We start from the raw sequence: 243,793 nt of genomic DNA on the forward strand, positions 1-243,793 counted from the left end.
GATTTTGTTGTTGTTGATTGTTTTGTTTTGTTTTGTTTTGTTTCATCCTGAATTTGCAATGCTCCTGCCTCAGCATTCTAAGTAGCTGGGATTACAGGAGTGCACAACTGCCCAAGTCTAAGATTTTTAATATTTTGGACATTAACTCCTTGTCAGGTATATATGTGACATATAGACATTGTGAATATTTTCTCCCATAGGATGTCACTGTTTATTGCTTCCTTTACTATGCAGAAGCTTTTTAGGCTTTTTGTAATCTCATTTCCCTATTTTTGCTTTTGTTCCCTGAACTTTTTGGGTCAGATCCAAAAACAATCTTTCCAAGTCCAATGCCATACTAGCTTACATATCGCAATTTTAAATCATGTTTTCTTCCAGTATTTTTACATTTGGAAGTTTCACATTTGAGTCTCTAATTCATTTTTGATTGTCTTTTGTGTATGATTTGAGATAAGGGTGCAATTTTATTCTTATGCAGGTGGATATCCTATTTTCCCAACTTACTTTATTGAAGACAAGGTTGTTTTTCCATTGAATATCTGTGGCTCCTGTTTGTGGAAATCAAATGAGCACAAATGCTTGCGGTCACTTCTGGACTCTATGTTCTGTCCCATGCACGAGTTGTTGTACATATTTTATGTCAGGACATGTGTTTGAGTATTGTAGTTCTGTAATGTAATCTGAGATCAGATTGATTGCCTTCAATATTTGAGAGTTTGTGGTTCCATATAACTTTAAAGTAATTTTCCTATTCCTGTGAAACATAACATTGGAAATTTGAAAAGGATTCAATTAAATCTGTAGGTCTCTTTGGGTAGTATGGATATTTGAATATTCCTTCAATTCATGAATATGGAACAGCTCTCTATTTATTTGTGTTTTCTTCAATTTCTTTCATCCATGTTTGTAGTTTTCAGTGTATACATCATTCATCTCCTTAGTTAAATTTATTCTTAAATTTACTTTTGTAGCTATTTTTAATAGGATCGTTTTCTTGATTTCTTTTTTGGATATTTCAGTGTTAACACAAAGTATCTGAATAGACATTTTGTCAAAGAAGACATACAAATTGCTAGAAGATACTGAAAAAAGTTTCTAACATCCCTAATCATAAGGGAAATGCAAATATAAACCACAATGAATTAATATCTCATACTTGTCAGAATGGTTATTAGCAAAAAGATTATATATAACAAGTGTTGGGTAAGATGTAGAAATAAGGGAATACTTGAATAATATTGGGGGGAGCATAAATTAGTATAGTCATTACTCTTTAAAAAATAAAATTAGAATTAGCACATGATCAGCAATTCCACTTCTAGATATAAATAAATATATATAAATATATATATTTATAAATATATAATACATACATTCAATTAAATATATATTTTTTCAATTAAATATATATTTATATACAGATATAAATTTGAAATCAGTATGTTAAAGAGATATTTGCACTCCTCTATTCATTACAGAAGTATTTAAAATAGCCAAATTATGAAATCAATGTGGATAATGTCCATCAACCGGTGGATCAAGAAAAAGTACACACACACACGCACTGGAACTCTACTTAGTGTTAAAAAAAAAAAGGAATGTTGTCTTTTGTAAAACATGACTGAATTTAGAGGACACTGCAGTAAGAAAAATAAGCCAGGTACAGAAAGACAAAATACATGATCTCAATTATGTGTGGAATCTAAAACAGACTCTAAGAAACAGAAACAATGCTTCAGGCATAAACAGATCCTAGTTACCAGAGGCTAGGGGGTGGGAGAAGTGGGGAGATTTTGGTCAAGAGATAAGAAGTTTCAGTTACAAAGGAACAAATGAAAAAGTCCTCCAGGTGATTGATATGTTAATTAAACTGAAGTAATTATTCCATATTGTGTATATGTATCATAATATCATTTTGTATCCCATAAATAAATAAGGTTATGATTTGTCAATATAAAAAGTAATTTTTGTTGAAGCAAACAGAACTGCCATCATCTGTCCTTAATTGCATAAAAATTTTTTTTATTTAACTTGTATATCCTTCTGTGAGAATGTAGTAATTACCCATGCATTTTAATTGTTTTACCCACATAATGTTAACTAAGAGGCTTATGTTAATGCTTTTCTCTATTATTTTGGTGCCCAAATGTTCAGTGTATGAAAGAGTTTTTGAATGTGGATTTGATATGCCTCATAAAAGCACATTAATATTTAGCAGGAAGTGAACTTGCCTAGAAATCACCAAGTTAAAAGTCTTTTTTTCAGGATTGTTCAAATTGCTTGGCCCTCAAGTCTGGCAACCAGAGTGGGATTCACAGGTGCCTTTCCCTAACTAGAGCAATAGGTGTGTCAATGCTTGTCCCTTGTGATTTAATAAAAGGTCTCCAGAAAAGAATTTATTTAGAATTATTGGGCTACTCCGTGGAAAAAAAATATACATTTAACCTTAAATTAGTGGCTTCTAGGCTGCATTATTTAAGTAGTTTTATTTTCCTTAAAGTCCCCGGTAAGCAAAATAGTGAAAAGCAGAGCTTCTGTAGGTAAAGGAAGGAGGACCATTTTGGGGAAAAATACCACCCATTAGATTCATTACTTCCTAGAACGCAGCCCACAGGAGGGAATTTGATAGATGAGACCTTCACCCTGATAGATTCTGAGGAAAAGCTGCCGGTTACCTATCAGAAATTACCGATGCCCTTTAATTGATGTTGTCCTGAGCACAGGTCAGTTATTGTCCTGTCTGATCACCACCCACACTGTCCCTTTTAGGGTTCTTTCTGTATCCACAGGATTTTGCTCTCTGATGATCCCGAGTTGACTCTCACTTACAACCCAGTCCTGTTCTTTAGCTTCTCACATTCAAAATTAACCTTGCTCTGTCTTGATCAAGAGAACTGTGAGGGGGGTTTTGCTTTCTTTCTATAAGTATCTTAAATATCTGCGATTAACAGCATATAACCCCAGGAAATTTTTCTCTACCTTTTTATTCAGTTCTTCAGTCACACTTCATAACATGAGACTTGATGTTATTTAATCAAAGTCACAGTTAACGACCATGCTTCCTCTGATGCTCTCTCATTAGGCGTGCATTAACCTCCCTGTGGTTGAATCGCTGACTAACATTAGAACTGAAGAAGATGGCTATGGTTTGTATGCAGTTTGTCTCCTCCGGAATTCTCAATGAAATTAGATTCCCATTGTAAACTATGTCAAGAGAGGTGGGTGGCTTTGAGAAGAGATTATGTCTTTACCAGGGATTAATGATTTCTTAAAGGCTTTGTTTGTTTGTTGTACCAGGAATTAAACCCAGGGCACTTAACCATTGAGTTATGCCCCCAGCCCTTTTATTATTTTTAATTTTGAGACGGGCTCTCACTAAGTTGTTTAGGGCCTCATTAAATTGCTGAGGCTAGCCTTGAACTTGTAATCCTCCTGCCTCAGCTTCCCAAGTCTCTGGGATCACAGGTATACACCACCACGTTCCCCATTCTTATAGGGGGACTGAGATCTCTCCCACTCAGGACAGGACTAGTTACCTTGAGAGTGAGTTATTACAAAGAAAGCCCACCCATGTGCTTTCTCTCATCAATGTATGCCCTCTTGCCCTCCCCCCACAAAACTGAGCAGATGCTGGTATCATCTTCTTTGACTACTCAGCCTTCAGAACAATAAGCTGATAACCTCTTTTCTTTAAAAATGACTCAACCTATGGTATTCAGTTATAGCAACAGAAAATGGACTAAAACAAAGAACTATCCCCAAAAGGCAGAATGATGGCCTCATAACCTGTTCAACATTAGACCTTGATCATCACAAGCCACAGTGGCAAATCATTTCCTTTCTGTGATTTGTCCCACACACATTGCCTTTGTGGGGTCCAGATGATTTTCTATATTTAAGTAGTGTGTAAATATATCCAATGAAAATGGAATCATCTTGAGGGTCCTACTGCATTTTCTTCAACCTTAGCTACATATTAAAATCACCTGAGGAAAAATTTTTGAATACTTAAAATATCCTCAACATATTAGTAAATTCACTCAGAAAGTCTGCAATGGGGCCTCAGGAATCTGTTTTTTCTGAAGCTACTCAGATGATTCCAAGAGAAGCAAAAGTTGAGTCCTTCCACCTAGACAAGTCTTCCACAGGTTTCTCTTCACTCCCCTGCCTCCATAGTCAACAGGAGACAATGACCAGGAAGAGCCTGGTGGAAGGATGCCTGGGCAGGACTTAATCTTCTCTACTCATTCTGCCTGTCATTTTGGGACAGACATCCAGGAAATTCCACTTGCACCTCCCAACCACACCATCTTCAGAGATGCAGCCTGACTAGAACTCCTGATAATGTCCCCTGGCTCCTATTTCTCAATCGGTACAAAATCTATGAGGTCAAGAGAATGAGAGATCTTCCTCTAGGATACAGATGCAAACAAACCTGGGTTCCTGTGACTGGAGAGCATGGTGACACATGAGGACCACAGCCCAACACTCTCCCTGGCTCAGCTGTCCATGGCACTCAGAATGGGAAATACATCAGTTGCAAGATGCTTCCCCAGAGGAGAAGCTGGGAGAATACTTTGGGCATAAGCAGGCAACATTGTGCAATACCACAGAGAGGATGAAAGAAGTCACCATACCTTTGCCTGCTGCAGACACCATCTATAAAAGTGACAGTGGGAGGGAACAGCACCTCCTATTAGCAGCCCAATATGTCACTGCAGTCGTGTTACCCAGTCTCCTGTCAGCAGTGCCATGAGGGTCAGCAGCCCCAACTCTTTGTACATTCACTGACTGGGTGTAGGACTCAAGATAGCAAGAACCAAAATACAGTCTGAGAGAAGGAATTAGTTCTTGGTGTTCTATTGCCCAGGGTAATGACAATGTTACTGTTTGGATGTGAGGTGTCCCACAATGGCTTATGTGTGAGACAATGCAAGCTCGAAAGGAGAAATGATTGTGTTATGAAAGTCTTAACCCAATCAGTGAATTAATGGCCCCACAGGATTAACTAAGTGATAAGTGAAAGTGAGTAGGGTATAGCTGGAGGAGGTGGGTCCCTGAGGGCAGGCCTTCGGGGTATATATTTGTATGTGGCGAGTGGAGTCGCTCTCTCCTTCCTGATTATCATGTGAGCTGCCTTCCTCTGTCATACTCTGAGACAGAGAATGAAGCTGGCTATTGATGTACTGAGCCGTCTGAAACTGTGAGCTCCTAAATACTTTTCTTCTTCTAAAATCATTCATGTAAGATCTTTTAGTCATAGCAGCAGAAAAACTGACTAAAACAGATAGTCTGACAATTTATTATATGTTTTAAAATAGCTGTAATATAAGATTTCTAAGGTTCTCATATACAGAAATGATAAATCTTTGAGAATATGGAAATGCAAATTACCCTGATTTAATCATTGCACATTGTATATAGAAGCACAAGAAATTAAATCAAGAATCAATAAATGGGATGGATTCAAACTAAAAAGCTTCTTCTCAGTAAAAGAACAATCAATAATGTGAAGAGAGCCTACAAATTGGGATAAATTCATTACCACATACACCTCAGATAAAGCATTACTCTCTAGGATATATAAAGAACTCAAAAAATTAACACCAAAAGAACAAATAATACAATCAATAAATGGGCTAAGGAACTGAACAGACTCTTCACAGAAGAAACACAATTGGTCAATAAATATATGAAAAAATGTTCAACATCTCTAGCAATCACAGAAATGCAAATCAGAACTACTCTAAGATTTCATCTCATTGCAGTCAGAATGAGAATCATCAAAAATAAAGGCAATAATAAATGTTGGTGAGGATGTGGGGAAAAGGTATGCTTATGCTGTTTATGCTTATTGCTGGTGGTAATGCAAATGGTACGACCATTATGGAAAGCAGTATGGAGATTCCTCAGAAAATTTGGAATGGACCCACCATTTGATCCAGCTATCCCACTCCTCATTTATACCCAAAGGACTTAAAATCAGCATACTTCAGTGATGTGGTAATGTCAATGTGTATAGCAGCTCAACTCACAGTAGTTAAACTATGGAATCATCCTAGGTGCCCTTTAACAGATGAATAGATAAAGAAAATGTGATATATATATATATATATATATATATATATATATACACAATGGAATATTACTCAGCATTAAAGAAGAATGAAATGATGGCATTTGCAGGTAAATGGATGGAGTTGGAGAATATCATGCTAAGTGAAATAAGCTAAACCCCAAATATCAAAGGCCAAATGTTTTCTCTGATATGTAGATGCTAATCCACAATAGGTGGGGTGACTAGGGAAGAAAAGAGTTACTCTATATTAGATAGAGGGGAGTGAAGGGAAGGAAGGGGTATGGGGGAAAGAAGGATAGTAGAGTGAAATGGACATTATTACCTCATGTACATATATGACTGCATGACCGAAGAGATTCTACAATATGTAGAATCAGAAAAATAAGAAATTACATTCAATTTATATATGATTTATCAAAATGTATAAATGCTTTTGACTGTCATGTACCACTAATTAGAACAAATAAATTTTTTAAATTATGATACCATACTCCAAAATATGTACAAATATTATGAATCAATTAATAATTTAGATATCAAAAAGGACTAAATAGATTTATATACATATTATTACAAAATCATCTTTATATTTTCTATTCCCAAGAATTCTAACTATTTACAATTTTTACTTAAGATTTTTTTTCTCACGTGAATGTTCTGAACTTTAGTTGGAAGACATTGTTTATTGATGAGGAAGAATTAAAATATACTGTTAGAATGATTGTTTTGAATTTTATTTTTAATATTTGCTCAATTTTATTTCAGATAACCTATAACCAACTTATTGTTTTTGTTTATTATCATGCAATTAAGTCACATATTTGAAGTTAATATGTTCAATATTTTTGAAAACCAACATGTCAGTAATATACTGAGTTTTTAAGTCATTTTAAAATAGGCAAAATTTCCTACTTTACAAATGAAAAATTAAAATATTCAAATGTTTGTACTTCCTTGCCCAAATTCCCAGGTCCATTTGAATATTTTTTGATTAGTAATTATGTTTTGACAAGTTAATAATTAATTTTTTAAATGTTATATATTCAGATCATGAATATTTTTTATAAACTCTACTTTCCCCAAACATATTATACTGATGCATCATTTTCTTCTGTCACATATTTCTTTTTCTGTTTTTTAATCAGAGTATAGATTTGGGAATCTCAAGAAGCAGATTTAAATCCTAGATTAATGTGATATAAGAGGAATGAGCAGCAGCTCTGAAACCAGAAACAGGCTTAAATTCAACACGGCCCCACCTCAGCTGTGTTGTTTGTTCCCTCATTTTCCACCTGGTGTATTGGCACAGTCCTGTAATCCCAGCGACTTGGGAGGCTAGGGCAGGAGGATCCAAGTCCAAAGCCAGACTTGGCGATTTAGCAAGGCCCTAAGCAATTTAGGGAGACTCTGTCTCAATATTAAAAAATAAAATAAAACCTTCCTGGCATGAGACCTCCAGTCTGGGTTCATGTTGCCTCCTGGCGGGTTTTCACGACCACATGGACCCTGACGGGCAAAGGGCACAGGAGGTTCCTGGCTTACCCTCACCTTTCTCAGCATCCAAACGGAGGCAGTGGTCCTCCCGCGTACAGCATGGGCTCACAGCAGGCCAAGTGCAACCCAGAACCCCAACCAGGAGGCACTTCACAATAGATGACTTTGAAATGGGACGTCCTCTGGGCAAAGGTAAATTTGGGAACGTCTACCTGACTCTGCTGAAAAAAAACATTTCATCGTGTCCCTGAAGGTCCTCTTCAAGTCCCAGCTTGAGAAGGCAGGACTGGAGCACCAGCTGCGCAGGGAAGTGGAGATCCAGGCGCATCCCAGCATGTACAACTATTTCCATGATGCTCACCGGATATACCTGATTCTGGAATATGCTCCGAGGGGTGAGCTCTACACCTTTTTTGCAGAAAAGTGACCCCTTAGATGAGCAGCGAACGGCCACGATAATGGAGGAGCTGCAGATACCCTGACATACTGCCACAAGAAGAAGGTGATTCACAGGGATATTAAGCCAGAGACTCTGCTGCTGGGACTGATGGGTGAGGTAAAGATCGCAGACTTTGACTGGTCTGTGCACGCCCCCTCCCTCAGGAGACAGACCATGTGTAGGACTCTGGACCACTTGTCCCCAGAAATAGTCGAAGGCAGAATGCATGATGAGAAGGTGGACCCGTGGTGTGTCGGTGTGCTCTGCTAGGAGCTGCTGGTGGGAAAGCCGCCCTTTGAGAGCACCTCTCAGAGTGAGGCCCAGAGGTGCATTCCCAAGGAGGATGTGACGTTTCCTCCCTCAATACCCGTGGGGGCCCAGGACCTGGTCTCCAAGCTTCTTAGGTTCCAGCCTTCGGAGCGGCTGCCCCTGGCTCAGATCCTGGCGCACCCCTGGGTGAAGGCTCACTCCCGGAGGGTGTTACCTCCCTGTGCTCAGAAGGCCTCCTGAGCCCATCTACCTCTGTCTTTCCTGTGTATCCAGGGAACTGTCCTTCGTCTGTCTTTGTTTATGTTGGATGCTAATTAATAAAAATGAAATCACTTTAAAAAAAATAATAAAATTAAATTAAATTAAAAAGGCTGGGGAATGTACCCGTAGGTTCAATCCTTGATACCAAAACACACACACACACACACACACACACACACACAAAAAAAAAAAACCAGCAGCAGCTCATTTTCCTTGTCTAGAAAACGGTGGCAATATTATTATTTTCTTTATGAGATTATTGTGGTGACAAAATGAGGTAATGGTTATAAATCCTCTTACATTGTGACTGGCACATTATAAATGTAAAATTACTCTTGGTTCCATTTCTCCCCTCTTAATCACACATAGAAATAATTCAAGTTTATGTATCTGAACCCCTGCACAATTCAGACAGTGACCATCCATACATCTTTGTGATCCCTCAGCTCAATGTGTGACTGATCAGGTTGACATTTACAGCAGCTGAAGATATCTCGGTCCCCTTAACAAGTCAATGCAACTCAACCATAGGTTGTCAAGAAGGATAACATGTTTAAAAAGTTGTTTTCTCCCAGGAAAAATACGTTTGAGTGAAGGCTGACACGGTTAGAAGACAGCAAAGTGAATGACGTCCTCGCAGGAATTCTCTCGTTTCCTCTCTTGGCCAGCATTTTACAAAACACCTACTGCCAGGATTTTAGGGATTCAGATGACAAATTATCATCTAGCTTCAGAATTAAATCTATATTCAAAATGTTGGGTCCCACAGATATGAATGTAGTGGAGCCACCCCCCACCAGCATGTTCAATTAATGAAGATATAAAACCTCGGGGCTTGTCCCCATCAAGCGTTTATCAACTTTGCGTGGTTATATTTAACACATTAATTGTATTGGTCTTTAGGAGGGTGTTTATACTCCTATGTTGCACACATGTACAACATCCTTAATGCTTAGGCTGAGTCACACCTTTCAATTGATCAATTTCAACATTTACCTCCTTCTACTCACCAACTTTTGAATGTTGGCAATGTGAGACCACTTGAACAGGACATTGAATGTGTGAACACACCCCCTGCAGAAATATCTTCCACACCTTCCCTTATAATTGAACATTTGGGCTTCCTATAAATAGTGATGAGGCAAATTTATAATAGAAAAATACGGAATTGACCAGTTCTGGGCTCAATTCCTGCCTTCATTACTTAATCAATGCTTTCAATTGGATTTAAAAATTAGTCTGAACTTCAGTCTCTTACAAGGGGTTGCAAATCAAACCCACAAAATGTACTTACTCCTGTTTTCCTTTCATGCATAGATCCTGTAACTTCTGCTCATTGGTCTTTTTCTGTCCCAGGAACTACCTCTCCTCCATTGTTTTCCTTCAAAAACCTGCTTCTTCTCTTCATAACCAACCCAAATTGCCTGTATCATTTCAGCATTTTCAAGTAGAAAAAACAACAAAGCAACTTCTATCTTAGATCATAAGGAAATTTTTAAATTTTTTTAAATTTTTTACAGACTGCATTTTGATCCATTGTACAAAAATGGGGTACATAATTTTGTTTCTATGGATTCACACGATGTAGATTCATACCATTCATGTAAACATACATGTACATAGGGTGATGATGTCTGTCTCATTCCACCATCTTTCATACCCCCTCCCTGTCCTTTCCTTCTACATAATCTAAAGTTCCTCCATTCTCCCCCCACCGCCCCTATTATGTATCATCATCCACTTATCAGGAAAAACATTCGGCCTTCGGTTTTTTGGGATTGTCTTATTTCACTTAGCATGATATTCTACAGTTCCATCCATTTATCTGCAAATGCCATAATATTATTCTTTATGGTTGAATAATATTCCATCGTGTATACATACCACAGTTTCTTTAGCCACTCATCTGTTGAAGGGCATCTAGGTTGGTTATGAAATTGGTAACTGAAGACTTTTGAAGTTCACAGCTTTCTTCATGCCCCATCTGTTCAATACTGTCAGTGCTGTAGAAAGTCCCTGTGATTCCTTGTACCTCCTGTATATACTGTCTTTGCACCCCCGAAAAGATATAGTCTGCAATAATGGGTCTTCAAGCTCAACATCTGGAAAAAGCTACAGAAAACCATGTGTCTCTTCCCATGTGTGTGCGCTGAAGATTGAACCTAGGGCTTTGTATATGCTAAGCACACACTCTACCAGTGAACTACCCCCTAGTCCCTCTTCCCATAGGTTTTTAAAAATTTATCTTAAGCTTCACTATACCTGGACCATATTGAGTCATGAACCCTCCTTCTGACTCATCCCTAGGGCTAAGACAGATACTACTTTATCAGCTTAGATTAAGTGAGGCCTCTTCTGAATTGATAATGTGTACCTTTTGTATAATAACACGATTGGCAAACACGGGGGAAGGGGTAGCACAAATTTCTACATTGCAGTATTTCACCATTTACGTCTTTTCTTCAAAAGATTTTTTCCATTTCTACCATGTTTGCTCTTAGACTCTACCATCCTAATCCAACATGACCTCAGTGACCAGTTCTAGAAACTTCCATGGGAAACGTCTCCTGTTGGAGAATAGTACAATGAGTGTGTTTCCAGGAGTAGGTTCCCACTGGCTTCCCAGGAACATATAAATTTGCTGAAATTGTAAGATAAAATAAAATTGGGAAAGCTCTTTATAAACCAAAGATGAATGTGATTGTCTTCTGACTGATTCCAAAGTAAACACATGTATGAAACTATACTTGTCTCTGTGAGGAGGCCCTGCTTTGTGGAAGAGGAAAAACCTCATGGGGAACGTGCAATAACAGAAGTATCATTAATCTGTAGAGTATTGTTCACTCAATTACTGTCTTTTAATAAAATGGGCATTTGAAGGCCTTTTATTATGGAATTCACTGATGGTTTATCTTAAATCTATATATTTTTTGTAAAGCGTTCTTTATATTTACATAAACAAACAAAAAAGCAACAAAGTGGGTGATATAGACAAAAAATGAAAATATGTGAAACGTTCACCTTAAGGCTAATGGATACATCATTATTTATTTGTTCTAAGTAGTTATACATGACAATAGAATGCATTTACTCACTTTGATAGGTCATACATAAATAGGGTATAATTTCTCATTTTTCTCATTGTACATGTTGCAGAATCACATCAGTCATGCAGTCACATGTGTACATAAGACAATATTGCCTGTTTCACTCTCCAATCCCTCCTACCCTCATATCCCTTCCCCTACCTTCACACTCTGTACCTAATATAAAGCAACTCTATTATTCCACAGGGCACCCCCACACCTTACTGTAAATTAGTATCCACATATCAGAGAAAACATTCAGCCTTTGGTTCTCTGGATTTGGCTTATTTTGCTTAGCATGATATTCTCCAACTTCATCCATGTAAAGCAAATGCCAGAATTTCATTCTTCTTTAAAGCCGAGTAATATTTCATTGTGTATACATATACCACATTTTCTTTATCCATTCATCTGTTGAAGGACTCCTAGGTTGATTCCATAGTTTAGCTATTGTAAATTAAGCTGTTATAAACATTGACATTTCCACATCACTGAAGTATGCTGATTTTAAGTCCTTTAAGTATAAACTGAGGAGTGGAATAGCTAGGTCAAAAGGTGGTTTCGTTGTAAGTTTTCTAAGGAATCTCCATACTGCTTTCCTAGTGGTTGCAGCAATTTGCAGTCCCACCAGCAATGCATGAGCATACCTTTTACCCCATATCCTTGCCATCAATTATTATTGCCTGTATTCTTGATGATTGCCATTCTTACTGGTGTGAGATGAAATCTTAGAGTGGCTTTGACTTGCATTTCTGTGATTGATAGAGATGTTGAACATTTTTTCATATATTTATTGATCGACTGTATTTCTTCTTCTGTGAAGTATCTGTTCAGTTCCTTAGCCAATTTATTGATTGGGTTAGTCATTTTTTTGGTGTTAAGATTTTTTAGTTCTTTATATATCCTAGAGATTAACGCTTTATCTGAGGTGCATGTGATGGCAGCAACGTCTGCCGCAGCAGCATCTTGGGTACATTCTTAATTAGATTTTTAAAGTACAGAATCTTATCAATATATTCCCTAGAGAGATTACACATTATAATAAAAGGTACAACCTCTCAAGGTGAGAACTTTATTTAAATGAGCAAGATAGTTATATTTTGTTGAAAAAAAAACACGATACCTGATACCTAATACATTTAAGAAGGCACCTGTAATATTGACCTTGTTCATGATTGATCAGTAAAATACTTGTTTGTCACTTCACAAACATTTAGAAAGTTTTATTCACTACGTCAGGCCTCCATAATGTACATAGATTTGCAAAATATTAGTAAACATGGTACATGTGTTCCTACCATAATAAATTTTAACACTATAAATAAATGCAAATACATCTCTATTTTTTGGAACTCTCATTCTTATCAACCAGTAGGGTTCCACCTAATAGAAACACCTATCCCAGGACACTCCATAATTGTATTTTTTCTTCATGAAAAGCTGGTGCTACCAGTTTCTCCTTGGCTGAATTCCCAGACACCGGATGCTTTAGTTTTATTACAAACCTTGCCCATTTTAATCTGATTCTTTCTTCATGATACATGAGCCTCTCCTTGCAGGGTAAGTTCATTCGAGTGCAGTTCTCTCATTTTAAATTAATCGGCTGCCTTCCACATTATCCAGATTGAAGTGTTGATTATGTACTATTTATCTTCTTAATAACAAAAAAATTAATCTGTAAAGGAAAGATCAAAGGAGACGCTCTGTTCCTCACTGTGAGAGATGAAGTGGTCTGATGTCACCGAAAGGAACATTTGCCTCCTTGTATTTATTTCTGAGTGGTTGTTATTTTATTTAAATGTGATTGCTTTCTGGACTTTATATTTTTAACATTAGTCCCAGAATACCCATCCGATTCATTTCCGGTCTTAATAAGACCAGAGCTGCTTCTTGTCAGGAATGCTGAAGAGCCCCTCCTAAGGTCCACCTTTAAACCAAGTGCAGCATCCTCTTCAGAACCAAGATGTAACATCCACACCCAAAGCAAAAGCTGCAAGGAGATACTCAGACTGCTAAGCACTCTTTTTTTGCTAAGTGATCAGCATAATCTCTTCCTAACAGCCCCTTGCTTGTTCCTCCCTCCAACCACCAGCTTCCTTCCCATTCTGCAGTGTGATGAGGGAAGACACGCTCATTTGTAAACACCAGATGGAACCAGGGAACACGTCCACACACATATACCTAAGAAATTAGATCAGATGTTCAGGCTTCTCCTTCCCAAGAGATCAGCTCTGTGCTTCACTGTAGAATAGCAGTCCAGGGTTACTTCAATGTTAGAATAAGATGCAGAGAGACACAGATTCTTCTATAGAGCAATACTCAAAGAATGAATAAAGATGATGGAGGCCATGGCAGAAATGTCATCAGAGCCCTGGAATCAAACCCTAATCTATATGTAATTTCTTCCATAAACTATGCAGATATTCCATCAATGCATACCAAGTGCTGAACACATAGCAAGTCTGAAGAATGCAGCAATGAACCTTAAAGTCCCAGTCATGTAATTTAAAGGACATGGCTCATGAGCCCAATAATAATTTGCACTTTGAGAGAGGGTTTCTTAGATGCCAGGCATTTCTGTGGATGATTTATTAGTCGTTTTAATTTCCATAGAAATCTTTTAGGAAAGTCACTATGGCTATCTCTATTTTATAGAGAAACAAAAACAGGCACAGAAAATTAAAATACTTGTCCCAAAAGACACAGCCAGCAAGCTACACTACCAGGTTTTGGGTGTAGACAGCAGGAACAGCCCCAAAATTAGTGCTTTGAGCCTTTGGCTGTATCAACAGTTTCAGCCAACTTCAGCATCCCACTCTAGCTCATCTTCATGAAAGAGGACACAATCTCAGAATCCTTTAGGCTGGGGGAATCAAGCTGGAGGTGATCTTAGATAATACTCCTGTATCTGGGGAGAGGAGGCTGAAGCTAGCAGAGGGCTTCTAACTGAAGAGTCTCTGGGCACCAAGTTCCTATATTACTTGTTGCCTTCCTCGTTTTACACTAGCTGCAGCCAGGAAGGTGTTCAAGCTAACTGGATCACTCTGCCTCACATTGTCCAGCCTGAATTTGGCAGAGTAAGTAAGCTCCAATTACATTGCCTTTTGTTAACTTCAGCTTTTTAAATTCTTTTTCTTGTCTATGTCCCTTGGAACCCTGCCTATGTATTTTCAATCTTGCATCTTAACTGCAGGCCCCCACTCAGCAGAAAGACTTCATTTACAAGGTCCAAAGCTCCTCCCTGCAGGGTGATCTTTTCTCCATGTGTCTATCACAGATAAGTAGTAGCTGGTCATCTGGAGAATCCAAAAGATCAGGACATACCCCAAACATCGGTACCTTCTGAGTGCAGCTGGGCATCTCCTGCAGGACAGAGCAGAGCAACAGGCTAGCCAAGGGTAGTGTGTGAGAGGAACAAAGACCTAGCTGGGAGATGCACATGGGTCTCCACTTCACCAAGCGGTAGGTCTGTCCTCTGAGCCTGGACGTCCTCACTAAAATGATGGGAAGAGCAGAATCTAGAACTGTAAGAGTCTCATAGAAGTGCCTAAAACCTGTAGCTCTGATTACTAGTCAGTGAAATTTAATCTGGTATTTGTTACTCAGGTGTTTTCACTTGGCAGCAATTTATCCCTTTTTTTTAATACATTCATTTTATTTATTTATTTTATGTGGTGTCAAGGATCAAACCCAGTGCCTCACACATACCAGGCAAGTGCTCCACCACTGATCTACAACCCTAGCCCCGACACAGGGAATTTCTGTTAATGAACATTTATAATCTGAACATTGATGCCCTCTTTCCTTTTTGAAAACAGTTGCATTCTTCTTGCCATTCGGTTTTGATTTTAATCATCTTTATTTGTTTATTTTTTATTTGTTCTCATTAGTTATACATGACAGTAGAATGCATTTTGACATATCATACATAAATGGAGTATAGCTTCTCATTCTTCTGGTTATACATGATGTAGAATCACACCAGTCATGTAATCATATATGTGCATAGGGTAATAATGTCCAATTCATTCTACTATCCTTCCTCCCTCTATACCTACTCCCTTCCCTTCACTCCCCTCTGTCTAATCCAAAGTATCTCTATTCATCCCTAGTCCCATCACCCTTATTGTGAATTAACATCTGCATATCAGAGAAAACATTTGACCTTTGGTTCTGTGAGACTGACTTATTTTGCTTAGCATGATATTCTCTAGTTCCATCCATTTACCAGCAAATGCCATAATTTCATTCGTCTTGAAGGCTGAGTAAAATTTATCCCTTTTGATTCGCATACTTTTCTGTCTTCATGACACAATCCATAATACACATGAGATCTGAGATTACACAAACTTAAATCTAAATCTGTAGGCCCTCATTCCAACCTTTGATTCTAGGCAAGTCTCCTAGTCTGTCCTGCCTTCCATTCATAAATAAAAATAATAACACTTTCAAGAGTTCTCCTAAAATTTTTTTTTTTAATAAAGAGTTTTATGTGACCAGCATCTGATGCACACCAGTCCTTCATGAAAATTCATGTAAGGAAAGAGCTTGCATTGTCTTTTTTTCCCCAATTCCCATCATGGAAAACCTTACCAAAAGTTTTATTTAAATTACCTATGAGGTTATTCACTTATTTTTCTCAAAGGACAGACATTTTATACCAAAATGTTAAGAGTTCCACTTGAGACAATACTGAATTAGGCAGCAAAGATATTCTTCACACAACCCAAGTGGTAGAAAGATTCACTAGATAATAGTGGATTCTCCTATCCAGGTGGAGACACAAAGTCCTGCTGAGTTTAATATAGTCCTTCAAGACCTGGCTTTAAATGGGCCATCTCCGGCCAAGAAACGTGGAGTGAGGCAATGAGTATTTATGTCTGTAATTACCTGATTTGCATAGCTAATTGCCCTCCACTGCCTGTGCAGCCTGGATTGTGCCAGTAGTCTAGATGTGGGGCCAAGAGCCAACAACTGCCTAGTACAAATGCTCTTTCTGCAATTCATTTGCTGAATGGCTTAGACAAATCACTTAGCGCCTCCACATTTCAATTTTCCACTCTCCGTAAGCGTGGCAATGGTTTATACTTGTTTACCAATTAGCTGACTTAGTTAATAAATTTAAATTGCTTTGTAGATAGGTGATATTGAGTGCGAGTAAGTATTAATTATTGTGATTTGTGAACACTTCTCAGATAGTGAGTCTTATATGCAAATGAGGCAATAACTAGCCTAATTTGGTAAAAAGAGAAATAAATGCTAAGTAGACATTGTGTCAGCAAGTACAAATGTTTACATGAAAGCAGAAAGGAAGAATTAGAAGATGCACTGGTGGGAAATTGTCCTTGGACTGCCAAATTAATCTGTTGCTTGCAGAGTCAAAAACAGATTGAGAAAGTGAATGATCTATCAAGAGACCGTGGGCAACTTCACCCCTTGTAGAGAGCAAGCCAAAATCTGCATGGCTGGTCCTGGGAAAACTCAAGGATAGTCCAGCAGTTACAAATGCCTTCCATGATAGTAATTAGTTACTGTACTCAACACACCTAAATTGCATCTGCATGAGGGGACACATGCTCTGTTGGGTGATTGGAAAGGGAAATGAATGTGACCTAAGAGAGAAAAGTACTAGGAATTATTCTCACCCTTTGAGGAACTCCAAATCTGAGAGAGGAAGACCTACAAACATGTGCACGTGCTCACCTGCACATACACACACACACATATATATCCTTACACAAGAAATTAGATAATTATAAGGGACATCTGAACGAGCAACTAGAGTTAAAAGAAATCAAGAGGGCCTTCAGGGAGGAGGTTATATTTGAACTAGGTCCTAGATAAACAGGTAGTAATTAGCAAGAAAGAATTGAGTGCACAGTTCAGCCTTTTGAGCAATAAGATAAGTGGATCATTCTGACCATTCTATTGTATGAACAGAACAGATCCAACACAGGCAAACCAAAAGGACATAATTATAATAACAGGTGAACAGAGAAGGGAGGATATGGCTGAGGAGGGTCTCTGAACCACCTTCTTAATAGATTGTCTCCTAGGCCATGTACTAAGGAAGAATTTTTTTTATACTTTTAAAAAAATGTTTTATTGGTGCATTATAATTTTACATGGCAATGGAAATCATTGTGCTACACTCATACATGCACATAAAATGGAATTTTAAGTCTACAAAATCATGGTTTCCTTCAGGGGGAAAGGGGACTGAAATGTCCCCTTTCCCCCTGAAGGGGACTGAAATGTCCCCTTTCAATGAAACTTAAGGAGGTGAAAACCACAACAAATTAGAGTAAAAATTTTGAGCTTATGTTGTTAACTCTAAGAAAGCCAAATACCTAAACTGCCTTTGCATAACGGATGTTAATTTTTGTAATTATCTGAAGGGTAGCATAATCAATTTATTTATTTCTTTACCCACCTCCTTCGTACACACTGCATTATCTCTATACCAGAGTCCTATGCTGGATATTTGTCATTGGATGACTTTTGGGAACTGACCCTCTTCCTATCTGGGGAAACTCTGTTTTTGCTTTGGCAGGCAGTAGCTCTGTACCTCTTCCTAGGGAAGCTATCAAGGAGCAGATAATCCCTCCCCCTATGGGTAGCCAGGAGGTGGAGAGGTGGCCTGACCCCAACCGCCATCTAATCCCAGACACCGTGGTTTCAGGCAAGGCTATGAGGCTATGGAGAGAACAGGGCAGAGGACTAGGAAGTTCAAGATTCCAAAGGGGTTGCTGGGTGTGGTGGAACATACCTGTAATCCCAGCAGCTCAGGAGACTGAGGCATGAGGATCACAAATTGAAAGTCAGCGTCAGCAACTTAGCGAGGCCCTAAGCAAACTAGTAAGACCCTGTCTCAAAAAAATAAATAAATAAAGGACTCTGGTGTGGCTCAGTGGTTAAGCCCCTGAGTTCAACTCCTGGTGAAAAATAATAATAATAAGATTCCAAGTGGGGGTTGACTGCAAGTGTGTCATGATGGTCACACCAGAGATAGCACTGTAAGCTCCCTGACCTCCTTGTGCTCCAGTCCTGGCCATTCTCCCAGGTGAGCCCACAGCCCTACACAAGGACTCTGAGAACCCCCAGTACCTATTGGAATGATTTATTGTCTGTGTCACTTTGCAAGTGAGAACCCTATAGCACTACAGAGGTTTCCATCCTGTACCTGGAGGAACAGAGAACAGATATACCCTGAGACTCAGGGGTGCCTTCTTGACTCTAGCCACACCATTTAGTCCAGTACTGCGCTGAGGTTCTACCCAGCATCAGAGTGGTGAGGTATTATGAAGTACACCCAGGTTTTGACAGCATAGAAGGGGGAATGAAAATTGTACAGTAGTTAATATTTTTGTATTCATACCCATAATCCACGTAAGAAAGGATAGGAGCAACCATTTATCTCCTACTATGAGCTTGGTATAACTTACATCCCCCCTTATGTAGTCCATCCTATCTAATATCTTCATCATTATAGGGATAGAATTTTACCCATGTTTACAGAAAAGACTTGAGGCTCCAGAAAGCTTGTTATTTGCAAACAACACAGAAACAGTATGTGTTTGCCTAACTCTTTTTATTTCATAAAGCTGTAGTTAGACCTGAGTCAGAAAAGCTTGGTTATCTGTGATAAATATCGTTTAACAGCTTGTGCAAGAAGATGGACAGAATTGCAGGCACAGAATTAATAAAGTAGGTATTTATGCTTTAAGATTTGTTATATTCATAAATAATCCCTTATACCCTGCAGAAATAGAAACTGCCTTTTTCTGGCCCTAAAAAATGAAAGAATAAGAAAAAAATTAATAAACCTTACCTGATAAGAGATTTCTATGCAGAATATGTAAGAACTCTTACAACTCAGTAATAAAAAATGCATAATCTAATTTTAACATGAACAAAGGATTTGAATAGACATTTCTTCAATAAAGATGCACAAATAGCCAAAAAAGTCATGAAAAAATACTGAGTATCATCAATTACTAAAGAAAGGCAAATATAAGCTGCAATGAGATCTCACTTCACCCCTACTAGAATGACTAAATTAACAAGTCTTGGTGAGAATGTAGAAAAATTTGATCTGATACATTGCCAAAAGAAAAGTAAAATTCATGTTACAATACATGAGCCACAAACAATATGCTAAGTGAAAGAAACCAGCAGAAAAGACCAACTGTTTCATGTGCTGTTATACAGAATGTCCATAATAGGCAAAAATATAGAAATAGTAGGTTGATGGTTGCATAGGGAATGGTCAAGGGGGCTGATGTGGATCAGGAGTAAAATAAGAGTAGCTGATAATAGGCACAAGTTTCTTTTTGGGTTAATGAAAATGTTCTAAGATTAAATTATATTGATGATTCTACAATGCTATAAATATGCTAAACAAATGAAATTCGTGGTTACATAAATTATATCTCCCAACGAAGCTCTTCCAAATAAAAGGAATGTTATTAATTTAGCTGATAATTATACCATGGACCATTTTCCTTCTCAATAACTCTATAAAATCTAACAACTATCTTTCTTTATGTCTAACAAACCTTGGGCTACATAGGCCACTTAATCTCTGTACGTACCTCTCTAGGTAACACAGTGAATGAAAAACTAATATCTAAGAGGAATGCTTTATTATGTTTTTGACTAAAGAAATGATATTCAAATGATAGAACCCAATATGTTTTGAAAATTTTATATGTAACCTCACAATCATTTTATGATACATATATTTCCATTTCTCTATATTTTTCTGTGCTTGAGAAAAATGAGACTGATTTTTTCAAGAATTTTGAATAATTAATAAGCTTATCAAATATACAATTGTTTATCTTCAAAATAAGAATTTCTACTGTGTTTTTTCATTATACAGAAGTTCAAACCTCTAACATAACAATTTGCTTCAGAGACAGCAAAAAGTCATGAAAACAAAGCTGTTATTTCTTCATCATTTGTAGAAAGAAACAATTTTGGCACCAAAAGATTGCAAAAAATAATTGTCCCAACTACATAAAATGTGGATGAGTAAGGATGCTCCCTCAGTTCTCAGTCCAATATTCCTGAAGGTGTTTGACACTGTACTACTTAGAACACATCTTTAACTTAGTTTTCTTTAATTCTTGTGAAACATATTTAATCTTATATTTTTCTTCTTTATAAAAGCAATAAAATTCATGCACTGAAGGTAACAAATAAAAAAATAACAATAAAAGAACTTTCCATACTAGAACAGGTGTTAAATTAGCCACAAGAGGACTCTCGTGTTATTTCCCAAATGTAATACAATGGAATTACAGGGAATGCATCATTAAGAAGGGAAAAGCTTTTAAACTCCTATTCTCCAGTATAAATTAATAGCTTCTAGGTTTATTGGCTCCCAGAAGGAAACAAGCTGAATTTGTTTACTCCTACATATGAATAATCATGTCCATCATGTCCCAGCAGAAGAAAACATACAAAAATGATTAATGTTCTTAGTTATATGAAGTAAACAGAAGGCCTAGTCAGAAGTGAGGAGGGAGAGAGTCTTGAAAATGTAACAAAGAATGCAGTTTGCTCTAGGGAGTTTAGATTTGAAAGACAGACAACAATCCAAGAGCAAAGTTCATGGCAGTACAAGAAAGACATGACCCCTATTATGTACCAACCAGCATTGAAAATGAAATACTTTCCTTCCTCGTAGTGTTTAAGATCTCAGGCATCTCAGTACAGTATAGACAGTTTCATGTCTTAGGAGCAGACATGCAGAAAACTGGGTGATGTAAATGAGTCACTTCCAAATAAGGTCACCTTTGTATGCACCTTACATAAAAAATACATAACACATCAGCAAATTGAGCTGATTAAACTAAAACTACGAATGATTTAAACACACATAATCTTAATAGCAACCCCATAAAATGCTGTTTCTCGCATTATCCAGATGCAAATATTGAGATTGGAGCAGTTATGTATTCCCAAACTTAGATTGTTAGGTCTGTGTCTGCCAGCCCATGGCAGTCTTTGGGAAGAGACTATAAGTGAGCAGAGAAAAGGCAAAAGAATCAGGAGGGACCAGATTCTAGAAAGCAAGGCACAGAATTTGTAACAGCCAATTCTTGCTGAGTTACTACCTCAAAATATCAATGACAATGGCAATGACAATGGAAACTTAGGAATTCATTTCTTAATCACCTGCTGTTGGGTCAGACTGAGTGACTCTCATCACCTGTCTTTCTTTCTCCCTGCAGATCCAGCTGACTCTGGGAGAATGTTCTTGCGTGACAATGGTTAAGGCCCAGGGAGCCATCTCAAGTGTGCAGGCACAATGAAAACCCCTGCCTGTGCCAAGTCAACTGCTGGCCCAGGGTCCTAAACAAAGCACAAAGCAAAGCCCAGAGACGTGAGGAAGTACACTCTACCTTAGTGGTAAGAATAATAAGGAAAACAGGTGGAGGACAAGAATTAAGAGGTAAAGAATGAGGGTCAATCTTTCCATCTACTTCAGCATCTACAGGAGTTTGACTTTAGCAAGTCATTTTTCTGGGGAACCACTTACAGATTTTACTCAGGGGGTTAAAACAGTCAGATTTGTCATAGGTGTGTGTTTCAGGAAACTTTAAAGAGTAAATCAGCTCTTGGGATGCATGCTAAGGAGATAACTTTTCCCCTTTCCTGGAAAATATATGGAATGCAAGGTTTCTACTGTGGTTAGAGGATGAATGGAATCCACTTACCTGACTCAAGTAGATGACTCCTGTGAGTCTGTCAGACTTCTACATTTTCCTGTGGTTCTCGCAGATATTTTTTCAAAGAAAAAGAAACCAAAAGGGAACTAGGATTAGATTTCAAACTTTGTTCAAAATAGAGCGGTGTGAATGTATCATAATAGGTGCTTTTATCGAATAGACAACTGTTTAAATCACCACCTGACTAACTTTCATTCAGCATGTACATTTCCATTCACTAGTAATGTAAAATCCTATCACTGACATTTTTAAATGGACAAAAATATTGTCACAGCTTTGTACTAATCATTATCCACCATTGGAATATGCTCCATTTACCAAACTATGTAGGAGTTTGCCTATTGAAAATTAAATATTATCTTCATATATGTTAAGTTTGAAGTTGCATAGATCTGATCGTGTATTTTTCTGAGCCTTGTTTTTCTTATTTTTAAAAGAAAAATGCTAATACCTACAATATAAAGAAATGTGGGTATTAAAAAAATGCATTGCATGATGCCTTCATTCATGGAAGCTATTATTAGCATTAACATTATCATCATTTTTATATTTGTTGTTTGGTATATCCCAGTGGAAAGTGGGCCATGGTTATGACGTATTAAAGACCTCTCTCCACTTAATAATGAGTGAGTTTGAATTCTTCTGGGAGCACAACAATCAACAGGACACTGTTTTGTTTCTTAAGAATCAGTGACTCTCTCAGCAACCCCTGAAGTTGAAGCAGAAGTTCAAAACCAGCCTCAGCAACTTAGCAAGATCTTAGGTAACTAACGTGACCCTGTCTCAAGAGAAGAATGGGGGAATTTTCTTCCTTCAATGGAGGAATAATGGAGATTATGTAGAAGGAATTGAGAAGGAGGGGGTATGAAAAATGGTGGAATGAAACAGACATCATTACCCTATGAACATGTACAAATGGTGTGACTCTACATTGTGTACAACCATAGAAACAAAATGATGTACCCCATTTGTGTACAATGAATCTAAATGCAGTCCATAAAAAAACTTTAAATAAATAAATAAATAAATAATTTTTTAAAAAATAGGCCCAACATTCCAACATGTCAGCTTCCCAAACAAGATTCCTCAAGTGAAAGAAGTAAAATTTAAAGTTAATAAATGGGATGGCATCAAATTAAAAAGCTTCCTCACAGCAAAGGAAACAATCAAGATCATGAAGAGAAAGCCTACAGAATGGGAGAAAATCTTTGCCACCTGCTCCTCAGGGCATTAATAGGCAAGATATACAAAGAGCTCAAAAACTTTATACCAAAAAGCAAATAACCTAATCAATAAATGGGAAAAGGAACTAAACAAATACTTCTCAAAAGAAGAAATACAGGACTAGGGAGATAGCTCAGCTGGTAGAGTGCTTACCTCACAAGCACAAGGACCTGAGTTCGATCCCCAGTACCACAAAAAAAAAAAAAAAAAAAAAAAGAAGAAGAAGAAATACAAATGGTTGACAAATATATGAAAAAAAAATGTTCAACATCTTTAGCAGTTAGACAAATGTCAAAACTACACTGAGATTTCTTCTCACTCCAGTCAGAATGGCAATTATCAAGAATGCAAGTAACAATAAATGTTGGCAAGGGTGTTGGGAAAATGGTACACTCATACATTGCTGATGGGACTGCAAATTAGTGCAACCACTCTGGAAAGCAGTATCGAGACTTCTGAAAAAACTAGGAATGGAACTGCCATATGATCCAGCTATCCCACGCCTCAGTGTATACCCTAAGGATGTTAAATCAGCATACTACAGTGACACAGTCAAATAAATGTTTATAGAAGCCCATTTCACAATAGCTATGGAGCCAACCTAGATGCCCTCCAACAGATGAACGGATAAAAAAATGTGGTATATACACACAATGGAGTATTACTCAGACATAAAGAGGAATGACTTTATGGCATTTGCCAATGATAGATAAAACTGAAAACTATCATGCTAAGTGAAATAAGTCAATCCCAATAAGTCAAAGTTTGAATGTTTTCTTTGATATGTGGAAGCTTATTCAAAATGGGGGTGGGGAGGATAAAAAAGAATAGAAGATCAGAGGAATGGACCATTTTTATTTCTCCTTTTGAGAAGTGTTTGTTTAGTTCCTTTTCCCATTTATTGGTAGAAGAAAGATCAGAGGAATGGCAAAGGGGAATGAAAGGAAGGGAGAAGAGATGAGATAGGAAAATTCAGTGGAATAAATATGACCTAACTTTCCTATGTACTTACATGAATATACCACAGTGAATCTTGCCATCAAATATATCCACAAGACACTAATTTTAAAAAAATAAGTAAATAGCAGAAATATTGGTACAGTAGAGGGAAGGAAACAGGAGTGGGAGGAAGGGAGTGGAAAGGAAAATTCTAGAGACTGAATTAGAACAAATTATATCCCCTGCTTTTATAATTATGTAATGGTATATTCTATTATCATGTGTAACTAAAAGAAGCCAATAAAAATAAAGTAAGATAATAAAATTTAAAAGATCCTATAAATTTAATAAAATATGTGTAAAACCCTTTATGGTGAAAATTATAATATGATGTCACTAAAGAAACAAGTACACCATGTTCAGTGATGGAATGAGTCAGTATAATAAAGAGAACAATTTCCTTTCAAAAAAAGGAGGGGCTGGGGATATGACTCAGTGGGTAAGCACTCCTGGGTTCAATTCTGAGAGCAAAAATATATTAGAAACTCGAGGAATAGGTTTGTTTTTCTTGTTGTTGTTCCTCCTCCCCTCCTCCTCTTCTTTTTAAAGCTACAGCATTTTCTCTTTCTTGGTCAGTTCAAATATAACTCTGCACTGTGGACACTGAAAGTTATAAGTGCCTGAAGACCTGCAATAAAGAAGGTGAGGGTCTTGATCAAGTTCTGGTGAGACAGGTGACTGGTGTGCCAAACGAATGTCTTTAATTGCCAGCCTGCTTCACAGATCCTGAGACAGGTTAAGGATCCACTGAGCATATTGACTTGTGGTCCATGGCCTGTACTAGTGTTGCTGGGAGGCCGAAGGGGAGGTAGAGGGGATAGCCCCATACATCAGCACTTCTGCTTCTCTCCTTTTAAGAAAATAAATTTTCTCCACCCTGAGCATCATCAGTTTGAATAAATTCAGCACTAGAATAATATTGTGCTAAGAGTCCATGGTAATAGATGTGGCCCACATTTGACGAAGCTCTTACCACATACATTTGCATGCTATGTATGCTCTACCATCTGATAGTCCTTCTAATATTAACACCCCAAATGACTGATCATCCATTAACCACTTTCACACCATCCCTGACCAATACTATTCTGTCTATTCAACACAACTGTAAGAAAAGCCTCTTTTATTAGGCTTAGAATTGACTTCTTCAGTGAGTAGGGAGTTCGTCATCATTGGAAGTTTGAAGCAAAAGAACAGCTGGTTGGTTAAGATACTGGAAAATGACAAAATGCTTATACTCCAAGAAATTTTTATATTCCATTTCTAACATTAAGAACTGAAAAGAACTTTAACATGGGTTGAACTCCTACTGATTGCTGACCCTATTATGCATGCTTTACATAGACAGGTTTTATTCTGTTTATGTAATTATGTAATGACACAGCTCTACAAGGCCTCTATTTTATATAAAAGGGAAATGAGATTCAAAAATAAAAAGGGACTGTCCAAGATGGCATATCTAGAGAATGTCAGAGCAGGGATTTAACAAGAGCCAGTCAGGATTTTTATTTAATTTTATAGGAGGATTTGTTTTGCTTCATTACACAATACTACCTTACAACCCAAGTCCAGGAGAAATAATTCTGCATGATCTGAATGTGAATTTGATTTACTTTGGCCTTTTCCATTAGTGACTAATCACATCATATTACGAATCAGAAAGGAGAGCAAAGAGGGCCACAGCTCTTGTGGAATCAGCTTGTCCAGGGGTTGGCTGGAGGAGAATGAGAGAGGCAAAAGCTGTAAGAACATTTCTGAGGTTAGATACAAGCTGGGTGTGTAGCACACACCTGTGATCTCAGCAGCTTTGTAGGCTGAGATAGGAGGATCAAGAGTTCAAACCAACCTCAGCAAGTTAGCAAGACCCTAAGCAATTTGGTGAGACCCTGTCTCAAAATAAAAAATAAAAAGGTCTAGGAAGGGTCTCAGTGGTTGAGCAACCCTGGGTTTAATCCCCAGAAACCTTTTTCACCTCTTCTTAAGTCAAGAAAATGATGATATAGCAGGGTTTGAGATAAGAAACATGGAAAACAAAAGCTTACCTGCAGCAGAGGTGGGGAGCACAGATTACCAAAAATTTAAGTTCCCTCAGAATCACCAAAGAATCTCTCCTGAACTCCTCAAATCCCAGGATTTACCTGAAGAGAAAAAAAACAATATTCCTTGAGAAGTATGCAGTTCCTACCTTGGTAGGAAAGGCCTTGGAGATTCCCTGTTATTTTCCCTAAACTATAAGAAACTATAAGCTGAACAAGAATCTTAAAAAAAAAAAAAAAAAAAAAAAAAAAAAAAAAAAACAGCCATTAGGAAACAGGAAATTATTCATGGGCTGTCTTGCAGTCTGGCAGAGAGTAACTGAACAAAGAGGGACTAAAGATGAGAATGGGAAGAAGTCAAGCTTCAGAACAGCTGTGTGAAAAAGCAGCAGAGTTTGCATTTCATCTCAGATTTCCAAGTACCAGTCTAGAATCTTTGTCCTTCAGCCACCTTTTCAGTAGATGTGTTCAATGATTGTGGATGTTAGATACTATTCTAAATGCTGATAGCAGATTTAGAGCATTGTTGCTTTCAAGAGACCAGGGATTGATGGAGAGGGCCAATTAATCAATGCTCAAACCACAGGTTTTCAGCACTACAGTAGTGGAGTATTTCTTAGGGTAATGTGAGAGCACAGAGGAGAAAAATCTGAGTTCCTCCTGTGGTGGGTCACAGATTAAAATGAAGACTGTATCAACCACTCAATTAATGCCACAATTTTCACCTTCTTAGCAATATTCAATACAAGTAATCATGATGATGGAGCCAGACATTGGGTAAGCAAGTTAAGGGAATGAACTGTGGGTACAGAATGCCTATGCATGAATCCAATCACAATGCTTACTCTCTGTGTGACTGTGAGTAAATTATTTAAACTCCCTGAGTCCTACTTTTCTCAACAGTAAAATGGGCATGGGTATGTTATGAAAATGACAAGACTTGCATGTGGTTAGTATAGTACTCGAAACATTATGCCTCATGTAAATGTTGACAATCATTATCATTATAAATTAGACACAAAGACTTGGGTTTGTTCCCTCCGTTGAGGGTTTGTAAGTCTCATTATCATTGAGATCAGAACCTCTTTCAAGATGAGGGAGTGGGGAGCACCAGGTTCAGAATGTGTTGTCTTTGTAGACAACAGATCTGCAGTTCTTCTGGCCCAACACCAAAGGATTAATTTTTTTTTTAAATAAAATATTCCTAGTTTAGGTACAAATATTCTTCTAGAACATCTTGGGCTATGACTAAAAGAAGCAAAAATTGTCCAATTTTATCAGATGAGCAAATAATAGCATTAGTATTTATAAAAGGAAACTAGGTCTTTCATACTATGGTGACTCTTGGAAGAGAAATCAGGTTGAGCACATGATATGTGACATTTTAAGCCTATCAGTCACCACCAACCCTGAACCTGCAACGACCTCACATGTTCATGATCTAGGCCAAACCCCTCAAGCATCAGCCTGAAATGGCCTTGTCCCAGCTGTCATTCACAATCTTGATTACCATCTTACTGCACCACCTGAGTCATTGCGCTTTCTGACAACTTGCTAGTCAGCACTGTGGCTTCTCTCCTTGATGGTGCTGCAGGCTGTCCTTCTGTCTATATGTCCTGAACTGGCTTCCTTCCTATTACTCTCCATCTTCTACACTGTCTTAAAGAGCTGATTCCCACTGACCAGGTGCTCAGGATTCTGTGTCAGTTTTGACCATGTTCAGTTCATAAAGGAGCCCTGGGGTTGGGGGGTAGCAGGAGTCAGAAAGGAAGGAGGAGGATGCTCCCACAGGCAGGAACAACAACTCATCTATGGTTGTAGCTCTGGCAGACAGGCCCATTGAATTCCAGATTTTGTGGAATGGTACTGGACACTGGGTACCCAGAAAGCCTCCTCCTATTGCCCCATAGGTCTAAAGGTGAGGAATGATGGCTTTCTGATGTTACTCATTTCTGCCTCCCTCACTGACTTCTTTAGTCTTCTCAGCTCCTTCACAACCCGAACAACCAACCTCCCAAACTTTGCTCTCTCACTTTCAAACACTTAAGTGGTTTCTGATTTCCTGGTTAGACTCTGATTAGCCAAGTTTGTTTCATGAGTTTTGTTCCCTCCACAATTGCACAGGGATCTGTTTTTTGGAAGGGACTGTACTTAGTCTAGTGCTCCACTATTACCATGTTCGAAAAACTCCCTAAAATTTCATTTTTCTCAGGGATTCACAGATAAATCAGCTAATCCTGCCAACTAACACATATGGAAACTTTCGAAATGCTTACTACGATAGAGCAAGTTTAGAAGAGGTTTAATTCTTCATAGGAGAGTCTGACCAGGGCTCTAGACATGAAATATATTCATTCTGACATATTGCCGTTGGAGATGACAGCAGCACTGCATTTCTTCTGGCTCAATTGCAAAATATTGAATTTTTAAATGAGATATTCCTGATACAGGTACAAACATTATTTCACTTAACTGACCAAACATTTGATATAGTCATAAATGGTCTTGACTTGATTGAGTCATTGTTTTCTTCTATTAACCACTACCATAGAATTTATTAGATTCAAGATATAATCACTACTCTCATTGTGAGGAGTGATTCAATTGATCCTTAATAACTGGGATTAAAAATCTGAAAGAATAGACTAATCCTCTCATGTGCCAAATAGTTCATAGTCCTAAGTAGCCAAATTAGCCAGGTGGCAGTCTTAACTTCCAGTTGAGTGAGACCAATGCTTTATCCATAGGCAGAAGTATGTCTTATCTAGGAAACTAGATCTCTAGACCAGAAGATCTCAAGATTTAAGAAACAGAAAGGAAAACTCCCACAAAAGTTTTTTTTTATCTTGGTCTTGGCTCATCATGTGCCCCATATGATAGAACAGCAATCCAGTCTTAAACATGGTTCTCTTTCAGTCCTAAGCTGTTCATGGACATAAAATAGCTATCAAGCTAGCTGCTTCAAGGCAATGGGATATGTCAAGAATATTGCAGCTGACAGAAGCATTCTAGTTATACAAAGTAAATCTATACTCAGGGAGGTGAAATCTCTGTGTCTCACAATCCATAATGAAAAGGTTATAATGGGAAAATGTAATCAACTTGTTATCTGGGAACTGGCTGATCCACCCGAGGAAACAGTATTATAACAGAATTCTAGTGACTATCCTTTAGGGACATTAGTCTAACTCAGCCCCAGTGCTGTGAAGTTCATATGTTGAGACCATGGAAAGCCTTGACTTCTGCCACCATGATCTGTTTACATGGCTTCATAGTGACTTTGGACTGCTATACCAGAATACCATAGACAAGCTATCTCAGAAAACACTTACTGCTCAGAGTTTTGGTGGCTGAAAGTCCCAGATCAGGTTGTCCATGTGATAGTTTTCTCTGTGAGGGCCCTCCCTTCCAGATTATTTTCCCCAGCTTCTTTCTTTGGTGGGTACACTCAGTTGCTAAGACTATTTTTTCTTTTCTTTTGGCCCTGGGGATTGAACCAAGGTGCAATTTACTACTGAGCTACACCCCCATCCTTTTACATTCTTATTTTTTTAAATTTATTATTATTATAATTACTATTATATTGGTACTGGGAATTAAATGTTTGCTTAAAAACTGAGCCACATCCCCATCCCTTTTTTTATTTTTCATTTTGAGATAGGGTCTCACTAAGTTGCCTTGGGCCTCACTCAGTTGCTGAGGCGTTCCTTGAACTTGTGATCCTCCTGCCTCAGCCACCTGATCCAGTGAGATTACAGGCATGTGCCACTGTTCCCAATTTACATTTTTTCATTTTGAGACAGGGTCTTGCTAGGTTGTGGAGGCTGGTCTCAAACTCATCATCTTCTGGCCTCAGCCTCCTGAGTCATTGATATTACTGGTGTAAGAAATCACACCTGACTGAGAAAAAGGTCTTGTGTCACTTTCCCATCTCTAAAGGCATTAATCCCCTTGGAGAGTCCCATATTCATGCCTTCACTTAAATGTAATTACTTCCCAAGTCTCTTCCTATGAATAGCATGAAATTAAGGGTTGGATTTTCAGTATAGGAGTTTGGAGGGAATGCCCTATGCTTGGTGTGTGGTAATAAGCCAAAACAAGAAGTGCTAGGTGGCTGGAAGAGAGGCTGACTGACACCACAGGGTGAATTTTCATGGCCAATTCATTTCCAAGAGCTCTTTCTGCAGTACATGCCTTTCTTTAACACTTGTATGGGACACAGGTATCTTCACACTCTCTGACCATCCAATAAGTCCAGCCTCCTATCTTTCCCTAAAATGCTTTCTCAATAATCAATAACAAATCCCTGGAAAACAGGCCAAAAAATGCATCATTTTCCATGAAATAAAGTAGATCTCAAGGCCATGTCTCCTTCCATTAAACATGAACAGCCTGGTATTCTGGACAGGTTGTCCTAAGGACTCATTTCCAGGGCCACTCTTCAGTCAGAGTTTATTGAGACAGCACTTTGCTTTTGGCTGGTGCCAGAACATTATGCAGGACCTTCTGAAAACTAAGGTCAAAATTTAATTCTTCTATTTCTAATTTTAATTTGACAACCAGCCAAAGGAACTTCCTCTTGAGACAATAGATTTGATTTCAGAGAGCACTGAAAATGAACAAGGAGTCTTAGGCAATTTCTCATATATCTGCTGATCATATGTGTACATTATTTCCTTTTTATTTTTTTTTATTTTTGCATGTGTATGGAATGATGCAGGCATTATTTGCTTTTTAAAATGGATTTCTGCTGTATATTTCAGTCTTATCATCTGGTGATTAGATATCAATCAGATTATAATAAGAAATTCAATTCCATAGTCTATTGGTAGTCATAGCAAATGGCAGTCTCTACAAGGACCCAAGTGCAAACAAGAAGTCAATTGTTAATAGGTACAGATATCAACAGAAGAGGGCCTGACATTGCTCAAAACCCTTCAGGGTCTGCCTTATGGTTCACTATAAACCAAGTGAATTTAAGGAGTGAGGTGGTAAATTCTACCTTGAAAGAAGACTATCTACATAATTTAACAGGAGTGCTTCAGCTACAGGAGATGTCACTATTCAACCCCATTTACTTATTGAAAAAATTATGTCATATACATTTATTTTTATCTTATACCTCGTATTATAATCCAATAGTATTTCACTTATTTAGTTGCTCAAATATTCCAGCTTTAGTCATTGTGAATTTTCAGTTGTGTCCGGTATCCCTTTGATATCTCTCCATCATTAGTAGTTTATTGTTGGGGGTTTTGTCTTTCTAGTTTTTTATTTGTTTCTTTTTGTTTGTTTGTTTTGAGGGGGTGTTATTTATTGAACCCCTACTATCCTTCTGGACTAACAAAATGCTTCCAGTTCATCTTGTGTATTTCTTCCTTTAGACCTAGAATTATCCATTACTCGTATTGATTCATTTTATTCTAGATGGTGTTAGAAACAAAGACCTCTATGTTAAAGGTGTGCTCATTGTGATTGGGGTGCTTACAGACTCATTCAACAGACAGAGCAAGGGAATATCTGGATCTCTACTAACCTATAGATATAATTCTATCTATAAAAACTTCTGTGTAATAACTCCGTCTATACTAAAATTGAGTTCTACTATTTTCTCCAGCTCTAATCCTTTATTATATGGATCATTCTAGCCTCCTCCTCTGCTAAACCCAGCTTTAGCCATCTATCTATTTACTTAGCTATTCAATTTCGATACATGTGTATGACAGTATAAGGATTGTTGACCCATACTCCTTTGGGAAGCAACTTTATCAACTAGAATATAATACTTATATACTACTACTTTTGCCTTTAGTCTTACAGACTCCACTCAGTTCTAAAATTATTTAAATCCTCACCTTATTCCCCTTCCCCTTCTCTGAGATATTTTATGCATTTGCAATACAGGTGGATGGTTTCATCACTCTCTTCATTCTACCCTGAAATATATTTAGTTTAACCATTTGCTATAAATTTCTACATATTCTCTTAAATGTATGATATCAGTATCCATCATTACAAAATTATACAGAATAATTTCATTACTGAAAATAGTGCCCTGTGCCTCACCTCTTCACCTCTTTTCCTAAATTTTGGAAACCACTGATCTGTTTACTGTCTCAATAGTTTTGCATTCCATAATTCCATACAATTGGAATCACATAGTATGGCTCTTTTACTTCGCAATGTATATTTATGGTTCATCCATGTACTTTTGTTACTTAATAGCTCGTTTCTCTCTTCTTTTTTGCCAAATAATATTCCATTTTGTCTATTCACCAATTGAAGAGCATCTTGATTGCCTCCAAATAGAGAAGATTATGAATAAATTTGTTATAAGCATTCTCATGCAAGTGTTTGCATGAACATAAGTGATCAAACTAGTTGGATAAGTGCTAACATAAGCTGGATACATCAGTTGGATAAATACCCATGGAATGATCACTGAATTGTATAGTCCAGCTGGCAGAGTTTTGTTTGTTTGTTTGTTTATATTCACAATCTCTAGTGTCAAATTATGTGGAACATCTACTCTTACATTTATGTGCCAATGTATAATTTCTTTGGTGAAATGTCTGTTCAGATCTTTTGTCCATTATATGATTTGTTACAACTGAGTTTTAAGAATTTTTTAATATTTTATACATATTATCAGACATGCATTTCTGCATATTTTCCCTAAACTATCACTAGTCTTTTCAGTCTATTAGCAAAGTCTTCCATAGAATCAAAGTTTTAATTTAAATAATGCCCACTAGACAATATTTTCTTCAAATATATGATTATATCAAAACATTTATCAATAAGCCTAAGGACTCTCAGATTTTCCTTTTATATTTTCCTCTAGGTATTTTATGGTTTTGCATTTTTTATTTAGGTATATGGTTCCTGCTGAATTTATTTTTGCAAAAGGTGTGAGGTTATGACTAGATTAAAGTTTTTGCATGAATTGGTGGGAAACACTATCTTTGCTTTATTATGTAGCCTCTGATCCTTTGACAATGATGGACTGACTATATTTATTTGGGTTTATTTCTGGGTTTCCTATTTTGTTCCATTGATCTTTTTGTCTATTCTTTCACCAAATACTAACCCTTCATCATTATTATATGCTTACAATAAGTCTTAAATCAGATAATGTCAGTCCTCTGAATTTTATACTTAATATTGGTTGTGATAGCTATTGTAGGTCTTTTTTATGTTCTTACAAACTTTAAAATTAGTTTATCAATATATACAAATCTACATGGTGAAATTTTGATCAGGATTATATTTGATCTATAGATCAAGTTGATAATAGCCATCTTATTAACATTTATAAATTTTCCAATTTATGAACATAGACTATCTCTTCAGTAATTTAGATCTTGTTTTATTTCTCTTATGAGAGTTTTGTAGTGTTCTGCATAAGGATCCTGTACACATTTTGTTACATCTAGGTCTAAATATTTCATTTTTGATGCTATTACATTTGTTTAATCTTAAGATTCAATTTTTCATTATTGCCATAAATAAAAATAATTAGTTTATGTATGTTACTCTTCTACCCTGAAACTTTGCTAAAAATTTTAGGAAATTTTGTTGATTTTACATAGGTAATCATGAATCTAAGAACAAAAACACTTTTGTTCTTCCCTTCCAACGTGAATACCTTTTATTTCTTATTTTTGTCTTTTTGTACTAGGTATACTTACCACATGATCTTGAAATAACTGATAATGCTCTTTTAGTTTTTTCTTACTCTTTATTGCATCATCATTATCCTAGGACACAGAAGTAAAACCTAACAGTTCACAAAGTAATCTGTGGCCCACGTTTTTAGTTCACCTAATTACATACATTAGCTCCTACATTTTTAATTTTGTAGTCCCTTCTTTGGTTTTGTTTTTTTATTCTTTCCTTTTAAATCCTGGATTGATTATAGATGGTGCTTTCAGTCCTAAATCATCCTACATCATCACGATCAAATTGACTTGGTGTCTAACACTCTCTTAATAGAATTAAAAATTCACTGGTGGTGACTGATAGGAACAAAGAGGGGGAAAAATTTGTATACTGGGTATATTAGGGATAGCCACATTTCTTAGGATAAAAAAGAGATGATTTGAACAGAATGAACTTGGAAATAAGAAGTGAAAAAGACTATGGAGGAAAATGAAATAAGAGCAAAGATAAAAATCTATGTACCTTAAATTTTACTTGGGTTGATGGTTGAGGAACCCAGGTTTCCTCCTCTCTTCACCTCTATGTATGAATTATCTATCCTAAGGCAGCAATAAATTCTCCCCCAGCTTATATTCTCACTCTGTGACTTCAACATATGCTAATATTACCTTTGGAGAATTATAATAAATGTAAATATAGATTGGAACATCAATACATAAACTAATATAATGAAGTTGAAACCGAAGTTAAAAAAAAAAAAAAAAAACACTTGGATGATATGTTACTGAATTTAGAGGGGAAAAAGGAGGTATCCATAAAAAGAAATATTGGTGGGCAATGAAAGAATTAGAAATGAAGGTCCAGAAATATAGATTTTGTAGAACTCCTATATCCCTCTCCAATAAAGGAGGTGGTTGCCCCTAGAGTGTAGCACAATTGGAAATAGAAAAAGATATATCTTTATTGAGAATGAAAAATAAAATCAGCTCAGTTCTGAGCTCAAGAAGCAACCTCTCATTGTACAATCTTCCCTAGCTCTGAGGGCAAAGTCATTAACAATATATTCTACAGGGAAATGAAACCTCTTGAGCATTATTCCTCATTGCAAATGAACAAACCATTATCTTTTGTATAAAATTATCTTTTGTATAAAATTATACTTTCTCAGGAGTTTGGTTAACACTAATCAGCAGCTCTTAAACTTCACCAATTTAATATTCTGACCATGTGGAGTGCCAGTGTCTGAAGGCCAAGCCCTGGAGTCAGTAGCATCTCCCAGTCATTTATCATAGTCTGTGCACAACAGCCCAACTCCAGTCAGCCTTCCCATTGAAGGGCAACCACATCATTTTCCTTAAAATATCAACAATCCCACTGACAATATTTTTCTGCTCCAAAACGCTTGAAATGATAAAATAAGAAGTAAAGATGTTCGCCCTAGGCCAATTCTCCCCAGAGAATGATAGGGCCCTTCAAGGAATTACCAGCTTCTCCAGGCATCACCCTTCTCCATGTTGTACATCTGAGGCTGCGTAGGCACTCAGCTGTCTCCCGGCCTGAAACTTGGAGACAGGCTCATGTTAAGCTACATGTTTCAATTAAGTAAGTGTTAAGAAGGCTCTTGGATTGTTCTCACAAAAGAAGTACTTGATTTTCTACTTAAAGTCAGAAAACAGCCTAAGAGTAAAGGACGGAAGTGACCACATAACACCAAGAAGTATAATTTCATTCACAGTCATAGCAGGAGCAGCAAACATCAGGCATCCGATATTCCCCTGACTCCAGCTAAAGGGGACCTTTCCTTCTACATGTCAGTCAAGGTGTTTGTTTTGGAATGTGATGCCCACATTCAGATTTATGAAGGGTAACTGTAAATGACATATTCAGTCATGACAGAACTTCTTGCCAAAAAATTACACAAGGGTGACTAATGGCAAAAGAGCGTAGGTGAGTGGACCAGAGTCAATTGGGGGAAAAAACATGGAAAGTTAGAAAATAAAATACATATTCAGCAGTGTGTCTTTTCTCCTTCCCAGGGAGAATCGTGATAAAGTTGAGTGTGCTTTGGGTACTTAAAAAGTACACTGTTCTTAAAAAGTGAAGCTTTCCTGACACATAAGGAACAGTCATAGTAACAGGGTCCTGTGTGAAGGAACAGTCACAGTAAAGGGGTCCACAAGATCCAGCAGTTAACTCAGCTCAGACCTTCCTTGTTATGGGGCTTAGGAGTCTCTGAATATTCTATGCTTTCTTATGAATTTTCTTCTTATAATAATGACAAAACTTAAAATATTATTCATTCTGTATGCTGAACAATAACTATAGTTCAATGTGTTGAACAGCTTTGAGTACATAAGCAAAATTCTAATTGAATGGTGTGCTGGTGAGAAGAGCTTCTTCTAAGAGAAGAAAAGCCTAAGAACTGATTAACACAAGAGAAGGCTAGGACCATTGCAATAACCTTTCTTCCCACAGTATACAGGAATGAGTGCACACAATATTTCAAAATTCAATCTAAAAGAAAATGACAATCTCATCAGATACTAAAAAAATGGGTTATTATCCAAAAAATTCAACTGAAATTTATTAAGATATGATGTAAAAAAACTGAATGCTTAGGAATTCATGGTCATAATACACCGGAATCTGTGAAGAGCGAGATCAGATTTTACATAAATTTGACTATTCTGGATACTTCAAATGAGTGAAACCATTCAGTATTTGTGACGGACATTTCATTTAGCATAATGTCATCCAGGTCCATCTAAATTGTCATAAATGGTAGGATTTCCCTTTACAAGGCTGAATAATATTCCTTTGAACATATGTACCACATGATCATCTGTCAATGGGCATTCAAATTGTTTTCATAGCTTGGTTATTGTGAATAATGATACAAAGAACATGAGTGTACAGATAACACTTGGAGAAAAAATAGAACAGTGGTTGCCAGGAGATGGGGGTTGAGAGAAGAGGGGAGTTTTGGGATGGGTATACAATTATGCAAGAGGAGTACAACACAGTGCCTCTATTTAACGACACAGTGTTATACACTTACACATTTTTAGATGGTAGATGTCATTAAAAGTTTTGTCACACACACACAAAAAAAATTTAAAGCAAAGGGACATAAGGACACTTTTGGAGGTTATGAATGTGTCTATTACCTTGGCTGTCACGATGGTATCACCAGTGGATGACCATTTCAAACTCACCAACTTTTGTATGTTTAGTAAATGCAGATTTTTGTATATCAGTTATACCTTAATAAAACTGTACAAGATTAAATAAGTATTGCTAGAAATAAAACCCACAAAAATTAGATGAGAAAGAGCATTATTCCTGATTATTAAAGAATGAATTACAGCCACATAGAAAACTTCGCTGTCTGAGCTCAAGAGTCCTGGAAGGATGGGACTGTTCTGTAGGAAAGTACAGAAAGACCTTAAGAGGAGGCTACAACCCAAAGCCCATTCATGAAGATGTGAATTTTGGTTCCAGAAGACATTTTGGTTAACTCCTTAAATTCGTGACAAAGATTCAAAGATTTAATTCAGTACCTGAAAGTCCATAATATTATCATAATTCTCAGAGTTCTTAGCAGAATTAGAAGGGAAAATACATGGAAAGTGCCCGGAATATATTTGAATTATGTAGATGAGTTAGACCAACAGATGACATCTTTAGGTTTTGGTGTGTTGCTTTATTTATTTATCTATTTATTTATTTTATACTGGGGATTGAACTCAGAAGCACTTAACCACTGAGTCACATCCCCAGTCCTTTTTACTTTTTATTTTGAGACAGGGTCTTGCTGGATTGCTTAGTACCTCACTAAATTGTTGAGGCTGGACTCCAACTTGGGATCCTCCTGCCTCAGTCTCTCAGTCACTGGGTTTAGAGGTGTGCCTCACCATGCCCAATTGTTTTGTTTTTAATTGAATAATACTTAATGCCTGTGTACTTTCCTTAGAAATGGGAAAATCAATCTTCTTTTCTACTGAAAATGAATAGGGATTGCAGAATCTACTACCAGGCTTGTCTTGTGCCTGCACAGTTTAACCTGCAGCGGAGACCACATTAGAGTCGCAGAGTCAGCGAGGGGCAGCCAAGGACAGATAAGCTGGACTGTCCCAAGATAGATTGTACTCCAAAAACAGCAAATAAAGGTTTGTACCATAGGACACAGGACATATATCTATAGGACGTAGAGCACTCAATGTGGTGGATTCCAGGAAGACGTGTCATCTAAGGAAAGCTGAATGTGTTAGATCAGAGGCATGACAGCAATTTCAGGCACAAAGTCAATCAGGAGGTGTCTGACTGTGAGTTCTCCAGGGATCTCTATATCAGCAAGCACAGCGCAAGTGAAGGTAAAGCTTTCAAAAAGTTCTCGGAAGGACCTGACTGAGCAACACGAGACCCGAGCTCCCAAAAGTTGACTGAGAGGACACATGGAGAATAAGGGCCTGTCTGGGTTCAAGAAGGTGCAGTCCTGGCTGGGAATTTCTAAACCATGGCAGTCGAAATTGCTGGGATGAGATCAATTGCTAGCAAAGCAATATCGTAGAATTGGGACAGGGATCAGGAAATTTCTTGGAAAGATCCAGCTAGTAAATATTTTAAGTTCTGTGGATCATACTGGCTCTCTTGCAGCTACTCAGTTCTGCAATTGTATTGAGTGCAAAAGCAGCCACAGCCAAAGCAAATGAACACAAGCTGCTACACACCTATCAAATTGCATTTACAAATTCAAATGTCAGCCGAATTTGGCTGCAATTTGTTGATGCCTGTCTTGGAGGAGAATTTTTGCAATTTTAAATAAAATCTTACTGTTTTGAATGCTGTAGTCAATCTGACCTAATTTTCCTATGTAGATATATGAACATACCACAGTGACTCTCACCTTTATGTGTATCCACAGGCACTAATTAAACAATAAAAAATGACTACAAATAAAAGCAGAAAGATCAACAGAAAAGAAGTGAGGTGGGAGGGGAAGGAAAAGGGGAAATAATGGGGACTGAATTAGAGCAAATCATATTCCATGCTTTTGTAATTATGTCAAGAATCTTAATGATATATATAGCTTAAAAAACTAATAAAAATTATTCTTTTGTATGGACAATAAAAAAAGTGATAAATTGTTCAAAATTTAGGAAGAGTAAAAAAATATAAAAATGTTTTAAATTACCAATTTATCACCAGAGAACCACTAAAATATTTTAATAGGTATTCAATATTTTTGACAACCTTTTATACCAAAGTGAAATTCTAATGTATGGATGAACCTGGTTACTGCTTTTTAGTGAAAACTTATTTATTACATATAATTTTATAAAAATTCCTCATCGATATTTGAATCATCACAAAATATTTTACCATATGGACTTTTATTTAATCCATATGAACTTTTAAAGACATGATCTCCAGTATTTTGCTATTATAAGTAGTTTGGATGTAAACATTTACTAAGAGCTATTATAAGTGGTTTGGATGTAAACGTTTACCCATTAATTCAATATTTTCAATTATCTGAGTTGATTTAAGTGCACAACTCAGAGTGGTTTTGAGTGTACAGTGAGAAAACAGAAAGGCTGCTTTTTTTTTTCCCCCTTTGGTAGTAGATGGACAGCATGCCTTCATTTTATTTGTTTATTTTTTTATGTGGTGCTAAGGATCAAATCCAGTACCTCACATGTACTAGGCCAGCCCTCTGCCATTAAGTCACAGTCCCAGCCAAAGGGCTACTTTTTGACACTGATCTGCAGACTAGACTTTCTCAGGAATACATCAAAGAATAAATAATTTTCTGCTCAGTTTATTATTACTATATATAATAATTATCTTACCATGAAAACTTCAACTGTAAAATTGAGATGCAAACATTGTTTAGAAGGTGTAATGAGGTAAGTCATTGGATTCTAATAATTGAGTTTTAAATTTGAAAATGAAGAAAAAGCTGGGCTAGGGATATAGCTCAGTTGGTAGAGTGCTTGCCTTGTAAGCATCAAAACCCTCAGTTCAACTCACAGCACCACAAAAAAATAAAAAAGGAAAAGAAAGAAAGAAAGAAAAAACTTTCTAGAATTCCAGAACTAAAAAAATTTGAAAGTAATAATTTTAATAACAATTCATATTTTTATAATGCCTTAATCACTTTAAAAACTCTTTCATATACATTCTTTAGCTCTAGAACCTGTACCTTTTCAAGATAACTTTTTTTTAGAATGACAAATACATGATCCTATCACTCTTGGACTACGTATGAAAGCATAAAGCAGATCAACTCGATATATTCCACCATCACACATATACAAAAATGATGTCTCCAAAGAATTGTAATTAATTTTAATAGAGAAGTAACCTGGAAAAGAATAAAAATATTAATGCTAGATTATTAGATTGAGGTACAAAAAACAAAGAAAAGATACAAAGACAAAATCTGAAAAATTATTTTGTTTTTGTCAACTTTCAATAATATTGATACATCTTGAAAAAACTGAAGAATACAAACTTTAACAAGTTTTACACTACACAATCTGAAACCCATAACAATCAAACATCTCTACAAAGTTTAAAAGAATTTCTCAAAGTTAATCGCACACTCTGAACTTCTGTTTCTACTGAAATTTAATGAATCAATTTAATTTAATGAATCAATATCTTGAAATCCTACACATGTCCCCTTATTTTATATTGATAGAATCTCAATTTATACCTATAACCAAGACAAAGAAACCAAAATAGATATTTAGCAAAATGAAAAATTTCAACTTAAGTAGTCTTGTTGTTAAAAGAATTTCTGCAAAGAACAGGTGTTGAAAACCAGAGGCAGAATCCAGGATGGGAGTTTAAAAGAAAAGCTATGTTGAGAGCTGAGACTCTCACCACACTTTCAGGTTAAATGCTGATTCCAGATAGATAGATACATACATACATACATAGAGAGATATAGAGATAAATATAGAGATATACATATCTCCATAAGGTACACACACACACACACACACATATATATATCTGTATGTATATATTAGATATGTATATGTGTGTATGTATATCTATATATGTGTGTGTTTTGTGTATATATATATATGTGTGTGTGTATATATACATATGTATGGAGAGAGATATATACATATATGCATATATGAATATGTATATATGTGTGTATATATGTGTGTGTGTGTATATATATAGAGAGAGAGAGAGACAGAGAGAGAGACAGAGAGACAGAGAGAGACAGAGAGAGAGAGAGAGAGAGATCAGTCTGGAAAAACAGAAAGAGATAACAGGAAATACACTCAGTTTTAGCTTTTAGCTGAAGGTTAGGTAAAGCATTTTTCAAATCTCCCTCAACAAACTTAACCAGAATTTATAGACAGAATGGTGCTACTTATGTCATCTAAAACACAGATAAATGTAGGACACTATATTTCAACTAACAGGTAAGTTTTCAAAGAATCTGTACAGTATCCAGTTATTCAGAGAAAAAAATCACAAAACACACAAGAAAACAAGGCATTATGCATAAGAAGAAACAAACCAAAATTGACTCTCAATGCAGTTATGGGAATGAATAGAGACACTAAGTATGTTTAACTTGTGTCCCAAGATGGAAGTAATACTGAATACACGCAAAGGGCAAGGGACCAGACAGACTTGGAAAAAGTAAATAAGTAATGTAACATCAAATTTTAGGAAGAAGTTATTGAAATTAGAGACTAATATTTAAGGAACTTCTAAAAGTCAAATTTCCAATAAGGATCAAGGATCCAAACTGAAAAGTCAGAGAAGCAAGAAAATATGATAAACTACTTTATTAACTAACTAGTAACATAATTATCACATAAAACAATGATATTATTTTATAACTTGGGAGGCTAAACGAGATAAAATGTCAAACAAAAACTGCATAAAAATTGGAAACGAAATGACCAACTTAAAGCATTTGCATGTCCTGCTTTTTGTTTGTTTGTTTTATGAAGATCATGAAATTACTGGTAAACATTAAATAATCCAAAAAAGGAAGAACAAAAGACAAAGATCCAATCTAAAGGACAAATAGTAAACAGAAAATAAAATTAGAAAAAAAATTCAGATACATAAAAATTAAAATAAATGTGAAAGAATTAGAAATGCTTAATAAATGACAAAAAATTTTATGCAGGGTTTAAATATCCAGAGAAGTTAAAATTCAAAGGCTGGAAATCAATTATGAGATATATTAACCAAAAGAAATCAGGTATTGATATAGTAGTATATGAAAAAATAGAATTTTCTCACAAAGAACATTTCTAGAGATGATGGATTCTACATAATAATTAAAAACTACAATTCACCCAGAGTAATAAAATATTCAATTGTTAATTCATTTTATGTTATAGGTTCAAATTATATAAGTTAAAGTAGTCCTAACAAATCAATAGAAGAGAAAAATTTCTTAAATTTTGAAATTCAATCAAAAGATAAAATTAAGAAAAAGACTAGGCAGAAAATATTAGTTGGGAGCAAATGTTAGTGAAACATATTTGAAAATTCCTAGTAAACATTCCATATAAAATAAATCATATAACTCAATAATGAAAGGAAAACATCCAGTGAAATATGGCCCAAAGGTTTAAGCATACATTCCACAAGGACATCCATATGAATGCCCCACAAGCATATAAAACTTTGCTCACCATCAATATTCATAGAAGAAATAATAATGAAAACTAAAATTATTCATCACTATATACCAACCCAAATAATTAAAATTTGAAAGATTTAAAAATACCTAATTCTGGGAATTCTCATCCTTTGCTGATGGAAACACAGCACGGTTGCTTGATGGTAAAGTACTTGACTAGCATGTGCAAGGTCTGGGTTTGGTTGTCAGCAACACACACACACACACACACACACACACACACACACACACATGACTTTTTTCTTGCATCACAGAAAAGACTTATATGGAATTCCAAGGGACCCTGAATAGGCAAAACAATCTTGACAAAAGTTAGAGAATTCACAGTTCCCAAGATTTCATTACACCAAACAGTGTGAGGGAGGGTAAAGACTGACATAAAGACCAACAGAATAGATGAGAAAGTCCAGAAGTAAACCATACATCTGTGGTAATGTGATGTTGAACTAAGGTACTTGATCCATTTAACAGAGGGAAGAACAGTCTCTTCAATAAAGGAAGCTTGAAAATTAAACATTAGTAAACAGAAAGAGTAAATCTCAACCCTTACTTCATATTATATCCAAAAATTAATTTAAAGTGGATTGGTGATCTAAATATAAGAGTTGAAATCATAAAACCCTTAGAAGAAACAATAGGGCTAAAATGTTCATGAACTTGTATTCAGATATGACCTAGGACTCTTAGATATTGTACTAAAAGTACAAGCAACAAAGAAGAAAATAAACTTGACTTCATCAAAATAAAATCTTTATGCATCAAAATGTATTATTAAGAAAATGAAAGACAAGATACAAAAAAGTCTGATAAGGGTTTAGTACCCAAAATGCATAAAGAATTCTTTCAACAACAAAAAGACCAACAACCAATTATAAAATTCACAAAGAATTTGAATAGACATTTCTCCAAAGGAGATATAAAAGTGGCCAACAAGGATATAGGAAGATGTTCAGGGACACTCTTGGCCTCTTACTCTTTATATTTAGCATGCATTCCTTTTACTCTATTATGCAAAGTATTTAATAACTTTCCTCAATTGAAATTCAACAAGCGAAGTCATTTCAAAAATCACCTTTAGATATTCAAATACATCAGAATAAACACTAGCCACATTCAAAACATTTAACCCTTGCTATGAATAGACACTGACCAATTAGAAAGGACATTGTATGTACACAATTGTTACAGCTATCCTAGACAGGACCAGCTGCATCTTGGTCCTAGTGCAAAGCGGTTCTGTTCAGAAAGACAGAATACTGACATGGTAATGGGCTTGCATCCAAGCATACTCTTTGTGGATGTCACCAAAAATGTGTCTCATATTAACTTTGTACTTTGTCCCAGGCATGATCTTGAATGATTTGCTCAATTCAGGCTAGGAAAAAGGAAGTCACTTAGGTAGTAAAGGAGTCCAGTCTGAAAACCAAATTTTCTGGATATTATTTCCAATGATTGAAGTACAGTATTGTTATAGAGTATATTATATGCTATAATAAATTTGCAAATCTGACTATGCCCAAATCATATCCTAAACATGCCCCATCCTCTCATTCCCCTCCACCCACCCCCGCTCCACCCATATGAGATCATAGAGTTGACACCACACCAAACTATACTATTCACCATCACAATAACACAATTATCTGTTTCTTTTTGTACCTCCTTCTGCACCACAGCATGTAAATCTAAGAGAAGGGACTTTATTTTATTCTCTTTATTCTTAGTACCTGATATACTGCCTAGAATAAATGTGAAATACTAAAAATTTGGGAATCACACTGTTAAAAATGAGAATAAGCTTTTAGTCTCCACAAGCACTTAAGGTATTTAAGGATGATCTGTGTTTGATGTCTTTATTTTATATTTTCCTTGACAGGGAAACAATTAAGAGAGAAAGGACATTTTATAGTGCCACTAAAGTGGCAATTGTGTACACAATTCTCATCTTAGCTGTGGAAGAAAAACCATTTACAGTTCATGTTAGTCCATCTTAAAAAAAATAATGCTTGTCAGATAACTTTTATGGAAATCAGATACAAAAATAGAAGGAAAAAACCATGGCAAAGATTACCTAATAAGAAATAAGGTTTTAAACTGAAAACTCCTGGTTGACATTCACATTGTCTTTAAAGTTCACACAATTGAAATCTGCAAGTTATTTACATTGGTGTGACACACTTTATTATGTAATTCATAATCATGCAGAATATTGTGAAATCACACAAAATTAAAAGTAAAAAAATCACTCTATTTTATATAGTATCTGAAAATTGAGAAGATATAAAGTGTGTACGAACACAATTATATATTTTCATGATTTTATATATAACTTTTGTTCTGAAAAATTATATTTTCATCATGTCAGTTAGTTCTTTACTTTTTCTAATTTATAATTATTTGACTTTAAAAGCATAGCTAACTTATTAATGATTTCACTTTCAAATTTTAATTCTGTCCTGCTCTGTTGATTTATAATTACTTCTTGTTAATACATTAAGTCTGTATGCATACTGAACTTCTATCTTATTGATTATTTGAAATTTCTCGATTTTGTAAATTTATGTCTTAATAAAGAAGATAGGCTACTCCTCATTATCTTCATTTTCCAATTTTTTTCTCAAATGGTAGAAACAGAGAAATTCAAGCATTTTGTATTTGTCTTCTAGATTTTGCTCAAAGATCAAACACAGGCATCCAAATTTGTTCTTTCTAGATATATCTTAAAAATAAAGACTTAACAGTATAATAAAATTGATCAAACAAAATGAATATATGAATATATATCACTATGAATTCTACTTCTATGTATAGCTATAATACACCAATTTTAAAAATTAATAGAGGAAGACCAATAGACCAAGATGGGGGGAAGAGGGAAGAGTATAGTACTGGTGACTGAAATGGAGCAAATGATATGCATTTTTGAGTATGACAAAATGAACCTTACAATTCTGTATAACTAAAATACACTAATAAAAATATTTTTAAATTTAAATTAAGGTTAGTTTGAAGAGGCATAACCCCATAACAAGCAGTAATTCAAGATATGAGAGGAAAAAATATCCAAAGCTAAGGAAGCATAAATAAGGTGGTAACTGAGAAACAGAAAGTCTAGTGGTCTGTTTTAAGAAAACAGTATCTAGCCTTAAATGTAAAGTGACTGAGGATGTAAGAAAATCTGCTGAAACAGAAATAGAACAAATGGTTATGGACAGTTAACACCTGAGTGTGACAGATTCATAGTCCTTTGACAAACAGGAAGTGAAGGGAAAGGGGCTGGCCTGACCAAAAAGATAAATTTCACACATTCCAAAATGCACTCAATCTTAGAAAGGCCTTCCTGCCACAAAAGAGCAAAGGGAGGTGGGAACAACTAAAGGTATATTTCTTTAAATAACCCAACAGGAGACAGTGAAACCTCCATGATGCTTGGGAAGATTGTACACCCCCAAGTACTCAGTCAATGAGGAACCGGAAGAGGGACCTTGTGTTCTTGGGGATAAAATGTTGCTTGTAACCACTCTGGGTGTATCTGCTCCCACAGATACCTGATCTCGTAAGATTGTCAGTAAAGCTTCACTTTTTAGTAGATTCTTTGGGTTTAGAGAGGTGAAAGTATTTCTCACAGTAACTACCTGAGCAAACCCAAAAAAGGTAAACCCCAAGCTGTAAGGTAAGCTAATAACCAATGTGATTTACCTGCAACATGAACTTGGAAGTTCAGCAATGGTGTAACCAGAGCTGCTGCTTGAATGGAGCTAAAATAAAAAGCATCAAGTGAAGGCAAGAGGGGCTACCCCTGAGATGCCTCCACACGCTGGGCTGCTGCCTCTTCACACAGAGACCTATGAACGAACATGGGAAAACAATCCTCACCTAAGGATACAGACATGCATTTCCCATTAAAGAAGGTTCTAGCAACTATAACTATAGACACTGAACACCACATCCCACATCCCAGTGTGAGCTCCCACAGGATAAAGGAAAGGAAGATGCCTCTTCCCCTATAGGAAATGGCAAAGCTCTTCTTGATGACTCAAGTAACCCAGAAGGAAAGACCTAAAGAGTGACACACAATGAAGAGCAACTCACACAAAGAAAGTCAAAATTAACAAGCCCAAACCAGACATTCAGAACTTCCAATTAGCTTTTCAGTCCCCGACTTATAATTATGAGAAGATAGCCATAGATAATCTTATATCTGATAAAAGCTCTTATGGAAGAAATAATAGAAAGAAATTCCTTGAAGAAACAGAAAAAATACTGGGAGAAGCAAACGAAAACAAAATAAAAATTAATGTCCTCCAAAATATTCTGTCAACAAAATAAGCAATTATAAAAAATTAGGACATATGTATGATATATACATATGCAATATCTATATCATATATAGAAACAATATATAATCATGAAGTTATATATACAATATAACCCTTAATAAGTAAGAATTATATATACCTTCATATATAAATTATTTATTGTCCTAAAATATGACATATTTATGTCATATATAATACTAAACAAAAAGCAAAGAGTTTTTAAGAACTGAAGACATGATAGTATAAACATGAAACTAAATGGAAGAATTTAAATGTAAACCAAGAAAAATCTGTAATTATTTTAAATACTAAAAATGTAGAAAATACAAAAGATATAAAACTTAGAGGTTTTGTTCAAAAGATTTAACAACCAAATGATAGGGGTTCCAAAAAGAGATAAGACAAAACCAAGACAACTGTCACTGAAATCATTTAAAAAAATCCTTTCTCAGAACTGAAGAATTTGAAGGATTAACTGAAAGACTTTTTTTTCCTGGCTTTTGATTAAGATGTAGGAGCTGAAAAGTCTTACCCGTTCCTTAAAACAAAAACAAAAACAAAATTGGAAAATACAAAAAAAAAATCAATGTTTTCTTCATTCCTTTAGAGATCTAGGATTTCCAGGCAACCTCGGCTGAAACTTAAGGAAAGCACCTATAAGGAAAAATGGTATGTGGCCTAGTGTAGGTTTGGGCAAGCCTGTAGAACCTTGGACCCTACAGGCAAAAGGAAAATTTCTACCTCCTCACAGGCTGGTCTGCAGGACTTCTGTGGGAACTCACAGGAAAAGCTGGGAAAGGACGGAAGACAGGGAGAAAACCCTTCTCACCTTGCATGCCTAAGGGAGAGAGCAAGAGCTGCTGCAGGGACAGAAAAAAACCTTAAACTGCTGTGGGGAGGCCAGTTAACCCTGTCATCCTCAGGACTTAAATAAAGACCCGTTGCAGCTATGGAACAAACAAATAAGCCCTCCATATCTGGAGTAGGTGCTGAAAAACTTCTTAAACCCAGAAAAGTAGAGATCTCCTAAGACTTGGGGAAGAGGAGAATCACAGAGAAACCATAGACAAATAAATGCCTAATATGAAGGCTAAGTGAGGAAAAAAGAAAGCAGTTCTGCCTGCTTCCCACAAGGCTAGGAAGCACCCAGGCAAGAATAACATAATTTCAAAGATAGTGTGGAGAAAAGCACATAAAGGAGACATTGTCTAAGGTGCAAACACACATGGATAAAAGCTAGTGGTACATCAGGATCATTGAGAAAAATCCTCTTACAACCCCATCCCCACTTAAATCCAAAGTAAACTAAAAAACTTCAGAAACCTGGATTGCATTGAAGGTAACTATAGCAACAATAAACCCAATCCTCCCTTAAATTCTGACCAGATTGACTCAGTCTCACTCTAAAGGCCCAACAAAAGAGGAGGCATGCCCACTTCCAGCTATAAATCCCATTTACTTCAGTCTCTCCTGTCCTACATAAGTTGTCCAATTCTTAGTAAAAAATTAGAAGACACACAAAAGAAACAAAAGATGACATCCTGAAGACAGTCAAGAAAATCAACAGAGAAATACACTGATATGACCTTATATTGGTTCGTTTTTCATTATGTTGATGCAATATGTGAGACTGGGCAAAGAAAATAGGCTTATTTGGCTCACAATTACAGATGCTGAAAGTCCAAGCAGCATATCCAGCTCTAGCAAGGGCCTTCTTGACTATGTCACAATACGGTGGAAGTGCATGTGTGGAGAGATCACATGGCGAGACAGGAAGCCAGAGAAGTGGAAATGGGGGACAAACTTGTCTCCTTTATAACAACCCCCTCATGAGATCTAATTTAGGGGTATTGCAATCCCTTCTTATGGCATGTTCCAGATTGACCTAAGAACCTCCCACCAGGCCCAGTCTCTTAAAAATGCCACACTATCTCCCAGCACCCCACACTGGTAATCAAGCTTCCAATGCATGAACTCTTGGAGGGTAAATGCAAACTATAACTAACTCAGACATAGAAAATATCAGAGAATTAAAATAATATGTTGAAGATTTAGTAGGGAAAGGAGGAGCATTTGTGAACTCAGGGGAATTGTAAAAGACAGAAAAATGCATAAAAGAATTAAACAGAAATGCTGAAAATGAAAGCATTGAACCAAAGATGAAAAAAGGAAAATAAAAAGCTCTCCTTCAACAAGTTGCTTCTGTAGACTTGACAGTATCAAGGAAAGAATCAGTAAAATTGAAGTGACATCAATAGAAATCAACTAAACTGAAGCATGGAGAGAAATGAAGTATAAAAAAATTAAAACAGAATAGAGTATTCAAGAGCTATGGAACAATACCAAATTACTTTGTAGGTTTATATGATTGAAACCAAAGGAAAAATGAGAATATAAGGACAGAGAATATATAATATGTAAGAATACAACATACTTACATATAATTATATACATTTATAATGTATATTTTATTTATGTATATATATATATATATTCTAGATCCTGGAGAAATCATTAAGGAATTTTTTTTTAAAAAAAGGACAATACAAGAGAAGACAAAAGAGAATCATTGTTTAAAATGCCAAATTAATGCGAAAAAGAAAAAAGAGGGAAAATACAAAAAGTTAACAAAATTATAGATCTTATTTCAAACATATTGAAGACTGCATTAAATATGAATAGTCTAAACATACCATTTAAAAGAACCATTCGTAAGAGTAAATAAAATAATTAACACCCAAGTGTTTGGTATTTGTAAGACATCTATACAAAGATATCTTTAAATGCAAAGATACAGATGACTTAAATGCTAAAGGATATAAGATACACAAAGCAAAAGAAAACTTGAGTGCCCCTGTGGATGGCAGCCCACATGGACTGTGAAACAAGTAGTATTGCCAGAGATAAAGAGTCCCTACATAATTTTCTTCCTAAAAATAGTACTTCAAGGTCTGGGGATATAGCTCTGTTGGTAGAGTTCCTGCATCCCATGCACAAGGCCCTGGGTTCAATCCCCAGCACCCCCCCAAAAAAAATAGTACTTCAAATCATGTGAACTCAAAGGAGAAATAAGAAAAAATCACAATTAAAATTGGAAGCTTCAACATTTCTTTTTTAGTAATCAATGGGATGATGAGGAAATATGTATAGACATAGATGATCTGAAGTATACATCAGACAATTTCACCTCATTGACATTTATAGACACTTCCAACATATGCTTTCCTTGAAGTGTAATTTGAACAATCATCAGGATCAGATTTATTCTTGGCCAAAGAACAAACCTTAAAAATTAGAAGGTTCTAACATTTTACTAGAAATGTTCTTGGATTATAGTTGGAATAAAGGATAAATAAACAGACATATTTGTGGAGAAATTCTCAAATATTTGGAAATCACAACACTTAAGAAGCCTATGGCATAAAAAAAGAAGTCACACAGATAATGGGAATTTTGAAATTAGTGACAATAAGGCCACATCACATTGATTGCAACTAAATCATTTTCAAAGAGAAACTGACAGCTTTGAATATTTAAGCTACAAAAGAATGAGAGCTTCTAATCAATACCTAACTTTTCACTTGGAGAAATTAGAAACAGAAGAAGAAATTAAATCCAAGCAGGAGTGTACGGGAGGATGACAAGGACAGCGGATGAGGTAGGAATGTCACCCATCAAGCCACAATTTTGTTAGGCAGAGTGGTGGCTTAGACCCCATCACCTGGGGTATTACTGTAATTGGTAAGAGATCATAATATACTATACAGGGTAAAATTTGATTTTTTATTAATATTGAGTCAGGAGATTTAGTAAGAGGAACATTACTATTCTTCTGGGGTGAAAGTCTTCCACGACATCTCCAGGATATAAAGCTGTAGAAGGATTGCACCTGTAGGACTAGGGATAAGCCACTTCTGTCCCCTGTGCTAATTACCTTACCTGTGAAATAGGTATTTAAACCAAGAGTGGCACTGCTACCTTAATATGCCACATCAATAGGTTGAATGAGAATCACTGTAAAAATTTTAAAAGATGAGAGAAAAAAGGTATTTATCTTCTAATTTCTAAAAGGGCATTGTAAATAGCATGACATTTTACATTTTCAAAGACACTAAGATGTCTTACTTTCCAAGAAAATCAATGATCAGGGGCACAGGGCTCCCTAGATGATCCTGTAAGGGAGGGTTCCAAAGTATCTACTCATATTTTGGTAAGTAAAAACTAAAATAGCCCAGAATACATATTTTAATTAAAACCAGGTATTTAAATGTGGCTGCTAGCTATTTCCCATGGTTACATAAATTATAGAGGATAAAAATAATACAAAAGTTTCTCTGATTTTCTGACCTCAACACCAAAGGTGGTTCTGCTCGGCACAAAGCCCCCATAGAAAGAAATATTATAGGGAACAGTAAGAGGCAGCAATAAAATGGCAGAGAATTCTCAAAAGTGCCAGTCAGGTAAGTAACATTTTAGTAGTTAGCTGGATGTTTCTACTTTACGTCTCTTGTCAACTTTTTCCTATATTGAAAATATGTCCACCTCATAAACTGTAGACTTTTATAAATTTTCAAAGGTCAGAGTTTTCCTCACTTATAATATTAGATATGGTATGGACACATATTGGTGATTTTTCTTTGTATATTGGTGTAGCATTAAGAAGATTTCAATCCCTTTTATAGAGTTTCACTCCAATTTACAGGAGTCTTACAAGATTGAGGCTGTCACTGAGAAGGTATAAGTTTAAAAACTCATGCCCACAGTTCTGTAAGGGAGCCCAGCTTCCACAGCAACCAGGACTCACCCAGCAACATGGGACAGCAGCTTTTTAGACCTCGAAAATATAATGATGCTTGTCATGATGATATTCTATTTACTTTTTCATATTAGCTATGGCAATTCTTCCTTTTTTTTTTTTTTTTTTTGTAAATTCCAGTAATATAGAATCACTAAGGGCAAATAGGCAACATAGGTAAGAAAACATGAATATATATACATATATATATGTCTAGTTATTAGAAAAAGCAGCATTAATACATTGTTTATATCTTTCCCAGCATATATGCATACACACATATAATAATAATCCTATACACTTAGTAATCTGCTTTTTCTCTTAGAATGCAAGGCTTTTGATATAACAAATACAATAACCTTATCATTTTCAATAACCACTGCTTTGAGTTTAACAGTGAAAAAAAGTTTTAGCTGGAGGCTATAGAAGGAACTTTCTCATTAAAAGACTTAGGGACATAAAATGGCAAGAGATATGAGGAAATTGTGTGGGAAAGTACTTTTTATTTTAATAAATCAATTTACTAAAAACCATTTATACCAAGTCTTCTATACATGTGAATATCTTCTAAGCTACAAGGAAATAATGATAACTTGCATGAGGATTCCCATCTCACAGGATTTACTATGTAATGGAGAAAGAGTCCAGTTCCTCAAACAAACATTTATTCAACAATAAATTTTCTGACATAAAATGCCAGAAAGAACTTCAGGGATGACATAGGTGTTTAAGTGTCATGATTCATGATTATACCAACATGGCATAGTCTTCAATTGAGTAACTAGAAGAAAGTTTTGTGGTAAAGATGGCATTTAATTGCTTTAAATAGATGAGTCTGAAGTCAAAATTGACAAGAAAATCCCAAGCAGGAAAATAACTTATGCAGCAGGCACCCCAGAGGAGTCTGATGTTTGACCCCAAGTCAAAGGACTAGATCTTGTGCCTCAAAACTCAATAAGGCGGAGGTGGACATTGCAATCAAACCAGAACTTGTGGTTAAATTAGTCAAAGATTCCACACATTCAAGTCCCAACTACTGAAGGGAAATTTACTGGAGAAAAATAGAAAAGAAATTAATCTTGCATGAGAAAATGTATGCCTTAGATCACATCATCTTCACAACCCCTGTTTGAAGTGGACATTTACTAACTTCATTTCTTAAATGCTAAAAAACTGAAGTTCAAAGAGCCCGATACGCGTCCTCCATTAATAAAGGTCATAAATGATAGAATCCAGTGGAAATTCAGGGGAATTTGCCTTCAAAGACAATCTCTTTTGATCACCCCACTGCCATTCTGGGAGTGATTAAATAAATGGAGGTATAAACCTGAAACAAACTTTTAAATGAAAGGATGAATCTGAGTTTGTGGAGAATAATAAATGGATAATTGAAAGAAGATTAAAAAGGAGGATGGAGATCAGAGAATGACTGACTGGGATGGAATGTTAAATAATACTGCTTCTTAACTCTGCTGTATAGGAAGGAAGTCCTGTAACTGCACGGGGTATTAGTAGAACATCTTTCTTAGTAGGTTTTCACCCTTCCACCAGCCTAGAAATTCAGCCCTGATGATGTGAGACATAAGTATTTCCAGGAGTGGGAAGTACGAACGTTGCCCACTTCACAGCTCGTAAGGGAAGCCAGGCTTGGGGGAAATTATGGCCTCCACAAGTCCACAGATGAATAAGGAAGGGAAGGCAATGTTTGCAGCAGAACCCCAAGTGCTTCAGCAGGAAATTCCTGTGTAGCTCTTGACTATCTTGGTCTTACTTCCCATCGGAGCTACATAGGGGAATAGGGTACAACTGCAACTGCTGCATTACCCATAGCCCAAAGAGCTCCTGCAAGTTCCTTCCCTTAATGAACTGCACATGCCAAGGAAAGAGGCATTGCTAAAGGCCATACTAGATCCACAGCTGGAGAGAAGAAAGAGAATGACTCAGTTTCAGATGCATGGCAGGTGGATAGATATTTAACCAGTGAATGGGTCTAACTGTAGAAATGACTTTGCCCAGTTTCCCAAAGCAGGGAAATCTGTGAGATAAGTAAGTATCACTGAAAATGTCGAGGTTATTTTGCTAGAATACTTGGGAAATAGAATACCGAATTCACTACTAATTCAGACTTCCAAATTTAAACTCTATTTTTGGCCCACAAAAAGACATTTCTTTAAAAACAGGTCTTAAATGTTTTTCAGGTGATTCTCTAACTTCCAGAATCAATGGCTTGTTTCCCCTTGGTGGGATTTATTCAAAGCAAAGATACTCAGTCACAGAAAGATACCCCTATCACATAAAGATATTGATTAACTATAAGTAACATATTGTAATAGAAATCCTCCATGCATCAGCAGCCATGAGGCCACACATCCCACTGTACAGACCCCCCAACTGTCCCTAGAAGTTATATTTATCACTGCAGTAAACTTGTTGATAAGAATTCATCTTCCAAGGAAAGGAAATTAAAAGCCATTTCTAGAGTGCTGAAATGGCCTAGCCCTATTTCCTACAGTTCCAAAGTCTTCCTTGCTTGGGCTGGGTTTATAGTTTTTCAGTGATAGATGGCCACCACTCAAGATGGCTGTTACCCACTTTGGCATAAGGTGATGAAAATGTCTCTTCCAAGTGACAGCAAATGACAGCAGGATGATAAAGCCCACTATTGGCTGGGCTCAAAGCTGCGAACAAGCAAGCAATTAACTTCTCTTACTGTAACAGATGGGCATTCTGCAGGGGGATTCTAGAGAGATTGTAACTGGAAGGCTTGAGATTGTATGTATCATTCCAAAATCAAGGAGCCTACTGCAGCAATTGGTGGGACAAAGAGTGATATCTTAAACCTTTCATAATTGCAAATGTGTGTGTAAACATATGTATGGAGTTAGTATTTAAAATTATTTGGAGGTAATTACAAAAAGCTCTTTTTGTAAAAACGCAGCTGTGATCAGGGACTGGCTGCTTGAGTCTCAGGCATTATGACTTCACACACACACACACACACACACACACACACACACACATTTCTCTTATGAATTTCATGAATTAAATGAGAAAGGGCCTCTATTGGGTGGTCACAGTATTATTGGTTATTTAATTCTACATTGTAAAATTTGAAATCATCTTAAATGAGCAAATATTATGTTTTGTTCAATGCCTGTGGTATAAGTTTTAATATCAGCAAGAAAAGTATGTCCCTTTTCTCAGATTATAGCATAATAAAATAAACTTTGGTTCCATAAAGTATTGCATTTGTTTTATGAATCCCCAGAATCCAGGATCATGAAGTAATTTCAGTAATTTCACCATAACTAAAATCTCTATCCACAAAACTCGGATCACATATAAAAGTAGAAAGATATAATATTCATTTTTTAAGCTTTTGATTTGGACAGAAAAGGAAACCAGTAGTCATAATGTCATCTTATATTTAGTCCTAGCATTGAAACAGTCAGCATTTGCAATGGAGGTAGGATTATAAGTTTGACAAGTAGAAGTGCAGGATGTTCCACTAAATTTGAATTACTGGAAAACAACAACAATATTTTAATACAGGTAGAACTCATGTGATATTTTATGTACTTCATCTAGGAATCCAAAAAGTCTAAGATTAAGAAACCTGGGAACTTAATATGGAGTTCAGATTCTAACCCTGTCCCTAAAACCTGGCCCTCAGTTTCCTGAGTTAAATAGGAGGGCCGGCTCCTGGTTGAAGTGCAAGGAAATATTCCTGATGAACTTCATGCCTAGAGGTTTTTGATGAACCAAACTTTATTTTTCCCAAACTGAGACCTGAGAACCATGAAGATTTTGGAACACAGGTTTTCAGGTCTTTACATTTATTTCATTAATTTTTCAGATTTTGTTTCACTTTTTGTAACAATGTTTAAAACTATATAAACAAGATTCCTTTCCAGTTGGTATATGGAAGGAGGATGTGTGTGTGTGTTTGGTGGTTGTGGGGGTGTCACTTCCATCTTATCAACAAAAAAAGGGAAGGAAATGTTCAGAATGTTTTATTTTAAATTTCATTGAAGAGCTGTGGATGCAAAGAAATGGAAAGGAACTTAAACTCTAGAAGGCAATCGTGTCCTAGGTGAGCCAAGGCATGGTGGTCCTAGGCATGGTAGAGGAGCTATGACTGGTATAATCAGAAAGCATGCAAACTACTGATAAAGTGTGGGCAGACAGGCAGACAGGTCAGCTACAAGTCTGAAGAGAAAGTAAAGGAAGAGCATTCTCTTTGCCCAGTAATTCTGTGACCTGTGAATTTGCTGGGGTATGAAGGATGCAGGAAAGCTGGAGGGCAGAAATAAAGCATGAGTTCTCACTATCTAAGTTATCTAAGTCTCACAGCCCTGCAGTTTCCATATCTCAGATTCCAAGCTTCCAAGCTTCCAAGTTTCCAGAAATGAATGTCTCTAGATCTTTCAGATTTAAGACACAGCAGCCTCACAGTCTCTGCAGTCTTCCTGTGTCTTTACTCTAGAATCTTAGGGACCTACAAGAGAAAGAGGCTTGAGCTCATTTTCGAAGCATTTGATCTGACAGGTGAGCCAAGTTTAAATAAAGATGAAGCCAAACCCAAGTCAAATTAAATTGTTAAAAGTGTAGATTAACAAAGAAAGCGTCCCCAATTCTTGATCAATTCAAAGAGATTGGTCTGTCTTAGCTATCCATTACTATAACAAATACTTGAGATCTACTTATAAAAATTTTATGTTGACTCACAGTTTCATATATTTCAACAGTCTGTGATTGGTGAGCCCTGTTGCTTTTGGGCAAATGGTGAGACAGCACATCATGGCAGGGAGCATGTAGAGAGCACAGCCATTCACTTCATGTCCAGGAATGAATGAGAGAGAGAAAGGCACCAGATAGAGAAAGAGGAGGGGCTGAATCTCTATTCCCTCAAAGGATGCCCCCAGTGACCAGGAGACCTCCCACTTGGTTCCACCTCTTAATGTTTTCCACCACCTCCCAGTAGCACCAACCTGGAGACTAAGCCTCTAATGCACAGGCATTTAGGTGACATTCTAGATTCAAAGTATAGCAGGGTCCTAAGCCCTAGTTGTTTGATATGCTTAACAGAGGCAAGGATGTTCCATAAAATAAGAATATATCCATTTTCATGTATCTACCTACTTAAACTTGTGTGCATACACACACACACACACACACACACACACACACACACACACACACTTATTTGGTAAGAGAAATCAATCAGTATTTCAATCAGTAGAAACAAGCTGAGGGATGATTCATGTTTTAGAATCAGTAGATATGTAGTTTAAAATAACTGAGTTGAATTTTTTTTAACTTTATAAAGATTGGTAGAGGGTAAGCATTTTAGGAGAGAAATGGAAACTATAAAATAACATGCTAGAACCAAAAAAAATCTGAAATAAAATTTCTCTATCTAGGATTGACAGAACATTGGACACAATAATTAGGATTTGTGAATTTGAAAACAAGTCAATAGATATCATTGAAATTGAAATATTGGCTGAAAAAAAGATTGCTTAAGTGAGGAGAGCTTTGATGGACTTTTACCAATATCAAGCATTCTGAATTACGTGTAGTTGAATCCCTACTAAGAGAGGAAGACAAGAAAAGAAAAAGTACTTTTTAAATGTTGGTCACTTTAAACTTATTCACAAATAGTAATCCAGACACACTGTAAGCTCAACAAACATTAAACAGAATAAATACAAAAGAAACGAGAACAAAGGAACAGCATAGTTAACTGGCTTAAAAACAATGACATGAAGAAAATCTTAAAAGAAGTCAAAGAAAAAGACACATTAGATATGGAAACAATGCTCAAGAAAATGCTAGACTTCTCATAAAAACAATGCAAGACAAAATCATCACTTAAAAAGAAACAGTTTTGAATTAGGAAAATAAAAACCTGCCGATCTAGAATCTAATATTCACTAAGGACCATTTTCAAATATGAAAGCAAAATTTTCAGATAAATGAAAGTTGAAGAGATTTTGTTACCATCAGACCTGTATCACAAGACAAGCTAAAGAACGTTTTCAAGTAGAAAACAAACAAGGATTCCAGATGGAAACTTGTATGTGTAGAAAGAAATGAAGAACACTGGAAAGAGTAAATGGAAAATTCTTTTACTTTTTATTTTTCATTTAAGAAAAATTCGGTTGACTGTTAAAAGCAAAATATTAATACCCATTGAAACTGTAAGAGAAAGAAGGAGAAGGAGGAGGAGGAGGAGGAGAGGAAGGAAGGAGGGAGAGAGGGAGCAAGGGAGGAAAGGATGGAAGGAAGGAGGAAGGAAGGAAGAAGTAACAAAGGAAAAACCAACACCAACACAAGGACAAGTAGAAAACAAATCACAAGATGGTAAACATAATCCCAATCTCATTGATAATTATAGTGGATTAACCACTTTAAATAAAAGACAGAAATTTTTCTTTAAAACACATCAAAGAACATGCACCATCAATAACTATGTGCACATGCACCCCAAAAACAAAGAAAAGGAGATGTGGCACAATCAGTGTGCAGGCCCAACTCTGCCATAATCTAGATATGCATGACACTGTCACAATTCTGTTGTGATTTTATAGTATAGAATAACCAATCAAGACTCATATTACCATATAGGTAAGACAAAGGAACTAGCATGTGACTGGGGGGCGTATATCAGACAATACTCCACTGTGCTCGGGATTCAGCATTTGGAAACAAAACAGCTAATAATCGCTGCTTCCTGCTGAACACCCAGGTGCCCTATCTCTCTGCGTGAGAATCCTGCAACAATTCCTGGACACCCCAAACATCACTGTGGTCCACTATCAGAGTTGGGAATTATGGAGGTAATAAATGGAGTTTTAGCTCAGGTCTGAGTCTAGTGGGTCCAGTGGATCTCAAATCCCATCTTCTGGTTATTTTACCAGTTCCAGAATGCAAAATTGAAATAGACATACTTAGCAGTTGGTAGAATCCCCTCATTGTTTCCCCATGGGAGAAACGAGGGTGGTTATGGTGGAAAAGGTCAAGTGGAAGTAAGAGCAGGAGATAGAAATATGTTTGGCAGACAGGGTTAACGCCGCCCCCTCCCCAGGAGTTTACAAATAGAATAGACAGCTCATGATTAGTGACTCCATTGGAGTTAGAAGGTATGCTCCAGAAACCTGAGTCAGTCCCTGAGAGGAAGCTGAACGTGATCAGCACCCTGATTGCACAGTGGGTGCACGAACACCAGGTGTCCTGGTATGACTAGACTCAAAGACCCATTTCTTTACAATCTCTAGCCTGTGGTCTTCAAGGCCACCTAACTCCCCTCTAACATTATCATATAAACCCTTTAACAATAACTACCCCAGGCAACCCTCTCTTGGGACTCCCTGCCTCATAGGGCTCTGTTTTATTTCTATTACTTTAATAAATCCCTTTACTTTGAAAACACACACACACACACACACACACACACACACACACACACACACAAAAGAATGGTCACAACAATGGTCAGGTTGACTTTTCTATTTTATGTCGCTTTCAAAACATTAATTTTAAATATAAATTTCTGTAGAAAGATTGGCAGAATGGAAAAGCTACACTACTCAGAGTAAGCACAAGATAATTGATGTGAGAATATTAATATTAGATAAAATAGAATTTCAGACTAAGAGTATAACCAGATATGAAAAGAACCATCTCATAATGAAATAAGGTCAAATAATCACATCCTAGTAATGCTAAATGTGTACTAAATGTGTGTAATTAGCATCAAAATATTTGGAAAAGAAAATTGACAGCAGTAAAGGTTTTAAAAACAAATCCACAGTCATAATTATGATTATAATTTCAATGTCTAGTTTTCAACAAATGATAGAAAATATAAACAAAAATCAGGAAGAATTTTAAAACATCTGAATATTATGGAACCAACTTGCCATAGTTGGTATTTGTGGAACATTGCACTTAACATCTTTTCCAGAGCTTTTGGGGGCAGTGACCAAGATAAAACACAGGATGATTCAAGAAGCCACTCTTAATGCATTTTGAGAGTTTAAAATAATAAATATGTGTCCTCTCATCCCAGTTAAATCAAAGATAAATATCATTTAAATTATAAAATATCTAGAAAGTTTCCCGATATTTACAAATTTTATGGTAGACTTTAAATAAGAAAGGGATTAAACAAAGCCCAAGAAAAAATTAGAAAATATTTCAACAATGATTTTAAAAAACCCAAAATATCAACCCTTATGAGATATAGATAATAGTGGTTCTTAAAGAAAAAGTGATGTTAAATGGTTTTAATCAGACAAAAGGGAGAGAGGGTAGTGCCAGGATTTACACTTAGATCTAGTTATTAAGATTTGTAATTCTGACTGCTATCCTCTATCAATGATGAAGTCCCATTTTCTGCAATCAAGCATCCAGTTAACTCCATCAGTCACCAAATTCTCTTTTCATAATTTATGTTGTCCATTCATCTTTTTGTAATTTAAATTTTATTTTATTTATTTTATTTTGTTCTAATTAGTTTTACATGACAGTAGAATACATTCATACATTTGATAGATCATACATAAATAGAGTGTAATCTCTCATTTTTCTGATTATATATATAGTAGGATCACATTGGTCATGCAGTCATATATGTACATAAGGTAATATTAAGATTTGTTAACATATTGCTTCTCAGAACTATTTAATAAGACAAAGCCTTATATTGTGTATCCTTTTCAAAGAATTTTCAAAAATATTTCAGCCTATCCTGAAACAATTTTGTAGGATAGCAGTATAGATATCATTTCCACACCACAGTTTACAGAAACTAGTGTTTAGAGGTTGACTTGACACTTAATTTGTGAATTAGGTCCAGAGCCATGGCCTTCTGACTCCTGGTTTCCTATCTTTTCCACATATTATTCTTTATGATAGGTCAGAGAGAAGTCAAGAAGAATAGAATTTTTTTAAAAAAGGAAAAGAAAACACAGGCATTAAAAAATACAAACTAAGAATTTTTAAAAAGCACTTAAACTATTATTCTTGAAGCTCTTAATTTTTTAATGAATTTTTGAGGAATATATAAAGCAATAATTACAATTAATAAGTGAACTTACCAGGTGACAGGATATAAGATCAATATGCAAAACTCAACCCAATTCCTTATTATATACCAGCAATAAACAGTTGAAAAATCAAATTTTAATTGTCATCTTTTTTTTTTTTTTTTTTTTTTTTTTTTTTTTATACCAGGATTTGAATCCAGGGGCTCTGAACCACTGAGCCACATCCCCATTCCTTTTTATTTTCTATATTGAGACAAGCTCTTACTAAGATGCTTAGGGCCTTGCTAAATTGCTGAGGCTGGCTTTGAACTTGTAATTCTCCTGCCTCAGCCTCCTGAGTTAATTGTCATTTGTAATAGCATCTAAAAGCAGCAAATGCTTGTACTAATTTTTTTTTAAATGTGTCATAAAAATATCACAAATAAAATATAGTTAAATTCATAGAGATATGTGCTATGTTCCTGGATCAGGCTCAATCATATTAAAATATCAATCCTTCCCAAATGGATCTGTAGAATCAGTACTATCTCAGTAAGCATTTCTGTAAAAATGGACATATAGATTCCACTTGTCTAATGTAAATTCAAAAGAGTTAGAAAAGCTAATACAATTTTCAAAATTTTGGAAGCATGAACACTACTTGTTTCAAGTCTTATTATTAAACTATTGGGCACTGTAGGTGCCAATAAGGATATATAAATCCATGGAACAGAATAGAAATACAGTAAATAAAATTGATGGAATTGACAGAATTTGACAAATTCTGAAAAGAAAGTCACCTTAGCAAATTGTTCTCAAAATGATGGAGTTATCTATTTAGAAAGAGATAAACTTTAACCTCTATTTGGACATACTACAAACTTACCTTAAACTAGATCATAGACCTAAACATAAAAGCTCAGCATACGATGTCTCCAGAAGAAAACATGAAAAAAACTGTTCTCAGCCTCAGAGAAGTCAAGGATATTTTGAAGGGGGGAGAAGGGAGTAGATGTGAACAAAACACAAGTTTGGTAGGTTGGAATTTATGAAAATTTAATATTACTGCTTTGTAAGAGACTGCTTAAACCTCAAAGTGCAAACTTTCAAAAACATTTTTTAAACAAAAAAGCAGGTAATATTGATAATAATTTTATCTAAGGAATTCTATCAAAAATATATAAACTCCAAAAACTCAAAAAAAAAAAAAAAAAGTTAAACAACCAGTTTTTTTTTTGGTTTTTTTTTTGGGGGGGGGGAATGGAAATGTTTAATTAAAAAAATAAATTTTGCTTATGTATGGACAAGTATAATAAAATTATTCATAAATATATAACAATGCAATTTTAATCAACATAAAACAATATATGGCTTGTGATACATAGGTCATGCTTCAAGCTGCATTACAGGACATTTAGATAATACACACATAATCTCTCCCACAATCTTGTAAGCACACACATATCTGCATGAAAGTGAAACAAGCAGTTTTTTAAAAAAGACAATTGCAAACAGACTTTTAACAGCATAAGACTTATGAAGGGTCACAAGCTCATGAGAAAATGTTCAACACTGGGGAGTCAAATGCAAGTTAAAAGCACACTGAGACATCTTTTTATACTCACTAGAATGGTTAAAGTTTTAAAAGGTTAGTAACTTTAATATTGACAAGGACATGATACAAAAGTAACTCTCAGATATTGCTGGTAGACATGTAAAATGCATACAGTCATTTTGGAAAGTAGTTTGATAATTTTTTATAAAGTTATTTATATATCATGAATACAGCAATTGCACTTCTCCAAGAGCATATATCCACAAAATTACTTGTGTGAAAATGCCAGTTAGCTTTAATCATGATGTCAAAGTGTGGAAACCACTTGAATGTTCTTTGGTAGATGAATGGAGAAGCAAAATGGTAGAGCCATGCAATGGAATACTTCAGCGGTAAAAACGATTTTCTGGGGTACGTAATCTCACTGGTGAAGCTCAAAACCGTTACATTTATTTTAAGTGTTACCAGGTGGAGGTTTCATTGGCTCTTGTGTTCCTAAAGAAAAGATTTCAGTTGAGACATACAAGCTGTGCATTGTATGAGCAAGGAGATTTATTAAGCAAGAAGTGGAAGTATACTCCCAAGAGGAGGGAGCAGATCATCCTGCACAGAAACAATATCCTGGCATCCCATTTAGGTTCAGTCTGCTTTTTTAATATCCAATCTTGTCTGAGTTTTTTCCTCCATTTTCCCTATCTCACAAGATTGTCAAACATGATTGACAAGTAATGTCAATGATTGACAAGTCCATGTGCTGTCCCAGCATTATCTGTGAAAACCCACAAAGCGGGGGTGGGGCCAAAACCACAATGCTAATGATTTTATAATGGCTTGGTAATTTGCCACAGGTTACCTTCAAACATATGGAAGCTTAGTGCATGAGCCCAGGGGATGGTTTGATGAGCAGATGTGCTGTTTCCAGGTAGAACACACAGTTCTAAATGCAACTGGGCAAGCCCTCCTGTCACTTGATCTCTCCTCTTGGTCGACCTCTAATTTCCCTCTCCTTTCTTGTGGACTTGCTCATGTCTATCCTAACTACCTAATAAAAGAAGTCAGACAAAAGAGACTATATGGCACTAGATAATTCCCTGTATGGAAATGATTCTCTGGGATGGGTGTGTGGGGTGGAGTTGGCAGTCAGATAAAGGACTGATAATAAGGTAATTTCTGAAATGGTGACAATGTATATTTTGATTTTTGTGTTGGCTACACATTTATGTAAATTTTTCAAAGTCCACAAAATATGTAAAATCTGTGCATTTTTTCATATGTAAACTATTTCTCAATAGAGTTGGTTTAAAATAATATAAGCATATTTTAAGTACTTAGATGACCACCCTATGAGGACCATCATGTGAATTTATTTCCAACAGTTCAAATATGTTTATTATTATGCTGATATGGCATTTGGTACAATTTTAATAGTCACAGACTCAGTAAGAAACAGCAGTGAATCTTCATAAATAACAGTTGTACTTATGTTAAGTAGAGGCCAGTCACTTTATGGGAAGCCCTGCTAATGAAGCTCTGAAGTAGTTTAAATAGAGAAAAATGTTGAATCCAGGCCCCACCAGGCATGAAACTCTGGCAATGCTGAGCACAGAGGAACCAGAGTAATTAGAAACATGGGCCTCCCACGCTGAGAGCAGTCATGGGGTTTCAGGAAGATTCCCTCCCTGTCTCGTTAAACTGGTGGGTCTAGCTTCAATTTCACTGGTTTTATAGTTTATTTTATATCTGGTCTGTAAATTCATTTTTATAATTGTCTAAAAACTATAAGCCTAAGGATTTGTAGTGTTTTACGTTTGCATATATTTAAGTAAAATTATAATAAAAAGAATTTAAGTCAACATTGGGGGATCTGTGTGAATATTTCCTCCTTTAAAAGAGACCAATACATTATTCAAGGCTGGAAAATGCTGAGTATTTCCAAATGGTGTTTTAATTGGAAAAAATCCAGAAATCTTGATTGAATGCTGGGTCTGCCAGAAAAATGTAGCCGAGCTGGCAATGGCGACTCTTTGCACAATTCAGGACCAGTTCTGTCTCTGAGAGCACAGAGGCAGATTTTCTGGGATGGCATGAAAGGAATTCTTGTGCAGAAAAAAGCAGTGGTTTAATCTCCAAGTAAGAGACCACTTTAGAGAGCAGTGAAGATAGGCCTAAAACCCATTTAGGATCTAATCGTTATGGTGGGATTTCAACATCCGCAGATAGGTTTGGGGGCCACTATGATATCGCTGAATTCAATTAATAAACATACTGAACTATTGATTTGTCAGGACTTTTGAATTTGCAAGTGACAGAAAATTCTAATTCAAAATGGCTTAGGAAAGAAAAATATTAAAAAAAAAAGTTACAGGGGATTTGCTGATTGAAAAGAACAGCAGTTGAAGACTTCATCAATTCTGCAAGGACCTTACATCATATGATCACTAGATAATTTGTCTCTGTTTCTTGTTTCAGTTTTCTTCTGTGCTGTCTACATTTCAGATAGAACCTATCACTTGTGGTGCCTCTAGCACCACATATTTACAAAATTCAGAACTAATGGGAAAAAGAAAAAAAATTAGTAGTCAGATGATTCAAACAGAAGTCCTAGTCTTGACTCTTGTCAGCCCAAAGAGATGATATTAGCAACCCCACATCACTCATCATGACACAAAAATGCTGGAACTATTTGAAAAATTTTTACCTAAAGAATATTAGGGAATTTCTGGCCTCTGATCCAACATGTATAAAAAGCTTAGAAGTTTTCCCTCTGTACTTACAAATAAAAAGTTCAACCTCCTGAAAAAAAATCAACAAACACTCCTTCAGTTTTTTGAAAAAAATGAACTCATAAGCAAACCTCCATTCCCAAAATTAGATAAGTAAATACAAAGAATTAAAACTTACTGGAGCCGAAATTCAGAGTAGCAACCTCCATGGGAACTAGAGATGGGGTAGGAAAACCTAAAATGTAATTAACTAATTGCTCGAGGTCAGTGTGAACAAGTCTCACACTAAAAATTCCAGCTGAACCCAGACATTGGGACCACCACACCGATGTGAGTTTTGTCTGCTGTAGCTTCACCAGGTTCTTGCTTCCAGCAAAGGTATGGAAAAGGAATTGTTTTGAAATATGCCAAAGCATTCTGTTCTTTTTGCAAAGGTTTGGCCTCAGAAGAAACTAGTTAATAATGCTTAACCTGCTGGAGTATTATCAGAGTCTAATGTCTTTGGGAAAAGGAATACTCAACTTCAACCCACTGCAGTCATCCTGTACCACCCCAGGGGGATAAAACTAATTTAAAAGCATGGGTGACATTTAGGTGAAGGGGTGCAGGTTCACCAAAGACTGAAACCTGATAAGACTAAACAGTGCTTCCCTTTTCCCCACTTAACATTGCTAAAGGCCTATTTGTACCAGTTATTTTTGCACAATACATTATTCCCCACCATCAAGAAAAGAATTACAAGGCATACTAAAAGGCAGAAACAACAACAATAACAGTAAAACCTCCCACGGTTTGAAGAAACAGAACAAGCATCAGAACCAGACATGGCAGGGAAGTTGGAACTATCAGAAAACTACAATTAATATGCAAAGAGCCATAATGGAAAAATTAAAAAAAAAATGCTAGAATGGATGGGCTATGTAAACAAAAAGATGGAAATCTTAAGAAAGAACCAAAAGGAAATTCTCAAGAATTCCACTGCAGCAGAAATGAGAAATATTTTTCATGGACTTATTAGTAAACCATACAAAGGAGAGAAAAGAATGAGTTTGACAATATTTCAATAGAAACTTCTAAAATTGTAAAGCAAGAAGAAAAACTGAAGACAATAGAGCAGAATTGAGACAATTTTGGGGACAACTACAAAAGTTGCATAATATATGCTATGGGAATTCAAGAAAGAAAAAACATAGAGGAAAAAAAGGGATGGAAAGAGTGTTTGAAACAATAGTGATTGAAAATTCCCCCAAATTAATGTCCGGCACCAAACCACAGTTCCAGGAACTTCAGATAACCTCAAGCAGGGTAATTGCCAGAATAACTGTGCCTCCACATGTCATTTTCAAACTACCAACAATCAAAAACAAAATCCTAAATGATGCAAGAGGGAAAAAATACCTTACCTATAAAGGAGCAAAAAAGAATAATATGACTTCCCAGAAATCATGCAAGAAAAAGAAAGTGAAAAGTAAAATATAGTTATGCACCACATAATATTTTTTTCCATGGTAGACTCCTTTTTTGATGGTGGTTCCATAAAACTATAATAAAGCTGAAAATTTCTTGTTGCCTACTTAATGCATGACTAGAGAGAACCTCTACCCAGGCTATTATTCCAACTGAGGAAGACCCTGAGAAGATACTGAAGCAATGCTTGAAAAGATTACAGCATTTATTCATGCTCTTTCTTGGACTTAGGATGATGTCAACAAGTAGTGAATAAATGACATCTGGAACAAGATACTTAAGAGGTTGTTTCAAACTACGAAAGATTTTTCCAAGAAAGAAGAGGTTGTAAAAATCAACAAGACTGTGGTAAAGATGGCAAACACCTTTGCCATGTATGTGGTTGAGGATACCATTGAGGAGCTCCTGGAGATGGTTTCTGAGGAATTGACTAATGAGGAATTATCAGAACTGGAACAGGAAGTTGTAGCTAAAGAAGGAGCAGGAGACAAAGAAACTGTAGGAGAAGGAAAAGAAGAATCCCCCAGAGAACTCACAGTGAAGGGTTTTGCAAAAATGTTTGCGGACCTTAACGAGCACCTTAAAAAGCGTGAAAACGGGGCCGAGATTGTGGCTAGGCGGTAGAGTGCTTGCCTGTGATGTATGAGGCCCTGAGTTCCATCACCAGCATGACTCCCCCCCCCCCCGAAAAAAAAAAAGTGAAAACAAGGGTCCCAACATCATCAAAAGAAATGAATATTTGTGGCAGATCATATAATTACATGATGAAAAAAATAAAAAAGAAACAAACCAAGGGAACTTCCTTGGGCATATCTCTGAAAAGAGTACCACCTCCTTAATAAGAGACTTAGGAAGATCCTTCAAGAGGAGTTCAAGAAGTTTCCATAGAAGATGCCAGCTCCCATGCATGCTAACACCTCTGAAAACCTTCCAGTGGAAGAGGGTGTGGAGGTGGAAGACAGTGATCATTATCCTGAACATGGGAAGGCCCAGGCTAAAGTGTGTGTTGTGTCTTTCTGGTTTTTCTTTCAACAAAAATGTTTACAAATTCAAAGTAAATAAATAAAAGCTTGTTCTATAAAATAAGGATATAAAGAAAGGAAGTATTTGTGCAGCTGTACAATGAGTTTCTGATGTAACCTAGTGTTATTACAGAAGTGTCAAAAAGTTTAAAGAAATTAAGCACTTATAAAATGGTTACAGCAAGCTAAGGTTAATTTGTTACTAAAGGAAGAAAAATATTTTCGAATGAATTTAGTATAGCCCAAGTGTACAGAGTTTATAAAGTCAACAGCAATACCCTAGACTTTAATATCAAACTAGATATATTCTGAAAAATTATCTTGTAAAAATGAAGAACAAATAAAGATTTTCTCAGACAAACAAAAATTGAGGGGATGTGCAACCTGTAAAACTGCCTTGCACGAAATGTTAAAAGAAGTGCATTAGAGAGAAGGAAAATGATATAGTTCAAAAACTCGGATCTACATAAAGAAAAGAAGACTATCAGAGAAAGAATAAGTGATGGTACAATGAAACTGTTTTTATTTCTCTTGGTCAGTTAAGATCAAGATACAAAAGAACAAAATGAAAAGTCATGAGTTGGTACCTGTCCAGAAGCAAAACCAGCAGTTGCATGGTAAGAAATTCTGTGCTTGGTGATAGAAACTTGAAACTCAGTTCATCAAATATCCAGATATCCAGCTTAATTTGCTGGAAGACAGAACATTGATTACCAGAATAATGTACCAAGTAGAATAACTTGGTATAAATAATAAAATGAAAGGCCAGTGATTAGTGTATGATCCAGTTTCAACAAGAATAAGATAGGGAAGATTTACCCATTCTCCAACACTGGTGGACCCCTGAGTCCTTCCTTACTGAGCAGAGGTAGAGATCAGGTGTTGAATGCCTTACCAGTCCCACAAAGGATTTCCATCTTCAACATCACAAGGGAGTAGGAAATAACGAGGATGCAAGAGGCATACACTGAGCAATAGAACAGGGATTTTTGGGCCACGACACAGAGGAATTCCAGGCTTCCTAGTGCCTGATACTAAAAGGAATGAGTTTCTTTTGATAACTGGACTAATTAGTATGTTCTTGTCACAGTCAAAATAAGAAATGCCTAGGACTGCCTAGAAAACAACTAAGAAAGTTCAGGGGGGCTTCTTATGTGAGAGCTCAGTGCATTTGCAGGACAGGTATGCACGATTAAGCACAGCCTGGAGGTGAGGAAGTAATGAAGGAGACCTACCAAAAATCATCTTGTGTTTGTTGTTTTGTGTTTCTTTGTTAATTCATCAGATAAATATTTATCATGCCCCTGACACATGCTAACAGATGTGGCATGTGTTAGATGCTAAAAATGCAGAAGTGATTAAAAGCATGGTTGGGGCATGGAGGGTGAAATATGATTAAACAAGTACAATGGGTCCTCTATATTGACACATTCCACATCCTCAGATTCAACCAACTGTGGATCAAAAATATTCAAAAAACGTTTGCATCTGCAATAATCCTGCAGTCACTTTTTTTTTCTTTTCATTATTCTTTAAACAATACAGTGTAACAATTATTTACATGGCATTTTCATTGTGCTACTTACTATCAGTAATCTTGAGATGATTTAAAGTACACAGGAGGATGTGTGTAGGTTATATGCAAATAGTATTCCATTGTATATAAAGAACTTAAGTATCCATGGATTTTAGTGTCTGCAGGGGTTCTTGGAACCAATCCTCTGCAGTTACTGAGGGATGACTGTATATTCAACACCAGCTTACAAGTGCTAAGGAGTTTGTATTTGAAAATAATGGGTTTTGCAGCCTGCTTTCATGATTTGATGGGTACAACCCTCTCCTAGCTCAGCCAACCCAAATTACCACCTGACTGAGAAGGACCAATCAGAAGCAAATAGCATGGAAGGCAATCTATGCAGGGAGAGCCTTTTCATGATGCCTAGAAATGTGCATCATTACAGTGTTCTTGCACCCAGTGGATACTTCCCACATCTCCCTTGGTCTTCAGTTTCCCTGGTTTAATCACCAACAAATGACCATTTCCTCTGCTTTTACCTCAACTATGACCCTGTCATTGTTCTTGTTTCCTTAAGTTCCAGAAGAGTAGGTTCTTGCTGTAGTTTGGAAGTATCCCTCACGGACCCATGTGTTAGTCTTGCTCACCAATCTGTGGCACTATTAGGAGGTGTTAGAACCTTTAGGAGGTAGGGCTGGAGTAAGGAAGTCAGATCATTGGGGCATATCTTTAAAGGGGATATGGAACTATGGAACTTTCTCTTCCTCTTTTTTTTTTTTTTTTTTTTTGTCTCCAAGCCACCAGGGGTGAAGCATCTTTGCTTTACCATGTGCTACCCAGCCAAAATAAGTCTTTCCTCCTTTAAGTTGATTATTGCAAATATATTTTGTCACAGTGATAGAAAGCTAACAGGCCTTGAGTGCTATACTATGTATTCTCTGGTTCCACCATTGCTTAATTCAAACTGGCAACATCTTGGAAATTGTTGAGATGCCCTAAAGGATTTCAAAGTTTCTTGGAATATTACAGATTTTTTGAAAATCAATCAGCTTGGAAAAGACATGTGCCTGACTTTCTATCAAAGATCTAGGTGTCACCTACTCATTATCAGTCCACTTGGAAAGACCCTCATTTCTCATTCTGCTTCTGCACTCTCAGCCTAGCAAGATATCCCCTGCATAGCTTCCTTGGGGAAATTGGGAAACAGGATATATATAATGCTAAATCTGGCTCCTGGGAAGGCCGCAAACCAGGAAAGTAGTTAGGAGAAGGACTAGCCCATGTCAGAAGTGCTCCAGATTGGATTCCAGATGTCCTCGATCAACCCCAGGGAAAATCCTGCCCTTCCATATCTATGGGCACCCAGCACCTTCGAGAGACTTCCACCTTTGGAACCATCCAAAGGAAGGAGGAAAACCTTGAATAATGCAATTAAAAATCTTTTGCCTCTGCTTGACCCACCTGTATCCTTTCCAAAAGCAGCAACAGGATGTGCCATCATCAATTCCAACGATTCTAAGCAATCTGCTCATGGCACTTCCTAGACCAATAAACTCCAATCAGCCCTTGTTTCATAATAAGTGTTTCAAAAAACTTTCTTACCCATCAATAATGATGTGGTCTATGAGGCACATGCAGTCAATGACTGTGGTGTATTAAAAATGAATCTCTGGAAACCTCCTTCCAAGGAGAAAGCTTTTGTGACTGATTTTAGAAGAATATCTCTGAGTCATCCATTTGATTATTTGAACAGATGCTGCTAACTTTTGGCATCACAGCAGAAAGGATGAGTCCCTAAGGTGTGTTGTAATCAGGCAGCCTGTGCGGTGGGTCAGCCCAGGGAACAGTAACTCTCAAACCCAGGCATGTATCAAAAGGGTAAGCATTAATGGAGCTGTTGCTCTGTCGACTGGTAGTTTGCTCCAGAGCAGAACTTTAATTAGTGACTCCCTTAACAGCCAAGTAGGCTCTGTGTACATCCATAAAAAGCCATCTGAGCACCAACAGTGGCTTCTTTCACTCATTAAGTTGAGTTAATGGTCAACCTTCTGCCTAAACCACAAAAGTCCTGCAGACCTGATCTCAGGCGGAAGTGTTTTTATTCCCTGTAATCTGGAAAGAGGAAGGTTTTACAGAATTTCCTTCACTAGTCCAATTTCAGAATTCAAGTTGAATGTGGTTTTGTCAAATGTCTGAACTAAATGTAAGCACCTGTTATTTATTTGAGTAGGGCCTTGGGCAATCTGACAGATAAGGTGAGGCATCTTCTTCATTTGTGCTGGTCTTGCTGCAGTCACTATACCTGGAGCATGATTTCCCAGAGGCCTTCCTATCCCCTGGAAGCTACATGGTACTTCCCTATCCACAAAAGCAAGGCCCATTAGCACAGTGTTCTATCTGTCCACTGCCATTCCTAAAGCTATTTCATCTCTGTATCCTCAAACGACTCTTCATTGGTGAGAAAATGCACAAGGTACTTGCTCTTTCCCTACATCTGTTTTCCAATCCTCATAAGGCCTCCTCTGTTTTGGGGGCCATTTTCCAATAATCCTAACTTCTTCCCATGTTTTATTTCACACCATCTCTTATCTACTCTAAAATCCAATAGATGATTTTGTCATTACCTCCTGTGAGCAGATCTAAGTATTCTGGTATCTTTTCTATTTAATTGCCAATGGAGCCTCTGATGTGCATCCTATCCTAAAGTATCTTGTTTTGCATCTTCCTCCAAAGTGAACCTGCTACTTGGTTCCTTTTCTTTAAGGTTTCATTTTCCATTAAACTTCCTTCCCTCGGCATCTATTAATTTGTTCTCCCATTCACTGGCATCCTCTGATTTGCTGAAACTGTTAGAGACGGGCACTAGCCTGAGGATGTACAGCTGGGGGAATCTCAGGAACCAACCTCAAGGGTGATAACAGACTGTGCATTGCTTCTCTGCAGCCTGATGAGTGTAAGGCCTGGTAGGTAGAGTTGTATAGTGTGGGCAGAATAGGGAAATGGGGGAGGACCAGATTAATTAACACAATGAGGAACTGACAGAGCACCTTCTCCCACACAGCAGCTGATCTGGGCTGGAACATGACACGGGAACTGGAATCTCACGCTTCAGGATCAACCTGGCCTTTCCCTATTAGCTACATGAACTTAGTCAAGTCAAAACCTCTTTGAGGTATAGTTCCGAACTGAAAAAAATGAACAACAACAACAACAGTAGTGGTCATGCAAGACCCTCAAAATTTGAGGTGCTGAGTGAGATTGATATGAATATACCCAGCATTGTGTACATGATAAGCAGATTTCTCCCAATTTTTACCTTTCTTTCTTCCTCCCTCCCACCTCCCTAATCATCCCCCATCTTTCCTTCTGTATTAGTCCATTTTTGATTACTATATGAAAATTATTAAGGCTGACTACTTTGCAAAGAGAATAAATTAATTATATTTTTAATTAATTAATTAATTGAAAATTAATTTATTTGGGCTCATGGTTCTGGAGGTGCAGTCTAGGCAATGGCAATGACTTTCTTGACGGCAGTTCCAAGGCAGCACAGAGAGTCACTTGGTGAGAGACAGGAAATGTATGTACATCTATCTGGTCTATTTCTGTCTTTATGAAGCCAAGCAGATGCAATCCTACTCTAATGACATCATCTAATCCTAATCAGCTCCCCAAGGCCTCAACCAGGATCAGATTAAGTTTCCACCCTCTTCATAAAATAAGCATTTGATTTTGGGGATTAAACTCCTGCATAAGTTCAAAGAGCATAGACATATTCAAACAACAGCTTCCTTCAGCCCCTCCCTCCCCTCCTTTCTTCCTTCCATTCCTTCCCTTCCTCTTTTATTTCTTCCCTTCTTATTTGGTCCTGTGAATATACTATGTGCTGAGCATAGAAATATAAATGAAGCATAACCCCAGCTCTTTAGTAAGCTGATATTTCAGAGGTGAGTGCAGATATCCAGAGCAATGAAGAAGTTGACTGTTAAAAAGGCTGTAACAGAGACATAAACCATGCTGTAGCAGAGAAGAGGAAGGCAAGATTAATTCTGCCTAAGGGGACAGGAAAGGTGATCAACCTTTGAAGTGGAAGTCTAATCCTGCCTAGGACCCACTTGTTCTGCTTTGCTGAGGACAGGACCTGAGGCCCAGCACACACTTGCACTAGCTTTGGAATACAGTTGTACTTCAATTGACTTACTTAACTCTTTCACAAGAGAGACAGAAGTAATAAACTGGATTCAAATGGTATTGGAGCCAAAGTGTGTCATGTTACCAGGCCAGTTAGGGTTTCCTATCCATTCAGAGATTCTTTCTTTTTCCTTTTACAGACAAGAAAACAAAGACCTTACAATACAGGGTGACTAGTCCAATGTTGTAAAACCAGACCCTGGTAAAACCTAGATGAGACTCACATCACCATACTCCCTGACCACAGATCATTCAGTTTCTGCCTTTCACTTTGTAGCCTGAAAAGACAAATAAAAAGTAAGGAAGAGAGGGAAAGGATGGAAGAGAGGAGAGAAAGGAAGGAAGGAAGGAAGAAAAAATAAAGTGGAGAAAGGAAGGGGAATGGCTAACAACATTTTATTATATTGGCAATAAACAAATTTTAAATTCCTTCAGTGCTAGCAAACTCTATACTAACAAGATGTATGGGTGTTGTTCTTATTCACTGTGGACAAATCCTTCTGCAATTGCCTTCCTCCCTCATCTCATCTGCCTTGTCATATGATCTCTGAGAATATCTGATAGAAAAAAATCCATTTAATCCTTAGTTTTGTCAGGCCCCTTCTTGCAGACATGAATAGCTCATATTTATGGCTCTCCACCGTGACCAGGAAGCTGGAAGAAAGAATTTGTGATTCAAAGAGACCTGTTTTTGAGGCAGGACCAACAAAGAGAGAGACATCATTATGCCCTCACTCAGACCCCAACAATTTTTCAGTTAGAATCCTTTATACATACTATCATAGGTTCTTATTAGTTGCATCCATTTGGGGTTACCCCACTGTAGACATATACTTTTTATTAAACGAAGGAAAAAGGCTATTTAATGACAGAAACAAAATCAGTTAATAAATAAGCCAAATAAAAAAAACTTCCCGAATTCTATAAAAGTGTTTGATGGTGTCATAAGGTCCTCCGCTTTGGACCCATTTCCCACATTGTATATAATCATACCTCTGAGCCCTATTTTCATATTGGAGGCACTGTGAAATCCGCGGAACTCATATTAAAGACATCATAAAGACACAGAAGCCTAACTGATGAATCAGAGAATATGTGGAAGAGAGCTAGAAAGCGCTGGACGGATGGTGACGCAGTCTTCAAAGTCCACAGGCAAAGGTGACCCATCTCTTATGTTGGGATGAGCAGAAGAAAAGAGAGTGGAAGTAACAAAGGCAGAAGCACTCAGATCATCCTGGACATGTAAACCCTCCACTTGACCATGGTTAGTTTTGTCTTGTTTTCTTCTTGTTGTTGTTGTTTCCCCTACAACTTCTCTTTTAGGCTTTCCAGGCTTTCCTGTTCCTTCTAGCACCTTAGAAGCCTGGTTTGATCTCTCTAAAGGGGTGAGGGAGAATAACTTACCCCATACCACACTCCATCCCCAGCAGAGGGCCTGAGCTTGTAGGGAAAGCATTTTCAGGGATTCTAAAATACCATGAGTAGTGACTACTGCCCTGAAAATAAATATGTCTATAAAAATTCAGTTTCATAGGTTAATTTGAACAGGTACTATTGACCTTTTCTCCTTAATCCAAGAAAAGGAATACATTTTGTGATCAAGATCAAAGAGTAACCCAAGCCAGGTCCATACAGGCCTCCACTTAACAGTTTAGTATTCTAACAAATTAATCAAAAACTGTTTCTGTGGTAGAAGAGAGATCCAGCAGAGATTCCGAAAGTACATTGTTTGGATTTTTGTGAAGTTTCGTACTTTTATGCGTCTCTACCTCTGGGTTTCTGAATGTAAAGAAGGATTAAAAACTTCCTAACAGTCTAAGTGAATATGGCCTTCGCATCCCAAACTGAACAATTTGGTTGCGTTTTTCAACAGTGGCAAAAACAACTCTCTGTCCATAGAGAGGAAAGCCAAAGGGGGCCAATTAGGGAGGAAGAAATTAAAGAATAAAGAAAAATGCCAAGATGAAAGGTTCATCGGGGAGTGAGTGGCCAGGAGCCAGGAGAATGGCAGCCCTGGGCATCGCTGGCGGCCCGCCAGGGAGGCGAGCAGACCACCTCGCGGTAGACCCAGAGGTGGACTGAGCAGTGCAAAAGGGGAGAGCGTGCGGAGGGAGGTCCTCCCGCCCAGGGATTTCGCAGACAATCGCGGCTACGCCTCCCGAACGGGGGCAGCCTAGGAGCTGGGCGCGAGTTGGGCGGAAGGCGGCTGCGACAGGAGGCGGGAGGGTGGAGGCGGGTGCGCCGGCTCCACGCCAGCCTGCGTACCACTCGCCAGCCGGACGCTCTCGGAGCTTCTCCTCTCCCTCCGACGCGGGGCGGCTGCCCAGACATCGCTGCTAGGTCTGGAGAGCTCCCGAACCCGACCGCGGAGAAGAGCGAGGCGGGGGGTCTGGCTGCCCTCTGGGTGCTCTTTGTCACGAAGACGCGGGGACAAGAGCCCGGAATGAGCGGAGGAGGGCGGCGCGTGCACTGACGCGAGTTGGGACCAGGACAACCCGCTGCTGGCCAGGGGGATGCGCCAGCCCTGGCAGACAACCTAACCGGGTGCACGCGCCAGGCGGAGCGCGCAGGTGGGACTGCGCTCTCCGTGGTCTGCCCCGCGCGGGTTCCCTGCCGGCCTGAGGATGGGCACTGGTGCCCCAGGGCTTCGCCCGCCGCTGCTGCTCCCGCCGCGAGCCCGGCGTCAGGCTGGCGTCCCATGCTCATGTATGTAGACTGGGCGCCTGTCTTCAGGGATGAGGGTGCATGTTCGGTGTCCGCGCCCCTCGCGCTGGGACGACGCCCAGTTGCTGGGAAGAACCCTCACTTCCCCGCAGTCCAAGTTTGTAAATATGGGCGATTCGCCCGGATTGAGGTCGGTTGAACCCGGGCTAGGAATGAGCAGAGAGCGGATTTGACCGAAGACCTAATGGAGAAGGTTGAGTGGGAGGGGGGCAGGCGCACTGGAGCATATCGAGTAGGTGGTCGTTTGGGGGAGCCAGGGGGACCCAGGCTGGACTGCAATTGCCTAGTGGTAATAGGGGCTTTCTCTGATCCTTTGGGTGGCAGAAACTTTGAGATCCAGAAAGGCTGATTGGCATCCCTCCAAGTGAAATACTCTTACCCGCACTTTGCGTGCTTGAGCCCGAACCTCCCCCACCGCCCACCTCAGTGCTGCTGGGCATTTATGCTCCATCACCAGGACCCCTCCCGGGTAAAAGCAATTCCAAGACTGAGTGCTACTGCTGGTTACCCGACTCGTATCACCGGTTCAATCGCCAGTGGCTGGCAGGGGCTGTGGGGCCGGCGAAGGAACAGATACCTCGGGAATCCCCTACTCCGACATCCCGGAAGGGTCAGGGGCATCCTTCAGAGCAGCGGGGGTTAGAAAAGATAATTTGTGCTCCCAGGACGGGAGGCATTTAAGAAGTTACGAATGAGTCACGGGGTCTAAGGAGAAACCTTGTTATCCGCTCCTCCCCCCTTTCCCCAGCAGGAGCCCTTAGGACACGCGGGGAAAGGTTCCCCTTTAGTCTTCTTGCCCATTCACTGTCCAACTCCACTGCAGAATTTTCCATTTAATAACCTTGGAGAAATATAGCCAGGACCTAGAGAGAGACAACCAGGTTGCCTGAATTATGTGGTTTCTGTACGAGCTTTGCAGGCGGGCACGGGCCCGACTCGCTGCATTCTCTAGTTCCTCAAGCCGCCGGTGACCATCTCAACAGACACTCTTCACCACTACAGAAGACCCCGCCAGCCGGTGCATTTCTTGGACTTCTCTTCCAGTGTATTCCTCCACAATTTGTGATGTCTAAGAACCCCAACTGTGCACTGACGCTGGGCATGCTGCCTCAGTCTCCAGCGTCCAGCTCTTTAATCTAGAGCTATGCTGGAGCCCGGGCGGCGCCGGGCCGGGTGGGGGCCGCGGCGGGCCGGGGCGCGCGCGGGCCGTGGGGCTCAGTTGTGCTGCTGTTCTCTCCGCAGGGACGGCGGCTCCCGGCTGGCGGCGGCGCGCCCCCGGGCTGTGAATGCGACTCTCCCTGTGTCCGCGCTCCCCGCCCGCCCGCCCGCCGGGACGTGGTAGGGGATGCCCAGCTCCACTGCGATGGCAGTTGGCGCGCTCTCCAGTTCCCTTCTGGTCACCTGCTGCCTGATGGTGGCTCTTTGCAGTCCGAGCATCCCTTTGGAGAAGCTGGCCCAGGCGCCAGAGCAGCAGGGCCAGGAGAAGCGCGAGCACGCGTCTCGGGACGGCCCGGGGCGAGTGAGCGAGCTCGGGCGCGCAGCGAGGGACGAGGGCAGTAGTGCCCGGGACTGGAAGAGCAAGAGCAGCCGTGGGTTCGCCAGCCGGGAAGCGTGGAGCAAGCAGAAGCAGGCCTGGGGTGTCCAAGGCGGGGGCGCCAAGGCCGGGGACTTGCAGGTCCGACCTCGCGGGGACACTCCCCAAGTGGAGTCCCTGGCCGCAGCCGCCCAGGACGCGATCAGCCGGGAACTCGCGCCCACGCCAGAGCTGCCTGAGGAGTACGCGTATCCAGACTATCGAGGGAAGGGCTGCGTGGACGAGAGTGGCTTCGTGTACGCTATTGGGGAGAAGTTCGCGCCGGGTCCCTCGGCCTGCCCGTGCCTGTGCACCGAGGAGGGACCACTGTGCGCACAGCCCGAGTGCCCGAGGCTGCACCCGCGCTGCATCCACGTCGACACGAGCCAGTGCTGCCCGCAGTGCAAGGAGAGGAAGAACTACTGCGAGTTCCGGGGCAAGACCTACCAGACTTTGGAGGAGTTCGTGGTAAGAGGACAGGCGACTTTGCACTTTCTTGGAAGGGGGTGAAGCAGTTTTTGTTCTATGGTTTCCCACTATTAAGAAGAGGCAGTTTTTGGTTCCCTTGTCCTTAAACAAGATCTTTTTCAGTGTAGAGGTAATCCTTCAAAGAGCAATATGGCTAATCCATATTGAGTGCTTAGGTATTCACTATTAGAGGGTTTCATTAGAATGAAGCCCAAGACATTGAAGGGAGCAGTTCCAAGTTACTGACTGTACTTTCAACATGAATGTGTGGTTTCTAATTCAGAAGTGTTATAGATGAAATGCTCAACCTGTTTTCAAACAGGGTAATTTACCATGGCATTTGGGATATACTCTTAAACTAAGAGTATATATATATATATATATCTCCATCCTCCCTTAATCTGTATATATATATATATATATATATATATATGTAAAATATGTGCCATTTCTCTAGATTATTTGCTCAGGGCATCTGAAAATTAAAAGAAGAAAACATTGACTCGTTAGGTCCCAAAACATGATGGCAAAATCACGAAGTCCAGTTTACGGTTAAAAACGGTTTCATTTCAGAAGAGTAGCAGTAATATTCACAGTACAGGTCCTTTCCCTAATGCTTCTGTGTTGGGCTCCAGGCTATGTTTTTCATATGCATTAATTCACTTAAATCTCGTACACCATGCTCCAAGGTAGATTATTATCTATCATCTCCATTTTATGAAGAGGAAACTGAGACACAGAATATTTAAATAATTTGCTGAAGGCAATGAAGCTATTAGAAAGCAGATCCATGTGTCAGAACTCAACAATTCTACTTCATAGCTCATGCTTTTAACCCTTACACACCTCTGAACCAAAAGCTCTGCCCTGTTGGGGTGTGGATTTGCATGGAGACACAGCCCAGCACGCATGCGCTGGCCTTGGATTAAACTCGGCTTCTCCACTAGGGACCTCAGAGAGAACTCAAAAGATGTTCAGCATGTCCAAACTCCCGAAGGTGGATTCAACCCATGGCTCATCCAGGTCTGGGCCTACTGACTGAACATGCCACAGATAGTTTTTCCCGCCTGCAGAGGGCATACTGGAACCTGCAGCCCCTAAAGCGGAATTTGGAAGTGAAGTAGGGAGGAACCCTTCAGAATCTGTGAGAGCTGCTGATTCCAGGGCACAGGATGTGAAAGGCACATTAATGAGTTGTATCAATGTGTTATAGAGTTGTATAAACATGTAAAGGCAGAAATGATAGACCATATGGAATGTATGAAATGTATGGAATTTAGAGTCAGGAAACATGAGTTTTATTCTGGCTTGAATCCTGCCCAACTACGTTTCTAAAACAAAGCACATGCCCCTCTGGGTTTCTTTTGTCTCCCCTATAGGGTGAGGGTCAGCTATCAGAAAGGTTCATGAGCAAAGTATAGTTTCAGACACAAACTATTTAATTACCTACAGTCTTTGGTTTCAGCTCTTTGGAGAAAGACAACTCTGATGAGAATTTTTTATGAACCATCCTAATCGACACATTAGTGAGTCAGGAACTCTTCCCTCCAAATCCCTCCTGTCAGCTGGGAAGTCTGGTGTATATTTCTTCAGATGTTTTGGTCACAACACAAAATGTACAGGCAAAAACATCCATGGGGCCCAGAAGAGGGGTCTTTCATTTTGGTGTGGGAATGTGGCCCAACAAAACAGTTCTCTTAAGTATTTGATATAATCAAACTTTTATAAGGTCAAAGATAGGCATCTGTTTTTAAATTAATAACATTTGTTGTTTGCATTATTTAGTGTTCCACAGTTCTTTCTTAGAAAGTTCTCATAAAATAAGCTGAGGAATTGCTACCACTTTGATCTAAAGAGCCCAAATACTTCCCAGAGGGGCCATTCACCATTCATCCCAGGTAGAAGGAAGAATTGAAACTTGTTTTTTTTTTTTTGTTTTTGTTTTTTTTTTTATAACTCATGGCCAAGAAAAGCCCTGAAGCAGCTTTGTCTCTGGGGGAAAAGAATCTCTTATTTGATTCCTGTTTGCAAAAACTGGTAGTCAATAGATAGAATGTGTTTTTTCAAACTCTGGGGATAGAAGATTATATTGACCAAAGAGGGAATGGAAAGATCACAATCTTATAAAACCAGTAAAGCTGTTTTTAGAATATTAAGGGCATCTTCCATCTTCAAATGACATTTTATTCATAACTTTCATGCAATTATTATCAGATGCTGAGACCCACACATGCTTGAATGCTGAAAAGTTATTATGAGTTTTTAATTATATGCTTTCTGCTTTCTCTTATGTACATTACAGAAAAATATTTGTGTGTAGTATCATGTTTTCTCATTTCTCTTAGAATCAGGTAAATTTCTAGATAGTTCCTTTACTTAGATTGGGTTTGTGCATGTCATGTAGTGTCTCTGTTTTTGTTTCCTACAATGTCCAAAGGAAAATCCAGCACTTTAGTGGCAGGTGTGGAAAGGACATATGTAGAAGGGTGCAGAATCAGCTGTAAGTCCATGGGGTTCATGGGGTGCAGTAATGGAGATTTGTTATGATGCTGAGGCTAAACCAAAGCAATTGGTAACATGCCTGCTCTGGGTATCGTGCCCTTCAGAGAGAGATAAATTATAGTTTGCAGTTGCACAGCACAAAGTATATGGAAAATGAAAAAGGAAAGCTTTTTCTATCAGAAGAGCTTTGAGTTTCTCTGAAGAAAATGTAATTCAAATGGATATTGTGGCACAATAAGGTCATACTTGGAACAGCATTTCCCTTGGCACAGAAGGAAGTGAAAGGGGAATGGTGCCTGGCTTGCCTTCTCTAGGACATGCACAGTCCTGCAATAGTGTATTCTCTGCTTCCTGAAAGGAAATCACTACTGATGGTGTCTGGACCCGCCTCTATGGTGACTGAAGTGAGCATCAGATAACACTCTAGAGCTGCTGTTGCCTATGATGTGTGAGGCATTTGGCCCCAGCAAAAGTGGCTTCTCCTTAGCTTCCTGTGATTCTGTGTCCTTGGGCACATGTTTTCTTGCCACTTTCTGTGACCAGTATTTTGTAGATTCCAAACCTGTCTTCCCTCTTCTTTCTGGATTCTTTTACCCATCAAAACTCCTATTCCTTACAGTCTGTTTAATCTCAGCCACGTCGGTAGAAAGCATCACTGATACAATAAAATACCATGAAGCTGCTACTAATAATGAATGTAGCATCCTAGCATCCTCTTTCCTTAGGGAGTGGTTGGAATTTAATTTGTGAGTCCAAAGAAAAATATAGTTAGTAGTAGAGGTTTTTGCCTACTACCTCTCAAGTTATATGAAGTATCTTAATCTTCAAACCTGTGCCACCAGACATCCAACTTTGAGGAAACTTGTGTATTAGTTTATATATGTTTTTATAAACAATTAATATTTATGCTTCCTAGGGTATATTGACTTTCTAGGGCTTCCATAACAAAGCACTAAAAACCAGGTGCCTTAAGCAACAGAAATTCATTGTCTCATAGTCCTGGGGGCTGGGAGTCTGAGATCAAGGTATATGCATGTTTGATTCTTTCTAAGTCCTCTTTCCTTGGTTTGTAGGTGACTTTTCAGTGTCTACCTGTTCTTCCCCCTGAGGATATGCCTGTGTTCAACTTTTTTTTTTTTTTTTTTTTTTTTTTGCTAGCCCTGAGACTTAGATCCTTGTGCTTGCTACATGCTAGGCAAGAAGTACTTTACCACTGAACTATGCCCAACCCCACATTTCTTTTTCTTCTTTTAAGGACGCCAATACTAATGGATTGAGGTCCATTCTAATGATCTCATTTTAACTTAATCACAGCTTTAAATAACCTGTTCTATCCCCAAGTACATTCAGATTCTGAGGTATTGGGGGTTAGAATTGCAAAATATGAATTTGGGGAGGACACAGTTTCTACGCATAACACAGGGTATCTGTGACCAAAGTTGAGCTTATTGAAACAGACCCAAGGAGCATTGGTATGGGGAAGGATGCACTAGTTATGTTTGAATAGAAGGAAGAAAGTGTTTACAAAGAAGGCAAAAAGTGAGTAATAAGAACTCAATGCTGAATATACACACCTGAATGGCCTGCGGTGCACATTCAGGTTCTGTGTCTATTCCATTCTGAATGCCCCTTTTGGAGTTCTTATATTACTTATGTGAGTGAATCCTTTTATCATAGACAGCTAAAAGGTAAAGGAGGGAGGGGGCTATTGAGCAGTCTTAAATCTGCCCTTTATGATTACCATTCATTTCTTGGGCTAATCAAATTTGAAATTCATTAATAAAAGTACTTCTATTGTGATCAACAGAACAAGTTGTTCCTGTTATGATAATAAGGGTCTCCTGTTGGACTGTGAAGTTTGAGAGGGAGCCTACAGCCTTGTTTCAGTGATGTATAGAACCTCATGGAATCTATGCTTTCTGAAATAAGACCTTACAGGATAATTAAATCGCTATGTTCCTTTGTGTTTAGTTGGGGTGGTATCAGTTCAGGGTGTCAACTCTGGTCATCAGAGCTAACCAGAAGCTCTTGATTGAGAATCGTATAAGACTTTGAAGAAAAAGAGAAAATGAATTATTAATAAGTGCTGCTTGTTAGACTATCTTTCAAAGCTTGAGAAATGTTGAAAGGGGTTCTTATAGACAAATTGATCTGGGACCACAGAGTTAAGCCAGTTGCTTTCTCATGGCTTCAGTGTCTGACTCGCCATTAACCTCATTGCAAAATCTCATTTCTGGACTTTCATCAATGAAAAAAATATTCTCATATGAAATTTGGAGCCAAAACCTTCATCTAAATAGATCTCTATTAAAACTTTGAGATCATGCCAGTAAAGAGAAAGACACAATTTCAGTCTTTATATTTTTGTGACTGATATTGCTTAACCAAAAACAATGTTGTTATTATCTACCTTTTTAAAGTAAAATGAATCAGTTTGTACTGTTTATTCCCTTTTCTGTGAGTCAGTCTAATATATGTAATATTGCTGCCTCTGATTTGGTTCTGGTATGACTTTGCAAATTCTGCCTTTCTGCCTAAAACCATTTAAACAAGAAAAAAAATTTTTTTTAAAGGAGGAGTCCTATGGCTTCTTTGGACTTTTCAATGTGTTTCTAACTCAGGTGGGGGCAGCACAATCTTAAAAACTCTTACTTCTTACTTCTGTAAATATGGTGGAATCAACACTATAAAAGTTTACCCTTTCATAATGGGCAGGGGAAGCCGAAATGTATCTAAAATTTTTCATGCATTGCTTTTTTCCCCCTTTGTCCATTTATATCACAGATTGATGAGCTGGTGGTGTTTTCTTTATTTTGAAGGAGAGAAAACTAAGGTCCGAAAAAATGTCAAATAACTTGATCCTGGTCATAGACTAGGATTTGAGTCCTAGTTTGTTCAACTCTGATAATTATGCACTTCCAGCTGTTGTACAGTGTCTCTGTGACCATATGCTGATGAAGCAGCAGTTTGTGTGTGGCAGAGTGGTATTTAATATTAGATACCTGGAAAAAGGAATACTTAAATAGACTTGGAGCACCTGGCCCATGTTTGTGCCCAACAAATATTCAGTCTATTTGAATAAGCTTTATTTATGTGGACTTATGTCATATTTGACTCAGGCCATCTAGAATAAAATAAATGTCTACATCCTTCAAAGTGTGAAATATTGAGTTGTAATGAGAACAAAAACATTTAGTCCTGGGTGTTCCTCAAGGACAGTGGGAAGTTCCAATGGGCAATGCACAAGACTGTGAGCTCTAGAGAGGTGGATAGGACCTCAGAGATGACCAGACTCAACTGGGGCCAACTTGTGACCCAAGAGTCATATCCGGCCTGAGAAGGTATTCCAACTGGCCAATATTTACCAAGTGGGAGGTTCATATAAATATGCAGATTGTCTACTTCTTGTGAAAATGGAATGACTCCCTGATGGCAGCCATGTACCAGAGCTAAGCACCTGGAGAGGGTGTTTGCTTCCTTGCTGACCACATCTCCACTTAGTGAGCATGTGACTTACCCCTGGACCTGGCTCTTTGAAGTTTCACCCTAGAAAATAGGAACTTAGATGTCTTATTCAAATCATACAACCAGTTGGTATGCAAAGGAAGTTTGAATCCAGGTACCATGCTGTGAAGTCCTGTCAGCTTGACAGACTTCAGAGAGTGAATTTGGGGACTTCAAGCACAGGGCACTTAGACTCTTGAGATCTCAGTATAACATATCACTCTCTATCATTCTGTGCCTTTGTGAAAATTTTTAGAGTTTCATTGTTCTCATTGTTTTCTTGTGGTATAACATAGGTAAAACCTGCATATCTCTCACATTATAAGAAGTAAATGAGATACACATAACAATTTCACCCTAGGAAGCTCAGAACAGATAGAGGGGAAAGATCACTCCTAAATCTGACATGGAGGATTAAGAGAATGTGTATCTCTGGGAAGTAAGGGCACCCTAGCAGTCTGGGGCTCTAGAAGAAATAGCTATAGATACCCTCATCTTCAGTGCTGGCTTTTTCTATCTTTTTTTTTTTTTTTTTTTTTGTGATACTGGGGGTTGAACCCAGGGGCACTTACCCATCCCCTAAGCCACATCCCTAACTCTTTTTTTTTTTTAATCTTGAGACAGGGTCTCACTAAGTTGCTTAGGGCCTCTCTAATTTACTGAGGCTGGCCTTGAACTTGTGATTTACCTGCCTCAGTCTTCCAGATCACTGGGATTATAGTTGCATACCACCATTCCCAGCTCAGCACTGGCTCTATGGAGCTAGGTTTTCCCCACAAACCATTTCTTATCCAAATATGGTAAATTCCAACAGAAAAAAAATATTCTTGCATTTATTTGTTCATAATAATTTGAATACCATGAGCCAGGCACTGGACTAGATTCAGGAGACACAATGAGAAGCAAATGAGTCCCTCCAGTAGACAGGCAGGGATACTGGTGTGACGTGTTCTGAGGGCTTTGTTGGGAGGCTGTGAGTGGGTATGCAGCTGGGAGCCACTGTCATGTTTATTACTGTTATTATTGTTATTATTAATAATAGACTCTTCTTGTTGATGGCTCGTTTTTTAATGACAGAGGAGTCCTGGAGCAGATGTTCTTAGGAAAAAAAAAGAGTTTTTCTCAAATATAACAATTGTGAGTTTGAATAAAGGATGTGGCTTTTCGCCCAAGCCTGCATGCCCTATAACCATCTTCATGGCTACTTTTCTGACCACGTAACTGGAAATCCTCCTTGCTGCTCAGCTGCTCCAAGGCTGAGATCCTGCCAGCTGGATCTCACTTCTCATTCTATTTCTGTCAGGCACTGGGGTGCGGCCAGGACATAGGCTGCCTTTCGAATCTGTGGAAAGAGATGATGTCAGGCATCTGCCGATGGCCCTGTGCGTTCTCTCAGAAGCACTAGCCAGTGGAAAGCATAAGAATTGAAAATTAAAATGTCCTGTGGCTCTGTACATTTCTACTTGTGGCAGAAATGATGTTGCTTTAAACATAAGGAGACCATTCCTTTCGTGGGAATATGGAAGATGGCCTGAAAATCCCACCTCTTACAAAATCCATGAATCCCTGAATATCCATATTAGTCAGCTTTCCATACTATAACAAAATATCTGAGATAATGAACTTACAAGAGAGAAAAGTTGTTTTGGCTCAGTTTTGGAGGCTCCAGCCTGTGGTATATTGGACCCATTGTTTGGGGTCTACAGTGAAGTAGTACATTATGTTGGGTGCACATGGCAGAGCAAAACCACTCACATTGTGAGCCACAGAACAAAAAGAAAGAGAAAGGAGTCTGGGTTCTACAATCCCCTTCAAAGGAACATCCCCACTTACCTAAGGGCCTCTCCCTAGGCCCCACCTCTCAAAAGTTCTACCACTTTCCAGTAGCACCCCATTGGGTACCAAACCTTGACCACATGGGCCTTTGAAAGACATTTGCAATCCCAACTACAGAGTGTGTTTTGTAAACACAGCTGAGATAGAAGAAAGTTAAATTAATTCCTAGAAGTGGACATTATAATTCACAGAACAAAGGAGTTCTTGCTGTGCTGGTTGTCTGGAGACATCTGTTGGTCCCCTGAACCTGTGCTCTTGGCACTAATGGGGCAAGACTTGGGCATATGATGAGTCCAGGGCCCTATTAAGAAAAAATCAGATCAAGGTCTATCTCATATATCCAATGTCTCTTGAATAGCCTGACCTGCAAAAGAATAGTGTGGCAAACATCTCTCAATGGGCCTCAGCACTGTGCAAAGAAGAAAATGTTTTCTTTGCATAGTTTTAGTCTCTAACGTGCAAATGCTGTTATAAGAAGCCAAATCATGCTTCTCTGTATAGCCTGCAAAATCTACAGGTATCTGACCTAAGCAAATGTGTAGAGATGGAATACACCCTCCAACCAGACTGCAAAAAATACCTACAAATAGCATTTCAGGGACTGTGACCTCAAAACTAAAATTACACTCAAAAAGAAAGGGCCTCAATAAGCAAGAGTCAGCCAAGATAAAAGATGTCATTTCAGACCCAGATATTGGAATGTAAAATGAGTATGTTTAATGTAAATAAAGAAATATATATTGGAATAAAATTAAAAATGTATATGGAATGCTAGTCAGCTTTGAAGAAAAATCAAATACGACTTGAATAAATGCATAATAAAAGCATGGGAATTAATTAATGGGAATTAACATGAGGAGCACTTAATAGTAGTCTGTTAGATACTGATGAAGAGATAATCTAGGGAAACAGCAGATAGCTCTGAGGAAGTCAGCCAATATGAAATGCAGTCATATTGTGGAACATAGTAATGAGATATTTCCATACATGAGGGGAGAATGAGAAATCTAGCATAAACCTGATTAGAATTCTAAGGGAGATAGTGGAGTGCATGGGAGAAATCAAGAAGTAAGTGTCCAAGACTTTTTAGTTGAAAGACTGTCTGATTTAGAAAACCCAATAAATCTAAAGAGACACATAAAAGAAGTATCATACCTAACCACGTCATAGTGACACTGCAGAACACCATAGGCAAAAAAAGATTCTCAGAGCCATCAGAGAGAAAATATACTCAGAACTCTGATGTCCGGTCAAGAGCTGCAGACACAACACACTAAGATAACATCTTTAAAGAATAAAGAGAAACAAGTGTTAATCTGATTTATGTATGCACCAAGGAGTCTGAACAAAAATAATTTTCAGCAGTAATAAGCCACTGTGACACATACCTGTAATTCCAGCTACTTGGGATGCTGAGGCAGGAGAATTGCCTTGAGCCCAGGAGTTTCAGACCAGCCTGGGCAACATAGCGTGAGACTTTCTACCTCAAAAAAAAAAAAAAAAAAAAAGAAAAGAAAAGAAAAGAAAAAGGAAAAAAAGGAAAAAGGAATTTGTTTCTAGAAATTCTATTGAGATAACTTACAAATGGAATCTAAAGGATAAGCTCAGGAAGAAGGAAAATAATCACAGAATCAAAGTCACAGTAAAGCAGAGAATAAAACTTTTTGTTTACTAAACTGTATATCAGTGGCTCTTGCCTAAGGCTCTTACCTGCCTTCTCCCGGGGACCTTTGCACTTCCTGGAGATATTTTTGATTGTCATTCTGGTGTGAGGGTGGAAGATGTTACTGACATCTCCTGAGTGGAGGCCAGATGTGATGTACATGTCCTAGACAACCCATGCCTGGGTATGGGGTGAGGAGCCCCAGAATAGACTGAGTGATGTGAGTCTCTAGGACCCTGGTGAGTCGCTGGGTAGAGAAATGTGTCTTCAGCTGGAAGGGGTTGATTTGTCTTAAACTTTAGTTTGATTTGGGGACTTTAAACAGGACAGGCCATTAAATAAAACTTTTGAGTGTTCTTGGAAAAAAGGTAGTAGGGGCCAGCTCAGCTTTAGGGCAAATTATGATAGAAGTGGACACTTTCAAAGGCCCCTCCTGCTTCCCGGGGTTTCCTTCTCCAGACACCACCAAGCTCCCTTGGGCCATGGATAATTTTTCCTGCTGAATGTCAGAATACTTCAAAATGATCTTTTCCACTTGTCCCTGTACTTTTGGGGCACAAGACTGCTTAGAAATAATCCTTTTAACCTTATGAAACAGACTGGTCCTTCTGTATTGTATTCTTGTTTTCCTTACATCCAAATTTAAAGCAGTTTATTTTTATTCTGGAATTGTTTGCCTTTTACAAAGATATCTCACTCTTGAGGAGACTTGAAACAAATAAATATGATCAAAATGTTTTTGAAGCAAGTTACCACTTTTACTTATTTACTATTTTTTGGAGTATCAGAAGCTAACCTCTCCTCCTGGTTATGCTTCTGAATTATTGAGAGCCACACTCTGGGGACACAGTATCCCAGTCAGGGAATCAGCAGTGACCACGACATTTGGCCCCCTTGGCTGTGGTCAGCAGGTGGCCAGAAGGAAGCTCACATCCCCTTGTCACATGGGGCAGGGCTGCCCTCAGCACCTGTGCAACCACTTGCTGGTGGTGCAGCAGCTTTGTCACACAGGCAGAAATGTCACATAAAGAACAAGAAAAAGAATTCTGACAAGACTGCTCCTTCCCCTGGGCGTGAAGAGCAGCAGAGGTGTCCTGAGGGATAAACTGTGCTCTGAAGTTGCCTCTCAGCTCAGGGTAACCTCCTGCCATTGGCAGAGTTCACTTCTGGGCTCTCAGTACCCTCTAGGAAGCCAAGAAAATAAACTCGTCTGGCTTTTGGGTAACAGCAAGGGACAAAGGATACAATTTAATGGTCAGGTCTCAGGGACCATCACACCAGTGTGTCTGAGTGCAAAGATGGATTCCTTTCTGGCTGAATGAACCCTCCAGCCTCCTCTCTACCTGAGCTTAAAACCCCCACAGAAAGAGGACTTGATTACCTGGAAAAACTGCTGTGGTGCCCTGCTCTAATTTGAGAGCACTTAGTTCCAGGCAGAGGGACAGGGCCAGCGGTGTGAGCCAGTGGTGTGTCTGCTGCTGGCTGGGCTGTGCTGTAGCTCTTCCTGAGTGACTGACAACTGATGTACCCTGAATGAGCTTTAACAAGACAACCAGACTGATGTCAGAGAGCACACACACAGGCCACTGTATGGCTGGGAGTGATCCCTTTTGCTGGGGCCATACCAGATCTGTACAGAGGCAGAATGTCATACCCCTTTGAGCATTGTCATTGCTCCCTGCTTAAAGTGTCTGTGGTAGCCACCATCTAGGGTGAGGAATGTCAAAAGGGAGCAACATGGCTCTCTTTCCAATGTGTGTGTGTGTGTGTGTGTGTGTGTGTGTGTGTGTGTGTGTGTGTGTGATATTCATATACTGGTTTCAATGCATTAAATTTTCCTCATTTGCCCTACCACTCCTTATTACTACACGTAGTTTGTACTTCATTTACTTCCTTGACTGATCCCTGAGAGAATTGGATTTGTGTTCTTCAAGCGAGAACCAGTCCCCATGCCACAGTTGTCTTTTGAAAGCCCACTCTTTGGAAAACATTTGATTTTAGTTATTTATAGGGAAAGTGAAAACTAATCTGTTTGGATCTTTCTTTCTTTTTTTTTTTTAAAGAAAAAAATGGTTCTGCTTTCAACAAAAGTTAGCAGAGGGACTTCATTTACCCCAGTAGTCCAAAGTAGTTGGTCATATCAAGGTGACATCACTGCCCTTTCTTAAGTACTTGATTTAGGACTCTGTGAATGAGCAAATTATCTATTAAAGGAATTCTACAAGCATCTTGGCATCACCTAGGCTCCCAGGTGGGAGGCGAGAGACCCCTCCCTACCCTAGGCACAGTATCCAGATAGTGCCCCGAATCTGGTAACCCACTGCCTTGTGGCCCTCAGATTCTGCACTCTACCTAGGTTTGCAGCACTCTAGAGCAGGCTGGTATGCCTGGGAAGGCATATTCACCTGCCTCCACAGCAGAGAAGGAAGCAGGCAGCAGGATGTTTATTGGTGCATCCATTCTAACTTATATGTCAGTCATGCCTGCAGATTCCAGACTGTTCCTCAAGTCTGCACCACTAGCAGAGAGGAAAGGGTCTTTCTCCTGCTTTCTAAGCGTCTCAACTCTTTACCACCAAATATAAGTCCTGTGTAAATACTGCCAACATTTTCTCTCTCATGATTGACCTAGCAAGTTCCTGCACGATTTCTGTTCATCTGAGAGAATTATTCAGAAGAGGAATTGGAATGACGTTAGTAGACAAGGGTCTTGCCTCAAGCTAAAGCATAAAGAAGGCCAAGCTGCTGGTTGGTACCTGAGAAGAAAGCTGTGTCACCTCTCATTGGCAGGCTGGTGTGCTGTGACTTTACCATGCGGTCTATGGAATTGTTTTTTCCTGACACTCAGAAGCTGACAGCTTCTGGGACAGTTCTTAATTAAGTCCCTTTGTGTGCAAATCCATTCTCTGACAGAGCGTGGAAAGGCAAAGAGAACAGCAGCAACAACAACAACAAAAATCTTCTCTGAAGGGCAGAAGCAGTCTCTCTGTCACTGACTTTCTGTTGCTACTTGTATTGGAGGTTAAAGGGTGGCCTGTGGATCAACCTCACTCAATTTTAAAATCACTTCCTTCTCGTGGGAGCAGTGGCAGAGGGGCATGTCAGGGGATGTGGAACCTTTCTGTGCTGGCCCTGGTGAGCAAAGGGACATCAGACAGCAGAGGCACTGGCCAACCCTCAAGATTGTGGGGCAGGATACTCCATGACCAGCTGCATCTTGCTTCTGGTCAAGTTTGGAGGGAGCATGTGGTAATGCCTTGGAATGCTTCGATAAGACAATTTCAGGAAAGGAAACCTGAAACAGAGCTTGGAAGAGATGAGATTCAATTCCAGGCAATGGTGGAGAAGGCAGTGACCTCTGTGTCACCTTCCAGGAATCTTGCAGGTAGTAAAAAGAACTGATATAAGTAGGCAGGGCCCCTTGTGGCCCAGGATGCATGTGGATTCTGACCACTCAGTAATGAAGATTTTTACACTGGTGGCTGGGTTCTGTGACCAGACCCTGTCTTTGCAATTCACCAGACCTGTGGGTGTTTTCACTCTCTCAAAGCAGAGTAAAAAGATATCACTTCTGCCCTTTCCTCCAGCTCTGAAATAACACAATTATTCCAGGTTATCAGAAGCTAATAAGATGTAGTTGTTTGCATAGACAGGAACTCAGTGACTTGTCTCTGTGCATCTTGCTAAGAGTGTGAGCTGGACACAAGTTAGATCAATTGAGAATCTAGAAAGGACACTTTCGCCACCTGGTGACAAAACTGTGACAATGGCTTTGGGAGGCTGCTTGCCCTGGGCCAGGTGGAGAGGCTACTTTTAGTTCTTGCCTTTGGCGACTTGTTTCTTAGTCTGAGCTCATCAGAATAATCCACAGCAGAGTCAGAATGAACACAACAAAATTCAGATATGGGAGTGTGGAGATAATTTTCTTTAGTTTTAGAGCACTTCTTATAGTTTTGTGACTCCTCACATCTGCAGATGGCTGAAAACATTTGTGCTTGGCAACTTTAACTAAGTCTCCTCTGGGATATCCCAGTCTTTTGGGGTATCAGAAATCTCATTACTTTTGGTAATTACTCAGCATTTCGGGAATTCTCACCTCTGAAGACATCTTTACCTTCTTTTATCTATTCCAAGTAGGAAGAACTCCTGTAGTATTATGGTCCTGGGAAGGACACTTTATCCTGTGATAGCTCCTGCTTCTTGTTCTGGTAGAACTCAGCCCACAATGTCAGGGTGCTGCCAGTCCTGCATTTTTATGGGGACATTTTTCTAGCTCCCATGGCTATATGGTCATGGACCTTTTCAGAGCCCTGGTGTTAGGGTCTTTATTCCCTGCACCTGTCCTGTCTGAAGCCCTCTGCACCACTGGTCCCCTGGGATCCCTGCTATGTTCTGCACCCCAGGAGAAGATGGGTAGTGCCTGTTAGGTCTTCCTGTTAGTGTGTGTCCCCTGCCAAAATGAGACAGGGACTACCACAGGGAAAAGGGCAAATGCTCTTCTGCACCTTGGTTCATGGCCTGATGGTAACCCCTGGAGGCTTGGTGTGTGCCACCCTCAACCAGCGTCAGCTTTGCATTATTGTGATCGGTGTTCCCTACAGGCGCTCTCTTTAACAGCTGCAGTAAGTTTTCTTGGATACACTGCAAAATGTTTGCATTGAGTACACCTAAAGCCAATTAACACTCCCGCCGCTGAAAGTGACCAATGAAATGAGCTCCCTTCTTTCATTCAGGAAGGAAGCCTGGCATCTTCTTATTGGATCTGTGTCACCCTTCCTAAATGACAGCCCCAATATAAGCTCTTCCTCTACTTTTGCTCATCTGACTTCATTTCATTTCCATCATCATTGGGTCAAAATATCTCAGTGCCTGGCATTAAGAACACTCAGATTATTCCCGGCCTCAGGGGTCCTAGAACCTATTGAAAACCACCTTTCTCTCAGAGGTCTGCAGGGTCTCCAGAACCTGTCCAGGGGAGTGGAGTACCAGCTTTAACTTCTCAGACCTCACTATGGTTGGGGGATCTTTTTGACTGCCCCCTCCTCTAATCTCAGGTTGACTCAAGTCTGGGTTGTGGCATTTGACCTCTTGCCTTTGCCCTTTGCCCTTCTTCCTTCCTGGCTCAAGTCTTTTTTTCCAACACCAAAGATATCCTGCCTTCCCTGAAACACATGCTTTGAGTCATATCTGTCTTCTTTCTGTTCCCGCTCCATGGTTTGAACTTCCAGTCTTTGACTCTTGGTAAGAAAAATCCAGCTTAACAAGTACTGAAAATGACCACTTTCATTCTGGAAAGCCATGCTCTTGTAATACTTAAAAATTCAAATATAAGTAGTGAGTTACTTGTTCCAGCTTGTATCTGCTCTCAAGAAAACTCAGGCTTGGCTTCTTTGCATAGATATGGAGGTAGAACAGCTGAAGAGGAAGTACCGATGAGAAAGTAATATGGATTGTACATTTTTTGGAATACAGCCAACCCTCTATATCTGTGAGTTCTGCATCCATGGATTCAACTTACTATGGATTGAAAATAACTGGAGAAAAACTTATATCTATACTGAACATGTACAGACTTGTCATTACTCCCTAAACAATATAGTGAAACAATATTAACAAAGCTTTTGCATTGTATTCGGTATTATAAATCATCTAGAGAGGTTTAAAGTGTAGAGGAGAGTATACATAGGTTATATGAAAATTCATAGTCATTTTGTATAGGGACTTGAGCATAGGTGGGTTTTGGTACCTATAAGGGTCCTGGAATCAATTCCTTTGGATACTGAGGGATGACTGCACTATCCTCTGTAATTGCCGTGACTCTTAGTAATTCACACTTGTTGAATGCCTAAGCATACTGGGAGCATTATTTAATCATACCCATTTTCCTGATAAGGCTACTGAGGCATGAGTTCAAGGTAACTCATTCAAGGTCACATAGTCCATCAGTGGCAGAATTGGGTTGGACCCAGAGTCCAGTTGTGTCCACTCCCATCACACACTTTTTACACTGCATTAGACACTTTGATTTGCACCCAAGTGCACCAGGCAATGTGCCCATTGGGGCTGTGCCCTGTTTTGTTTCTCAGACATTGTCCTCCTTTTTTATATGAGAACACTGAGGCTTAGCAAGGTGAAGGGACTGGCCTGAGATGGTACCTTTTAGCTCTGGAGCAGCTTTTCTTCCCAAATCTCTGTCCTATTGCAATGTGAGGATTCCACCTGTCTCCTTGGTGGTGCATTCTGACCCTTGCCCTTCCAGGAGAAGACAAGAAACCTCCCATCTTGGTGGTCAGAGGTCTCCCCACCAATGAAGTGTTCAGATTTGCATTTTCCCTAGGCTTAGTAGGGGAGGTGAATGTGAGGCTGCTTACAGCGTCTTCCCTTTTGGAGCTCTTCAGAAAGTTTCTGGGATAGAAGGGCACGTGGAATTCTGCCTGTGCAACTCATCCTGGGACTGTGATGCCAGACTTTCAGGGATTGGCCTGAAGCCACATGCAGTTTAGGGAACCAGATCTTGACTACCACCACCTGTCTGGACCTGTAGATCGGAGTGCATCCTGGAGTCCAGACCTCAGCAGTTAATGCCAGGGACACCCTCTGAGAGGTCCTGATGGAGTGTTAAATGGCAATGACATTCTCTGCACTCTCTTTGAATCCCAATGGAAGTGCTTTAGCCCAGAGGAGCATCATCACACCCCTCTATCAGTTGTCTACTAGGTGGGAGTAATAAGTGAGATTTAGGCTATTTCCTGGCATACATTAGGTGTTTGCCAACTATCTTTGGATACAGAATGAATACTTAAACATTTTTTTGTACAAAATAACAAGTGTGCTTAGATAATATACAAATGTTCAGGTCCCGCATGGTTCCCTCAAAGCTGTTATTTTGTCAAATTTCTTTCCAGTGTCCTATTTTAATGAAATAAAAAGACACAGATAATGCTAAATCTTATCAGGTGCAATGGTGCATGCCTGTTAATCCCAGCAACTTGGTAGGAGGACACAAGTTTGAGACCAACCTCAGTGAGGTCCTAAGCAACTTAGTAAGACCCTGACTCAAAAAAAAAAAAAAAAAAAAAAAATGGATTGGGGATATGGCTTAGCACCAAAACCCAACAACAACAACAAAACCTGACCAAAAAAAAACCCCAAATATTCCTTTCAACCCCCTTTCCTTTCCTTTCTCTTCAGAAGTCGCTGCTGCAGTGAGGTTGGTACATCACCCCCATATACACCTGCTATATGGACATTTTTTGTTTTCCTTGTGAGTCTGTGTCTGAAGATAATACCTATTGTTATATGTGTTGCCAAGGATTGGCATTTATAGATCACATGATGTTACTTATTTTTTTGCAAATCACTGTTTTTCAGCTTATGTTTTTGAGATTTGGAATGAGAATGTGTCTCAGTGGTAGAGAGCTTGCCTGGCATGCATGAGGCCCTGGGTTCCATGCCCAGCATGGAAAAAATGTTTTTCATATTCATACATTTTGTTTCATGCATAGTAATTCATTAATTTTTGCCACTTTCTTGTATTCCAGATAAGTGTGCTTATCTGTTCTCTTACTAATGAATGTCAGTTGCTACTAAGATTTTCTTTATTCCAAGTTGTTAGGGTTTTAGGTTGTCTATATAAACAGCACCCTATTATTTCACTTCCAAGTTTTTAATCAACTGAGAAATGACACCAAGTCAGGCATCAGGGTCCTAGACTTGATGTGCAGCCAAATGGGTAGCATATCACCAGTAGACCAGAAGCATATCTGTATCTCCATAGTCTGAGCAACTACAGAGCCCACATACAGCATAGCACCTGCAAGCTTACTAAAAGTGGGGTAAAGATGCCGTCTTCCCTTGACAAACTGACACCCAAAGATATTGAGATCAGAGGGGCCAACCAGAGCTGGCTGCAGATTTTCCTTGAATACCGACTCCTAGAGAGACAGGACTGAAAGCAAGAAGAGAAATGGAGGATTTCTTGCCTTCTTAACCCTTCTGTTGTGACCTCCTGTGTATCAGGATCCAAAGTCATTGCATCTATTTGTATAATAGCAAACATAAGGACTCAGGAGTTCCTCTTTGCCAAAGCTTAATGTCATCAGACATGCTGCTCATGCAACTGTAGTATCTATGATACACTCTCATTTGATTAGAGTTTTCCTGATTTTTAATGTGCTGAAAGATGCTTTCATGTATTAATTGACTATCCAGGTTGTCTGTTTTGTAAATTGCCTTATAATAGACTTTGCTTATTTTTCTTTTCAGTTTTAAAAAATAATTCACAATTGATTTGCAGGATTTTTCATTTGCACAAACTGGATATCCATATTTGGCAGTTCCATCATGATAACTCCAGCAGTAACAACTGGTGTTTGTTGTCTGTCTTAATTCATTAATTCACTTAATTCATAAGTGTTGTATGTCTTAATTCATTTCACCCCCCACAACAGTCCTTTGAGCTAAATGCTGTTATGTATTAATCATCTTTCTATCACGATAATACAATGTCTGAGATAACTTATCAAAAGAAAAGGTTTATTTTGGCTTATAGTTTTGGGGGTTCCAGTCCACAGTTGATTTGACCCATTGTTTTTGGGTCTCTGGGAAGGCAGCATATCATGGTGGAGTACATGGTGGAGCAAAACCATTTACTTTGTGGCCAAGAAGCAAAAGAAAGCATGAATGAAACTGAGGTCTCACACTTCTCTTCAACGACATGCTCCCAGTGACTTAAAGACCTCCCACGGGGTTCCATCTCTTAAAGATTCCATCCCTTCCTCATAGTGCCTCCCTGAACTTGTAACACATGGAGAGGATGTTTAAGATCCAAACTATAACAGTTATGATTTCTAATTCACAGGTGTAGACATTGAAATACAGCCATGTTAAGTTACTTTCCAATAATTATGCTAATAAGTATGTTGGATTTAAACCCACTTTGGTTAGCTTGCACTGTCTTTGGCTTTTGTGATACAGTATATGGTGAGCTCAGCAGGCAGGTAACTATAGGTGCTGGAACTAGAGGTCAGTGAAATAAATGGTGCTTATAATTGAACAAGAAATTGTTGGTTAGCAAAGATTCATACTGGTCTTGTTTCTATCATGCAAGGACCATGGGCACAGGATATCCATCGCCACACCCCTCATCCTCAGCATGTACAGGATGTTTTCCCAGTCTTTTCCTTCTGTACCTGCTACATCTGATCTACTACTACACTTCTTCTTTATGTTTGTTTAGTCAGTCTAGAATAGGCAGCATACTTTGAATATCAGTCCCCATTCTTCAATCTCTTGTCTACATGACCCTCTTGTCTTCTCTACCTTCCCAGTCTTTCTCACCTAACTTAACCATATTCTACTTTGTTCTCTGCCCAGTCATTCCACCAGAAGTGAAAACTTGCCTTTGGATCTCTTGATAGGCACATAGCCCCTGCCATTTTCTGCCATTATGTTAGTTTCTCTTTCAGATCTTCACATCTCATCTCCCTACCCAACAGGGTATTTGCGGTGAAAGATTGAGGTATTACTTTGTATCTTTCTTTGAGGAACAGATTCTCAAGAAGACTTCTAGCAAGGTTTGTAGTGGTCTTATACAATCGATGAGTGGAGGGATGGAGGGTGCATGATGCCATTGGAGGAGGCCCTGCCCTTGGGCTGCTGCTGCAGGTCCCACATGTAGTTTTCATTCTGCAAGATGGAATACATTTCTATTTCATATTTGGATTTGAAAAAAATAGTTTTGTCAATTTTGTAAGTAAGAACGTTTGAATCTCCACTTATTCAACATGAATTTTTAGTTGTTTAAAGAAAACAGTGACAGAGTACAGTCGAGGGTTAAAACACAGGAATGAGATAAGTTGTGTTGTGGCTGCTGTAGAAGATTCAGAATTAGAAACAGTGTTGAAGTTCTGCTGTCTGCTCTCAGGCTTTGAGTTTACCTACTTTATTTCTATGTACACCTTACACCCGCAATCAGGTCTCTCCTTTCAAGTCATTGCTTCAGTGTTTTTTTCATACTAGTATGGATATCTTCTATTCCATTTGTGGATTAAATATCTGAATCTTAATGCCTCTCAAAGGAAAGATTTGTTTTTATCTCCCCCCCCCCACTTTCCTTAGGTGTGGGCATCTAATCCTTGAGTACTATGTGAAGTGCTGGGCAACCATTTCTGAAGCAAAGCTGTAGACTTTATTTTTTGTTCTTCATCATGTACTGTGCAAGTTAATCTTAGCTTTTGTGTGTTTTCAACCATTTCTTTCTTGATTCCATCAATATTTATTGACCGTATTAGTCTGTTTTCCAGTCCTGTAACAAAATACCTAAGGCTGAGTTAAAAAAAAAAAAAAGAAAAAAAAAAAAAGAGGTTTATTTAGCTTTCAGTTTTGGAGGCTGAAAATTTAAGTTTGGATGACCTCATTTGTCTGACTTCCTGTGAGAACCTCATAGAGGTTATCATCACTATGGCCTTAGCATATATGAGAGGGAGAGATCACATGGTGACACAGAAAGTCAGAGAGAGAAATTCAGGGACCACACTTGCTCTTTTTAACAACTCTTGAGGAAACTAGCAATATTACCACAAGAAGTGCCTTAATTCTTTCCACAAGTAACACCCCAAATGACCTAACCACCTCCTACTAAGCCCCACCTTGTAAAGGTTTTGCCACCTTAATGTTGTCACAGTGGGCACCAAGTCTTCAACACATGAACCACTGGGGAGTAAACCATATGCAAAATGTAGCAAGCCCATCAGCATTTTGCACTGTCCCAGTACTGCAACATTTACAGACATGACTGAGATTTGGCTTTGAGTCTTGAGTTGCACAGTCCAGCTGGCCACCATGCTGCACAGACTGGGATTAGGGAACTAAGAGATGGAGGCTTTGTATTCTGGGCTTGGCAGACTTCAGGGGGTTCAGGGACCAAAGTAGTTTCAAGGAGGAAATAAAGGAAGCAGGCAGGGAAGATTCCAGTGTTTCTCTTTGTCGCCTATTTTGTGTCATTGCAGAATCAGACAATTCCGAGGTTAGAAAAATAAATGTCACTTCTCTACTGATGAAAATAGGGAGAAGAGTTCGTGTCATGCTGAGTAGTTTTAGTTGAGAAGGATCTATAGTAGAGCCTGTTAGCTTAAACTTCTCTTTCTTCTCTGTGTTTAAATTAATCCCATCTATGAAATCATTACAATTGTCTGGGAAATTGTTCTGGGATTTTTATGCATCGCATTTATCTGCTCTTGAGTTTTCAGCCAGGAATTGTTCCTTAGCTACCAACAACCCATGCATTTTGCAGCAGTGGGATTTCATGGCAACATCTCCAGTTTGGAAGGAAGCGCAATGGGGGTCACTACATGGGCGACAGGATTGTTGACTTGGGCATCTCTTACTTCTCTTCCATGAAGTGACCTTTCCTGATGGTATAGAACAGGAAGATGTGTTAAATGGAATTTAAAAGTTATATTGCTTTCTCAAGTAGATGGGCATTCTGATGGTGATTAGGGAATGCTGCTGGGCATACAGGACAGAGCAGAAAGAAGTGCTGGAAAAGATTTCCTACTTCCCGCAGTGGAAAGAGATTTGGGACATAGACAAGAATAGGATTAACATTTACCCATCTCTGGAATATTTCAGAACCTGGTCCTCCTGGTTAAAATGATTATAATCAAAGTTAAGAAATTAACCAGGCTGGAGTTGTGGCTCAGTGGTAGAGCACTTGCCTAGCACCTGTGAGCACCACATTAAAAAACTAAGTAAACAAAATAAAGGTATTGTGTCCATCTACAACTAAAGATATTTTTTACAAAAGAAATTAACCAAGGCAAAGTTTCCTACAGATGGCTGCTTAATTGCACCTCAGTTCCTTAATGTAACATATATGTGAAGAAACATAAAAATTCTTTATATAACTTATATAAAATTATTAGTCCCCAAATCTCTACCACTTACCATCATATGGGGATTCATGTGTTGGAGTGTATTGGAGACATGGTCCCCATTATTGCAAAATTGAGGAGGTAAAGTCTTTAAGATGGCGGGGGAGGGGGGGCGGGTGGGTGGCTTCTGCAGGAGGTGGTTAGGTCACATCCGGGCACTTAGTTTATGTTTAAGGCACTTCATTTAAGCAGTATTCATTTTATAGCTCTCATTTTACATTTAAGAATCCTTTCATCCTATGTTACCCATATCTCCTTCATTGTTCAGAAGTAGAGTCAATATTTATCGTATAGTTTCTGCTGCTTATGTACATATGTTGTAGACATATATGATTACTAAGCATTATAAGGATCTAACTAATTAACTAATTATAAGCAATTCTATTTTAATTACAATAGAGTTACTATCTTTACTGAGGCTGTGCTAGCTCCATGTTGAGGACATAGTTTTTTCATTGAAAAAAGTATTCCCAAACTTCTGTGTTCTTTATTGTTGTGCATCAGGTTTGAGGGTATATTCCTTAAATCCATTTTTTAAAGAACAGTTGTTTGTAGGCAGAGTCAGTGTGGCAGCTATGAAAGTCACATGAATGAATGAGAAAGAACTGCACCCTCAGCTTAGAGACTCTGTGTGTGGAGGCCAGATTCAGCATGCACATCTTCCTTATTCTCCCTTAAACCCCATATAGCATCCCTGTTCTCACCTTTCCCCCATCAATGGCAAAGGACTCGCCTCAGGAGTAGAATAAATGAATGAACAAGAATCGTTTTTATTCTCACTCCCAGTTGGGAGGAACACTATCCCTTGCTTCCAACACAGTCGGTGCTCTGAGGCACTGAGCAGACCCTGTGTTACAATGATGGGTACCTGAACTGTGTGAACCTGGATCTTTAAGGAGGGCAGGCCGGGGTCCCATTGTGTCTTTGTGGGCTGCCCTGGAGGACTTAAGGCTTGGAATTCAGTGGAACTCTCCGTGTGCCACATGGTGAGACCAAGCACAACTGCATCTTCTTCTGCTGGCTTTTGAGTTCACATGAACACTGACTTGTGTGTTTATTTTGCCTTGTTTCTTAAATTAGCAACATTCACTACACCATCTGAAGGTCAAGGGAGACATAGATACAAGCACAGGTGAAGCCTTCATGGAGGGGAAAGCCCCAGCTCTCTGGAAAGACAAGATGTCTTCCCAGAGGAGGACTCCTTTTAACTCCATCTGTGATGAACAGAAGTTTATCAGATGTGAACTTTACTGGCAACAGATTAGCATTGGGAGCAGACATATTTGGGAATATTTTTTTTCAATGAAACAACTGTGACTGCAACATAGATAGCACAGCACAGGTAAGGCAAAGACCGGATCAGTTATGCTCAGTAGATTGTTATTACTGAGTTCTGCAGACAAGGATCCAACATTATTTTTGTCTTGAAGGTCAGTTCAGGGCTGGGTAGTTGGGTGAAGTCCAATCAATGACCAACCCCTGCCACACAGAGGGGTGGTGAGGCCTTACCTGATAGTTCGAACAGTGTCTCTGAGCTCGTGAGGCAGGTCTCACTGGGAAGTGAGTTTGTGTTGGGGTTGGGGCTGCCCAGGCCCTAAGACTGCACTCTCTCACAAGAGCTGGGAGCTTCTGCATAGTGAATGAAAACAGACTTTGTTATGTGACCTGAGTCCTGGGCAAAGGCTGTGAGAGCCTGTTATCAGATGAGAAGTTCTGATTTCTGTGATCCAAGTGCCTGTGATCAACAGAAGGGCTTTTGTCCAGGTAAGACTAGGACTAGAAGGGCATGTGTTGGCATCTGAGGGAACCTACAACATTTTGTAACTTGTTCTCACCACGCTTCCTTCACCAGAACTGGGCAGCATGAGCCTGGGATGAGAGTAAATAGGAACTTGGAAGGAGAGCCGGGGAAGGCAGACTGGGGAGCAGGAGACACACTCATGGTGACCCTAATTCCAAGCATTAATTCTGATTTTTGAGAAGTGAACAAATCTCTAAATAATTGAATTAAGATTTCTAGGGCTGGGGATATAGCTTGCCTCGCAAGCACAAGATCTTGGGTTCAATCCCCAGTACCAAAAAAAAAAAAAAAAAAAAAAAAGATTTCTAAATATTTTCAAATATTTGCAATTGAGTGGGTTCCATAGCATGGTGCAGTGAAATTGCAGCTCTGGGGTGGTGAGGAGGGTATCCTTCATATGCCAGGTCCCTGCCCACTTTGCAAGGATGCGACCCTCATGGGAAACTGCTGCTGGTTCAGGGCCTCCTGCGGAGCTACCTGGGGTCTTTTGATTTGTAGTTGCACACTTTGCTATATGGTCCTGCTATTTTCCTGGAGCTATCCCTAGGAACATGACATAAGGTCCATTCCCCCGCCCTTCAAATTCACAGCCTAATATGATACTTTTTATTCCCTCCCTGTAATACCACCAAGGTGAGGGTAGAAGCCAGGTTGTGCAACTTTCTGAGGACAGATCAAGGTATCTGACCCTCCTCACCCCTGCCCTGACACCTTTACTGCTCTCTGTGGGGTCTGGCTCTCCATTTCTAATCCACATCCGTCTGAGCTATCTGGCTTGTGCCTGCAGTCCTTCTGGTTGAAGGCTCCAACGTGCAATAACCTGTGCCTCTGACAACTCAAGGTCTCTACCTTTAACACTCACAATCTTTTCCTCCTGCTGTTTGCTGTGTACGTCTTTCCTGGAGACAGAGGTGCTGCAATCTGAATGGGGAAATGGTAGGAGGTGGAGGGAAAAAGGAACAGCAGAGCAACAGCAACCAAGAGCAACACTAGTTATGATAGCAAAACCCCAAAAACTTTATTGTGTCAAAAATATTCCCCAAAACATGCCTTTTTTATGCTGTTTTAAGGTCAATTTTAACTTCTAAGACTGTTTTGTAAACCAAGTCAATATTTTGTCCTGGGCTGAAGTTTTGTAAAGTTTCTTCTTTCATTTTTTTTGCCAAGCATGCATGCACATGTGAACATACACACAAATACACATTCACAGGCATGCTCAAACACACACACACATGCACACACATAGACATACACACACACATACACACATATCCATCCTAGCTCTCAGGCAGGTTGACTGTAACCTAGGGCAAACTTACATTTAAACTCAAAGCTTGAAAGTATCTGCCTGCACTTAACTGCACCTGGTTCAATTTCTCCTCCATGCAATAGAGATTTCATTTTTTTTCTGATTGCATTGCATAGAGGAAGCATCTGTCAGTGTTGCGTGTGGTCTTCACCCCACAAGTGGCCTTTGTATCATGTTGTGGTGCACACAAGTTAAATGGTGTCTCCCTGTATCTGAGAAGACGGGAAACTTGGCTTGACAAGCCTGTCCCACATCTCCATTATATTTCAAAGTGTGGTTTCTGCTTCTGATGGCTGGGACTCTATGTGCTGTTTTTGCCTTGTCCTGGGTCAACCCAGGTCAGATATCACCCCGTGTTTCCAGGAAATAAATTATGCACACCACACCCTGCACTACTATAGCAGAACTCAGGAGACAGTGCACTGTGGGCTCTGTGCAATTTTTCCAGGAATGTTGGCTGTTGTGCTTGACTTAAATGACTGTAAAAGGTAGAGTTTAGGCCAATGCCTGGAGAGTCCACAGGCAGATGGCAGCCCCGTATCTAGAACATCATAACACTGGATACTGGAAGGAAATACCACCCAGGGCCTTGAAGGAAAGTGGAACTGCTGTGGGAATGCAGTCAGGAGCCCCAGGTGGAATCAGAGCTCGGTCCCTTAGGAAATTTCTGCTTCTGGCAAGTTGCCTAATACTTTTGAGTCTCAGTTTCCTCATCAAACACAGAGCCAGTAATGGTAGTAGAGGTGTGTTAGATTCTTACAGCTCCTGGAAGAGGCCTGATTCATTTTCTCCTCCTCTCACTCTTTCTCTGTCTTCCCTGTTCGCGTATGTTCATAACTGGAAACCTTGGGAATGATCCATCTAGGCTGGGTGGTGATGGGCCAGGGCTATGGAAGAGGGACTATGTGTGATAAATCAGTAGCAATTTATTATTTGATCAATCCTTTAAAAAAACAAAATTATTTCTTCAAAAGAAGGCTAATAAAGAAACCCAGTCATTAGATGACTAAGCACTCAAGATGCTCTGGTTGGATATGAGAGGGAGAGTAGATCCCTGGGTCCCCAGTGAATGGACATGTACCTACAATGACTTGCTAAATACCCAAGCCATCCATGTCCACACTTGGAAAACTGCTGGCCAGGTCAATTTTTTTTTTTTTTAATATTCCTAAAATGGCCAGGCCCAGTGGTGCAAGCCTATAATTCCAGCAATTTGGGAGGCTGAAGCAAGGGTATCATGAGTTTAAAGCCAGCCTCAGCAACTTAGTGAGACCCTGTCTCAAAACAAAATGGACTGGGGATGTGGCCCCGTGGGTAGGCACCCCTGGGTTCAATCCCTGGAATCAAAACAAAAAACAAAAGATGAAAAAAAAAATTCCTAAAGCATTTGGTGTCTTTCCAGAAAGTTTAGAGGCATAAAATATGACCTCATAAGGCACAGATTGTGGGAGGTATGACCTGACCAGTGGGCTTGTGTTTCAGGTGTCTCCATGTGAGAGGTGCCGCTGTGAAGCCAACGGTGAAGTGCTCTGTACAGTGTCGGCTTGTCCTCAGACGGAGTGTGTGGACCCCGTGTATGAGCCTGACCAGTGCTGTCCCATCTGCAAAAATGGTAAGTGGAATGCCCATCGGTGACTGGGTGAACCTCTGAGTCCACCACGCAGTCTACACCCTACTTAAGGGTAGATGGAGTGTGTAGCATGTATGGATATATGAACTTAAATAGATGTGTCCACACACATGCACATATGCATTTATGTAACCTTCAGGCCACAGGGTATGATTGGGACTTGCTGTGTATCAAGGTATTCCCTATCTTATTGGTGTCAGCCCCATTTTTATGGATGTTAAGAAGTTCTTAGGGAAGAAATTCAATTTCCAGTATCGAGGAGAGTCACTTATTTTAATTTAGCTTTGTTTGTTCTTGCAAAGCTGTTTCTCTCTTTCCAAGACAAATCAAACACACTGGTTGGGCTCATTTACTTTTCATTACTAAGTGAATTAAATTTGGAACATAATTGAATATTTTTCATAAGCAAATTAGGCGGGGAGAGAGACCCTTCTTCTCAGTAAGAGCTAGTGGTCGATCAAAACCCACGCCTGCTTCATGAAAAGAAATGGCAAGAAGTCCTTGGTCCTGAGTTACCATGGTAGAGGGATTTCTCATTCTGAATGACTAGGATTGTCTTTACCGGATTCACTGGGCATCATTCTCTACAGGGAATGTGATGAGAGCCAGAATGGGTGAGAATTAGGGCTCAAGAGGGAAATTTGGCAAAGAGAGCAGAGTAGTTTGGAAGAAAACAAACTCAGGAAACATGACTGCCATCTTGAGGATCTGAGTGTTGTCCCTGACAAGAGGGACTGGGTTTTCTAGATGTCTCCACATGGCATATACTGCTGGTGCTCCATGTGGGAGCATTTTGGACTAACTTGTGTACTCTGCCTGCTGGACTGAGTCTTGATGACCTGTGATAATAGGCTGTGGAAGTGGCAGGCAAGCTCTGGGAGCATGATTTACCCAGGTGTTAATGGTGTCCCTGGCAATTCTCTGAATCTGCAGTCATGCCAATCATACGTGGGTCATGGATGCCTTTGACTGAGTACACATACCCAAACTGCACCAGAAAACATTTGTAACACACTTCAAATATGTAAGCAGAAAAGGAAATGAAGTATCTTTTGAAGATAAGCTTGACAAACCGTGATGATTGTAGGAGAAATGCAGTAATTACCAGGTGTGCTGTGTTTAGTCCTCTGAACGCAAGCAGACACTATCCAAGGAAAAATGTCACAGAGTGTGTTTCACAAGGGGTTGGCTGTTCTTTAGTGCATATTTATTATGAAGAAATCATTATGTAAACCATTGGACATGGAGTATGTTCTTTTAGAAAATGATGTTGAAAAACTACTGAAAGGTGGAGGGAAAAAACCAATACAATTTACATTGCTAGTGTAAATTGGGAATAATGGAGTGCGGTGGAGTTGGGGAAGGAGAAGCAGATAGAGGCCAGCAGAGTCTCCTTGGAATTGGGGTGTGGCAATACAGTAGCACTGTGAAGGGTCAATAAATAGAAAAATAAGAGATTACACTCTATTTATATATGATCTATCAAAATGTATAAATGCATTCTACTGTCATGTACAACTAATTAGAACAAATAAAATTAAAAAAGAAAAGAGGCAATCTGCACCTTGGGACTGTTAGGAGATGGTGAGGACAGGATTCTCATGCAGTTCCCTCTGTGGGGAGCTGGGACTGGAGAATAATCCCTCATGGAGTCAAATGAGATTTAGCTAATTATTTAAACATTGGTGGCCGAAATACTTGGCATTTTAAGTTCACAATATATTTCATGTTTTTCTTGGTCATTTATGATCAGAAGTCCATTTTGGCATTAGAGAGTCACAGATGGAATCCTAGTTTGGGACAACAGGTTGGAAGTCAGGATTTCAGTCCTTGGGGCTGATCTATCTGCCTTTCCCAGTATAGAAATTTCAGACCAGTGAAAAAGCTGAAATAATTCTACAATGAGTAATTACATACCTGTCTCTATAATTACCTCTCGTTGACGTTTAGCCATATTTGCTTCCTTTGTCTGTCCCTCTCACAACCCAGCTCTGAAAATACATGACTGAGCACCATCAGTGTATTGACTCATTTGTTCTGTCCCATAATATGCTGAGTAACTTCTGTTTATCCCACCATCATCATGAAACCTAACCAGTAGAGATCAAGAGTTCTTTGCAGTTCTTTTATCCAAGTTAAGGTACAGAGTCAGTAAATAACCTTTAGAAAATATTCATATTAATTCTTTGTCATGAGTAGATATGTTAAAATTTATAAAGATGTGATTTATTTCTGTTTGCATTCAACTTTTTCATCATTTAAGATATAATCTTATTTATTTATAGATACTGGGGATTGAACTCTGGGACATTCTATCTCTGAGCTACATCCTCAGTCTTTTTTTTTTTTTTTTTTTTTTTTTAATTTACTTTGAAAGAACGTCTTGCTAAGTTGACCATACTGGCCTTGACCTTAGATTCAAACTTCCTCAGCAACTCAAGTCACTAGGATTATAGGTGTGTACTACCTTGGAATCATACTTCCTCATCTTCTCAAAGTCACTAGGATTATAGATTATAGGTTTGCAATACTATGCCTGGAATGTTTTATTTTTTGAGTTGACAAAGTGTATTCAAAACGAAATTATGTACCCCATTTGTGTACAATGAATCAAAATGCAGTCTGTAAAAAATTAAAAGCTAAATAAAAATAATAATAATAAAAAAAGATTATGCGAGAGACAGAGAGAGAGAGAGAGGGAGAGAGAGAGCGAGAGAGAGAGAGAGAGACTGAGAGAGAGAACATTTTATTATTGGACTGATGGTTTAGGAAGAAAGTAGAAGACAGTCCACCCTGATGGTAAACTTCTAAATATTCACCCTTCACCTCTATAGTTTGAGAAGCAGCATAGGTCAAACTTAGGCATGGTTTTTGTGGTGGCACTTGAGAGATTTCTTAGAAGGATGAACATTTTTTTAAAGTAGATTTATATCACAGAAGGCTTTGTATTAAGAGATTTGAGCCAATTTTATCAAAACATCAACTTTTATTTTCAAGACTACAACTAAAAATAAGTTGAAATGTGTCTAATTATGTACATATTTTGAAATTTTATTCTGTTTACCAGAGGGAACTTGGCTTAAAGATGTATCCAGTTGTCGAATTCTCTGACTTTGATGGGGCAAATCAGGTGTAGAATTCTGAGTAAAAGTGATTTGCTTAAAAACGAAAGCCATTTCTGTCAGAAGTGAATGCTCCGCAGTAATGGACTGAGGTTAATGAATAATTTACAGTAGTCCAAGTCTTCCTCCACACACACAAAAATAATGTTTTTGTAAGAAAAGATTCTATCTGATATACTGAAGTTTAGAATATATCAAAAATAGATACTTCACATGAAAATAAATGTGAGGATAGACATAGCTTGGATGAAGTACGAAGGTTCTAACTCTTGATCTCTGCAGGCGAGCCTCTCCTCCTTACATCTTGACCTCTGGCACTAAATATCCTTTTCTCCCAATAGAAGGAAAATTACAGTTCACTTGTGAGCTGCCAAGGTCCCTTGCATTAAAGGAGCAAAAGTTTGAAATGAAGAATGTCTTGAATATAAATAAATGATCACAAATCAAATACAGTTTAATATATTCACTTTGCTGACTTGTGTAGATCAGTCTCCCAAGGTTTTTCTTTTGATAAAATGGATGTTCTGCAGCTGGTTTTGTTTTTTTGTTTTATTTCCCTTTTCTTCCCCCACAATGATGTAAACAGCGAGCGTTATATTGACTTTCAAGAATTCAGGTTTTCTCTGGTTATTGATGTACTTCAGAAGTTCTCAGCACCCTTTCCATTTAAGCCCCTTGGTCTCTGATGTGCTCATCAGCATTAAGTAGGTCTGAGGCTCCCATTAGTAATCAGGAGGCCTCCCTTCTGCATGAGTACAATATCTTACTTTATGGATACCAAGGAAGATAACCCATAAAATGTAGGAATCAGCCGTGTCGTATGAGCGCCTTGTTGGAATTAGCTGTGCTTCTCAAAGGTGGAAGATGGTACCTAAGGGGCATGTGATATATACCAGTAGCACAAAGGCACTAGATAAAAAGATTATATATCTCCCTGAGGTCTCACTGCTACTTGATGATAGTTATTTTCATAGGAAAATAAATATAGCTTTGGGGGGAGGAAAATGAAAAACATTTATGAAATTGATAAGATGACCAATGAGATTTCAAATGATTACATGTACTTCTGTGAAAAATATGTGAGAAGCACTGACTGAGAATTAAGCAAGAGTTTTCTTTTGGTTGGTGGTTTTTTATGTATTTCAGAGTAGGATAAGTTCATAGTTAAAATTTATGGAGTGAAATTTGACCAAAATGAATAGGAAGCTTATGTGTAGGTGTGGGTTTGTTTCAGATCAAGTTTCTCTCGGGAAGAAAAGCCTACTCCTATGTGGCTTTACCATTGAATATCTCCAAAGTTTTACCAAGGAAAGAGTATCAGTCTTAAGGGAATACTTGTAATTATTTACAGATGATATGATTGTGTCCATTGAAAAATCAAGGAATTTCCAAATATCAGAATGAATGGTTGATTGTAGTAAGGTTGTTTAGCAAGGTCAGTGTTTTAAAAAAAGCTGTATTTCTAAATGCCAGCGACAAACATAGAAATGAATTAAAAACTACAGCTTCAATAACATTGTACATATAAATTAGGTAGAAATAAATTCAATTAAATTTTGTAAGATCACTACAGTTAAAATTTCTCATAAAATTTTATTGAGAAATTCAAGAAGCCCTGAGTAAATGGAGGCATACAACATATTCATGACTGACTCAATAATGTACAGAAGTTAAGCTCCTTCAAATGTATCTATTGATTGAATGCAAGTCCAGTCAAAATCTAATGATTATTTATTTGTGCCTGGAAAATACCAGATTGGTTCTAAACTCCAAATGGGAATACAAAAGTTAAAAATAGCCCAGTGGACTACTAAAGAACAATAAGCCTGGAAAGTGTACATGATGAGAGATTAAGACTCAAAGTCACAATAATTAACACACTGCAATATGGTTTAAAAGACTGACAAATGGAGCTGAATTGAGTTGAAAAGACCTGTGTACGTCAGATCAGCAACTGTATATCTAAGCTGATACCACAGGATAGTGGGCAAACGAGTAGTCATTTCAATAAATGGTGTTCAACCACAAGTAAATAAATTCCCAATAGATTATAGATTTAAATATGAAAGTTAATACAATAATATTTTTAGAGGAAAACATCTTATGATTTTGCATAGGTGGTGACTAATTTTAAAAGAACACTAAAACGATGGGCATAATGGCACATACCTATAATCCCATGACTTCAGAGGCTGAGGTAGGATGATCGCAAGTTCAAGGACACCCTCAGCAACCTAGCAAGGTCCAAAGCAACTTAGCAAGACCCTTCTCAAAATAAAAAATAAAAGGGAATGGGAATGTGGCTTAGTGGTTAAGAACCTCTGAGTTCAATCTCTAGTTAAAAAATAAAAACACTAAAAATATTAACCATAATGAAAGAATTAATAAATTGGACTTTATTAATATTAAGAAGCTTCATTCATCCAACCATAGTATTAAACAAGTGCAAAGTAGCTTACGTATTTGGAGAAAATATGTCATGGATATCAGAAAAGTATGTATTTAAGCAATTTTAACACATCAAGATAAAGCAGAAAGATACAAAAGAGAGAGAAATTCAATGTAGATCCCCAACTCTGTACATTGGTACCCCCTTCTGATTCTTCTTATGAGAGGGATGCATTTTCTCACTGAGTTTTAGGTATTAGTCTACCACTATTTCCATCGCATTCCATTCCCATGATAGGGCTAGTTATTTTTGCAGATAGGATAGAAAAAATGTTATTTTAAGGGCAAATAAATTAGAGTTAACCTGGAATAGGCTGTTATAAATTAAGGTGCATCTTGTAATTCCTAGAGCAATGACTAAGAAAATCAACAAAGGAATTAAGCGTGGTACACTAAAAAAATGTATACGTTTCAAAAAGGCATTCAAGATACAACAGAGACACAAACAAATTCCTAAGGAAACAGATAAAAAAACAAGTAAAAAAATGTGTATGGTCTTAAATATAAAGCCCCAAAATACATGAAGTAAAAATTGATATAATTCAAAAGATAAATGGAAACTTAATTAGAGTTGAAAGTGTCAAACCATTCAATCATTCATTGTAAACCTAAAGAAATCTTGCAAGTTAGCAAGCTTATAGAAGAATTGAATGGCACTCTCAACAAACTTGACCTAATTGATGTGGATATAGAATACACCATCCTGTACAATACTTATTTCTACCAAGTGCAGGTGGATATTCTTTAGGGCAGATCAAGTGTTAAGCCATAAACATTCTCGCTAAACTCAAGGTGGTTAACCATACAAAATATGTTCTTTGAGCCCAACAGATTTTAATCAGAATTAACAGTGGAAGGAAACTGGGAAATCTGAAAATATTTGGAAATTAAATATCAGACCTTAAATAATACATGGATTGATGAAGAAATCACAGAGATTTTAGAAAATATCTTGAACCTTTAATCAAATTAACACAGAACATATCATCATTGATGGGATGATACTAAATAGTGCTTAGAAGGAAATTTAGCTCTTGAATCAATAATTTAAGCTTCTGTTCTAAGGCACTAGTAAAAGAAAAACAGATTATACCAAAGGCATGCAGAAGAAAGAGCATAATAAAAATGCAGGCAGAAATCAATGCAGCATAAATTAGAAAAGCTTAGGAAAATATACATCATAACCAAGTTAAGTAAGTTCTTTGAAAGTTCTTTGGAAGAAGTAAAATTGACAAAACTTTCACAAAACTGACCAAGAACAAATCAGAGAGGATACACAAGTGAAGAATGAAAGAGGGCATTACCAATGATCCTTTAAAAATGAAAATTATTATGAGACAATATTATGATCAACTGTACGCCAACAAATTAGACAAGCAGGAAGAAAAGGAAAACCTCCTAAGAAAGCAAAAATAAAAACTCAAATTGATACTCAAAACTTTCCACAAATAAAAGCCCAGGCCTCTGTGTCTTCCCCAGAGAATTCTACCAGTTATTTAAAGAAGAAATGTCACAAATTCTCAGGAAGTAGAGGCACAAACACACTTTTCAATTTAGTTTATGCATTAATTATGACCCTGATACTAAGCTAGGCATCTCATAGACACAAAGGGAAACTACATACACTTTTCTTTTATGAACATAAATGGAAAACGTGTTAACAAAATATTAGCAATCTGAATCTAGCACCGTCCAAAGAATTAAACAGTATAACAAGTGAGATTTTTTTTTCCAGGAATTTAAAGGTGACTTTATATCTGATAATCAATTAATGAAATATGCTGTAGTCATAAGATAAAGGAAACAAAAACTACACATGATTTCAAGAGAGGTAGAAAAGGTATTTGACAAAATCCAGCACTCATTTGTGATTCAAACTCTCAATAAACCAGGCATAAAAAGGAACTTTCTCAATCTGATAAAAGGCAACTGAGTAAGTCCTCCTGCCTCCTAAGATCAGGAAGAAGGCAAGGATATCCATTTTCACATCTTCAGTCCTCTAATGAAGTGGAGGAGAGAGAGAGCAGAAGGAAGGGAGGAAAAATTATAAGTAAAACTGTATTTATAAGGAGACATCATAAAACTGAAAAGTTCCAAGCATCGCCCAATCTCTCTCCCTCCTTTTCCCCCCTCACACACACATGCGCGCACACACACACACACACACACACACACACACACACACGTACTTATTAGAACTAATAAAGAATGATAACAGTTGAATATACAAAAAAGTCAATTCCTGTAGCCTGTAATAGATCACAAATATGGAATAAAAAATAATTCCATTTGGAATACCATCCAAAAGAATAGAATATTTAGGAATAAATGGAACAATAGATGTGCAAGATCTTGGAGCCAAAACTATAAAATATTGCTGCAGGAAATTAAAGGAGATATAAGTTAATAGATATTTCAAATGTATAAGAATGAATATCTTAGTCTGGCACTGTGGCTCACCCCTGTAATCCAGCAGCTTGGAAGGCTGAGACGGAAGGATTGTGAGTTCAAAGCCAGCCTCAGCAACTTAGTGAGGCTCTAAGCAACTCAGCAAGACCCTGTCTCCAAATAAAACACAAAAAAGGGCTGGGGATGTGGTTCAGTGCTTAAGTGCTCCTGGGTTCAATCCCCAATACAAAAAAAAAAGAAAGAAAAAAAAGAATATGTTGTTGAGATGGCAGTTCTTTCTAAATTGAGCAGTAAATTCAATGCATTCTTATGCAAATCTGAACACATTTTATATTTTTCAGAAATGAACAGATGATTCTAAAATTCATAACTCAAAGTATAAAGTGATTTGAAAAAGTACAGTTAGAAATCTTTTACTAATTTTATAACATTAGTAAATTATAATAGTCTTTGGTGTATATATATATATATATAGATAGATAGATATATGCTATTTTATATATATGTTATATTTATATAATACTTGATATATATTTTCTTGAATAATCCACAATTGAGAATTCAGAAAAAAATGCAGGATATAAATCCTTACTTATTTATTTTCAACTAGGGTAAAAAGGCACTTCAATGGAGAAAAATCATTTTTTTCAACAAATTATGTTGGGATAATTAGATAATCACAGAGTCTTAATTCATACCATCTACAAATATTACCTGCAGATGAACCATAGTCGTAAAAGAAAGGAGAACATTCTCTTGACCAGGTTGGGCAGAGTTCTTAGATTCAATATCAAAATCACAGTCTATGTCGCTGGCTCTTTGCGGTTCCAAAATCCGTGGATATTTGTCACCGCCTGCAGCAACAACTTGCACGGGTCTTTTGGGTGGTGGAATGGAAACTGAGGCACTTCTGTCTTTCTCTTTAGTGCACTGCTTTCTTGTTTGTTTATAGAGGAGAAAGGAAATGAGGTTTACTTGCTTTGAGAGGAGAGAGAGAGAGAGAGAGACTTTGCTTATCAGAGAGACTTTGCTTAAGAGAAAAACTTGCTATGCCTTAAAGTCCTGCATCCTGTGAACTAAGGGTGTGTCTACCTAAGGTGCCCTAGTGATGCGTCTCCGTTCTCCATTCCGCGAACTCGCTGCTGTGTTCTTTCTTCTGGCTTTTCTGCTAATGGCTGCTGTTGCATATGTCCCTACTAGCTACTGCCGCGTGTTTTTCCCTCTGGCTGCTGCCGTGGGTGTGTCTTCTACTGCTTTTCTTCTAATGGCTGCTGTCTCTCTGTCTCACTCCGCCTACGCTTATATCACCTCCAGGAGGCGAGAGCAGGGCCACGCCTCTTACGCAAAGATTAGGCGAGAGCTCTGAGCAGGCAATTAGTGCTGGAGAACACATGTGCATACATTGTGTGCGTGGATGAGAAAATTACCTGAGTGTGCTTATGTCAATCAACCTCCTCGCTGCTAACACAATCAGGCGCCATCCCGGCGCCGCCAACATGGCACAGCCCCCAACAGTCTATAAAGGAGAAAAACCAAAAACTTGAATGCATGAAAAGTATGATCTTTTGCATTTCAAAATATGCTATTAAGAAAATGAAAATAAAAACTACAGGTTGTGAGAAAACATTTCAAATCATGCATCTGATAAAAGACTTTCATCAAGAATATACATAGAATTTTTATGACATGAAAAGAAAACAAAAACTATAACAAAAAATGGGCACAGAATTTAAACACACATTTTAGCCAAGAAAATGAGCAAATGGCAAATAATCACTTAAGAAAATGTTCAACCTCAGTAATGTTTAGAGAAATAAAAATTAAAGGCACAGTGAGACACCACCATATTCCACCAAATTAATTACAATACAAAAGACAGACAAAACCAGTGTTGGAAAAGATGTGGAAAAATCAGAAGCGTCAAAGCCAGGTGAAGGAGTGCTTGTCTGTTTTCCCATCAATCTAGGTATCTGAGGCAGGAGGATCACAAATCTGAGGTCAGCCTGGGCAGTAAAGCCCTGCATTACATCCCAAGAACCATAAAACAGCAACAAAATCTAGAACCCTACAACATTGCTAGTGAAATTGTCAAAGGGTACGTCCACTTTGGAAAACAATTGGACATTCTCTGAAAAATTAAACAAAAACCTTCCATACATCCCAATAATTCCATGCTAGGATTCTAACCAAGGAAAATCGAAAGCATATGTCCACACAAAGATGTGTATGCAAATGTTCACAGCAGGATTATTCTTAATGGACAAAGAATGGCAAAGATCTGAATGTCCATCAACTGGTGAATAAACAAAATGTGGCAAATTCCTATGATAGAATACTATTTAGAAATAAAAGTAAGTGAGCTAGGGATACCTGCTGCAACACGAATGAACCTCAGAAACATTATTCTAAGTGAAAGTAGATCATTTCAAAAGAACATTGAGATAAGAGTTGGAATTAACTGCAGATAGGCATGAGCGAATTTATTGAGGTGATATTTGTTGATTGGGTTGCTATGAGGACTCCATAATTGAATAAGTTTACTAAAAATTAAGCTGTGTACTTACAATGGATACGTTTTATGGCATGTAAAGTATACCTGAATAAAGTTGCTAAAAATATTGATAATGTCTTTCAAAAGTAAGTAATTTTTTTTGTAATTTCCTTTGACTTACTGTCAAGGCTCATCTTGACTACATATTCTTCCATCTTTCTCAGACAAACTTTTCTATCTCAGTTCTGATGTCCTTCATACCTTTGTGAAATCTTCCTTCTTAAGCCTACCAAAACCAAAATCCTTCTAAGAATATACTGTTATTTACCCATATTGAAATAAAAACTTCAGGTAAATTAAAGAGAGTTTATTTGAACAAAGAAAGCTTGATGAACTGAACAACACTCAAAACTAGGAGTGGTTGAGAGAGGTCCACCCAGTAGTTTGATCAACAAGATTTTATAGAGTGAATGTGAGGGTAAAGTAGAAGAATCCCCTGATGGACTAACATGCCCTTATTTGGGCATGGTGTGATGTGACATTTGCCTTATTGGATTGTGGTCTGATCAATCGATTGCCTGTGATTGACAGGCTCAGATGTTGGTGATTGGCTGAAGTCTGTCTCTTTGTTACAAAAATCAACTTCTAAGTTTTAGTTTGTTAGGTAGAAACTTTGAGTAAGGAGACAGCCTCTGGCTAACTGCCTCCTACTTGTTTATTTTCACACCTGTAAAAGTTAGGAAATTATAAACAATAACACACATAGAAACTCAATAGTAGTCAGTGGCTTTCTATAGATTTCTATGCTCTAGATCCCCTGTGAAGAATGTGGATGTCCAGCTCCCCACACATCCCCCTTCTTAGGTCACTCTTCTCTGCAGGGCAGATACTTCTCCTTCAAGTTCTGCATTTCCTCATGTCATTCTAGGATCTTCCTTCTTATGATTCAACTTCCCAGAATGTGTGGTTGATAATGCAAGAAGAATGAAAACCAGGAAGTGCCCCCTAGTCCCCTGCAGGCACCATGATCCCCTGGGTTGCTGACTGCAAGATGCACCATCCACCTGCACCTTCATTCCAGTGATTCCCAAAGCCAGCTGGGCATTAGAATTGCCTTGAGGATAGGTTCAAAGACCGATGGCCACAGCCCTGAAGTTCCTGATCCACAAGGTGTGGGTTGGGGCCTGAGATGGGCACTTTTAGTAAGCTCCTAGGTGTTCCTGACACTGCTGGTCTGGAGACTACCCTGTGAAGATCACTGTTTTCTGGCACTCATTTTTTCCACACTCTTCCCTGTTTATTTCTTCACAGTCAAATTTAGTGAGAGAACACAGTAGGCTTTAAACATGGAGTGAGATCATTCTCAGACTTAACTGCATTTGCAAATGCTTTAATTATGTTTGGTGTTTTTCTAGAAGCTTTAGAGTTTATAGAAATATATAACATGTAATAATACTTTAAAATTTGAAAATATCAGGGCAGAGAGAAAATGAATGTTGAATGGCAAATTAGGCCAGAAAATGATGCGTTGTCTCATCCCATAAAGCTAGTTATTAAAGGTGGACATAAAATTTGACTATAAGCTTTCTAGCAGCCAAAACAAAAAAGAAAACCATAATGAATAATAATAAATACTAACTATAAAGAGAAACACAAAATTATGCTTTTCTTGGTGCTGAGGCCTAGAAGAAATGACTTCCTATTGAATAGATTCCCTAAAAGTAAGTACATACATAAATTCTAAAATATTTAAAAGCCTTATTCAACTCTTTCTGCTTGTATTCTTCAATATAAGTCAAGAACCCAACTTCAAAGTGCTAAGGTACTTTTTATACATGTGTCTTAATTTACTTGCCTTTTGCTTTGGTGAGAATAATGATTCAGATGGCATCCCATTAATCCTCATAAAGCCCAGTGAGCATCAATTATTTATTCTTATTTAGAGAAGCACATGAATGTCCCAGCCTCTGTAGTAAGTATTTTTATTCTGTTCCTCATCACTTCCTTAACTAATATTAATTCTGAGTTTACTGGTACCCATCTCAGGCTTCACTACTCAGTATTGTCAGAAGAGAGCTCAGCTAGTTCTTGGATCTTCTTATTTCTGGCAACCTGATGAAGAGAGGAGCAAAGTATGGTTTCTTAAATTTTCATTTCCACCTGAGATCCTTGAATTAATTCTTTTTTGTAAATTTGAGAACAACCCAAAATAGTTTGTTTGCAAACATTGATACAGAGTTTTATATTATGTTTTTATTTTGGGGGTACCAGTAATTGAACTCAGAGGCACTTGACCACTGAGCCACATCCCCAGTCCTGTTTTGTATTTTACTTAGAGTCAGGGTGTTGCTGAGTTGCTTAGTGCCTTGCTTTTGCTAAAGCTGGCTTTGAACTTGCAATCCTCGTGCCTCAGCCTCCAGAGCCACTGGGTTTACAGGCGTGCACCACTTCTCCCAGCCAGAGATTTATTTTTAAAACAAAAAGTTAGAGACGGATCACCCCACAGTAGTTGCTACCAGTTTAAGATGAAGTGCTACTCTGAGTTAAGTTCGTGTCTAGCCTTCCAGTCAAAAGGTATATGGCAGCGGTTTTGTGCATGTTTCTGAGAACACAGAACAGAAACCAGTCTCCTCTTTGGCCGTTTCCATTTTACATGATGCCCTTTGACCTTTCTGAGAACCAGCCTGAAGTCCCTTTCCCATTTCCACTTTTTTATAAAGCACTTTAAGTCTCTAACGACAAGTTTTCAAATGTTCTCACTAAGAAAGCTCCCGTGACCTACTTTCTGAACAACCCTGTTCCACTGTTAGCTATCCTTAGAACCTACAACTCTAATCACATTGATTTTGAGTATAGGAATCGTAGAGACACTGAGTTTCAGCATTCTCATTTGTTCAACATGAGCTTCTCCTTGTAGATTTTTGAAGAGGAGTATGCATGGATTTACATATTTTTATTGTTTTTTTTTTATAAAACATTAAGGCCTATTGTTTATTTCTCTGCAAACATAAAGATGAGTCAAGATATGGTGCTTGCCCTTAATGAGCTCATGTTCGAGTGGGGAGGTTGTCGTATGAATAACTTGTATTTGCTGCTCGACTTGAATTATGATGAAAGATGAGGAGGGGGGAGTGAGTAATATTGCAGTAACATCACTGTGTATGTGGCCTTGATTTTGAACTATTTCATTAGGATAAACTCCCAGGAGTGATATGATTAGGTCAAAGGCTTGGAACATTTTTATGACTCTGATAATATTGTCATGCCATCTTACAAAAGGTTGAGTGCATTTATACAGCCTCTGGTTTTATTATAACCTTGGTATCCTTTTTAAATTTAATCTATAGAAGATGGTGCCTCATTATTTCAATTTTGAGAGCCTAAACTTTAAATTTTCCTGGATGAAATTTTTCTTAATATACTTCTCTACCTTCTTAACAAAGTAACTTCTAACATAATTTAAATGGTTCTTGATGAATGAAGGCCATTGATAGGAAAACCAATTGTTGAACTGCCCTATAATATAGTTAGGGCTACAGAGGAAGATTTTAATTATGTAACTTGATTTCTCTGCATCCTTTTTGTATCTGTAAAATGGAGATATGAAATGTAGCTACATTAGTGGTTATTTGGTGACAAATGACAGGATGGATTTTGAAAAATCCTTCTTTCATTTATCCAGCAGATTTTGACTTACCCTTTGATGTATGCCTCAGGTGATAAAATGGCAAATAGTAAGACCCCAAGAAACATAAAGTAGGCAAAAGAAAAAGTATGAGAAGTTCTCTTCACCATGAGGAGACTGCCTGTGGGGCTATAGAAGGTGAGAAAAAAGGAGGAGTGAGCAGGCCCTAGGGCCCAGGACATGTCTCAGGGTGAAATTGTGCCATTTTAGTGAACTAGAATAATCCTGTAAGCCTGGAGATGAAGACCAAGTTAGGAAATGGATACAGAGGCATATGATGATCACTGCCTAACCTAGAGAGGATCCTTAAGTTTTGTTGACGAAATTAGATTTAATTCAGAGTCTATGAGAAGCCAAAGAAGCAATTTTAGGATAGGAGTGGTCCTATTATGTTTGAATCCTACAGAGTCATTTGGTTGTAGAATTCAAAATAAAGACCATTGCAGCATCAGAGAAGGAAAATGGCGGCCTCAGCTTGCACATGAGCTGTAGCCATGGGAAGAAGCAGATGCATATGGAGATACTTCAGAATTCAAGTCAGTTGCATTCATTGGCCATTTGTGTAAGGGTAGAGGTAGAGATCCAGCGTATAGGAATGGGGATCTGGTTCAGATTTGGACAGTGGCAGAGGTGGTGGTGTTCTCTGAGACAGGAAGAATGGGAGGAAGAGTAGACCTGATGGAAGGCAAAGGCCCATGGATGCTATAGGCTGAATTCCTTGAAGTAGTACAAAAAAACCTGGCTTTGGGAATAGACAAATGTTAGTCCATCTGAATCCCTGCTATCTTGTCTAACTGACTTATCTTCTTCAGTTTCTTCACCTGCAATTTTGAGATAATCTTTCATACATCCCTTGCAGGTTTACTATGATAATTAAGTCAAGTGCTTACTGTGAGTCAAGGGCTCTACCACAAAATTGAACTTTAACAGTAACACCCAATTCAAGAGCAGCCTGGGTAACATAATGATAAGACTTCATCTCAAAAAAAAAAAAAGAAAGAAAAAAGAAATAGAGCACACATTGCCAGATTTTCTTCTTTCAATCTATCTCTAAAATTTGTTCCACAAGCACCATGGCAATTTGCCCAGCCTGAGACAGGCAGACAAACACTGCAGAAGAGGTTAAATTTCCAGCTGTATTTTACAGGCAAGGCCCTCTTGGAGATTATCCATTCATGCTTCTTCACCATTATTCATCTGTTAAAAGCCACTTGGTCATTAATACAGTGGTCTAAAATCTCTCCCGCCCTGTCCTCGGCAAAAGGGAAATCAATTGTCACAATACACAATAAAGCTATTCATCCCAAGACAGATAACTTTACCACATCCACAGGATGATCAATGGCACCATTACCAGAGGTAACTTGAATTGCATCCAAAACACTTACATGGGACACATTGTGGTAGAATGATCTGTCAGGGGTAGACAGTGTGAAGACAAATAACCCCGTGGATGACTTGCCCAATCTGTCTCCGTCTCCAGAAGAATGAGCCAATGAATATTCTTAGCAAGGATTTTCAGTGGATGCTTCCAGGGAATATAAAATACCCTCTTTGTTGATCAGAAAACACATTCTGCTCTTATACCAACAGCAAAACCCAAACCTTATTTGTCTTTCAGGAAGATAAACTTCAGGTATAAAAGAGTCCATTACCCCAGGAGGTATCCATAAACCTCCAATTCTGAAAATTGCATCTCATCTTTTGAAAGCAAATGCCTTCACTTAAGAGCGCTTACAATTTGCTAATCCTGACAGCTGGGAACTGAATTTATCTTTAATCACACATTCACTGAGTGTCTTTTGAAAGCACATCAGCCATCATTGAGTAAAGTGTTATCATATGGGGGAAAAACATTGCCAATTCTTTAATTAGGAATGCTGAAATTTTTTAGACAATAAGAATCTTATGCTTCTGGAATGAGCATGTATATTTCAGCTTATGCTATAACTTGATTCTTAATAATGCTGGTTAAAATAGCAGTTGTTTAAACAACTGTTTAATTACTTAAGGAGCCAAGTAAGGTAGGTAGAAAGGAACATGCTAGACTTCACCAGAAGGAGAACCACCAAATGTGAGGCATGTCTGCATCCAGGTTAACTTAAGAGGCAAGAACTAAAAATGGGTGAAAACTGAAAGAAGGTAGATTGGGATTTCAGTATAAGGAAGAAATTTTTAATCACTTGAATTATTCCTCTTAAGTGTTCAGAGGATAGGAAACCAAATGCAGTTATGTCATTCCCAGATTGGTTCATATGACTTGAATAGTTCTTCAGCACTAAAGATCTATTCTTCCTTGACATTGATGCACAAATATCTCAGATGTGATTATTTGTAATCCAGTTTGGATCAATTTTCTCTTCTCTGGTTAATTTACAGTCTTTCTTATTTTTCACTATTTTGTTATACCATATCACCTTCCTCTGAAGTAGAAGAGAAAGATACATCAACTCCAGGCAGGGGTACCTAAGGTATTACCTGAAGAGAGTTAAGTGATAAAAGCCTCCAGCAGGGTTGCTCAATCTGCCCCATCTGCTGGAGCCACCTGTGATGCGTGGACCTTGCTTTCACATCTGCAAGTGAAATCAATAAAATAAAAGAGACTCTATGTGTTTTAATCAGCTCTTTCATTGCTGTGACTGAAAGACCTGACAAAAAAATTTTAAGGAGAAAAAGTTTATTTAAGAACTCAGGGTTTCAGAGGTCTCAGTTCATAGAAGGCTGGCTTCATTCCTCAGGGCTCAAGGTGAGATAGAACATCATGGTGGAAGAATATGGTAGAGGGAACCAGCTCACATGATGATCAGTAAGCAGAGAGAAAATTCCACTTGCCAGCTGCAAAATACATATCCCAAAGGCATGCCCCCAATGATCCACCTTCTCCAGCCACACCCTACCCACCTTCAGTTACCACTCAGTTAATCCCATCAGGGGATTAGTTCACTGATTGGGTTAAGGTTTTCATAACCTGATCATTTCTCCTTTAAACCTTCTTGCATTGTCTTACACATGAGTTTTTGAAGGATACCTAGTACATAAACCACAACAGTATGTGAGATTGTCTGAATTTTTTAAAAATGTTACTTAATGGAGGGCAAATACCTTAGCAAATGAAGCAAATTTGATAAATGTTTATGAAAAGTGTCATAGATATGCCTTTAAAAATTCAAAATTCACTTATCTCCTAATATTTAAATTTTTTTTCATTCAATGTATATTTAATGAGCATTTACCATTTTCTAGAGGTGAGAGATACTACTGCAGTGAATAAAACAGACAAAATTTCTGTACCTTGTGGAGTTTTTAAACACAGATAGTAAACAAAGAAACTATAATATGTATATGAGTATTCATATATAATTGCACTACATATAATCTATATGGTTTATCAGAAAGTGATAAGTTCTATCAAGAAAAATATGAGAGAAAGTGGGATAGGAAATACCACAGGTAGGGGATCTGAATTTTAAGCTGTGTGGTCAGGGAAGGCTTTATTGAGAAGGTTACATTTGAGAGGGAGGGGTGCACATTCACACAATCAGTCTGATTGGCAGCATCTTTGTTCACTTATCTGTGAAGGGAAACCCAGGAGACCTTTGAGGAGAGGAGCTATGGTCATGTATTTCTCCCCTGGTTCTGGAGATGGTGTTTCTGGATATTTCCAAAGCCCTAATGAAGTAATGCTCTCATCCTTCAAAATGAGTCGGTTCAATTCTGATTCCTTTTTATACTGAAACATGGCTTCCTTTTCTGTGGCTCTTGACTAATCAAATAGTAAATACCTGGCATAAGGTCACAAATCTTATTCAACTTTGTACCATCACAGTGACTTAGGACAAATCCTGACACACAGCAACCCTCACATTTTTGTTAATATTTTACTTCTTTTTCTCTGTAGAGTTGAAGTAACTTTTCTCCTAGCCTTAAACCTGTCACTCCTTTTTGGTCATGCTATAATTTAGATCTGGAATGTCCCCCAAGGTCTCATGTGTCGAGGCTTGGTCCCCAGTGCAGCAGTGTTCAGGGGTAGGGCTTTTGGGAAGTGATGAGCTCACGAAGGCTCCGACCTCATCAGTGGATTAGTTCATTGATGAATTCATCATTTGATTGGACCATTGGTAGGTGGTGGAAACTCTAGGAAGTGGAACCTAGTTGAGTTGAAGGGAGTAATATTTAAATTTTTGAAGTTCTCTCACCTGGCATCTTGTAAAGGTGGGCCCCTTAGCACACACCTTCCCAGCTGGTCTGCATTTCCGTCTGTGCTTGAGCCATTCAGCCCTTCCTCCTGTCTTGAATCTACACAGAACTGCTGATCTATCCATTCATGTTCACCTGTTTTTCCTCAGTCTCTCACTTCACCTACAATTCCTTAAAACCCTCCTGGTAAAACACAACTCTGCTCATTTTCAAGAATCTAAGTAAATGTCTGTCTCTTGTCTTCCAGCACCTTGATACACAGGCCTCCTCATCTTCATCTTCTCAAGAAATGTGTGTATGTCCCTGCTGTGGCCCTCACCCCTCTCCATGCAGTGACATGTTGACATGTTTACTGCCAGGAGGCAATGGACAGCCCCAGTCCAGGACCCAGAACTGTCTCATTTTCATTCCCCACAACCACGTCCACCAAAACACAGAGGATGTGAGAGCCAAGAGACCTGAGTCATGCTCTGAAACCTAAAATGCCAAATAGAATCTTTCTTTATACTTTAGTGGGAAAGAGCAACCCCCATAGGTTCGTAGTAGGCGTTGATCCCTGGTACAAAAGACCGATTGACAAGAGAAAACAAATAGAAGTTTATTATTATGCATATTTTATATATACTTGGAGACACCCAAGAAATGACTAGTTCTTAAAGAGATGGCTTTGAATTCCAGCTATACTGCATCTTCAAGGAAAAAATAGTAAATTTTTAGACAAGTGACAAGACAAAGGAAAGGGACTTTGAGTCCTGCTGGGTGAAGGCTAACTGGTAATGGCCAGTTGTGAAGCTTGTTTATGTAGATTCATCTAGTTCATCTCCAGGCCCACGAGGTGCTAAAGTGGTTAACTTGTTTTCCCTGGCAGAGAAGGGAGATGGGATATCTTTTGTCTATGTGCCACTCCAGGCAAATGGAGGGCAGAGAGCTCTCCTGCATCTGCTTCTTCATTGTCTAGCTCACCAGTCCTTCACATTTTGAGAAGGCATATTCTGGTCTCTCATAATGCATTTCCAAGGTTTCAATCCCTTCTAAATAAAGTGAGGTTAGAGATGTCAAACTTCCTGTCCTTACTTTAGGAGAGATGACCCTACTAATCTCCTTGAAACCCTTGAAGAAAATGGTGATGATATATACATACATACCTCAACACCTCTTACAAATGCCCAAGGAATGCTTTTACCCTGAATTTTCTCTGGAGCTCTTAGCCCATCAGGAGTGCCAGTTGCAGGCAACCATGGCTGCACTCCAAACTCCATGAACAATGATCCCCAAGGCGACTTGACGGTCATGATTTAAAATACAGCATCAGAATAATGAAGATGCTAAAGACTCTTCCCTCTGGCTCCCATGAGTAATGACAGCCTGAAGGAAGGGCTCATTCATTAAGATTTTATAAGCAGAGCGAGAATAAAAGGATATTTGTTTTAAAGAAATTCATTTCTGTCCAGTCTATTCTTACTTTAAAGGAACTTCGTAGAGAGTGCACATTTATTTTTTAAAAATGGTTAGAATGATGTTCAGTTACTACAAGCGTGTCTTTCAGCTACTCCTGAGATGTTTCATTAGTAGCATTTTGTTCCACAATTCTAATCGACTGAGAAGAGTTTTATTTTTGTTTCATTTTTCTAAAGGAATACAAATATGGTTATCATTTCCACTGGGAGTCCAGAAAGTAAAATGCTTCCCACTTATATTGTCTCTCCCCATCATTTAAACTCACAATGCTTCTGTGACCCCTAAGTAAGCTGGCAATAATTTGTCATTCAAAACCTACTGAACAGGTAAAAATTGACAATCATACTCCACAAGTGCAGGCTGAGGAAACCGCGAGGGACAGGAGTCCAGTGTGATGGTGAGAATAGGGAAAGAGGAGCTGTCCTTCAGCCCACACCAAACATCAGGCAGGACCACAGCCTGGAGCTGACTTGAGTCACCCTCCCAGTCTGGATTCCGAATTAAGGGCTGACTTTTCTGATTAGGCACATAACAAAAGTAGCTTGGCATCTGCAGGGAGATTTTTATGACCCTCACAGATCCCCAAATCTGCAGATACGTCCCTTACGTAAAATGGTCTAACATTTACATCTCCTCTATAGTTTAAATCATCTCTGGATGACTGATAATATCTAATATAATATAAATGCTATATAAATAGGTATTTTACTATATTGTTTGGGGAATATTGACAAGAATAAAAGCCTGTATATGTTCAGTAGAAATATCTAGGTTTTTAAAAATATTTTCAACCTGAGTGCTACAGTTTGGATTTTAAATGTTCCCCCCCCCCAAAGGCCTACATGTTAATCAGTGTTCCATGACCCTGACCAAAATACCAGAGATGAACAACTAAAAAGGAAGAAATTTTATTTTGGCTCATGGTTTCAGAGGTGTGTGGTCTTTTGAGCCTGTGGGAAGATAGTACATCATGGTGGAAGTGCTTAATGGGGGAGACTTCTCACCTCATGGCAGCCAGGAAGCAAACTGAGGAGGAAGGAAGCTGGGTTCTCAATATACTCTAAGGTCACGACACCAATAACCTGCTTCTTCCCACTTGACTCCACCTTCTAAAGTTTCTGCCACTTTCCAATAGTACTATCACCTGGGGACCAACCCTTCTGGACCATTTAACATCCAAACCATAAGAACCCACATTGGAGACGAGGTCCCCAGGGAGGCAGTGTAGGAAGGTGGTGGGGCCTTTAAGAGGTAGGGCTTAGTGGGAGGTCTTTAGGTCATTGGAGGTGTGTCACTTGAAAGGGATTGTGGGATCTGGCCTCTTAGTTCTTTTTTGCTTCCTGATCCTGGGGTGAGCAGTTTTGCTTTCTCTCATACTCTCTACCATTGCTATCTGGCACCCCCATCTAAGCAATGGGTTCACCTAATCATGGAATGAAATCTCCAGAACTGTGAGCCAAAATCAATCTTATCTTACCTCTTTGAAATTTGATTATCTCAAGTATTTGTTACAATAGCAGAAAGCAAACACTCAGGTGGGTTTAATACACAGTGCAGAACCATTGCTATGGAGGGATGATTGTAATACATTTGTTAAAGATTTTCCCTTTTGCTACTAATCCTTTTATTAACAATGAGAAAGGAAGATAGAAGGAAAGGGAGGGGGAAAACATTTTGCCAATATTTAGAATATTTAGTATCAATTTCAACTTCTCAGTGCTATTGATGATGAGTTTTTTTAAAACATTTTTAGTTGTAGATGGACACAATATCTTTATTTATTTTATTCATTTTTATGTGGTACCGAGGATTGAACCCAGTGCCTCACAAGTGCCACACTCTATCTCTGGGCTATGACTTCAGCCCCTTGATGATGAGTGTTTAATTTGCACAAATTTTGTCCCAACATTGATGAGGTCTGTAGTGAACTCACTGACCAGGTACAAACAAAGTGACATACATTTGCTTACAAAGCATCAGCATCTAGCTCAAAGATTAGGAGTCACTCTAAAAAGCTTGTCTAAAGACTGTCTAAAGATAGAGCCAGCCTGTGGCCAGCCTCTTGTCCCTTTCTGAACTATGAATTTTCTTTGAGAGCAAATGATTCATACTCTAGATGAACAACACTCATTTTCAACTGCAAGGTATTTTGTAGTTGTATAAAGTGAAACAACTTTTGTTGACCTGTTGACTCCAATAGTGAATAGAAAAAAAATAGCAAAAAAATGAATAATCAAAGGTTAAACATGCAATCCTATTTCTATTTCTACTTTGATTTTACTTCATTTTATTTTTTATTTTAAGCACTGGGGATTGAACCCAGGGCTGTACTGCTACCGAGTTACATCCCCATGCCTTTTTATATTTTATTTTAATACAGGGTTTCACTAAGTTGCCAAGGTGATCAAGAACATGTGATTCTCCTGTCTCCTCCCAAGTCACTAGAATTATAGGCATGTGCCACTGCACCCAGCTTGCTATCTCTATTTTAAGTTCATTTTAAAAATTCTATGTTGAGAGTAATATTTTGACTGATACTATAAATAAATGTTTGGCAGAGCACAGTATCAAAATAAAAGCCATGATCTCCCTGACTGACCAAAGTAACAGCAGAATTGCACTTGATTAAATTGCACATATTATTCATAATTGCATCCAAATAAATTGTGACATCCTAGAAATAAATGCAGAAGCTGTAATTGTCAAAATTTTAAAACCTGGGCTGGAGGCACAAGTCAGTGGTAGTGTGCTTGCCTAGCATATATGAGGCCCTGGGTTTAAAAAACAAAAAATCTTTTGTGAATAAAACAATTTTGGCTCGATTATTGTGCCTTCTCTTTCATACTTATTTTCTTTTCATATAGTTGAATCTTGGAACTGCTACTTTGACATCAACCTAAATGTTGAAAAAGTTTTTGACTTTTTAAAATTGTAAATGAATTCTATATATTTTGGATACATGGTTCTTTCAAAATCAGTTGGAAATCTTTAATCTCAGTGTTTAGCAAATAGAAAAAAACTTTAGCTTTTGAAGGTTCAGAAAGTTGTTATTGTCAAAACAATCGTGTCATCCTGTATAAATTATAGTGTTTTTAATCTCTTCTTTTAAAAATCAAATTTATTGAGGTAAAAATCACATATACTAAAAAGCCTCCCTTGTAACTGCTTAGGTCAGTTCTCAGTTCCCTTCCCCACTCTCTGCTCTGGCCCCAAGCAACTACTGATCAGCATTCTGTCACTGTCATTCTTTTTAAACTGCCTCCCATAGAATTTTGTAGGAATGGAGTAATAATGAGTCTTCACGTCTGGCTCATTTGACTTACCATGATGGTGTTGAGAATTACCCATGTCGTTGTCTGTATCAGTCCCTTCGTTTCATTATATGGATCACGCTTTATCCTACCTGATGGAAGTTTGCATTTATTTCAGTCTGACTACTGTGACTATGTGACTAGGAGTATTCTTGAACAAGCCTTTGTGTAGACACATGTTTTTACTTCTCTTGGGTAGATTGTTTGGAATGGAACTGTTGGCAGCGAGAGCGAGGAACTGCCCAACGACTACCTGCTGTGATGTCCTGCTCTGCCTTGCCTTCGGTGGTGCATGAGTGCTCTCTTTTGTTTCATAATTATATATTAGGTATGATTGCAGGCTCTTTGGATGGCAGGGTACAACACAAAGGCACTTAGATAGTGAAAAGCATAAGCCTTTGCTACTTATAGCTCCAAAAAGAAAGGACTGCCGCTCAAGGCTCACAGCCCAAAGCATCCAGGGACAGTTACAGCAAGCTAGAACTACTGGAGGCACCTGTGGATGGCAAGTGGGGTGGAGGGGTTTGTTGGGGAACTGGGGTTCCTGGTACTGGGCATTTTGAAGTTACAAGTTAGAAGGGGCCATTCCTGGGTATTAGGTACCCAGGGGCCTCTGTGGTTGAGTGTGTATGTCATTTAAATAAAGGAATGTGAGAGTCTGGTAAGGGAAGAAGTAGTGAAGGGACTTAGGAAATTGTGGAGGGGATTGAGAGTTTTCAGTCATGACATCGAATCTGGATAAAAACAACCCTTGTGAAGTGTGATATGACACAGGTGCTCCACATTATTGCCAACATTTGGTATTGACAGTGTTTAATTTTAGAAATACTAGATGGTCTAGTGTGCTTTAATTGGTATTTCCAATATTACTGCCGACGGGCATCATTTCTTATGGTTTATGGCCATTTGTACAGCTTATTTTGTGAAGTGCCTATTCAGATTTTTGGTTCTTTTTTTATTGAGTTTTATGATCTTTGTTATTAACTTGGAGAGGTTAATACAAATCCTCTGTCTTGTGTGTGTGTGTGTGTATGTGTATGCAATCTAAGATAACCTTTTCATTTCTTAATGGTATCTTTCAAATATCAAGTTTTTAACTTTGATGAAGTTGCATTTGTCAGTTTTTCTTGCACGGTTTATGCTGTTTGTGCCCTATTTATGAAATATTTGGCTAAACCCAGGTAACAGAAATTTCCATTGTTGTCTTCCAGAAGTTTCCTAAGTTTAGCCCTCAGATTTATTGACCTATATTTTTTGTGTTTGGAGGGAAGTAAGGGTTGATGTTTGCTTTGTTTTCATTTTGATATCGGTTGTTTCATCAACATTTGTTGAAAAAGATGATCTTTTCCCCTTGGCTGTTTTTGGTCAAAATCAAATCATCATGTAAGGATGGACCTATTTTCAGACCATCTGTTATGTTGTATTGATCTGCATGCCAATGTCAGACTCTGTTACTTTAGAATTATTTGAAGTTTGAAATCAGGAACTGTCAAACATTGTTTTTTAAGTTGCTTTGACTTTTGCATTGTCATAAAAATTTAAAATCAACATCAGTTTTGACAAAACCTGTGTTTGGATTTTGAATGGGATTGCATTGAATTTATAGATTAATTTTGAGGAAATGAATTGAATTTTTTAATCCATAAACATGGTCTGTCTCTCCATTTATAGATATTTTATTTTATCACAGTGATATTTTATAGTTTATTGTGCAGGTCTTACACATCTTTTATTAATTTGGTTTCTAATATTTTATTTTTCTAATATTAAATAAAATGTTTTATTTCATTGTCCAGTTCTTTATAATGTTAGTATAGAAATACATTTGATTTTTGCTTATTAATATTATATTATTAATACAATATTAAGATGGTAAATCTTACTAAATTCACTGAATTTGGGAGATTTTAAACTACCATCTTCTCAGTTATTTTTTCTATCTCTGTTTCTGCTATCCTTCATGGACTCCAATTACACGTGAAAATTTATTTCATTGTTTGACAAATCTTTGAGGATCTATTCATTTTTTTCTTTTTCTTTCTCCTGTTCTTTAAATTGGAAATTTTCTATTACTGTATCTTCAAGTTCTTGGATTCTTTCTACTGCCCTCTCCAATCTTCTGTTGAATTGATCTAGTGAGTTTTTCAATTTAGTCATTGTACTTTTGGCTCTTGGAATTCCACAGAATTCTTTATGAAATTTTCATTTCTCTTTTTGATTCTATGTTTACCCACTAGGACTCATTAAGACCCCATTGACCATATTTTCATTAAAATCTTTAAATGTATTTAAGAGGTGCTTTAAAGTCTTGTCTGCCAAATCCAATATCTATATCTTCTCAGGTTTTATAAGTTTTTTTTTTTTTCCAGTAATGGGGAAAACATTTTTTTGTTGTTGCTTATCTTTCTGAATACAAGGTTTTGCTTAAAAGTATTCATTGTAGATATGCTACAGCAACTCTGAATTCTGTCATTTCCTCTGAGATTGATGGTTTTCTGCTCCTATAGGCACTTGGCTTGCCTGAACTCAGTGTGAATGTGGAAAATCCTTGTAGTATGCAGTTTTGCCCCTGTGGGTTTCTTTGGGGGGTGGGGATGTTTGTTTTGGCTAACACCTTCATCTTTTTTAGCCTGGGCCCCTTGGGGTTGCTCTTTGCCTGTGTAGTTTAGTGACTGGTTTGGAATTCCTGCAATTTTTGCTGCTGTTTTGGACCCAGCCTTTTTCTATGTTTTCTTGCTTCTGAGTTTTTCTCCTTGTTTTCCACTGATCTGCTGATCCCACCTGTTTCCTTTGACAGCTCAAGCCAGTAAGTCATCTTTCTCTTGCTTGAGCTCTTCATGTGTTGGAAAATCCCCGTGGGCATAAAAGCAGCAAATTCACAGATCTGTTTGGTGTTCTTTGTCTTTCAAAGATTGACTTCTCTGTCCTTACACCTACTCTTTGGTTAGTCCCCTAGAATCCTTCCCACACTACATGCTTACTTGTGGGTTGGCCAGGCATACAGGTAATTTGCACTCAGATTTGGGAATTTGCCCCTCCTTGGACTCTCTCATGCCATACACTCCCCCATATTCCCAGCTATCCTGCCAACCCTAACTCTGTCACAGAGAGACTGTGATATTCTGTGACTGAAGTAGAAAGGGTACTGGGAGCACCCAGTACAGGGGAAAAGAGGCCACAAACTCTCAATTCTTACCCTTTGTTGGTTGTGGCCGTTCAGAATAATTTCTTAGACTTTCTGGCTGCTCTGGGTGATTTTTCTTGTATCTCCCAATAGTTATTTCTTTTGTCTATTTTTCATCATTGTTAAAATGAGCAGGTTCTTGAACTATGCCATCACTGTTGTCAGAAGTCTTCCACTTTGAGTTTTCAATATGAAGATCCAAGAAGGCTTTAACAAGCTCAGTTCAGTATTCTTATCTGTGAAATCTTGTGACTCCAAAAGAATAAACTTTATTAAACACCTTAATTTTTTTTTTTTTTTTTTTTTTTAGAAAAGATCATGTAATACGTCACAAATAAATTCTCAGTGGATTCAGTGGTGGTGCACGCCTGTAATTCCAGTGACTAGGGAAGCTGAGGGAGGAGGATCAAAGCCATACTTGGCAAAAGCAAGGTAGTCTGTGAATAAAAATACAAAATAGGGCTGGGGATGTGGTTCAGTGGTTCAATGGTTTAGTAGTTCAGTGCCCTCAAGTTTAATTCCTGGTGCTCCCCCCCAAAAATATGAGTGAATTCAAAAAATGTAACTCATAATCATTCAATAATTAAGAATCAGTTTTCTTATATATACTAGTGTGCTTCTAAGTATAAGATGTGGAGTTAACAAGCCAGTCTGTCTCTCATAGTGCACAAAATGTATTATTTATAAATATCCAATTTTTAAAAAACATGTCCTTGATTATTTTTAGCTTAAAGAAGACAATACATTGAAATTTTGATGGGTTTAGATATTAAGGAAATAAGCATCGCATAACAAAACCAGTTATATTTCTGTGCATTAATGTTTTGTTATATACTACAAATATGGTAGGAAATTTTTAACAGTTACATTTAAAAAGTTTTAAGAAATTTCTTATACATCAATATAGATTCCACTATTTGAAAGTTCAAAATATGCTATACAAAAGATGACAACATCATTTAATTGACTCCAGCAGTGGATAGGTATACTATATAAATACACATTTTTATATTTTTGTTTCAGCAAGTACTGTGTATTATTTGCCTTATAATAAATTAAATGGTATGTGAATTCTATATATTTTCTTAAGTAAAGTTTTCATCCTAAGCATGTTAGGTTTTCCAAGCAAGGAAAACCAGTATATTCACAATTGTTTTTTTCTTGGGCTTATCTCCAGTTATAAATAAGCATATTTTATCCTTACTGCCTTCCCAGATTTCAGTATAATATTTTCAAATTTTTGAGTTTATTTCTTGCTTAACTTGGTCTTCTGTAAACACAAATAACTTTCATCTTCTATATACATAAATATCTTAGATTGCAATTGGATTTTTGAATGGGACTTGTGTTGTTTAGATTTTATGTAGTTTTCCTATTCTTGGGTTTTATAGTCAATTCTGACACTTATGCAAGTTGAGTGACCTTTTGCTCATTCTTTAGTATGTTTATATATTTTGGTTTTTAATTTTATAGTCAACATGTTCTTTGCTTTTGATTCTTTTTTGTTCATGTTAAATTCAGTGTCTTTTTTTATAAGGTTGTCTGGCCATTTTAGTATTTTATTAATATCAGACTCTGTAGGGGTGAAGGAAAATCTCTCCTATTCCCTGTCAGTGTTCATTGGAAGAAAAACTGACCAAGATTAAGTAGTAAAAAAAGCATACCAATGGAATAACATGCAAAAGGGGGAAATCACAGCTCAGGAGAAATCACAGGAATGTGTCACATACTTAACACTATCCACAATCTTATATACCCTTTTTTTTATAGGGAAGGGGAGACAGATTTGAGGGCTTGCAAATGATTATTAGGGAATTATATGGTCCTGGAAACAGTCTCTTTGGAATTGTCATTAGTCCCAGAGACAGACATTAACTTGTAAGGGGAGTTGCTAGTCTTGTCCTTTTTTATTCCTGTTATATGGAACAATAATTCTTTATTTTTCTTTGTATCAGATTGAAGGAAATTGCATGTCATTAAATTTATTTTTTAGGATTTAATTATGTTCAATAAAGATGTTTCTATTGTTTTCTGCCATTTGTACCATTATACCTATTAATAGAATTGACATTTAAGAGGTCCATTTTTGTAGAAAGAGCAATTCTAGCCCTTCTGTGTAATGCTGCCTTAGCTTAGGGCTCCTTTGTCCTCTGGGGTACTTCTGCAAATCTAACAAGGAGCATCCTCTTCTGAAACCCCTTTAAATCTTATTTTGTTTTGCGATACTGGGAATTGAACCCAAATATGCATGCATGTACTGAACTATCTCCTCACCCCCACTTAGGTGTTTAGTTTTTTACTTTTAAACATAATGCAGAATGAATTTTGTTCACTTCTATATTCTGGTTAAGCCTTTTATTAAGACATGGCTTACATGTAATACAATGCACAGATTCTAATCATTCTTTTAAATTTTGATAGTTTTATATATCCACCTAACCATCGCCCCAGAAAGTTCTTCATGCATGTTACTTCATGGGTCCCAATTCACTCAATCTCTATCTCTGTAAATTATTTTGTAAATTATCTCCTAGATATTCTATAAGAGAATTTACAGAGAATGTTTTGTGACTATTTATTTCATGCACTATAACATTTTTGAGATTCATCCATATTATTGTGCTTACTTGTATATTTTTCCTTCTCCTTGTTGAGTGATAATTCCATAGTACAAATAAACTACAGTTTGTAACTCTCTTCTTTTGCTGATGAACATTTTGTTTTTTTTCCAGTTTGGATCAATAATAAATAAATTGCTATGAACATTTTCACACTGGTCTGCTATCTCTCTTAAGTAACTATTAAGGAGAGAGTCATAGATTAGGCTTGTATAAAGTTATATGAAATTGCCATTTCTCAAAGGGGTTGTACTATTTTAAGCTCCTACCAGCCATGTATGAGAGCCCAGTTACTAAACATCCTTACCAACACTTGGGATTGTCAATCTTTCTAAGTTTATCAATTCTTGTGGATATGTGATGGTATCATGTGTGTTGAGCTGGGTCTAGGTTTATTTGCTGCATAGTTGAATTTGGTTCTATATTTACTATGTTTTCTTTTTTCCCCTGTATGCTGATGCTTTGACATATAGGGCATTGCTGACCCTGGAAGAATGATTCCTCCAAGTATTGACCAGTGTCTAGAAATAGAGAACAACTTGCTCAGGAGCATACTCATCAAACATCAATCAACCAATCCAGAGCACAGCCCCTGCTCCATCCACCTCTGCAGTGGGCTCTCACCCTGTCAGCCTCTACCCCTGTCCACCTGTCCTATTAAGGTCAAGTGCCAGCTGATTAGGAACAGCCCCTACACCACAACCACAGAAATGACTCAAACCAGCCGGTCCTAGGCCAGCTTGCACAGCTTCACTGTTCTTTTCCATTGAAACCACAGTCATGGTTCCTGCCCATAGATCCTCCCTCTGTGGCCTTGTGATGATGGATACTGGTTCTTCCCAGTGCACTCCCAAGGGAGACAAAACCCTTCCTCTTAGGTACTGTAAAAATTGTCTTCTGATCTGTCAGCCTTACTGTACCTCACATTTCTCCCATTAAACCATATCTTAACCCATACCCCACCCCAAGGGAATGCACTGTTCTCACTAGCTCTGTTCATGGTGCCTCTGGTCTATCATCTCACCTTGATGCCCTGGGAGAATTTCCATAGCACTCTCAGTTACAGACTTCACAGCCTTTAGGGGTGTCCCATCACCCCTGCACTTTCCCCAATGTCCTCTGTTCACTTGGGGAAACTATGGCAAAAGGACCAGTGTTTGGGCGCAGACTTGCAACTGGCTTGGACTATGCTTGTGGGTAAGGCATGATGCCAGTCTACTCTCTCCATTGAAATCTGTGATCACTTTATCCCTCCCTGAACAGCCTCCTTTCTCTCCTGTCTGTCTGTGGTGATGAGGACAGCTGTGGGCCTCTGTTTTCAGAGAAAAACTTATCCTTTCTGGGTTTAGTCCACTTGAGCGCCTTTGTGTCCTAAGCTCTCCAATGAACAACAGCTAGATAACAATAACAACAGAAGTCTGTGATTTTATGGTTGGTATAGCTTCTTCTTGTTCAGGTGAGCATGACAGTCTCTGGAGACTTTTGTATGCTAACTGGAAGCAGGACTTCATATTGATTTATAGATAAATCATTACCCATCTGTGGGTTATTGTCATTTCTCTCTAGATAATCTGCTTCAGATCTCTGTTCCTGCTTGTAATGATTTTTACAACTATGAAACTGTGTTTGTAGAATTTTCTCCTGTCCTTGAGCTACTGAAACATTTTTATTTTGCCTTCAAAAGTCAGGTAGACAGGTATATCGGCACAAGCCTATAGTCCCAGCAACTGAAGGCTGAGGCAGGAGGATCCCAACTTCAAGACCAGCCTCAACAACTTAGTGAGAGACCCTCAGCAACTTAGCTGACCTCTTGTCAAAATTAAAAATTAAAAGGGCTGGGGATGTAGCTCAGTGGTAAAGCACCCCTGGGTTTAATGACCAGTAACAACAACAACAAAGAGAAGTCAGACCTATTGGTTCAGTCATCACAGCTGAAACAGCCTTCATTTAGACTATTCTGGGCTCTTCCTTGCTACTCTCCCTTTCTTCAAAATCTCCAGGAGGAAATCCGAGGCATTCTCTTTTTTCTTGTCCTTGGCATATCATCTTCTCTTTAGTGTTTGAACAAAGAAACTGCTTAACAAGTAGGAGTCCTGAAGCAGAAGAGAGGTCATTTCTTTACATGTTGGCTCTTCCATGGGTCGAGGGTGCTCTAGTTCATTAGAACACTCTGATTTCTCCGGAGCATTGGTTGCTCACATGCTGAAATTCTGGAATATGATTTCAAAATTTGTGAATTCATGTTTTGTTGTTGTTGTTGCTGTTATTCTTTTTTATATTTTTCAGTACTCATTTTTTCTGGGATAGCATTTACCTGACATTGCTCTTCCATTATTTGTCTCTGCTCAGTTCAAATTCTGAAAAATTCATTAATCCCCACTTCCTGATACTTGGGTGTTTTAGCTGCAGGACACCATGGTGTTGCTCCTCTGCTTCTTCTAAGGCATTGTGTGTTGTCCTTTTCTTTTAGCTGAAGAAGCAAGCACACTCTTCCAGAACATCATGCGGCTCCTGAACTAAGTGAGCCGGTGTCCAGCTGCCTGCTCTTCTTTGTGTCACCAGATAGGCTGCAGGTGGTGGTGCTCTTTCTTTCAAAATTCCTCATTGCTTTTTGGAGTCCTTCTAACTAATTTAGATGTGAATTTTCTTTCTTTATATTTTTTTTGAAATGTTACCTGGAATGTGCTTCAGATTGAAATTATTACTATTATTTAAAATTATTTCAGCGGCATTCATAAAGAGAAACATTTTGTGTTGTCCAGACACCAGGATTTAGGAATGTTATGATAAATGTTGTATTATTAGCATAGTTTTTTTTAACAAGGAGATATTTATTTTACCCTGAATAGAGAAGATATTGGGGATTCAGGGTTAGAAATACTATTTCTTATAATTATTGTATTTTTTATAATAATTGAGTTCAATTGGCTCTTTGTATATATGTGGTTCCACATTTATGGATCAAAAATGTTGGCCTATGATGTTTGCTTCTACTTTGAACTCCCCCCACACACATATAGCATTTAAATTGCATAAGATATTATAGGTAATCTAGAGAAGATATAAACTATATGAGAAGGTGAAAATACTGCACCATTTTACATAAAATACTTGAGCATCCATAGGTTTTGACCCATAAGGGTCCTGAAACCAATGACCCAGGGATGCCAAGGAATTATATTGTTATTATAATAATAATTATTATTATTATTTGTACTGGGGATTGAACTCAGGGCACTGGAGCACTGAGCCATACCCCCAGCCCTATTTTGTATTTTTTATTTAGAGACAGGGTCTTACTGAGTTGCTTAGTACCTCACCTTCGTTGAGGCTAGCTTTGAACTTGAGATCTTCCTGCCTCAGCCTCCTGAGCTGCTAGGATTACAGGATGCACCACTGTGCCCGGCTAAGAATGCTATTATGTTATGGAAAAGAATTATTCTATGTAACATCAAGGTACCTCATGGGTAGAATATACAATTGACTATTTTGGCTCCATGTAAAGAAAAACTCCTAATAATGAGGAATAACCTGCACTGAAATTGGCATTGAGGAGTGTCAGCTACTGGAAGCAGGTATACAAGGGCTCAGTTATTGTGAGAAGAGAGACTGACTTGAGCAATAGAAAAAGGAAAAAAGTGTTCTATCAATAAGGTGATCAACTGTCAAATAAAAAGACAAATCTGAATTTAGAGAGACTTTTATTCAAAATGATTATTGCAAGGTGGAAGGGACTATTACAGTGGGGGGAAAGGGCCATTTCAATGGGGGAATGGTCTTTTGTAATAAGGGGATGGCTTATTACAATAGCAGGAGAGGTTTATTGCAATAGAAGGTGGTGTGTATTGCAATAGGGGGAACACCTTGGGTAAAAGATCTTCAAGCAACCAAAGAGGGAATAAGTGGTTCCCTTTAGTAGATGGGAATAAAAAAGACTAGAAGAAACTAGGTGTGGGGAAGTGGGATGAAAGAGCAGCATGATTGGATTTAGACCAAAGAATGTTTTCCCTAAGGCCACCCTTTCTCAAGTGGGACGTGGCTCAGGGGCCTGGAGGAAGGCTAACAAATGTTCTGTTCCATTTGAGCAATGGGAACAAAACACTTCAACTAACCATGTATGTGGCAAAGAATGGGAATTTGTAGGTTCTGTGTCTGGACTTATGTAGGCAAAGGGCACCATGAGTTTCATCTGAGTCATATGGAGAAGGGTGATTCTTTGCAGTTAGCTATTTTCAGGAATGCAAAAGGGTGGGAGTTTCTTTGATCTTGTCAAAAGATAAAATTATAACAAATTGTTTAATGATACAGTTGGCTTTATTTTTGTGATTCTGGAATCAGGAAACATCATTCTACCATATAGAATTAATATTCTGTAGAGGTCAGCATAGGAATTTGACTTTATAGGCTGAAAAGGGCTGAGAAAAGCAGAGATAATAATAAGTGAACTGGTTGTTTCAAAGTTACTTTTCTTAAATGGTTATATCAGAGAAGACTTCTTTATTATACTGACTTGATTTACTGAAGTCTCTTGGGTTTTGGAAAACTGGCCCATTCGAAGTTGTTTGATGATCTGGTATTTAGATAACATGACTCCATTTTGGTTTTGTCTGATCTTCTGCGTCCCAGGAGCTCAGTCCAAAACAATTGCTTCCCCTAAACTTGTGTAACAACCCTCAGGTATAAAATTCAATGTTGCTAGGATTCCAATTTTATTAGCTTCTTAAGAAATTAATGTGCCCATATGTCAATTAGCTTCCTTGGTCAAGTGCCATATTCCTTCTGGGTACTCCACTAGACCCCATGGCTAAAAGTCTGAACTAAAAATTCAGCCTACCTCAAGGAGATCACAGTATTCTGTGGTAAAGGACACCTTTAGAACTGTAGCCACAGACCGTGTGTGCCTTGAATTGGATATGTGTAAAGTCCAGGAAGTCAGGATGACCAGAGTAAGGGAGACTCATCAAAGGTTACCATGACAGGCCAGTATTTGCCACAATTTGCATTTGTGCGTGAGATACATGAAGCTTAATTACAAAAAGTTTAGTCTGAACAACTAGATGAATGGAATTGATATTTATTTTCACTGATGGAAATAAGAGCATGGCAAGAAGGAGAGGAGAGAGGTCAGAAGTTCAGTTTCAATGTGTTAAATTTGATGATCCTATAAGAGATCAAGTAGAGGCTTGAAGTATGGAATTTAGAGGTGGGATCTGGGCCAGACAGGTGAATGTGGATGTGACTTTTGGATTATCATATTCAGGGTTCATAAAATGGACCAAGCACTTGGAGACCATGTAGTGGTTGTTTGAGATAAACAGTGATGCTACTGAGTTCTGGACTGATGGCTTGGAATTGGGAGTGAAGAAGACCTGCTATTTTCCAAAACAATCCTCTGATTTATGAGCAGGGATATTTTGATTAGTTGAATAACATTGTGTGGATTATGTGGGCCTTGGGGCAAACTTCAATGTTGACTTGATGCAGTTCATTGGTATGTTCCTTTGTCCTCTATCCATTATGCCCAGTGGCTAATTCACTCCCAGGGGACTCTGTGGGAATCAAATACTTCATTATATGGAGAATGAATCTGAACAGAGAGTTTTCATCATACATTAGGAGGTCCTTGGAATAAACAAGATGCAAATCTGTTAAGAGTAAGATTAAAATTATGTAAATATATACTCCTACAGAAAGTTAAGTAGCAAGTTTATGGTGTGACAGATTTGTTAGTCCTACTATGTGTCAATGTCTGTGTTACATGCTTAGGAAAATAGGGTTTAGGACCACAGGGCTAATAGAGCTGAGATTCATGAAACCATCCTACTGAAAATACTGAAAGTTGGGGATATCTGTACATCTCTATCTTTTTGTCTGTCTGATAGATACATAGAAAGATATTTGAAACCTATAGCTTAGTTTGAACAAAAAAGTAATAATATCCCCTCTGTGCTAAAAGGAGAAGAGTAAAGCTCAGAGTAATATCAGATCATGAATACTACAGAGATTCTAGGAGGCTGGAGCTGGCCAGAGGCCCCATGCATTGGAGTTCTGATCCCAGGTGGGAACATAAAATTTGGGTGTAAATCCACGTGAGTAAGAATACCTAACACAATCTTCTCTATACAACTTTTAATCTATACTGTGTGTGGAAGGGTGGAAGGAAAAGATATTTAAACCCCTGCATGGGCTTGGAGTTCAAGTTTTCTCACATGTGTTAGGGAGGAGACAAAGGCCAGGGTCAGATATTGTCAGAGAGAAGCAGTGCTGGACACTTGTTAAAGATGGCAACACAGATTTTATTCAGACAACTGCCATAGGACAGAAAGTTCCATATACCCTGAGCTCAACTCCAATTAAAACAAAGGTGGTTAAGAATTTTTAAGAGAGAAGGAGGGGGATCATGGGGGACTGAGGGAAAGGGAGCAAAAAAAGTGCTCAGGGACTTTGGGAATGTGGGAAGTTATAGCAGGGAGTGAGTGGAGCATTACTGAAAGTGACTGGGTAACATGGTTTTGGAGTCAGGGCAGGTTTTGCAGTTTGGTAGCATTGTGTTTTAATTGAGCAAAGACTCATCACAGGAGCTGGGGCTATCACAGCATGGTGTCCAGAGAGCCAGGCTAAGCATTGCTCAGGGCTCTTAGCACAGTGTGCAGGTGAGTGCTCTGTGCTGCCCAGGAGTCCACAGCACAGAAAAACAACATCTTGACATGTAGAGTTCTGACAGAGGGTTGATCAAACCACTGTAGTGGTTTTCACAAGTAAGGAACAAAGAAATCCCACTAAAAGAATAAAAGTGTGTGATTAGGGAAAATCACAGTGAAAAATTATAGCTAGCTCACAAGACTGAGCCTAAAGCAAGTGATATCGAAAAGGGGGAAAAGATCTGAGACCTAGCTACAACTGCAGTTGAAGTTATAAAACTCATAAACTCATTGAATAATTATACTAAAATACTGAAAACTTAAGTGAAATTAAAATTCTTTGAGAAATGCGAATTTCTAAAATTGATCTTAGTAAAGCATAAAAACCTAAATAGACATGCAAACATGAACGAAATAGGACAATTAGTTAAGTTTTAACAATCTGCTCATAAAAAAATGTCTAGATTGTTTCACAGGTAAGTTTCATCAGCTTTCAGGAAATAAGTGTCCCTCCCATTTTTAAGAATTACTTGGTGATTATGGAATTTGTAACCATCTGGACTCCTTATGAGACCTCCAAAATCTTTAGAGACAGTGTATGTAACTCAATTTCACAGTCATAAATACAACAATTATTGCAGAAAATATCATCAAACTAAATCCATCAATATGGATTGTGATCAACTAGAGGTTACTCATGAATTCGGATAGTCTCAATGAGAAAGTCAGTTGAAGTGATCACTTTCAAGGGTTAAATGAGAAAAGTGTGTGATTATTTCAATAGATTCAGAAGAAATAATATGATGAAATTCAGTCCCCAGTCGTGACCAAAAATATAAAGCCTTCCCCAAAAAGGAATAAGAAGCAGAGTTAAAATTTTTAATTTATTGTGCAAACAAAACAATAAAGCAAATATATTTTAGGTGAAACGGTAAATATTCTGTCAAACCAAAAGAAAAGAATACCTATTCTCACCATTTTTAATTCAACACTTTATTAGAAATTCTAACATATATGATGAGATGTAGTAGACACAAAAGGAATAAGAATTTGAAGAGTTTTATTTAGAAGATAGAGTACATAGAAAATCCTAAAAATGTGTGGATAAGCCATTAGAACTAAAGAGAGCTCACTTAATTATTGATAAAAAATCAGTAGCATTTTTATATTTCAAGAGCAATTAATTCGAAAATACAATAGATGATTGAATATCACTGGAAAGAAATATACAAACTATTGGTATTAGTTATCTCTCCTAAAAAATTATTGATTCACTGTTGTTTCCTATTTTAGTCATCATTGTGTTACTGTAATAAAATGCTAAGATAATCAACTTAAAAAGATAAAAGGCTTATTTTGGCTTATAGTTTAAGTTCATGATAGCATGATCCTATAATTTGGGGCCTGTGTTAAGGGAGTGAATCATAAAAGGAGCATATGGTGGAGAAAGCACTCACCTCAGAACAGCCAGGAAGTGAGAAAAAAAAGAGACAGGAAGGGGCCGGAGTTCCAAGATCCCCTCCAAGGACACATCCCCAATTACCAGACTTCCTCCCAGTAGTCCCTACCTCTTAAAGGTTCTACCACTTCCTGATAGCACTACAGGCTGGGGACCAGGCCTTTAACATGTTGATCTTTGGGGGACATTTATCCAAACCATTGCGCCTTCTTTATATGTTTTCCCCGTTTGTTATAATCACCATTATTTTTTGTATCATATAAAAAAATTGAAGTCATGGTACCATGACTAAGTCCTTATACTATAAACAAGGATAAATTAAATAGCTTTAGAGGAAAAGCCATTTCCTGTTTCTCCTTTTCTGGATGTTGACTCATACTTTGTAGATGATAATGAAAGGAAGCCAGATGAAGGGACTTAGTTAATATTTTTCATTCTAGGCTTACACAGAAGTCTGGGATGCAATTCTCAGATTGTTCCAGTATGGCACTATGCCACCAAATTTAATTTGGCTAGAATGTTATAGGTAGATAAACTCAATAATTACATTTATATTTGTAAAAACAAACTAATAATTTTTCCTACTAAAATAAGTTAGCATTTTAAGTTGAGAGGTAAATGTATAAGTTGATGGCTTCCCTTAATGTATTTTACATTCAAGTTTTTATCTATGACTTACATTCATATTTAAACATTCAAACATGTTTAAAATATATACTTAGGTATGCAGAGAATTTATAAAAAAATTTTTCTTGAAGCCTGGCAAAAGTCTATCTGAGTCTTATATGCAGATAATACAACACAATGGCCAAAAAACCAAACCACTCTTTAGTTGTTAGATGTATCTGTCTTCTTCACGGAGGGAATCCTCACTTGATGAGGCAAGTCAAGTCAGGTCTCCACACCACCTTCCCTGCCCTTGAACTAAATGCCCAAAGTCATGACAATGTGTACACAACCGTTTTCTGAAGTCTGTGGTCACTAAATCCTGGAATTTGTAGTTATTTGGTTTGTGTGATATTACAGACTGGCTTCACAGAAGATGATATGTGGCAACCATTGAAGTGAGTTGAAAACCTTAACAGAAAGACCCAGTCCTTTTCAAACATTTTTATTACACATATTCCACAGAGGTAAGGACAATTTAAATTAAGAGTTGCAACTGTGATAAACATTGAGGGAATATTTAGCTAACCACCACTCCATGGGACTCAATGGACCATGCATTTCTCATACTGGCTTGAGTGATAGAAGTTAATTAAATGTAGACATTCTTAGAGTAACTACTGCTGATTTTACTATCTTTTGCAAAAAAAAAAAAAAAAAAAAAAAAAAAGATATATTCAAGGAAACCAAAACGTCAAGTGACCTGAATTATGTGCTTATTGTGCCAGGATGGAGCCTGGATATCCCTAGGACATGTTAAGAGCCTTTGGGTCCCCTCTTATTAGCCAGCCTTAACCTCAAGTTTTTCCTTGGAATTTCTGAATGTGTGTCACATGGAGAGAGTGCTGTACTGCACCACCTGATGGGTCCTGGAATTTGCTGGAGGAGCAGTGGTGAGGAGAGTCATGTGCATCAGGAGGGATGCTTTGAAGACCAAAATTGGGAATTATACATGAAAGCCAGTTTTATTCATTTCACCCCACTTCATTTCAAAAAGAACTTGACAGGCTAATACAAGATATGGAATACAAAGAGATTTTTTTAAATTGCGAAAGTAATATAGTTTGAGAGGGAGTAGGAGAAGATAAATCCAGTAGCAAGATTATGATCCAAAATGCTGTCCAAAGGTCATATACACTTATTAGAGATGAGACACAAATTTTATTTTGAATTTTCTCATAGACATGGGGATAGAAATCTAATCCATTGCATGACTCATTGTGCAGGTAATAAAATTTAAAATGTCTTGCTTAGGAAGACCATATTTATTTCTCATTTTCAGGCCCAAAGCCCAAGAGACATGTCCCCATTAGATGTAAAATAATAAAAAAAATCTTTCCAATCTTTACAGCAAATACAAGCATAAAGTTAAAACACTGCCTATAAAGAGTGTCTTCCATGTACATTGATGGAATGATGCCGGTGCAGCTCAGTGGAAGCAATTCCAAGGGAAGTCACTGCCTTCCAGAGTAGCCAGTCTCAAATGTCTGGCTTAATCTAAATACTGAATTCACAACCACTTTGGGGTGGAGGATTGAACATCCCGAAGGCCTTCTTCTCACAAATATGCCAACTCTCTGATTGGACTTCAGAGGCATAATTAGGGATCATGATCTCTGGTAAGAGTGTGCTAGGAGGATGAAACCATGAAAGAGAAAACACTGTATGAATGTGAAACATTTCTCACTTGTGATTCTTGAATACTATTTTGAGAAACACTTATAAAGGGACTTACCCATAATTTCTTTACTCAATTATTTTTTTTTCATCAGATTAGTGCTCTTTATTTCCTTAGGAATAACTGGTTGGACTTCGAAGGGGTGTCTGGAGGCAGACCAAGCAGTGTCAGGTGAGAGAGGATTCAGACAGACTGGTGTCTTTGCAGATCTGTTCAGTGAGGCCAGCTGAGTCCAGGGGCTGCTGGGGTTGGGGATGTGGATGCTCACAGCAGGGATTCTTCCAGTGGCTAGGAGAGGAGGACCCACAGTGGTGGACAGAATTCAGGGATGGAAATTGTGTGGGGCTTTTTACTGCCCTTAGAGGAGACTACAGCAGTGTACAAGCAGTTTTTTGAGGGAAGGTTAACCAGCATCCTTGTAAAGTTGTAGTGGTCATGGTAATAATTGTAATTTATTTCTAAGTTTCTGTGATTTTCTAGGAGCTTTTAATCTATCACTTAAACTTCATGGTGACTCTGTAAAATGAATATAATACACATTTCATAAATAAAAGAACAAGGCTTAGGGCTGGGGTTGTGGCTCAGTATTAGATCGTTTGCCTGCATGTGTGAGGCACTGGGTTCGATTCTCAGCACCACATATACATAAATGAATAAAATAAAGGTCTGTCAACATATTTAAAAAATAAAAATAAAAAAGAACAAGGCCTAGAAGTAATATAGAAGTCATCCAAAGTCTCACAATTATTAAGATTGCTATAGACTGAACTTTGTGCACTCCCTAAAATTTTCATATTGAATCCTTAACCCTCAATGTGATAGAATTTGGAAATAAGGCCTAGCAGGGTGTAATAACATTGGAATGAGGTTATTAAGGTGGGACCCTGCTTTGACAAATCTGGGCCCCTTAAAAGAGGAAGTGACACCAAAGTTTGTTTTCTCTACTTTGTGAGGACATAGCAAGAATACAACTCTACAAGCCTGGAAAAGAACCCTCAACATACACCAATCCAGCTGTACCTGGGTCTTGGACTTCCCAGTATCTAGAAATGTTAGAAAAAAACTCTTATGCCAATCTGTGACATTTTTTACTGGCAGCCCAACAGACCAATACAAGAGCACAAAGGCAGAATTTCAATTCAGTCCTCATGCCCCTTGAGGTCAAATTGATCCCCTGGAACCTCTCAGGCAGTGATGTTAACATACAATGTGTGATGTTAGTTACATAGTCTTTTCAAACATGCTCTAATGCTATCAAAACTGGGGGGAATTTGCTTACTCAGAAAATGTCTGTAATACCACCAGAATTTTCTGTTTGCACTAAATTATGTTGCACAGTCTAATGACTAAAGTGGAGAGAAACTAGAATAATTATTTTAAAAAACTTCAATATTGAAGCCAAACTAATTATTGAAAAACCTCCAGGTTCCATCTGGAGAAGATATGGGTGGAGGACAGACACCATTGAGCAAGAGCAGAAAGAGATTTTCTTTGATGCAAAAGTCCCTTGGATGGTGCCCACAGTCAGAAGGTCCAGGACTCTATATGTTGGATCAATGCAAAAGTAGCATGGTGATGTTTGAAAATGTCCTGAGAATGACAATGTCACTTGACAAAGGATAGGATATTTGACATGAGCCAAGTGTAACACTGGAATTTGAACCACGTGTTTCAAGTTGTGAAAGATCTAAGGTTATGTTCTGGTTTAGGTGTGGCGTCCCCCAAAAGCTCATGTGTGAGACAATGCAAGGTTTGGAGGAGAAAAGATTATGTTATAGCCTTAACCTAATCGTGAATTAACCCTCATGGGATTAACTGAGTGGTAACTGGAACCTGGTGGGGTGTGGCTGGAGGAAATGGTTCAATAGAGGTATGACTATGGGATATATATTTTGTATCTGGAGAGTGAAATCTCTCTCTTTCTGCTTCCTGACCTGCTTCTCTCTGCCACCACAATGTTCTGCCTCCCCTTAAGCCCCTAGGAATGGAGGTGACTTTTATGGACTGGAATCTGTGAAATCGTAAGCCTCCACATAAAACTTTTCCTCCTCTATATTGTTCTGGTTGGGTCCTTCAGTCACAGCAGTGAAAAAGCTGACTAAAGCAGGTTACAGACATCTGAAGTTTGCATAGATCCAAATGAAGCTTTTGTTGTATTTGTTTTCCCTAAATGAATGATTTCTAGGACCATGTAAAAGCTGTGGTGAGGCCCCAAGAGCATGGGGACAGGTGCAACTCCTTCTCCCTACATAGGCCACCCCAGCTTCTGCAGGTGCTGGACTTCCTCAGTAGAAGTCCATTTCCTCCTGTCACATTACACATTTTATTCTATATGAGGTGACTATTCTTTGGTTAGTGATAGAGAAAATCTAGGAAGCAATTTGCTAAAATGGCTTGCTAAGAATAAATACCATTCTCTGAAATGATTATCATAATCTAGAGCTCTGGAGAACATGGGGTGATGTGAGCAGTCCCATCATAGAGTGTAAACTATTCTAACCTTTTCGTGACACATACACCCACAGTATTGAGGTTATAATTGTCATGTAGTGTTTGCTTTATGGAGCTCATCATATTTGATCAAGTGACTGATTCTGGATGGATACATTGGCTTAACAGAATGTACTGGCTGTTGCTTGATAGCCACAGCTTGGTGGGGAGCCATTTAGAAAACTAAAGTGCTGTGTAATAATGTTTAGCAGTGGGAGGGAGTGATTTTGGATCAGTGAGCCCAAATCAATGAGTTAGGTTTCCAAATCAGTAAATGTTTGGAAACTCTTCTGCTTTTATTTATTTTGTGAGCAGAAGGAGTATTGGTATGACTGTTTTTCCTTCCTGAATCACTAGCAAATTGCTTTAATGCAGTTTCAAGAGCTTTATGCATACCAAGTTGCTGATTTTGTGTTTTATTGTTCACGTATGTAAGACAGGCATTCAGGAAAATTCTCCAAATTTTCCAATTGCAGGTTCAAAGTACTTAAGGCTCACAGTGAGTTGAGCCCATCCTGTATTTTTTTTTTTTTCTCCAATCTCTCTCCAACCCCTGAGGCAAAGCTGTAGCTCAATCCCAAGCTGTCTATTAGTGCAAGCTGGTCAATACTATAATTGGTTAGAATGAATGAATTCACGGGTGTGCAAAGCACAGACCAAAAGATATTAGGAGGAGGGCTAGAAGTAACACCTTTCTCTTCATTGGATTCCATTCAAAAGGACAGGAGGTTAACATACTTGGTTCTATTTGGATGCATGGACAAGTGCAGGTTGATATATTTTTGTGTGTGTCTGTGCCTAAATTTTGAGACAAGTGCATATAAGGAAGCTGTCTGTTCTGGCTCAGGAGGGATCCCATAGCAAGTGGTCTTAGTGCTCCAGGTCAAGTAACCAAGGCCAGAAAGGGGCTTACGGTTCTGTGTTTACAAATTAATTCAGCTGTGGTCATGCTATGAAAACTAGCATTTACTGATAGAACCTAAGATGTTCACAACTTTTTGTTTGTTTGTTAAATAAGAAAATCAGGCAAAAGTAGTAGTAAGGAGACCATCACCTCATAGTACTGTAGTTAAGCAAAAAATGTATTTTTCACAGTGAAGAAAGGAAATTAAATGGGTTGGTGGAATTTAAGGTAGTGTTTCAATTTGGATATACGATTCTCACTTAAAAGTATTTGAACATGTGAGCGAGTGTCTTTTCTTTGGAAGTTTCATGCCTCAAAATTCTTATACTATAGTACATATTGTAAATTTCTGTGAAAAGTAGAGAAAATTTCCTATAATTTGAACATGGAGCTTTTCCCTTTGAATTTCTAGTGGGACAGATATCCTGTGTGACACCCTAGGAGGGCCTGCAATAAAGATTTACTTAGCACAGAATGCTTTTCTTCTGATTCTTTATTCTATTTGATGTCATTGTCCACTTATTTTCTTATAATATATAATAATATATCATAGAGATTTGTTTTTGTAGGAAATCAGATTTTGTCTCTGTGTTCTATTGCTATAACTGAATACCACCGACTGTATCATTTATAGAGAATAAAAGTTTATTCAGTCTCATGGTTCTGAAGGCTGGAAGGTTCAGGATAGGACAGATCTGATGAGGCCCTTCTTTCCTGTATACAGACTTTGAAGACTCCTGAAGTGACTGAGGTCATAACATGGTAAGACAGAATGCCTGAGCTCAGGTCTTTTCTGTTCTTACAAAGCCACAGTCCAATGGGACAGTGTCCCACCCTCATGTTCTCATTCAACAGTGCTTACCACCCAAAGGTCCCACAACCTCCATATACCATAAGCAGATTAAGTTTCCACCTTTTAAATGACTCACAAATGGGAATTAAGTTTCAACAGATTTTTGATGGGGAAATTCAAACCACAGCATCTCTCAAGTTTCTGAGTGAGTAGAGCCTGTTCATGTACCACAATAACTGTTCATATGATATGTGACACAAAATAAATCCCTCTTATGAGAACATTTTAAATTCAGCTCTTTTAAATGATGTTATTAGGATTGCATAAATATTCAATAAATGCATGCTAAAATTTAGTGCATATGCATGAATGAATAAATGACCATCACAACACCATCGCTCATAGAAGAATACTATCATTCAGGAAATAAAAAGAAATTTAAAACTATATTATCAACCTACTTTAATGTATTTAAATTTTTTAAATTTAAATACATTAATATCATTTATATCATTTATAAATTTATAATGATATAAATCATTTATATCATTAATATCATTTATATCATTTATATCAAATGATATAAATACATTTATATCATTTTTAATTGAACATGGGATATAATGATTTAGTCAAGTCAGTCTGGGGAAGAACCTAAAAACTTAGGAGTAACATAAGAGAACAAAAGTGAGAAAGAAACTGATATTTGGAAAGGCCTCCCTCTGAGACTCAATGACATTACAGCAAATCTACACCCTTGCGTGCAGGAGACTTCCAGAAGAACCCCCTACCCCAATTGTGCATTAGTGAGTGTAAGACAATTCACATCAGGAATAGTGTGTACACTTGCACAATAATTTTCATTAATGTGTTTGAGAATAAACATTAATGCCATCTTTTCACCATAGACAAGAATGGAGCCTGGTTTATGAAGGCTAGTGCAACCCTATAGAAAGTAGTCATCTTTCCCCTTGCCTTCATGGCCTAATGAATGATACCTAATGGCCTTATCCATCATCTCTTCTTTGAATATGTGTGTATATATATATATATATATATTATTCATTCATGCATATATATATTTACTTATTTATTTGGCGGGCGGGTACTGGGGATTGAACTCAGGGGCACTCAATCACTGAGCCACATCCCCAGCTCTGTTTTGTATTTTATTTAGAGACAGGGTCTCACTGAGTTGCTTAGTGCCTCACTTCTGCTGAGGCTGGCTTTGAACTCATGATCCTCCTGCCTCAGCTTCCCAAGTCGTTAGGATTACAGGTGTGCGCCACTGCACCCGGCTGAAAATTTATTTCTTACTATAACCAATAAGAAGTGGCAAATACGATCATTCCAGTATTATTCCATATTCATAGAAATCCAGATTCAAATTCTGGATTAAGTTTCTTTTTTTATGGATGAGTCACTTTTCTTAGAATCCAGTGCCCCAGGCACATGAAGCTTTCTGGCTGCAGGTTAGAGATACCAGACCCAAGACTTCAATGAGTGAAGAAGAGACACAGTTCAATGAGGCCCATCACTTTTGTTAAGCAAATATTTTTGGAAATTCTGTGCAGGTGCAATTTCTTTTCATTCAAAGCGATGAAGGATGTTCAATTAATGATCTTAGCCAGCAATGTTCTAGTTCAGACCATTGACCTAGCTCTTTACTGAAACAGCCACTTAAGTAAACAAACAAACCAAAACTGCCAACACTCAGAATTACTCTTCAATGAATGACCGTACTTCAGTTTAAGTACAGAAAAGGCTGTCTGTTTGTGGTACTCCATTGTCGGTAAACACCTGTGTTTCCTGTTGTTTTAGTCAATTTCCTTCCGTTTTCTACTACAGAAGGAGCAGTGATGCAAGATTGGAGCAGCAGTCCTGGGAGAGCCCTGTGCACAGCAGTGGGCCATTCCATGCAGGGATAGGACATCCTAGAAGAGCTTCGTTCATCTTGGGTGGACTGAGTTAACTTGCCTCAGTTCTTAGGATAGTTACTCTAAAGAAATAATGTGGTATTGTCCAAAAGCGTAATGTGTATTTTTGGAAACACCTCAAACACTTTTCAGAAAGATGGATAATAGAGATAAATTTCGTGGAGCAGAACCATATTTTATGACTGCCGAGGAAGTATTTAGATCAATATCCACAGTGACAAGTTTCAAAGATTCTTTAGTGAAAAATCTTCGATGGTCAATATATAATAAGAGAAATTGTGTACATGCAACTGCACATACTCACTCTTCTTTCTTGTATGCATGTTCTCATTTGCTACCCCAACATGACACTGTTTATGGCCCCAGTCAAAGGCACCATACAGACAGAGAAAACCTACACTGTCATTCTGATGTCTTCCTGATATTGGAAAGTGCTCTTGGGCTTAATTTTGTGAGACTTTGTCTCTAAAGTATCAGTGAGGGTTGGTTTCTTGAAGTTAAAGCGTTGTCTTTTTGAAGATTGCCCTCTGTTTTGTGGGAATTCCTCTGTGTTATGAACATTCTCTATTTTTTAATATCTGACTAATTTCATAGATACCTTGCCTGAATATCTTAGATATATTCCTACATTATTCTATATTTCATACATTTTAATAGACAAACCATAAGATGTCAAGAGTTTGCTATTTTACTGGTGATTGAGGGCCATAATCACAGGTGCTATGGTTGAAATTATAGGTTGTACATGAAGGGGCAAGTTTCTATAGAAATCGGAGATGATTAACAACTGGGTAGAGTACTAAAAGATGTGTATTTTAATCATCTCCCTTTATAAAAGTGAAAACCATGGCCCAGATATGGGGTCAGAAGTCTCTTGTCCAAGGTAATGTGGCTGCCCTATTCTGGGTTAATTGAGCCAGAACCAGAGGGTTTCAAAGGCCACCACTCCTCCATGCTGCCTTCCTGTCTTAGGGATTACTTTTGCTACTTTTTCATGACCTAATGATAAGCAGAAATTTATATTCAGCAATGGACATGCAATTAATTGAGTAATGTAGAATAAATATTGCCCAGGGATGTACTGATAGAACAGTCTTTTAGAAGTGTATCATTCTGCATTAGTTGACTACAGACCAAAGCCACCTTCCTGACCACCTTAACTTGGCTTATATGGAACTGAAAATAAGGAGGTTAATAACTTAACAAGACTTCCCAAATATAAATATCATAGTGTTTTAAATTACTTTAAAGGTGAAGAGGTTAGAAGCAATGTTCCAACCTCAAAGTGCTCTTACTTCATCATCATCCATAATGATGTGGAAATGTTCCACACCAAAATCCAAAGCCCATTTAGAGTGTGAGATTCATATTCAACCAAGTAGACCTCTCCACTTGGCAGTGCCACATGCACCTAAACACCACTAGTTCTTTCTCCTTTTGCTATCCCCTCCCTAACAAAATTGACTCCTGACTCTCCTCCCATGTCCCCCACCTTTCTGGATCATCAACTAACAAGTTCCACTACCAAGTAGAAGTCTTCATTGGCCTTTTCCCTTTTTCCCTGCCCTTAAACTCAGCTCCCAAACACAATTGAATTAGTCCTAAATATCACCTTTTTTAACTGTTCAGTATCTCTGAAAACTCTTCATCTGCCAGGACTATGGTCTCAGCCTGTACTCTCCTTTGCCCACCCATCCTCTGCATGACAGATTTTTCTAAGATGAAATTTTTCTGATATCACTACCTAGCTTGAGTCCTTCTACGACTTCCTGTAGCACCAGACCCAACATTCACACTCAACTTCTCATTCCAGCACTCCTGTGATCTGGCCTCTACCAAACCTCAGTGATTGCTGCTTCCTCACCCACATACTGGGCTGCTTCCCCGGCTTCCTCATTTAGCTGTGGCCCTGCAGTACTGAGCCCAAGCCTTAGTGCTGTAAAAGCCTTGTTGACCAAGACAGATGGCTTTCTCCTTTTCTCCTTTACGCTGGGGTATTATCATTGCCTTACTTATTTCCTGCACTAAACTGTAAGTAGCATATAGACTTTTTCATCCTAGTATGCAGGATGCCTGAAGAATAGATGACACTTAGGTCCCTGCACTATATGGGTTGAATTAATTCATAATTTCCTGACATAGGAATGCATACATTTTCTGTTCTTGATACATATGTAAATTTCCCTGAGAATCATTTGACAGCCAGAAAAGTAGGTTTCCTAATCACTCTGACACCTTGGCAGTTTAGTGTAGATGAGGTAAAATATTATGATACAAATATCTGATTGTTTTTCTTTGAAGGAATAATTAGCAGTTTGACAGCTTGCATATGTGAATTATTCAGTGTGAGGCTGTAAATTTCCTACCTGCATAATTTAACTCTAGCTTGCAGTGAACAGAAGGTCTGAGTTAAAGTGTGGATGCCTTTGAAAATGTTGGCTTGTTATTTGCCAAGTGTTTTAAGAGAACAGTGCAGAGATAGCATTGTTTTTAAAATAATAGATCTTAAAAGGGTCACTGCCAGGGTATATGAATCCTCTATGGGATGTAACATTAGGAAATGGAATATTGGAGTATTGGAGCATTTTATAACGTATAACTGATGAGCTGTGAATGCCACATCTGACTAGTGTCAACTCTGAACTTTGACAAGCTGTGTATCATTTGTAATTCTTAGTTTTTCTCATATTTAAATTGGGATAAGTATGTTACCTGTATTGTAGAATCATTGTAGTGAGGGTCAGATAGCTGATACTGTGCTGCCAGACAGAGCACAGAGCCTGACTGGTGGTCCCTACTGTCACTGTGTCCCCACTGAGGGCATGTGCTTGAAAGATGGGTTTTATTATTGATGCAAACAGCAAGGTCAACAGATCATGAGATGAGTGCCCTTGAAAAGATGGTCCATTCTACTCACAGATCCCTGATGAAAAGGATAAACGTGGTAGACAGCACAGGGAAGCATGTGTCAGTCAAACAACAGAAGGAGTCAGAGGAAGACAAGAGAAAAGCCTTGATCATGGTTTTCCCAGGAAGGAACAAACAGTCAAGGCAGGACAAGCAAGTCTTAGAATTGGCTAGTTTGGATAATTTCTTCAGGCTCTGGGACACAGGACTGTCCCTAGTTGCCTCTTACTCAGACCCGGGGTGAGTAGGGCAAGTGGAGAATGGCCCCCAGTGTGAAAGCCCCATGGAGGAGGTGGAGTTGGGTGGGTTCTGGATGGATCGATTTGCCCATGAAAAGCAGCATGCTCAAAGGAGAGTCCTTTACTCTCCAGGAATTGGCTAAGTCTGGCAGGGTAGGCCCTCCCAGGGTCAGCAATGCTCCAAATGTCACAGCATCAGGATGCAGAGAATATAGGACAAGAGATACAACCTGTCACTCCTCAGGGGTCCTCTGCCCACTGTCAGTCACTCGTTAAAACCCAGTTTCCCAGGGAGAAATCTAACAAGTGTCCATTTTCTGTGTGGGATGGCCTGCCTGACCAGTTGGGAAGTCTGGAAGACAGTGGTGGAGGGTTGAGTGGCACATGAATTTTCACCTGCGGAGCAGTTTGTGACACAGCACTGGCTGCTGAGGTGGGGTAGTGCCCTCACCTCTACTCACAGCCTCGTGCCGGGGACCAGCCCTAGCAGCAGAGTCCAGGGGTCCTTGATGGCCTGAAATGTAAAAGCCCCGAGTGATTAGGCGGCGCAGCGTCGGCGATGGACAGCAACCACACAGACTCAGGTCAGTGTTAGGTTGCTGACAAGTTTATTGAATTCTTCTTACAGTTTTTATACCCTTACACTTTTCACTAAAAATATTTATGACTTCATATGAAGAAGAAAGTTCTTAGAAGTTTATCAATAGATAACAGAAGCTAGGTCTGCACAGTTAGCCAATTAGCGCCACCTGGCACATTCATCTTATTTGACATTTCCCCACAATGAACTATCCTTGACTCGAAACTTACAAAAGCAAGTTGATGTATACCACTTGTTTTTCTTTGAAGTTTAACTTCTTATTTGATCTCTTACTGCTAAGACTAATTATAACTTCTAGTAATTTGTTATTAATTTTTCATGACTATAATTACATGTCTATGCTATGTTAAATCATATCATACTATTAAGAACCAAGTTATTGTCTTCAGAGTAAAAAATCTTCATCTAAAAGAACTAAAACTTTTCTTTTGAACTAAATATAATGTATTTCTGTGGGAGGCTCATTACTTTGTAGAAGAAACCAGATGTAATAAATATGTTGATCACTGAAGCTAAGAGAATCACTTATATGTAACTAGATGTCTGGGAATCTTGTAAAAGTTAGCAAAAACATCACAAGACATATTGCTTCAGAATGTCCACCATTCCCTATAGGAATATTAGTGCTTTGTGTAAACAAATGAACTTTATTTTACTGGAATTGAGTTAACTCATATGAACTGTTTGTGTTCCCATCATCCTTCAACCGAAGAACTTTATTAAACATGATTAATCCGCGTAATATTGTGAGTTCTGGTGAAAAACAAAAAAGGAAGAGAGATTAACACTCTGAGGAAGGGGCTCCAGCTTTACTCAACTTACGACGAGTCCTTGCTATCGTCTTCCAGGGAAGGCCTTGGCAGCACCCAACTTATGACGAGTCCTTGCTATCATCCTCCAGAGGAAGATTACCAACCTCTGGCATGGGTCTTTATGCGCCAGGCACACTTCCCTGGCATGAGTTTTATGTGCTAGGCGCCCCCGCAGCCTCGCATGGCAGGATCTGTCCAGGATGGACTCTCTCCCCCTGTGTCAGTCCCTCATGTCCTCTTTTGCACAGATAAGAAGCAGGAAACACCCTGTGGTCCCCAGGAGCCAGGGCACTGACTCTGGGCAGAGCATCCCAACATATTTATATCGTCTCTTTCCAAAGGGCCTGGCCCAGGGGCACATTTGGGCAGTGGAAAATGTCCCCCAGTGGGCTCAAAAATTGCACTATGCTCTCGTTTTGCAATTTATCACCCACCTCTCCACCTGCTTTCAGGAGCCATCTTTTCCCTTTCTCCCGCATGTAAAATCTTGCCAAAAATATGGGCAGGACATCCTTCATGTCCATGGGTTCTGTATCTGCAGATTCAAGCAATTGTGGATGGAGCATATTTGGAAAAAATATCATGTCTGTACTGAACATGCACAGATGTTTTTTAGCTGTTATTCCATAAATAATATAGGATAACAGTAGCTCATTTTATGTAAGGGACTTGAGCATCTATAGTTTAGTATTAGCAGAGCATCCTGGGACCAAAACCCTGTGAAAACTGAGTATCTGTGAATCAGTGACTGTTATTTCCCCTATCCTTAGGTCTAATATGTTCAAAATCAAACACTTTTTTACATTTTGTATGAATCATTTTTTTCATATATTAATGGTATAATTTGATAATTTGGTAACTGTTATCTGGCCCCAGAATTATTTTTCATGCTCTAAATTAAATACGTTTTTAAAAATATAGCCAAAATGATTGTGTTTTATTTAGATCACTAGATCAGAAAGGAATCTTGGCAAAAAAAAAAAATCTCTAGAAATATTTCTAGAATTTCTTTTCTTCCTTTTTTTATTTGTTTGTTTGTTAGTTTCTTGATACTGGGGATCAATCCCAGGACTTTGTACATACTAGGCAAGTTCTCTCTCACTGAGCTATGCCCATAGTCCTATTTCTAGAATTTCTTAGGCTGCACATCTCTTTTATAATACCAAATAAATTTGCCTAAAATTTGGAAAATGCATGTTGCTCTATAAACCAGCCAATTGTTTATCTTTCTCTTCAGGTCCTGCTTGCTTTATGTATGGCAAATAACATGGAGCTATAATCTTGTCATTTCTTATCCTATTGTACAATATTTTGTTTCTCAGAGTTTGACTTACATATCCCAATAAGTCATACTCCACAGACTCAGGCAGGACTCAAACTGATTTCCGTGAAGCCAACCATAGGTATCTATGTCACTAGGGAAACTAACATACAATCACCAAACCTCGATTCGGCAATACTCTCGTCTTTTATAAACAAATTTGCTCTAGAGAAGAGGAAGACTGAATTATAACTACATTTATCTGCTTAAAAGTCACTGTTTAGGAAAACTGGGCTGGAGGAGCTCTGGGAATCAAATGACCAAAAAAGAGTTTAATTCGTTATATGTCCAGACTCTGCTCCTGAAGGCTCTGAAAGTGATGGCTAAAACTGAGACCAGATCCTCACAGATCTGTAAGTAGGGCTTGGATTTCAAGTTCACATTTTGTGTGAACCATTAGCAGGAGGGTTTTTGCTACATGCAATTTCAGCTTGTAAATACACACCCTACTTTCCATTGTCCCTTTCTACCCAACCGAGACTCTGAGAACATGAGCCATTAGATCAGGTCTGATGCTGGTTGTTTATCTTCACCATGTGGTAGCTGCCTGCTTATTTCAGGGAGATTGTGGATTTTAGATAACGCCTGGAGGATGGGCAACCAGCCAGAGTCAGTTTGTTCTGCTCTCTGAGTCTGGCTCACCAGGTATGGCTCCGGCTCATACTGGATCAATTCTCATTTTCTAAACTATAAATGCATTGGGGTTCATGTGATGGGTTTGAGAGGATTCCAAGAAGACTGAGCACAGTACTGCAGCATGGTGTCCAGAAAGACTAACCATGTTATCACAGCACAGTGCACAGGAAGAGCGGGTACAATACCATGTTACAGTATGCAGGGAAATAGACTTCAGGACCATGGCTTCGCTGAAGGAAGACTAAGCACATTACTGTAGCATGGTGTAAAATTATTTTCTTCATACCACTGTAAGTAAGGGAAAGCTTTCCCTATACCATCTGAAGGTTTAATAATTGTTTGAAATAAGCTGACTGCAAGCATATAAACAGGAGAAAGAAAGATTTATTATGTGCATGGGAGCATTGCATGAAGAAAATGAATATTCCCAAACCAGTGAGATCTAGATGCACATATCCTCTCTTCTCAGGGGTGGAGGGGGATATCATCAATTTAGGGAAGAGTGGATGGCTTTTGGGAAAGATGAATGGGCCCTCATCAGAAGAGGTGATTGTCAATGAAGAAATCTGTCTGGATGTGAACTTGACCTCCAGTCTCCCCTCCTAGGATATGAGTTTAATTTTCCCTGTTTGATGAAGTTCCCAGAGATAGGATTCATGACAACTACCTTCCTTTTGGAGGGTCTGTCTTTGGGCAGCCAAGTGGAGCTCAGAGCAAACCCCTCCCTGCATTTGCTATTCAACAGATGTCTTCTGTTTGAAGGAATGAGTACACCAAAGTAGTATATTTTGGAGTGGCATTACCTGAACACCTTCACTTCACACAAAGGATCTGGAATGACAGCAGCACCTAGGAATTTGTCCTTTACTTTAGTTGTTTTGTTCAACTCCTATTATCTGAGGAGTTTTCCTGGTGAATTCAAGATGAAGAAAACTGGCCTGTGCTGTGGTGAAGTTTCAGATAAGTGTAGGAGGCCTGTCATCTTCCTGCCTCATGAGCCAAGTGCTCCTGGACCTATGGGAACAGTGGTGGCATCTACACAGGGGATGGATGAGGGCTTGCTGGGAGGTCCTGATAATGAAAGGTATGCTTGCTCACACGTGTGTGCACAAGCCTGTGGAAACACACATGCACACACACATATACACACCAGCCTCTACAGTCTTTCTGAACCAAGACATATCCAATTTGATATCATATAGACAGCCAGTTGTTTGTACTTAGAGACTGAAGTATGGTCTTATAGGAAAATGCTAATGTCAAACAACTCGCATCCAAAATGTCTTATGTTTGGGACTTTTCCTAAATTGCTCTGCTATGCATAACTCCCAGTTATGTCATCTGTACAATGGGGTTCATATATCATTCAGCAAATATCTACTGGCACTCAGCTGGACACAGGATGCGCCTGAGGATAGCTCCCTGTGAAGGGCTGCATGAAATAATGGAGATAAACTAAGTCCCTGGTTAGATTCGTAGGGCTTCTGTAACAAATTACCACAACATGAGTGGCTGAAAACAGCCTAAATTCATTTTCTCATAGTTCTGAATGTCAGAGTATGAAATAAAGGTGTAAGCAAGGTTGAGTCCTGATAGGTTCTAGACAGTCTGTTCAAGGTCTCTTCATTGGCTTTTTGTGACTGATAGCAACCCCTGGCTTCTTTGACTTTAGTCCCCTTCATCTTCACGTGGTCTTTTTGGTGACTCTTCCCTTTCCCATAAGAACATTGGGTTTAGGGCCACGGGGGTCATCCAGGATAATCTCATCTTAAGATCTTTTACTTCATTATACCTGCAAAGACCTTTCCTAAAGAAGCCCTCATTTGCAGACTCTAAGTAGAAATAACCTTTGGAGATGGCCATTCAACTCACTTTAGTTCATGAAGACAGAGCCCTCTCACGACAGACGGGCATTTAAGGAGGTCTACCCTCAGGAAAGGGATGCGTACTTAGCATTACCATTATTCTAAAAGTGTTCAAGTGGCTTTGAGAGTGGTACCTAATGGTGTGTGAATGAAGACAGCCTGGGCCCAGAGCTGAAACCAGACACCCTGCTGCAAAGGGACCAGACCCATGGCTTTCCCTGCCGCAACTCGGGTTCTCCTTCCCACTCCCGTTCTTCTGTCCTCTTAAGCAATGAGGACATGTGACAGCCTCATCCCCTATAAGTCATTGCTGCAAGACAGGGATGAAGATTTTATCATTAAACCTCAAATTGCCCTGAAGAGTTAGGAAACTAGTAGTTGCGCAGAGACCAGAGGGAGACAGACAGGTACCACCTGTTCTACTTCCTGGGGAATGGGTCATCAGGCCTGTGGCTGGTCTCCCTGCTCTGTGACCACTGCCTTATCTCTAACCCTTACCACCAGGATAAGAATCAAAAGGCCAGCCTCAATAGTTCTTCCTTTCCCAAGGGAGTTAGCCTGGAGGGTTGAGGTCACAGCAGCCCAACCCTGTGGTTATGCTTTCTGAGGACCAAGGATATATGTACTTATGACCTCAAGGGTACCAGTTAAAAGAAAAGAAGAATCCATCTAGGCCTGGGTCAGGGACTGTTCTTGATGTGTTTGCTCATTGACTTAACAACAGCTCCTGCTGTTTGACACTTGCTGAAAGTCTGATGTGTAGCCCAGAACTTTAAGGAGATGATTTTTAGTCCATCTTTAAACCAAACTTTTATAATTTTTCTTAAAATTGAGGTGCAGAATGACTGTAGATCATTATATAGTGGTTGTTCCTATTGTTATGACTTCTTTGAGAAAAGGTTATTTTATGGTGCGTGGAATGGTAGGGGTGGCTTGAGGGTAGTGGGTTCACCTCTTCTCTTAGGTGGAACCCTAATGGGATGAAGGATAGGCCTTGCTCCTGTAGCTGCACATTCATGGATATTTAGGGTCTTAACTTCTTCTAAAGACTGTGTCATCATCCCTTTTCCCTCAAACATTCAGCCATGACTTGGACTGAAGCGCCATCTAGTGTGTGAATCCTTGAACTACAGGTTCCAATGGAGGCCAACACCTGTTAAATTAAGTCTGCTGTTGAAATTGGTCAATAAGATTGAGCAAAGGACAACCAGGCTTCCCTAAGAATCCAGACCTTTATTACCACAGATTGCCTGTGATCCTGTGTCCTTTCCTTGTCCTCATGCTACATATTAAAACACAACAACAGCAGTATGTTAGCTTTGTGTTGCTCTGGTCAACACACCCAACAAGACAATTTAAGAGGACAAAAGTTTCTTTCTCTCAGAGTTTCTGAGGTTCAGTTCATGATTGGCCAGCTTCGTTGCTATGAGCCAAAGGTGAGGCAGAACATCGTGGTGGACGAGCATGGTAGAGGAAAATAGCTCAGGACACGGTAGTCAAGAAGCAGAGAGAGTTTGAGTGCAAGGAGCTAGGGCTAGTATAATCCCTAAGGCCATACCCCCAGAGACCTACTTCCTCCAGTCACACCCTACCTGCCTACATTCACCACCCACTAATCCATTTGAATTATTAATTTGTCAAATAGATAATCCTTTGACTAGGTCACAGCTCTCATAATCTAATCATTTTGCCTTTGAACATTTCTGTTTTCTCACACATGAGCTTTCTGGGGACACCTCATATCCAAACCATAACAAGCAATAACAAGAACAGAAGTAAAAACCACAGGAACTCAACACAACCCAAATCTCTTTTGAGACCTGATAGCTGGCCTGATAGACTGTGAGGAAGGGTTTGTTTTCACTCTGGGTCACCGTTTGAAGGTGAGGCGCCTCATGGTCAGGCTCATGCTGGGTGTGGAGTGGGCTGTTCTACAGTGCAGGCTCTTTTCTGAGGACTGAAGATTTCCCTCAGGGACCTGAAGCTGTCTGTTGGCTGCCAGCTGCTGCCCATGGAGGCTCCATTCTGTTCCTCCCCAGAACCCAGAGAGTCCTGCTGGGAATCCAGACTGGCCTCTGGCCTCAGGAGATGCTGACGACCTGTCTGCTCTTTGCCAAGAACTCTTCTGAGCCAAAACCCAGTCTTTGACATTAGACATCTTACAGTTCAAGGGACAGAGTGGGGAAAGACAGTTACTCAAATTATTTTTGATCATGATAAAGTATACAGCCTATGATGAAATTAACTGAAAGAACATATAAAATGTTTATGAAACATTTGTTTTCCTATTTGTCATGTATTATTGTACCCTCTACATGAGCCACACATTGTGCTACCTGCTGTAGGTACACAACATCTGGATGAATAGCTATTATTATCCACATTTTTTAAAGATAAGAACATGAAAGTTCAAAAATTTTGTCTAATGTCATGTGACTTGAATGAGGATGGATTGGTTGATAAATATTAGTTATTGTAATAAGAGGAGTACCAAAAATGAAGGTGCAAGGGGAAATAAATTTATGCATCACTTAATAAGAAGACAATCTGAAAAATGTTGTATTAGATGATTTTGCTGTAGTATTAACATCAGAGTATACACAAACTCAGATGGTACAGCCTACCACACCTAGGTTACAAACCTCTATAGCATGTTACTATACTGAATACTGAACGTAACACAGTGATAAGTGGATGTGTAGTCCCATGTTTCCAAATATAGAAAAGGTACAGTAAAAATAGTAGGTGGTAAGAATTTTTTATCTCCTTCATAATCTTATGGGACTACTGTTGTATATGTGGTGCATCATTGACCAAAACGCTATGTGACTATATTATCATGCCTATTTGAGATAAATGAGGAATTCTCAGCCTCCATATTTTAAAGTCAACATGTTCCGCAGTAAAGCCATTGGTGTAGGAATAAATGAGATCATGTATGTGAAAAGATTGCTCACATTAGGTTCTTAATAATTAATGCAAACACCTTATTTCTTTGTCCCTCAAAGGCACTTCTTTCTTACATGGTATCATCTCTGAAATTGGCATGTGTTTTGCAACCAATGGCTGAGGAAAACATAGGGCTATACGGACAACAGTTTTTCTTTCTTAATGATGTTTAATGATCCTTCTTATCATCACTGACAGCTTAGATTCATTTTGGTACCATATTGCTTGTTATTAGGTGCAAATCTTTATGGGGATCTGGTCAGCATTCTTGAGTGGTAGTTTAATGTTAAAAGAGTGAGCTTCAGGAATATTCAACAGAGTCAGGCAGGTGCAATTGTGCCTGACTTGTCCTGGAGTGAAAGAGGACAGGCCTCCAGAATCAAGGTGAGGCAAGTTCAGTTAGGATGAGCCTGAGGCACAGAGAGAAGGAGGAGACCAGCTGGGCAGCAGAGAGATTGTGTTCCTTTGTGTCAGGACAAGTTTTGTGCTTGGTGCTCTAAAATGTGACAGTTCTCCAAAATAATTTCTGGGAGCATTGTGTTGGCAGATGGGGAGTGGTAAATGAAGCCAAGACTAATCTCCTGAGGAGACAGCTCAGTTCTTGTCTCCAAGGTCTCTGCCTCCCCAGCTATGTGACCAACCAGCTATCCAGATGCCCTCTGTCAACCAGATCCCTGCTGTACACACTCATTCCCAGAGTACATGGGTAAACTTGTCTGTCTAGCTCTGTGGTGGTCACTAGGAATTTGGTGAGAGGACAGAGCAGAGTAAGAACGAGGGAAGGCTGATGGCTCTTTCAAATCAGGTGACACAGTGTGCTTCTCTGAGCAATGACTCTATTCAATTATTTGTGTCGCCAGATGGAAAAATGCTGAACTCTGATTTGTTCAGGTATATAAGGTTGCCTTTCAGGATTGGGTCCCTGACTGTTAGATGCCATTCACTGAGAGGCAGTGCATAACAATGTTCAGAAAGAGCTGGGCTTCCATTTCTAGATTTTCCCCAAGCTTTTTTGAGGTATAATTTATATATAAAAAATATACATTATTAACATACAATTTGGTAAGTTTGGACATATGTATATGCTCATTTGACCATCATGATTGTTTTAGTTAGCTTTTCTTGCTGCTGTGACTAAAAGATCCGAGAACAATTTTAGGGGAGGAAAAGTTTATTCAGGGGCTCACTGTTTCAGAGGTCTCAATTCACAGACAGCAGGCTCCATTATTCAAGGCCTAAGGTGAGGCTGAACATCATGGTGGAAGAGGGTGACAGAGGAAAGCAGCTCACATGATGATCAGGAAGCAGAGACTGACTCCACTCTCCAACAGAATATATACCCCATAGGCAAGTCCCCCAATCATTTCTCCTCCAAACCTTCTTGCCTTGTCTCACAGGTGAGCTTTTGCAGGATGCCGCATCTAAACTGTAACAACAATTCAGGAAATAAACATATCAATCATGTACAACAGTTTCCCTGTGTCCCTTTGTTTTGTTTGGTAAGAAAATGTAACATGATACCTTCCCTCTTAACAATAAATTTTTAAGTGCCCAAGATCATGTCGTTAACTTTAGACACTGGTCCTAGGAGTACTAGTAAATATAGCACATCTGTAGTACTTGCTCATCTTTAACAACTGAAACTTTATATATATTCAGCAACTCTCCCTTTTCTCCCATTCTGGTAACCCCCATTCTGCTCTTCACTGTTTTAGGTAGCTCACATAAATCATGCAGTGTGAATGGAATTGGCATTATACACTACTGGTCTTTCTATGACTGGCTTATTTCATTTATATCCTCAAGGTTTCTCTATATCATTACAAATGGCAGAACTTCCTTTTTTTTTTTTTTTTTCTTATCAACCCAAACAACCTTCCATTGTGTACATGTGCCACATTTTTTTTCTCCATTTATCTGTCCATGACTTTGGATTGTTTCCATATCTCAGTTATTGTGAATTAATGTTTCTATGAACATGTGGTACAGTCACCTCCAAGGAAGACATGCTAATGGATAACAGAAACAAGAGAAGATGGTCAGCATTGCTGCTCATCAGGGAAACGTGAATCAAAAATCACAATGAGATATCACCCCACACCAACTAGAGTAGAGTAGATATTATAAAAATATCAAAAGCTAATAAGTGCTGGTGAGGATGAAGAGAAAATAGAAACTTCATAGACCATTCATGGGTGACAGCATAACATTGTGCCTCTGGTATGGAAAATATTATGAAACTTCCTCAAAAAGTTTAAAATAGACCTACCATATGATTAACAAACCCATTTCTGGGTATAAGTTTTTTTAAAAGTGAAATCAGAGTTACCATGCCTTTACCATAATGCATGGTTCTCTCTGGGCTGGGGTTTGTGAAAAATGTGGTGAGTAGTCTGACCTCCGTTTGGTGTTTCTATAAGCCTGTTGGCGGTTATCTATCACACAGAGGCGAATTCACACGGGCTTCCCATAAATTTCCAATTCTTTCTCCTTACTCCCCTAGGGTTGCCCTGCAATCTTACTTCAATGAAAAGCAGGAACTATTAGTATCCATGTTCTTGATTTAATCATTAATAAATTATTAACACAAGTGGTAACATCAGCTTTCAGGGCATGACAAAATAATGACTGCTGGCCAAGTTACTGCTCCTGGAAAGAGTATCTCATTTGCCCTTGCCGGTTGTCTAGATCAGTGAGGACACTGTTCAAAAGTGCAAACCACATGCAGGGAAGCTACCTTAATAGTGCTATCTGGCACTAACAATGATCCACAGTTTTTAGAATACTTCCATACATATAGTTTTGGGGCTTTATTTTACCCTGTGAAGCAGATTCATTCCCATTTTAGAGTTTGGAAATTAGTTCAGAGATGCCCAAGTAAAGAAGAAAGGCTTGTTGTCACACTTATGTCGGTTGTTCAGATCTGAGGGTGTGGCTTTCTAGATCTTCCTTTAAAAAAATTATCATGAAATAGTTCATCGCTGTGAAAGAATGTATAACATATTCAGAAAAAATTTAAAGATGAGCAAGTACGAACCAGTGACTCATGAAGTAGAGCATTAAAGACACAACTGGAATCCCTGGGTACTCCTCCTCCTGGAGGAAATGTGTAGTGGATTTTGCATTTATTACACATTTTTTTTTTTTAATTTTCTTTATGTAGGTTTTCTTTAAAATATTTAGGGCTGAAAGTATAGCTCAGGGGTAGAGTGTGTACTTAGCATACATGCTGTGGTTTTGGTAAGTGTCCCCTAAAGCCCTTGTGTTAAGGGCTTGGTCCCCGGCCTCTGATACCATGGGAAGATGGTGCAGACCTTGGAGGTGGGGCCTAGTGGGAGGAAGTTAGGTCTCTGGGGATGTGCCCTTGAAGGGAACTCTGGAACCCTAGCCCCTTCATCTTTGCATTCCGACTGCCAGGAAGTGAGCAGCTTCCTTTGCTTAATCCTCCCACCATGGTATCCGGCCTTGCCACAGACCTAAAAGCAGTGGGGACAAAGGACCATCAAGTGAAGTTTCTGAAACAGTGAACCAAATAAATCCTTCCTTTTCAAAAGTTCATTATCTCCAGTGTTTGTCATTGTGATAGAAAGCGGAGTAACACAAAGGGCAAGTCCCTAGGTTTGATTCCCAGCAAGTAAATGAATATTATTTTTTTTTTATAACCTTAAAATTCAAAACTTTGTGTCATATAAATTGTCTTAAAACTTACTCTTCTGCTTAGTCTTATCTTTCTGGGATTCATGCACATGGATGAGGGCTGAAGGTATTTATTCATTTCATCATTTTACAGCGGTTCTCTGAATATGTCACATCTATGTGCTTATTAGACATTGGTGTTGCTTTCTGACAGTGTTTGGTGAGTATAGGTGATATTGGCATGATTCTGCATTGCAGCACACGTGGGCACATGCTTATCCCCCAAACACAGGTGTGAGCAGAATGCCTCCTTTTAACTTTACTCCACACCAAAATGGTTTTTAGGAGTTCTTCTGTCTTCTTTAATGGTTCTGTAAGTTACCAATATCTTGAGCTACCATTTTGGGTGGACTCCTTTTTGTACTTTTATTTATGCTATCTTTTGACAAAATCAAAGTCTATATTTTATGATTTATATTTTGAGTCTTGCTTTAAAAATTCCATCATTAAGCAGTATGGGATGCCTTAGAAAACTTGGAATGGGGACTTGGGTTGTGGCTCAGTGGTTAGAGTGCCCAGCTAGCATGTGTGAGGCCCTGGGTTTGATCCTCAGTACCACATAAAAATAATACAAAGGTATTGTGTCAACCGAAAACTAAAAATATATATATTTTAAAAAATTAAAAAGAAAAATCTTGAAATGGAACCACCATTTGACCTAGCTATCCCACTCCTCGATTTATACCCAGAGGACTTAAAATCAGCATACTACAGTGACACAACCACATCAATGTTTATAGCAGCTCAATTCACAATAGCTAGATTGTGGAACCAACCTCGATGTCCTTCAGTAGATGAATGATAAAGAAAATGTGGTATTTGACAATTGTCAAGGCAAGTCCTTGGGATGACCTTGACAATTTTCTCCCTCTTTCTCTCTCTCTCTCTTTTTTTTTGTGGGTTTTTTTTTTTTTTTTTTTTTTTACTCAACTTCTTTTTTTATTATAAAAGGTACACTTCTGTTTATATTTAAACAACAAAGAAAAAAATCATCTACACACGTAAAAAATTAATTAGATATTCCTAAGTCTATTTTAACTCATTTTAAAATACTGCATACAGAAGCCAGAATGCAGAGTTAAGAATGGAGGAAGGTGGGGAGAATAAGGGGACCACGAAGAAAAACACTTAGACAAATCATTCTGTTATTTTTTCCCTTCCCCCCTACCCCTCCCACCCCTCTTTTCCCTCTATACAGTCCTTCCTTCCTCCATTCTTGCCCCCCTTCCTAACCCTAACTCTAACCCTAACACTAACCCCTCCCACCCCCCATTATGTGTCATCATCTGCTTATCAGCGAGATCATTCGTCCTTTGGTTTTTTGAGATTGGCTTATCTCACTTAGCATGATAGTCTCCAATTGCATCCATTTGCCTGCAAATGCCATAATTTTATTATTCTTTATAGCTGAGTAATATTCCATTGCATATATATACCACAGTTTCTTTATCCATTCATCAATTGAGAGGCATCTAGATTGGTTCCAATCTGGCTATTGTGAACTGAGCAGCTATGAACATTGATGTGGCTGTATCTCTGTAGTATGCTGATTTTAAGTCCTTTGGGTATAGGCCAAGGAGTGGTAAAGCTGGGTCAAATGGTAGTTCCATTCCAAGTTTTCTAAGGAATCTCCATACTGCTTTCCAGAGTGGCTGCACTAATTTGCAACCCCACCAGCAATGTATGAGTGTTCCTTTTTCCCCACATCCTCGCCAACACATATTGTTGCTTGTATTCTTGATAATTGCCATTCTAATTGAGGTGAGATGGAATCTTAGGGTAGTTTTGATTTCCATTTCTCTTACTACTAGAGAGGTTGAACATTTTTCATATACCTATTGATTGTTTGTAGATCCTCTTCTGTGAAGACAATTGGCAAGGCAAGTCTTCGGGATGACCTTGACTATTTTCTCCCTCTTTCTCTTCTTAAAAAATGTCTTAAACACACAAACTCTGTTGGGGGTTTTATCACAATAGCATTATATGTGTGAATCTGTGTAAGGGAAATAAAGAACTTTACATCAAGGTGTCTTCCTATCTAGATATGAATATGTATCTATTTAATTAGATCCTCCTTACCAGCTTTTCAAACTTTCATAATTTTGCCATAGAAGTTTTTATGCCACTTTAGTCATTTAATCAAATCTTATCTCCCCATTCCTTTCTCCTCCAAATCCCTACTAAATTCTAATCTAATTTCCATCTGTATATATTTACCTATTCTAGTCACTTCATTTGAGTGGAATCATATTTTACCTTTCATAGCTAGTATATTTCATTTAATCTTTTCAAGTTTCATCTATTTTGTAGCATGTATAAGAATTCATTCCTTCTTGTGGCTGAATAATACTGTATTGTATTATGTACCAAAGTTTGTTTATCCATACCTGAATGTGGTTTACTTTGATCTTTTTGGCTATTATGAATAATGCTGGAGGGTGGAACATTGATATGCAAATATCTAAGCCCATTTTTAATTCATTTGGGTAGATATCTAGGAGTTGAACTGCCATGATATACAGTAGGTGTTATGGACTGAATTTTATCCCTCTTCCAAATTCATATGTAGAAGTCCTAACTCCCAGTGTGGCTGTATGAGGAGATAGGACCCTTACAAAATGACTAGGATTACATGAGGTCAAAAGTATGAAGCTTAATAAAAGAGGACTGATTTCTGTATAAGAAGAGACACCAGAGACCCATGTGTTCAGAGAAAAGGCCATGTGAGAACACAGCAAGAAAGCAGCCATCCACAGACCAAGGAGCAAGACCTCAGGAGAAATCACATATGCCAACACCCTAATTATATATATCCAGTCTCCAGGACTGTAAGAAAACATATTTCTGTTGTTTAAGCAACTAATGTTTTCATATTTTACATGGTAGTCTTAGAAAGCTTATTCATAGGATAACTGTTTAACTTTATTTGAGGAACCACCAAACTTTCCCGTGGTGCCTGCACAGTTTTACCTTCTTAGCAAAAATGGACAAGGGTTCCAATCTATAGGAGTTCCAATTTCTCCACATCCTAATACTTCTTATTTTCATTTTCATTTCCATGTTGTTCTTATTGCCATCTTATATGAAGTGATATCTCACTGTACTTTTGATTTGTATTTTCCTAATGACTCACCATATTATCTTTTCATAAGCTTATTTACCATTCTTTATGGAGAAATAACTATTCATATCTTTGCCCGTTTTTTAAAAAATCATGAAGCTTTTGTTGTTGAGTTGTTAAAGTTCTTTATATTCTGAATATATTCAAATGTATGATTTTCAAATATTTTATCCCAGTCTGTTGCCTATCTTTTCACTATCTGGATAAAATGCCCTCAGATGCACATAAGTTTTTGTTTTATTGAAGGACTGTTTATCTATTGTCTTTTGGTTGTTCATGTGTGGGTGTAACATCTAGGAATCCATTACCAATTCCTGTGTCATGAAGATTTATGCCTTTGTTTTCTTTTAAGGGTTTTACAATTTTAGCTCTTACGTTATGGTTGTACACCCACTTTGAACTAATTTTTGTATATGGTATGAGATAGGGATGTGACTTTATTCTCTTGCACACCCCTATCTAATTGTCCCAAAGCCATTTATTGAAGGGACTATTCTTCACTCATTGACTGGACCTGACACCCTTGTCCATAACCAATTGGCCACAGATGTATTTGTTCTCTAAATTTTATTCCAATGTTTATATGTCTGTCCTGTGCCACAATGTGTTAATGTAGTTTTGTAAGTTCCAAAATTGGGAAGTGTATGTCTTCTTACTCTTTCTTGGAAATTAGTTTGACTATTTGGAGCTCTGTGTAATTGCATATAAGTCTAAGGAAAGACTCTCCCATCTCTTTAAAAAGCAGTAGTCAGAATTTTGATGGGAATCATCTTGAATTTGCAGATTGCTTTTATTATTGCCATTTTAACAATATCAAGTATTACTCATAAGAATGGGAAGTTTTCCCTTCATCTGTGTCCTTTCTAGTTTCTTTAAGCAATATTTTATAGTTTTCAATGTACAAGTCCTTTATCTCAACAGGTAAATTTATTTGTAGGTAATTCATTCTTTTATATTCTAATGTAAATTGAATTGCTCTCTTAAATCTCTCTTTGGATTATTCATTGCTGATATATAGAAACACAGCTGACTTTGAGGAGTTGATCTTGTCACTTGTAACTTTTGTGGGTTCAATTGTGAGCCCTAGTCCCATTCTTGTGAATTCTCTGGAGTTTTCTATATCCAGACTCATGTTATCTGTGAATAGAGGTATTTTTACTTCTTTCTTTACAACTTGGATGCCTTTTATTTCATGTCCTTGCCTACCTATTCTGGCTAGAACTTCCAGTACAACATTGAAACTCCTTGTCTTGTTTCTGTTTTAGAAGGAAAGCTTTCACTATTTCTCCATTGAGTGTTAGCTCTAGGTTTTTCATTAAAGCCCTTCATCATGTTAGGAAGTTCCCATCACTTCCTTTTATTTCTGCTTTGCTAAAGGTTTTTCTAAATGATGAAAGTGTATTGGATTTTGTTGAATGTTTTACTGCATCAGTTGGGATGACTATAATTTTTCCCCCTTCATGCTGTTAGCATGGTGTATTACATTCATTGATTTTAGTACACTGTGCCACTCTTTCATTCCAGGGATAAATCCCATTTGGACATGATATATAATCCTTTTAATATGCTGCTGGATTCAATTTGCTAGTATGTTGCTGAGGATTTTTGCATCTATATTCAATGAGTTATTTGTAGCTTTCTTGTGATGGCTCTGTCTCGTTTTGGTATCAGGGTGATGCTGGATTTTTATAGTAAGGTAAAAATCTATGGTATGGAAGAGCTCGAGGATTTGTGCTTATTATTCTTCAAATAAAGATCTGATAGTATTCACCAATGAAATCTTCTGGTCTGAAAGTTCTCCTGATGGGAGATTTTTGGTGCCTCATTCACTGTCTTTACTTGTTCTAGGTTTTTTGAGATTTTTCTATTTCTTTTTCTATCAGTTCAGGTAATTTGTGCATTTCTAGGAATTCGTTCATTTCATCTAGGTTATCTAAGTTGTTGATATATACTTGTTCATCATAATCTCATATAATCTTTTTTATTTGTCAGTTTCCATTTTTGTTGTGTATTTCAATCATTTCTGTCTTCACTTTTTATCTTTGTAATTCTAGTTGAAGGTTTATCATTTTCGTTGATCTTTACAAACACAAACCTTTGATTTGTCAATTTTCTCTTTTGTTTTTCTGTTCTCTATTTCATTTATTTCTGCTTTAGTCTTTATTATTTCCTTTGTCCTGCTACCTTTGGATTTAGTGTGCTCTCTTTTTAAAAGTTGTATTAGTTAGGTCATTGATTTATTTTCTTTCTTTTATAACAAAATTTTATAGCCATAGATAACCTTCCTAGAACTTCCTTGCCATAAGTTTTGATGTGTTGTTCTTTGTTTCCTGATATGTTGTATTTTCTTCCATCAATTCTTTTTTCAAAATATAGATATATGATTATTACAATGTGGCAAAATTGGAAATCGGATTTCCCATTTTCTGCAGATTTGCTGAGGTTTTTCAGGGTTGTTGAAGTTTGGTTTGTTGGACTTTTATCAAGCATTTTTGTGTATTGTGTTCCTTGGTATCTGTGTCATTTAGCTATTATCATTCAATTAGTGGTCTGATAAGGGAGAACTGGGAGGTCAGGATGAGGGTAAGAGGAAAAAGGAAGGTGGGGAAGAGCAGTGGGGAGAAAGGCCCCCTTCTTATGTCCTTTGCAGATTGCTTTGTGCTGGGACCCTCCTTCAACTTCTACCTAGGCTTCCACTAAGTCTAGGGCTTATCCTGGGATGAAAGCGTAAGGTCTGTGCAGGCTTTTTCTCAACATGCTTCTTGCTTTTGAATGCTCTTATGTCCTAAAGAAACTCTTTTCAGACTTTTTCTCCTCACTGTGGGTGGTCTGTTGAATGTCTCCACAGTTATCTTTTGGCCCTGGTGTCAGGTTCTTTATCTGTCCTGCAGTATTTTTGAGTAATGTCAACTATTTGTCCACCCTGAGTAGCTTCTGAGTTAGGCAAAACAGATCTGAGTTCCTTTCGTCAGCCCTTCAGGTAGCCCCAGACAGAGTCAAACAAAAATAATCAATGATTTGATGATGCTGTCTGCTTTTCTGAACCAGGTACCAAGTGTCCACACTGGAAATCTGGGCTGCAGTCCTCCAAGCCAAGCCAAGGAGAGGTGAAGCAAGGGCACATAAAATGCCCCAATGTTTTCCTTCCATTTTTAAGTTGCCTTGTCCTTGATTCCACACTTGCATGGTTGCTGTGAGTCTTTGTCTGTTTTCCACATTTCTAACAAAGTTGGTTCTGACAGGTCCTGCTTTCTTCTCAGTGTTTCTGTGGAGTAGATGAAACACTCAAATTGCATACTCTTATTTTGCCCACATCTTTCTATATTTATTCTGAAAGACATATTTTTGTAAAGAATTATAGATGATATATTTTAATGTCATATTTTCTAACTGAATTTTGCTATATAGGAATGTGATTAATTTTGTCAATGGATTTTATAAGAATACAATCTATAAGAAAGAGGGGGTAATTATTGAGCTAGGCTCTGAAATCAGATTACTTTGGATCATATCTATGACTTGATCAATTTTATAATCTTTGATGAACTACTCAAACCTTTAACCCTCAGATTTCAAAAAAATGGGGATAACATGAGAATTATATAAGGTAGCTTTGCATAACCAACCACTACAAAATCTGTGGCTTCAAGTAACCAGTTGTTTTATTTGGTCCATGATTCTGTGCTGGTGGAGGCTTCTCACCACATAACCCCTCATCCTCCCATAGGCTAGTCCATGGGTCCTCACAAATAGGTTCAGGGTTCCAAAAACACCAAAAGAGAGCAGATTGCAGTATGCAGATCTTTCTTCAAGACTCAACTTGTGTGTGTGCCCTTTGGTGTTGTCTCATGGTGTTGCACATCAAGTTGTAAGGCAGGCCACCTAAGGAAGTGGTTCAGGGAGGCACATATACACAAGGGGTTCCTTTATGGCATAGCCCAAGTCAGCTTGCTGTCCAGCACCAATCATCCATTCATATCTAAAATGTAAGCTGTATCCACCCCCTCCCTTTACTCCAGAATTCTCATCTCATGTAATCTCAAAGTCTAGATGTCTCTCTACTTTAGGCAGCATTTCATAATGAAGTGGGACAAGGCCCTGAAGACTATTAGAAACCCTGTTGTCCCGTTGAGTTCACTCAACTAGATAGGATCTTAAATCTTTTGTAAACCTTAATATATGATCTTACAACCTGTCTTAGTCTGCTTTCTGTTGTTAATAACACAATACCACAAACTGGGTAATTTGCAAAGAAAAGAGTTTTATTTACTCGTGGTTCTGGCCCAAGGTCAAGGAGTCATATCTAGTGATCACCTGCTTGCTGGCAGCATCCCCAGGTGGCACAGGACTTCACAGGGTGTGAGTGATGGGGTACAACTGGGAAACCTAGCCGAATTGACTTTTATAAAAGCAGACTCCCCCAGATAATTCATTTACCCATTAATCCATTAATCACATGGATTAATCCACTCATGAGGACAAAGCTGTAATCCACCTCTTATAAATCCCACCTGATTTCACTCTCACAAGTGGGTTGAGTTTCAATACAAGTTTTATAGGAGAGATACCATATTTCTTCCTTAGAGAATTGTTTGCCAGTTGAAGGGTTGAGATATGTGAAACTGTTTCATTCTTCTACCCAGCAAGTCCTGGCTCCTCCATATTTCTCTAAATTCCACTTCTCAGCTAAACATTCTCTTCTTTGGCTTACCTTTTCTTGCCAGTAGCATACCAGACATATCTGAGAGAACCAACTGACACTTTGCCAGATCCAGCAGTCCATCAGTACTTTATCTCCCCCTGAACTCCCTGCAAATGTCATTTGTGCCAACTGTTTCACCACAAACTAACACTGGTTGCCATTTTTCCTACCCTGAGTAGCCATTTCCCAGCTACTTTTCTAACCTTTACCTGCTGCTTAGTCCTAAGATGAATGCCACAGGCCAGGGTGGGTTTCTTTCATGGTAGTATCAGAATTGCAGGTATAGATAGAGAACCAGGTCTTGTGTGCAAGTGGTCCATAGTACAAGTAGTGTATTGGTCAGAGCAAGCCCCTGACTCTAAAGGTGGAAAATCAGACTCCAGTTCTTGACAGGAAGAGATGCAGAGTCACATCATAAGAGGACTGATCAGTTTTGACATCTATCTAATGTTTCAAGTTTGTATGGTTGTGGTGAGCCACCACATCCTTGTTTGTTAGAAGGTAAGAACATATATGTAGCTTCCTCTTAAGATGATCACACATGACCTTGGCAGGCTGGAAATACATGCACAGTGTAGCTCACCTCTATGGCATATAGGTTCCTATATTTGTGAAATTGGATCTGTGATTCCAATTGCTTCCTTTCAACTTCAACAGCATAAGGCAGCAACTCACCTAAAGAGGCTTCAGCCAGCAGCAGCAATAGAGTTCCTGCAAATATGTGGGGTTGCCTCTCAAGAGTGGAACATACACAGAGTAACATGTGAGGAATGTCTTTCCATTTAGTTGACTTCCTGTGATGAGATTTAAACTTTGTTATTCTTTAATAATGCCATGGGACATGATATTGACCAAATATTCTAAAAATGCACTTTAAAAAAGGTTCATTCCTAAAGAGTGCTAGGAAGAAAAGGAATCATGAGAAAACAGAAATGTGGTCTTCTCATTTACTCATTCATTGACAAAATTTGTTATTCAGACAGGAGAAGAATAAGAGAGGAAGGAAAGATGGTCCCAATCCAAAAAAGTTTTCACTTCTAATTTTTCCATTTTACAATGATACAGAAGTGATATCCATTCAGTAGGATCCATACTTCACATTTTGAATCCAGATTGTTCCCTGGCGAGCGATATGATGTAGTTTGCATCACAGGTCTCATGCAATGCTAGGCAGTAGCAGCAAACTCCAATTTCCTGTCAGTCATGTAATCAAGTGGGAAAGTAACCAACGTTCCATAGTATAATGTGTTGCCAGCATTTTTTGGATACATATATTCAATACATTACATGAGGCATTGAGCACTTCATTATAAAAGAGGTTTTGTGTTAGATGATTTCACCTAACTGTATGCTAATATAAGTGCTCTGATCACACTTAAGGCAGATGGGGCTGAGCTGGGATCCTCTGGAGGTTAGGTGTATTAAATGTATTTTTTGATTTGTAATCTTTCCAGCTCACTGTGGGTTATTGGACCACAACCTCATCGTTAGTCTAACAGTATCTGTAATGGAATGTCAAGCAATGGAGAAGTGGTGCTGTGTATCCAAATTTAAGGGGGGAAATGTTAGGAAATGATGCACCATACTAAGTAGAGTTTGTTCCATGTGCTGACATGTACTTTTCACACCGTTAACAGATAACTAAAGGCTCTGTAAAGTAACCAGGCACTATAGTGTGCTAGAAGGATATGGAAAGCCTGAGTCACTCACCAGAATCCAGCATCTGTGAGCATAAAGAGGATTCTGATACTGAGGTTCACACGCTACTCAGCCATGAACTTGAAGGAATGGGGGTGTTCCCCTAACACAAGTATAGAAGCAGAGAGAGTATATCTGTAAGGTTCTCTCAGTGTGCACACTAGCTACAGTAGCATGGATTTTATTGAAGGAAAATGACATTGTAGTTAATAAAGATATGAGTGAATAATTCATTCTCTCTATAGTAACTGTGTTCTTGTTTTCTTGAGGTAACATTTATAGCACTGTTTCCTAAGAGCTGAGAGATAGATCAGGTTTTGCAGGAAAGAGGCATATGTTCTTTCTTCTAAGGCAGAGTCCTAGTCCTAGCATGGTTCTGTTTTGCCATGCTAATTTTACAGATATTCCAAAGATCCAATTTGATGGTTCATTTGATCATGCATAACTAAAAAGAACCAATTAAAAAAATAAATCTTAAAAATAAATAAGTCAGTGATGACACTTATTTAGTGTTTGTAAGATGAAGCACATATAATTCAGAGCCACTGGTCTACTTAAGGACTGGGTTTATATTTTATAAAATCATCTGAATCACTTAGAAGTAGAGAAAGTGCTTTGACATATTTCCATACATGGATCATCACATGATTCTACATCTGTGTCCACGTTTTGTAAACATTCGTGTCCATCCTTTAAATTTTCTCACATAGGGAGGTCTTAAAGGATTGTTATATGGGAAGAAGTTTTTCTATCTCAGATATATGTATAATTTTTCATGAAATAATTTCCAGAAGGAAAAGCCATGAATTAAGAAAATGCCAGTTTCTGTTTAACTTTCTGAATTGTAAGGAGTTTTTGATACCCCTACAAGTGAAGAAGCATTTATACACTCTCATTTTTCTCCCAAAATATTCACAGAACACTAGCTATGTGCTTAAACCCTGCAATAAGGCTAGGGGCATACATATGAATAATACATGGCATCCCACAGCTTGGGAGAATAGGCTGGCATTGCCAGTAATTCCAATGAGGGCAATTTCTATAAATTAAGCATTTGCAAAGTTCATAGCAAATGGAGGAAATAATTCCTCTCAGGGATCCAGGGAAGAACAGTAGAGGAAGAACTATTGAGCAGACTCTGAAAGGGTGTGTTCATCTGGCTAGGGGAGGAGTAGAGGAGGACTATTTCAGACAGATAAAGGATTTCAACAAATCAAGGTCTATTATAGGATAACAAAATTGGAGATTGACAAAAAAAAAATTGTGTGTGCTGTAAAAGTCCCTGTATCATGATTGTTCCAAACTTTAAAAATCTTAGATCTGTAGATTGATTATTTTGCAAATTTTTAAGTTCTCATTTTGCTATGTTTGAGTCAAAGGAGTTAAAATAAAAAATTATCTAACAAAAGGATATGTTGGTCACAGAATAGTTAGAATTACAAAGCCCAACAACAACTGGAGCTCTCATAACTTGAGATGACAAAATTAAATTCCTGCCTAGCACAGCATTTCAATGCCTAGATGTACATACAAGAGAAATGAGTGCACATGTCTACCAAAAGACATTTACAAAAATGTGCATATATGTTTTATTCATAATAGCCCCAAACTGGAAACTGCCTAGTTCCCATCAAGACGAGAATGGATTAACAAATTGTGGCATATTTATGCACCATGGAACTATTTGGATGTCAAAAAGAATGAACTACTTGCTATACATAAGACATAGTTGAGTCTTCAAAATTTTATGCTAAGTAAAAGAAACTCTAAACAAAAGAATGCATATGATTTCTATTTATTTGAAGATCAAGACAGGTAAATGAATGTCTGACAAGACAGGAATGGTAGTACTTACTGGGATGGAGAATGAGAAAACTTTCTAGGGTGACAAGTCTTTCTATCTCATAACTGGGAAAGTATATACATATGTAATATTACCAACCTAAATGATTTTTTATCTTTCTTGCATATAAAACTAAAAAGATTTAAAAAAAAGAGTGGTGACAATTACTTGGGTAGGATTTTTTTACTTGAAGAGGTGAGTTGAAGCTACAGGTTCCATGTGCAGCAAAAGACCCAAATAGTTTCCCCTTCTGGAACAAGAATTGGAAAACTATGACATTATCATGGAAATATATCAAAGAAAATTTCTCCCCACTATTCTGGACTGCCAAAAATGGAACTATGCATGGTTATCCATGACTGGAAAAGGTAACCCACAATTCAAGATGCTATCAAAAACTTAATAACAGCAGAACACCATAGGTCCTAGGTAAAGCAAAAGTGAATCAACTTCAGGATAGATGTGGGTATCTTTCTTAGAAGATACCTTTACAAAATGAGATGATAACTAAAAATGTTACACAAATGAAGAAGGCAAAGCCATGAAAATATTCCATAGAAACAACAAATTGGAAAATAATGCATTTCAAAGGGGACTTCAAAATATTTTTAAAATATATAAGGTGATAAAGGAATAAAATATCAATTTAAAGTCAAACTTGAAATGAGAATGAGTGCTAATATCCATTGTTGGTATCTTAATGAGACTTCTTGCAGTTTTCTGCATAAATAATAGGGCAGCGTTGCCTAAAACTGAATCTCATGTGCCCTTGCACTCCAATCCGATTCCTGAAACCACAGGGCAATTAAAACCTCAGCATTGGAAGAAGTTACATTCTATGATTTTCTTTCTTTCTTTCTTTCTTTCTTTCTTTCTTTCTTTCTTTCTTTCTTTCTTTCTTTCTTTCTTTCTTTCTTTCTTTCTTTCTTTCTCTTTCTTTCTTTCTTTCTTTCTTTTTTACTATAGTATTGCTTGTAATAGGAAAAATGTGGAATTATGATGGACACATCGGTAATGGAATGACTGAATGAAGTATGCTGTACATATTCATGAGCTAATATACTGTGGTTAAAAGTGATGACTTAGTTGGAGATGAGTTGACTTGGTAGGGTTTCCATGATGTGTTTTCAAGACAAAAACAAATGGCATATAGTTGATGTAGTATCTTATTTTTCTTAAGAGAAACATTGAACAAAATAAAAACTTCTGTGTTTTTTATTCATTCTATTGTTTCATGATTTGAGAATGGAATATTATAGAAGGAAACACTGGGGGTGTTCTGTTGGTCTATACAAATGTGAGGACAGGGTGTGGGTCAGGTAAGGAAAAAATATTATACAAATACTTAAAATGCATTGTTCTCAGAAAAGTCAAGCATTTTTAAATCTGATGTATGGGAAATTATACACCAATCAATCTGACATATACATGTATGAGCATATGAAAGAGAGAGGAATTGGTTTTTTGGGACCAATCCCATAGAAGAGGGGCAGCTAGGGAAGAATAGAGGTACTTTGGATTAGACAAAGTGCAGCGAAAGGAGGGGAGTTGGTATGGGGGTAGGAATGGTAGTAGAATGAATAGGACATTATTACTCTGTGTACGTATATGATTTCACAACCTGGGTAACTCTACATGTGTACAATCAGAATAAGAAGTTATATTCCATATGTATGATGTGTCAAAATGCATTCCTACTGTCATGTATAACTAATTAAAACAAATAAAAATAAAAATAAATAAATAAAAAGAAAGGGAGGGAGAAATGAGAGACAAGGAAGAATGATAAAACAGTATATGGAAATAATTACTAACACTAAATAAAACTAAAAAAGATGTAGGAGTAACATACATTTAAAGAATGAATATACATATATATATTCACATACATATATACATATAAATTATTCATATACCATGTTTTCTTTATTCATTCATCTGTTGAGGGCACCTATGTTGGTTCCATAGTTTTACTATTGTGAGTTGAGCTGCTATAAACAGTAATGTGGCTACATCACTGTAATATGCTAATTTTAAGTCCTTTGGGTATAAACTGAGGAGTGGGATAGCTGGGACAAATGGTTCCATTCCAAGCTTTCTGAGAAATCTCTATACTGCTTTCCATAATGGTTGCGCCAATTTGCATTCCCACCAGCAATGTGTGAGTTTACCATTTTCCCGACATCCTCACCAGCATTTATTGTTGCTTATATTCTTGATAATTGCCATTCTGACTGAAGTGAGATGAAATCTTTGTTTTGATTTGCTTTTCTCTAATTACTAGAGATGTTGAACATTATTTCATATATTTGTTGATCGATTATATTTCTTCTTCTGTGAATTGTCTGTTCAGTTCCTTAACTCTTTCATTAATGGGGTTATTTTTTTATGTTGTTTTTGAGTTTTTCATATATCCTGGAGATTAATGTTTTATAAAATGTAATATATATATATGCTTATACATATGATGAAATATTACTCAGTTTTAAAGAAGAATGAAATTATGGCATTTGCTGTTTAATGGATGGAGTTGAATATCATCTTAAGTGAAATAAGCAAATGCCCCCAAAACAAAGGCTGAATGTTTCCTCTGATATGAAGATGCTAATTCACAATAAGAGGAGTGAGTGCTAGGAAATAATAGAGGTACTTTAGGTAGAGGAGAATGAAGGGAGGGGAGGGGGTATGGAGATAGGAAGGATAGTAGAGTGAAACAGACATTATTCCCTCATTTACATATATGACTGCATGACGGATGTGTTCTTACAATATGTATAATCAGAAAAGTGAGAAATTATACTCCATTTATGTATGATTTATCAAAATGCATAAATGTATTCTACATTCATTTATAACTAATTCAAACAAATAAAAAAAATAAAAAATAATATATTGGTACAGGCCTATAATCCCGACAAAACTAAAAACGTGTAGGCATAACATACATTTAAAGAATGAACATAATGGGGGAGGCTGAGGCAGGATAAGAAGTTCAAAGCCAGCCTCAGCAACTTAGCAAGGCCCGAAGCAACTTAGCAAGATTCTGTCTCAAGATAAAAAAATAAAAAGCTGGGAATGTCGCTCAGTGTTTGAGCACCCCTGGGTTCAATCCCTGGTACCAAAAAAAAAAAAAAAAAAAAAAAAAAAAAAAAAAAAAAAAAGAAAGAAAGAAAAGAAAAGAAAAAAGAAAGAAACCCCACAGAAAAGAATGTAGGAGTGTAGGAGTCGAGGCATAGTGGCATGTGCCTGAGGTCCCAGCAGTTGGGGATGCTCAGGTAGCAGAATCACTTGAGCCTGGAAATTGGAAATCAGCCTAGGCAACACAGCAAAATCCTGTCTCAGAAAAGAAAGGGAAGGGCAGGGGAGGAAAACTGAAACAGAAAAAGCTGCTTGGTGTTCCAGTGGAAGAAAAAATTGGCACAGAGAGTCACTACCCTATCCTCTCTGTTCTTGCTTCCTCTGACCTAAGCTGGACATCACTAGGGTAAACTCTGCCAAAAGCCTTAGGACCCCTCTGCACAGATCTGTAATCTCCCTTATCTCCAGCACACAGCAGGCAAGGGAAAACTGAGGATAAAAGAGGAACCTGAGGGATACAGAACCCAAAACCAAAAGCAAATGAAAGGAAAAAAGGAAATCACAATGGCAAATCTAGTATTAATGTTAAAATAATAATAGAAGGAAAGTAGATTTTGTGTATGTTTAGAATCTTCTTGTTAGGAAAATAATGGCAAACAATTACTTGAAAGTTCAGAGGAAAGTTAAGGTACCATAATTTATCTTTTTTTGAAGAAATGCTATTTATCTATTTAAATAGTTAAGGGCAGCCATCAATGAAGTATACACAGATCATTTAATGTCTACTAGTAAAGAGAGGTACAAGAAATTATCACCACCATTTGAAGGAAAGGGGAGAAAAACAGATGCAGAGAAACATGCCCAAAACAAACATAAAGATCACAAAAGTTACATCCAAAGAGACCATTTGTCACAGTTAATCTAAAAGTTTACCCTACTAATTTAACAAAAATACCTTTAAAAATGTCCTCAACAAAATCTGTTTCCTCCAAAGATATATACCATTATAAATAGTAACCATAAGACCTTATCAAATATGTCCACAGTAATATAAAACCATTTCAAGTAAGTCCACACTGTTTCAGTTAAAAATGAAAAACAGTGCACTCTAGATCCATGCACATACCAAATTTATGAATGGGAAGACTCAACATTGTCTCCCTTCTGAAAATTGGTTGTGTGGGTTTGTACTCTAACAGCTGACTAGGCACATGAGTGTGAACCTGGAAAGAGTCACCAGACGTGGGGAACAGAAATTCAGAAAAAATTGAGCCTCTGGTAAGCATATAAGTGTTATGCCAGGCCTGAGGCTGCTGCCTGCCTGACTTATGTGACATGAAAAAAAATTCAGCTTAAGCCTGTTTTTTGCAGACAAGCCTAATCTTCACTGGTATTATTGCAGTAAATAATACCAGAAAATTTGGGTTTCCATATGGAAACAAATTAAATTAGATCTCTGCATCACAGTATAAGCAAAAATACATCTCAGGTGGTTTAGAACTCTAAATGTGAAAAATAAGTAATTGAATTTGTAAGAATCTATGGCTTGTGGAGTGAAAATTTCTTTAAGATAGAAAAGAAAATATAAATTAAAGTGGAAAAATTACCATATAACATATTTCTACAATAAGGTACAATAAAAACCATGAAGATAAAATTTGATGATCCAAATAAATAAAATTACAAATTAATAAGAAAACACTATTTGAGAAGTAAAAATTGACCAGAAATGTTGATTGAAAGAATTATATGAAAAAAAAATGTTCATTCAATTTAGTTGTTGTTTAAAACTACTGAAGATAGCCAATTCTGACCCATTCTTTTGAAAAAAGAAAGATTGTGAGAGTAACAAGCTTGTCTTAGTCTCCTCAGGTTCCTATAACAAGTTATCATAAATGGGATGAATTATAAACAGCAACAGTAATTTATTCTTACAATTCTGGAGGCTGGAAGTCCAAGATGGATGGACTTCCAAGATAGAGACTCTGGCCCACGTGAGGTCTGGTGAATGCCCACTCCCTGGTTCTTCTTGTGCCCATCTTTTGATGGGGGGAAATGAGCTCTTCAGGTGTATATTAGAGGGGTAATTAATTATAGTAACCCATCAGATGGCTCCACCTCATGATCTAATCGCTTCCAAAAGGCACCCACCCTTCCATCTCATCACCTGGGAGTTATAATGGATATCCAATGAATTGTTGGGAGTGGGGTTGCAGCAAGCACTCGGCTGCACAACTATTGGGTTGTGCAAAACACACAGCTGCCATGAGCCATGAATTACTTTGGAAAAAAAATTTTGACCATAGATTTAAACACTCTAAATATGTACAGGCAGACAATTTGCAGTAATTATGAATTTTTGCTTCTGGGTAGAAAAAGTTCTCATGAATTTTGTACAAGGAAATTGGAACATGTATATTTGTTAAGTCTTTGTTTTTAATAACCTTATAAAAGTTAAGAAACAAGGCCTAAACCTAATGGCTGTCAAGAGAAGAATGAGTAATTTCATTATGATCCATTCATTTACCTGCTATGCACCATTGTATTTATATCAACATGGAGAAATGTCAGGAGGACATAAACAAGTAAGAAAAAATAAAAACAAGATACAATAGCATTCTAGTTCTTTCTCTGTTACTATTACTGAATACCATGGAGGTGGGTAATTTATAAAGAAAACAGGTTTATTTAGCTCACAGTTCTGGAGCTCTAAGAGCATGGCATCAGCAATCTGCTTGGCATCAGGTGAGGAACTTCTTCTGACAGATCATGGCATAGTTAAAGGGTATCATATGATGAGTCAGAGAACTGTGATAGAGAGAGCTCAATTTTATAAAAAAGTCACTTGAAAGTTAACCCATTAATCCATGAATCCATTAAACCATGAGTAGGATTAAACCATTTGTCTCATAATGATCCCACATCACAATGCTTTAAGATGGGAATTAAATTTCCACATGTGCTGGGAAACATGAGAACTTTAGCAAAACAATAAAGTATATTGTGATATATTTGCTTAATATAAAAATCAAACTGAAACCAAATGCATTCTATTTTTTGGAGATGTGTGTGTGGTGTTTTAATGGGAGGCATAGTGGTGGACACAGCATATTTTGATAGACCTTTTCCCTGGAAAACAGGAAAGAATGGGGCAAGAGTTGATAGGCAGAGGAGACCCTTGCTGTGTGTTATAGCCTAGATTCTGAAAAAGTAAAACTAAAAAACAGGTACACAGACACACACCCACACATTCTGTTAGACACTAATACAGTTCTTAGGTGACAGGATTTGGCCCTTTCCCTTCCCTTCCCTTCATTTCCCTTTGTCTTTTTTCTTTTTCTGGAACTTATAAACTCACTATAAAAAATGGCAAGGTGACATTGGCCTGCCGCAGGTTAGAACTCACTAGTTATAACTCCTGTGAGGTGATGAGACCCGGTCAGTCTCCTGTCCTGTCAGTCCATCCTTTTCCAACTTTTTCCTGAAGTGTCCTGCTGCTCTTCCTAATTCTGAATAGATAGGAAACATCAGAGCTGCCCTGGGCTGTCCCTCTTTGTAGGTGGGTGATGGAATTCCTCAAATTAACAATTTCCCAAGAAAGTGCATTTTAATTGACAGAAATGTAGTTGAATAGTTTTATCATTATAATATGATTTCGAATGGGTAAAACCAGTTTTCAAACAGGACTGGTAACTGTGTGTGATATTGTTTCTGTGGGAAAAAAGAAGAGTTTCCACATAAACAATTGGATAGAAGTAAATATCATTTGGATCCAGGTCCCTTCCCAAGGTGTGGGCCCTGTGCTAGATAGAGACGTGCAAGGAAAGCCATTTTCCTTGGGACTGTTTGCTTGACATTCATTTGCATGATTATTCCACTAGTGACAAGAGGCCTTTGGTGACCACTTCACTTCACTGGCTCTTGAGTTTCTGCTCTGTGCAATGGAGAGCAATTACAGATTGAGTATCCCTTATCTGAAATGTTTGGGAGCAGAAGTGATTCTGATTTTGTGTCTTCAGAGTTTGAAATATTTGCATATACAAAATGAGAGCTCTAAGGAAATGAGACCTAAGTCTAAATACAAATTCCTTTTATGTTTCACTTGTGCACTTAACACAGAATCTGAATGTAATTTATATAATATTTTTTAAAATGTTATGCATAAAATATAAACTTTGTGGTTGTGGAGTTTTCCACTTGTCGTATATGGCAGTGCCCTCAGAAAGTTTTGGATTTTAGAACATTTTGAATTTCAGATCTTCATAATAAAGATGCTCAATATGTGATAGTGTTTGATAAGATTATAGGAAAATTATGTTGCTGAATATGTATTTTTTAGTCCTTACAACAATGCCAAAACATAGTAAGTACAGCAAAAAAAGCAGCTTTTTGTTACTAGTGTTCATGTTATTCCTGTTAGTATCCATCTCCCCAGCTCCATGAGGAGAGAAATCATGCTCTAGTGTGTCCTTGGCATCTATAACAGTATCTTGCCAATTGTGGATGCTTCATGAGTAGTCTCTGAAAGAATGAATAGAGGAAATCAGTACTGGATTTGCTGACCACTTATTCTGTACTAGGAATGTGAATCTTTATATTTCTGGAAAACCACTTGGCAATGTGTGTCAAGTATTAAAATGTTCAGAATTTGTTATGGCTTAGGAATTGTATTCTATATGCTTATCCTAAGAAAAGAATGTAATTTGTAATCAGGACTTATGGTGGAAGCTTCTCTGGGTTACATAAGAACTTCTAAGGACCTGTCCTTTGAGTCACATGAAGAAGTCATGTCCCTATGGAGATATGATACTGAATGTATTGTCCAAGATGATGAGAAAATATTCGCAACTTTTTTCTTTATGAGGAGTACTTATGGTTGCTTCAAAGGAAAATAAATAAGCCTTTTGATCTTTCTACCTGCCACTTTGTCACTGACAAGTTTTGCCAAAGTCATTTCATATCTATAAGGCTCAGTTTCCATATCTATAGTTGAGAAAACATTTTTGTCTCAGTACAGAAAATAATTAACAATATGTGAAAACTGTTTTAAGACCACAAACTCAGATATAAATATTATTCTCAAGTGGTATTCAGGGAAGTGCTTTTGACATAATTCATACTTAATGTAGTACTTCATTTAAATACCTAGTTGGAGCAACTCCATGAGTTTTATCTGAGAGCAATCTCTGGAAAGAGATCAAGAAAGGAGGCTACTGATTGCTTTTTCTGGAGGGCTGGCATTTTAATCATATTTTAAGACCTTCCTTCCTCCTCCCTTTTCCTGACAGCCTTTATCTGTATTCAATCATTACCTGTCAACACAGTTTTATTTGGTATGAATAAATATGGCATAATGAGCTTGGAAGCAATTCTTGTAATTACAGTTGTAGAGTTGCTTTATTTGCTCAGGCTTCATGTCTAAAGAATGTGACACAACCTGCCAAGATGACTTAAAACACAAAGTCTAAATTTATCCGTGTGATCCTTTTGATGTGCTCACAATATCATGGCTTTGCCCAATTTCTGTTGACAGGTCTTCAAGGTTCAAATGCATTTAGCCACATTGATTCCTCAGGAGAGTCTGGAGGTGCAGAGCTTTCTACTTAATTGTCAGTCTTCCAGAATTACAGCTGACACCCAGAGAGATGGGGAGAAAAGATGGCATTCCCCTGTATCCACCACTGTGTGTTGCAAGAGTCAAATGAGAAAAAAACATTGCAAGACATGTGCCTCTTCCCCTGGCATGTAGTCAGGGCTCAGAAATATCGTCAGTCACTGTTCACCTAGGCATCCTTTGCCTTCTATCTTTATGATCATTTCCATGACTGACAACCCAGACTCATGGATGTGTCATGGCTTTGATTTACCTGAGGAAGGCGGTAGAAGGCAGAAAGCCCTGATCTGGGAGTTATGGCCTTTCATAATTAGTCCTAATTTCACAACCTGGACAGTCATTGTCGCTCTTTTGGTGTCAGCTGCCTTTGAGGCTTATTATTTGGAATGGATAGCAGTTGTCAAAGGCTCTACTCTCATTTCCTCACCCTGCGTGTGAGCACCTGCTGTGGTCATCTGATTCCCTGCCCTTGAATTTGGACTAGACATTCTGGGTGCATTGAAGAATTATGTTCTATTGTTGGGTTCAGCATCCTATGTCCTTCATGTTAGGGTTAGGAGGTCCACTCTTTTCTTGAGATGTTTTGATGATTAGGGTATTTTTATTCAGCTTCTCCCTTCCATTGGCTCAAAGAATAATGACATTTTTTAGTGATGGACACTAGTGTTTCAGTGTCTTCCCTAACTTCCATTGTTGATGTCCACCCAGGCTTCTGTCAACCGCCTGGACAGCACAAGGGCTTCTGCTCTCTCTGCCACAATATACAGCACTGTGTTAATGTCATCACTGTTGAAATCAGTAACAAGATCTGCTCATATATTATGAGAGGTACAGTAACAACCTCCTTTGGGGATATTTTTCCTTTCTGCCTTAAGATTACCCTCTTTTAGTAAAGAGGGTGATGAATTTTTCAGAACTTGTTCATTTGAACTGTATTTTCTCCTTTCTTCTTAAAGAATATATTTCTCAATCTGTTCCTTTAGTGGGGACTGTTTTTCTCTGAAATTTACTCTTTGTCCCTTTTCAGAAAGGTTTACAACCCTTAGGTTAAATCTCGTTGCCATATCCTTTATGTCTATTACATGCTCTTCTTATTTTCTAATCTTTTGTCACATTGTGCTTCATTCTGATATTTTTTTCTATTGTCTTTCTCTTTTTTTTTTATAGTCTCCAGATTCTTTGCTTACAATTTTTTGTCTTTATCTTCGTAAGTATAGTGAGTAAATGTAATTTAAATTTTATCAGATAATTCCCGAATGTGAAGCCTTTGTTTATTCTTCCTTATTCTCATGTGTTAATTCTAAAAAAATTTTTTTTTTGCTAGATATTCATTTGCCAAGAGTTTGTAGGAATAATGTGAGACTAAAGATACTGTCAAGCCAAGTGTGGTGGCAGATACCTGTAATGCCAACACTACTCAGGAGACTGAAGCAGGAGGATTGACAAATTCAAGGTCAGCCTGGGCAACTTAGTGAGATCCCATCTCAAAAATAAAAGGAGGGATAGAGCACTCCGGGTTTAATCCCCTGTATGTAAATCAAATAAACAAACAAAGAGATGACATTATCTTAGCAGAGCAAGTTTATATGTGCATATACCAGCTTGTACGTACAGCAAGCGGAATCACCTGATCAAACTGAGTTTGAGTCCCAAGGGATCCCTTTACTTGTATTTAACTATGGGTAGTAAATATGATTGCAGCAATTCTTGGTCCTGAACCAAAGCTAGTTACATTATGGACAACTCTGTCTGGCCCCAAACTTTAAGGTACTGGACTGGATTTTTTGTGAAAATCACATCCTGATGTACAGTATGTCCTTCTACTCAGTTCTTTTTTTTTTTTTTTTTTCAATAGTTATTTTATGTAGGTCTTTTGCTATCTTTCTGAATTTTATTTTTAGAATTTCAGATACAATCATTATTTTCAGTGGATAGATTTCTCATTTCCTTTTCTATGTAACTTATTTTTGAACCTCAGAAAGTTATTTGGTTTTCTGGGCATACAGTCTGATCACTGGTTTCCCAGTGTTAATTGAAACAATTTCATTCTTCTGTTTTCATTTTCTGCTGTCTGCAAGTTTAAAGGAAGCACTGGTGAGAGAGGGCATCATTTTCTATTTCTCTATTTTAATTCAAATGATTTTAGTGTCTCCTCATTTGAATAATAACTTTAGATTTTGATAAGCAGTTTTTCTTTTATTTAAACATTTTTCTGCCTTTATAGTATTTTATTAACTGTATCTGGTAAATTTTATCAAATGCGTTTTTTTAAAAATCTTTTTGTATTGTAAGGTTTTTCTTTCACATGTATTGATACAAAATATACCGATACATTTCTTAATACTCAGCCATGCTTGCATGTCTCCACATGTCATTTTTTATACAATGCTGAATTACCCATATTTATATTTTCCTCTTAAATTTTATGTCTGTATTTATAGATGAATTTGGGTTTCTTTTGTGTTATAATCTCTTTTAGGTTTTGGTATTAAAGTTTATCTGGCTTCATTTTATTACCGGGTTCAATCTCCAGTATTGCAAAATAAATAAATAAGTAAATAACACTAGGATTAAGGTTACAATAGTTCCCTCCTTATCCGTAGTTTCACTTACCACACATTTAGTTACCCACAGTCAACTGAGTTTTAAAAATTTCCTATAAATAAATCAAATTTAAATGCCATGCCATCCAGAGAAGCAACTCTGAGGGGAAATGAGGAGGGAAGCTGGGAGAGCAGTCAGATCTAGAAGCAGGCATGACCTTGAGGAAGAGAAGAGAAAGGAACTTCAGGGGACTTGAACCTGACCAGAGAAACCATGCCCAGGGAGAGGCCCTTCCAGAGCAGTGGCCAGAAGAAGCATTCCCAGGCACTGCCATGAAAAAGCTGAGAAAGCCAGTGGGCACCAGCTATGAGACTGTTCTGTGGACTCAGAACTGCAGTAGGTGTGGTGGTTCATGCCTGTAATCCCAGCAACTCTAGAGGCTGAGGTGGGAAAATCACAAATTCAAGACCAGCCTGGGTATGTTAGTAGCAAGACCCTCTCTCAAAAATAAATAAAATAAATAAACAAAAATAAAAAGGGGGGTGGGGATTTAGCTCAGTGGTAGAGCACTTGCCTGGCATGTGTAAGGCCTTGCTGATCTCCAGCACTGCTAAAAGAATAAAAATAAAAATCAAATGGGCTAGGGGAGGTAGCTCAGTGATAGAGCATCAATGGGCTCAATCCCCAGTACAATAATAATCATAACCATAATTATCTGCCAGGTAAAGTAGCTTCCATTTATTAAAATAAAAGAAGAAATTCTTATAAAAATATGATTGTACTCTCAAAATAAACATTAAAAGGAATTATATATCTGTGGAATTAGGCTTAAAATAGCAGGACGACTAGGAAAGCCCACTGCAAAATTAAAATAATATTTTTCAGTGTTTGAAGTGTACAGTGGGCAACACTAGCTGCACACATAGGATTGGCGAAGAGAGTAGCTTACACATGTTCTTCCAGTGCTGTGGGAAGGTACAAGATATAAAAATAAAAAGGGAAAAGTTAACAGAGAAGGAGAAAGGAACATGAAATCTTGCTTTCCCGCAGTGGCACTTCTTAAAGGAGACATCAGAACAGGTCAAACAGGTTGAATGAATTTCTTTTTAAAGTTCTAATTGAAAAATGTAAGTGTCTCATCAAGTTAAGATCCATGAAAAGAACCTAATTCATAGACATACATTAAGAAATATCTGAATTTCTGGAAAAATGAAAATAAATATTCAACAAAGAAGCAAAAGTCATGCTGGCCTTGGATTTGTCCCCTGACATCAAAGAACAGAAAGCAGTGGAGGGCAATCCTTTATAAGCATGATGATGGGAAAACATTTTCATCCCACCGAGGATGGACACCAGTAGGTGTGGGGACAACTGAGTTAGGAGAAAGCTCCCAAGTGAGGGGAGTGTGGCCCATCTGAGAACTCTGAGCCCCAGATTCAGTGCGCAGTACCCTGGCAGGTAGAGGAAAGGACTCTTGTGGCAGCCTTTGAAGTCACAGTGCTGGGAACAGTTCTGCAGGGTCCAGGAGGGAAGAAGGGTCCTGGCTGCTCCATGGGGAGCTGCTGTCCACCATGCAGGAAGGAAAGAAGAATGGGCAGAGACAGGTAGTGGGTGAGTGTCAGGGAAACCAGAGGTTTGGGCCCAGCTGTGCAGACATCCCTGAGATTTCTAGCACAAACTCCACTCATTTTAATACACTGCATTAAATATTTTCACTTCTAAACAAGGACAAACATAAATTAACTTAGTGTTCCAAAGAAGAAAAAAACAAAAGTAATTTAGAAATTAGTAGCTAATGTAAACAAATATAAAAATAATAAGAAAACACAAAACACAGAAATGAATACTTGACCAAACCAATAAAGACTTTTTTTAAGCTAAAGTAAAAAGAATAAAATTATCAATTTGTAAGTTAGAAAAAATAAGGAAGATGTAATAGTTGTAGAGCTAAATATAAAATTGTAAAAAGATGTTTTATACAATTGTAACTTTTTATTTATAAAATATTAAAACTTCAATTAAGTGGACTATTTTCCGGGTTTACTGAAAGTGTCTCAAAAGGAGAAATAGAAAAATGGAATGGTCCTAAAATGCATATAAAAAATTGAAAATGCTTGTTAAATAATTTAGTTGCAGAAAAGTTTTAATGGTGACTTTTTGGAAGTTTTGAGATTTAGTAAATAATATTTTCTACTTAAAATTAGCACACAAAAGGTAGAAGTTTTCTCACTAAATTTCATGTTATTAGGATAATTCTAAACAACAACATGATTTAAAACATTTAGTTCTAGAAAGAAAAATACTTACAGATATAACAGCAAATTAACTATCAAAAGAAATTCAAAAAGGTAATAATCCATAAATATTTAGGATGTTTCTTTCCTAACCACCTTTTAAAGCACAAAGACTATCTACTTCAACTTAATCTCATCTTAAGAGCAAAACACGCATTTTTAGAAAATAAGTTTTCTCATTTTATTCTAGAATTTCTACTAATCCAATTACATAAAGATGTTGACATAGTCTTCATGAGTATTTACAAGAGTTGAGGGGGTGTCTGTTATCATTTTGTCTGAATTTTAAATGTGGTTAAATTCATTACTGAAGGTGCTGGGGACCCTCAGGACCAGATAGATGGCAATAAAGGTCTTGAGAAGCAGTTGGAAGTCCCTGACTCCAAAGGTGAACTTGGTGAGATGGGCTCATCCTTGTATGAGAAAGGGGAGGGGCAGAGGTAGCTGCTGTTATAATTTGGATCTAAAATGTCTTCCAAAGGCCCGTGTGTAAAGGCTTGGTACCCAGCCTGACACTGTTAGAAGATGTTGAAACTTTTAAAGGTGGGGCCTAGTGGGAGGTCTTGGGTCTCAGAAGGCATGCTCTCAAAGGATATGGTGAGGATCAGTCCCCTTCCATTCTCTGCTTCCTGGCCTCTATGAGGAGAGCAGGTTGCTCTACCACAGGTTCTTTGCCATGATGAACTGCTTTGCCACCCGCACACATGCAATAGGGCCAACAGAACTTGGACTAAAACCATGAGCCAAAATAAACCTTTTCTCCTGATTACTTCAAAATACCTGATTACTTGAGTTATCAGTAATGGAACCATCTAGCCCATGTAATGGGAAACCCCACCTCTTCCTACAACTGGAGGATCTGAAGAAGATTGGAGTTTTGACTTGAAACTTTGAGGTGCCCATTGGATGTTTCAGTAGAGAATCAGTTTAGCAGTTTGTGCAGGAGTCTGGGGATGGAGGAGAGGTCCTTTTTGGATATATCCTGTAGGTGTTCGTCTGATCTGAAATGTCAAACAGGGGAACTACAGATAAAGAAGCATACCCACACTGAATCTAAGGCACCATGAACTGAGCTGAGGGGAAAAGGGAACCCTGTAAAATTGCTTTTCTATTCTGTTCATTGAAATTATCTGTGTCTTTAAACTACTTTGAATAAAAACCCCTTGAATATTAGACATTTGAATGTGCAAATGCACTGTTTCCCTGACCTCTATAATGTTAATTTAGCTTCCTATAACTTCTAAAACATCATTTAAAATGCCATTTACTCGAAGAGAGAGCCTACAGAATGGGAGAATATCTTTGCCACTCATACTTCAGATAGAGCGCTAATTTCCAGAATCTATAAAGAACTCAAAAAACTCTACACCAAGAATACAAATAACCCAATCAACAAGTGGGCTAAGGATATGAACAGACACTTTACAGAAGAAGATCTACAAGCAATTAACAAACATGAAAAAATGTTCACCATCTTTTGTAGTAAGAGAAATGCAAATCAAAAGTACACTAAGATTCCATCTCACCCCAATTAGAATGGCGATTATCAAGAATACAAGCAGCAATAGGTGTTGGGGAGGATGTGGGGAAAGAGGTACACTCATCCATTGCTGGTGGGGTTGCAAATTAGTGCAGCCACTCTGGAAAGCAGTGTGGAGATTCCTTAGAAAACTTGGAATGGACCTACCATTTAACCCAGCTATCCCACTCCTCGGCCTATACCCAAGGACTTAAAATCAGCATACTACAGAGATACAGCCACATCAATTTTCATAGCTGCTCAATTCACAATAGCCAGACTGTGGAACCAACCTAGATGTCCTTCAATTGATGAATGGATAAAGAAATTGTGATATATATATATACACACACACACACAATGGAATATTACTCAGCTATAAAGAATAATAAAATTATGGCATTTGCAGGCAAATGGATGAAATTGGAGACTATCATGCTAAGTGAGATAAGCCAATCTCAAAAATCCAAAAGAGGAATGATCTCACTGATAAGCGGATGATGACACATAATGGGGGGTAGGAGGGGGGCAAGAATGGAGGAAGGAGGGACTGTATAGAGGGAAAAGAGAGGTGGGAGGGGTGGGGGGGAAGGAAAAAATAGCGGAATGAATCAAACATCATTACCCTATGTAAATGTATGATTATGCAAATGGTATGCTGTTACTCCATGTACAAACAGAAACAACATGTATCCCATTTGTTTACAAAAATAAATAAATAAAAATAAATAAAATTTATTTTATAAATAAAATTTATTTATAAAAATAAATAAATAAAATAAAAATTTTAGAAAAAATTAAAAAAAATAAAATGCCATATACTAAGTATTTAGAAAAGGCATTACTACTTTTCAATTTTGTTTCCAAATGGAGTTTTGGTTAAGTAGTTCGTTGGTGTGCGCTTTGGCATCTTGAGGTTTAAAATGTTATCAACTACTTACATTTTTAATTTCATTTGTTATTACAAAATGAATGTTTCTGTGAACTGTCTGTTCAGTTCCTTAGCCCATTTATTGATTGGGTTATTTGGTTTTTGGTGTTAAGTTTTTTGAGTTCTTTGTATATCCTCGAGATTTGTGCTATATCTGAGGTATGTGTGGTAAAGATTTTCTCCCTCTCTGTAGGCTCTCTCTTCACATTAGTGATTGTTTCCTTTGCTGAGAAGAAGCTTTTTAGTTTCAGTCCATCCCATTTATTGATTCTTGATTTTACTTCTTGTGCTTTAGGAGTCTTGTTAAGGAAGTCAGGTCCTAAGCTGACATGATGAAGATTTGGGCCTACTTTTTCTTCTATTAGACTCAGGGTCCCTGTTCCAGTGCCTAAGTCTTTAATCTACTTTGAGTTGATTTTTGTGCAGGGTGAGAGTTAGAGGTTTAATTTTATTTTGCTACATATGGATTTCCAGTTTTCCCAGCACAATTTGTTGAATAAGCTATCTTTTCTCCAATGTATGTTTTGGGTGCGGAATGATTTCTCTGATAAGTGGATGCTGATCCATAATGGGGGTAGGGAAGAATAAAGGAAGTTTGAATTGGAAAGAGGGGAGTGAGGGGAGGAGAGGGGGTGGAAGAAAGACAGTGGAATGAGGCAAACATTATTACCCTATATATATGTATGACTACACTACCAGTATGACTCTACACCATGTTCAGCCAGAGGAATGAAAAGTTGTGCTCCATTTGTGTAAAATGTGTCAAAATGTATTCTTTCATGTATAACAAATTAGAAGAAATTTTAAAAAATAAATTAATATTTCTATTTATTTTTATAAGGTTATAAATTCCATTATGATGTAGTTTTCTAAAGGAAGTAATGCATTACTTGAATTTTTTTTTTAACATATGTTCCTTGATAAACATGTTTTGGTGCTTCTTTTCTTTTAACAAAAAAAAATTTAAGCCTAGAATAAGTAGGGGAATAGATACTCTGCAACTGTTGGAACTTGTAGGACTTCCCTACTACTTTATATTTTATGGATCTTCTGTTAGTTTGTCTTTTTCTTTTTATTTGCTTTTGACTTATTTGCTTTTCCTATTTTTTTTTTTTGTCTTTACCTTTTTTCTAGGGGAATTTTAAGTAATTATTTTTGCAGTAAAGTTATTTTAAATCATCCCCAATTCCTCTTTGTCTTTATATACAAAAATTATAAAATTCTTTATCAATGAGGATTTGAATAGTTTAAATTCAGGAATGATTTATAACCGGTTGTTGAGAAACTTATTGTGAGGGTTTGGATTTTTTCCCTAATCTCAGTTCTACTGAAAAGAAGCTAGATTTGAGGTCTAGCTCTGACATACACTTATTCATCAAGTGACTTTGTGTGAGATCTTAATAATCCATCAGCACCAATTTGAGTAGAGGATATTCACTGTCATTTGAAAAATTGATTTGTTTCACATGACCTCTGTGGATGAAAACAACATTTGCTAGTTATCAAGAATGACTGACAAAGATTTTGACATCATTGGGACTTATTTTACTTACTTATTTATTTGTTTGTTTACTTATTAATTGCAGTACTGGGGATTGAACCCAGGTGTGGTCTACTACTGAACTAAATACCCAACCTTTTTATTTTTTTGTTGTGAGGCAAGGTCTTGCTAAGCTGCCAAAGCTAGCCTCAAACTTGGAATTCTCCTGAATCAGCCTCCCAAACTGCTGGGATTTTAGCTGTGTGCCACTACACCCAGCTTTGGGACTAATTTTAAATGTTATTAAAATGAAAAGACTGAGATCATACTAGGCTTTCAGGAAGACTTAGGTAGCCTGACATCCTACCTCACACCCCTGACCAGAGATGGATGGAAGGATGAATGAATGGGCAGATGGATGGACGAATGGATGGGTGGGTGTGTGGGTAGATGAAGCTAGGATGACATACGGAATTGGTCAGGTGGGATGTGGGTTCTGGGAACATACCTAATAGTATCATGCTTGGGTATCACTGAGAATAATGTTCAAGTGAGATCAGACAGAGGGAATTTTTTTCTCTTATCTCTGGTGGGTGCATTATAGCTGATTGTCCCTTTATTTGACCCATACCACATTCACTTTTTGTTATGGTTTAGATGTGAGGTGTCCTCAAAAAGCTGATGTGTGAGGCGATGGAAGAAAAGTTAGAGGGGAAGTGATGGAGTTATGAAAGCCTCAACCCAATCAATGAATTAATTCTCTGATAAGGATTCACTGGGTGGTAACTGTAAGCAGGTAGTATTTGACTGGAGGAGATGGTCATTGGGGGGCAATGCGTGCCTTTGGGGTGTATATTTTGTTCTTGGTGAGCAGAGTTCTCTGCTTCCTGGTGCCATATACAGCAGCTGCTTTCCCTCACCACACACTTCTGCCATGATGTTCTCCATTATCTCAGGCCCCAAGGAATGGAGCTGTCCATCTATGGACTGAGACCTCTGAAATGGTGAGCCCCAAATAAACTTTTCCTCATCTAAGATTGTTCTTGTCGGTTCTTTTGGTCACAGCAGCAAAACAGCTGACTATACACTTCATATTAATGATGCTGTATTTATTAAATATATTAATGGAATTTGGAAAAGGATCATTTCCTGGAATCTGTTTCTCTGGAAGTTTTTTCAGTTGGCTACTTAGGTTTCTATTTTAATGGTGAAATTTGATGAAAGGTCATATTATCACTAAAGCCAGATCTAAATTACAAAATTAGAAGATCTAATTTAAAGAATGACAGCACAATGTATTCCCATGTACTTGAAATTGTAGTGCCTTGACTGTGGGAGAATAGAGCAAGGAATTCATGAGAAGGCAGAAGGTGACAGCAACATCTCAGAGCTAGGACACTAAAATGGGTCAGCGGGAAGAGGGAGTGCCAGGAGCTGATCCCCAAGGCCTGTCGAAGATGAGGAAAGAAGGGAAGTGGCAATAGGGTTATGGCCCAGACACAATTTTGAGGGACACAAAACTGTCACCCTGGCAGGCTCTTTCTGATCTTCTAAGAGTGGACAGTTTACCCTAGAAACTCCTCAAGGCACCCACATTTGGCTTTTGGCAGTGATCATTAAAACTTGAAAACCAACTTACTCCAACTGAATAACCAACTCAATTAGCATATTTTTAAATATTCTATTTGAATTCAAAAGCCCTCAGTTGGTCGTTAGCCATAACAAATAGATGCTCCTGTGTATCATCTTTCACAATTGAAATTTTGAAACAATGAAACCATCTGGCATGTTAGGTCATACAGAAAGTTTAAGAGACAAATAACATGTTTTATAAAAGAAAGTTAAAATCTAATCCCAATTCAAATCTTGTGGTGTTTCAGGGCCCCAGAGCTTTGAGATTCCCATTTGAATGTCGAAGGAATTGGAAGGAAAGATCCCCACGGTGTAATATTCTGTGGTCTGAGTATTCCAGGCTTCATTTTCCCACCTGCCAGTTAACACCCATGCCTCTCTTAGGAACTGACAGAGATCATAGCAAGAAAGAGCTACAGGAATAGCACAAATACAAGGTGAGATGTCATCCTAATAATCACAGGTCAAGGGTATTTGCTATCAACTTTGAAATTCCATTATTTTATAAATTATCTTCTCACCTAAATGCTGTCATATTAGGAAACATATTCAAAATTATATTTAATTTATTTATGACTGCAACAGCCAGGAGACATAAGAAATGGTTTGGAAACAGGGACTTACATAGTCAGTTGAGAAAGGAATACATATATAAAAATGCTAAATTAGACTGCATGCTTTTGGGCTTTCTACAGACCAATAAGTTCATAACACATTAACATCCCTATAGGAGCGTACAGCTGTGACACCCTGCCACTTTCTGCAACTTTTCATTTTCCAAGGCTGCTTTAGATCTGTGCCTTCTCATTTGGGAGTTATTGGCCAAATATACTGTGACAATGAAATCAGATTCCTGCATTCTACTCTTTGCCATGATGGAATAGAGTATATGAGAGCAACCTTCCCATTGAGAACAATTTTAAAGAATGCATAGAATGAAAACACATTAAAACACCAAAACAATACAAGAAAACTTTGTGTAACTTCTTCTAAAGTCAATCAACATAGAATTCTGTGACTTCAAAGGGTGTACAGATTTCTCCCCACCTGCTAGCAAGCAATTAATTCTGCGCCAGACACCAGCTGTGTGTCCCTTCATTCAATTCAGTTCTGACACTCTTTGGCTGGAGATAGCATGGTTTTTAGGACTGGTGCCTGCCCCACAGCCTCTGCAGTTCTTGCCTTCAGGTTCTTGTAACTGCTGGAAAGAATTCCAGCAAAACACAGAATAGTAAGCAAATGTTTAATAGAGAGGGTGAGAGGCTAGTATAACATACAGTATAGGAACTTCCCTGAAGAGAGGATGGTCTGCTATTCACAGAGATAGTGTTTTTGAGGAAATTTAGTGCCCCATTTTCTGTCCCCTTACTCAGTTTATTACTATGAGGGTCTTGATGTTTTAGTTATCAGGGTGATTGGGGGTTGTGACATAGTGTCTGTGGTTAAGGAAGAGTCCTGGAGACCATGATAACATAGTCTGGAAACTAGTTTTTCTTAATTAAGGCTGGGGGAGGTTTTGACATACCAGGCCCCTATCTTTCAGGTGCTTGTCTGTTAGTTAAAGCCCCCTATAGTTTTTTAGTTGCCCTTCATTTTCCTTTCTCTTACCCATCTCTTCATGGATGATTAGCTACCTAAAAGCATCAAATCCTATTGGTTGAGGGCTGCCTCCAAAACTGTTCTTTCTTCAGATGTCCATCACAAGCTCCTGGTTGTTTTACCTGTACTTCTGACTTACCAACCATACACTGAGGTTTTCATTACCCCTGTTCAGACTTGATTAACTTGATAAAGTGATCCTAATAACTCAGGGAAATAGGTTTACTGCTTTAATATAGAGGATATTACAAAGCATTCAGGAGTCAGGTTAGCAGGAAAATAGTTTCATGCAAAGTCATCATTTAGGAAAATAGAGACCTTTCTATCTCAAATCTCTGTCTTAGGTGGGCTTAAGGACCCTGAATGCTTACTTGAGGGGAAAAGGGATGGATTAGGACAAAAGGCAGAAATTTCACAGGTTTCCAAGTCCTGTGAAAGGTGCCTCCTTATTACATCAAGGGGAACCCCAGACTCCTGGGACCAGCACCTGATTTTCTTTTTTTTTTTTTTTGTGATGCTGGATATTAAACCAAGAGCCTTGCACATGCTAACTCTGCCATTGAGCCTTAGAGCTACATCCTCAGCCCTCTATCTGCCTTTCAGATAAACATGTTACCTTGTGAAATGAGAGGAAAGACACATTGCAGAGGGCTTTCATTAGAATTTTAAGATATCAGTGGTTCCCAGTGGTGATGTCTGTAATCTCAGTGATGGGAAAGTGAGGAACTGAAGCTCCAAATCTCCGTTCTTATGTTCCAACAAAAGAAAATTTAAAGTCAGCACCAAAAGCCATGCAAGAGAACATTATTATAAGTGGCAATAAAGTGAGGTCCAAGCAAAGGACACTTTCCAGAGAGAGTCCTCTCAGAACAAAGACCAAAAAGGGAAAGAGTGCAACTTCCAAATGTATGTGTTTGATGTTTGTCTTGAGACCTGGGGTGCACCTTTGGCACCAATCAGGTGGTAAGTCCTCCTTCATGTTGGGGAGGGGAATTTTTGACCCTAGTTGTTCCTCTTGGGAATTGTCTTGGTAGCCATCCTATTCAGGGGACTTCATCTGCAAGTGAATCCTACATCAACGTGGATATTGATGTCAGAAACTGGTCAGAATTTACCTTATTTTGCCTGCCTGTACTCCTGAAGAAACCTCTTGTGAGATATATGGAGACACCTGTGGCCATGAATCCTAGCTTTACAATGACCTCAGTAGATCCTATCATGTTGCTCCCTGTTGAGCAACAAGGTCCGATTTATCTCCTTAGGGCCCGCCCAAAGGAGAATACGGGGCAGAGCAGGATGATGAGTGTAGGCGCCTAAGGAACCACACCAGAGCCAGGAGGTCTGTCAGCGCATGTGGCGAAGCAGGAACTCGTTTATTGAAGAGGTTATGAAAGAATGGACATTTTTTTAAGCTGTCTGTTTTATCTCAACTCCCTAAGGTCTCCCTCCCAGTGATGGGAACAAAGCCCTTAAAGCTGTTCCAGAAAACAGCCCCAAACAGAGAGTAAAAGGGTAAATTGAGCAAGATAGTGCTCAGACAGTTAAGATATATAGGATATAAGATTACCAGAAACTGTTGACCAGAATCTACGCCCTGTTGTAAAACATTGTGAAACATGTTGTATGTTATCAACAAACCCAGACCCCCTTTGGAATTTCCCGGCGGCTTTGTTCCCCTTTTCCCTTCCGTGTGCGACCCCTCCCGATGTGTGGTTTCTGCCTTTATAAACTTGTAAGATTTTCTGCTAGAGACTCGACTCCTCGACTCCTGCGTGAGTCACGAGTTGGGTCCCAGCGCGCTGGAATAAAAGCCTCTTGCGGTTTGCATCAAGTGACGCCTCCTGCGGTTGATTGGGGTTGCCGTCGATTCGTGGGACAGAGTTAGGGTCTCCTTTTTGGGGGTCTTACAGTTACACAGGTTTTATGTAGGATGGGGGCTAGGTGGGAGCTAATTAGCTTAAAAATTAACAAGGCACGGGGGATTCATGCAGGGGAAAGTTCCATAGGCTATATGGCAAGCACGAGTTGATCACGTTCGCAGAACTTCTACTAACCAATCCCTGACAGTGGGAGGTGGAGATAAGCAGGCCAACCAGGGAGTTACACATAACTGGTTGCTGGGTGAGAACATACCTCCCAGGTTTCAGGGGAGGGCGGCAGTGCAAGGAGGTCTGAGTAAACTTTTTGTGAGTCAGGCAGTGCCACGTATGAGGAGGGGGTCTCCATGAGGGTGCAGTCGCCATTATAGGGTATGTCCCTATACTGTCAAGAATTAATCCCATTAATCCTTCTTTCTTGATGAATTTCTTGAATTGGCTCCCTTTGTTTCTATCTGTTCATTCTTAAGGTTTGTGCATTTGGTGTTTTTCTATAAGTTATCTGATTATCCATTTGCCTCAAAAGAAATTTAAAGAAAACTTTAAAAGTAACTGAAAGCAAACCCCTGACCTTGCCATGCATTTCGCTGCTCATTACTAACTACTACCTAACAGCTCAGGAGGCTGAGACATGAGGATCGCAAATTTGAAGTTAACCTCAGCAACTTAGCAAGGTCATAAGCAACTTAGTGAGACTCTGCTTCAAAATAAAAAAATAGAAAGACCCGAGCATGTAACTCTATGGTAAAGTGCTCCTGAGTTCAATCAATCCCCAGCACACACACACACACACACACACACACACACACACACACAAAGGTTAGGGGAAAAAAGAAGTTACAATGCAAAGAAAAAAAAGAATATTACAGATGGATGAATAGATTGGGAAAATAGTTGGGAAGGGGATAAGGAAGTTGCTCTAAGAAAGCATATTTTCAAGAAAATACTTTAAAAAGAACCCCTCCCCAAATTGCTCTCTTAAAAAGAGAGGTCGAATTCTGAGTGGAATTTTCCTTTAAAGCATTCGTAGACTTTTAGAGGCAAAATAATACCTGCTTTAAAAGGAAGTAAGAAAATAGTTTATTCTGAGCCAAATATGAGAGACATACTCCCAGGAGTACATATTCAAATTGTTTTGAATGAGTGTTCTAAAGAAGAAAGGAGTTAGAATAACTTTAGTAAACAGAGAACAAGGATTATTGTTAATCACCCTGCTCAGTACTTTGGTGAGGGTATTACATAGGCAGCTTAAGTTAAAGCTGAGAACTTTTGATTATTAGAATAAGCTACTGTCTCACTGCATTCTTAGTGAGAAGATTGGTCAAATCAGGGGTCTGTTCTTTTTCAAGACTTGAATGGTTAACCAGGTCCAAAATAACATCCCAGAAAGTTTAACTAATAGCTATGAGAATGGTAGGTCAGATACAAAAGTCAGGGAAATGACTTTTAATGGCTGAAGTAGCCCTTGTAAGAGAAACCTCCATGTCTTATCTCATAGGTCTCCAGTAAGCCCTGCCTGTGTTTGTTTCTAGGTGCTTGCTTGAAGAAATTCTATTGTAATAGTTTCTTTGGGAATGCTTAGTTTTGTTCTAGTGCAAGACCTGCCTGCCAGCAGAGTTGCAGCTCTAAAAAGCAGTTGCGGAGCCACAAGGTGGGTGGTTGTGATACACTGGGAAAGAACAGGTAGTCAGCATTGATGGTAAATGATGGGTTGGTCAGAAAGATGAGGACCAATCATCAAAAAAGGAAATGGGTTGCTAATGCCCTACAAAGATTTGCACTTTCCAACACAAGGGATTACTCCTAGGCTGCTCCTTCTTGCTCTTGGGTAATTCTGCTGAGAAGAAAGAGAAGGTGGGGGGTCTATAAAAAAGAAAGACACACCCACTCCTGAGGGCACCCAGCTGTGGGCTTGACTTCTTTCTGGAGAAGTCTGCTATCTCTGTTTTGTCTCTTTCTTCATAAAGCTTGTTTTCTACGCTTGCCTCAGTGTTTCTTGGGTGTTTAATCTTCAACACAGGGAGGGGAGGTGGGGGACAAGGACCCCCCCATCTTGATTTCCAAGATTGGTATCAGTTGATCATGAACTTGCAGGAAGGATTTCCTTCCAGTGAGTGGCACAAAAATAACAAGCATGGATTTATTTGGGAAAGTGAAACAAAAGATAAACTTACAGTAAGAGCTGCTAAGTGCTCCCTGCTGCCTCTGGAGAGGATGGTGTATTTTTCACAGATCCAGGAAGTTTTAAGGGGTTTGAAATTAGCTGAATTTAGAAGCTCTCCCCCTCTTCTGAAATGTTGATATTGCCCTAGGAAATCTAGCTCCCTTCTGATGTGATAAGGAAGGCACCAGGCACTAGGAAGGAGCCAAAACCTGTGAAATCCTGCCTGCCTGAATTCTGGAAGCATTTGTGGATATAAAGGTCATAAACACCCATAAACTGTTCAGGGTAACTTTTGTCCTTCTTATCAGCAGGGAGGAGTCTCTGGGCCTGTATTTCTTTTGCTGATAACAGGTTGTTTGTTGAGGAATATAGCATATACTCTTGATTTAAGCCAGGACAAGGCCTCAGGTAAACTGCATTTTAAAAGAAAACACATAAGTGTCAGCACAGTGAGCCCAGCTTACAGAATTATCCTCTTAGCCTCATGTCCACCACTCTTGTCTGTATCCAATCAATTCCACACTCCTAATTTACACATGTGCAAAAGTAAGACCAAAAGAAACTCAGTGGAAAGCAGTCCCTGGAGACTGAAAACTTGAGCAGAGATGCTGCCAGCATCACAATGCTAAAGAGAGATCAGAACCTGAGCCCTTCCAGGAGGGAAAATCCCTACGGGACATGAGGTGAAGCCCAGCAGCACTTCACAAGGGTTATACCCGCACAGTGAGAGAATACTGGAGAAGAGCTGCCCTTACGAGTCCTAATGTTATAGGACTGGAGCCTTCTGTGAAACTGAGGCAACACAAGGGCCCCTGTTCACCCTATTCTTGTGATTAGGACAGAAAGATTTCAGACATGCTGCTCAGGGTAACAGACATGAATTTATTAGAAGGGATAATGTTGTGATTTAGATAGGAGGTGTTCCCCAAAAGTTACGTGTGAGAAAATGCAACAAGGTTTAGAGGTGGAATGATTGGGTTATGAAACACTTGACCTAGTCAGCTGTTAATCCACTTAAATGGACTAACTGGATGATAGCTGTAGACAGGTAGGATATGGCTAGAGGAGGTGGGTCACTAAGGGTGAGCCTATGGGATTAATATTTTGTCCCTGGTGAGCAAAACTGTCTCTCTGCTTCCTGGTGCCATGTGCTGAGCTGCTTTCCTCAGCCATGCCTTTCCACCATGATATGCTACCTCCCCTCAGGCCCAGAGCTACAGAGTCAGCCATCTATGGACTAGACCTCTGAAACCGTGAGCACCAAATGAACTTTTCCTCCTTTAAAATTGTTCTTGTCAGGTGTTTTGGTCACAGCAGTGAAAAAACTGGCTGAAACAAATGAAAGGAGAAAAGGGGACATGTTAGAAATATCAAAGTGCCACAAGAAATCAAACACATTTGTGGAAGTAGTTTGGCCAGGCAAAATTATACTTCTGCAGAAGGATGCACCCCAAAAGGGAATCTGGCAAGCAAGCACAGTGGGTGGGCAGTCTGCCAGTTTTTATCCCTAATGAAGCACTGCCCTTTGCTCTGATTGGAAGAATTTGGGGGTACTCCCCTGTGGGAGTATTTAAAATTGGGGAGGGCACGGAAAAGGGCTACAGCAGAGATTGGACGCCTGTTAGGGAATTTAAAAATGGTTTCCTAACTTAAGATGGCTCCATTAGACACATGAAATTAAAGTTACACTGAACATGCCTGTGTTACATTACAGGTTTAACTCAGGTATGAAAACATAAATCTGACAATTTCCCCCTCTTATATATAAATATAAGATCCACATAAATTCTTTTCTTCAGATTTGGATAGCATCTTTTGACATTCATGTTCGACTATATCTAATACAGGATTATTTTGATATGAGACTGGAGTTTCTATCTCCATCATTCATTGAAAAAGACCTCTCAAACATGGAATTATGTAACATCTAACTGTAGTCATGACTCCCAATACAACAATTAATGGGATAATAATAGATGTAATTAGTTCTTTCCATATCATTTGATTAGTAGCATCTAATTTTTCTATAATTCCCTTGAGAGCACCTCTGGTATAATTAATAATCCTTTGTTGATTTATAATAAATGTAATTAATCCAATGTACATTTTTATTTATCATAGACCACCAAGACAAAATTGATTCAAAACCTGCTGCTATGTGATTCCTGGCTTTGAACTCATTAGGAATCCTTCAAGGAATTCTAGTTGAATCTATGTAAATATGATGGTCAAAGTACTCTGGGGAAGAGACATCCCTCTCCTTCCTAGGAACTGGGATTGATTTGATTTGAGAAGTGCCAGGGTGAAAGAGATAGCCAGTTGAACCAAAGTACAGGTTCCACTCCAATGGTGGTAAGTTCTCAAGTAAAGTCACCTGGGAGGTGGGTGCTTCTATGAAAGAAACAAGATGTGAGTACTGGAATTCGATTAATACAAAATAAATGTCATAGCATCTGGGACATGTCAATGAATGTCATGATGATGATAGAGACCAGTACTTTTTCACCAGGAGGTACAAAAGCTAAGAAATTGTTCCCATGACAAGGCTGGCGAGAACATAGCTTCTATTTGGGAGTGTAAATCTTTAAGGATATTAGTTACATTGTCAGAGTTATCAGGAATGTCAACACAACACTTTGTTTTTATAATGTCACAGATTCCCCCATACCATGTAGTTAAGATATCTAATGTCATCTGAGTTTTGTAAAATACCTTTTTATTGATAAACCACTGTTTCATAGAGATCCCTTTATTTCCGTTACTAAATAACTATATTAACAAACACAGATAAAGCCTACCTGTGAAGGAAGTTAGGAAGATGTGTAGGTCTTAAATTGACTATTGACAAAAACAAAATAAATAAATAAATAAATAAATAAAACAAAACAAAAAAAACTCACTCTGATAGTCTCTTTTGATAGTTGGTAGACACTCTTAAGAATCCCTCTTTTGTAGCCTCAAGTCTTCCTCTTGGTGGGGCTAACACAAGTGTACAACTTAAGTTATACTAAAAGAACTGTTGTCTTTCTTTTTAAATGCCCAGGTATAGCTGTACTTTGATTATAACTTGTTTTACTAGGCTTTTAAGATCCAGCTGGTTAAAATGATCTTGTTCCTGTTTTTAAGAGTCAACTGAGTTCCCTCAGGAAGTCACTCTTGGGAACTTGAGATCAGACTCTTAGCATCTTTAGTGCCATCTGCCAGGATGGGCCGGGTTCTCCTTGACAGTGGGGCTTCCCTTGGAAGCATTGGGGATGTCTCCCTTATCCAATGACCCTCCTCTTTGCATCATGTGTACTTGTCTGCTTTCTGTGCTCCAAGGTCTCATTTATGTCCTTGACTGGGAGGTCATGTGGCCTAGAGTTACAAAGTCCTTCTTCACTGGGTTCAAAAGACTCAAAGGGCAAGAGCCAAATACTGGCTCTTCTTTCTTGGCCCTTTTATTTCAGTAACTTTAGTCTCCAAGTTTTGGTCTTAAACATCCAGAAAGCCAGTTTCAACAGTCTTAAGAGTACTGGGTTTTACCTTTAATGTCTATAACTTTAGACTTATTTACCCCTTCTATTTAGTTGGGGTCTGTATTAGTACTGGAAGTTAGCCTTACATCCTGTCTGTCCAACAGATGATGTCCTATTATCTCAAATTAATAGGTTATTGTACTAGAAGTTATACTTTTGTAAGTACTAACAGATAACAAAGTTGACAAGAAGAATATATAATGAAAATAACAAGAGTAAAAACATATTTGTATAATAGCTATGAAGTAAGAAACATAATATTTTTTGTAATTTCAAATCTTTAAACCTTATTTTGAAGAAAACCATCTTGGTAAAATGTTCTTTTAAATCTTATATTTTAAGGATTTATATACTTGGAAGTTATGTTGAGAGGCCAGTAATAGTACCATGAATAAACTGATATTCTTATATTAACCAAGCTTAGCTTTTGAAGAAAAATGTAGACTCAGTAATGTGGTATAACACTCTAAAATAACAGTTGTTGTTTAATCAGAGTTGCACAAATTCATTTAAGACCAGTTTCTCCACATAATAAAACTTAACAGACATAAGAGATTATCTTCATAGATAAGAGCAGATTAATGTTTTAAGAAATATTTGTTACTTCACCCCATAGAGGATTAAACTTTGGTCTATATCAGTACATTAATATTTGACCTTAGCCTTAAATAAATTTAACTGATTGTGCTACTTAGTTACACTCAAACTTTTTGAAATTTGCCCTCCATAAACCTCCTGTAACTTAGACATTTTACAGCTTTTACTTTACCAAAGTCTTTCTCATCCAGAAACATTTCCTTTCTCTTTCTACTGAAATATATTTTCATACCTAGAACCTGCTTATGTCTCTTTCCTAGTTGCTGACCCCTTTTTAAAATTCACTTTCTGAAACAGCCTTTAAAAAATTTCTGAATTTAGGAAAATTACTCCCAATAAAAAGATGGAATTTGTTTTTGTTTTTATACTACTTTAATTGAAACTCAACTGAAACCTCTTTTACTCTTTGTATGTAAATTACACCTGATCTAATCTTAACTTTTAGTAACTATGTTTTAGTGAAGACACAAATGAATCTCAAAACTTTTTCACTTACCCACTTATGAGAACACACATAATGTTTGAATAGATTATGGAATTTAAGAAGGTAAGAATACTTGATTTCACATTTAGCAGTTGATGTTTTAGCACATTTACTTTGAAAATTAATCAGATGTCTCTAATAAACATTTATGATTAATCCCATTAATGTTAAATCAAATTTATTTCTTTTTTATTAAACTTTTTAGTTTTATTTTTTATTTTTTATTTTATTTTATTTTTTTTGCGGTGCTGGGGATTGAACTCAGGGCCTTGTGCTTGCAATGCAAGCCCTCTACCAACTAAGCAATATCCCCAGCCCAAACTTTTTATTTTTTAATTTGTTCTAATTAGTAATAAGTTACAGTAGAATGCATTTTGACACATTGTACACCAATGGAGCACAACTTCTTCCTCTGACTGACGTGGTGCAAAGTCACACTGGTAGTGTAATCATACAGGTATATAGGATAATAATGTCCATCTCATTCCACCATCCTTCCCATCCCCAGAGACCCTCCCCTCCTCTAATTCTGCTCAATTCAAACTTCCTTCATTCTTTCCTACCCTCCTCCTCCATATTGATCAGCATCCACTTATCAGAGAAACCATTCAGCCTTTGGTTTTTTGGGTTTAGCTTATTTCAGTTACATGATATTCTCCAACTATATCCATTTATCAGCAAATACCATAATTTCATTCTTCTTTAAAGCTGTGTAATTTTCCATTGTGTATATGTACTGTATTTTCTTTATCCACTCATCTGTTGAAAAGCATCTAGATTGGCTCCATATTTTAGCTATTTTAGTTGAGGTGCTACAAACATTGATGGGACTGTGTCACTGTACAATGCTGATTTTGTCTTTTGGGTATAAACCCAGGAGTGGGATAGCTGGGTCATATGGTATTTTCATTCCAAGTTTTCTGGGGAATCTCCATACTGCTTTCCATAATGGTTGCACCAATTTGCAGTCCCACCAGCAATGTATGAATGTGCCTTTCTGCCCAATCCTTGCCAACACTTATAGTTGCTTGTATTCTTGATAATTGCCATTCTGACTGGAGTGAGAGGAAATCTTAAGAGTAGTTTTGATTTTCATTTCTCTGACTGCTAGAGATGACTTTTTTACATTTTTTTCATGTATTTGTTGATCAATGGTATTTCTTCTTCTGTGAAGTGTCTGTTCAGTTCCTTGGCCCATTTATTGATTGGGTTATTTGTTTTTTTATGTTAAGTTTTTTGAGTTCTTTATATATCCTGGAGATTAGTGTGGTAAAGATTTTCTCCCATTCTGTAGGTTCTCTCTTCACATTATTATTCCTTTGTTGAGAAGAAGATTTTTAGTTTGAGTCCATTCCATTTATTGATTTTTTATTTTATTTCTTGTGCTTTAGGAATCTTGTTAAGGAAGTCAGTTCCCAAGCCAACATGGTGGAGATTTGGTCACACTTTTTCTTTTATTAAGCACAGGATCTATGTTCTAGTGCCTGAGTCTTTAATCCACTTTGATTTGATTTTTGTGCAGGGTGGGAGATAGAGGTTTAATTTCATTTTGCTACATATGGATTTCCATTTTTCCTAGCACAATTTGTTGAGTAGGCAATTTTTTCTCCAATGTATGTTTTTGGCGTCTTCGTCCAGTATGAGATAACTATATTTATATGGGTTTGTTTCTATGACTTCTATTCTGTACCACTGGTCTACATGTCTATTTTGGTGCCAATACCATGCCTTTTTTTATTATTGCTCTGTAGTATAGTTCAAGATCTGGTATTGTGCCCTTTAGTATAGTTTAAAGTCTGGTATTAGTTTTAGAAGTTTTCTAGTGGAGTTTTTTGGATCTTCTAAATATAGAATCATGTTGTCGGCAAATAGTGATAGTTTGAGTTCTTTTCCTATTTGTATCCCTTTAATTTATTTTGCATATCTAATTGCCCTGGCTAGAGTTTCAAGGACTATGTTGAACAGAAGTGGTAAAGAGGGCATCTCTGTCTTCTTCCAGATTTTACAGGGAATACTCTCAGTTTTTCTCCATTTAGAATGATGTTGTCCTTGGGCTTAGCATAGATAACGTTTACGATGTTGAAGTATGTTTCTACTATCCCTAGTTTTTCTAGTGTTTGGAACATGAAGAGGTGCTGTATTTTGTCAAATGTTTTTTCTACATTATTGAGATGATCATATGATTCTTTAAGTCAATTAATGTGATAAATTATGGTTATTGATTTATGTATGTTGAACCAACCTTGCATCCCTGGAATGAATCCCACGTGATCATGGTACATTATCTTTTAAATATGATTTTGTATGCAATTTGCCAGAATTTTACTGAGAACTTTTGCATCTATGTTCATTAGAGATATTGGTCTGAAGTTTTCTTTCCTTGATGTGTCTTTGTCTGGTTTTGGTATCGAAGTGATACTAGCCTCATAGAATGAGTTTAGAAGAGTTCTCTCCTTTTCTACTTCATGGAATAATTTGAGGAGTATCAGTGTTATTTCCTGTTTGAAGGTCTTGTAGAACTCAACTGAGAATAATTCATCTGGTCCTGGGTTTTTCTTTGTTGGTAGGGTTTTGATGACATCTTCAATTTCATTGCTTGGTATTAGTCTGTTTAATTTGTGTATGTTCTCTTGATTCAGTGTAGGTAGTTCATATGTCTGTAGAAGTTTGTTGATGTCCTTGAGATTTTCTATTTTATTGAAGTATAAATTTTCAAAATATTTTCTTATTATCTTATGTATTTCAATAGTGTCCATCATGATACTTCCTTTTTTATCATGGATTTCAGTAATTTGAGTTTTCTTTCTCTTTCTCTTCGTCAGTGTAGCTAAGGGTTTATCAATTTTACTTATTTTTTCAAAGAACCAACCTTTTGTTTTGTGAAATTTTCTTTTGTTTCCATTTCATTGATTTCAACTCTGATTGTAATTATTTCTTATCTTCCACTTTTGGTTTTGATTTGTTCTTTTTCTAAGACTTTGAGATGTAATGTTAGGTCATTTATTTGTTGACTTTTTATTCTTTTAATGAATGAGCTCAGTGCAATGAGTGCTCTTAACACTGTCTTCATAGTTTCCCAGAGATCTTGATATATCGTATTGGTGTTCTCATTTACTTCTAAGTATTTTTTGATTTCCTCCCTGATTTCTACTGCTATCCATTTCTCATTCAGTAGCATTTATTTAGTCTCCAGGTGTTGGAGTAGCTTCTTTTTTTTATTTTATCATTGATTTCTAGTTTCATTCTGTTATGATCTGATAGAATGCAGAGTAGTGTTCCTATTTTTTTTTTTTTTTTGTATTTTTTAAGAGATGCTTTCTGGCATAATATATGGTCTGTTTTAAAGAAGGATCCATGTGCTGCTAAGAAGAATGTATGTGCTCGACAGTGGATTAAAAACTCTATATATATCTGTTAAGTCTAAATTATTGATTGTATTATTTAGTTCTATAGTTCTCTGTTTAGTTTTTGTTTGGAAGATCTATCTAGTGGTGAGAAAGGTATGTTAATTCACCCAGTATTATTGTGTTGTGGTCTATTTGATTCTTGAAGTTGAGAATGATTTGTTTGATATATGTAGATGCTCCATTGTTTGGGGCATGTATATTTACAGTTGTTATATCTTGTTAATGTATGATTCCCTTAAGCAGTATAAAACGACCTTCTTTATCCCTTCTGAGTAACTTTGGCTTCAATTCCGCATTGACCCACATGAGATGGAAATCCCCAGTTGTTAACAAAGTCTGTGTGAGTGATATGTTTTTTTCCCAACCCTTCACCTTCATTCTGTGAATGTCTTTTCCTAGGAGGTGAGTTTCTTATCTTAAAGACAGCATATTTGTTGGGTCTTTTTTTAATCCAATCTGTCAGTCTATGTCTTTTGATTGATGAGTTCAGGACATTAATGTTCAGGGTTATAACTGAGATATGATTTGTATTCCTGGTTATGTTTTGGTTTACTTATAGTTTTTAATTTGATTTAGTTTCTCCTTTGATTAACTTTCTCTTTAGTGCATTTCCTCCCTTTGCTGGTTTTCATTGTCCCTCTCTCTCTCTTTTTTTTTTTTTTTTATTTCCTCATGGAATATTTTTCCTGTAGTGCAGGCTTTCTAGGTGTGAATTCTTTTAAATTTTGTTTATCATGGAAGGTTTTTATTTCATCTTCACATCTGAAGCTTAGTTTTGCTGGATATAAAATTCTCAGTTGGTATCCATTTTCTTTTAGAGCCTGATATTTATTGTTTCAGGACCTTCTGGCCTTAAGTTTCTGGGTTGAGAAATTGATTGAAATCTGAATTGGCTTCCCTTACATGTAATTTGGGTTTTTTTTTTTTTTTTTTTCCTCGCACAACCTTCAAAGTTCTATCCTTATTCTATATGTTAGTCATTTTCATTATAATGTGCCTTGGTGTGGGTCTGTTGTAATTTTGTACATTTGGGGTCCTGTAAGCCTCTTGTAGTTGATTTTCCATTTCATTCTTCAGATTTGGAAAGATTTCTGATATTCTGTCATTGAAAAGATTGTGCATTCCTTTGGTTTGTATCTCCATGCCTTTATCTATTCCACATTATCCCATAGTTCTTGGAAGTTCTGTTCATGGTTTCTTATCATCTTCTCTGTGTGGTCAGCTTTATTTTCAAGAGAATATATTTTGTCTTCATTTGTGTGAGGTTCTGTCTTCCAAGTGGTCTAATCTGTTGGTGATACTTTCTATTGAATTTAAAATTTGATTTATTGATTCCTTCATTTCAAGAATTTCTGCTTTTTTTCCCCACAATCTCTCTTTATTAAAGTGCTTTTTAATTTCCTGTATTTTCTCTTTAACTTTACTCCTTATGCATCCTTTACTTTGCATCCTAAATTCCTTCTCTGACATTTTTTCTACTGCTTGTCTACTGATTCCGTTGTTGGAACATATTGGTTTGTTTGACGTGTTTTGTTCCCTTGTTTTTTCCTGTTTTTTCTTTTTTCTTTTTTTTTGTTTGTGTGTGTGTGTGTGTGTGTGTGTGTGTGTGTGTATGTGTCTTCCAATCTAGTGGTATGTATCTGAGCCAGTACAGTTTCTACCCTGTAATCTTATAGTGTCCCTGAAGGCTTCCAGTACCTCATCTTTAAGAGGGAGACCAATATTAACAGCACCCAATGCAAACAATATACAACCTTAAACTTAATAGCTCCTATTAAGACATCTACAGTTTTGTCACAATAAAGAGAAATGACATGTTCAATTATTGTCTACAGTATAAACAGTATGTTTGCTAAAAGAGTTTACCACTTCAAATGATGGACAAAGAGGGAACAGAAGTAATGTAGGCTATAATATTTATGAGGGAGAAGTAGAGAGGATAGAGGTAAAAATTTATAGTAAGAGGAATTAATAAAGGTTGGTTGTAAGCATGAGAGAAGTGAGAAAGAGAATCCAGGGAGACAGATAAGTGAGAGAAAAAATATGTACAGATTTTTTAAAAATGTAATAATATAAGACTGTACACCAAACCATAATAAACTATTCAGAGTTTCCACTCTTTAATAAATTGATGCATGAAAAATATTTGGATTCAAAGATGGTAGGGATGTGAGAGGGGGAAGGAGAGTTTCTGTGGAAAATTGCTGATTGCTTCCATTGACTTTCAAAAATTTTCTCAACTTCCTTCTCCATAGTATGTGGGTTTGTCTGAAGTTTGATAGTAGCTCCAGTCTGGTGGGTATTCATGCAGTTAGCAGGGTGAGCTAATAGCAAGATGCCCTCATGCCCTCTTCCAGTCTTCCCACCCATTGTAGCTGACCCTTTGCTTCACTGCACCCATTAGAACTCAGTGAGTTGGAGAGAGCCCAGTTTTCTCCAGTTTATCCAACCTGTGCTCCTCCCAAGGAAATGGCCCCTAGTCTCCATATTTCCACAGGCTTGGCAGACCCAGACTGGCCCAAAGAACCCAGCTGCAATCTGATAGACCTGGGGTTCAGATTCCCCAGGCTCTGCCTTACTTTAGTCCCATGATTTCTATGTTCTTTCAACTTGCAGAGGGACCACCAGGGATGTGCTCACACAAAGGGGTAATCCTGCAAAGAGGATCCCAGCAGGAAGACCTCAGGTGCAACCAGACCTGCAGATACCCCAACAATGTATTTCTAGGTCCTGGCCAGTGTCCTGAGCCTGAGGCAGCTATGCCCCAAGATGGCAGGGGTGGCTGCAGCACACCTGCAGGCCCCTTTGCCCTGAACTCTTAGGCCCTGGCCAGCGTCCCATCCCAAGATGGCAGCAGCTGCAAGCAACCAAACCTGTGGCTACCCTGACAATGGACATCCAGGCAGCAACAGGCAGTGGGTGTTCTGTGGGCAGCCTGCCATGGTCTGCAGGCAAACAATGGGCACTTGGTAGGTGTTGGTGATTGGATGTCATATGGCAGTTGACAGGTAGGTGAAAGGGAGGCAAATGGTCACCTGGCAGGCATTGCAGTGTTCAGCAAATGATCTGCACATGAAAGGCAGGCAATATACTGGCAAAGGGCTGGTAATCATGGTGAACAATTTGGGGGGAAATGAATAGGGGTTCATTGGGCACTGAGAAACAGTATTTCCTCTGCTAGAGTCTCAGGTCACAGAGCAACAAGGAATGCAGCCTCCACCTTGTTCACCCTAAATTTATTTCTAACTGCAAAAACCAAGATATCAGGCAAGTGTAGTGAACAGTATTAATCATCTCTTTCTTGTTGAAGAAAAATGCTAGAAGCAATGAATATTACATTCCAGACTTTTTATAGAGACCGATACTCTATTGTCTGCCCACCTAGAAAAATTCGAGAGTTAGTAATTTTAAAGACATCTTTATTCTCATTTGTTTTAAAATTGAACCCTTTCTCTTTTTTTAAAGTCATGTGAACTAAGAAGAAGGTATTTAAATTTGTTTCTCATTTAAATTTTAATTTATGAGTGTTCATCTATCTATATGCCAACTTTGATGCCATGTACATGATATATGGACATAAGCACATGTAGACACAACAGTACATACACAGGTTTGCACATATACATAAAACAGATAGGAAACAATGATCTTGTAGCATTTTTCAAGTAGATCTCCACATATAGGAGGCAACACTAGAGGTGTTTATTAAAGCCTCTGTTAGATTTGACTTGTTAGAAATTAAAATATTTTCTATCAGACTTTCACATTATGACTTAAATATAGAGCAGGCCTGTATAGTTGGAAGTACTAGGTGTAAAGTCTGACAGCCATGGTGGACACTGAAATCAAAGGTCCAGGTGGCCACTTGTCCTCAGGCTAACAGATTTATTCCCAACATCATCAAGTCTACGTCCTTAGGATTCTATAAAAGTTGATTTTTTCCAATATATTTGAGAATGAATTCTTAAAACTTGGCTTCTGAACAAAAACAATATAAAACATCTCTAGTTAGATAAAATAAAACTAATCAGAATATATATATATATATTAATTTAGGTGTGTAGGATCAAATATGAATTCACCGTAAAACCATGAGCTCAAAAATATAGAATTTTAAAGCAACAAGTATTCTAAAAGATGACATGGTCATAATTACTATAGTAAGAAGCATGCAGAACATCTTTATTAGATCAGGGTCCACTTTTTAGCTCAGTTTAGACTCAGTTCAGATATCTAAAGAATGTGAGAGCCCTGAAGGCCTCAGGTAAAGATTCTCAAAAAAAAAAAAAAAAAAAGACGATTTGTATATTTGAGAGCATTCCGTCTCCCCTCCCTGTGCTATAGTGTTTAGGGAGGAACTTGTTAAGAAAGCAGGATGATAGACTGCAAGAGGAGATAAACAGCTTGAATTTAAAAGTGACACTTTTTTCCCTCTTTGGCCTCAACTGGTTCTCTGCAAGCCTTGTAAGTCTTGCATTCTCTGTAAGCCTCTACAATTTACATTTTAAATGCAAGTCTTGGAGAGATAGAGATCTAGCAGAAACTAAGTAAGGGAAACTACTGTTTTGAGCTTGAAAAGCAGAACCTCACATGTGGGGCATTTTAACCATTTTTTTTTCTTTTGTAAAATCAGTCTCTTAAAGTGTGGTCCTATAATCTATGTTTCCTCCAGAGACTGTTTTTTATTTCTCCAGTTGGTAATTAGGCCAGGTTGGATGCAGAAAATTATGAGACATCTCCTTTTTCCGACTGTGATTAGGTCATGTCTTAGGCCTGGCAGCAGAAGAAAATGAGACTTTTCCTTGAGTGTCTGTGGGTCAAACTTATCCCAGTTTTTCAGTATGCAGGCTAGTGGTGAACCTGGCATAACTATTGAGAACAAACCTCCCTCTGAGTTAGAAAAAAGCAGAACTCAGGTGTCTGTGCTGGAGAAAACTGTCCATTTCACTAGGGACTTCTCCTTATAAGCTTCTAACAGTCCAGCAAACTTGTCTCTCACCACATGGTTCTGCCAATTCTTGCTGGCATCATGGCATAATATGAGGGTCTTTGCTTGCCCCATGCTGAAGACAGGGGAGAATTCAGACTTAGAGGCATGACTGACCTTCTCCTGCCACTATAAATTTCCAAATGTGATAACCTACAGGGAAAAAACCCACGATGGGGTACATTTCTCTGCTCCGTGAGCTAAAGGAATCTCCAGAGAGTAAGGAGGACATCTAGTGGTTGTTAGACGCTTAAGGTGCTTTTTCCAGAGGCGTTTACTGTCTCCCTTTTGCACCCAAAGAAGCTTGTGGAGCACATTGGAACACAGAAGCAACAATGGGGAGAATCCCTACAGGCTCATAAATGCTTAATATGTAAACAAAGGGAAATCAGATACTTCCTTATGAACTACTCCATGCAAAGTGTCCTCTGTCAAGAGCTTGTTTCTGATTGGTGAGGGGAGGGCTGCTCAGGAGGAGTGAGCACAAGAGATTTCAGTATGGCTCATTCGGAGGTTGCTTGTGTTAAAGGGCATTTGCTCAGTGCCACTTGATTGACCAGTTGCCACAGGATACCCCATGGGGCAGTCAGGCAAGGGGTGGAGGAGAAATCTATGAGATTTACTGGGGAGTGACCCTGTCCAGAATCTTGCAGTTGTTTCAACCTTTGTCTATCTCCATGCATCCAAAAGCAGACCAGGATTAGGCACTGTTTACTCACACCAAAATTGCTCCAAGCCTGGATCGGATAGTGAGAAATGGCTTTGGCAGAACCCAACATGCCTAACCTGCAGGAGGTGATTCAGGAGCCACCTAGACTGTGAATTCTGTCACCCAAGTCTTGTAGAATGGCAGCTCACACTAACTGCATTTAATTAGCTGATGGGTGCCCATTTTTGTTCTCCAGAAAAAAAGAAAGAGACAGAAAGGCACACCTCAGAAAGATGTGAGGTGCATGTAAAGGAACTTACCTTGGTGACAATCTCAGTGGAACCTCCAGAGATGACACCTGTGATGACAATCAGAGCTAATGCCTGTTTTCCCAGTATTGAAACTTGAACACCTGAGAAACACTGAGGCAAAAGAAAAAGTTTAATTTAAAGGGTAGAACAGAGAGAGAGAGAGAGAGAGAGAGAGAGAGAAAGAGAGAGAGAGGCTCCTCTGCAGAAGAGGGGGTTCAAGTTGGTGCCTGAGGAAGTGGGGATCTACAAAAAAAGTTCTCCCCTTTTTGTAGATTTCAGATTTCCTTTGATCTCATACCCTCTCCTCCCATTCTGCCTACCTAACCCCAAAGATGGAGTGACCTAGGGCAAGAATGAAGCCACCCAGGGGTACAGACAGGAAGGAAGTCACCCAGGGATACTCATTAACTCCTTGCAGGGAGGAACAATCCCCTGGAGGCAGGTGACCTTGGCAACAGGTTGGAGGAGGGAAAGTGTCTTGAAGGCATTTACATTTTATTTTACTTTATTTTGAGCCAACCCCCATCTTCCTGATCTGATCTGATCATTCATTACTTAACACTGACTGACTGTCCTTTTGCCCCCTGGCCTTAATGGGACAACTTGAGCTTCTGGCCTCCCTGTTGTGCAAGAGTAACAGTTTCTTTCATTTAATGTGCAAACATTCAGGCATTTGTCTCACTGTACCCAAAATTGTAGTTTTAAAAGTTTTTTGTATATCTCTTATTTTTAAGGTAACCTGGGTAACATCATTATTAGTTTTCCAGAGATTAATTTCCCTAGATATGCTAGACAATGGTATTTGTTTGTCCCAGATAATTGTCCCTGATTATATAAATCTCCACAGGCTAGTGTCTGACTGGCATCAAATTTAACAACCAGAGCATAGATGGTATGGTTTACATTAATAATCAATTTTCAGGATGTGCTTGTCCACACATAGTGTTTCATAACACTATGAAATTTTTAGTCTTTTTAAAGTTAATTTGGTGGACTTTGGTTCTTGAAGTGAGGAGTATTGTTTCTCCCTATTTGAAGTTCAGGCTCCATTTACTTATGTCCAGTGAGTCCAACCTTGTTCTGTGGTCCGAATAGCTGTCTCAGTCATGAGCAGGACTAGGTATGACCCTTTCCAAGCAGGGTCAAGCTTTTTTTCCTTCTAAACCTGGATCAGGATGTGGTCACCTGGCCCAATGTTGGTGTGCAGGAAATTCCAGAGGTAGTATCTGCACCAGAAAGCACTGTAATCTTAGTGATAACAAAATGGAAGCAAGACCTAATATATAATTTGTAAGAAATTGATCCTTTGTTTCAAAGGTGGTGAAACCCATTGTTTTTCCTAATAACAATATGTAAACCATATAACAGTTTATATCAGGATAATCCTTCATCTTTGGCCTTGGGTTTTTTGGATTTGGCTTATTCCACTTAGCATGATAGTCTCCAGTTCCATCTATTTACTGACAAATGCCATTATTCCATTATTCTTTATGACTGAGCACATTCTGAGTATATTTTCTTTATCCATCTGTTGTATGGCACTTAGGCTGGTTCTATACCTTAGCTATTGTGAATTGAGCTGACGTGAACATTGATGTGGCTGTGTCACTATAGTATGCTGATTTTAAGTCCTTTGGGTATATGCCAAGGAGTAGGATAACTGGGTCAAATGGTGGTTCCATTCCAAGTTTTCTGAGAAATCTTCATACTGCTTTCCAGAGTGATTGCACCAAATTGCAGTCCCACCAACAATGTATGAGAGCACCTTTCTTTTCACATCTTCACTAGCATTTATTTCTACTTTTATTCTTGATAATTGCCAATCTGACTAGAGTGAGAGAGAAATCTCAGTATAGTTTTAATATGCATTTCTCTAATTGCTAGTAATGTTGAACATGTATTCATGTATTTTTTTGACCATTCATATTTCCTCTTCTGTGAAGTGTTTGTTCAGTTCCTCTGCCCAGCTATTGATTGGGTAATTTATTTTTCTGGTGTTATGTTTTTTGAGTTCTTTGTTTATACTGAAAGTTAATGCCTATCTGAGGTATGGGTGGTAAAAATTTTCTCCCATTCTGTAGGTCTCTGTTCACATTCTTGATTGTTTCCTTTGCTATGAGGATTTTTAGTTTGATACCACCCCATTTATTGATTCTTGATTTTACTTTGTGCTTCAGAATTCTTATTGAGGAAGTTGGATCCTAAGTTGACATGATGGAGAGTTGGGCCTACTTTTTCTTCTAGTAAACACAGAATCTCTGGTTTGATGCCTATATCCTTGATCCACATAGAGTTGAATTTTATTCAGAGTAAGAGATAGGGGTTCAATTGTGCTATATATGAATTTCCAGTTTTTCCAGCACCATTTGTTGAAGAGGCTATCTTTTCTCCAATGTATGTTTATAGTGCCTTTCTCCAGGATGAAATAACAATATTTATGTGGGTGTGTCTCTGTGGCCTTTATTCTGTTTCATTGGTCTTCATGTCTATTTTGGTTCCAATACCATGCTGTTTTTGTTCCTATATCTCTGTAGAATAATTAAATGTCTGGTATTGTGATGACTCCTTCATCACTTTTGTTGCTAAGGGTTGTCAAAGCCTGTTTATTAAACTTTCTACAGGTGGTACAGATCTTATTAACTTGTTTGGCCATGGTATAAGTTCCCATGCATCCATACACTCGATATAGTATCACATGTGGTTTATAGGCCCCAGTGGCTACCTTTATGTAAGTGGGCCATCATTCCTCTCACAGTAGGTTTTGTTAGCCTCCCTCTGCCATTGGTAAAAGCCAATGAAGTGAGGAGTATTGTTTCTCCCTATTTGAAGTTCAGGCTCCATTTACTTATGTCCAGTGAGTCCAACCTTGTTCTGTGGTCCGAATAGCTGTCTCAGTCATGAGCAGGACTAGGTATGACCCTTTCCAAGCAGGGTCAAGCTTTTTTTCCTTCTAAACCTGGATCAGGATGTGGTCACCTGGCCCAATGTTGGTGTGCAGGAAATTCCAGAGGTAGTATCTGCACCAGAAAGCACTGTAATCTTAGTGATAACAAAATGGAAGCAAGACCTAATATATAATTTGTAAGAAATTGATCCTTTGTTTCAAAGGTGGTGAAACCCATTGTTTTTCCTAATAACAATATGTAAACCATATAACAGTTTATATCAGGATAATCCTTCATCTTTGGCCTTGGGTTTTTTGTTGGGAGCTTTGGAGGCTTCCATTTTATTAGATGTTTCTCCTCCTGTGGGTTGAATATCAGGATAATTGGGAGAGGGGATAAAACAGGGGTAATAATAGGCTTTCCAAGATTTGAATAATTATTAACTAAGTCCTTTCCCTTACTATTAATTAAGCCACATTCACTCCAAATTTTTTCCAAAAGTGTGGACAACTCCAAAACCCTATTTAGAATCTGTGGTAGATAGTTCCCTCTTTTCCTTTAGAAATTTTAGTGCCTGATTAAGACCAAATTTTTCACAGGTCTTGGCAGACCACCCATCAGGTAGCCTTCCTGACTATAATTTTTGATTGTTTTCTGTCTATTACAGAATGTTCATTATGTCTCTTTCTTTGAATAACTCAAGAGGACCCATCTATATAGATTCTAAGGCCTGATGAGAAGGGAATTTCTCTAAGGTTATGTCCAACCTTGGTCTGGTATCCTACTAGATCCATCTAGTGGTGTTCAGTGGAGTCTGATGTTTTTCTGCAAGTAAGAATTCAGCTGGATTTAAACAGCTATCAGTTGTGAGCTATCAGCTATCAGTTGCCTTTTCATGAGAATGGCCTCATATTTTACAATTCAGAAATCCCCAATAGCCATCTCCCCACTCTTTGGTGGAGGATGGTCCTGATCTGATTGGCTGTGCTCATTATTAGGTCTCCCCTAAAGGTCAAATTTTACTTTCTTTGATTGAAAAGGTAATAGCCGCCACTGATTGAATACATTCAGGCCATCCCCTGGAAACCAGATCTAGGAATTTAGATAGATAAGCTACCACTCGTCTTTGACCCATGTGATCCTGAGTCAAAACTCCTAGAGCTATCCCCTTAACTTCATTGTCAAAAAAAGTGAAATGGTTTTTCCAATGAAGGCAGAGTCAACATCAGAGCAGTGATAAGGACCTGTTTGAGTATGTAGTGACTGAAGTTCCTCAGGTTTTCAAAAGAGAAATTCAGGTTCTTCATCTAAATGTTTAGGAAATAACCCATTAGTTTTAAGATTGTAGGAGTCTATCCATGATCTACAATATCCTATTAGTCCCAAGATTTTTCTAAGCTCTTTCAGTGTTAGGTATTGGCATGTCAGTTATCCCTGAGATCCTTTCTGGATTTAATCCCATTTCTCTTCCCTAATTAAATGTTCCAAATATTTGACCTCTTGTTCTATAAATTGTAATTTAGTTCTTGAAACTCTTAATCCTTGTTGTCCCAAGAAGTTACAGCAACAGTTCCCTCAGTTACATGTTCCTTCTTATCTCCAGAGATTAACAAATCATCAACATATTGGTGGAGCTTAGTTTCTGGTGGGATCTTAAATTTTTCTAGTACTTGTTCAAGAACTTGTCCAACTAAGTTGGGGAACTCTGTACACTCCTGGGGAAGGACTGTCCATTGATATTGTTTTTTTTCCTTCCAGTCTGAAGATCTTACCATTAAAATGTAAATCTCCACTATCCCCATGTAAAGGATGTGCTCAGAAAGCATCTTTTAAATCTACAACACTAAACCACTGGTGAACATGAGATATTTTGCTAAGGACAGTGTAGGGATTAGGGACTATAGAAAGTCTGTCTTGAATAATCTGATTTATCACCCTCAAATCCTAGACTAATCTGTAAGATCCATCTGGTTTCTTACATGTAAGAGCTGGGTGTTAGAGGGGGATATATATGGGATTCAAGGAGGCCATCTTGGGGTAGCCCCTCTATCAACAGGTTGTAATCCTAGTTTCCTTTCAAGAAGAATTGGGTATTGTTTTCTTCTGACTGATTCACTTTCAATTTTTAGTTCAATGTGTATTGGGGTGACCTTTAATCTCCCTTGAGTCCACTCAAGAAAATTTTTTTCTTCTTTTTTAGCTGTTAGAAGATTAAGGGAAATTTGAATTCCCCTGTCATTGATTATTAATCCTATTCCAAGTTTCAACATTAAGTCTTGACCTAAGAGATTGGTCCCTGCTTCAGGCACAAAGAGGAATTCTATTTGGATCTATCTTTGTATTTTACTTGAGTCTTTTGAAAAATGGGGATATTAAAACCTCCTCCACTCTTTATTTCCAACACTAGCAGCTATCTGTTGGACATCTGCACGTGTGATGTATATGAGATATATGTATATCTCCATCCCCTGGGTGTGATCTTGTGTTTCTGAGTCTCAGGAAGTTTAGCTCTACTTTTGAATAGAGGCTTCTTGCACTCTTCCCCAAGCCATTTCCTCCATCTCTGAATGACTCCCTCAAGGACCACGAGAACCATGGATAGAGTGTTCGCACGTGCTTCATGTCCAAGACATGTCTCAGTCACTCTCATACAACCTCTGATATGTCCTGAGCACCAGCAGGTACTTCTCTCTCCAGTTTGAGAATAGGTTTTCTTACCTTGGTCCATGCATGGAGTTACCTTGTCACTGGTTTTTGCTTGGGCCATTCCCTGAGCATTGTCAATCCACCTCCGATTTTGGTTCCCAGGTTGGCATCAGGGGTCACAGTTTCCTTTCCCACTTGAAGGCCACCAAAACAGAGGGATGGGTCTCATCTAAGGAAGGAGTTCCCACGACCCCTAGGTGATGTATGGAGACCTACATTGGGCACCAAAATTGTTAGAAATAAAGAGGTACTGCAAGAAATCAAACACATGCTCAGAAGTGGGTTGGCAATACAAAACTGTACTTCTGCAGAAGGGTGTACCCAAAAGGAATCCGGTGAGCAAGAACACCTGGGCCAGCAGTCTGCCAGTTTTTATCCCTAATGAAGCATTGCCCCTTGGGCTGGTAGGAAGAATTCAGGGGTACAATCTACCTGATCAGCTAATTTAAAATTAGGAAGGGCACAGAAAAGGGCTAAAGTTGGGCTTGGATGCCTGTTAGGGAATTTAAAAATGGCTCCATTCTGACCACATGGTTTTCTAACTTAAGATGGCTCCATTTATCCACATGAAAACTAAGTTGAAGTAAACATGCCTGTGTTGCATTACAGGTTTAACTTTAATAGAAAAGAAAACATAAATCTTACAGGCACTCTCAAGGGACAATGTGGATTTCCTAGAGATGAGAGGGACAGTATGTCTCTCCACCATTCCAGTTTTCTAGGAGTTCGGGGGATGTTTCCATAGAGTCCTTTCCAGGTTTACCCCTTGACTTTTGACTGACAGCAGGATGACATCAGACTTTCAAGTCCCCACTGCACATGCCAACTCTAGGTGACTTTGGCCCATACTGACAGGCTCTAACTAGAATCTGTTCTTACAGATTTTATGGTTAGGGGAAATTATTCTTATTTTCCTGAATTTTGGGATCCGGTGTCTGTAAGAGTCACAAAAGTCCTCCCTCCCCGTTCAGGGTAATTTGTGTTTTTCTTTTTGGTATTTCAGGCCTATATTTCTCCTGCAGATAACAGGTTGTTTGTGGAGGAATGTAACATGTACTGTTGACTTAACCTAAGCAGGGCTGCAGGTAAATTGCTTTTTAAAAGAGAAAGCATGTGGGAATCGACACAAGTGGGCCCATTTGATAGAACTATGCCCTTAACCTCATGTTAAGGCACTCATGTCTCCTATTCCTAAAAACTTGTTCTCACTGGCTTAACATATTCTTTTCATCCTCTTTCTGATTACCAAAGGGCATTATCCAGAAACTTTACAGTTTTGTCTATATAGTATCTACTATTTAATAAAAATTGCCAGGCAAACCAAGAGATAACACCTAATCACTGCAAACCAAGACAAAAGAAAAAATGAGAAACAGATTCACAGGTTATTACTGTAAATATCATTGCAAGTTTTTCAAAATAACTGATTAGAATACTCGAGAAAAGAGAGGGGGGATTGGAGAAGTTCACTGAGAACTGGAATCTATTGAAAATGTTCTAGAATTTAAAATGTAATAATTGAAATTCTGAATTCAAGAGAGGGTATATTAAAAAGATTAGGCAAAGGAGAAGAGAGTCCTAATGATTTGGAAGACACATTAGCAGAAAATACCAAATAAAGAGGGGATAAAAGAACATAAGATTTATTGGAAGAGAAAAAGTATGAAGTATTTATTATTTAAATCCTTTTATGAGTGAAAATGGAGAATGGGACAGAAATATATCTGAAGGACAAGAGGTATCTGGTCACAAGTCTAAGAAGCTTCACAAACCTGAAGTTGGATAAATCCAGAGAAACCTAGACCAAGACAAATCACAGTGAAACTAGTGAAATCCAAAGACAAAGATGAACATCTTAAAAGCAAACAGAAACAAAAGGAAACATTATCTTCAAAAGAACAAAATGCTGACCACTCAACCAGCTGCTAACCTAAAATGGTGGAGGTCAGAGAAAAGGACTAACAGCTTTAATTGCTGAAATAAAATAACTGCCACTGTTATAGGAGCCCAGGCCAGAGGCTGCTGGGACCCCTAATGGCTGGATTCAGTCTCCTGCTGAAACAGACTGAATTTAAGAATCAAACCCTTAAATTAGGAACATACTTCTCCTGAAAGAGGAAGCTAAAGGGCTAAGACCCCAGCCTCAACCCACTCCTGATGGGCACCAAAGATAGAAGCAGATATTACTGACTCCAGCCTAAGGCAGGCTGACTAACCAAATATACATATGCATATCACCTGCTCTTGTTTCTGAACATCATAACTGTCAATGGCAGATGAAATCTAGCTTCTTCTCCCCAGTTTGATCACATTGAATAAAGTTCACAATTCATTTTTCCATTTTTTTGTCTATTTCTTATGTGGGTAGGCAGGTAGCCACATCCACTCAGCTGGGAGCCAAGCAGGGTCCTGGGCATAAGAAACAAGATAAAACAATATAAAAAGGAAAAATGAATGTGGTTTAGTCAGCTATTTTGCTCCTGTGACTAAAAGATCTGACCAGAACAATTTTAGGGGAGTAAAAGTTTATTAGAGGGCTCATTGTCTCAGTCCATGTATAGCTGGCTCCATTCCTGGGGGCTCAAGGTGAGGCAGAACATAATGGCAGAAGAGTGTGGCAGAGGGAAGCAGCTCACATCATCAGGAAGCAGAAAGAGAGAGAGAGATTCCACCCTCCAGATACAAAATATATATCCCATAGCCATACCCCAATGAACCACTTCCTCCAGCCACATCCCACCTGCCACCAGTTACCACTCGGTTAATTCCTTCAGAGATTAATTCACTTATTAGGTTAAGGCTATAACCCAATCATTTCTCCTCTGAGACTTCTCACATTGTCTCATACATGAGATTTTGGGGGGACACCTCACATCAAAACCATAATAGAATGTAATTCCAGTTTGGCCAAAACTGGGAAAGGAACTCATGCAACGCCCATAGAAAAATTACAATTTACAGGAACAAAAGGAAATATACATATGTAGATTCAGCCCAGCTGGCCAGAGATATGTTAAGATTCTGGTTCTCCAACTTTTGTTGGATCCTCCTGTTCTCAAGCCAGGACTTTGGGGCATTTTCAGCTTTCATTCTCAGTACAAGATGATGGCCTCTGGAAAGGCAGGGTGGACAATAGAGCTTAATCAGCATATTGGCAGGAAATGGCTGGAGAAAAAAAATGATTTGGGGACTTCTAATTTTAAATGGGCCCTGTCAACACCATCTAGACCTCCATAACCCTCAAAGTTAAACTTCACCAATGATGACAATAAAAAGACTTTCAGTCACTTCCAAAACAAAATAAAAAACTGAGAGTATTTTTTTCCACTATTAAAATTTCGTAAAAGGAATATTTCAGATACTAAGAAAATAACAAACTAATATGGGGGGAAAGAATAATACAAAGTTTGTAAGAAGACAGCAAAGGAGCAAAAAGGAACAGATGGGTAAAATAAACAGTAAGTAATAAGGCTGTAGATTTAAGGCAAATGTATTTATCATTACATTAAAATTAAATATACCAATAAAAGAAAAAGTTTTCAAACACAGTTATTGGAACTCTACATACTGTTTTCAAGAGATGCTTAAACTTAAGGGTAGGAAAATGTTGAATGCAAAAAAGATACAAAGAGGGACCATGTACACTCTAGTCAATGGATGGCAGCTGGTGAAACAGTAGATTTGAAGGCAAGAAACATCAGTAGAGACCAAAGATACCAGGCTCCATTAAACCAGAAGACACGACTCAACTAAATATGTGTACCTAATGGCTTTAGTGCAGTTTTAAAATAGGTAGGGAAAAAGAGGGATAACAATTCAATGATTATATATGGAAGTTTTGTTGGCAATGATACATCAAAGGATTTATTCAGAGTATATGAGATTCTTATAAATGAATAAGAAAGTCTTCACAATCCAGTGGCAAGTATTGTCAATACAAATCCTTTCAGTAGTTAAGACTTAAAAAGACACATGTTGAATGAGAATATCCAAACAATTAGTCATCAGGGAAATGCAATTAAAACCACCAATCAATACTATTGCACATCTCCAGGATCCATAAAATACAACAATAAAACCTGACAATACCAAATGAAGGATGTGAATCAACTGGAATTCTCAGATACTGATTCTGGATATCAATATTGTTGCAAACACTTCAGGACAATATTTATCAGTTTGTACTACAACTAAAAGAATACATATAGTATCAACCAATTATTCCATTCCTGAGATGAGTGTGATCACCCACACGAAGGATGTGTATATTTATAGTAGACTTTTTCCCTCATAACTGGCTCCTTAAAAAGTTACTTCCAAACTCCTGTATTTTTCTAGTATTTATTCACTTACGTATTTACTTTTGGTACTGAAAATTGAACCCAGGTATGCTGTAACACTGAGCTCCTTCCCCAGCCATTTTTAGTTTTTGAGACAGGGTCTTGCCAAGTTGCTGAGGATAGCCTCAAACTTTCAATCCTCCTGTCTCAGTCTCCTGAGTTGCTGGGATAAGAAGTGTGTGCCACAGTGCCCAGCAGCTCTGTATTATTGATAGATATTTGGCAGTAAATATTCATCAATATTAAAGAGTAAGTAGATTTAAAAGTAGTAAATTAATAGTAATACATTGATAAAATGGAGGACCATACAGTGCTAAGAATGAAATCAACAGTAAATCCACAATGTGAATGAATCTCACAAACAAGATATTGAGGACAAGAAGCTCACTCCCAAGGGGTGTATATACATTATGAATTTTATTTTCAGGGGTAGCAAAAGTAGGCAAACTCATTCTATTCTATTAGAAGCCAGGCCAGGGGCTGGGATGTAGCTCAGTCGGTAGAGTGCTTGCCTCACAAGCACAACGTCCTGGGTTCAATCCCCAGCATGGCAAAAAAATAAAAGAAGCCAGGCCAGGAGAGGGGCACAAGTGGGCTTTATAGGTCCTGGTGATGTTCTGTCTCTTGATTTTGGGGTGGTTTCCTGCATGTGTTGGCACTTTGATCATGAGTACTGTAAGCCAGGTGAGTAGACACATTATGTATGTATGCTCCCAGTGTATGCCTCTTAGCTCTGCATAGGTATATGCAAAGGGGTCACTCACATATTTTACTAATAATTTATTGCCTCATCATATGAAATATAAATGTTCCTCAGATGCTAACAATTATTTTTAAATAAAAGCTTTCATAATCAAATAAATTTAGAAACTATTTCCCACTCCAGCCTTTTTTCTGATGTTCTTAGTACATGTCGGCATAATTAAGGTTCAGAAAAGATCTTAAGAAACCTCATTTAAGGTGTTTAATAAAACTGTCCCAAATATACTTTACAGTGGTGACTTATTTTTTTTAAACAGGGTATCCTCTGCCATAGAAATTTTGGAAAATATTTCTCATCCTTCATTCTGAGTGGACATAGTTATGTTTTACACGAATTTAAAGCATAGGAATGCTTTAGCCCCTAAAAATGAAAATGCATTTCATTTCTTGAATTTTGGTGGTGACTGGGTGGCATGTGGTCAATTATATCATTACCTGAGTTCTTGGGCGAAGGCTCCAACTCTTGTGATCCCAACAGACCCACCTCAGCCATCCATCCCAATATGCCAATCAAAGAGACCAGCAGTGGTAAGGGACAAGAAAGGACCTTTAAGTGGCCACACGAGGATGAACAGATGTAGGGTTATAGTGACCAAAGACCTTCTCCAAGGGACTGACAGAAAAATGTTTTATAGAAAAGGCAAAGGCAAGGGTTGGGGACTTATTTATGTGGCTGGGAGATTTGCACAGCTAGTCAAGTAGGTCATCTTGGTGAGGACTTATTCTGGTTGATCATTATCTCAGTTCTGGTTCTGTGAGGTGGCTCCAGAGGTCCTTATTGCTTGTGGGGGGTAGCAATTTGGTTCCCCTAAGATGAGTGCTCCTGCTTGGGAGTGGGAGTCAGCCTCAGTATCTGTGTTGCTTAATCTCATCTATTGTGGGGCGATTTGTTCCACTAGGCCTTCAGTTGCTTGTGGGGTGTTACAGTCCCTTGTCATAAAGATGCTTATCAATCAAGCCTGTAGTTCTTTACTCTTGGAGAATAAAGTTGCTCAGGAGGAAAAAAAAAAATTAAAAGGCAAATAGAGTTGAAAGAGACAAAACGGAGCTGGTTAGGTCAGTGACCCTGCTCCCCTTCAATAGTAGCTTGAAAGGATTAGAGTAGAGTGATTAAGGAGCTATGCAGTGGGTTCCAGGAATCTAGAGTATTTCCAGAGGCTGGAAGAAAGTATGAACTATGAAACACAGGCTGCCTTACAATATTCCCTGGGAACCACCAGGAGAGGATGCTAATTCAGCGGGGTAGTTTTCTAAGTGACAAATGTTTTCTTTTGATGAAGATTATTTCTCCTACGGAAATAAATTTGCTTCTTTTTCATGCCTATTTTAGTGCCCTTTGTTATTTTTTTCCTCATTTTATCTGTTCTGGTTTAAAAATAATTTTGTGCCAGATCCTTACCAGAAAGGCAGATATGTGAATATGAACCCATAAGTGTGCAGACACACAGATATACTTTTAATTGCTTCATTTCCCTTAAGATAAAGACAAAATTGCTTATTAGGAAATGTCTTTCTTTTCCTTTTGAGACCAATGTCCTATGAATCTAAAACACTCTAGGCATATAAAGGTAAATTGAAATGCAATGGTTGTTACTTCCTCTCCACAAATAACATGTGGGAAATTTCATCCTTGGGAGTTAGGGTTCTGCTGAGGAATATGAGTCATAGTAAGGTAGAGAAAAAGCAGCTGCTTCAAAACAGGTATGGGATGTGAAGTTCAGTATACTTGGTAATTGTTTTTATTCTAATTTCATGCATCCAAAACAAAGATTACCAATAATCTAGTTCCCCAAATAAAATGTGATGCCACAAATGAACGCTGTCCCTGCTGGGCTCCTGGACTAGATGGATTTCTGCTCCATCACTCTGCCCTTCTGGAATGCTGGGGGCATTCTTCAGTGCTCAGTTCTGGACGAAAGAGGAAGAGTTATGACCCTAAGAAGGTGCTTGTCTTTTATTATTAACAATCTGTCTTCTGTGATACACCATTCCTTGTGGTAAAAATCTAAAATATACTGGCAACTTACTCATCAATACAGCCATTGTAGTTTATTTCAGTATGTCGATTCATTGTCTAATTCTAAAATTTTTATTCAGTCATACATACACTGAGCTCTTACCCTGTGCTTAAGCAGTACTAGACCCTGCAGGGAAACCATGACATCACTGTGACTTCTGCCCCTAGGGGATGCCAATCAGTGAAGAACATTGTGGGTACCAAGGACTGTCACTGTGAAAGACAGTTTTGTCATGTACACAGGAGCAGCAGGGAGTGGTGTCTAAATCCAAATCTCCCAGGAGGTTCCAGCTTGATTTATCTTCATTCAGCATACCTTAAGTTAAAACACCTATCCTGATTTGGATTGGGCTGGTATATATAGTGCAACAGTAGGCGTGACAGACTCTGCATTTCAGAGACACACTGTGGAGGGTCTTAAAGGGATGAAAAGCAGTTTCTTCTAGTCAACATCCCTGGTCAGCGTTACCATAGCAACTAGGGGCATCGTGACCTACACTTTTGCATAGTCAGTTCCCAGTGCAAATGAAACCATGAGGAAATCAGAGACCAGGGTTCTAGTCACTGCTCTCCACATGTCCCCTTTTTTATTTTTAATTGCAAGTGATGAGCTACTATTTGGAGTTGTTAGACTCCTTTTTGGAAGATGTGGTATCCTATTGTTATCCTGTTGTTACAACATGAAAGAGTATGAGTAGGAAACACATAATTCCAAAAATGTACAATACTGTATGCTTTAGTATATTTTAAGGATTAAAACCATTTAAATCATCAAGCATTTGCTTAGTAAGCTATGCAGGATCCACAAGATCATTTTTTCTTTATCATACCTAGTAATGCAATTAATTGGATTGAAACTTTGACAAGTCACATGGTAGTTTTCTTCTGCCCTGTTTACTTTTATATTTCCAGAAATTAAAACATAAGGAGATTTTACACAGGCTCACACGCTGCATCTCTTGTCCATAAGTTCAGCTTGGGAATTACTGGTATATTTGATAAAATTTAAGACAGCAATCAAATGCCACAAATCTTTTTGTATGCCACCATCACTGAAGGTCAAAATATTACTAACAAATCCACTAGGAGTCATAAATTTTTGATGTGGGTTCTCCTTATCAAATCTAGGAGACCAGTCCAGAATAAATCCACTACTGCCAGGGACATTATGTCATACTGGCATAATATTGGCACACTCCACCCAGTTAGGAAAGGCACCTAATTCCATTACAGTATCACATTAAAGCAATACGAAATTGGTTGATTCTCCGTGGGAAACACAGTTTTGTTATTGGGAAGTCCCCATTTTTGTAATGGTCTGGAAATACTTTTTTAAATCCCAGGGTCCAGTGATATGGGCTACTCTGACTCTTTCATATGCTGTCTTTATTTCTGGGGCCACTTTTACACAGCCAGTATTTCTTTTTTTTTTTTTTTGTGGGACCAACATATAGGTAGTTTCCCACTACAACAAGTATAATTAAATCCAATTGTATGAACAGGGGTAATATGTTTATCTGAAAAAACTTCCCATCATGTGTGCATCATTAGTAAATACTGGAATGGATTCTCCAGTCCACACAGCCAGATGCACTAAAGGTGGATCTGGGAAATAAGATCAGTAAGTTTCCCCATGAAATCTACTTACCTGACAACTTAATAAAGCCAGCATAGCTGCAAACATGGTGGCTGGAGACTTAGTACCTCTCTACTGTTGAGCTATTTGTTCAGCCTGATGCGTCAAGGTTCTTCAATTGTTTGAACTGTGGCTTGAGATCCCCAATGGTGATTACTTACAGCACGCTCAGGTACTCAAATAGGATGAGCTACATCTTCTGGAAAGACACAAGCATGGCCTCTTCCCTGCATGATCACCAGATCTGGTCCATTCCATTGTCCTGTTTGTAAATTTCTCTACCAGACTAAGCCTGATGGGCCTACATCAGTATTTTAAAAAATTTGAAACAATTTTGAGTGGTTTTGTTTCATCCTTTTTTTTTTTTTTTTTTGTAATTGTAGCTTGAGGGAAAAAAATGAACCCATTTTACAATGGCCTGGTCTTGGATATTACAAGGAATACCTCTCTCCCTCTCAGCCCTCTATTTTTAAGAAGCCTAATTAGCCTCTTGAAATGTAACAGCTGCCTGTGAAAAGAGCTGCTTTTTCTTATCTGATTCCATAAGCCTGCTCCATGCCAGAGACCTTGGACATACATTAGGAATTTTTCTTTTCTTTTTTTTTTTTTTTGTGGTGCTGGGGATTGAACCCAGGGCCCTGTGCTTGTAAGACAAGCACTTTACCAACTTAGCTATCTCTCTAGCCCTAGGAATTTTTCTTTTTAAAAGAGGAAAAAGCCTTGAATAGTTTCAACTACTTGTGTTAATTAGGTATAACCAATTTAGTTACAAACTTTTTGAAGCTTACCCTTCACTTACACAAAGCTTTTTATCACTTACACAAAACTTTTTGTCACATACACAGACTTTCTTGTCACTTACACAATGTTTTTATCACTTACTCAGACCTTCTTTTCACTTACTTAGGTATTTTTATCACTCACTCCTTACAAACCTTACATCTCTTTCCCTTCACAAACCTTATATTCCTTTCCCATCATAAAATTATATCTCTTTTTTAGTCACTGACCTCTTTCTAAATTTATATTTTAAAACAATCTTTATGAAATATTTGAATTTATATATTTCTCTTAAGATGAAATGCCTTTATGTTTTTATAGTACTTTAATTGAAACCTAACTAAAACCCTTTATACTCTTTGTATATAAAATGACACCTAATAAAATCTCAACTCTCAGCAACGCTGTTTTTAGTGAAGACATAGGAACAAAACAACCTCAAATCTTTTTTAAAATTACCCATGTAAGAAAACACATCTAAGTTTAAATATATTACCATATGGAATTTAAGGAGTGTTTGATTTTATGTCTCGTAGTTGATATTTTAGAAATTTAACTTTGTAAATTAATTAGATATTAACTTTAACAAAAATATTTATGAAGAATAATCTCTGTTTTAGTCAGTTTTTTCACTGCTGTGACCAAAATGATCTGACCAGCACAATTATAGAGGAGGAAAGGTTTATTTGAGGGTTCATGGTTTCAGAGGTCTTAGTTCATAGAAGGCCAGCTCCATTCCTCAGGGCTCAAGGTGAGGCTGAACATCATGTTGGGAGAGGGTGGTAGAGGGAAGCAGCTTACATCACATTGATCAGGAAGCAGAGAGAGTGTCCATTCTCCAGATACAAAATATATACCCCAAAGCCACACCCCAATTCCAATCTCCTTCAGCCACACCCTACCATTTCAATTAATCCCATCAGGGATTAATTCACTGATTGGATTAAGACTCTTACAACCCAGTCATTTCTCCTCTTAACTTTCCTGCATTGTCTCACATGTGAGCTTTTGGGGACACCTCACATCCAAAACATAACAATCCCATTCATGTTAAGTCTAATTTGCTCATTTTTAACTGTAAAAATCAAAATATCAGACAAATGTAGTTAACAGTATTAACCACCTTTTTCCTGTTGAACAAAAATCCTAAAAGTGATGAATCTTAGACATTTTATAGAAACCAACACACTTTATTGTTTGACCGCCTAGAAAAACTTGTGAATTAGTAATTTTAAAGATATCTTTATTCTTATCCGTTTACCCATTTAAACTGAACTCTTTTAAGTCACGTAAACTAAAAAATATAAGGATCCATTTCTTATTTAATTGTAATTTAGGAGTACTCATTTATTTATATGCTAATTTTGGTACCATGTACATATGGACACAGACACATATGTGGACAAAACAATACAATACACAAGTTTGTACACATACACAAAACAAGAAACAAAGATTTTGTAACATTTTTTAAGTGGAGCTCTACAAGTAGTAGGCATTGTTACAGATGTTTATTAAAGTCTGTATTAGATTTAACCTGTTAGAAATTAAAATAGAGCCAGGCATGGTAGGGCACGTCTGTAATCCCAGCAGCTCAGGAGGCTGAGGCAGGAGGATCATGAGTTTAGAAACAGCCTCAGCAAAAGTGAGGCTAAGTGCAAAGCCACTCAGTGAGACCCTATCTCTAAATATACTACAAAATAGGGCTGGATATATGGCTCAGTGGTCAAGTGCCCCTGAGTTCAATTCCCCATACCTCTCCCACAAAAAAAGAAAAAGTAATTAAAATAGAGCCTATCAGGCTTTTATATTATAATTTAAATGTAGAACAGGCTTATATAGTTGGAAATATCAGGTGCAAATTGTCACAGCCATGACGAACACTGAAAGCAAAAGTTCAGAGAGCCAGTCACTTATCCTTGATGGCTATCAGGTCTATGCCTAATAGCTCCATGTCTATGTTCTTTTTAGGATTTAGTAAAAGGAGAATTTTTAAATGTATTTGAAAGTTAACCCTTGAAAATGTTGACCTTTGAACAAAGTCAGTGTAAAAACCTTCATAGTTAGATAAAATAAGACTAATCAGTAAAATACATTAATTTAGGTACATAAGATCAAAGGTGAATTCATCCTAAAATCATGAGCTCAAAAATATAGAATTTTTAAAAAGAGCTCAAAAATACAAAACTTCAAAGATTATATGGCAGCAATTCTTTGGTAAAAGCACATGTAGAATATCTTTATCAGATCAGCATGTACTTTTAGCTCAGGTTAGAGTCAGTTCAGATATATAAAGAATGTGGGAGCCTGTGAAGTCCTTAGAAAAAGGTTTTTAAGAAAAAGAAAGTTTGTATATTTGGAATCTTTCCATTTTTCCTCCTGGTGCTGGTGCTGTAGATTAGGGAGGAATTTGTTTTTTAAAAAGTGTCACTAATGTTAATAAGTTCTGATTACCCACTACCATTAGACCAGCCCAACCCCAAGCAGCTTGGATGTAAATGGGACACTTTTTTCTTTTGTCTTAACTGATTGTAAGTCTTACCAATCTGGTAGGCTCTGTAGGCCTTTGAAATTTACATTTTAAATGCAAGCCTAGCAGAGATGGAAATCTAACAGAAACTCAAAAGTAAGGAAAGCTGTTTTTTGAATTTGAGAGGCAATACCTCAGGTATAGAGCATTTTAACTAATTTTTCTTTTGTAAAATTATTCTCTTGAAGCATGGTGCTATAGTTTATTTTCTCTGGAGAGCCCTGCCCCCACTTTTTTTTTTTTTAAATTCCTTGAGCCTTAAGCATAACTTTAAGCAGGACACCAATTGTACATATCTCTACCTCTCCCTCTTTAGGGAAGCAGGGGCAAGTTTCAATAACAAATTTTAAGAACTGGTAACTGTGCCTTCCTTGAATTAAGCATAGACTTAAACCTAAGCATAGAGATCCCTTTCTTTGGATCCAACATTTCCCATGTTTTACACCTAGCTAAAAACTCGCTCCTTGCATCTCTTTGTCTGCCATGGCTATTAGTTTAGGAGTGTCCCCACATCTGAATCCAATTAAGAAGTTCCTTTGTTCAGGAACCAACTGTTCAGGAACCAACTGCAGAGGCCTCATGCCAGGGCTGTTAATTCAGGAACTAGAGGTGCAATGAGCGAATGAAGAAAAGACAGAAACACATAGAGAAAAAGCTGGGGCTAGGTGATTTGGCCAAGCCCTAGTGAGGCTTGACTGACACCAGATGTAGCTCAGTACATTTAATTATATATAGGTTTTGTCATCAGAAGGTTATTTGTGAGAAAAATTTAACAGACCAGAAAGTCTGAAGGATGCAGCAAAACTTGTGAGATATCAAGGTCATCTTATTATGCCCAGAATTTTCTACCCCCTGAGTTGGTGTCTGAATCCAAGGTTCCGACTGTCAGAGCTGTACACCTTCACATGTAGCTATGCTGGCTAGTATTACCATAGCAACTGGGGACATCTTGACCTGCACTTTTACATAGTCAGCTCCCAGCACAAATGCAACCATGAGGAAATCAAAGACCAGGGTTCGAATCACAGCTCTCCACACATACCTCCAGCCATTTTTATTTTTGAGACAGGAACCCACTGAGTTGCTCAGGGAGGCCTCAAACTTGGGATTCTCCTGCTCATTCTCCCAAGAAGCTAGGATTATAGGGATGTGCCACTACACTTGGATTTTTTTGATTAGTGTTAGCATGGTACCACTGTTTCCATTTCTTTACTTTAAATTTACATGTGTGTTTATTCACGATGTGTCTTATAAGCAATAAATAGTTGTGCATTGTTTTGTGATCCACTCTGAAAAACTCTTTTCTTTTACTTGGTGTATTTAGATCATTGACATTCAAAGTGATTATTAATGTAGTTCTGCCAATATCAATCATATTTGTTACAACTTTCATTAACTTCATTCTTAGTTTCTGTTTTTTGTCCTCCATACTTTTTCTGCTTTTGCAGTTTAAGAAAAATGATTCCATTTTTTTTCTGTTTCCTTAGCCTATCTGTTATCCTTCCTTCTTAAAAAGTTTTAGTGGTTGTCATAAATTTGCAGCATATATTTACAGGATTACAAGGGATATTATATGATAGTAGACTAGCAGAGGTATTATGTAATGATAAAGGGATCAATTATGAAGAAAGAGAAAGCATCTTTGACATGTATTTGCCTACAATTAGAACATCAAAAGATGTGGTAAAATGTGACAGAAATACAAGACTAAATAAATGAATCCATTATTATATGTGGATGCTTCTAGCAGGTAGAAAATCAGAGAACATAGTTGACTTGAAGTACATCAAAATTTAGCTGGATAATATTACATCAATTGACTTCTTCATCTCACAAAAGCAGAATAAACATTTTTCTCAAGATCATATGGAATATTCACTAAGATAGAACAAATTCTGGACCATAAAACATACCACTACATATTTAAAAGAATGAAAATCAGACTACAATAGTGTTAAACTGATAACAGAAAAATAACAGAGAAATCCCCAAATACTTGGATACTTGGAGATTCAACAACACATGTATAAATAACACCTAGATCCAGAAGAAATTTCAAGGAAATTTTAATAATATTTAAAACTAAATGAAAATGAAAACACTTTATCAAAACTTGTGAGATAAGTGAAAGCAGTGCTTAGGAAGTTTATGGCATTAAATGCATATATTGGGAAAGAAGAAATCTAAAATAAATAATCAAAGCTTCTACTTTAGGAAACTAGGAAAAGAAGACCAAGTTAAATCCAAAATAAGCAAAAGAAAATAAAAGGATAATCTTTGAACAAATGGTGCTGGGACAATTGAATATCCGTAAACACACATCTCAACATAAACCTCATTTCTTATGCATAAATTATCTTATAATGGGATCATGGACTTAAATGTAAACTATAAAACTATAATGTTTTTATGGATAATATAGGAAAAAATCTTTAGGACATAGGCCTCTTGATGATTTTTTAGGACATCAAAGGTGTGACCTATAAAAAAGACAATTGATATATTAAAATATAAAACATTGCTCTGAAAAAGATCCTGATAAAATGGTAGAAGACAAGCTAAAAATAGGATAAAATACATGCAAGTCACATATTTGGTAAAGGAATAGTATGTAGAATACAAAAAGAATATTCAAAATTCAACACTAAAAAAACCCAAATAAGCCAACTAAAAAACAGACTTATAACATGAAGTCCTTTCACAAGTGAAGATATAAAATAGAAAATAAACATATGAAATGATGATAATTACCAACCAGTAGAGAGATACAAATTAAAAATGTGAGTTATCACTACACATTTATCCGAATGGCTAAGCAAAGCTGGGCCTGGTAGCTCACACTTATAATTCAAGCAGATCAGGAGGCTGAGGCAGGAGGATCGCAAGTTCAAGGTCAGACTCAGGAACTTAGGGTGCCCTAAGTAGCTTAGTGAGGTTATGTATCAAAGAAAAAAAAGGGGGGGGCTGGGGGTGTAGCTCAGTGGTAAAGTATTCCTGAGTTCAATCTCCAGTACCAAAGATAAAAAAAAGGATGGCTAAACAAAACTTGTAATAAGGTCAAATACTGATTAAGTATGTGAATAACCTGAATCCCTGGTTGGACTGTAGATTTCACAAACTCTATATAGTTTAGTAGTTTCTTATAAAACCAAACATACAGCTACCATACAATTCAGCAATTACTCTGAGGTGTTCCCCTTAGACGTGACAACTGTTTACACAAGGCAGGTACAAGAATGTTTATAGTACTTTATTCATAACAGCTCCAAACTGGAAAAAAAAAAAGTGTTCTTCTTTGTCATTGGTTAAACTGTGGTATATCCATACCTTGTGTTTTAATCAGTTGTGCTAAAAGACCTGACCAGAACAATTGTAGAGGAGAAAAAGTTTATTTTGGGGTGCATGGTTTCAGAGGTCTCAGGCCATAGACAACTGGCTCCATTCCTCAGGGCTTGAGGTGAAACTGAACATCACAGCAGAAGAGCGTGGGGTGGAAGGAAAGCAGCTCACATGATGATCAGGAAGCAGAGAGGTCTCACTTGCCAGACACAAATATACCCCACAGCCACACTCACAATGAACCACTTCCCCCAGCCACAGTGCACCTACCTCCAGTTACCACTCAGTTAATCCCATCAGGGATCAATTCACTGATTAGGTTAAGGCTATAACCCAATCATTTCTCCTCTAAACCTTCTTGAGTTAGCTCACATGTGACCTTTCAGGGGACACCACATCCAAACCATAACACCTTGGAACATCACTTATCTATAAGGAAGAATTAATTGCTGATGCTTAACATATAGGTGACTCTCAACAGCATTATGCTGACCTTAAAAAGCCAGTCTTTAAGTCCAACCTACTGTGTGAGTCCATTTATATAATGTTCTTTTAATAACACAACCATAAATATGAAAAATACATAAATGGTTCTGTTGGGGAAGGAAGGAAGATACACATTCCTTAGAAGGTGGCATGAGGGAGAACTCTGTGGTGATGGGACAGTTCTATATCTTGATTTGGTACTGATAGCACAAAATGTGAGAAAATAAAATATATATATATGTATGTCATCTCATCAGTTTCTCTTTTTATATTGTTCTATAATTATAGAAGATCTAACTTTTGGGGAAAACTGAGTGAAGAGTGCATGAGCTTCCTCTCTGCAACTTCTTGGTTTGATTTAATTCTACAATTTCAAAATCCAAGTTTTTTTTTTTTTTTTAAATAAACTCATAAAATAAACTTGTGTGTGTCACATTTGTTTGTGTGTGGGCAAATATTCAGAGGAAGTTGGTTGAAAGAGTCTTACAACTTTGTTAATTTATAGGAATTCTGCATGTAAGGCAAAAGCTTTAGAAAAGGTCAGTAATTGAATTCTGTTGTGGAATTTTCAATTTATATTGAATTTTTTATGACTTAGAAAACATTTTATATGGCCTTGATTCAAAAGAATTTATAAAGTACAAGAACAGTAACCTCAGCTGTATAATAAGCTAAATATTTGAAGTAGGAAAAATGGCAAAATGGCCATTTTATGTTAAAATTATCTGAATGATCCTCTACTCAGGCTGATGTCATTTTAGATGAAAAAAGCTTACTTCATAAATTCTTTAACAGTTCATATATTAATCCATTTTTTTGTTGCTATAATGAAATGCTTATATAAATAAGAGAGTTATTTTATATAAATAACTTTATATAAATAAGAGAGTTATTTTCCAGTCATAGAAGTTTAAGGGCATGACACCAGCACCAGTTTGTCCCTGTGAGAACCAAATGGTGGACGGCCATCACAATAGTGGGACTCCATGAAGGAGGGAGAAAGATCGATCAGTCACATCACCAAATAGGAAGCCAGAAAGGCTATTTTGGGTGAGGCTCAGGCTATTATAACCACTACCTCTTAAGGGTCTCACCAGAACAATCTTAATCCCTTCCAAAGGCACACCTGCAGTGACCTAAGTTCCTCCCATTAGGCACCTCTTCATGTTGCCATACTGAGAACCAAGCTTGCAGCACATGAAGCCTTGGGGCACACACTCAACCACAGTGGTTCACCTTTATACACTATATGTGAAGTATATGTTGCCCCTCTTCTTCCCCAGTGGTACTACATAAGACGAAAACATTTTCAGAAGTTTTTCTAACATAATCAGCATGTGCAGTTCTATGAGGTATTATTAAAAGGGGCTAATGAATCTGGTTGATAATAAACATGTTAGAATTTAATAAATCATATGACTGTAAAGTTCTTATCAAGAATTACTTTATTTTTAATATCTGATATCTCAAATGCTTGTAGTACCTTCGAGTACAATCAGTGTGGAAGTTGTGATGAGAAAGGCTCAGAATCAGTGTTTCTCCCCACGATTCATTTACCATGATTTGTCATGAGATAAATTTATATAAAACTATAATTAAAAGTGTGTGAAATAGAAACTTTCCTATATGAAACAGAATGTCAATTGTGTTCTGCCTCTAGGTTTGTGTATTTTAATTCTTGTTTAAACACTTGATTTTTGTTGTTGTTAGGTTTTTTATTTTCTTCATAAATAAATTTTCACTAAGTTCCCAACAATTTGCATATCTCTTCCTTGCCTGAAGCAGATGATAAAAAACACACTAAACATGTATGCATTTCATAGATGCAAGGGACCAATTTCAAACTGCCCAGCAGTAGAACTAATTTTGAACAATGATAAATGCACACATGTGGACATAAACAATAAAGAGAGTTTCTGTTTTGACACAGAATGATCAGCTGGGACAAGTCCTTATGGAAGAATAAAAGCAAAGTATGTAATAGCTAAGAAGATCCTGCATTTTGAAAAAAAAAATTGAGAAAATAATTTTTTTATTCTTCAAAAAAAAGTTGTCATACTAGAAGAACACATTAGAAATTGATGAAAATATTGAAAATAAAGGCCAGAGGTAGGAGATTACAGAGTAGGAATGGGTACAGTGGACACATGGAAGCAAACGTAACTAACTCTGTATGTTATTGCTAACATGACCATATTGAGGAGGAATCAAGCAACCTTATTTATTTGTTTATTTATTTATTTATTTTGTTATTTTTCCAAGTTGGGGATTTAACCCAGGGATACTTTACCACTGCTCTTCATCCCCTGGCCCTTTTTATATTTTATTTTGAGACAGGTTCTCATTAAGTTGCTTAGAACCTTGCTAAATTGCTGAGGCTGACCTTGAACTTTGTGATCTTCCTGCCTCAGCCGCCTAAGTGTATGAGATTACAGGTGTGTACCACTGCACCCAGCTTAAGTAACTTTTAAACAAAATACACTGTAAGGATTGCAAAGAATAGGTATTCATTATTTATTAAAAATAACATTTTTGGCATAATTTTAAAATTGCCTTATGCAAACTATAGATCCAAAGTAACTGTGGTGTTAAAAAATATGGGAATATATTAATAATTTTTTCATTTCTTCTTCTTGGGCATGGCCTTGGAGCTGCAACCTGACAGTGCTTGGGTTGCCCACCCACATCCAGCAGCTTCCAACTCCTCTTTGTTTCATAAGGCCTCATGGGAGGCCAAGGGTGGGACTTCCACCTCAGTCAATGATTTTAATAAAGAAAAGTCTCAGTACCAAATGAGTCACACAAGATAACATGGTGGCCTGCTGGTAGTCCCAGCTACACAGCAAGAGGCAGGCTTAAAGAACAGAAAATAAAAGAAAAAGAAATACATATATAATTAAAATCTATCAGATAAATTAAATAAGCTGATAAATTTAGTGTTTCATGTTGAGAAATACACACACACACACACACACACACACACATATATATATAATCTAAGAAAAAAATTTTGAACTATATATTATGAACTCCCAATTCAAGAAGCCTGTATGTACGTTTCTATCTGTGCCCATCTCTGATGAGGGCCTGGAAATGGTGCAATAAATGCATACAATATTCAGGTCTTAGGTCTAAATTTATTCTCCACTGAAAGGAATCAGGGTCCCTTGGAAAAAGTGCTAATTTCAGATTTAGAAAATATGAGCTCAAATTATCATGTTGGTTCAGAAACGATAATTTCTGATAATGCTTCTGTTGACTAAAGAAGCATGTCAAAAAGAAGCAAGAGCCAGCTTGAAGTTCAGGCCTACCTCTAGCCAAATTTTAGGTAATTTAAACATGAAAAAGAATAAACACTGCACTGGTTGCCAAACATTGAAAAATAAACACCAAAAACCAACAGTGATATTAAAAAGTAAACTAATAATCACCAAAAAATCTTTTGAAGTGACTATTAACACTGGCATAGAAAGATTAATTCAGGAAAGAACATTCGTTGGCCTTTGCAAAAGGATATGAGAAATCTATTATTTCACAAGATTCTTTGGCATAAGGTTCAAAACATTATTTAGTCCACAGTTACTTAACTATTAAGTGGCAGTATTAAGTTGTTTTTAATCCAAATTTATCTAGAGATGAGACCTCTAAATAACTATATTTAAGGATACAGGTTTCCTGAGCAATTTATAAAAGTGTGTCTTCTATGTGAAAAGCACACTGCCATATATTTTGATGAATTGGAAGCAGATTATGTCCTCAAATTCCACAAAGAAAGATGGTAAACAGAAAGAAAAAAGTATTTCAGAGAGCTCAGGCCTAATATTAAAATCCATGGCATCTCAAGTGTTGTGCAGGGGCAGTGTGACCAATTAGGAACACTTTCACAAGGTAAGTCCCACCTGAATGATCATTGTGGCACTGCATGTCTTTTATCTTACATAGCAGAGGAAGATTCATCCTAGCCCAAGGAAGGTGGTAGCTGAAGTGTGGAGGTGACCAGGAGAGGGCTATGTTCAGGGAGTGCCAGGGCCTAATGTCGGGGCTCTAGGTAGGGAGGAGTCTTCAATTAAAGTATTAAAATTTACCAAAGCTTATGAATGGTTGACTTTAATGTAAATAAAGCTCATCAGATGTCAGCTAGAAAAGATATAAAGCCTAGGCATGATCAACCTGGTATAGCAGGTAGCGCTGACAGGTATTCTCTGGAAGCACAAAACCAGAGTTCAAAAGAGATAGTAAATTTTGAGAGTCATTTCCAGATGAATGACTGTAAAGCTTTCAGGTCTCTGAGGGAGAAGAGATGAGGTCACAGGCAGAACTTCATAGTAGTGTCTCAATTGAAGAAGAAAACAGTCAAGTGCCCATATGCACTTACGTGTATGTCCAAAGCACAACATTCTGGAGCTAATTTGAAAACTACAAGAAAGTGTGACTTAGACTGTTTAGAAGTATAAATGCCATGATTTTTACTCTATCACTTTTTTGGATTAATTTCAAAAATTTTGCAAATTAACCTTTTTTATGTCTTTGATGATTTACCCATTATAATTGAACATGGTTTGGTTGTGAGCACATCTTCAAAGACTTAAGAAGCAAAGAAATTTGGGGCCTTTATTTAGGCTGCAGTGATTACTTACGTTTGAATTTTAGAGGGGTTTTGGAGACAGAGCCGTTGTAGGTGTATGAACTACAACATAAAGCTGATAATTTTTAAAAAATTAGTTTCAACTCGCATTGGAAATTGTTCTGATACTAATTTTCTTCACTAATTGACTTTACTCATGGAGTGAAGTATGGATGTGACATCTTTATTGCTTGACAAGGTTATAATCAATGTTAATTGAGTTACAGAGATCCTCAGTTCTTATGGAAGATTGTTGAAGGTATACTCCTGGAACATGCTAAGAAGGTGCTTATCACAGTGTGATTCCAAACCAACAGCATCCACATCAACTAAGGAACTTAGCTGGGCAAATTCATGGGCCCCATTTCAATCCTGGGAAGTCAGAAAATCTGGGGGTGGGACAGGCAACTAGGATTTGTACAGTCTTCCAGGTTACTGAAATGTCTGATAAAGTTTGAAAAACTGCTCCAGGAAATATGGAAAGTACAATGGATTTATGCTATTTGAAGAAGTTTTCTTCTTTGTGCTCTGCTGAAAAATGTCAAGAGGAATATGACTGGTTCTCTGAACATCTCAGTTAATTATAATGCTTTTCCTATAATTACTTAGCATGAATTAAATCTGTGATTGCAAATGTGGCCTCTATATAAGGTCCCAAAATGGAATAGTCTGTTAATGAAAATCACAGCATTGTCACTCATAAAATTTTAAATACATTGATTTCATTTCAGAAGAAAAAGGGAGAGTACTTCATTTCACTGAAGTTATGACTTTCTCACTGTCCTTCATAAAAGAGAGTGAAAAAATATATACTGTAATGCTAATCACCTAATTATATTGATTATATATTTATGCACACACTTAGTATGAAATGTTCTTCTGCATTTCAGGTCCAAACTGCTTTGCAGAAACTGCTGTCATTCCAGCTGGCAGAGAAGTGAAGACGGACGAATGCACCATATGTCACTGTACTTACGAGGAAGGAACATGGAGAATTGAGCGGCAGGCCATGTGCACAAGACATGAATGCAGGCAGATGTAGACACTTCACAATATAAAAAACTCACATTTTTCTAGACTATTTTACTGATGTGAACATTCTAGATGACTCTGGGAAATAACAATCAAAAGGAGAAGACTTTTGATAAGGAATCATGGAGAATGATTGGTACATTTGCTTTTCTTGGTAACAAATACTACAAGAGAAGGAAATGGATGTATTTCAAAACAGCAACATGAACTTTGGGCATAAAATCCCTCTCTAAATAAATGTGCTATTTTCACAGTAAGTACACTGAAGTACACTATTATATAATAAATGTATTTCTATAATCCCTCTATTAGAGAGCTTATATAAATGTTTTCTATAGATACAGATTAAAAATGCTGTGTTGTCAACCGTCCTCACTGTGTACCTGCATATCTTTGTCAGTCCTGCTTGCATCACATGGGGATGCTAAGGGTTGCCTGTCCCCCTTCACACCTTCACACAGAATAGTGCATCCACTAATGGATCATAATAGGACTGGTTTCTATTGAAACCTTGTCCAAATTATATTTAATTACAGACATCTATCTGATGTTCATCCCTAGAAGACATAGTCTAATTCACATAAACATGATGTTACCTTCTTATAATTACATATTGCTTTTATTAGTTCATTCTCAATCATTTGGGAAATGCAGGTATAAAGGATTACTAACACACTTTTTCACTTCTTACAGATCTCCTATGTTGTGGACCATAAATAAATGCATACATGTTTCATTTTCATTTTTGTTACCTTCTCTTCTAAGCATGACGATATTTCATTTCCTAAAATAGGACTAGGTTAGGCTGGAAAACTTGTATGATTGTTCTATCAAGCTGAAGCATGCTACAAAATCAAAGTCCTTTGATTATCTGGAAGAAATTTATGGAGAATTCTGTACAAGTTTATAATTGAAAAGTAAATGTGGTACAGATATCACCACTCTCAGTTCAGTGTGGTCATATTACTAATGGGAATGAAGCATCCATCTTCCATAACATACACAGTAAGATCCTGAATAGTAGCCCTGTATTCATCTGCCATTAAAAATTTCCTGTGTTTATATATGATCCCAAAACAACTTTTTTTTCTCTTCATTTGGACAGGGAATAAAAGAGGCCACTGCACAGTGTTGCTGATCTGACCAGTTTTTGTAATTAGAGAATAGTTCCATATATGGATCACATCAGCGCTTGGCACTTTGATGAAGGAGGTAGTCAGGATCTTAATAAGTGTAGGGTGAAAAAAGCAAAACTGAAACCACTATTTTAAACTTTAGAAGTTCTTTTTCTATAGATTAATTTATTCCAAAATTCTGAATTAAGCACCTATTTAGCACAAAGGATTATAATTACAAAAAAAGAATAAGGAGTGGTTTCTCACCTTCACATGCTTTTGGTCTCAGGCATAACTGGAATAAAAAATTGTGTTATTGTATTAGGAGTCAAACTGAATACCATGAAATGGTGATTAGAAAAGTTTACTAAAAGGAGTGTAGAGTACAAAAAAAAAAAAAAAGGAAAAGGCACTCATTATATTAAAAAT

General features: G+C 38.0%; 1 protein-coding gene and 1 pseudogene across 2 annotated transcripts; both read left to right on the top strand.

Annotated features, from left to right (window-relative positions):
• The first annotated feature begins 7,578 nt into the window (after window positions 1-7,578).
• Window positions 7,579-8,522, top strand: LOC306667678 (aurora kinase C-like; annotated as a pseudogene). Its single transcript has one exon. The product of its transcript is annotated as an aurora kinase C-like (transcript).
• Window positions 8,523-75,877: 67,355 nt separating this feature from the next.
• On the top strand, window positions 75,878-243,289 carry VWC2 (von Willebrand factor C domain containing 2). Its single transcript, XM_079150291.1, has 4 exons — window positions 75,878-76,310; window positions 77,571-78,369; window positions 104,399-104,528; window positions 242,108-243,289. The coding sequence occupies exons 2-4, from the start codon at window positions 77,674-77,676 to the stop codon at window positions 242,257-242,259; spliced, it is 978 nt and encodes a 325-aa protein (XP_079006417.1). The 5' UTR covers window positions 75,878-76,310; window positions 77,571-77,673; the 3' UTR covers window positions 242,260-243,289.
• Window positions 243,290-243,793: the final 504 nt, after the last annotated feature.

This window comes from Sciurus vulgaris (assembly GCF_902686455.1).
Source record: "Sciurus vulgaris genome assembly, chromosome: 8".
Classification (NCBI taxonomy): domain Eukaryota; kingdom Metazoa; phylum Chordata; class Mammalia; order Rodentia; family Sciuridae; genus Sciurus; species Sciurus vulgaris.

What these genes read in the sequence shown, in the direction of transcription:
- VWC2 (XM_079150291.1), top strand. Translation starts at nt 77,674, where the DNA reads ATGCCCAGCTCCACTGCGATGGCAGTTGGCGCGCTCTCCAGTTCCCTT. An exon ending in AGACTTTGGAGGAGTTCGTG is followed by an intron (nt 78,370 to 104,398) that starts GTAAGAGGACAG and finishes CTTGTGTTTCAG; the next exon opens with GTGTCTCCATGTGAGAGGTG. An exon ending in CTGTCCCATCTGCAAAAATG is followed by an intron (nt 104,529 to 242,107) that starts GTAAGTGGAATG and finishes TCTGCATTTCAG; the next exon opens with GTCCAAACTGCTTTGCAGAA.